We start from the raw sequence: 288,358 nt of genomic DNA on the forward strand, positions 1-288,358 counted from the left end.
ATTGAGGAGAAGAGCTGCGTTGGGAAAGAGCAGAGGAGAGCAGGGGATGAGAATGATAATTTCCCCATGGGAACTTATATTCCTGTCCCGGTGAGTTCTTTTCCTGTCCTTGCCCCATTCCTGCAACCTCTGTCCTCATCTGCACAAGCCTCATATACTTTAAAATCATGTGTTCGAGGTTTGTGTAGTTAAGGCAGAGCTTACAGGGATGGGGCGGGGATAGGGACAGCGACAAAACTCGCAGAGATGGGACGGGGAAATTGAGTTCCTGCGGGGAGGGGGAAAATTTGTCCCCGTGTCATTCTCTACATTGCACCACTCTAGAAATCAAAATGTAGTAAAAGTGAGCCAGGTCTAGTCAAATCAAGCCATTGTGACATCACTGATGAGGTTGGCTCTTAGGCACTGGTGGAAAGAGGCATTATGATGTCACAATACCAGCTCTGGTGATCAGAGGCTGAAACTTTTCACACGATTTATTTATTCAATTTTTTTTATAATGTTCTCCCAAGTAGAGAATGACACGAGGACAAATTTTTCCCTGTCCCCGAGGGAACTCATTTTCACATCCTCGTGAGTTCTTTTCCTGTCCCTGCCCCATTCCTGCGAGCTCCGCCCTCATCTGCACAAGCCTCAAACACTTGAAAATCCTAAATAGCAACATTCTAGGGCTCAGATTGTGATGTCATAATGCCTCATTCCACCAATGCCTGAGCTCCGTCCTCATCTGCACAAGCCTCAAACACTTGAAAATCCTAAATAGCAACATTCTAGGGCTCAGATTGTGATGTCATAATGCCTCATTCCACCAATGCCTAAGCTCCGTCCACATCTGCACAAGCCTCAAACACTTGAAAATCCTAAATAGCAACATTCTAGGGCTCAGATTGTGATGTCATAATGCCTCATTCCACCAATGCCTAAGCTCTGTCCTCATCTGCCTCAAACACTTGAAAATCCTAAGTGTCCGAGGCTTGTGCGGTGAAGGCAGAGCGTACAGGAATGGGGCAGGGACAGCGACAAAACTCACGGGGACAGGACGGGGAAATCAAGTTCCTGCGGGGACGGGGAAAAATTTGTCCCCGTGTCATTCTCTAAGCAGGGGGGCTCTTGCTTTGTTGTGCAACTGTTGTGCGTCTGGCTGTACTACTTTAAACATTGTGCTGTATGTGGGATAGTCACACTGGCTGCATGGTGAACGCTGCTACGCTGGAGCTAACATTCATGACACCCATTGTAATATTATCTGGAACGTTGGCGTTACAGAAAGGATTTAATGCAATAAAACAAAATGAAAGTCGTTTTAAGAAGGCGGGTAATGGTGCAATTACATGAAAAAGGTCTCTCTCATTTCTTCTTTCTTCCCGTCTCTTTTGCTTTCTTCCCCAGTGTGGTCTGACTGTTTTGCTCACATGCTGCTTCTTTCTCCTATTCTTTCCCTTGCTTTTACTCCTTTCATTTCTCTTTCTTCTCCCTATCCCAGCTTCTCTTTTTCTTTTTTGTCCTGTACCCTGTTGCCTTTCCTTTTCATCGCTTCTCTTTCTTTCTTTCTGCCCCCTTTTCTTTCTCACAATCCTCTCTTTTTAAGCTTTCCTTTTCAGACCAGTGCAAGGGTGTTGGGTGCTTTAGGTGACCTTACATTAAACATTCAGCTTCCTAGCCTGCAGCCCCCACCCCCCCTCCCAATTATTTTGATAATTAGTCTCTACAATCCAGATCATCATGCAAAAATCCTATCAAAATGCAGGTTCTTTGAGTTTGTGTGGCTGTCATGACATGGTTTTGCTCTTTGCTGCCACTCAAAAAGCTGTAGCCCTAGGCAACAGCCTAGTCTTGCCTAATAGTTGAGCTGGCCCTGTCCTTTTCTTCTCTTTCTTCCCCTCTAGTTTGCAGTCTTCTATATTATTTACCAGCACAATCAATTTCCTCCTTCCTTTCTACGCTGCTGCGGCAAAGAAGTAAATCCTCCTGGAATGAAATAAAGAACATTCGTCTCCTTTGGCTATTTTCATCAACTTTTGAATATTTTTCTGTCTCTGTTTCAGTCCAGTGATCCAATCTGAGAACTCATAGTTCTGCTTAACTGTTTTATATTCTGTACCATCTGTTGGTTAATATAACAATAATGACTGCAGTGCATATGGGTTTATTTTAATTACTAATTCTACTGCTACTACTATAGGACCTGTTACAAAGTGCTATGGAGAGATTGGTAGGTACACTTGCTGATATCATTTGACTTTTAGCAAAAGTGTGCTTGTCATATTACCAGGGTGCTAGTTTATAGTGTTCTGCAGGTCGAACACTTGGGGCCTGAGTTTGGAAACGGCGCCTGCCACAGCAAGCACCTGCAAATCGAGCACCTACCGCCAGTGGCTTAACGAGGGTGGGAAGTGCCCGGATCAGTGGTGCTCCCCTGTGCCCTCACCTATGCACCTCTGCTCCTTCCACGCCATCCCCCCTCCTGCACTCTCCTCTTTGCCCCTCGCTCCTTCCCCACCCCCGCACCTCTACATCTTCACCAGTGCAAGCAGCTTCTCTGCCTGCTGCTCGTGCTGGGTTTCCCTCCGACATCACTTCCTGGCCCCATGACCCGGAAGTGATTTCAGAGGGAGCCAGGCCTGCGCGACAGGTTAGAACAGTTGCTCCCACTGGCGAAGATTTTAAAGAGTTATGGAGGGCAGGGAAGGGAGGGCGTGAGTGTGGCATGGGGAGGCCCCACTGAGACAGTGCGCAGGGTGGTCCACCCCCTGGCCTACATCCTTTACTATGCCACCATGTTTCAACCACTGGTAGGTGCTGCATCCAGAATCACGTCTATTTTTTGTACAGATGCCTTAAATGTAGGCCAGTGTTTCAGAGGCTTATATTTAAGGGATTTGGCTCACGTCTATGGATACCTAAGGCCACTTCCAGCATATGCCACCCGGAGGAAGTAGTCGAGCAAAATGGCTGTTATGAAATAGGGACAATGCCTTGAAAAAGCTTTTGGCAAAAAATATCGACAAGAGTTCCCCTACTCATCCAAGCTCTAAGCTAAGCTAAGTGCAATATTTAAATGAAATATTTAAGCTGCTGAAAGTATTTATATGAGAGCAAATTGAGAAAATAATATATGAAAAATACCATTTGAGAGATAAGATATATTATAATTGAACCGATGATGAGTGAAATGCTTGAGCCTTAAGTGGTGTTGCTGAGGTTCTGGACAGCTGATACGCTTGAGGATAATAAACACGCTATATATAATTTAAATAGGTGTATGAGCTATAGTGATTCTAAGATTTCAAGTTTATCAGTGCTGGTATTAATAGGCACTTCCATTTTTGATGGAAGTATTAATTTTTGATGGAAGTATTCCATTTTTGATGGAAGTATTCCATTTTTGATGGAAGTATTAATAGGCACTTCCATTTTTGATTTGCCCTTTCCCTTAGACCTACCACTCCTACAATCGGGGTGCCATTTTGATAATAAGGCCCTTGAGACCATATTCTATAAACAGTGGCAAGGTTAGGTGCTAATAGGTTCCTAATCATGGACGCCTAGTGATACCTATCTAACCCTCCCCTTTTACAAAACCATAGCGCGGTTTTTAGCACCAGCCATGGCAGTAACAGCCCTGACGCTCATAGTTTCAAGTTTCAAGTTTATTTAAAATTTCTTATACTGCCCAATCAAGCCTTCTAGGCGGTGTACAAAAATGCCAAAACATTGCACCAATTAAAATATAATTTAAAACAAAAACAAACCAGGGGAAATGACAATATTTAAAGACATTGACGAATGGGAACAAAAGGGATGAAGGGTTAGAACTACAATTGATAGAAAGAAAGAAAACATTCAAGGGAAAGAATAACAAAGGGAGGGGAAACTGAAGGTAGTAACCTTTCTTGACTCTAAGTCGTCCTGAAAAGGAAGTTTAAGTTACAAAAGCATCAAGGAAGAGAAATGTCTTTAACTTCACCTTAAAATTGGCAAGAGTTGTTTTTTTCGCATAAGTCATTTGGGATACTGTTCTAAAGAGAAAGGGCGCTAACGGAGAAAATTTAGGTCCTCATTGTACTGATATGTTTCAGTGAGGGAATGGTAAGAAGGTTGTGAGCTATAGATCTTAAGGTCCTAGTTTGATTATATGGGATAAGTAAGTTATTCATAAATTCTGGCTGGTTATTTGCTCTGGTTTTAAAAGTTAGTAGAAGAATCATAGAGTTCCTATCAGCATCGGAGTTGTTACTGCCATGGCGACACTAAAAAAAAAAGGGGGGGAAGGGTAAAAAATTCCACACACAACCCAAATTGATTTAACAAGCTTAATTGGCATGGTAATTGTCAACACTATTGATCTTTAATTAAAAATGTAAAAAATACTCAATAAATTTAAAGCTGTGCATGGAATTCTGATATCTAATGATGGCTACCTGAAAAGTAGACATAGTTAGGGGTGGAGAATAGGCGTGGTAGACTCAGGCATCACTAGGCACCGGTAAATTAGGCCAGGTAAAATCTAGCCTAATATACTAGCGCCTGCCTCTAGGCTGCCTAACGATACCTAAGTCCTCTTAGGCACTGCTAGGCATGATTCTATAAAAGACACCTAGCGGTTGATTGACCACCGTGCAGACCGATGCTTAAAAGTTAGGCCTGTCAGGCGCCATTTATAGAACCAGGTCCAACATGCTTCTGTTTACCAACATATGAAATGCCGATATGCTCCTGTTATCCTTATTATTATTATTTCTTTTTGAAGTTGTCATAAAAAGAATTCAAATACCATGTACTCGGTGAAACCTAGTGTAAATTATTTAAAACAAGAGATGATAATGCAGAAGGCACCCACACACCTACGAAGGGGCACTGAGAAGTTCTCAGCCCACCCAGAAGAGAACGACGTGGATACGGCTCAATCAACGGTCTGAAACAATGTCACAACACAGAATTTTGATTCTGCAAATTGGCACTTAATGAAATAACCCCACCCCCCTTTTATAAAGCCATGTTAGGGTTTTTAAAAAAAAAATCACCGGCCAAGGCGGTATTAGTCAGACGCTCACAGAATTCCTACGAGTGTTAGAGTTAATACTGCCATGGCCGGTGATTTAAAAAAAAGCCTAATGCATCCTTTTTTTTTTTGTATAAACTGTTTATTCACAAGAACAGAAAAAGACACGCATGACATAGGAATCACAGTTTTCCAATACAAAACAAAAGTCAACCACCCAACAATAGACCCTAGAAAACAGTGAGAGTCCAGGCCAGTGTTCTGATAGCCTGGATCCCTCCAGATCCAATCCCAAAAGCAACCCACCCACCCACCCCAACCCAAGACCCCCCAACCCCCAAAACCCCTCCCTCAACCCACTGGCAATACGGGGACTACTGGCTTCCGCAATCGATTGACCACCTGGCTTTTTATCATAGGGGGCAAAGTGTCCAAATAGGAGGCCCAAATGGCTTGCTCCGAGACCTAGAGAACCGAGCGGACATGGACTCCCAGACCATTAAAAGATGAAATTTATTGCGCCAATACCAGATGGTGGGTGGGGAGTCCTGAAGCCAATGATTCAGAATACATTTCTTCCCCACAATATAACCCTTACGAATAAGAAAATTGTCGCCTGCAGAAAGTCCTCCCAAATGACCGTCCGCAAAAAAAATAATCCCTTCCACCGATGAGGGGAGCGGATAACCCACCAAGGATTCCAAATAACACCTGACCTCCAACCAAAAGGCAGAGATAGAGGCACACAACCACACCCCATGCGCCAGAGAGTTAGCAACCTGGCGACATTTCAAGCAAATAGCGGTAGGGGCACACCCAAAATAAAAGGCCTGTTGCTGGGAGACATAACCCCGATGGAGAACCCGAAATTGACATTCCTGAAGTTCAGCGCTCTGTACCACCCGAGGAATCTGTCGCACCAAAGGAGCCAAGGACGCCACCCCGCGGGCGAATGCATCCTTTTATAAGAAGCCCTAACATAGCTCTCTTTTCAGCTACAGTGGCAAAATAATGCTCTGAATTTAGGCAGTTGGTTGGGGGGGGGGGGGGGACTGAGAACTTTTCAGCACCCTCTCATAAAGTCAATAGCCCTAAGTTCTATTTCTGTTAAGATTGATATGACACCTATATGAAGTTTATACAAACTATGCACATTTTCATTTAAAAATAGCTTTAAAGTCAAAAATCTTTTAAAAAGTTTACCACCTGCATCATATCTAATTTTCAGGTTATTTTCTTGTCAGGGGTGCCTATTGTAGCCTAATAAACCAAGGGGGAAAAGTTAGGTTATTTGCCAGCCCTATCTAGGGAGCAGGCTGTTGCTAGGGCAACTGAAGAATACCTGTCTTTTCTCCAGAATGAAATGCAGTAGCCATAGCAACAGCATCCTGTCTTCCCAGGGACCATCTTGAACTGTAGAAACAGTGGTTACCATGGAAACACTTGGCACTGCAAATTGGGTTTATATAATGGTTTTTTTTAAAACCTTAAATATGTGCGTTATAATGTTATCATTTGTTAATATTATTTTAACCTTTATACGCTCCCGTGCTTCTCCGGTTGCAGTTGTCACATGAACGGCAGCATGGTGTTAGAGAGCTGGGTAGGTGTTTGGGAGAGCAGTTGCCCGGGCAACAGGAACTGGGCGTTTTAGGGGTGGTTGCTATAGGGATTTGCATGCTGACGAAGACTTGTGAGGCAGGGAAGACAAATTACCCTCATCATTATCTGCAAGCTTGTCAATCAAACATCTTTCATTCTTCATCAATGCGATAAGAAAGCACCGAGCGATAGCAGAGAGATCGAGCAAGCAGAGGGAGAGAATAGCAAGCCAGGGAACATCATTTCCAACTGCACTCCACACCAGCAAGTGAAGAGGAGCAATTGCCGGCATGGCAACCATCACCTGCACCAGATTCACCGAGGAATACCAGCTTTTCGAAGAGCTGGGCAAGTAAGTTAAAGAGAGCTTTGGCGTAATCTCCCCCTTCCCTCCCCCTTTCCTTGAAGGTGTAGTCATGTTTCTGGACTGGAAGGGGGAAAAAGAAGCAAGCGACCCCCAAATCCACCCCAGTGAGGGATTAGTTTGGGTTTCACTGATCCTTTAAAGAGAGACAGTTATATCATTAATTTGGGGGGTAAGTGCTGAAATCGTTGCTCTTGTCTGCGGAGAAGCGCAAGCGGCAAGAGAAATAGCAGGTAGTTGTTGGTTGCTCCTGGTCACTACTTGTGGTTTGCGATGTTTCCTGGATACAACAGATTCAGAGTGGCAGGGGTAGGTCACAGGTAGAGGAATCCTGGTTTCCAGCCGCTTCACAAGGAACTATTGTTAAGAGGGAGAGGAGGAAGCTCTGGTCTTTAGGAGGGGGGGGGGGGCTGATGCAATGGGACTGGTGATGCTCTCTAGTTAGCGTTTATTTAGAAGTTGTCCTTCACGGGAAGAGAAAAAGAAAAAAAACTTGCTAGTTCTATGTTTGTTTTCTGTGGTACCCCCAAGAAACCGAACTAAAAATGACATAATGCCGTTCATTAAAGAAAAACCAAACAAACCGATAGTAGCAGAGGGGTTTGTACCTGTGTGCAAAGAATTTGATCGTGAAAAAAAAAAGGTACCAATAGATATTGAAACTGTGCAGTATTTTTTTTTTTTTTTTTAATGCTAAGAAAACACAAGGGGGAGGGCGGTGCTGAAAAGTTCTCAGCCCAAGCAGCCGACTTCCTAAATTCTGAGCCTTATTTTGTCACCGTAGCTGAAAAGTGTGTTTTCTTGTTTCTTTAAGTGCTAATTTGAAAACCCCCAACCCCCACCCCCCTGAAATTCTCTGGTATTTTTGACATTGTTCCGGATCATTGATTGAACCGCCTCCGCGTCATTCTCATCTTGGTTGGGCTGAGAACTTTTCAGCACCCCCTGTAGATACTAATAAAGAGGGCAGAAAAGAGCGATTTGGGAGGAAAATGATGTGGTTTGGTGAAATTATATGTTGCAATCCCTATACAGCGAAAAAATAATGAGAGAGCTGTGGATAAAAATCCCGCTGTGGTAAGCTAATTACAGGGGTTTACCTTGCTTGCAAAAAAAAAAACCAAACAAACCCCTCTAACCAGTACATTCTGAAAGGGAAAACTCTCTCACAGAGAACCCTTCAGGGATGTTTGGCTGAACAGTAAAATATGCTTTAACAACACAATAGCACAGCTCCAACTGCCACAGAGAGATTTATGTACTGTGCAATACTTTTAGCAGTTTAAGTTGGAACTCTGATGTAGAGAGTTGCGCGGGGACAGAAATCCCACCCATCCCCGCCCGTCCCCGCCAGGATCCTCTCTGTCCCCACCCGTCCCCGCCAGGATCCTCTCCGTCCCCACCCATCCCCATCAGGATCCTCTCCGTCCCCGCCCATCCCCGCAAGGAATTACCTCCATCCCCGCCCGTCCCCCATAAAAAGCAGCAATTACTTCTGACAGGATCATCAATTCCACAGTTTCTTTTGTGTTTGCGCTGCTGTTTTCCTTGTGGAATCTCTTTGGTGGAACCCTTTTTTTGTTTTCTGTTCAGGTAATTAACTTATAAACCCCCTCTTTTACTAAGGCTGACGTGTCCATTATATTATATCAGTGGTTCTTAACCTTGTTGGAGGTACTGAACCCCACCAGTTTCATATGCGTGCTCACCGAACCCTTCTTTATTGGAAAAATAAAATATGATTTTTACAAATTCAAAACATAGGTATACAGTGAGGGAAAAAATAATATCAATTTTGAAAACAAAAAAGTTCTCCTATATTTCGAATAATAATAACATAATAATGAAATTTACTGCAAATCAGTGTGACTTCTGCTGTTGCCTCTCAGAGACCAGTTCAGAAATGCGCGGCTTTACCTTGGCAAGTGCCACTCTCGTGTCATTTTTGCAACAAAGTCTGTTCCTTTTCTTCATTTTTATGTCCAGCATCCTCGAAAAGGATTGCGCGCTATATGAGTCGGAGGTGTGTTTTGACCTCCGCCGAACCCGCGAGACTGACTCACCGAACCCCTGGGGTTCGGTCGAACCCAGGTTAAGAACCACTGTATTATATGGACGAACCCTGCTTCCAAAGCCTTCCATCCCCGTGGGAGTCCCATGGGCCAGAGGGGGGTCCCCGCGGGAGTCCCGTGGACCAGAGGGGGGTCCCCGTGGGAGTCCTGTGGGTTAAGGGGGGATTTCCGTGGGACCCCCGCGGGACCCACGGGATTCCTGCGATCCCCGTTTCCGTGCAGACCTCAACTCTGATGTTAATCTACGAGTCAGAAAATGCAGAAATGGGACATAATATCTCAATGATCTAGCAGCAGTAAAAGCGTTCCATCAGCATACTGTATACCGGGGAGTGGGGGAGCTCATATATGCCTTTTTATGTATGCAGTTTGTAAAATGGTTCACACTTGTTATACCATACATGGGGGGGGGGGTCCTTTTATTAAGGGGCACTAACCGATGTTGTGCGCAATAAAGATTAACGCTAAATGCTAAGATGCCCATTGAATATAATAGATTCCTTAGCATTTAGCATATGCTACATCGGTTAGCATCCCTTAATAAAAAGGACCCCATAATGCTTAAATTTGGAGACACATAGACATTCAACATCTAGTAGGTAGATGGAAATTATTCTCAGTCCATGTGTATCTTTAATGCCGTTATAACATTCAAATCAACAAGACCGGCTTTAACGGGATACTGCAAATTCTTTATTCGAAGGGTATCGGCTGAAACTCTCACCGCGAAATTATAGATGCTACTGCCAGGATGTGAAACGCCTGCCCTGGTGCTGGGGAAGTCTTTCGTGCCCGCTCTAAGCATTTTTGGAGCCATGAAAACGACCTCCGTCTGCTACATGGCAAGGGACTAGCACATAAACGGGGAAATTTTGCAAGAGAAATCTCTCCACTGTCCTTTAAGCTCTTGGGACCAGATATGCTGAGCTGCTCTTCCATTCTGTATCTGTGAGAAAAGATGGTTTAGGGCATAGGGCTTTTTGTTGAAGAGTGAGATATTATTGCGGTGAAAGAAATGTGTGTCTCCTTTGGTAGTTATAATTACATTTATTATTTGCCCTTTCCCAGCATAAAAAAATCATTTGCTTTCTTGTAGACATGTTGACAGTGGATTCCATAGTAATGGAAGCCTTGGGTACATTCTTACAGTGTGTATAGGAGAAGTAGAAAAGACAGAATCCTCTCAAGAAGATGGAATATATTTTGCCCCGATTTCTTACGTGAATTAATCAGCTTTGCAGGTACAGGTGATGCTTCATCCCCTTCGATGGAAGGAAGACCCAATATTTAGCGGACCTGCAACCTTGCTGGGGAGAGTTTAGCTAGAAAAGCTGCTTTTTGCTATGGAGATGTTCCAAGTGGTTTATGCAAAAACATCCTTTCTGGGTTAACATTTTGCAATCATGAAGGTTGCATAAACAGTAAAAGAGAAGGCAATTAAATGGATTGAGACGGTATCTCATTTCAAAATCACATTAAAAAAAAAAAAACGATGGATGGAAAATCAGTAACTTTCTAGGAACATGTAAGGTAATCCCTAGAAACGAATGCATCATATAATGCCGGAGTACGTTCAAATGCTTATATCATCAGATCTCTTGATCTAATAACGTCTCGGTATATGAAAAAATTGTGACTGGAGACTGAAGTGCACCAATCGGCCAAATGCAGAGTTCTGGTCCTCAGTACTCTGTCTGCGGTCTTTGTTCTGATCTTTAATAGGGCACTCACTTGTCATTAAAAACAAATGGCTCTGGCTACTGTTTTTAAAATGGAATTGCAATTCAAACTGATATTGGTGGCTCTCTCTTTTCCTCCTGCAGAGAAAAAAATACAGTATTAAATACCAGCATGCTGAGGACAGTGGCATTCAAAAGCAGGACTAGATGTTGTGGTCCTTAGTGAGGTGAATTACCTCACAGGTGGACTCTGCCTAACTAGTCCGGCAAACTGTGAAATTACGTGTGATAGATTTCTGGCTGCCAGCGTCTCGATTTTAGGTCTTGAGTGAATTTTGGCTCAAATGTGCTGATCCTTGCAGTCCTACTTCCCTTTAAGAAAAAACAACCCTGCCAAAATGGATTGTTTTGCAACCTGAGGGACTGAGCCTGCAATGTTACCGAGGTATCTGTCCTTGGACTTAGGAAGTATGTGCCCCAAACTCATTTTCATACCTCTCACTGGACATAAGCTCTGGCCTCGGGAAGTGCAAGGCAAATTCATGCTCTGCTTAGCCACCTTACCTCTTTTTGCGGCTTAACAGTTGCTTTCTGCTGGCGGTTTTGAAATTATTCTTTCCATTCTTTCATGCATCCCACACAGAGCTGTGTGACTGAAAAGCAAGGACAAAGAACCCCAATTAAGGACTCCTGCTGTTAAAAACAGTCACCGAGTTTAGAAAAGCTGGGGGGGAGGGGGAACCCACAAATGAAAATACAGGGTAACCCAGTCTTTTTGTTTTAAATTAGCTAATCTCCTTCCCAGCTGGTTAAAAAAATGTCACAAAAATCTCTCAGATGCCAACCATTAGGAATATTTGACAGAGCTATTAGTGGTTGAATCTTATAGAATATAATCCTGTTCCAATTTGGGATAATGGCCACAGACATTATAAAATCTTTAAAATCGTTCTAAAATTAGGAAATGGATCTGAGTTTTGCACAGTATATAACAGAAGACACAGTCCTTTCTTTCCCCGAAAACAAAGAGCCTGTTGGCATCATGGGAGGCCTTGCCCTGCTCACAGGGATTTATTAACTGTGAAAGGCACAGACATAACAGCCTTCTAGAGAAGACTTTATTTTTAAGGACAGGCAGACAGTTAAAGTAAACTATGGCAGAGGTGTCAAAGTCCCTCCTCGAGGGCCGCAATCCAGTCGGATTTCCAGAATTTCTCCAATGAACATGCATGAGATCTAGCATACAATGAAAGCAGTGCATGCAAATAGATCTCATAAATACCTCTTATTCCAAGTGATAAATATCCGTTGCGATATATGATTCAATCACTCTTAATAGCTATAAATTTCGTAACTTTACTGAAGCTTCGGACCTCAGAAACACCACTCATCACTCAAATGTTTATCACTGGCCCACTTTCTTTATCCTAATTGGATTTCAATATTTAAAGTGCAGTTTTTAAAGTGCAACAGTTTCAAAGTGCTTATAAAGTGCCTTTAAAGTGCTACTAGTCAAATGCTATTACATATGTTTATGACTTATCTCAGTTTTTATGATGGGGGAAACTCAGATCTGACATGTTTCGCGTATTCGACGCTTTATCAGGGGCCGGAATGAGGTGGAGTTGGGGGCAGAATGAGGTGGGGCCGGGGGGGGGGGGAGGAGGCGAACGGGATCGGCCCATGTATCCTCTTTTTCAGGACCAAAAATCTAGTAACCCTATGAAAGGGGATTGACTCAGAAGTAACCTGAGGACATACTTCATAGAAAGTGTGCTGAATTTGTGAAATGACCACTTGGTGATGGTGGTGGAGACAAAAGCTGTAACTGAATTCAAGAAAGCTTGGGACAGGTACATAGGGGACCTAATTCTATATATCATGCCTATAAGGTTGGTGCTGACTGGGGCAGCGCTAAGCACAATTCTATAAAAATTATGTGCAAATTATAGACTCACACTAACCCCCTCTTTTACTAAGGTGGTCTAACCGATTAGCGCGGGCTAAATGCTAACGTGCCCATAGACTAACATGCATGCGTTAGCATTTAAGAACATAAGAACATAAGAAGTTGCCTCCACTGGGTCAGAGCAAAGGTCCATCGTGCCCAGCGGTCCGCTCCCGCGGCGGCCCATCAGGTCCATGACCTGTGAAGTGGTTTCCGACTAATCCTACAACCTACCTCTGCTTCTATTTGTACCCCTCAATCCCCTTTTCTTTTAGGAACCTATCTAGACTCTCCTTGAACCCCTGTAGTGTGCTCTGGCCTATCACAGCCTCCGGGAGCGCGTTCCATGTGTCCACCACCCTCTGAGTGAAAAAGAACTTCCTAGCATTTGTTCTAAACATGTCCTTTTTCAATTTCTCTGAGTGCCCCCTTGTACTTGTGGCTCCCCACAGCCTGAAGAATTTGTCCCTGTCTACCTTCTCTATGCCCTTCATGATTTTGAAGGTTTCTATCATGTCTCCTCTAAGTCTCCGCTTTTCCAGGGAGAATAGCCCCAGCATTTCCAATCTGTCAGTGTATGAGAAGTTTTCCATACCTTTTATCAGCTTTGTCGCTCTTCTCTGGACTCCCTCAAGTACCGCCATGTCCTTTTTGAGGTACGGCGACCAGTACTGGACACAGTACTCCAGATGTGGGCGCACCATCGCCCGATATAGCGGCAAAATGACTTCCTTCGTCCTGGACGTGATACCCTTTTTGATGATACCCAACATTCTGTTCGCTTTCTTTGAGGCTGTTGCACACTGTGCTGATGCTTTCAATGTTGTGTCCACCATCACCCCCAGTTCTCTTTCAAGTTTGCTCACCCCCATCAACGATCCCCCCATTTTATAGTTGAACATCGGGTTCTTTTTCCCTACATGCATGACTTTGCATTTCTCAGTGTTAAAACTCATTTGCCATTTTCTTGCCCAGTCTTCCAATCTCGTTAAGTCCCTTTGCAGGTCTTCACAGTCTTCCTTGGTTCTAACCCTGCTGTAGAGTTTGGTGTCGTCCTCAAATTTAATGACCTCACAGTTCGTCCCTGTCTCCAAGTCGTTAATAAATATATTGAATAGGAGCGGTCCCAGCACCGACCCCTGTGGGACTCCACTCATGACCCATTGCCATTCTGAGTAATGGCCCTTTACTCCAACCCTTTGTTTCCTGCCTGCCAGCCAGTGTTTGATCCATCGGTGGATATCCCCTTGCACCCCGTGGTTCCACAGCTTCTTAAGAAGCTGTTCGTGGGGTACCTTGTCGAAGGCTTTTTGGAAGTCAAGGTAAATGATGTCAATGGATTCCCCTTTATCCATCTAGCGCGCACTAATTGGTTCACGCACCTTAGTAAAAGAGGGCCTTAGTGTCACTTATGCATGATAACTTTTAGTAGGGTTGCCAGATTTTACTATAATAAAATCCGGACCCCCTAGACCAGGGATCTCAATGTCCCTCCTTGAGGGCCGCAATCCAGTTGGGTTTTCAGGATTTCCCCAATGACTATGCATTGAAAGCAGTGCATGCAAATAGATCTCATGCATAGTCATTGGGGAAATCCTGAAAACCCGACTGGAATACGGCTCTCGAGGATTGGAATTCCCTACCCCTGCTCTATATACTTGTGCCTAAAACCATGCCCAAGATCCACCCCCTAACCACTCCCTCTTTCCGGCATCGCACACTTGAGCCAAGGCATAACTTTTATAGAATTGAGCCTATCAAATTCCACACATAATTAACATCAGTTATGAGGTAGTCATTGCTAATTATCAGCTCTGATTAGGCCAGGGCTGGGCAACTCCGGTCCTCGAGGGCCGGAATCCAGTCGGGTTTTCAGGATTTCCCCAATGACTATGCATGAGATCTATTTGCATGCACTGCTTTCAATGCCTAGTCATTGGGGAAATCCTGAAAACCCAACTGGATTCCGGCCCTTGAGGACTCGAGTTGCCCAACCCTATTATTCAATTAAGTTCTGCACGTACATCAGCCATGCACACCAATGTAAATGTACAACTTTAGTTGCCATTTATAGAATTTGGGGAGTATCTTTAGAGGAGAGGAAAAGATAGACCATGTGGTCTTTATTTGCCTTCATTATTCTCTAACTGCTCAAGCAGTCCCCATTTTTTGTTTGATTTTTTTAAAATGTAGCATTCGGGAAACTGATTGGGACATGTTTACAACCACACTCAAATTAGTTTACATATAGGTGCTTCAAGCATTTTCCCCATCTGGCCCGGTTTATGTACCTGGGGCAGTGGAGGATTAAGTGACTTGCCCAGGGTCACAAGGAACAGTGTGGGGTGTGAACCCACAGCCTCAGGGTGCTGAGGCTGTAGCTCTAACCACTTGGTCACACTCTCCACCAATACAATATCAGAAGTGAGCCAAGTATAGAACAATGAAGCTATTGTGACATCACTGATGAGGTTGGCTCTTATTGGTGGAATGAGGCATTATGACATCAGGGACTTGTACACAGCCTTTTTGTAGTTTTACAACCACACTCAAAGCAGTTTACATACAGGTTCTTCGAGCATTTTCCCGGTGGGCTCACAATCTATCTAATATACCTGGAGCAATGGGGGGATTAAGTGACTTGCCCAGGGTCAGAAGGAGTAGCGTGGATTTGAACCCACAACCTCAGGGTGCTGAGACTATAGCTCTAACCACTACACCACGCTCTCCTAAATAGCCAGTAATATTGTGAAGAAAATGTACTGCATCCTGTCTGACTTTTTACTGTGCAGATCCTTTATTTCTCCTTTTCCTCCCAGCTTTCTCTCCCCCCTTTACCCTTGCTGTTTCGCCCTCCTCTTATCCTCCTCCCTTCACTATTGTCTCTTTCACAATGAATAACTGAATATGTAAGAAGGCTGTACTCTTTATTCCCACTGTAAATGCAAATTCTAGCGTTCAGTGATGCATAAGGAATAAAGAGATCAAAGGACATTTGCATACTATGCACTGGAGCTGGTTCTAAATTCATACACATGTAGCTGCTGAAATTCCAGCTGTGTTATTCCATAGTGCAGTTTGCAGGCAAGCAGTGCCTTCTAGAGCACGAGCAGGGTGAACACTTATTCTCATAACTTATAGGACATTATTGTCTTTTTTATGTAAATCTTTTAACACTTGCACATTGCAATCTAATATAATAAAACGGTAAGCCGCGCATGCGCACTTCCTATGCGTGCGCCATTTTTCCGTGAGCTGTAGCGACCCATAGGAAGTGCGCATGCGCGGCTTACGGTCTGGCCTCACGCGAGGCAAGACAAGTGCGCATGCGCGCCCTTCCCTGCTCTCCACCTGCGGAGCGGTGGCTGCCGGCCGCTAGCACCCCGTGCCCTCTCCGTCGCCTCCCGGCTCCAGCGGCGTAGGCAGCACTATAAACACGCTGCTTCGCGCCCTTCTCTGCCGATTTCCTCTGCCGCGTCTCTGATGACATCATCGGAGACAGACGCGGCAGAGGAAATCGCCAGTAAAAAAGGCTGCGAAGCAGCGTGTTTATAGTGCTGCCTACGCAGCTGGAGCCCCGAGGTTTGTCGGCGGTGGGAGGGTCAGGAGCAGGCCGGATCGACAACAGCAGTAAAAGAAGGGGGAGGGGCCGAACGGAGCAGGGAAGAGAAGGTAAGAGAAGGGAAAGGGGGAGTGGGGGAAAATGCTGCTACTGCTTCTACACAGGAAAGGGGGGGGTAGGAGGGAAATGCTGTTGCTGCTGCATAGGGAAGTGGGATGGAAATGCTGCTGCACAGAGAAATGGGGAAAAATGACAGACAGACAGCGGGAGGGAGGGAGACAGAAAGAAAAAAAGAGACAGGGGTAGCGAGAGGGACAGAAAGACAGACAGAGAAAGGGGGCCAGAGAGAGAGTCAGCGGGAGAGGGAAAGGGGGCTGCTTTGGGGGAGGGGTGTGCTGGGGGAGACAGAAGGGGCCATGGAGAGATAGGGAAAGGGAGGAGATGTGCTGGGGACAGACAGCTTTGCTCTGGGGGGAAGACAGAAGAGGGCCAGGGAGAGACATTTGGGGGGAGGTGGGTGCTGGGGGCAGACAGCTTTGCTCAGGGGGAGACAGAAGGATACAGACAGCGGCCAAGGAGAGAGAGATAAAGAAACACAGACAGACACATCTATTCTAGCACCCGCTAATGTAATGGGCTTAAAGACTAGTGTAATAATATAAGAAAATAAATCTTGTCCACATTGTTGGGGAGAAAGAAAAGAGCATAAATCGAGGATTATCAGAAGCCAAGAAATTCAGGACGATTTCCTATATTAATGTACCTAGTAAGCTAGACCTTTTGCTTTCTCGGATATTAATACATTCCCACTTCTTTCTTCAATAGCAATTGCGCTAGCTGTATAGGATCAAAAAAATATATACTTCCCATCAGGATATGTAACCAGACATTTACCCCCCCCCCCCCTTCTACGAAACCGCGCTAGCGGTTTTTTAGCATAGAGAGCCGTGCTGAATGGCCCGCGCTGCTCCTGACGCTCATTGAGTTCCTATGAGCGTCGGGAGCAGTGCGGGCCATTCAGCGCGGCTCTCTGCACTAAAAACCGCTAGCGCGGTTTTGCAGAAGAGGGGGTTAATTTTCCAACTTTATTTCTTATTTGATATTCCGCACATCGACACAGCCGTCTGAGTGGTTCACAGGGGTTCATAATCTAATCAGATGCTCTAAGTATTTTCCCTAACTGTCCCGTGGGTCACAATGGAGGGTTAGGTGACTTGCCCAAGGTCACAAGAAGTGGTGGTGGGATTGCTCCTGCAACCTCAGAGGGATAAGGCAACGGTTCTAATCATAAATGCATATGGAATATTATAAGTTGTGCACATATCTCCCCAAACTAGGTGCAATCATTTATACCAACTCAGTGGTTGGTATATAGTAAAGCCCAGAGTCTCGAAATGGTGCCATTCCGAAGGTGCCGGCAGACGCCCGAACAGTGCCTAAGTTGTGTTGTAACTGGCCATTAACGGTGCAGTCACTGTCCGCGCCGTTAAAAAGCAATGAAAAACGATATAAGAAAAAAAAAAGTAGGTGCTGCGAGGCACCTACAAAAAATGGTGCCTGAATCGCGTCTACGAGACGCTTACCGGCGCCGAACATCCAAAGAGGTATGGTTACGGGTTGGGATGATGCGTGGTGCCTCTAAGTGTGATTCTACGTCACAGATAGGTGCCGGAAATGTAGGTCTGTAAAACCCTGGCCTACATTTCTGGCGCCAATCTTCAACGCACATTGCGATTCTCAAAACAGCGCCTAGTTTGAGTGATATGCGACCGGCGCTGGTTTTTTTTTTTTCAGGTGCTAGCCAATTCTGGCGCCGTTTTGACGTTCTGGGCCTAAGTGCTTGCACTTAACCTAGATGTGCCTATATACACTTGGAGACACTAGTATTCTATAAAGAAAAGTAGGCACCCACTTACCTTTATAGATTAGGCATTATTTAGGTATCTTCAAGGCACCTAAACGTAAGTACATAGTTTGTTTGATTGTAACCTGAATATTTTTCCTGCTGTATTTTTCCACTTATGTTTGACTTATTCTTGCTATACACCACCTTCAAAAAAGCGATTATTAAATCCTAATAAATAAAGTATGGTAGAGTATGTTACATTACAATGTCAACACAATTCATGGCAAAATCATTTTAATAGACAGCATAGGGTGTAAGCAAAGATGGAGCATATAGATAGATAAGAGAGATTTAAAGAAGTTGCATTTGAGGTCAGAATGGTGCTTGAGAATTCTTAGCTAGGGTGGGGGGTGGATTAACATGTCCTGCTATAGTGTTACAGAATAGAGAGTTGCACGGGGACAGAAATCCCACCCATCCCCGCCCGTCCCCGCCAGGATCCTCTCCGTCCCCACCCGTCCCCGCCAGGATCCTTTCCGTCCCCACCCATCCCCGCCAGGATCCTCTCTGTCCCCACCCATCCCCGCCAGGATCCTTTCTGTCCCCGCCAGGATCCTCTCTGTCCCCACCCGTCCCCGCCAGGATCCTTTCCGTCCCCACCCATCCCCACCAGGATCCTCTCTGTCTCCACCCGTCCCCGCCAGGATCCTTTCCGTCCCCACCCGTCCCCGCCAGGATCCTTTCCGTCCCCACCCGTCCCCGCCAGGATCCTTTCCGTCCCCACCCGTCCCCGCCAGGATCCTCTCTGTCCCCACCCGTCCCCGCCAGGATCCTTTCCGTCCCCACCCGTCCCCGCCAGGATCCTCTCCGTCCCCACCCGTCCCCGCCAGGATCCTTTCCGTCCCCACCCGTCCCCGCCAGGATCCTTTCCGTCCCCACCCGTCCCCTCCAGGATCCTCTCTGTCTCCACCCGTCCCCACCAGGATCCTTTCCGTCCCCACCCGTCCCCGCCAGGATCCTTTCCGTCCCCACCCGTCCCCGCCAGGATCCTTTCCGTCCCCACCCGTCCCCGCCAGGATCCTCTCTGTCCCCACCCGTCCCCGCCAGGATCCTCTCCGTCCCCACCCGTCCCCGCCAGGATCCTTTCCGTCCCCACCCGTCCCCGCCAGGATCCTCTCCGTCCCCACCCGTCCCCGCCAGGATCCTTTCCGTCCCCACCCGTCCCCGCCAGGATCCTCTCTGTCCCCACCCGTCCCCGCCAGGATCCTTTCCGTCCCCACCCGTCCCCACCAGGATCCTCTCTGTCCCCACCCGTCCCCGCCAGGATCCTTTCCGTCCCCACCCGTCCCCGCCAGGATCCTCTCTGTCCCCACCCGTCCCCGCCAGGATCCTTTCCGTCCCCACCCGTCCCCGCCAGGATCCTCTCTGTCCCCACCCGTCCCCGCCAGGATCCTTTCCGTCCCCACCCATCCCCGTCAGGATCCTCTCCGTTCCCACCCATCCCCGCAAGGAATTACCTCCATCCCCGCCCGTCCCCATAAAAAGCAGCAATTACTTCTGACAGGATCATCAATTCCACAGTTTCTTTTGCTGTTTTCCTTGTGGAATCTCTTTGGTGGAACCCTTTTTTTGTTTTCTGTTCAGGTAATTCACTTATAAACCCCCTCTTTTACTAAGGCTGACGTGTCCATTATATTATATGGACGAACCCTGCTTCCGAAGCCTTCCATCCCCGTGGGAGTCCCATGGGCCAGAGAGGGGTCCCCATGGGAGTCCCGTGAGTTAGGGGGGATTCCCGCGGGAACCCCGCAGGACCCGCAGGATTCCCGCGATCCCCGTTCCCGTGCAGACCTCTATTACGGAATTGATAGCCCCAGCGAATACTCTGTATGGCATAAGCTAACTGCGTGAACACCTTGCTTATCCAGTATCCCCGATCCTGAAGGAGAATGAAATGCGTCGGAGGGGGCTGGTGCAGTAATGTTCAGAAGCTAAGTTGCATTTTATACTAAACTACTGACTAAGCTATAAGCACTGTCACTTTAAAATTATTTTAAAAGTAACTTTAAAATACTACATGCCGATAAACAAAGGTTCCAGTGAGGATTGCTGCCACACTATTCAAATGAGTTAGTGCGGCATTCTGAGGACCTTCACTGTGAAAGAAACATTACATATCAAAATGCTGTAGTGTTGACCATCCTCTATCTCCCCTGCCCCGCAACAGTGATGAAACAACTACGAACAGTACAAAACACAGCCCTGAGACTAATCTATTCACTAAGAAAACACAACCACATCACCGAGGCATACCTTGACTCACACTGGCTCCCACCCAATTCAAGCAAGAATACGGTACTATTTAAATCCATAAATGATTACAGCCCAGCCTATTTGAACAACCACCTAATCCAAACTACCACAACCAGACACAGGAGAACCCAGACACCATTCACATACCCTCCAATCAGAGACATCAAACTGTACGATGGCCTTCTAGCCACACAGGCAGCAAAACTAGATCACCAACTCTCCAATCTACTAATCGCGACCCCAGACTACAAAACTTTCAGAAAAGAAATAAAAACCCTGCTATTCAAAAAAATCCATGAAGACTAACTAACACCGTATGAAACATTTCAATCCTCTGAAGCAACCCACTCTACTCTGTAACACCTCTGGACATGTCCACAAATCCTCTTCTGTAATCCGCCTTGAACCGCAAGGTAATGGCGGAATACAAATCACTAATGTAATGTAATGTTGAAGATTTATTGAGTGTTGTGATTAGTGTTTATCTGTGCCCAGCGTTGTTTGATAGCTTAGCTGCAAGCATTTAGGTCAAGAAAACCCAGGCATAAGAGGATGTGCCTTAAAGTTAGAGCGCCTAGAGATGCCTAAGGCCGCTTAGACAGCGCTGTGTGCCTAACTTTTACAGAATCGCACTTAGCATCGCACTTGTTGGCACTGAATTTTTAGGCAACGTACTGTATATAGAATTGGGGCCAGAATGCCAAAAATTATGTGCTAATTTTTTCTGTGTGTCTACACACCTGCAATTTTAAATGAGCCCTCCCATAACACTCGTCAATTGAAAGACCAGTGTCAATTGAAAGAGGAGTGTGTGGCGCAGTGGTTGGATCTACAGCCTCAGCACCCTGGGGTTGTGGGTTCAAACCCCGCGCTGCTCCTTGTGACTCTGGGCAAGTCACTCAGTCCTCTATAGCCCCAGGTACGTTAGATAGATTGTGAGCCCACCGGGACAGATAGGGAAAATGCTTGAGTACCTGATTGTAAAAACCGCTTAGATAACCTTGATAAGCGGTATATCAAATCCTAATAAACTTGAACTTAAACTTAATAAACTTTCAAAATGGCCTTCACAAATTTTTAAGTTGGTGCTACTTGGATTCAAATAAGCTCATGGAGAGATGCCAAATATCTTCCAATGTGAGGCCATGACACTGCTGACCAACATATGTCAATGACGTCCATTTTTAAAATTTTATTATTTATATACCACTTATATCCTAAGTGGTTTACATTCAGGTACTTTATCATATTTCCCTATCTGTCCCAGTAGGCTCAAACTCTATCTATTGTACCTGGGGGGAAGCAGCGAGGGATTTGAACCCACAACCTCAGGGTGCTGAGGCTGTAGCTCTAACCACTGCACCACACACTCCTACTCCATCCCTTCCAGACCACGTTTAAACTTTTTCTTGGGGGTGGGGGGGGGGGGTATCCTCAAGGAGGTGAACATTTCCAAACACATTCTCTTCTTCTATTGAGAAATGCCTAGTCTTTCCCTTTTCAGCTCTCCCTTTCTGTTTTGAGCTTAGGTAGCAAGGCAGAATGATGACGAGGGTTGCTCTAGAGGTCTCCAGGGGTCACCCTGGTTCCATGGGCCTTGCATTGAAGACTGTGCTATACACCTAGTAGAGATAGCAAGTTTGGTTAGATACTTTGGGCTCCTTTTACAAAGGTGTGCTAAGCATTTTAGCATGCGCTAACCACGTGCTAAGGCATGCATGTTAATCTATGGACGCGTTAGCGGTTAAAACATGCGTATATTTAGCACGCAATAAATGCATAGCGCACCTTAGTAAAACAAGAAGTCTATTTCCTTATCATTTACAAATGATTCTGGTGATGTAATTTCTGTGGAAAATGGCATTATTTCTTCCACCGATCTACCACTGATGGGACAGAATAGAAGTTTGTATTTCTTTGTTTATGAGGTTCAACTAGGTTGTTTTTAACCTATTAGTATTGCAGTGATAATAGAATTTGCTTACTGTTCCGCTCACTGAAAAAATGAGGAAATTATTAATAATACTAGTCTTTAAGCCTGTTACATTAACAGGTGCTAGAATAGATATGTGTCTCTGTATTTCTTTTTCTCTCCTTGGCTGCTTTCTTTCATGCTGTCTGTCTTTCTTTCTTTCTGTCTCTCTCTTTTCTCGGCTGCCAACCACCACCCCCTGTCCAGCAGTAGCCCTTCTCCCTTTCTTTTACCTCCCCCTCCCCCCTGTCCAGCAGTAGGCCTCCCTTCCTGTTACCTCCCCACCCCCCGTCTAACAGCACCTCTTCCCTGCTCCCCCTGTCCAGCAGTACGCCTCCCTTCCTGTTACCTCTCCCCCCTAACAGCACCTCTTCCCTGCTCCCCATGTCCAGCAGTAGGCCTCCCTTCCTATTACCACCCCCCTCCCCGTCTAACAGCACCTCTTCCCTGCTCCCCTTGTCCAGCAGTAGGTCTCCCTGCCTGTTACCTCCCCCCGTCTAACAGCACCTCTTCCCTGCTCCCCTTGTCCAGCAGTAGGCCTCCCTTCCTGTTACCCCCCCTGTCTAACAGCACCTCTTCCCTGCTTCCCCTGTCCAGCAGAAGGTCTCCCTGCCTGTTACCTCCCCCCCTCCCATCTAACAGCACCTCTTCCCTGCTCCTCCTGTCCAGCAGTAGGTCTCCCTGCCTGTTACCTCTCCCCCGTCTAACAGCACCTCTTCCCTGCTCCCTCTGTCCAGCATCTGGCTGTTTAGAAGAGGAGGGCAGACAGAGGAGCAATAGAGGACCTTACAGTGCTCCCTGGCTGTGGATAGGTCTGCCGATGCCTGGAGGAGCTGAAGAGCAGGGAGGCCCACGCTTAGAGGGTGCTCGGGTGCCTGGGAAACTGTTTTGCGTGCTAGTGGGTGTGAGGATTGGCCGGGATCGCAAGAAATGCCCGACGTTCTGTTGCCGACCGTTTAGTTCTGTGCCGGAGGTAGTTTAAGTTTAAAGCTGCCACGGCGGTTCCTCTCCCAATCCCCGCCTGCGTCGGAAGCCTTCTCTGACGCAGGTGCGGCTCATGAGAGGAGCCGCGGCGGAGGCTTTGAACTTAAAAATAACTTCGGCCATAACTTACCGCTGAACTTAAAAATTACTTTGGCGAGAACATCCTTGGGGTCCGCGAGTGTGGTGCCGTTTTTCCTCCCAAGCTCATAGAACCATAAGCGCGCATGCGCACTCCTGCCTGCCACGGACATACAGATCAAGGAACACGCAGGTAGGAGTGTGCATGCGTGCTTAGCGTTTTATTATAGTAGATAATAATAGTAAATCTTCCATGTCTGCTTGACAAACGCTTAAGAGATGTCCGACACTTTCTCCCTTCTTTTGCTGAAATGGATTACTTGTTTATCATTGTAGATCAGGTGTGTCAAAGTCCCTCCTCGAGGGCTGCAATCCAGTCAGGTTTTCAGGATTTCCCCAATGAATATGCATGAGCTCTATTTGCATGCATTGCTTTCATGGTATGCTAATAGATCTCATGCATATTCATTGGGGGAAATCCTGAACACCCGACTGGATTGCGGCCCTCTAGGAGGGACATTTGGCCTTTATCTGCCATCATGTTTCTATGTTTTTACCGCCATCTAACGGACTAATCGGGACACACCTTTAGAAAAAAAAAATATCAATGGGACGAAGGGCGCCTACAATGTAGGCATCGTTTGCATGCCTAAAGAAGTGTCTAATATCCAATTCTAAGCTTCCAACCTTTAAAGTATTCTTTCTATATTACACCTTTAGATCCTTTAGGTGTAATATAGAAAGAATACTTTAAAGGTTGGAAGCTTGGAATTGGATATTGGATTTATGCTACATGGTGATAATTCCAGGAATAAGACTTTAAATAGTGTCTAATAAGATTGTTTAAAGAAGTGTCTAGGCACACCTACTGATGCCTAAGGCCGGCGTAGGTGTGGTTTGTGCTTCTCGTAGGTAAGAGTTAGACGCCTGAAACGTAGGCCTGCAAAATGATGGCCTACATTTTTTTTCCAGTTCAAACAAGTAATACATCGCAGTTATAGTAACCATTATAATCTCCTCTACTGGATCATACTGTGTTTCCTTACCACTCAATGGACTGATTACTACTCTTGATTCACTACCACACTTAACGCGATACAGACACTACTTATGTGCACCGCTCTTCTACTAATACAATTTATCCTTCTCTTTTATGACATCCATGTTGATCTGCCTCTAACTGTTATTTGAAATGGTTTATTGTCTTTTCTTATTCAATTTTATTTCACGTATTCTGCATACCATTTGACCATCAGTTTTTCCTTTTTGTTTGCTGGCCTACATTTAAGGCATCTGTAGAAGAAAACAGATGCGATTCTGGATGCAGTGCCTACTGGTGGTTGACACACGGTAGATGCCCATGGCAGAGGGTTCAAACCCTATCTGTTTAGTATGGGCAGGGGGAAATTTTGTAAATGACACTTAAAGTCATGCAAGTACATCCAAGTTTCCAAGTTTATTTAATATTTCTTAAACCACTTATCACACTTCTAAGCAGGGTACATTTGATAAGTAAAAACCAAAGGGAGTATTACATTAAAAAAAATGACAAAATAGACATACCGGAATCAAAGGGAAAGGGGTAGAACTACCTTAAATTATAGGACAGTAAAGAAGTAAAGGTTAACATTGGCTCCCTATCCATCACCGAGTTACTTATAAAGCACTATTACTGACTTTTAAAACAAGAGACACTGGTCAGCCGGAATTTATCAATAGACTTTTGATTCCATATACCTCATCACGTCTTCTTCGATCCTCTGATCAAAATCTATTAATACATTGCGCTCCAATAACTTTGCTGTTACCGCCCCTACTCTATGGAATTCCCTACCTAACCACTTACGTAGCGAGTCCAATTTAAAACAACTTAAAGCGCAGTTAAAAACATTCTTGTTCCAAGGCGCCTTTGGATAAAAACTGTCCTTTTAAGGACAAAACGAAAAGAAAATTGTTATCATCCCATTCCTACTGTATTTTCCCTTTTACGTTACACCTTTTCTATAATAATTGTACTTCTTCCCCACTACCCTATTGTTTGAGTAAGTCCGTACATTTTATCAGTGTTTTTATTTAGATTTTGACTTTATTTAGTATCCCAAAGTTTTATGTGGTTTTTTTTTGTAATTTTATATTGTAAACCGCTTAGAAACCTGAATAAGCGATTTAAAAAAATCTTTTAATAAACTTGAAACTTAAAACTTGAATCTATTAGCAATCCCATCCATGAACTATATAAATCTATATATATAAAATCGGAGGTATGTATGTGTGTATGTGCCGCGATCACGCAAAAACGGCTTGACCGATTTGAACGAAACTTGGTATGCAGATCCCTCACTACCTGGGGTGATATGTTCTGGGGGTCTCGCGGCCCACCTGCACATGTGGGCGGAGCTACAAACAGAAAATCAGATTTCACCCAATCATGTCAATGGAAAAAATGTAAAAAGCTGCCATTGTCACAGTAATTCAAAACCGGCTTGACCGATTTGAACGAAACTTGGTATGCAGATCCCTCACTACCTGGGGTGATATGTTCTGGGGGTCTTGCGGCCCACAACTCTATGTTGCTTGCTCAAGGGTGGGTTCACCCAATAATTTATATGTTCTTGCTCCAGGAGGTGAAACTAAAAATGTTGTTTATAATCACGTTTTGCGTTAGTTGTATTGTATTCATTTTGTCAAATATTTCACATTATAATTTGAATATTGTACTTTTTATTAAGCTGTAAAAAAATAATTTCATTCACCACTATAAAGTATCTTTATTTGAATCTATTTACTGTGTTATTGCTATAATTAAATATCCGTGCAACGCCGGGGCATCAGCTAGTACTTTATAAATCTTTTCTATAGTCACCCCCAACCCTTTGGAGCTCAGCACCGAACATGTTACGAGAGATAACAACCCTCGAGACATTCAAGTCATCTCTTAAGACATTTCTCTATAAAGACGCTCTCCAAGATTAAGGGCTCCTTTTACTAAGCTGCGCTTAGGGCACGCTAGACGTCAACGCCACCATTGAGCTGGCATTGGTTTTTGGCGCATAGCGTGTGCTAATCTGCAGCGTGCGCTAAAAACATTAGCGCAGCTTAGTAAAAGGAGCCCTAAGTGTCCTTATAAGGATTTTTAAACTTTTCATAGTCCATTTGCATTAGACCAGTGGTTCCCAAACCTGTCCTGGGGGACCCCCAGCCAGTCAGGTTTTCAAGATATCCCTAATGAATAATAATGAGAGAGATTTGCATATAATGGAAGTGACAGGTATGCAAATCTCTCTCATGCATATTCATTAGGGATATCTTGAAAACCTGACTGACTGAGGGTCCCCCAGGACAGGTTTGGGAACCACTGCATTAGACCCCGCCCTCTTATTCTTTTCCTGGTATCTTTTCTTTAAATATTATTGTAGTCCTCCCCCTTCTTCCACCTACCGGCACTTAAGAATGCTTAGGCGCCACTGGGCACCGTGCCAAATGCCACCTAGGTAGGTGTTAGATATCGTTTACAGAATCAGGACCACAGTGTTTTTGCTTGTAGAGTCTCGATTACACAACATTTTGGATTATCTGATGTACCTAAGGAATGTCACAGCATCGTTAATGAAATGCATCATTAAAAGGCAGCTGTGCTAGGTAAGATTCTTTGGCACATTAACACCCCCTTTTACAAAGTTAGAAACATAGAAACATAGAAATAGATGGCAGATAAGGGCCACGGCCCATCCAGTCTGCCCACCCTAATGACCCTCCCCTGCCTTTACCCTGCGAATAGATCCCACGTGTCGATCCCATTTGGCCTTAAAATCAGGCACGCTGCTGGCCTCAATCACTTGAAGTGGAAGACCATTCCAGCGATCCACCACCCTTTCGGTGAAAAAGAATTTCCTGGTGTCACCGCGCAGTTTCCCGCCTAGTCAATTCCTATGGGCGTCGGAGTATTTACCGCGCTGGCCCCAGGTACGTTAGATAGATGGTGAGCCCACCGGGACAGATAGGGAAAATGCTTGAGTACCTGATTGTAAAACCGCTTAGATAACCTTGATAGGCGGTATATAAAACCGTAACAAAACTTGAAAACTGTCGGCTTTACAACCTTACGGGTCCTTTTACTAAACTCCTGTTCTTGCTTCCTGTTTTGAAACATGCATTCGATATGCCTCTTTTAGGATATAGTGTGGCACTGTGGTTAGAGCTACAGTCTCAGCACTCTGAGGTTGGGGGAAGCCACTGCTTGCCCTGGATTGCCAGCATGGAATGTTGCTACTTTTTGGGGTTCCGGAATCTTTTGTTACTCCTTGGGTTTTGGCCAGGTACTAGAGCCCTGGATTGGGCTACTGGGCTGACCCAATAAGGCTACTCTTATGTTCTTATGTAACCGTGTGCTGCTTCCCTGTGAGTCTGGGCACGCCACCTAATCCTCCACTGCCCCATGTACATTAGACAGATTGAACATAAGAATTGCCGCTGCGTACATTTTGGTTCAGGAGAACTTGTCTAACTTCATCTTGAATCCCTGGAGGGCGTTTTCCCCTACGATGAGAGCGTTCCAGTTTTCCACCACTCTCTGGGTGAAGAAGAACTTCCTTATGTTTGTACGGAATCTATCCCCTTTTAACGTTAGAGAGTGCCCTCTCGTTCTCCCTACCTTGGAGAGGGTGAACAACCTGTCTTTATCTACTAAGTCTATTCCCTTCAGTATCTTCAGTATCAGTTTCTATCGTGTCCCCTCTCAGTCTTCTCTTTTCAAGGGAGAAGAGGCCCAGTTTCTCTAATCTCTCACTGTACGGCAACTCCTCCAGCCTCTTAACCATTTTAGTCACACTTCTCTGGACCCTTTCGACCGTGTCCTTCTTCATGTACGGCGACCAGTACTGGACGCAGTATTCCAGGTGAGGGCGTATCATGGCCCGGTAAAGCGACATGATAACCTTCTCCGATCCCCTTACCCTTCTTAATCATTCCTAGCATTCTGTTCACCCTTTTTGCCACCGCCACGCATTGCGCGGATGGCTTCATCGACTTGTCAACCAGTACTCCCAAGTCTCTTTCTTGGGGTTCTCTTCAAGTACCGCCCCGGACATCCTGTATCCATGTATAAGATTTATGTTACCAACATGCATCACCTTACACTTATCCACGTTGAACCTCATTTGCCATGTCACGACCCATTTCTTGAGCGTGTTTATGTTACGTTGCAGGTCTTCGCAATCCTCCTGCGTCTTCACTACTCTGAATAGCTTCGTATCGTCTGCAAATTTAATCACCTCACTCGTTGTACCAATTTCCAGGTCGCTTATAAATATGTTGAAGAGCACGGGTCCAAGCACTGAACCCTGTGGCACTCCACTCATGACGCTTTTCCAGTCCGAGTATTGTCCATTTACCCCCACCGGGACAGACAGGGAAAATGCTTGAAGTACTTGTATGTAATTCACTTTGTGCGTGTGTGGGGGAGGAGGGGAGGAGAGAACAAAATTAGTTGAAAAAGAAAAGCAAGGTCCAGATGTTGACCTTTTGGGAAGAAGGAGAATGTGGTCTAAATAAAAAAAAAACAGAGAACTACAGCTATGAGGGTGAATTAATTTGAAAAGTAGGAGAGAGTCAGAGAAGACACAATGAATCAGAAAGTTGGGAGAGTCAAGATTATCAAAAAATGTATAGGGAATCAGATGGAAAACAGTACGGGAGAAAGGTTGCAAGAACTAGGAGAAATAGATGGCTAGAAAAGAATAGAAACAAGAGTGAAAGTAGGATAGGACCATACAGTGGAAGATAAGTGTGAGAAGGAGGAAAATAGACTAGCAAAAGATATGATGTCATTGTAAGACTATTAGCTTTCTGTAATACACATAGATTATATTACAGAAGCATACCTAAACTCATATTGGCTTCCAATCCCAGCAAGAATACTATTTAAATTCTACTGTCTATTTATAAAACTATAAATGGAGACAGCCCAACATACCTGAACAACCGCCTCATCCAAACCACCTCAACCAGGCATAGAAAAACTCACTCCCCATTCACACACCTTCCAATCAAAGAAGTTAAATGGAAAAAACTATATGATGGTCTCTTAGCCACTCAAGCAGCAAAATTAGACGACCAAATCTCCAATCTACTGATAACGACCCCAGACTACAAAACATTCAGAAAAGAAATAAAGAAAATACTTTTCAAGAAATCCCTGAAAATGACTTAACACCACAAGCTTCTGTCTTTCCTCCCACCACCTCCCCGACCCCCCCCCCCTCAAAAAAACCTGATTTACTCTTTATCTTCCCTGGAAATAACCTGATATTCTCTCTATCTCCCCTGAAAAATGACCAGATATCTTTTTGTAATCCACCTCATTTAACTCTTTTGTAATCCGCCTTGAATCGCAAGGTAATGGCGGAACAGAAATCCATAATGTAATGTAATTTTGGAGTAACAAGCATTCCATGATGACGCATTAAAAGAAAATAACTTGGCAGCAGAAGAACAGTGGAATGTTTGAATATGAATAAGGTGAATTTTATGATCATTGTGACATGAGTGCTGAAAGGCGATATAAGGAGGCAAGGAGTGAACTAGGGAGCTTAGTTTTGAGCAGGAGTGACCTGAGTGACTAGAGAAAATAGAATAGGAAACATGGATGGGGAAAGGGAGACATCCAGGAAAAGGCACAGGGCGAGAGAGCAGAAACAATTTCCATGAAACATGACCTTATACTCCTATTGTGATTTTGTACAAAGGGAATAGCAGCACCATTTGCAAGATTTTGAGTCTGATGTTGCTCAAGTTGTCAAGGTAGAAAAAAAGAGAAGTCTATGTGTCACTGTTGATATCTTGAAGAATATTTGCTTAAAGAACACGGAGCCTATTGCAAAATACCTTTAAGGCTGTGGGAAAAAGCATATAGGCTGCAGCGCATTCAGTGGGAACAGACATTTTACAAATGAACAGGTTTGAAAAGGAGCAAAAGCACTCGGTGTTATGAACATGTCAGTGTTGGTACAGCATGCAAGCAGTGATTTTGCAACCTGTACAGGAAGTAAGGCTGGCTTTCACAAAACTGTACATCCAAGAGGAATCAATTAAAGAGCTTTTTATTCACAGATGCTTTTAACCTGTACATTGCTTCTTTAGACCTTTTTCCTTTAACCTTCTCCCCGATATTATCTATTGTTCTTTTATGCATTTTTTTATTTAGTTTTTTTTGTTTTGTTTGCCTGTTTTGTTTTATGTTTTAATATTTTGTTAAATTACATATTTTTAATACTTTGTTAAAATTACATGTCATTTTATTTATTGTAATTCGCTTAGAAAAACTGTAATTAAGCGTTTAATCAAGAATAAATAAAACTTGAAACTTGAAACTTGATTCGACCAAATAGAGCAGGATAAAAAAACTATTTACAATGTCCAATGTGACAAGGACAAGAGGACATGGACTAAAGCTAAGGGGGGACAGGTTCAGGACAAATATCAGGAAGTTCTGCTTCACACAACGATTGGTGGACACCTGGAATTCTCTCCCAGAAGAGGTAATTGCGGAATCCACCGTTCTAGGATTTAAGGGTAAGTTAGATGTACACATCCTTATGAGTGGCTTAAGGTGACATAGGTAAGGGTAAGCCAGATGCGCATCTCTTATGAGAAGCTTAGAGTGATATGGGGGCTAATACTATGCCAGGGTACACCTGGCGGGGCCTCATTCTCGCCACAAATTCGCTGTACTTCTACAATTCGACCTCTCCGCAGCTTTCGACGTCGTCCATCATGATATCCTAATCTTCCAACTCTCTGAAATAGGCATAAGTTCCACAGTCCTAGACTGGTTCTCGAAATTCCTACGCTTACGCTCCTACACCGTTAACATAAACAGTACCTCATCCCCTCCCTGGAAGCCGATATGTGGAGTCCTGCAAGGCTCACCCCTCTCTCCTATCCTTTTCAATATTTACATGTCCTCTTTGAAACTCCTTCATCTATCCCCCCTGGAAACTCTCTACACCTATGCTGACGATATCCTCATCCTCCTTGAGACCTATTCGAACCTCACTAACCTCGCTGAGAACATATCCGCATGTATAATGAACCTTCAATCCTGGGCACATTCTGTACAAATGAAATTGAACAAGTCCAAAACAAAACTACTTTGGCTCGGCCCAATATTAGGTCATTTACCCACCTCTATCCCATTATCTTCCGGCTCCACTCTTCAGCTTGAGTTTTCAAGCAAAGTCCTTGGCATCATCACAGACTCTCCTTCAATGACCACCTCAACTTCTTGGTAAAAAAATGCTTCTTTAGTCTTCATATGCTGAGGAAAGTGAGAGCGTACTTTCATCATTCTCACTTCGTCGTCCTTGTTCAATCCACCATCCTCTCTAGACTGGATTATTGCAACTCCCTCTATTTAAGCCTAACTAAAAAAAAACTCCATAGACTTCAGCTAATCCAGAACGCTGCGGCCACAGTTCACTCCAGAGTCCTCTTTAAATGTGCCTGTTTAGCTTTCAAGATCCTACATGGCATCCTCCCTCCCGTTATCCCACTCTTCTGGAACTCCTCTAACCCTAATTCCACTAGATTCTCCCAAAAACTGAAACTATCATTACCCTCTGCAAAAGGTATATCCCGCGTAGGAAAACTAGGAACATGCCTCCCCTTTAGAACCACAGAACTCTGGAACAACCTCACATCCCCGCTCAGAATTTCAAGCTCCCTCCAATCCTTCCGCAAACACCTGAAAACTTGGCTCTTTTCAAAAATCTAACACCTCCCGCTCTTTGGTACCCTGTCCCTCTTTATCTTCCTAGCTCCTTTCCTATAACCCTTCATTGTAGCTCCTTTTCAACCTAACCCTGTAAACCGCGCCGAGCTCTACGCTTGTGGAGATGGTGCGGTATACAAACCTAAGGTTTAGTTTAGTTTAGTTTACATTACAATAGTAGGAAAGAAATAAAAATGTTAGAAGTCGGTAAAAGAGGATACAATGTCTAAAGGGAAAAAATGCGGGCCAGCTAAGATTCGCAGTACCTCAGTAGTGGTGCCCATATAAGCTCATATTGGGGAAGGTTATTATTTCTCTCAGCTAATACCATCATGAGCCGCTTAGGCATCAAGCGAATTATACATGTTTTAAATAAATAAATAAATAAATAATTCCTTTGTTAGATTCATTTGAATCCACACGTTTCTTTATTATAATTTCTTTTATTTTTATGTACCAGTATTTCACTTTTCTGTACAAGTATGTGGCTTGCTTGTAAAATTTGATTAAAAAAACAACATAAAAAATAAAATGGCCTCCTTTACAGAACACCTGATGTGGAAAGAATCAGCTTGTTTTACCCAACTGTCATGGATGACTTACCTATGTTATTTCTCCCCAGCATAAACCCAAAGAAAGGCTTTTGCTTACTGTAGTTAATGCCATTTCTATGATGCGTTTCAAAATTCAAAGGCAGCAAGATCTGTGGGAATGAGAAATGAATCACTGCTGATTCAATAGACTTTTAAATAAGGTATAAAGTGGAGCGTCGGTTGCCATCGTTTGAGTCAAAATGGCTCTCTGAGTTTTAGTGCAATTACAACAGGAAATCTGGAAAATTGGAGAGAGTGAATTTTATTTGCCTCTATGATTGCATTTCTACTACCTTTCACGGTGCCCATGATAAACCTGGTTATTAGGCAGCGATTTCTCCTTTCCCCACAGGTTTACTGCTGAATAGTCTCTCTCGATTATTACAGTCTGTTCAAAATTCAGTGGCTTGATTTATCTGCAGATTACACCCTTAGCATCATTTTCAGATCATGACATGGGCTCCCCAGGTCTGGTGAAAGGGTATTAAGTACCCTGGACAAACCTTCAGCCAATTAATTTTTAGTCAGCTTGCCCCTTCCCCCCCAATACTACCTCTCCCAGAATAATATGAGTAAATGAACCATTTCAGAACTGCTCATCCTTCTTGCTGCTAAAAAGGACCTCCTGTTTTGCTGCCTTAACCATAAAGTTATTCAGCTGGTTAATGGATGCTGTCACTTCAGCATCCTGAGGTTGCGAGCTCAATTCCAGCCTTCCCCCCTATGACTCTGGGCAAGTCACTTAACCCTCAAGGTACCACAGTTAGCCTGCTGGAACAGATAGGGAAAATACGTAAGAGTACCTCATTAGTATTCAGTGTATTAGAAACCGCTTTGGGTGAATCTACCTATTACCTCACTTCGAACTTTACACCCCCAAAAGGATAACCAGAAATCGCAACCTCTTTGCCTACCCAAAGGTTATAGGTTGCAAATATAGAACCTTTCTGGATAAAACTTCCAAGTTCCAAGCTGGCAGACAGCAAACCTGGTTAGGCATCTTCACTGACAAAGCCAGGCAGATCTATAGGGCCTTTCGGAAAGACACCAAGAACGCCCTATTCAATAGATTTATTTCCCAGCCAGACACTGCCCCCCCATCCTAAAACTTTTCTCTTTATGCTGATACTACGCTTTTTCACAAATGTATTCTGCTCTTCTCTTGACTATTCAGTGTCTTCCTCACCATCAGTATTCTGTAATTCGCTGACCATCCAGCCCCTTTGATGCAAAATGTTCAAGTTTATACTGTAACCTATTTGTAACTTGTAAACACTGATTGAGAACAGTATAGAAAATTGAATAAATAAATAGTGTGAAAAGTTTCAGCCTCTGATAACCAGAGCTGGTATTGTGATGTCATAATGCTTCATTCCACCAATGCCTAAGAGCCAACCTTATCAGTGATTGTCCTATACTTGGCACACTTTTACTACATTTTAATTTATAGAGTGGTTCAGTGGTTAAAACTACAGCCTCAGCACCCTGAGGTTGCGGGTTCATACCCACACTGCTCCTTGTGACCCTGGGCAAGTCACTTAATCCCCTCATTGCCCCAGGTATATTAGATAGATTGTGAGCTCGCAGGGACAGATGGAAAAATGCTTGAGTACCTGAATAAATTTATGTAAACCATTCAGAGCTCCCCCCTGGGAGAACAGTATAGAAAATTGAATAAATAAATAAAATCTAGAGTATTGAGCTCTTTGCAAGACTATAGGATGGTCATTCCATACCATACAAGAGCATCAAGTAATTGGACTAGAAAAATAGTTACACAGAGAGGCAGATCCTAAAAAGCTTAAAGTAATATTGAAAACTCATTTGTGTCTAATGTGGCTTCATAAAAGGTTTTAGAAAAATTTTTTTTAGACTAAACTGCTTTGTTCTGAAAAGTCGAGTGGGATATAATAAAATTTGAGGGAATCCAAAGACTTGAATCCAATGGAATTACAGACCAGGTCCTCAAATGGCTACAATCCCATTTCTCAAATCGTCAATCTAAAGTCATTTTTAATAATACCACATCTGATCTCTTTGCTTGTTTAAGTGGAGTACCACAAGGTTCTATTCTTTCTCCATTACTGTTTAATATTTTCCTCTCTCCTCTACTTACCTTATTGGTTTTTCAGCATTTGCTTATGCAGATGATATCCAATTATTACACCCGCTAAACCCGGAAAATACCAATGAAATTACTAAAATTAACAATAAACTCAATCAGATTAGATTATAGCTGAAAGAAAATATGCTAGCCTTGAACGCTTCAACAACCAAAGGAATGTTCTTCTCCTGGAAAGAGGGAAATAGTGCTAAACTTTCCAATTCTTCTCGATACCTTCCCCATGGACCATGTTGACTCTATTAAAATCTTAGGAGTTGTAGTTGATAAAAAAACTAATCTTCCATAACCATATAAGTTCTGTAATTAAATCATGTTTTTCAAGCTGCGACTGATTCATGATCAAATTTTTTCAAGTTGAAAATCAACCAAACAGCCGTGTTCTGAATGATCTGCAACCTTTTGATGTTCTTTTTACTGGAGGCTAGATAAATGATGTTAAAATAATCCTGGGAACTCAAAATCAATGATTGTACCAGTAGTCTAAATGAGGAAGGATCGATTGCAATTTTCATAGCATAAAATAAGTTTTCCTAACTAGTGCATTAATTTGAGCATTGAGTGATAGATTTTGGTCTAAATAACCCCTTAAAATTTTTATAACTGGTATAACAGAGTATATAATGCTGTTAAAATTTATAGTGTTCTCTGTGATCTTATTGGAAGTTGAGGCTAAAATCCCTAAAAAATGGGTCAGAAAACCCCTCCATATTTGATTTTTATTTTTAGGGGTTTTCTGACCCATGATAATACCCTTGCTCCCCAAGGTGCCCTTGAACCAAGCTATGAGCTTTGGGCACGGAGACATTTGAGGTCTTTCCCCTCCAGTTTTGATATTCATTAATTTGATTTTGTGTTCATTATTGGTTTATAATATTTATAACTATAAAACTGTATCTCTCTTCAGTCTATTATTGTTCATCACTGTTGACGTACCATTGTTATAATCCACCACCGATGACTTAGCCAAACTTTCGTTGTTTATTATCTTCTTGTATTTGTACTTTTATATACTGAAAATATTGAACTGAAAAAGTATTTATCTATCCAATGACTGGAAAACTCGCTCTACCACACACCCATTTTCTGTGGGTAAAAGTGTGATCTGATGTTTGAGTTTTTGTCACTGTCAGCACCTCTTGTTTTGCTTTGGCATAAGAACATAAGAATTGCCTTACTGGGACAGATCAAAGGCTCATCAAGACCAGTATCCCATCTCCAACAGTGGCCAACCCAGATCCCAAGTACCTGGCAGAAACCCAAATAATGGCAACATTCCAGAGCTCAGACTGTGATGTCATAAAGCCTCCTTCCACCAATGCCTAAGAGCCAACTACATCAGTGATATCACAATGCTTTGATTGTCTTATACTTGGCTCACACTGGGACAGACTGAAGGGCCATCATGCCCAGTATCCTGTTTCCAATAGTGGCCAACCCAGGTCCCAAGTACCTAGTTAGATCCCATGTAGTAAAACAGATTTAATGCTGCTTATCCAAGGAATAAGCAGTGGATTTCCCCCAAAATATCTCAATAATGGCCTAGGGACTGTTGCTGCTGTTTGCTGTCCCTCAGAAGCTGCCACCTAGGTGCCTGCATAGTCTATGTAGTGGTTAAGTCAGCCCTGGTTAGTAAGTGCTCTGAGAATAACCTTGGTTGAACTTTGTGCTCGTCTCTAAATATCATTTTCTGTGTGGCTTCTTTCTAAATTCAGGGTATACAGTACGTGCCAGTCTGAGCACATTCTGTAAATTATATGCATTTTTTTCTCCTTCCAAATGTAATTACTTCCTTCCTTTGTAAATCTAGTTTAAATTAAGTTTCACTCGTTCTTACAATCTCTTTATTATTGTTATTTCCTCAGCTTTTGCAATTTGTTCAGTAAAAGTGAAATCAGCTGGGTTTTTTGGATGGCTAATTAAATGCTGGTAAAGTGTACTAGACTGACAGCTTATGCAAATGGCAAAGGCTATCCTCCAATTATCCCTGCGGCAGATACATCAGTGCTAGCATCTTCACTCTGCCTTATGAATGCATCTATTGAGGCAGCTCTTTGGTTTTGGCCTGATTTTCAAACCCATTAAGTCCTCATCCTCACTCCTGCAAATATTCCCTTCCTAATATTTTATTGCTGGAACTGAATTACCAGTCTCAATAATTTAACAATATAGTACAGAGCTGTTTATTTTCATGGTGATGCACATTTTTATATTTTTTTATATTTTATTTATTTATCAGTTTTGAACAATACAATATCAAGAGTTAATCTTGTACAGAAAAGAAGATTTAGCTTACAACAATATAAGGATTCCATATCAAGAAGAAAATATAGAAGCTACTTCTTCTCAAGTCATAAACGGAGTTTATATAAATCATGTTTCACGTTTATTAGATCCATGATATACCGTTCATCAGGGTTTTCTAAACGGTTTACAATAAAATAACTAATGTATTAAAACAAAACTCTATAAAATATAGGGATATTACAGACAGACTTAACTAACATGATACCAAAAAGGATGAGGGAAGGGAATGCATAATTACATCGAAAAGACAAAAAAAATTCTTAAGAAAACTAAGGGCTAGATTCAAGACTAAGTTAGACAAGTTCCTACTGAACAAGGACGTACGCTGGTAGGACTAGTCTCAGTTAGAGCACTGGTCTTTGACAAAAGGGTCGCCACGTGAGCGGACTGCTGGACATGATGAACCACTGGTCTGACCCAGCAACGGCAACTCTTATGTTCGTATGTTCCGACCACTTAGCAACCCCTTTACGACCCGATTCACTAATTAATGCCACCAAATACCCTATACAGCCCGAACTTAAACTCCTAGGAGTGCTGATAGATAGATGCTGCACAATACAGGCCCAAATTGACAAGACTACCCAGAAAGCATTTTTAACCATGAGAAATCTACGAAAAATAAGAAAATTCTTTGACATAGAGCAATATAGGCTCATAGTCCAAGCCCTAGTCCTGGGTCTAGTGGACTATTGCAATATCCTCTACCTACCATGCCCTGCACTCATGATAAAACAACTACAGACTGTACAAAACACAGCTCTCAGATTAATCTACTCTCTGAGTAAATATGATCACATCACCGCTGCCTACCTGGACTCACACTGGTTACCAATACAAGCACGAATTCAATTCAAACTATACTGTCTATTATTCAAAGCTCTAAACGGCACTGCTCCCACTTACCTAAACAACCGCCTAAATCAGAATCTTACTACTAGGCAAAGAAGAACTCAGACCCCATTTACTTATCCCCCATTCAAAGGTACTCAGTACAAGAAGATGTTTGACAACCTACTAGCGACACAGGCAGCGAAACTTGACCACTCCATCTCCAACTTACTGACAACGAGCAACTTCAAATCATTTCGAAAAGGAATTAAAACTCTGCTATTCAAAAAATTTATCCAGATATCTTAACTCTTCCCCCTTGTAATAGTCTCACCTCCTCTTGTAATTTTTTCTCTCTTAAGTATCAACCATGTAGTCCACTACCTAACTTGCAAATCTTTTGGAAATATCCAGTTAGCTTCTGTTGTAATCCGCCTAGAACTGCAAGGTACGATTGGAATAGAAGTCACTAATGTAATGTAATGTAACCTCTGTCTCGATCATCCTCTGATTCACGCATGCAAATGGGGGGGGGGAACGATATTCAAATGTAGGCAGGAAGCGATTCGCTAAAAAAAAAAAAAAAAAAATGAGGAACACCGACTGGGCTGACCAATCCAAAAATAAGTGACTGCTGAGGACCAGTTGCTAGGTCCTTTCTAACTACGCCTTCTGCTGCCCTGCTCTCTGCCCTGATTCTTTGCCCTGATCTCCTGCTCTCTACCCCATCTGCTCTCTTCCCCGCAGTGCACCACGTGGGATCTTTACGAGGGTCGAGATAAGGAACTAGGACATTAGCACTCAGACTTATTGGGGTGGGTCAGTAGAGTGGGCAGACTTGATGGGCTATAGCCCTTTTCTGCCGTCATCTTTCTGTTTCTATGCAAGCCCGTGGTTTTAACCCACGGGTTTAAAGCAGGTTAAAACCATGGACTCAAGAAAAAAAAGTAAAAAAAGTAAAAAGCTCTGCCGGGCACAGAGAGCCAGCGCATGTGCAGACTATCTATAGATGGTCTGCGCTTGCGTCGGGATTGCTATATAGTGATCCCTGCAATCAGTTGGGGGTGTGATTCCGATCGCCCTCATTTGCATGAGGGCGATTCGTGAATCAGCCCCCAGGACACAGATTGGATCGGATCCCTCACGGATCGGATCCGATCCGTGCCCTTACTGAATCTAGCCCAGGGTTCCAACATCTGATACCAGAATTTAATTGCTAAGAGTTCAATCTTCACACCTCTTTGAGGCGCTTTAAGGACAGAAATGCAGTTAGATGTGAAGGTTCAAGGAAAACATATTTCAAAGCAAGGCTATCTTAAATGAAAACTACCCGCTATAAGCAAGACACCTGTTTTTAACATTAGGAACTGCCTCCTTTGTTTTTGAGTTTCACGTGAAACGTCTGGGAAAATCAGAATTTTTAAACCTAAAAACTCGTGTGTCAATTTTGATAGGATAACTTCATTATCCAAGCTTTATCAGGTAAAAGAGCTACCGAAGCTTCCGAGGTCTCCAGTTTGGTTGAAATATCTAATGGTTCTATGTTTTCATTTTGACTACTAGGTGGCTGTTCTTGTAAATTTTTTAGTGGCAGATAATAAATCAAGGAAAAAGGAGGAATTGATGTCTCTGGAACCAAAAGAAATTCTTGAAAATACCTTTTAAACATTTCCCTAGGCGTTACTGTAGGTACCCGAGGGAAATAAAAAAAAAAAAAAATGCAAGTTATGGTAATGCACATTTTTAGGGCTCCTTTTACGGAGGTGCGTTAGGGCCTTAACGGGTGGAATAGTGCGCGCTAGCCGCTACTGCCTCCTCTTGAGCAGGCGGTAGTTTTTCAGATAGCGCGCACTAAGCGCACACTAATCCGATGCGTGCGCTAAAAACACTAGCGCACCTTCGTGAAAGGAGCCCTTAGTCTAGTTTTCCCCTTGGCATTGGTCTTATAAGATCGTTATGTCCCTCTGTCTGTTTGGCCTGCCATAGTCTATTTTTTTATCCTCTCTGAAAACTAATAATCTCTGATCCATTATTCCAATTTCTTTCCAGTTTCTTCCAGAAGTAATAACCACACTTTCCCTGTGACCTTGATGTCTTCAGCGCTCAGATACCCTTTTCATTTTCCATTCCTGTAGGGAAAACACCATTCCGTTCAGTCCTGCTGAAATCTCAGGGAAGGCAGAGCACATTGTGATATCATCGAATATTTTTAAAGCTGCCCCTGCCATTGGTCAACACAAGAGCACTGGTGTAGTTTACAGCCTGTGGACAGTGACTGGATCCATTTACATTTTATTGTAATTCGCTTAGTAAATCTGAATAAGCGATTCATCAAATTAAAATAAAACTTGAAACTTGAACAGTTACAATTTATTTAGGGTCTATTTTACCAAACTGCAGCAAAAAGAGACCGTAGCATGTGGTTACATCTGCTAAAGCCATTTTTCCCACATGGGTAAAATGGCCGAGTTCTTTTCTATGAATTAATGGCTGCGTGCTAATTTTCTCATCTGCATATGATTATTAGTGCATGAGACCCTATTGCCACCTATATTGTAGGTGGTAAGGGCTCGTGAACTAACCATACGCTAATTAGTTAATGCGTGGCAGTCTAGCTGCGCTAACCGATTACCTTAGTACATGCCTACTCTCCACCCCTTACTCGCCCCAGAGCTAAAACCAAAAATCTATTTTTTAGTGTATGAGAAGCGCGTACAGATGCCAAAATTACCACGGGATGCCCACAGTAAGGCATTTTAAGCTGCAGTGAGCATGTGTTAAAGGATCCCTAAATTTGATATCCCGTCTTATCCAAAAAGATCATTTACATGTAACTTATTTGAGCTACTACCAAAAAGGCAGGATCTAATCCAAATAAAAGAAAAATAAAAATTTCTAGCTTAGTTTTATAACAGGGAAAAACATTGCTAAAATTCAATGAATATTGAAGGAAGAAAGGAGGGGGCATTTGGGGAAATTGAGGAGGAGGCAGGGAGGAGAGGAACTTCTGCCCTGGGCTCCAGTATGTCTAATGCTGAACGTGACAGTAGATGAAAAACTTTACATTTATGTGTGCGAATGTCGATCCATAAATGGCAGCTATAACTTTTAACAAGTGGGTTCATTCTGCTGCCCCTCAATATCTCTCCTTGCTTCTCTCTCCTTCTACACCTCCCAGAGAACTCCATTCCTCAGATAAGCTGCTCTTAGCGTTACCCTTCTCCTCCACTGCCAATTCCAGACTTTGTTTCTTTCATCTAGCTACCTCCTATGTCTGAAATAAATTACCCGAGTTTGTCCGCCAAGCCCCTTCCCTTGTTTAAAAGCAGACTGAAAATCCATCTTTTTGATATAGCTTTATTGATTTTCTTCCCTCCTATTTATATTTTATTGTATACCACTTAGATTTTAACCTTGGCTTTATTTTGGTGGTATATATATATATATATATATAAAAGAATTGAACTTAATCTTGCTTGTTCTTATATGTCTGTTGTCTAACTTTTCTATCTTGGATTATTGATATGAATTCTTGCTTTCTTATTGATGTTGTAATTCCTTTCTTTATTGATATGTTTTAGAATGTGCCCCTGTTGGTCCTGCTTTTGTTTGAAGGCTAAAAGCAGTGTAGTAAGTCAGCAATAAATCAATCACTCGGAGAATAGTTAAGCTCTGGAACACATTGCCAGAGGTTGTGGTAAGAGCAGATAGCACAGCTGGTTTTAGGAAAGGTTTGGGCAAGTTACTGGAGGAAAAGTCCGATAGTTTATTATTAAGACAAGGGGGAAGCCACTGGTTGCTCTGGATCTGTAGCATGGAATATTACTACTTTTGGGGGTTCCGGAATGTGTTGTGTTACTATTTGGGATTCCAGAATGCTGCTATTCTTTAGGATTCTAAATGGAATGTTGCTACTCCTTGGGTTTTGGCCAGGTACTAGTGACAGGGATAGGGCTTGATGGACCATTGGTCTGACTCAGTAAGGCTATTCTTATGTTCTTAATAACAATAAATATATGAATATGCCATTTGGATGGTGAACAAGAGGGAAAAAATACCCCCCCCCCCCTTTTACAGAACTGTAGCATGTTTTTAGTGCCGGCCAAAGCAGTAAAAGTTCTGACGCTCATGGAATTCCTATGAGAATTAGAGCTGTTACTGCCACAGCTGGTGCTAAAAACTGTGCTACCATTTTTTGGGGGTAAACGTTAGTTAAAATGGACAGTTTGGGAGTGCAAGATTCCCAGCGCCTGTGTCATTTACACTTCATGCTTCACTCACTTTCAGCTTTTTCCTCTTTCTTTTTCAGAGGAGCCTTTTCGATCGTCCGAAGATGTGTGAAAGTGTTGTCCGGGCAAGAGTACGCGGCAAAAATCATCAACACCAAGAAACTCACTGCAAGAGGTAGGGGGCACAGGATGGCTCTCCAGGCAGAAGGACTAGCCACAAAACCTTTGCAGGCACTCCTGCCGACAGTTAAAACCCAATGCTGAGCTTGCCAGGCTTTGGCTTTTCTGACTTAAAGCTGGTGTTCAAACTTTTTCAAAGCTTTTACTGAAAGGACTTCCTAAACCTGTCCTCTGGTCTCCAAGGCAGTTGAGATTTCAGGATATCCACAACTGAGGAGCAATTCTATAACTGGATGCATGTGGTTACATCCCCTCCCCCTTTGCATTTGCATATCATCCTCTCCCCCCTTTGCATTTGCATATCATCCCCTCCCCCCTTTGCATTTGCATATCATCCCCTTCCCCTTTTTCATTTGCATATGCTCAGAAAAGTAACCTGTATTAGAGTCCTAAGTGCAATTCTGTAATGGCCTGCGTAACTGCTAGAGAAGGGATGGGCACAGTGGCGTAGCAAGGGTGTGGTGGTGCCTCTCCCCCTTCCGCATGCATGTCCCTCCCCTTTTTAACTTCCGCATGAGCAGCCACCAACTTACTGCCCGCATAGGCTTCAGTACCCTCACTGATGTCACTTCCTAGGTGCAAGTTCCGGAAGTGATGTCAGCGAGGGCGCCGCAGCCGATGTGAGAGAGTCGGTGGTTGCTCACGCTGACGTTAAAAAAGGTACGGGGGAAGGGAAGGGCGGCGCATGCAGCAGGGGGAAGAGTGGGAAGGGGGGGGCGGAGAAGTGGAGGGGGTGCCTGTGCCCTGAAGCAGATGGCACCAGGGGTGGACCGCTCCCCTAGCCCCCTCTTACTACAGTACTCTCCCGAAATTCACGGGGGTTCCATTCCAGGAACCCTTGCAAATTTTGAAAAACCGCAAATGCATTTTTTTCACCTGTCAAAAGGCACGGGAGGCAGGAGAAGGCAGCTGGAGAGGCAGGAGCGGGCATCTGAAGAGCCGGCGGGTGAAGAAAATCACTCGCGGTCTGCTCTGACCGTCTCTTCCTGTAATAAAGTCGGGCTACAGCAATCAAGAGCTGCTTTGACACCCAACTACTGGTTGGTGTAGCCCACGAGTGTCAAAATCCCTCCTCGATGGCCAAAATCCAGTTGGGTTTTCAGGATTTCCCCAATGAATATGCATGAGATCTATTAGCATACAATGAAAGCAGTGCATACAAATAGATCTCATGCATATTCATTGGGGAAATTCTGAACACCCGACTGGATTGCGGCCCTTGAGGAGGGACTTTGACACCCCTGGGCTACACCAATCAGGAGTTGGGTGTCAAAGCAGCTCTTGATTGGTGTAGCCCGACTTTACTACTGCAGACCGCGAATGAGCGAGTTCATGATTCGCAAAATGTGAATTCGTGAGGGAACATTGTACACCACTGTGCACACAGCTCCATAGACCTTCCATGATAAATCCAATTAAAGTCAAACTTAAATGATCTCACAGCTGGAGTGAGCTTTGATGGCTGCTTCAGAGCTTCTGCTCAAGAAAAAACTGTGGTGTCCACCCTACCTTTTGTTTTTCCCATTTTTGTTTTTTCCTTTCAAAAATATTATAGTTCTTCCCCTTCCTTTTTGTGCCAATATATTCGTCTGTTTTAAAGTTTAGTTGTTGTTTTTTTAAAACTTTGATGTTATTTTAATATTTGATGTCACTTTGTCTTAATTGTTTTTACCCTACTCAAATGTATTAGGAGAGTGTGGCGCAGTGGTTAAAGGTACAGCCTGAGGTTGGGAATTCAAACCCACGCTGCTCCTTGTGACCCTGGGCAAGTTACTTAATCCCCCCATTGCCCCAGGTACATTAGATAGATTGTGAGCCTATCAGAACAGAGAGGGAAAACTGCTTGAGTACCTGAATAAATTAATGTAAACCGTTCTGAGCTCCCCTGAGAGAAAGTATAGAAAAATGAATAAACAGTGTGAAAAGCTTCAGCCTCTGATAACCAGAGCTGGTATTGTGACATCATAATGCCTCATTCCACCAATGCCTAAAGAGCCAACCTCCTCAGTGATGTCACAATGGCTTGATTGTCCTCTACTTAGCTCACTTATACTACATTTTGATTTCTAGAGTGGCGCAGTGGTTAAAGCTACAGCCTCAGCACCCTGGGGTTGTGGTTTCAAACCCACGCTGCTGCTTGTGACCCTGGGCAAGTCACTTAATCCCCCCATTGCCCCAGGTACATTAGATTGTGAGCCCACCGGGACAGACAGGGAAAACTGCTTGAGTACCTGAATAAATGCCTGTAAACCGTTCTGAGCTCCCCTGGGAGAACGGTATAGAAAATTGAATAAATAAAAAATAAATAAATTATGAATGTTAGCTACTTTGAAAAGGCGGGATAACAAAATTTAAATAATGTTTATGTTTATTAAAAACTTTCTATACCACATAACAGCCTAAAAAAGGATCCAAGTGATGTACAATATATAATACACATTCATTAAGAAAGGCACTCTATTTAAAAATAGGATAGAAATGAATAAAAGAAAAAGTTAAAAAATTTTTTTCATAAAATACTAAACAATTAATATCTCCATAATAATAATTCTAATAACAATTAAAATAAAAAAACAAACAATCAAATCTCAGGAAACTATAATTAATACATACAATTAAAAATTTTCCATATCAAAAATTAATCATTATATAAATACAGATTACAGTCCCAGACTTAATTATTCAATTTGAGAAAGCCAATTGAAAAAAAAATGTGCTTTTAGGGGTCTTCTAAAATTTATATATGATTCTTCTTTTCTCAAATCTATGAGCAAATTATTCCATAACCGTGGAACTAAATAAAAGAACGCACAATCTCTAGTTGACGCAAGATGTGCCTTCGAGATATGAGGAACGACTATCCTATTGTCATTCAAAGATCGTAATAAACGTCTTGGGGCATAAAATAATACCAATTAGAAAGATATGAAAGCTGTAGCGGAAATAATGCTCTATGTGCCAACATCAAAGATCTTAAATTTGATCCTAAATTTCATTGGTAACCAATGGAATTTTAAATACAGAGGTGTCACATGATCATGAATATATGCACGGCCTAATAATCTAACCGCAGCATTTCGAACTGTTTGTAGGCGTTTCAGCTGTTCTAACCTAATACCTGCATATACTAAATTGCCATGATCTAACTTCGACAATACAAAGGCATGAATTAACGTATGCAATGATTTCTCATCCAGCTCTAAGCTGTCTTAATGAAACTTGAAACTAGCTTGAGAAGTAAAACCAAAGCTGGGCAGACTTCTAAGATCTGGGTCCTGTAAATGGCAAACACAGATCAGCATCAAAGTTGGAATGGACTTTGATGGCAACTCCCATAGTTGGGCAGTAGGACTGGTGCTGGGTTGACTTCTACGGTCTTTACCCCAAAATTAGCAGGGAGAGACAGAGATTAAGTATACCAGTGTTCAATGGGGTAGTAAAGGGGGAAGGATCCGCCCTGGGTGCCTTCTTGATGATCGTGCAGGCACCTGTCCTCTCTCTGTCCCCCCACTATCCCCCCACTATCTCACATGCATGTCGCTTCCCTTTCCTGTAACGCTTTCCCTTTCCTGTAACGTTCCTGGCACGAGCAGCAATCCCCGACCTGCTGTCATGCTAGCGTCAGCTCTTCCTCTGATGTCACTTCCTGACCCCGCGCCTAGGTAGTGACGTCAGATGACAGCATGACAGCAGCTGGGGGGGGGTGTTGCTGTTCACGCCAGGAGCATTACAGAGCTACGGGGAAAGGGAAACGGGGCGCGCGTGGCAGAAGGGGGGCGGGGAAGGAACATGTGGAGGTGGGCGGGTGGAGAAGAGGACGAGGGAGGGGTGCCACCGTCCTGGGCACCTCTTACCCTCGCTGTGCCACCGGCAGTGTTGAATCAAGAAGAAGCGGAACCTGCGCAAATGCCAGATTGGAACTCTGGCCGCCTTATTGCGCAGACTGGATGGACTGCGCAGGTCTCTCGATCTGTCGACATTTACTATGTTACTATGCAAATAAGTAAAAAAATTAACCCCAAATGATGGAAACAAATTCTGAAAATATTTGTTAAATACAGTATTTAAAATTACCAAAACTTTGGATAATGATGTTCACTGTGTACACTTCCCATGGACTTGGGGCGGCCACATAAAATTAAATGGTGGGCTGCATTTTGCCCTTGGGTCACAGGATGCCTATTCCCGTGCTAACGTTCCAAATACATGGGCAGAGTGCGGGAGAGGCACGGGCAGGCCTTCCAGTTACTCTTATAAATGACAGAATACTATAAGTTACACCCACTCTTACCACATTTAAGTGCTCACTGTTAAGCCAGATCTACGTAGGGTTACCAGATTTTACGTCAGTAAAATCCGGATCTCTAGACCCGCCCAGTTCCACCCCCAGCCCTGCCCCAGCCCCGCCCTCACTGCCTGTTTGTCGGGCAGCAAGGCATCCACGCGATGACCTCGCCACATGCGCGGAGGCCCCCTCCCAATGAGATCTCTTTTCAAAACCCGGACCAAAGTGCCAGGTTTTGAAAAGCTGTCCGGGGAACTCCGGACGTCTGGGAATCCTAGATCTATGGCCTAAATGCTAAGTCGCACCACTACCAGGTTCTGGCCGGTATTCTGTAATGGAATCTGAGCATCCAGAGGCTGTTGTAAAATTGGACCTCACCATGTGGCATTGGCGCACCTACAAAGGGGCCAAACAATTATGCAGCTTCCAAACAAGGGAAGACGTTTTCAAGGTCTGGTACAAAGCAAAGCTTTTACCATTTCTTGAATTTGTACGGGAATCACCAGCTGCTAATCAAGTGGAGAAAGCTTCATCCAGGGCTAGACAAATCATGGGCTGTATCCGTAGAAGTTTCGTCAGCCGTAAGCCTGAGGTCATAATGCTGTTGTACAGATCCATGGTGAGACCCCATCTGGAATACTGTGTACAATTCTGGAGGCCGCATTATCAAAAAGATGTGCGGAGAGTTGAGTCGGTTCAGCGAATGGCCACCAGGATGGTCTCAGGACTCAAGGATCTCCCATATGAGGAACGACTGGGTAAGCTGCAGCTGTACTCACTCGAGGAACGCAGAGAGAGGGGAGGCATGATCGAGACGTTCAAGTATGTCACGGGCTGTATCGAGGTGGAAGAGGATCTGTTTTTCCTTAAAGGATCCACGGCAACAAGAGGGCATCCGTTGAAAATCAGGGGTGGGAAATTTCATGGCGACACCAGAAAATATTTCTTCACCGAAAGGGTGGTTGACCGCTGGAATAATCTTCCACAACAGGTAATTGAGGCCAGCAGCGTGCCAGATTTTAAGAAAAGATGGGATTGGCATGTGGGATCTCTTCATGGAGGTAGTTAGGGGGTGGGCCATTAGTGTGGGCAGACTAGATGGGCCGTGGCCCTTTTCTGCCGTCATTTTCTATGTTTCTATGTTTTTTTCTATGTTTCTAAGTGTACCACAGGTGGCTGACTCTATACAAAAACACATTCACATGGATCAGGAATCTCAAAGTCCCTCCTTGAGGGCCGCAATCCAGTCGGGTTTTCAGGATTTCCCCAATGAATATGCATTGAAAGCAGTGCATGCACATAGATCTCATGCATATTCATTGGGGAAATCCCGAAAACCCTACTGGATTGTGGCCCTCAAGGAGGGACTTTGAGATCCCTGACATGGATCGTGCAAGAATAATATAGCTACAGCACTAGCCAAATGTGCCACCACTAGGAGGAAAAAGCCTCAGACGAAGCCCTCCCACCGCCACAGCTGTGGCATAAGATGTTCAGGCGGAGAACTTCATTGGCAAAAAAAACCCCTCCCGTGGGACCTCGTAGGGCTTTGTGTTGTGCAATGTAAATAAATAGCGATTGGCCAAAAATAGGTACTAATGTGACTCGGACGTATCTTTTTCAATGATGCAATTTGTAAAGCTCGCGTCAGGACACCAACGGTGGCCAGCGTTTCACATAATGCTGCCTCAGGGTGTGACCTCCGATTGTGAGCTTTCAAAACGGGACACGCCACATCGTGTCTCCTTGCACAAAAAGATGGCTGACTCCCATGGCAAAGGACTAAACACCGCCTGCTAGCCATCTTATATGCACACAAAATAGGAGATGCATAAAGAACAAATGGTTATATGTCTACCCCCCAAAATTAGGATCAAGAGGAAAAGAACCAAAGGGTGATAATGAATTTCTTCTTTTCAGAAAAGTGAAAAAACACTTTGAAGCTTATCCCAAAAAAATATTTCTCAATTAATTCATGCCTATAGAACATGGCACAAGAATTCAATATTCAATAAAAATCTTCAGTGTCTTAGAGCAAATAGATTCCATTGAGGTAGGTTCCTTTTTTTAATATTATATAATAAGAATGTCCCCAAATATCCTACTGCTAACCAAAGAGAGGAACATTAGAAATTTTTACCTGGGGCAGGGATCATGGGTCCAACTATAGCGCATAGCTCAGGGGTGTCCAATGTCGGTCCTCGAGGGCCGCAGTCCAGTCGGGTTTTCAGGATTTCCCCAGTGAATATGCATGAGATCTATTAGCATACAATGAAAGCAGTGCATGCAAATAGACCTCATGTATATTCATTGGGGAAATCCTGAAAACCCGACTGGACTGCGGCCCTCGAGGACCGACATTGGACACCCCTGGCATAGCTATTCCAGCCCCAGTTCTTTAATCATTTGTCCCCCTCCCCAACCTTCCTGTTTCACTTTTCTGAAAAGAAATTCATTATCACCCTCTGGTTCTTTTCTTTAGCCATCTTATATGCAGCATTAGTCCATCAGCCTGAGAACACAGGGCCATCTTCCCTCAAAATGCTGTCCCTAGTGGTAGTCCCATGAGATTACTGTAAGGGCACCATTTTTTTAGGGAAGGCCCTAACAAGGGAAGGAGCAACTAGGGATTGCTCCTGCCCAGGGGATGCACTAGACTACCAAGTACTGCCTGGTGAGCTCCTGGAGTATGTGGTGTCAGATGGGGGGGAGGGAGAGTCTAAGATAAAGAGGAATTATGTGTAGGAAGGGGATTGCATGTAAGGGAGATGTGTGGAGGCTGGGGAGAGAGCTGGAGATGGGGGGGGCCTTAGGTGTGGGGTTGTTGGAGATTGGGAAGATTGTATACAAGGGGGCTAGGCATTTGGGGGCTGATGTGCAGCGGGGTGCTCTACAGATCATGATTGGGGATTGCGGGGAAGCACTGCAGGCCCTGATGGGTTACAGCTCGGCAGCCTGATGCTTCTTCTGTGGTACAATAACTTAATCTCTTGGCAGAGGATATTTTACTGTCATTTTAGGGTTACAGTGTGACTTGTGGTATGCACTTGGTGTTCATTAGAGTTGCCTTATAGCATTTACCTAATAAAGAGCTGCTTTACATGCACTTTGGGATAAGTTATTTAGTGCTGCGTTAAGACAAAACATCCAGTGTTACAGCCCATTGTCACTTAATGAGCTAATAATTGCTTGATATTTTCCCCCTACATGTGCATGTGACAAATTTACATATGCTGGGTTTGTGGAGATCCTGAAATCCAAAGACAGGTTAGGGAACTCTGGATCGACTACACATGCCATTTATGCATCCTGATAAGCTGGGCTGTTGCTCTCCAGATCCTTATCAGAACCCCTAGAATAGGGGTGTTCAATGTTGATCCTTGAGTAGAGTTACCAGATTTTCTGTTTGGAAAAATCCGGATCCCTTAGCCCCGCCCCAGGCCAGCCCACTTCCACCCATCCCCACCCCATCACGCCGCCAATCCCACCCTAGCCCTGTCCCATCCTCACCCCCTGCTGCCTGCTCTGGTCGGGCAGGAGGTCATGCGCTTTTGCGACAAGATGATGTCATGTGCACGCGCGTGCGCATGATGTCATCATGTTGCCCACCTGCCCGATGGCGATTTCGAGGGAGGCTTTTCAAAACCTGGACAAAGTACCTGGTTTTGAAAAGCCATCTGGGCCCCCCAGATATGTCCTCAACAGGAGGACATGTCAGGGAAATCCGGCTGTCTGGTAACCCTATCCTTGAGGGCTGCAACCCAGTTGGGTTTTCAGAATTTCCACAATGAATATGCATGAGAGCCACTTACATACAATGGAAGCAGGGCATGCAAATAGAGCTTAAGCATATTTACTGGGGAAATCCAGAAAGCTTAACTGGGGTTGCTTCCCTTGAGATTAGAGAGTTGCACGGGGACAGAAATCCCACCCATCCCCGCCCGTCCCCACTCGGATCCTCTCCGTCCCCACCCGGATCATCTCCGTCCCCACCCATCCCCTCCAGGATTCTCTCCGTCCCCACCCGTCACCGCAAGGAATTATCTCCATCCCTGCCCGTCCAAAAAAAAAAACAGCAATTACTTCTGACAGGATCATCAATTCCACAGTTTCTTTTGTGTTTGCACTGCTTTTTCCTTGTGGAATCTTTGGTGGAACTCTTTTTTTGTTTTCTGTTCAGGTAATTAACTTATAAACCCCCTCTTTTACTAAGGCTGACATGTCCATTATATTATATGGACGAACCCTGCTTCCAAAGCCTTCCATCCCCCTGGGAGTCCTGTGGGCCAGAGGGGGGTCCATGTGGGAGTCCCGTGGGCCGGAGGGTCCCCATGGGAGTCCCGTGGGTTAGGGGGGGATACCCGTGGGACCCCCGCAGGATCCACGGGATTCCCGCAATCCCCGTTCCCGTGCAGACCTCTACTTGAGATCCAACACTGAACACCCCAGGCCTAAAAGGTACCATCCGGACACTTATGAACCTTGACTGTAGCATGAAGAACCACAAAGTGACCTTAAAGAAGCAGATTATAAAAAAAGAAGTTGTGGTCAAAGAAAAGATTTATATATTTTATATTAAAAAATGTCAAAATATAAGAAATAAAACATACTCATTCAAATTAGAAAAAGGACCTAGTAATAAGGCCCAAATAAGAGAGCACAGAGCCAGGACAGAGGCAAGTCCATACGCTGAAGGAGTTAGCCAATTCTAGTGCTTTAAATTGCCGTGAAAGGTGGGAAAAGAGCTACAGAGACTGCAAGCCACTAACAACGGAATCTGGATAAGCCCGCCCCCCCAAACCAACCCTTTCATCTATGCCCCACCCACCCTTCCATATCGAAACATTAACACTCCAAATTCAACTGATGGTGAAAATTAGCCGCAGCCCTGTTTATTGCATATTACAAATTAAATATATAAACAGCATAGTAATAACATAACACAATATTCCCGAACTACCTTAAACAAGTTATGGCTCACGACCCTGCCATGCCAGCAAGAATCTGAGGGGTGGCATATCCCCCACATGCCCCATTCTCCAGGGTCACCCGACCCACCAGGCACGTCTTCCAGCCAGCCCAGCGCTCATCCCCTGATGAGCCCATCAGCCAGTAGCTCAGAATACCGCACTCTGAGCCACCACAGCACCACCCTTGGAGACGGAAGGGGCAGGCGTGAAAAGCTGCCTCAGAGGACCAGGTAAACCCCGAGTCCTCTGAAGTTCCAGCTTTTAAGCCCACCCTCCTGAAGGTGGGAAAGACTTGCCAGCCTATCTTAACCCACCAACCGTCTATCCGACCGGCCCTGCGCCTATGACGGGCGACCAAGCGAGCCTCCCAGCTCCACATTAAGTTCGCCCGGCGAGATGGACTCTCAGGCTTCCTATTGCTCACGATATTTGCTCTTGTTTTTGGGCTGTTGTCAGGAGGATTCTCCGTTACACAGGGACCAGCAAAAAGCAAGATAATGACTGGCATTCTCTGCACTGGGGATTGGAAAAAAAACTGTAATAACTGCTTTAGATCGCAGCTGGAATGGGGTCAACAAAGTTTGCCCATGCCAGGGAAACCTTCAGACTTATCCCCTGGGGTGACATCCTTTCCACCTCACCGTAATCCACACTAAATCTAGAAGCTGATAGCTTGCCAATAATCAGGTTGAATCAATGTGATCACTCTGAGGTTGATGCAGAAAACGACTGCAAGCGGAAGGGCGCAGTTATCATGAGGTGTACGCAGACATTACTAGCTGCACTGTGCAGAAAAGAGTTCACTGGGGTATATAACATCTTAAAATGAAAGTCAATGAGGTCATTTGCCATTCTGATCAATAAAATAAGATGGTGTGGGGGATCTCTATGGAACAATTCTCAAAAAACCCCACAAAAAGTCTCACCTATTGTTCAGCCAACAGCTTATGACAGAGAGCGCCGCAGATAACTGTCAAAATATTGTAGCAGCTTAAGAGAAGTTCAAGTTTTTTCAAAATTTTGATAAAACGCTTATCACAAATTCTAAGCGTTGTACATTAAAAAAAAGGATGTAATTTAAAACCAAAACTTATATATAAAAACAAATGACATGGATGGGAACAGACTTGCAAATACAGAAGGAAAAGGGTAGAACTACAAAATTATAGGAAAGTAAACATGGAGAAAGCTGGTATTTATGGCGAAACGGGTCCTGTCGGGCCGCAACCACTAAGATAAGTGTGGCCCATTTTATTGAGTTCAAGCATGAAACATTATTTTTAGATTTTGCATGAAGTTAATCTTTGAAAATTCAAGCATTAAAAATGGAAAAGCATTGAGAGGTTTTTTTTTTTTTTAGGATTGATGCTAGAAACGTGGAACCTTAGAAAGGTTTATTCCTGAAAATCAAGCAGGTTTCTGAGATCCTTTTCCTCTCATGCCACACACTTATTGTACTTTGATAGGTGGGATATTTTGTAGTTTTTTGTCATTAGGTATTCCTCTGCAAAGCACAGATGTAAATAGGAGATTTTAACATGCATACAACATGAGAATGTCACAGCAGGCCCATGGCAGCATGGAAGGGTTACTTGAGAATAGGGTTACCAGATTTTACCTTTGTAAAATCCGGACCCATGGCCACGCCCCCCCCCAGGTCCGCCCAGTTCCACCCGCCCTGTCCCCGTTCTTCCCTGGTCTGCCCAGGTCACGCCCCAACCCCATCCCCTCAACTTGGCCTCTTGCTTGGGAGCTGCGTCGGGAGGGCATCTGCGCATGCGTGATGCGATGATATCTCACACACACACGCACCCATGCGTGTGATGTCACCGCATCACACCTGCCCAGATGACCTCCTGATGTGGCTCCCGAGCTGGAAGCTTTTACGAAACCCGGACAAAACGCCGGACAAAACCCGGACAAAAAGTCCGGACATGCCCTCTATAAAGAGAGGATTTAATGCTATCTTTGGGATTTATTGTTAGTCTCCCCCCTTTTTTCTGCAACTATAGTGCCATTTTAAAAGATAGAATAAAAGTAACAGCTGTGTGCTGGGGTAACTGCAGTTTCAAGGTGCATGTCTCCAAAGAAAACGAAAAATGGCAACACACATCTACTCATGTTTTTCTGCACAAAAATATTAGCCTCAAAACTTTTTAAGTGCAAGGACTTTTTGTGAGATTAATCGTTATATGCAAAACAAAATTCCAGTTCATGTGCGGATGTGTGCAGGCACTTGGGATCCCCCCCCCCCCCCCCCCCCCCCCCTCCCCCCGGACATACACAGCGAAGCTTACAAATTATTCAAAATACCTCGATTAAACTTATTGAAAACGCTAAGAAATTCGATCACGTTACGCCTTTGCTTGAGAAAGCACATTGGTTGCCGGTTACATATCGAATAATGTACAAATTAAATTTGCTCACTTTCAAATCAATAATTTTTAAAACTCCGGCTTTTATTTATAATCTTTTAATCCCCTATAATACTTCAAGATTGTTACGGTCAACTGATCAACATTTATTTGTTGTTCCATCGTTAAAAGTTATTGGTACACGACGTCATTCTATTTTTTCAGTTACGGCTCCTCTAGCCTGGAACGCCTTGCCAATTCATTTAAGAGAAGAAAGAATTTTAGACAAATTCAAGAGCAAACTTAAGGGATTTCTTTTTAAAGATGCTTTTAGTGATTAATTGATTTTTTCTACATTTTATATTAAATTTTTCCCCCTTCCCTAATGTTTTTTAACCTTAATTGTTTCTTTTATATTGAATTTTATTTCTTCCCATAACTTTACCTTTTTGTGATCACGTATGTTCATTGTCCTGTTGTACACGTTTAGTCATGTTATGTATTTTTATGCTATTTTAATATGTTTAATATTAAGTTGTTCTAATTATGTATGTTTACCCTAACTTTGTAATTTTAGCTGTACATCGCTTAGAACCTGGAATAGGCGATTAATCAAATCTTATAATAAACTTGGAAACTTGGTTACTGGAAAACCTTTGTACACACGAGTCCGGCAGGCTGTCCCTGATTAGCGCACAAGTCTTATGCATTTTGAATTTTGCACCTTACTTGCTTAGTGCATCGCTGTGAAATATTTTCTTTGCTAATTTTGCCGTAGAAGTCGCACACTCAGCCATTGGTATACAGCTTTACCATATGGCTTTCTACATCGACCCCCTCTTTCTGCCTTTATATAAAATTCTTGTTTTGGGTCTTCCAGCTGTAAAGTCCAGTCACTGCAAGTTTCCCTCCTCCCCATACATGCTCTCACATTTAAAAATCACACGTCAGGCAAAAAGTGACATAATTGATTTTGCTGCTCTGGGACGCATTAGCTGCAGAGAAAAGAGCAGGAAGAGAACCTGTTAAGACCCAGAAATGTCACAAAGATATAGGAGCTTTTTTTCGTTCCAGCCATAACTTGCTTTAACAACCAGTGATTCACTGGCTCACTGAGTCTGACACTGGTTGGTACCAGGGTCTTAAAGGAGACAGTGCAAACATTTCCTCCATAGATCGCATGGCAATAAATAGCTTTCTAGGTTCTGGGACAGCCATAGCAACATATGAAACAAGAAAAGAATCACCAAATATCTCAAGTTTACTTAATAAATGGAAAGGCATTTCATAAAAGTAGCAAATGTCAATCAGTGAGCTAGACCACCTAGTCCAATTTAATTAAATGCAATTTATTTTAAACACAATGGAGTCTGTGGTGAAAACAGTGCCTTCTTGAACTGTATAGACCATTCAATTGCTTTATATCCTGAGCTCTTTGGGTTAGATTCACTAAACTTACCGATTGTGTACCGATGGTTTTGCAATCGTTCCCTGACCCGATTCACTAAACAGCTGTGCGATCAATCTCCAATCCACACATGCAAATGAGGGGAAATTGCCTGCTTAAGTAGGAAAGCAGGGATTAACTAAACAGAAGGAACACTGATTAGGCTTGCCAATCCAAAAAGGACCAGTCGCTCATGTCCTTGCTGATTGTCCTGCTCTCTGCCGCCCTGAAATCCCATCCCTGCCACCCTGAAATCCCAATATAAAAAATAAAACCATCAAAATAAAACATCTCCCTTGTGCAAAAAGCGTCCTACTCTCTGCCCCCCTGCCTCTCTGCAAGCCCGTGGTTTTAACCCGTGGGTTTAAAGCGGGGCTGCACTATGGCATGTTCTCTTCTGTGTTGTTCCAGTCTGGTTGCAAAGTGTGCTTTGTTCCATTGAAATGATTCTTGTGGGGCAAGCGAGCGCAGCCATCCCTCCCCCTTTAATTTTGACCACAAGCTTGTGCGGAGAGCAGGCGCATGCGTGGACCGCATCTGCAGGCAAAGAGGATGGTCTACGCATACGTCTGGATCGCTCTTCAGCGATCCGTGGGGTCGCTGTGGGGCGTGCATCTGATCACTTCATTTGCACCAGGACTCTGTAGTGAATCGGTCGCCCAGCATGACTCGCCCACGGGTCGCCCAGATCAGTGAGTTTAGTGAATCTAAGCCTTTAAGGAAGAAAATGCAAAGAGCTGATGGTCACTAGCTGATTTTGTATGTTTGGGACATTACATTCCGCTGCGTTCTAGTATCCAAAGTCCTGCTTTTTTTATTGCATGCAGGACTACAAGTGCCTGAATGCACTGTGAAAACCGGTAAGTAGGCCATGAAACTGTCTGTTCGCCTTCTGTCGCCACTGTGGTTCCTCGCTCACCAGACTCAGGGTCTCACCAAATATAACAGGCATAATTTTAGTGTTGGACATCTACCATGCTTTCATTTCGCATCAGCTTTCTCCGAAGGGGCAGCTCCTGTCTGTGACAGGTCGGGGGAGGGGGGTGTTACAGCTGTTTTATTGCGTGGCCAAAGAGGTCACCAGCGAACATTTTGTGTGTATGTGTGTGTGTTATATTTAAATTGTCTGCAAAATAAAAGATCCAATCAGCATTAAAAAGTATTAATTGGTAAAAAAAAAAAAATACGATAAAAAGCTGGAGGATGCTAACCCATGAACTGTCTCTTGTGGCTTTACATGTCTTTGGCATGAGCAGGAAGGGGCTGCTTGGGTACTGCTATTCATTGCCCACTGGTTCACAGGTGGAACTGCTAAGCGTAGCTCTGGATATCGATAAAGGGAATAAGGTTGTCACTGTGCTATTAAAAAATGACAGCAAAAAAAAAAATTGCTTTTATTTATTTATTTTTGCTTTGATGTTCTGTGTTATGAATAAGTTGCTATGTGTTTGGCACTCCAAAGCAGCAGGCATCGCTCAAAAAAATGCTAATGGTAATTCTGGAGTACTGAAGGGTCTTTTAGGACTCTAGTTCAGGTCTACCCTGCTCTGATTTTGCCCTGTAACAGCAAGAAAACCTTCAATACCGCTAGACGAAATAGCTGGAGCTTCCATTCACTTCTCTTTCGCAGAAAATGATGCCTTCAAAACAGGGAGTGGATGGAAACGGAGGGCGAACCAAAATTAGCAATATGTGCAACTGTGTGGACAACCAGAAGTCAGTTCCTAACTTGGATGCTCAGGCCTGTTCTTTCATGTTACAATTGTATACCGCTTTGATTTGACCTTTTTTTTTTTGGTTAAAAATGACGGTATCTTAAATAATAAAATGCTAGCCGCGCATGCGCACTTGCCTCGCGTGTTCCCTGATCCCTTTTCTGTCGGGATGTGGCAAGACAAGTGCGCATGCGTGCTTATTACGTCACTGATAGCAGTGAATGCAGGAAGCGGAGTAAAAAAAAAAAAACCAACCGAGCGAGCCGGGCCGCTGAGAAAGCGCGGGAGGAATGGCTCGGGCTGCGGACGGGTAAGGAGCTGGGGCAGTGAGCCTTCCCTGCGGCTGAAATGAAGCCTGGCAACCCTCCGCGACAGACCACAGGAGTCCGTGTCCTTTTCCGCTCACCCCCCTTCCCGTGGACCCGACTACCTTGGCGATTCAAGCAGCGTGTGCACCAGTCTTTACACGCTGCTTCGGGCCCTTCTACTTCCCTAATTTGCTCTGCCGCGTCTCTGATGATGTCATCAGGGACGTGCCAGAGTAAATCAGGGCAGTAGAAGGACCCGAAGCAGCGTGTAAAGACTGGTGCACAGGCTGCTTGAATCGCCGAGACAGGGGGGGAAATGAAGGGAGGCCTACTGCTGGGGGAGCAGGAAGAGGTGCTGATGGACAGGGGGGAGGTCAAATAAAGGAAGAAGGGCTGCTGCTGGATAAGGGGAGCAGTGAAGGGGTGGTGGTGGACACAGGGGAGGTAAAAATAAGGGAGAATGGACAGGAAAAAGCGGCGAAGGAGACAGAGAGAGAAAGAAATAAAGACAAACACACATATATTCTAGCACCCGTTAATGTAACGGGCTATAAAGCTAGTATCAAATAAAACAACTAACTTTATCAATCAGAGCCAATATATTCTTACTAGCTAAAGACCACAGGGATCACGGAGAGACCTGTCGGGGCAAAGTGAGATGAAAAGGCCTCCAGAATTATAGATCAAGCATGATAAGAGAATCAGCCTCCCCGCTCAGCATGTGCAAAGGAGTCAGAAATTGGGCAAGGATCTAGATAAGTCTCAGGGACGCCATCCTAACTGTGATGAAAGCCGCCAACATAAGGAGGAGCAGGGGGGGGGGAAGACGAAGAAGCAGAATTTAACTGAGGGGACTTTTCCAGGCAATGGGAAACACCAGTTCTCCAGGTGATGTTAGCAAGCCATTCCTCCCCACTTCAGATACCTGAAGTGAACGTCTAGAACCGGCCACCCGCGTTTATGCACCGCTTCGATATGTAAAGCGTACGCGTATGCTTTTGTGAGTATATCAGATTCCAGCACTATTATTGTGGCATCAGGGTATTCAATAATAGTAACTGACTATAAGGGAAAAATACTTAATAACCCCTATGAATAACACCCTTCATCAGTGTTTGTGATGCTCAGCTACACCACTCAGAGTTAAAAAAGTTTCATTACTCCAAGCTTTATGTGTTAAATCTTCATCGGATCCACAGTAGTATATATATAAATAGATTAAATAGTTTTTAAATATATTTAACTTTTTAGCTTTTTAAGTGTTTAAATAAATATCACATTTGCATTAAATTCATTTGTACTTAGCTTTATTCTTGTGGTCTAAATTGAGGTAAATACAAATTATTTTTGAGGTAAATACAAATTATTAATTCCATACTCTCCAAATAGAGCTTTAAGATCCAATGAACAGAATTTATTGACTATTCCTTCGCTCAAGGTTATTAATACAAGAGGGCAATTTATTTTCTCGGTTACCGCACCACAGACTTGGAATGCCCTTCGAATGTTTTTAAGGGAAGAACAGGAACTTGGAAAATTTAAAAGTAATTTAAAAACATTTCTTTTCAAGGATGCCTTTGATAACTAATTTTAATACCCCGTAGCCCTAATAAATTTTATCTTACAATATTTTATTGTTGTTTTGTTTACCTTCTGTATCTTTCCCTTTTTGTTTCTACTTTACCTTATTGATTTGTATTTCATTCCCCCTTTACCCAATGTTATGAGTATGTTAAGTTAAATTTCAATCCCTTGTCATTATTTAAAATCTGTTTTTTATTGTATTTTTTCCCATCAAATGTAATTTTTAAATTGTTCATCGCTTAGAAGTATGATTAAGCGATTAAATCAAAAAAACTATTAAACTTGAAACTTAAATTCTTGTCCCCAATTTAGACCACAAGAATGAAGCTAAGTACAAATGAATTTAATGCAAATGTGATATTTATTTAAACACTTAAAAAACTAAAAAGTTAAATATATTTAAAAACTATTTAATCTATTTATATATACACTACTGTGGATCCGATTTAGATTTAACACATAAAGCTTGGAGTAATGAAACTTTTTGAACTCTGAGTGGTGTAGCTGAGCATCACAAACACTGATGAAGGGTGTTATTCATTGGGGTTATTAAGTATTTTTCCCTTATAGTTAGCTGCTTTCATGAGTAAGCATACATGGACACAAGTAGTGGAAGCAAATAAGTGCTGCTCTGTAAAGGTAACATATCACATACAGCCAGATTCTCTATAGTGCAACCAAACTTGCACATGCAAATCAGTGCGCACTGCTGATTTGCACATGCAACTTAATTGTTTAAAAGGCTAACCTTATTTGTATAGGTAAATTATTCCAAATAACAATAGCAGCATATGTAAAAGAGGAGTAAAATTGACGTAAAATGTAGACCTCTAAAAGGGGGAAACTGCAATAAAAATGTTCTACTCAATCTATTAGATGAATAATGCAAACGTGAAAAGAACAAAGTAAGATGATGGGAAGCCTCTGCCTGTATAATATGATGAATCAGACAAGCAGTTTTTAAACTTTATGGGGCTCATAATCGAAAGAGAAAAACATCCAAAAACCAGCCTAAGTCGGCACTTGGACGAACATTTCCCAAATACGTCCAAGTGCCGATAATAAAAACGGGGTTTGGACGTATTTCTAAACGACCTAGGCCTACATAGTGCTGCTGAACAACCAAAGCTAAACGGAGCATTTCGGGAGGAGTGTCGAGGGTGGGAGTTGGGCGGGACGTGGGCCGGCTTAGACTTAGTCATGCAGCATGTATAACCGAAAGTTATACAGCCCAGGATCGACGGAACTTGGATGTGGCGACTTAGACCATATAAAACATGGTCTAAGTCACAAAAACCTACCTAAAGTCACCAGATAAGCACTGCAAACACATAAAACAGACCCCCACACACTACCCCGGTGATCACTGACCCCCCCCCATAAAAAAATTAATCACACCTTTAAATTCAGCCTCCAGCCCATCATCACCTGGGCGCCTGGCATAGGAAAGCCTAGTTGTCCAGCACAGAGGTGGCTTAAGTTGTCTTGGGGGTGGGTTAGGGACCAATAGACAGGAGGCCCCAAGCCCATAAGCCCCTGTAATCACTGCACTGATACTGAAACATGTGCACTCCCCTATACACCCCCAAAACCCTTTTGTACTGGCATATAAGTGGCTCCTGCAGCCATAAAGGCTATTGGGGTGGTAGATAAGTGGGTCTAGGGGATTATGGAGGTGTTTTGGGGGCCTCACCGTGACCTTTAAGGGAGCTGTAGTGAGGAGAAGACATGGCAACCTTTTTGTGAAGTTCACAGCAGTGCCCTGTAAGGTACCCCACTATTTAGGTGCCATGTCTGGGTGCTCAGTCCATCACTTTGCAGACCCCTCCCACGTCCAACAGGGCTTGTTCTAGGCGTTTTTGACTTGGACAAAAAGTTAGATGAAAATGTGGTATAAAGATGGATGCTTTAGCAATTTGGACGATCAGACCGGCAGGACGTATAGTTAGACGATTTTTGAAAGAAAAAAATTTTTGGACATATTTTTCAAAAATGTGTCCTTGGCTGTTTTTTACTTTGGACAACTTACGACTTAGACAAAAACGGACTTAGACGTTCTTTTCGATTATACCCCCTCCACATGTTTCTCTATAGGCAGACAGAAGGGGAAAGAAGAAATTTGTCTCAAAAATACAGCAAAATAAACCAAAAAGAGGCAAATGAGATGTAAAAAAAAAAAAAAAAAAATCAACCAAACAGTTACTTTATTGATGCAAATGGGTAAAAAAAAAAAAATCACATGAAAACTATAAAATGCATAACATAGTGTCCATCTTGATAAAGGGATCTCCTAGAGCAGGGGTGCCCACACTTTTTGGGCTTGCGAGCTACTTTTAAAATGACCAAGTCAAAATGATCTACCAACAATAAAATTTAAAAAAAAAACATAAAGCACACTGTATGCTGAGAAAATGTTAATTATTATTCCTATTCCAGGGTTTTTTCAAAGAGGTCAAGGCAGATGACTCTATGCACTGTCACCTCAGTAACAACCATACAAAAATAGACAAATATACCCCTCCCTTTTTACTAAACCACAATAGCAGTTTTTAGCGAAGGGAGCTGCGCTGAATGCCCAGCGCTGCTCTCAACGCTCATAGGCTCCCTGCGCTAAAAATGCTATTGTGGTTTAGTAAAAGGGTGGCCATTGTGCAAAATTTAGACAGCAAATATAAATTCAGACACATTTTGATCACTAAATTGAAAATAAAATCATTTTTCCTACCTTTGTTGTCTGTGATTTCATGAGTCTCTGGTTGCACTTTCTTCTAATAACTGTGCATCCAATCTTTCTTCCCTTCTTTCTCCTCTAGACCTCATTCCCTCCCCCAGCTTTTTCTTCCTCTCTCCCTGCCCTTTCTTTCTCCCTGCTTCCCTTTCTTTTTTCTCTCTTCATGCCCTCTTTCTTTTTTTCTGTTTCCCTTCTTTCTCCCTGACTGCCCCCTTTCTTTCTTTCTTTCTTCTTGCCCTCCACCAAGCCACTGCTGCCACCATCGGGGAACAGGCCCCCAAGCTGCCACCGCCATCAGGTAACAGGCCCCAAAGCCGCCGCTGCCCCAAGCTCTCCCTGCTTCCCTGCGTCAGGCCGACCAGCATTCCTCTCTCCGACATCAATTCTGCCATTGGAGAGGAAGTTTTGGCCCAGCCAGGCAGCGATTGGCTGGCCCGAACTTCCTCTCCGACGGCAGAATTGAAGTCGGGGAGAGGAAGGCTGATCGGCCCGGTAGATCGCCAAGGCAAAGTGAGTCTATGACGGACCCCGGGATGGGCTCTGCAATCGACTCACTTTGCCTTGGCGATCAACCTATTGGGCGCCCCTGTCCTAGAGAATCCAAAGTCTATAACAGAAGATCAGTCTCTTGAAAAAGATCTCATATATTGCCCTGACTAGGATCCCAGTTTCAGCATCCGTAGATGCCTTCTTCAAGGGATATAAGACACTGTGAAGGACAAGTGAAACTCGAGTAATCAAACGATATATGTAAAGGCTGCCCAAACACGGGACACCGTCTTCAGTGGCTGAAGAGGTTGGCTCTTAGGCATTGGTGGAATGAGGCATTATGACATCACAGTATCAGCTCTAGAATGTTGCTACTCCTTTGGACCTTGCCATGTATTTGTGACCTAGGTTGGCCACTGTTTAAACAGGATACTGGGCTTGAAGGACCTTTGGTCTGTCCCAGAATAGCAACTCTTATGTTCATATGTGAGTCAAGTACAGGCAGTCCCTGAGTTACAAATGCCTGACTTAAGTACAGTATGACTCGCACTTAAGAACACGGTCACAGCTTCATTTGATTTCACTGAGCAATATTTCCAGTGGCATAGACTCCTACACTTCCTGCAGCAGATTCAGGAATGATGCATGGCCACATTAAGAACAGTGCGTGGTTGTGCATGCTGTGCCTTAGAGGGACAGTCGGCCCTTTTGTCAGCTGGGAGCAGAGATAAGCAGCAAGAATCTGAAAATCTACAAGTTCTGAGTTGCATACAAATCCGACTTAAAAACAGCTTTAAAAACGTAACTTGTTCTTAACCCGGGGACTGCCTGTATTGGGATCAAATGAGTCAAGGTACAAGCCAGTGGCTTATGGTGTTCACTCAGTAAGGATTTGCACTGTTAGTCCTGTTAATTAATGTCAATGTTCAACTGCTTGCCTGCCTGTAAGCTGCAAAGGGTTTTTGGCTTCACATGTTTGTTAATGATATGCATGGTCTGATGTTACTTGGGCCACTGGCAACTATATCTTCTGAGGTTGGTTCTTGTCTACATTTGGTTATTAATAGTAGATGATGATGACGGCAGATAAAGACCCGAATGGTCCATCCAGTCTGCCCAACCTGATTCAATTTAAATTTTTTTTTTTTTCTTCTTAGCTATTTCTGGGCGAGAATCCAAAGCTTTACCCGGTACTGTGCTTGGGTTCCAACTGCCGAAATCTCTGTTAAGACTTACTCCAGCCCATCTACACCCTCCCAGCCATTGAAGCCCTCCCCTGCCCATCCTCCACCAAACACAGACCGTGCAAGTCTGCCCAGTAACTGGCCTAGTTCAATATTTAATATTATTTTCTGATTCTAAATCCTTTGTGTTCATCCCACGCTTCTTTGAACTCAGTCACAGTTTTACTCTCCACCACCTCTCTCGGGAGCGCATTCCAGGCATCCACCACCCTCTCAGTAAAGTAGAATTTCCTAACATTGCCCCTGAATCTACCACCCCTCAACCTCAAATTATGTCCTCTGGTTTTACCATTTTCCTTTCTCTGGAAAAGATTTTGTTCTACGTTAATACCCTTCAAGTATTTGAACGTCTGAATCATATCTCCCCTGTCTCTCCTTTCCTCTAGGGTATACATATTCAGGGCTTCCAGTCTCTCCTCATACGTCTTCTGGCGCAAGCCTCCTATCATTAATGATTGAATGGCATTATATGAGCTTGCTTTAAATATCAAGACTGAAATTTTGTGGGCTGGACAGGGGTCACCGCCTGAAAACTGATTGGTTGGTGAGATTGCTACTGCTGTGTTGTCAATAGTGCAGAGTTTGGGAGAAAAATGGATTCTATTATTCTGGAGAAGAATCAGGTGAAGTTGATAGTGTGTCTCCTTTTACAGGTTACGGTTGTTGAGTTAAAGAATTATTTATCTGTGGCTAACTTTAGATTGGTACTGTATTGTGAGCCTGATTGTAAAGGGTGTCAATTATTGCAATCCACTGTATCTTGGGTCACTGGATAATTCAGAATTCTTCTGCCTATCTTCTGATGAGAGTAAATAGCTATTCCCTTAAAAAAAATTTTTTTCGTTGGCTGTTGGTGCCCCAGAGGGCAAAGTTTAAAATATATTCCCAAGCACAGTACCGGGTAAAGCTTTGGATTCTCACCCAGAAATAGCTAAGAAGAAAAAAAAAAAAATTTAAATTGAATCAGGTTGGGCAGACTGGATGGACCATTCGGGTCTTTATCTGCCGTCATCTACTATGTTACTATGTTAGTTAAGTCATTTCATGAAGATAGATCTAGACACATCCCTGCCAGACCATTCGGGTCTTTATCTGCCGTCATCTACTATGTTACTATGTTACTATGTTAGTGATGATGTGTTGAGGGCTGGGTATTTGTGTAGTCCCAACCTCTCACAATTGAGGTTTATTTTTCTCCGTGTCATTTTTATTATTGTTATGATTTTCTATATGTTCTAAGTGACGTCAATGCTTCTGTTGGATGCAGTTTGAATGAGCCCCTGCTAATAACTATATTTAACAATACGTATAAAATTTACACATATTGATTACTAAGATTGTATTCCAGAAAAATTACTATGTTAGTTAAGTCATTTCATGAAGATAGATCTAGACACATCCCTGCCAGATCATTCGGGTCTTTATCTGCCGTCATCTACTATGTTACTATGTTACTATGTTAGTTAAGTCATTTCATGAAGATAGATCTAGACACATCCCTGCCAGACCATTCGGGTCTTTATCTGCCGTCATCTACTATGTTACTATGTTACTATGTTAGTTAAGTCATTTCATGAAGATAGATCTAGACACATCCCTGCCAGACCATTCGGGTCTTTATCTGCCGTCATCTACTATGTTACTATGTTAGTTAAGTCATTTCATGAAGATAGATCTAGACACATCCCTGCCAGACCATTCGGGTCTTTATCTGCCGTCATCTACTATGTTACTATGTTAGTTAAGTCATTTCATGAAGATAGATCTAGACACATCCCTGCCAGACCATTCGGGTCTTTATCTGCCGTCATCTACTATGTTACTATGTTAGTTAAGTCATTTCATGAAGATAGATCTAGACACATCCCTGCCAGACCATTCGGGTCTTTATCTGCCGTCATCTACTATGTTACTATGTTAGTTAAGTCATTTCATGAAGATAGATCTAGACACATCCCTGCCAGACCATTCGGGTCTTTATCTGCCGTCATCTACTATGTTACTATGTTACTATGTTAGTTAAGTCATTTCATGAAGATAGATCTAGACACATCCCTGCCAGACTCCTAGTGGGGTGAATCTATTAGTGATCCCAGGTTTAAAGGTGGCAAGATTGGTTACTGGTAAGGCAAATGTACTTTCAGCGGCTGGCCCATTCCTCTGCACCTCCTCCCTGAGGAATTATGGTTGAAATTGAGCAATGTCCAATTTTTCAAGTAACCAAAGGCACTTTTTGTGTTGTTGGTTTTTTTTATATCGAGGCATTTGGTCCTCTTGGTCCTTCAGGGGTTATGGTTGGAGTTGAACTATGTCATTTTCAGAAGTAATTGAAGGCATTTTTCACTGAGACCTATAAGGGCTTGTGCATGGTGGAGTGTGGTATGGGGGAGGCAGCTTGATTTTATTGTTTTGTATCGGGAGCGCATTCCAGACATCCATCACCCTTCTACTTTACGGAGAGGGTGGTGGATGCCTGGAATGCGTTCCCGAGAGAGGTAAAACTGTGATTGAGTTTAAAGAAGCATGGGATGAACACAGAGGATCTAGAATCAGAAAATAATATTAAATATTGAACGGTCTGTGTCTGGCCGTTTGGTGGGGAACGGGCTGGGGAGGGCTTCAATGGCTGGGAGGTTGTAGAAGGGCTGGAGTAGGTTTTAATGGAGATTTCGACAGTGGGAACCCAAGCACAGTACCGGATAGGATAGAGCTTTGGATTCTTGCCCAGAAATAGCTAAGAAGAAAAAATTTAAATTGAATCAGGTTGGGCAGATTGGATGGACCATTCGGGTCTTTATCTGCTGTCATCTACTATGCGATGTTTTCTCGACTGTGAATGTGTAATTGTAATCGGCCTGAACAATATATTGCTAGGCAGAAAATAAATAAATGCCATTCTGAACTGCAGATTCCGAGGCCAGCCCTACTCCTAATTAGAGTTGTAATCTTTTGTGTGTGTGTGTGAGTGTGTTTTGTGACTCTCACTGTGGCCTTTATCTCTTGTCTCTCCACTCCGTGCTCTGACATTAACTCATATATTGATTATACCAACATTAAACAAAAAACCCCCATACCATCAATATTTTCTTTTCATCCTGATAATGGAACTGGAATGCCAGAGGGTCCCTGAGTGATGACTATTCTACAGGGGTCTCATTGCCCGATTCCGAGGAGAGGTAGACGATGTGCTTCTTGACACGTCTCTTCCTTGATCTCTTATCCTTATGAGGAGGCATGAGCAGATTGTAGGTTAAGGAACTGTACCCACGTCTTGGTCTATGGGAGAAATTAATTGCCTAGATTCTTAGCAGGAAAAATGAGAACAGGAAAAGTCATCGGGGACGAGGCATTTCTCATATTTCTAGTGCTCCTGTGATGTCGGCACGGATTGCACAGTGCTGCTTCCAGAGCTAGATTCAGAAGGATCTGAGATGCGCCAACGCCAGCCCCTTGAAGCAATATTAAAATATTGAACTAGGCCAGTTACTGGGCAGACTTGCACGGTCTGTGTCTGTGTATGGCCGTTTGGTGGAGGATGGGCTGGAGAGGGCTTCAATGGCTGGGAGGGTGTAGATGGGCTGGAGTAAGTCTTAACAGAGATTTTGGCAGTTGGAACCCAAGCACAGTACCGGGTAAAGCTTTGGATTCTTGCCCAGAAATAGCTAAGAAGAAAAAAAATAAATAAATTTAAATTGAATCAGGTTGGGCAGACTGGATGGACCATTCGGGTCTTTATCTGCCGTCATCTACTATGTAACTATGTAATTGAAGTGCCTCTGTTAATTATTTAATAGAAACTTCCAAATAGGGCCATAACTAGGAGTCTGTAGATGGTACAGCAGCATAAAGTGCATTTTCCTGGCATGACACTGCTTCTAATCATGCTGGACATCATTAATAAAGGTAATGTTAGTGATAACTTGACAGCCTTATATCCAAACCTAAAACAAATACATTTTATATTATTTCAAAAACATATTTGCAGTCAATTGGGCTCTTGAACATTGGGAGAATGTTATGGTCTCTTCCATAGCTGGTGGTAGGGGTTTTGGGGGGGGGGGGGGGGGGAGGGAGGTTGTATCACTTAGAAACCATGATGGCACCCTTCATCTCCTAGGAAGTGATTGGGTCTTCTAGATCATCACCCTTCAGTCATGCCCCTGAAGTGGGGGCACCGCTATACATCTGCCCAGTTTACTCCCCTAAAACGCCAAACGTGGTTCAGATTTGAGGGCTGTGCCAAAGAGACCTTATGTACTATTTATTTTTTTCTTATAGAGTACGCAACATCTGTGCAATATGGAAAAGAGATGCCACGGGTAAACGTGTGTTCATCGCGCTCTTTACTGACTTGCATCGTTTCTGCCGTGTCTTGCACAAGGACTGTGGCATTGCACAGTGGCAAAATCTGTGTTCATGTCTTTGCATTACCTTTAAATTGAGCACAAATGCAAGATTCAGTGGAGGCTTGTTGATTTTTCTGCCTAACCCTTATATCTGGTCTGTGATCTCCCAGAATTATGATAAATTGATTGAAGGGGCTGCCTCTCAGCTAAAAATCTAGCTTGAGATTGTTAAGTGTTTGGCTTTAGATCGGTCTGCTCTCACTAAAGCTGTTCAGATAACAAGTCGGGATTTTGCTGCAACATTCCAGCAGAAAATTTCTAAGATCTATGATGGTATTTCTTTATCTGAAGCTATTCCACCAATTATTGTTGCTATTTTTGAGGTTGTAAGTCTGACCTCGAGTCAGATAGAGAAGGTGATTTATAGGATGAATTTTTCTTCTAGTACACTAAATATTTGTCTTATGCCAGTTCTTAAATCAACGAAAGCGGAGATGACTAAGCCTTTGGCAACTGTTGTGAAGCAGTCTTTGTCTTCTCTTTGCATGCCTGGGCTTTTAAAAAGGCTAGCATATATCCAGTTTTAAAGAAACATGATGCTGATCCGCTGGACGCAAACAATTATAGGCTGGTCTCTTCTGGATCATTTTTTAACTAATTGAGGGTGTTGCATTAGATCAATTGCAGAATTTTATTGATTTGGAAGATGTTTTACACCTGGCTCAGTTTGAGTTCTGTGCTAAACATGACATAGAAACATTGCCACTCTATAATTTCAAAACTATGTCCTTTGTTTTACAAGCCTTATTCACATTTGCTACATGAATAAACCAGAACGTAAAATGCTTATATCAGAGAATGACTCGGGGACAAATTTGTCCTGCTCCCTGCAGGAACTCAATTTCCCCATCCCATCCCAGTGAATTTTGTCCCTGTCCCATTCCTGTAAGCTCTGCCTTAACCACACAAGACTTGAACACTTATGATTTTAAAGAGGTTGAGGCTTGTGCAGATGAGGACGGAGCTTAGGCATTGGTGGAATGAGGCATTATGACATCACAATCTGAGCTCTAGGATGTTGCTACTTATGATTTTAAAGTGTTCGAGGCTTGTGCAGATGAGGACGGAGCTTAGGCATTGGTGGAATGAGGCATTATGACATCACAATTTGAGCTCTAGAATGTTGCTACTTATGATTTTCAAGTGTTCGAGGCTTGTGCAGATGAGGACGGAGCTTAGGCATTGGTGGAATGAGGCATTATGACATCACAATTTGAGCTCTAGAATGTTGCTACTTATGATTTTCAAGTGTTCGAGGCTTGTGCAGATGAGGACGGAGCTTAGGCATTGGTGGAATGAGGCATTATGACATCACAATCTGAGCTCTAGAATGTTGCTACTTATGATTTTCAAGTGTTCGAGGCTTGTGCAGATGAGGACGGAGCTTGCAGGCATGGTGCAGAAATAGGAAAAGAACTTGCGGGGACAGGACGGGAAAATCAGTTCCCACGGGGAAAAATGTGCCCCCTTGTCATTCTCTAGCTTATATTACATAAAAGTCTCAGTCAACCTTTTACAAAGCTAGGATATGCACATATCAAACCCAAAATACATGCAAATGGCAGGGGTGTGTGGTGTGAGCATGTGTTGGGCAGGACAAAGATGTGGCAAGTTCATGGATGTTTCTTTCTCATTTCAGAAGGGGACTAAAACATCTGTGTCCTAAATAGGAACATCAAGAGTTACACCTGCTACCAAGCATGTTTAGCATTTGGTGAACAGATGCTATTGAGCAAGCACTTCACTGGGTTGCCCCCTTAATCCCCAGTGGGTTCCCCCCTCCCTTTGCCATATTGGCACGGGAAATTGGTCACTATGACAGCATTGTAATAACTGGTTATGTTTATTTATTTCTTGGGATAACTGCCCTTATGAAGAGATTCCCCCAAGAAGAGCGACCGAAATGGTTAAGGGGCTGGAGGAGTTGCCGTACAGCGAGAGATCAGAGAAGCTGGGCCTCTTCTCCCTCGAAAAGAGGGGACATGATGGAAACGTTCAAGATAATGAAGGGGATACACTTGGTAGATAAGGGCAGGTCAAAGACCAGCCTGATGGTCTGAATACTGAGGTTGACTACATTGTGGACTCCTTTTAGAAAGGTGTGCTAGAGCCTTAATGTGCGCGCGGGGTTAAATTCCCGCGCTCGCTAGCCTCTACCGCCTCCTTTTAAGGAGGTGGTAGATTTTCAGCTACCGCGCGCGGTAATTTTGTATATGCGCTAAAAACCCTAGCACACCTTCATACAAGGAGCCCTGTGTTCCTCTAGTCCAGTGTCTCGCAAACTTTCTCGAGCCGTGGCACACTAAAGGTACTGGGCGGATATCACCGTGATGACATCATGTCGATGTCTGCATGTGTGTGAAGGCTCTCCAGGCGGGCCTTGTGCCACCAGTGGGGGGTGCCAGAAGGGAAGAGGGCCAGAGAGAAGGATGGGTGCTGGCACCCACTGATTGCCTACAGGACGTGCCTCTCGCTTGCTATTGAAAAATGGCATTCACAATGTTCACCCTCTCCAAGGTAGGGAGAATGAGAGAGTATTCTCTAAAATTGGAAGGGGATAGATTCCGTAACGAATGTAAGGAAGTTCTTCTTCACCCAGAGAGTGGTAGACAACTGGAACGCTCTTCCAGAGTCTGTCATAGGGGAAAACACCCTCCAGGGATTCAAGATAAAGTTAGACAAGTTCCTTCTGAACCAGAACGTACGCAGGTAAGGCTATTCTCAGTTAGGGCAACGGTCTTTGACCAGAGGTCCGCTGCGTGAACGGATTGCTGCGTACGATGGACCACGGGTCTGACCCAGCAGCGGCTGTTCTTATGTCCTTAAGGAGTTGTACAGCAAGCATAGTTTAACTTAAAAATGGACTATTTTGTTAACAGCATGACAACAGTAAAAATCCCAAACAGAAGCATATATGCAATCCATGAGGTAAACTTGAAATTAGCAAACTGAAACCTAATAATAGGACCGACATGAAACGGTATTAAAAATATCCATTAACTATCAATTTTAAGGGTGTCAGGTCAAAAGCGCGCTGGGACAAAGGCAAGCGCAGACAACTGAGCGCAATGTGGAGGCACGCGCCGAAGAAAATGACTGTTTTAAAGGGCTCCGACGGGGGGTGTGGGGGGGGGGAACCCCACTTTACTTTATACAGATCGCGCCGCGTTGTGGGGGCTAAAAAAACAGGGAAACAGTTAAGTTTCCAGTATAATGAGGGCGGTTACAACCCCCCAAACCCCCCACAACGCCGCTGTGATCTGTATTAAGTAAAGTGTGTGTGGGGGGTTCCCCAACAAAACCCCCCGTTGGAGCCCCTAAAAACACTTTTTCTTCGGCGCGCGCTTCCGTCTTGCGCTCAGTTGTCGGCGTGCGCCTTTGTCTTCGGCGGTTTTGTCTATGAACCATTTTAAGTAGAGATCATTTTAATAGGAGATTTAAGAACCTCAGAGGCACAACTCAGGACTCCTATCACTCATTGTCCTATGCTTTATGTGTTGCCTCTTTCCTGGTTCTATCCAGACTTAAAGCAGCATAAAGTTGAAAAAAATGTGGTCAGGATGTTTGTCGGCGAGTCACAGGGAGTGGGAAAAAGTGGGAAGTGAAACATGTTGGCTTTTCTCCCCAGCTTTCAAGACCACATATTAAAGCTATGTGCCATTTACTCTCAAGTACTTTTTATAAGTTACAATGTTACAAACTTGTTATAACTTTATGCTGTTTTAAGTCTGGATAGAACCAAGGAAGAGACGTCACATAAAGCATAGGACAATGAGTGATAATGAGTCCTGAGTAGTGTCTCTGAGGTTCTTAAATCTCCTATTAAAATTATCTCTACTTAACATTGATATTTGATGGGTATTTTTAATACTGTTTTATGTCAGTCCTAATCATGATATAAACCTTACCCTAACACGAAGGCCCTGATTTGCCGATACTCCTCAGGCCCCTCCCAAGGGCCGGGGCCTGAGGAGTGTAAGCAAATCAGGGCCTTTCTCTTAGGGCCGGGGCCTGAGGAGTGTCAGCAAATCAGGGCCTTCCTCTTAGGGCCGGGGCCTGAGGAGTGTCAGCAAATCAGGGCCGTCCTCTTACGGGCCGGGGCCTGAGGAGTGTCAGCAAATCAGGGGTTTCCTCTTACGGGCCGGGGCCTGAGGAATGTCAGCAAATCAGAGCCTTCCTCTTATGGGCCGGGGCCTGAGGAGTGTCAGCAAATCAGGGCCTTCCTCTTAGGGCCGGGGCCTGAGGAGTGTCAGCAAATCAGGGTCTTCCTCTTACAGGCCAGGGCCCGAGGAGTGTCAGCAAATCAGAGCCTTCCTCTTACAGGCTGGGGCCTGAGGAGTGCCAGCAAATCAGAGCCTTCCTCTTTCGGGCCGGAGCCTGAGGAGTGTCAGCAAATCAGGGCCTTCCTCTTACGGGCCGGAGCCTGAGGAGTGTCAGCAAATCAGGGCCTTCCTCTTATGGGCATTACTTGCTTATTTTGATCATAGTCCAGGAGACTTTAGACTTTTGTGACTCCAGATGACCCATGAGAGGTTTATGGGATCAGTCTTTAAGACAGTTGAAAGTAAGGTTCACTTCCCAGGAACTTCAAAGCAGCTCAAGTCCAGTTTGCATTGCTGCCTTCAGGGAGACCAGTGAGGGGAACAGAAAAAATTAGAGCAAGCACTGTGACGTGGCTTGCTTTTTGTCTTTAAATAATTAAGCAGAACACACATAATCCGATAATAGAAGTTGAACATACAGTCATTAGATAAAGAACAGAATCATTTGTAAGTTATTATTCGTCTGAAATAGACAATGTTATCATGACACATCCTAAGGAAGAAATTAAAAGATAAAAGATATCTAACTTCTGTTCGGTAATTTTTCTCTACCAGTATATACAGTTACATAGCTTTCATCACATTTGCCTTCTGGTGCTTTTCCCCTCTCTTTTAAATATGATCTTTTGGTCTGTTTCACAAAATAGGATAGAAAAACATTTAGGGCCACCCATCTGTTTAGAGAACGAGAATAATTAAAGATCGCAGGCATCCTTAACTAGGAATGCTTTTAACTTTGATTTAAAATTGATCTTATATCGTTTCTTCACGTAGTTGGGTGGTCATAGAATTCCACAGCATAGGGGCGGTTACTGAAAAAATGGTTGAACGAGTCATGCTAATGTGTCGCATCGAAGGAATAGATGACAGATTTTGGGTGTTGGAATTCGAAGTCTGTTTCCTGGAGCACTTGAGGTCTTTTCCTCCCTTTAATTTCAGTTATATACGAGACAGGCTATGAGCCTTTAGTTTGTGAGGTTGTTATAAATAAGGACATTTTTCTGTCAGCATATCGGTGCCTTATTAGAACAGCAGCCCTAATTAGGGTTGCCAGATTTTCCAATTGAAAAATCCAGACCTCTAGACCCGCCCCCAGGCCCACCCACCCCCGTCCTGTACCACCCTAATCCTGCCCTAATTCCACCCTAGCCTCACTCCCCACTGCCTGCTCTTGTCGGGCAACCAGGAGATCCGTGCGTGCTCCGATGTCCTCCATGCCCAACGCAGTTTGAGGAGGCTTTTCAAAACCCGGAGAAAGTGCCGGGTTTTGAAAAGCCGTCCGGGGGAAAATCGGGGCATGTGGTAACCCTAGCCATAATCATCATCCCATAAAGGGGGGTGGGGGAAGTTGTTGTTCAAAAAGCCATCGGCACAAACTGAAGACTACTGACTTTCAACTCAGCAGAGTTTCAATCCAAGCAGGCTCTGTCTCGGGCGCACTTAACAAAAACCAAAGATGTTCATATATTTAGCTGTGATGCCTTAGCAAATGTTCTGACATCTTGCAGTCTTAAAAGTTGCTTACACTATGTACTTGGCTCTTGGTGTTTAAACCTGTCTTACACTATGTTCCAGGAGGCTGCAAAACCCAGTATGGCAAAACGATATGTCACACAATTCACAAGGTTAACAAAATAATGAACACAGCTTTACAATGGCTACTTGAATGCAATTGTTACACTAGAGCAGGGGTCTCAAAGTCCCTCCTCGGGGGCCGCAATCCAGTCAGGTTTTCAGGATTTCCCCAATGAATATGCATGAGATCTATTAGCATACAATGAAAGCAGTGCATGCAAATAGATCTCCTGCATATTCATTGGGAAAATCCTGAAAACCCGACTGGATTGAGGCCCCCGAGGAGGGACTTTGAGACCCCTGCACTAGAGCAGTGTTTCTCAACCTTGTCCTGGAGGACCACCAGCCAGTCGGGTTTTCGGGATAGCTCTAATGAATAAGCATGAGGCAGATTTGCATGCCTGTCAACTTCATTATATGCAAATCTCTCTCATGCATATTCATTAGAGCTGTTCCGAAAACCTGACTGGCTGGTGGTCCTGCAGGGCAGGGTTGGGAGCCACTGCACTAGAGTCCAGCTGCCCGAAGATTAATTACAGTGGCCGGGCCTGGATTTGAGGTAGGTGGGAGAGTCGGGAGAGTCAGCTAAACCCAGACAGACTCCCCCGTTTTTGAAAAACTGTCCGGGCACCCAGACAGTCCTAGAAAAAGATGACCACGTCCGGGTTTTCCTGGACGTCTGGTAACCCTAATTATTCATTCATCATACAACTCATGATTTTGCTACTTGCTGGTTGGAATTCCCCATTGCAGAAGAGTTCACCTACTTTTCGCTACATTCACTTACTGTTCACCTACTCACCTACTGAGTTCACCTACTTTTAGCTGGGAGTTCCCAGAGGTACGTTTCGGACTGGCTCAAAAAAAAAAAAAAATGATGCACGAACATTGCATTTTCAACTGAGGAGTTCCACCAAGCTAACCAGCCAGCAGAATGGTAGAAGGTAAAAAGCTAAAAGATGGGAAATGCTTGTGGCTTAGCGGTCAGAACCTGAAATAAAGTTAAGGATTATCAGTCAAGCATTCGGTGATGAGTTGTGTACCATGAAAGTGTGTAGGGAAGATTTGCCCGCCCGATATTCAACGCTATTTAACCGGCCAGTAAGGCAGTTTTCAAAGCCGCTGCCATGAATAAATAGTGATTTCCTACATAAATTGATTTTATGAAAACTGCCCAACCCCCCAGTCAAATTTAGGAGCCTGAATTCATTGCAAATGTAGGTCGAGGTGGGCGAGGCCTGGGGTGGGGCTGGGGGCAGCCCTAGGGGCAAAACGGGGCATGGCCGGCTGGAAAAAGGCGGGCCTGGTGGTGGGGCCATGGGTCTGGATTTTCCATTTGGCCTAGTATTCATTCATCTAAGTTGGGTATCTAATATGGAAATCAGCCCTGAGTGCCTCAGGCTTTGCCTCCCTGACATGATTCTTTCCCTGGCCCCACCCACTTTTTAGATGCCTGATACAAATAGAGGTACATTCAAGAAAAGAGCAAAAATTTAGGTGCCAGGACTAATGCTCCCTCTAGGGAGGGTTACCAGATTTTCCAAATGGAAAATACGGACCCATGGCCCCACCACCAGGCCCGCCCTGTTCCAGCCGGCCGTGCCCCGTTTTGCCCCTAGGGGGCAATATTGGACGCAGAACTCCAAATGCGGGCGCACCATTGCCCGATATAACGGCAGGATAACCTCTTTCGTTCTGGCTGTAATACCCTTTTTGATTATACCAAGGTCACATAGGGTGCAAAGAAGGGTCTTGCAAATCTGAGGCCATTTATGGATACATTCTAGACAGAATGAAGGCAATTATAAGTGGTATAACTGTGTATTACTATCTTGCCAATATTCAGTCATCATCAGCTAAATTAACCCTTGATTTTCAGTGCTGGGCCATGTCCAGCCAGCAACACTGAATATCCAGGACTAATTGTCCCTGTGCTGGCTTTTGGCGCTTATGCAGGTCCTATCCATCCAGGGTGTGTATAAGATACGGTAGTTATGTGGGCTCCAGCTGAATATCACCTGGGACCAACATAACAAAAAATAATTCTGATAGACCATGCTTCACCTCCCCCCCTCCATTTTCCTACCCCTTCCCCCTCTCCAGCAAAACTAAGCCCCCTGCCCCTCTAAAACACCCTCACCCCCTGCCATTCTTCTTCCATGCAAGATAAGCCCTCCCTCCCAGACCTACATGCTATCCCTGGTGGTCCAGCAGGGGAAATCAGGTAAGGAGTGAAGCCTACTTGCTTCTGCCCCTTATGACTGCATCAGAAAAATGGTTGCCATTACCTCTTGCGGCAGCCTTATGGATTTGGTAAACCAAGAATTTGGTATGAATTAGTAATACGGTGAAAGATGGGAACCAGAGGCTGATTAATCAGGTTTCGCTGGTGTGAAAACTAATGAAGACTCTTCTGAAAGAAGATATAGTGAAGTAGCTTAAATATAGCAGACTTCAGAATCAAAAGGAGAGGCCGAGTAAAAATGGGTTTTGTTTTGTTTTTTTTCAGTTTCAGCCCAAACTGAAACTGTCTATTTTCTGCAGAAACCAAAACTGGGCTGAAACTTATTGTCTGGTTTTGGTCAAAATCAAAACAAAAAATTAAGTTTGGTTGTGTGAATGTGAACCAATGAGGCCACTGAGGATTGTCAGAGCGTGCAGTTAGCAGCCCCTCTACCAAATCTACAGGAGATCATTACCCTCAAGTCCAAGGAACTGCAAGCACAAGCTGACAACTGGGAGAACCATTTTAATAAGGACTCCTCAACAGGTCTGGCACGTTTAAGATTCCAAGTCAATGCGGATGTAGTAAATACGCTTCGAGACGGGACTTTTGAAAAAAAATGTCGCCCAAGAAGAAATGAGCACCCAGGGATAATACCTGAGAACGTAAAAACAGAAACCGCTTCCTCTTCTCCTGTGTATCTACACAGACATTAGGAAAACCCCATACCTTTCCACCCCAAAATAACTTATCACTGTTACGATAATACAGCCTCATCCCCCAGTCTTTTATCACACTCAAATACAAATGTCACCAAAAGTGAAGTTCTTACATACTCTTCTTCTAAAGATATTTGAAAAGATATGAAGCAGTGATCCTGTGAGTGAAAATTTAAGACAGAACCGGGTATGTCTGAAGCAGCCAACCAGCGAAACGCGTCAGAAATCCACGTTTATTATTTCAGCTAAATACACACTTTGAAATGAATCTATTGTGTGAGCACAGTTGTACTTGAATAGTTTTTCACAGAAAAATAAGGAAAAGGCTTGAGCAGTGATTGAGAATCAGAGCCGCCTCTACAGCAGATATTTTGCTCAGATAATGGATTCATACTCTAGCGTTTCTCTGAGCACAAGTGACACCAGCAGAATGTGATTCGAGGTGTTGTATCTGGTGCACGTTTATGTATATTTAACAAGATAATGCCAAGCACTAGATTTCGAATACAATTATATCCCATTTCTTTTGGGTATCCAAAGGTTGTCCGTTGACAATTCTTCCTGTCCCTCAGCCTGTCGTTTTCTCCCCAGGCAAAAAATATGTACAGGAGAGAGGAGGCATAGCTTCTTTAGGGACCTCCAGTATCTCCATCAGATATTTCTTAAACATTTCAAGGGTGGGGGGCTATATTTTTTTGATTGGGGAAATGTTGACAATCCTTAAAAACACTAGGAGTCACCTTAGACAAGCATTTCACTCTGGAGAAACACTCTGACCTAGTATTTAAGTAGAGTATCTCTGTGCTTTGGAAACTCCGCACCATTAAAAAAATACTTTGATGACGCCTCCTTTCGCCTGTTGGTACAATCTGCTATTCTGAGTGTCCTGGACTACTGTAACATCATATACTTAGGCGCCTTCAAGAAAATCACCAGGAAGTTGAGGTTGGTCCAAAACACTGCCGTCCATCTCATCTTTGGCTTGAAGAAATGGGAACACATAACCCCGTTCTACCACAAGTTGCACTGGCTGCCGTTCAAATCCAGAGTTCTATTTAAGTTCTCATGCATCTGCTACAAAGCAATATTTGGTCTGTCACAGGATTATCTTTACCCACACTTCAACCTGAATTACAACAATAAGAGCTCCCGCAGAATAAATCTGTTCGCTTTTCCCTCACTGAAATCGTGTCATCTTAAAAGATTCTTCGAAAGAACCTTCTCTTTTCAAGCGGCCAAATTAAACTCATGGCTCGCCCAAATTGTGCTTGATGCCTCTTCTTATCTCAATTTTAGAAAACAGATTAAAACTCAACTTTTCAACAGACCAAATCCTTAACGCTCTCCATCACTATCCCTCCCCATTCTTTTAAGATTGTTGCTCCCTCCTATTGGCGTGTGTGTGCCTTTTTTTTCCCTTCACTTAAATTGTAGACGTGTAACTTGTTTGACTCTATGATTGCTTTGTTATGTTCTTCAATTCCAACTACATTGTTTGTACTGCATTTAACTGTTGCGAACCGCCTAGAACTCCCTGGGTATGGCGGTATAAAAAATAAAATTATTATTTTATTATTATTATAAGAATCACGTTGACCATGATTCTATAAATGGCGCCCAAATCATAGGCATCGAGGTATGCAGTGCACAGGGTACGTCAGTCTTAAGTTAGATGCTGTTTATAGAATTGCACTTAAACTGGACTTAGGTGCTCTAGGCGCTCCTTATTTATGCCAGGGTTTTCTTGGCCTAAATACCAGTGCCTAGGTTAGGCTTCTACTGTACCTAACACACCCATAGTCTGTCTCTAACCATGCCTACTTTCTATTAGGCGCCTTGGACTAGTGCGTAACGGAAAGTGATAGGCACCTACTGAGTTAAGCGCCTACCGTCCAATTCATTTAATTTTTTGCCAGTTGTGAGCTACTAATTGCTCATTATTGGCACCGATTAAGCTTTTTAAATAATTAAGGGCTCCTTTTACAAAGCCGCAGTAGAGGGATTTACCGCGAGCTGGTGAGGTAAACGCTCTGATGCTCATCGGAATTCTATCTCTCGGTCCCATAGTAGAAACCTCTACCGCAGCTTTGTAACAGCTGGCATAAATTAGGCCGCCTGGATTGGCTAGGCCTTCCAATCTAGGTGCCTAACTTTAGGCATTTTTAAAAATATAATCTGGGCCATTGAATTTTATTTTGATTTTGTGTGTACGTTCTTAAGTGGTTGCTATTGTTGACTGCACACAGAATTAATTGGAAACTGAGTTAAAATCCAAATAAATAATTAAAGTAGAAGTCCACGAGGACGTGCAGGCGATATCAAATTGCCTATCCAGAAGGGTATAGCTCTCCTCTTGTTGATCAGATTGGTTGGTGATAAGCAACTGTCCAGAAGGGCCACGGGGACTTAGGAGGCTGGATGTTTGGATAACTGCTGTGCTGGTGTTGACGGATACTGGGATTATTTTGGGACCCTATGGTTAGAAATGTGCTGGCTATAAGCCTATAATGGGATCCGGCATATTTATCTACTCAGGAGAGAGGAGAACAGTGGAGAACACCAACTGCCTTAGGAAATGGGTCATATTCTGCAGGCAGTTCTGCTGTGTGGCTGGCAGCTGGGATATAGACTTGGCACGGTAGATGGAAATAATTGGGCAGAGCAAATGGACCAGATGGTCTTTTTCTGCCATTACCTACAGGACTATCTTTCCATCTTTCCAGCACTAAGACCGACTACTGGGGCAGATAATTCCGAGTCTCTTAGAAACATGCTTTGAGAATCTTAAACTCACATTAGACGCTGCCTTCTCAAACTTTGCTACGTGTGAGATTAGGACATGCTAGCTACTTTTAAAAAGATATTTTTGGGAGGGGCATGCCATGGGCAGAGAGCGAGTGTGGGTGCGTTAACCAGCTAACATATCTGTGTTAGCCTGTGCTGACTAATGCAGCGTTAATGTGGGAATATCGCCTCCTACATAAGAGGTAGTATGTGCTTCCACATGAATATTATGCAGGTACCATGCGCTAATTCGAATATTAGCACACAACCTGAAAAAAAAATTATTTTAAGAAAATTTAAATTGTGCCATGTTAAATCCGGGCTTAGTGCGTGAGACAGTCCTGTGTTAAGCCGGACTTCGGTGCATTTTAGTAAAATGGCCTTTTTTTCCATGGTGTTTTTATTCTTTTGATTAAATGCTTATCCAAAAGGACAAAGCGTTGTACAAAGTATTTAAAAATAGCTGGGAGACAAACATTTTTAAATTATTAGACATGCATGAACTAATTATTAGCAACTACTTGTCAACACCCTCGTATGATTTCAACTCAACCGAATCCTCAACGGCACCAATTAGAGCTCAAAATGTCTCATTGCTCTAAGCTTGACGTGTCTAATCGTCATTGGATCCAACTCCTTATATTTTTAATTTTAAACTTTACTAGTGCTTATGCAGATACCTGAGGACATAGTGGTCACAGCTACTGGTGGTAAATTAGTTAGGGGGATAAGCCTTGAAAAAGCTAACAAGCGAAACATGTCGGCATTTGTAATCCCTAGCCAGAGACCACAATATTTAAGCTAAGTATAACTGAATATGTTTTATCTAATATAATAAAACGGTAAGCCGCGCATGCGCATTTCCTAAGCGTGGGTCCGTTTTCCGTGAGCTGTAGCTAGGAAGTGCGCATGCGCGGCTCACCCCCTGCCCTCTCCGTTGTCTCCCGGCTCCAGCGGCGTCACAGTTTTCAAAGAGCTGCGCGATTGTTTCAACGCGGAACCACCAGCCGTTAAAGCTCCTGGCGCTGGCTCCCGACGGTGGAGGAGAGGCAAGGTAGAAGAAGATTTCCGCCGCCGCCCCCCCCTTCCCTTACCGCGGCCCCGACTGACGATTTCAGCAGCATGTCCAGCAGTCTTCACACGCTGCTTCGGGCCCTTCTACTACCCTGATTTGCTCCGGACGTGCCAGAGTAAATCAGACCAGTAGAAGGACCCGAAGCAGCGTGTGAAGACTGCTGGACACGCTGCTTGAATCGCCATGTGTACTCGGACCCGCGGGAAGGGAAGGGAAGGGGGGGGGGCCGCCGGCAAAGGACTCGGGCCCGCGTTTGTAGTTGCGACTGTGGGAAGGGAAAGGGGGTAGAGGAAACAATAATGCTGCTGCACAGAGAACTGGTGTGGGGGGAGGGAAATGGAGGGGGAGGGAATGCTGCTTTGGACACACAGACAAAGGGAGGAAGGGAGACAGAAAGACAAGAAGAAAGACACAGGGGCAGGTGCACAGGGGAACTGGTGTGGGGGGAGGGAAATGGAGGGGAAGGGAATGCTGCTTTGGACACACAGACAGAGGGAGGAAGGGAGACAGACAGACAAGAAGAAAGACACAGGGGCAGGTGCACAGGGAACTGGTATGGGGGGAGGGAAATGGAGGGGGAGGGAATGCTGCTTTGGACAGACAGACAATGAAGGCAGACAGACAGGAAGGGAGACAGAAAGACAAGAAGAAAGACACAGGTGCAGGGAGATATACAGAAAGACAAACAGACAAAGGGGGCCAGGGACAGAGACAGACAGAAAGAAAGACAGCGGGAGTTGCGTAAGGAGAAGTGCGGGATGCCGCAGAGGGAACTTTTCCAATGGGTGCAACTGGGCGGCTGTCGGGAACCTCTGATCAGGGGCAGAGCAAGGTAACTGTATCATAGGGATAAGAAGGAGGAGGGGGGGGAGAAAAAGGAAGGGACACCTATTGCTGGACAGGGGGAGAAGGAAAGAGGTGCTGATGGACAGGGGGTGGGTGAAGAAAAAGGAACGGAGGCCTATTGTTGGACAGGGGGAGAAGGAAGGTGCTGCTGGACAGGGGGGAGGTAAAACAAAGGGAGAAGGGCTGCTGCTGCATAAGGAGAGCTGTGAAGGGGTGGTGGTGGACACAGGGGAGGTAAAAGGAAGGGAGAATGGACAGGGGGAGCAGGCAAGGGGTGGTGATGGACAGCCAAGGAAAAAGAAAGTCAGAAAGAAAGAAAGAAAGCGACTAAGGAGAGAGAGAGAGAAAAAGAAATAAAGAGAGACACACACACATATATTCTAGCACCCGTTAATGTAACGGGCTATAAGATTAGTATATATATAAAAAGTTAAACATTCAGTAAGCATAAGCACTAGTAAAGTTTAAAATTAAAAATTAAAAATATAAGGAGTTGGATCCGATGACGATTAGACACGTCAAGCTTAGAGCAATGAAACATTTTGAGCTCTAAGTGGTGCCACTGAGGATTCGGTTGAGTTGAAATCATACGAGGGTGTTGACAAGTAGTTGCTAATATTACACCTACTTGGTTGTATATGATAAGTAATATACCCTTCTTTAATTGATGTTATAGTTCGTGCACATTACCTGATTGAACTAATTATTAGACATACACGAACTAAACAAACTTACTTATGACTTGAAAACAGCGGGAAAAGAGGGAGGAACTATAATTTTATAGAAAGAATACATAAAAGGAAAATGCAATAGGAAAAGGGAAAAAATTTAAATATTGCTGGAGTAGATAAGCGATAGTAAGAACACAAGTCAGATCCCAGTGTTACACCTCTTTTTTTGAATAGATTATTTTACCCACAGAACAGGGTTTGTGCCTATTTTTGTGTGACCTGAGTGTAGGCATGTTTAAAGGAAGAATATGGACAAAATTTTATGGAACACACAGGTTTAAATCAGTGGTCTCAAACTCGCAGCCTGCCAGGTACTATTTGGAGGCCCTTGGTATGTTTATCATAATCACAAAAGTAAAATAAAACAGTTTCTTGATCATATGTCTCTTTAGCTCTAAATTACAATATTATTATTAAGACTTAGCCAAAAGGAAAGATTTATAAACTATAATGAGTTCTACCTCATGCAAAATTGTCATTTCTTTAATAAGACATTAACGATTTTTTTCTGAGGCCCTCCAAATACCGACAAATCCAAAATGTGGCCCTGCAAAGGGTTTGAGTTGGAGACCAGTGGCATATAGGAAGAGGAGATGCAAATGTTAAGAGCCTTAGCCAAAAGGGAGAGGAGGAGATAGTGGATTCTCTGGATGAGCCATTTGGCCTTTATCTGCCATCATGCTACTATGTTTCTATAATCTTAAAGTTCTATGACATCACAATGCAGGTGTAAAGAGCCTTAGCCTAGAGAAGTGGTCTCAAACTCGCAGCCCGCACGGTACTATTTTGAGGCCCTCAGTATTTTTATCATAATCACAGAAGTAAAATAAAACAGTTTCTTGATCATACGTCTCTTTGGCTATAAATGACAATATTATTATTAAGACTTAGCCAAAAAGAAAGATTTATAAACTATAAAGAGTTTTGCTTCATGCAAAATTGTTATTTCTTTAATAAGGCATTAACTCTTTTTTCTGAGGCCCTCCGCGTACCTACAAATCCAAAATGTGGCCTTGCAAAGAGTTTAAGTTTGAGCCCACTGCTTTAAATGTCCATGAGTACACTTGACTCAAGATTATTGCAGATTTTTTAAAGATTATTTCATACACTTTAGTGCCCATGTTGTCTTATAATTCTAAATAAATCCAAATAGATGCCGACTTGGACTTCCTACCTAGGTAACCTGCTATAAAATGACTCATCAAATATCTTAAGGTTTTCTTTTGTAAGGGAACCTTTAACCAGGACTTCATTTGTAGCTAACAAGGAAGTGGAACTAGTGGCTTAGCGAGGGTGAGAGGCACATGCTCCTTCCCTGCCCCCCTTCCCACTACCACCTGCTGCTTCCTTTCCCCACATACCTCTTTAACATTCTTGGCACGAGCAGCAACACCCAATCTGCTGTTGCGTCTGGGTGGGCTCTCCCTCCGACGTCAGTTCCTAGGCACAGGTCCAGGAAGTGACATCAGAAGAAGAGCAGACGCAGGCACGACAGCAGTTTGGGGGTTGCTGCTTGCGTCAGGAACGTTACAGAGGGACGGGGGAAGGGAAGCGGCACTCATCCTCCTCTCTGGCCCTGCTCCTTCCCGCTCATCCCCTGCCGCGTGCATGCATCCCTTCCCTTCTCTCGTACCTCTTTAAATTTTCCCGGCACGAGCAGCATCACGAAACTTGCTGCCCACGTCGGTGCCGGCTCTCTCCGATGTCACTTCTGGGTCCCGTGCCTAGTAAGTGACATCAGAGCGAGAGTCGACACGACGTGAGCAGCAAGTTCATGATGCTGCTCACGCCTGGAAAATAAAAGAGGTAATGGGAGGGGGGTGTTGAGAAGGAGTGGGGGCAGCAGAGAACAGGGGAGGGGCATCACTCACCCTTGCAACGCCACTATCCAGGCCATTTCCCCACAAACTTACCAAGCTGCAGTAAGCACCATGGGGTGAGTTAAAAATAAAATTATTTTTTTTGGTGAGAGAGCATGTTTGGGGATAGAGAGCAGGTGTGTCTGCGCTAATCAGCACAGCTGCCTTGCCATTAGAGAATGACACGGTGACAAAATTCATCACCGTTCCCGTCCCCGCGGATAACCGCGGGAAATAATCCCATGTCATTTTCTAGTGTCTATTTCAACCTCAGTCCTTCTTCAAAGCAAAGCTTGCGGGTCAGTGGTTGTGGCCATTCATACTCTGATTCTTATGTGAGCCAAGGATAATGAAGCCATTGTGACATCACTGATGTGATTGGCTCTTAGGCACTGGTGGAATGAGGCATTATGACATCACAACATCTGCTCTGGATACCAGAGACTGTCATTCTGTAGTGTCTGTTTCAACCTCAGTCCTTCTACACCAGCATTCATCAAAGCAAAGCCTGTGGTCAGTGGTTGTGGCCATTCATACTCTGATTCTTCCCTCTCTCCTTAAAGAATGACATGAAGATGGTTTCCCGCGGTTATCCGCGGGGACGGGAACGGTGATGAATTTTGTTACCGTGTCATTCTCTACTTGCCATGCATTAATAAAATAGTGCAGGATTAGTGCATGAGCTTTTACAGCCTGGAACATAAGTGGCGGTTAGGGCTGACATGCTAATTTTTGTTTTATCGACAACATTAGAGCATGGAGGAAATATTAGTGTAGGAGGTCTATATGGGCCAGACTGATAGGGAAGGTCAGCAAACTGGTGAAACAGGAAGCCTAAACTAAGGTCCAAACAAATTATTATCAACACCAGTAAAAGGGGTAAAAACTGAGCCCGACAGCCAGAAAGGGAGAAATACATTTTAGAATCAACGGTTTCTATTGATGTCTTAGAGAATATGACCATAAACATTCAGAATAGTACAACTCATAACATCCAGCGTTTTATAATTATTAAATCCACCCCCTCTCCCCCCACTCCAATCCACACTTTCTACTCCCCATCGTAAATAAACGTTAATAGGCAATAGGACATTAAACAGAATATTATCTACATATATTAGCATAATAATCAAAATACATGTAACATAGCAACCGAGTAATTAAAAGATAATTAGCCAAAACATTATACTAGTCCAAGAAAGGAAGGTGTGACTTGAACCAACATGGTTATACTTTGACCCGCTTAGCCTATTAACCAACATAAGAACATAAGACCAAAGGTCCATCGAGCCCTGTATCCTGTTTTTCAACAGTGGCCAACCCAGGTCCCAAGTACCTGGCAGAAACCCAATTAGTGGCAACATTCCAGAGCTCAGATTGTGATGTCATAAAGCCTCATTCCACCAATGCCTAAGAGCCAGCATCATCTGTGATGTCACAATGGTTTGATTGTCCTATACTTGGCTCACATAAGAATTGCCCTACTGGGACAGACCGAAGGTCCACTAAGCCCAGAATTCTGTTTCTAACAGTGGCTAATCCAGGTCCCAAATACCTAGCTAGATTCCTACCCCATGTCAAATAATCAAGTGCCTCCTTCAGGGAGAGATACATTTTAACCAGACTGGGTTCAAGCTGTTCTTTAACTGATCTGATACTATAGGTCCCTGATGTAGTCTTTTTGGGTACAGTTTTTAATGCTTTATGCTGCTGTTGTTGCTAATAAATTGTTTGAACATTATAGCACATGGCTATTAAATCGGAAAATCGGCCATGGCAAAAGTGGCCTTAACACACCGAAAAGATCCACATCAGGGTACACTAAGACCACTTTTTGCCACAGTTTAGCAAAAGGACCTTTTTATCCCATACTTTATCAATGGGAAGAAGCAGAGAGAATCAGGCCTTTAGGGTACCTTGACTACTTCTCTAATTTGTAAGGAGGTAAAGAGGGGGTTTTCTACTCAAAAATATTTGAAAATATTTTAACATTAGACCCCCAAAAATGAACTTGACTCCTGGTTGGCCACTGGTACGTGCGTTTCTTAAGGTGTGTTTTCACCCAGGAATAGTTCAAGCTTGCAGCCTCTTTTACATAGCCGCACGGAAACAGCCCCGAAGCCCTTTCATTCTCTGTGGGCTTCGGGGCCGTTAGCGCAGAGCAGCCACTAGCGCGGCTTTGTCCAAGAGGCCGTTTAATGGCAATGAAAAGAGAGAGCGCTATTTTCAAAGGGTGGAATTTATATTTTAGTGGGAGAAGAAACGAAGAGATTTTTGTTTTATGCAAAATACTTTTCCGTTTGAAAGTCAAACCCTGACTGGATAGATGAATCGCACGGGTGCATTCCTTTCTCAAAGGCTTACTTGATTTGCATTCCTGTGTTTTCAGATCATCAGAAGCTGGATCGGGAAGCACGAATTTGCCGTCTTCTGAAGCATCCTAACATAGGTAAGACTGATAGTCTGTGACTAGGCCAATATTGTTTGTGTAGGCATTCTCTCGAGTGAATTATGATTCTGATTGTAAATGCTTTAGAAAATCAGGGGTGTCAAAGTCCCTCCTCGAGGGCCGTAATCCAGTCGGGTTTTCAGGATTTCCCCAATGAATATGCATTGAAAGCAGTGCATGCACATAGATCTCATGCATATTCATTGGGGAAATCCTGAAAACCCGACTGGATTCCAGCCCTTGAGGACCGACTTTGACACCTGTGCTTTAGATGAAGTTCTCTTTAGATATAGTTCTAATCTAGATGCTTTAATGTGGAATATGTTAATAGGGCCGTTGACTGTTCTCCAATATTTGAGAACTTGGGAACCTACTGAAGACAGCTTTTGCTTGTGAAGGTATTCTCTTGATTGAACTGTGATTCTGATTGTAAATGTTTTAGAAGTATTTTTCTATTTATCTCTGTATGTGCTAGTTCTATGTTGATTATGTATGTTCTATGCAAACCGCTTAGGTTTAAGGGGGTTAGAAATTTTTTAAATAAATAATACATTTACCACTGTTGGGGAAGACAGAGAAGCCTTGTTTTCCGTAGGACTATTTACCCGTTTTTCCCACCACACAATACACTGACACATAGGGCTCCTTTTATGATGCCACGTTAGTGGTTTAATGTGAGTGATAGCGCACACGCTAAACTGCCGGCCGCACTAGCCGCTACCGCCTCCTCTTGAGTGTTTTTCGGCTAGTGCGGGGGTTAGCGCGTGAAAAAAAAGTCACGTGCGATAAAGCCGTTAACGCGGCTTCGTAAAAGGAGCCCATAGTCCTATATACGAAGGCCAGTTCTCAGTCTGAATTTGTGATAGGGTTCCAGGCTATGGGGTTCGTAATGACATATCTAAAAACCCATCCAAGTCGGCACTTGGATGGCCTAAAAGACAGGTTGTCCAAGTGCTGATAAACCAACTTTCTGGATGTGCCGAGGGACTTTTTATGCCTTTGAATGATGCTGTGCGCCCAGAGTTGAAAGGGGCGAATTTGGAGGAGTGGTGTGGGCGGGATGGGGGCCGAGCTAGACTTAGTCATCCTGCAGGGATAATCAAATGCTTTACTAGACATCCTGGACGTAGCTTAAACTTTCTGAGTTAGATCAGTGTTTTTCAACCTTTTTACACCTATGGACCGGCAGAAATAAAATACAGTGGTACCTTGGATTACGAGCATAATCCGTTCCAGGAGCATGCTCGTAATCCAAAATGCTCGTTTATCAAAGCGAGTTTCCCCATAGGAAATAATGGAAACTCCCACGTCCAAATAATAAAATAATGGACATTGAAATTTAACATAACAGCTAACAAAAGAAGCAATGTGAAATCAGAGTTCAAGCATTTATTTCAGAAGGATTTAGCACAGTAGAGCCCGGTAGTGTTCGTAGTCTTCAATCTATAGCCCTATTCCTCTGCCCACCAACCCAGCCAGCTGACTAACCATTCCCCTGAACTGTATCCATGCCATCCTGTTTGTCTGTCTTGGCTGTTTAGATTGCAAGCTCTTTCAAGCAGGATCCGTCTTTGTGTGACTCTGTACAGCGCAGCGTGCGTCTGGTAGCACTATACAAATCATTCATAGTAGCAGTGGTACTCTCCACCCCGCCCCCACCATTACTCACCATTGCTCTCTCAGCCCTACAAACTGAGCACCCAGATTAGCACACCCATCTTAAAACCTCACTGGGTCCCTTTGGATGCAAAGTATGCAGATATAATAATAATAATAATAACTTTATTTTTGTATACCGCCATACCAAGTGAGTTCTAGGCGGTTCACATTAATTAAACATAGTTACATACAGTTAAGTATTAATTGAACAGAGTTGCAGGCAACGAAGTAGATGGAATTGGGGAGCAGGATAGAGTGGATCAAGGGGGGTGGGGGTGGGGGCTAATAAAGGGGGAGGGAGGAGGTTTAGGTTCTTTGAGGAGGGGGCAATTAAGTGTCCTGGCCTTGGAAGAGGTGTGTTTTGAGTAATTTTCTAAAACTGAGGTAGGAGGAAGCCTCGAGGATTAATTGGGCTATCCATGGGTTTAGTTTGGCGGCCTGGAAGGCAAAGGTTTTGTCGAGGAATTTATTAGGGTCACAGAGTTTTAGGGAGGCTCCCAGATATTCAAGAACGGCATCTTTCGCTTCTTAGCCCCTCCGGCATCTCGCGCCTCCCAGGTGGCCAATTGATTCAACTGGTTCCACCAATGCCAAAACGCCGGAGGGTCAGGGACCGTCCAGCACTGAAGAATACATTTCCTGGCCAGTAAGCTCATCCTATATCTTTAATGTAACATCTGAATTTTCACTGGTACCTGATTGCCCTAGTGATATCGAAGTTGAAGTGCGTTTACTCAATTTAGCTTGACTAGGAACTGGTAGTCTTGCGAAGCAAGGTCAATCCCCACTGAGGATAAATTTTTCTCATTGAGGTCAATATCACCTTTATCAGGTGACAAAATTTTCCCCTTCTGAACTGAATAGATGCTTGCATGACCGTCACACATCAGTAACCCCTTATAAAATTACTCCCCCATAGGATATGCGTAAAAACATAAGAATCGACATACTGGGACAGACCCAAAGGTGTATTGAGGGCGAGTTGCACCCGGGCCAGCGTCACCCTCCCCGTCCTTGTCTCCGCCAGCATTATGAACTTGCTGCCTGCATTGTGTCAGCACTCCCTCTGACGTAACTTCCTAGGTCCTTGACCCGGAAGTGACATCAGAAAGCGCCAACACTGACGTGGGCAGCAAGTTTGTGATACTGCTCGTGCTGGAAAAATGAAAGAGATACTAGGGAAGGGAAGGGGTGCACTGCTTAGCGGGGGGGGGAATCAGGAAGGAGTGGGGGCAGAGAGGAGGATGGGTGCTGGCACTCTCACCTAGAGGGTGCCTGAGGCAGACCACCCCACCCCCCTTACTATGCCACTGGACAGTGGCCAACTCAGGTCCTAAGTAAGATCCCAAGGAGTAAAACAGATTTTATGCTGGTTATCCCAGGAATAAGCAGTGGATTTCCCCAAGCCATCTCAATAATGGCCTATGGATTTCTCTTTTAGGAAATTATCTGAGCCTTTTTTAAACCCCGCTAAGCTATCTGATTTCATCACATTCTCCGGCAACGAATTCCAATGTTTAATAACATGTTGAGTGAAGAAATATTTTCTCCGGTTTGTTTTAAATCTACTACTTGGTAGCTTCATCATATGCCCCCTAGTCCTAGTATTTTTGGAAAGATAGATTGTGAGCCCACCGGGACAGATAGGGAAAATGCTTGAGTACCTGATTGTAAAACCGCTTAGAAAACCTTGATAGGCGATATATAAAATCCTAATAAACTTAAACTACCCTTTCCACTCCACTAAGTATTTTATAGACCTCTGCTATATCACCCCTGAGCCGTCCCTTCTCCAAGATGAAGAGCCCTTGCCGCTTTAGCCTTTCCTCTTAGGGAAGTCGTCCCATTCCTTTTATCATTTTTGTCACCCTTCTCTGTATCTTTTCTAATTCTGTTATATCTTTTTTTGAGATACGGCGACCAGAACTGCACCCCGTGCAGCTGTACCATAGAACGATCCAAGGGCATTATAACATTTTCATCTTTGTTTTCCAGACATAGAAAGAAATGCTTTATGTTTAAAGAATGATGCTGCCATTTATTCCTGCTAAAATCTTGGGGAAAAAATATAGTAATTTTAGTGAACTGGGCACAAACAACTAGCTAATTAGCTAATTGATAGTCTTGAATGAACAAAAAATGGCACAGAGAAGAATTAAAAAAAAAAAAAGAAGATAAAGAATTACTGCCACTGGAGTAAGCGTGTATTGGCAGCCGCTGAGTATCCAGAGGGCTTGGGGGTTAGTGGAAGGCGTTCACAGTGGTTTCCTTCAGAGCCTGAGAATATGCGGTAGACAGCCTGCAATTCTCCGGCAGCAGCAACTGGCTGGTCTCAACTGGGGGGCAATGAATTCAAAAAGGAGCAGTCGCCTAGATGGAAGACGAGGACACAAAACCTGGGGTGTTCTGTATTTCATCCAGCAGAATAAATGAGACAATGTTAGAGCCTTTTTGTACATGTGGCAAATCACAACATTTGGAGACTGACCCAGACTCCAATGTATTGCTGAGCCAAGAATGAACTAAAACAACAGTGGATAGAACGGCCATGCAATGGCACTTACTGCCCTTCTCTTTTGCTACCATTTTAAAAAATGAACCAAACACAAGCTAGGATTCTTACTGTATCGCTATGGAATTGGACTGGTCTGTCACTAGTCACAGAGTTGCACATGGAAGCCTTTTAAGAACATAAGAGCAGCCTTACTGGGTCAGACCAAAGGTCCATCAAGCCCAGGAGCTCATTCTCGTGGTGGACAATCCAGGTCCTTAGTACCTGGCCAAAACCAGCAACATTTCAGAATCTCAAGATTCCGGAACCTCAAATAGTAGCAACATTCCATGTGAAATCCCCAACGAGTTGCAACATTCCATGCTACCGATCCAGGGCAAGCAGTGGCTTCCCCCATGTCTTTCTCAATAACAGACTATGGACTTTTCCTCCAGGAACTTTTCCAAACCTTTCTTAAAACCAGCTACGCTATCCGCTCTTACCACAACCTCTGGCAATGCGCTTAACTAGTCTCTGAGTGAACAAATATTTCCTCCTATTGGCTTTAAAAGTATTTCCCTGAGTGTGATGAAACCTATCAAGGTACCGGGATGTTCCATATGCCTAATATTTCCTCCTGATTGGTTCTCAGCGCTGTTACTTGCTATTTCAAAACACAATGTATGATGGGAGGAAATGATTTAAAAAATACCTCTTAGGATTTTACATTGCAATGCTGTAAGAATAGTGCCATAATAGAGAGAGATCATTTACCTAAATTGGATAAAGGGAGAGTGTGGCACAGTGGTTAAAGCAACAGCCTCAGCACCCTTTATACAAAACCTGTAGCACGTTTTATAGTGCCGGCTGCGGCGGTAACAACTCCAGCGCTCACAGAATTCCGCTGCTATTTAATATATTTATAAATGATCTAGAAACAGGGACGAAGTGTGAGATAATAAAATTTGCGGACGACACCAAACTATTTAGTGGAGCTCGGACTAAGGAGAACTGCAAAGAATTACAAAGAGACTTGAACAAACTAGGGGAATGGGCGACGAGATGACAGATGAAGTTCAACATTGAGAAATGTAAAGTACTACATGTGGGAAGCAGAAACCCGAGGAACAACTATACGATGGGAAGGATGTTATTGAATGAGAGTACCCAAGAAAGGGACTTGGGTGTAATGGTGGACATGACAATGAAGCTGACGGCACAGTGCACAGTGGCCGCTAAGAGAGCAAACAGAATGCTAGGTATAATCAAGATGGGTATTACAACCAGAATGAAAGAAGTTATCCTGCCGTTGTATCGGGCGATGGTGCGTCTGCATCTGGAGTACTGCGTCCAATATTGGTCGCCGTACCTTAAGAAGGATATGGCGTTACTCGAGAGGGTTCAGAGGAGAGCGATACGTCTGATAAAAGGTATGGAAAACCTTTCATACGCTGAGAGACTGGAGAAACTGGGACTCTTTTCCCTGGAGGAGAGGAGACTTAGAGGGGATATGATAGAGACTTATAAGATCATGAAGGGCATAGAGAGAGTGGAGAGGGACAGAAAGAGAGAGAGAGAAAGAGAAAGATTGGAGAAACTGGGACTCTTTTCCCTTGAGAAGAGGAGACTTAGAGGGGATATGATAGAGACTTACAAGATCATGAAGGGCATAGAGAGAGTAGAGAGGGACAGGTTCTTCAAACTTTTGAAAACTACAAGAACGAGAGGGCATTCGGAAAAGTTGAAAGGGGACAGATTCAAAACCAATGCTAGGAAGTTCTTCTTTACCCAACGTGTGGTGGATACCTGGAATGTGCTTCCAGAGGGCGTAATAGGGCAAGCAACGGTACTGGGATTCAAGAAAGTATTGGAGAATTTCCTGCTGGAAAAGGGGATAGAGGGGTATAGATAGAGGATTACTGCACAGGTAAAGGTTGGGGGTTAGTGCAGGATGCCTAAGTGCATCCACGGAACAGCATTTTAAGCTATGTTAGCCATGCGTTAGATGCAGTCATGGGCAACTCTGGTCCTCGAGGGCCAGAATCTAATTGGGTTTTCAGGATTTCCCCAATGAATATGCATTGAAAGCAGTGCATGCAAATAGATCTCATGCATATTCATTGAAAACCCAACTGGATTCCGGCCCTCGAGGACCGGAGTTGTCCATGTCTGTCAGCTAGAGCCTTATTCGTCTTAGTAAAAGGGTGTCTCAGTTTGTACCTGAGGCAATGAAGATTTCAATGTCTTGCCCAAGATCACAGTGGGATCTGCAATGAGATTTGAACAGAGCTTTCCTGGGTTTTCTGCCAAGTTCTCTAACATTAGGCTACTCCTCCACTTCAACATACTGTTCCGTTTCTCCTATCCATTTCCTTTATGACTCTCCTTGGCTTTGGAGAAAACCACCACTACATACAAGAGATCTATACTACATACTTAAGATTCATATTTTCCTTTTATCTATTTCTTATGTAAAAATTTGTACCCTCACTTCTTGCATTCTGTAATTCACTGATTGCCCAGCCTTCTTCGATGTGAACCGCCTAGAACAGTGGTTCCCAACCCTGTCCTGGAGGAACACCAGGCCAATCGGGTTTTCAGGCTAGCCCTAATGAATATGCATGAGAGAGATTTGCATATGATGGAAGTGATAGGCATGCAAATTTGCTTCATGCATATTCATTAGGGCTAGCCTGAAAACCCAATTGGCCTGGTGTTCCTCCAGGACAGGGTTGGGAACCACTGCTCTAGAGCAGTGATTCCCAACCCTGTCCTGGAGGAACACCAGGCCAATCGGGTTTTCAGGCTAGCCCTAATGAATATGCATGAGAGAGATTTGCATATGATGGAAGTGATAGGCATGCAAATTTGCTTCATGCATATTCATTAGGGCTAGCCTGAAAACCCAATTGGCCTGGTGTTCCTCCAGGACAGGGTTGGGAATCACTGGCCTAGAAGTCATTAGACTGTGGCGGTATAGAAGACTAAAGTTTTTATTATTATTATTATTACATCATCATGTTATCAGCTGGCAAGTTACTTGCATATTCTAGCAACGCCATACTTAGCTCATTCTGCACTGACCTACTAAAGAGATCATCCTCTTGAAAGCGAATCACAGATGTGCTAAATATTTGCATAAAAAGCATCACCTACAGTTTATTGGTTGACAAATATTTCTACAATGGGATTAAGAAATAATCTTTTTTTTTTTGTAAATCTTTATTAATTTTAAAAATAGAAATAGTGCAATACAATGAATTTAAACAAACAAATTAAGAAACGCACTTTAAATATGCAAATAATTAAAAAAACACTCATTTTCTCCTCCCTCCCCTCCTTAACTAATAACAGTAGATATACATTTATAATTTCCATACAATAAATAAAATAAGAATAACAAACAATACATTTCCCACCACTCTCCCTCCCACTCTGGATGTGTAAGGAGGTCAGATAAAAAGAAAAGGTACATGACATCTATTGTGACTCAATAAATGATGTCAATGGGCTCCACACCATGTTAAATACTTTACTACAACCTAAAATTTCAGCGTTCATTCTTTCATATTTAGAACTAGAACACAAGTTTGCCTACCAGAAAGTATAATTAAGTCAATCATAACATTTCCAATTGCATGTTATCATTTGAATGGCTACTCCCGTCATTATTAAGAAAAATTGGCTTTTAGAATGTTCCAAAGAAGGTTTAACATGTAATAAAGTACCACAAATTATAGCTTCATAAGTTAGTGGTATCGATATTGACGCCATCATGGATTTTTCTAATAAGATGTTTGTTCCTTTAATCAATTATTGGACCTGACCTGTGCTAAATAATGTCAGAACCGGATTTTAAAAACTTCAAAAGCTGGAAACAGGTTGAATTGTTTATTTGCTGAAAGCTCTTTAGGGACCCATTTAAATCTTCCTTTATCCTTCTGGGAGTATGTGTGTAAAACCTGACTCACTAAGAACCTGTTATTTACTGATCTCATGTCTGCTCCTTGTGAAAACAATACATTGTAAAAATAGGTGAAGCATCACCTGTAGAAAGTGACTAAAAACAAAAACAAAAACAAAAAAAAACGATGGCTGAAAAGTTAGAGGTTTATCACAGCAAGATGAGAAATTTTCTGATTTTTGTGCAAAGGAGCCAGAGGGGACATGATCGAAACATTCAAAATACTGAAGGGAATCAACTACTTTTATGAATAAAGATTTTCTCATTGGTTGAATAGACATCTACCAGGGAGAGTAATTCTGATACGCACACAAAATCCTGTAACACCGTGAATTTAAAAGTCATCCTTCTATGCAAGAACTTGTAATGTTGTACTTGCTAAGCTCACTGTGCAGAGAAAAGCTCTCAGTCAGTGCCTTGGTAATACTGACCAGATCTTGATACTAAAAAACATTACACAGATCGGGATGGTGCAGACAAAGTACAAAAGGGGGGACTTTTCTTGAAGCAGCCTACGGGCGAAACATGTCGAAATGATAGGTCCCTTCCCGACGTGAACAAGAGAATAACATTAAGAAACAAAGATAAGTTTTTAATGTTAAAAGTTTAAAGTTGATTATCTTAAATAATAAAATGCTAGCCGTGCATGCGCACTTGCCTTGCGTGTTCCCTGATCCCTTTTCTGTCGGGATGTGGCAAGACAAGTGCGCATGCGCGCCCTTCCCTGCTCTCCACCTCACAATACGGCCCTACCGGCCAAAGCCGCGGCAAGGCAGTGCGGAGCGGCGGCTGCCGGGAGGAGGCCGCGGCGGCTTGAGGCGAAACGCGGTGCAGAGCGGCGGCTGCCGGCCGCTAGCACCCCCTGCCCTCTCCGTCGCGGCCCAAGAAAGACGTGGCAGTGCGAGGCCTGGACATCAACGCCGTGCGATGCGACGCCTGCGCGATGCACAAAAAAGAAAACTTTGCGTTTCGCCTGGGCAGACATGTTGGTGGTGGCGGCTGTGGAAGAGGGAATGGGAGCAGACACCAGCTCCCCGCGACCCCGCAGAGGCCCCACACACTCCCCCAACTCTGCTGACCCTTGCCCCTGCCTGTCCCACAGGGCCCCCTAGCAATCCTGGCCCACAATAGTCGGCCCAGACCCAAGGAAGAGGAGACACTGGAACACCAACAATGCAACAGGTACTCTGGATGGGTGAAAAAGGTGGAAATAGGAAAGGTAAAAGGGGAAATGGGAATATTGGTAGGTAAAAAGAAGGGAGAAGGGCTACTGATGGACAGGGGGAGCAGGGAAGGGGTACTGCTGGACAGAGGGGAGGTAAAAGGAAGGGAGAAGGGCTACTGCTGGACAGGGGGGAGAGACAGAAAGAAAAGACAGAAAGAAAGGGGGGGCAGGGAGAAAGAAAGAAAGACACACATACAGAAAGAGAGAAATAAATGCCTAAGTCTACACATCTATTCTAGTACCCGTTAATGTAACGGGCTAAAAAACTAGTCTTTTATAAATGATAAATTAGAGATAGAGCACATAGCACTTTAAAGCTTAAGAAAAACAAAGAAAAATATGAGGCTAGTGAGGAAGCCATGGTACTACTCGAAAGGGTCCAGAAAAGAGCGGCTAAGATGGTTAAGGGGCTGGAGGAGCTGCCGTACAGCGAAAGATTAGAGAAACTGGGCCTCTTCTCCCTCGAACAGAGGAGATTGAGAGGGGACATGATCGAAACATTCAAGGTACTGAAGGGGATAGACTTAGTAGATAAGGACAGGTTGTTCACCCCTCTCCAAGGTAGAGAGAACGCGAGGGCACTCTCTAAAGTTGAAAGGGGATAGATTCCATACAAACGTAAGGAAGTTCTTCTTCACCCAGAGAGTGGTAGAAAGCTGGAACGCCCTTCCAGAGGCTGTTATATGGGAAAACACCCTCCAGGGATTCAAGACAAAGTTAGACAAGTTTCTGCTGAACAAGAACGTGCGCTGGTAGGGCTAGTCTCAGTTAGGGTGCTGGTTTTAGACCAGAGGGCCGCCGCATGAGCGGACCGCTGGGCATGACGGACCACGGGTCTGACTCAGCAGTGGCAATTCTTATGTTCATGGCCACAAGTATACTGGTACTCCTACTACTGGTATACTGGTAGCCATAGAAAACATTTGGCTAACCATTGGCATATCTGAAACCCTAAAAGAAAGAATAAAGGAGTTTAACGCTTCGTTTGGATACTGAATATTGTGTATGTTGGTAATACTGACGGCGCAATCTAAAAGCTTTTGCGCATGAAGCAAGCCTTTGTCATCAAGTCCTGTAAAATACTTTCAGTGCTTCACTGTTTGTTTATCATTACATTAGGGATTTCTATTCCGCCATTACCTTGCGGTTCAAGGCGGCTTACAAAAGATTTATAAACAGGGTTACAATGGGATATCAGTAGAATTGCTAGAGTGGTAGAGAGTAGATCTTTTGACATTTCTTTGCTAGTTAAGAACAGGGAGGCTTAACAGAAGATTTATAAACTACAATCATCTGTTTCTTCTTTGGTTAGAAGGACTTTAGTTTTTCATTTTGCTGCAACATCTTTTCATAACCCCCCTGACACGCCACTGGTCATGTCGCCTTTCCAGATACGCACTAAGGCAGTTAGTATATGGTACAATTGACCGTGTGCTCTATAAAATAGCAATAAGTCACTTGTGTGTGCAAATCCAAACTTGAAGCCAATTAAGTGCAATAATTGGTTGCTAGCACTCAACTATTGCTAATTAATAATAATAACTTTATTCTTCTATACCGCCATAGTCGTGAGACTTCTAGGCGGTTCACACCGAAGAGAGCTGGACAATCAGCGAAGTTACAATGTGTTGAAATCCAGGATACAGTATATAGAAACTTACAAAAGCTTATAGAATCTTACAAAAAATTCCGGGATACAGTGTGTAGGGTTTGACAAAGAGCCTATAGAGGCAAAGAGGCAGAGAGATACAACATATGGAGTCTTTTTACAGGCAGTGAAGATACAGCAAACAGAGTCTTAGAAAGGCAGCAGAATAAAATGTTAGACATTTCAAATTTGAAAGCAGGAGTGGGCATATGTAGTGTTGGGTGTAGATACTTTTTTTTAGGTGACAATTCTGTTGAATAAGGCAGTTTTTATGGTTTTTCTAAAGGCCTTATTAAGGACTCATTTATCAATTAAGTTGCATGGGCCCAAATTTTGATGTGCAACTTTGGGTACCATATATAGAATCCAGGGGTTGGCGCCTATCTTTAGTTACCAATTTATGGAACGACACTTCAGTATTTCCACAATATATCGGGGATAATGGCTGCATTATGCCACTGGCACTAGATCCAAGACCATATCAAAATGTGGACCTGCGGTTTCCAAAGTATCACTTTCGATTTGTACTGAGGAAGAAGGGACAGCGTCCTAAATCCTGTTTAGCTGCTGGAAATGGAATTCACTCAGCCTCTAATGAGGCTGTGTGCCACGGAGGTCAGGACACTAACCAGCTATTCTACCCAAAATACAGGGCTGATTGCATTTTCCCTAGGTAGGTCAGGAAAAAGATATTTCTAAAAATCTTTAATCCAGCCCTGAAAATCATTGCAGTTTCTCAGCATAAGATAAAGTGTAGAAATGGTTTCTCTGCATATTGTGGCCACCACTGTAGCCCAGAGCAGGGCTCAGTAGAGATACTGGTGGCTACAAAACACAGTACATTAGCGTGTGACCCGGCATGGAGTCACCCTGCAGGACTGGGCTGGAGTTAACCAGAAAATCAAAACTCACAAATCAGGTTCATGAAAACATAATTCAGCTTTACTGATCTCAAACATAAAGGTAAACAGTTCATCAGAAAAGATGCAAATGTCAGTAGGCCAAAACACCAGCAAAGCAAAAATGCAAAAGGCAAAAAAACAAAATAAAGTCAAAAATGGCAGCTGAGGATTCAGCTCTCCTCAGCCAGCACAAGCCTACTCCCAAGTAGTTTGTGCAATATACAAAAACACAGTTCAGTGCACTAGTTCCAGCAATTACACAGTGCTTAAAACTAAATAAAGCCTCTGGCAGGTTTATGGAAATGACAGGAATAGGAGATAGCATTAGGTTTTGCAAATTAAAGCCAATAGATAGCTTTTCAAAATTCCCTCCCAAGGTGGAAGCAAAACCTCTCCCCAATCTCTCCAAGCTTTCTCACAACAAACCAAAAACCAACAATTTAGAGAAAAGGAAAAGAAAAAACTGCACACAAACAGTTCAACAGCAACCACACTCACTGTTTGTGGCAACAAGCCAAGTCCACCTGCATACTCTCAGGATAATTGGATTCCAAGCCAGCACAGGCTTCCTCAAAATCCATAGGTTCCTCGCTGAGACCTGACAAGTCCTTAGCTGATTCAGCCTCAGTCCAATCCATGGGAACAGGACGGTTGTCCCTGTTTGGCTTAGGTGGCTCTTTAGGGAGGCACGACCCAAACTTCCTCCCTAACCGGCTTCCTTGTTTGAATGCCACTGCTGGCTTATCTACCCTAGGGGCGTGTCCTGATCTGGCAGTGTCAGCAGTAGACCAGGGACCTCTAGAGCTCCCCTGGTGGTGGCTTATATTATCTTCCTCAAACTCATCCTGGAAGATCCTGGAATTTTCCTGCCGGGTTTCTACTTTTACCCTTGTTTTTTTTAGTTTATCTAGGATTCTGGCAGGGCTTGCATCTGACTGGTCACAATATCATAGGGGTGATTTTCAGAATCGCCATGTTTCTCGGCAGCTTGCAGTTCCATTGGAACTGTGCACCTGCAAGCTTATATTCAAAGAGAAATGCCCCCTGGAATTTTTCTTTAAAAATCAATGGTTTGCACCAGTCTATTGCAAACTGTGTGCCACAGCGATAAGATTCTGGGTGTGCCGCATGATGCCGGTGAGGAGGAGAGGCACTGGTGCTGGCCGACCGCTTACAGGACATGCCTCTCGCAGTGAGAGGCACGTCCTGTAGGCAGTCAGCCAGCAGAAGAACATAAGAATAGTCTTACTGGCCCGGAAGTACTTCAGTGCAGGGAATGTCTAGAGTCCTGCAGCCCCGAGAGGAAGAGCTCGACCCCAGTACAGGAGGGACATTTCCACTGAATCCTTTGGAAGAAGGTGGAGATGGGAATTATCAGCAGTCTCCCTGCAACGCAGAGGAGGAGGTGAGAGGTGCTTCAGGAGGGAATGTCATCAGTTTTGGGGGGATGAAGAAACCAGAGAAAATAGATATGGAGGCGCTGTGGCAGGCTATATCAGTCATGGATTCCAACCTTAAATTGAGTCTTTCTGCTATTAAAACAGACTACGGAACTGTCTTTTCCAAGGTGGAACAACAGGGGGTACTTCTAACTAATTTGAGTGAAAAGTTGGAGAACCAAGAAAATTTGAATGAAGTAAAGAAGGTGCAAATGGAACTGGTTAAAGAGAGACCTTATGTTTCTCGAAAGATGGAGAATTTTGAAAACCAACTGAGGAAACATAACTTAGGATTTTTGAATTTTCCAAAGTGTCCTATTATATCACCAGTTGAGATGGCTAGAAAATATTTCCGTGAAACTTTGGCCATTCCATCAGAAAATTTACCTCCTATTGTTAGAGCTTATTATTTGAATACAAAGACACCACAAGGGGAATCTACTCCTACAGAAATTCCAGTAGATAGAGCAGTGGACATGAATTTGTCTTCATTTCTGGAAAATTCACTTGAGGTTATACATGATAAGTTTTTAGGCTCAAATGTTCGTGTTTTCCCAGATTTTGTTTAGAAAACCCAGAAACGTAGGAAAGAATTCTTGTCCTTGAAGCCAAGAGTTTTGGCTCTGGGGGCTACATTTCTTGTTAAATTTCCTGCAAAGTGTTATATATCTTTATCAAGATAAGAATTTTCTTTTCCTTTGAGCCTAAACAACTTTTAGAATTTATCGGATCAAAAGAAAGGCTGGTAACCATGTCCATCTGGCTGTAGCAAGGGAATCTAATGCCGGGACCTTAAGTTAATATTTTGTTATTTCTGATTGGAAGTTTATTTCTTTTCCTGATTCTCATTTTTGTGGACTAAATAAGAGTTAGTTAATTGTTTCCTTTATATGTTATATTGTAAGTAATATCTAGATCTGTAGCAAGTAGCAAAAAGCAATGCTTGTATGTAAAATTGAAAATTTTATAAAGAATAATAATAATTAAAAAAAAGAATAGACTTACTGGGTCAGACCATTGGTCCATCAAGCCCAGTAGCCTGTTCTCATGGTGGCCAATCCAGGTCACTAGTACCTGGCCAAAACCCAAGGAGTAGCAATATTCCGTGCTACCGATCCAGGGCAAGCAGTGGCTTCCCCCATGTTTTTCTGGTTTTTCTGAGGAAGTTATATATATATATATTTTTTTTTCCCCACATGTTTTACTGTAGACTCCTGAGGCAGGCCTCTTGTGGGCCGAAACACGATCGTGTCGAGTCAATCACAATAAAAAGAGACTGAACACCATTGGTCACCTTTGTTGTTGTTTTTTGTTGGGCGTCTTTTTGAGTTAGGCACTTAACTTAGGCACAGGTATTTAGGCAAAGAAAACCCTGGCGCAAATAGGGGGCACTTTGAGTTAGTCTGCCTAAGCATGCTTAGGTGGCAATAAGCACAATTCTATAAAGTGAGCCTAACTTTTATTTTATCGCACAAATTTCCACACTCTCTCAAAATGTTTTCAAACTTTCCAGGACCTCAGCGACACAACTCAGGGCTCGGATACTCTCATAGCCCTAACATTAGGCGCCTAGATTTTTAGGTACCCAATTACAGAATTTTAACTAAACTAAACTAAAGCTTAACTTAGCAACCTAAGAACTGAAAGAAGTAAGAACAGAGGTTTCAAAAGAGATTAATCTGTCCCTAAGGGCCTATAAGAGGTGCCTAAAGATAGGTTCCATAAATTAACCCCCACCCTCCTTTTTTTACAAAGTTGTGCTAGCAGCTGCCACAGAACAAAAGCCCTGAGACCTTTTAAATTTCTATGGGCTGTGAGGCAGTTACTGCAGCGGCAGACACAGGTGTGGCTTTGTAAAGGGGAAGGGGTGTGTGTGTGTGGGGGGGGTGTGGGCTGGTGTGTGTGGGGGGGTGGGGTGTGTGTGGGTGGGGGTGTGTGTATGTGTGGGGGTGTGTGTGGGGGTGTGTGGGGGTGTGGGTGGGGGTGTGTGGTGGGAGTGTGTGTGTGTGTTTGGGGGGTGGGGGTGTGTGGGGCTGTGTGTGGGAGTGTGTGTGTGTGGGGGTGTGTGTGGGCGGGTGTGTGGGGGTGTGTGGGGTGTGTGTGGGTGTGGGTGTGGGGGGTGTGTGGGGGTGTGTGTGAGTGTGTGTGGGGGTGTGGGTGGGGGTGTGTGGTGGGAGTGTGTGTGTGTGTGTTTGGGAGGTGGGGGTGTGTGGGGGTGTGTGTGTGGGCGGGTGTGTGGGGGTGTGTGGGGTGTGTGTGGGTATGGGTGGGGGTGGGGGGGTGGTGGTGGGAGTGTGTGTGTGTTTGGGAGGTGGGGTGTGTGGGGGTGTGTGTGAGGTGTGTGTGTGGGGGTGTGTGTGTGGGCGGGTGTGTGGGGGTGTGTGGGGTGGGAGTGTGTGTGTGTGTTTGGGAGGTGGGGGTGTGGGGGGGTGTATGTGTGGGGGTGGGGGGTGTAAATTGCCGTCAATTATGAATTTTAACAAGCTATTTAACCAACCTGGAGATGTTCTTAGATGGTTAAATAGCGCTAAATATTGGTCAAAAGATACTTATCTTCAGGTCAAATTTCTGAAGACAGAGTATTCCATAGCCAAGAGCCAGCAACAAAAATGTCTGATCATGAGTCATGCAAAGGCAAACAATGTGAACCGAGGGAACAGCTAATAACCCGGTATTGGATGGCCATAACACCTGTGTAGAAGGCCGTTGGACAACTACTGACTTCAGATAAATAAAACAATAATATCAATATCTTAGACTTTATCCTCTAGAGCAGGGTGTCAAAGTCCCTCCTCAAGGGCCGCAATCCAGTCGGGTTTTCAGGATTTTCCCAATGAATATGCATGAGATCTATTTGCATGCACTGCTTTCATTGTCTGCTAACAGATCTCATGCCTATTCATTGGGGAAATCCTGAAAACCCGACTGGATTGCGGCCCTCGAGGTGGGACTTTGACACCCCTGCTCTAGACCAGTGGTTCCCAACTCTGTCCTAGAGGACCCCCCCAGGCCAATCGGGTTTTCAGGCTAGCCCTAATGAAAATGCATGGAGCAGATTTGCATGCCTGTCACTTCTATTATATGCAAATCTCTCTCATGCATATTCATTAGGGCTAGCCTGCAAACCCGATTGGCCTGGGGGGTCCACCAGGACAGGGTTAGGAACCACTGCTCTAGACAATCAGTAACCAACAGCTGCCCCAATGGCTTCATAGATACTGTGCTTAAAAAAAAAAAAAATCTACACAAAGTTTGTCTACATAACTCTTAAAACTTGACCAAGTTCAATAAAATTTGAGATATTTCATCCTGAATAAATTTGCAATAAGCCTACCCTCACCCCGGCCATCTCACCTTAACAACATTGCCACCTCTTAGTGATTATCATCGTGAAACTGGCAGATGCCATTTTGCTTTAAACATAAACAGTTGCCATAGTTTTCAGCCAAGAGGATCTGATCCTTATTAAAAAAATTGTACCTGGACATAGGTTTCAGTTCTCATAGACTGATGCAAGAGTTTTCAGAAAAAGAGGTGGAAGAGGACAGTGGCGTAGTAAGGGTGAGGGGTGCCCAGGGCGGGTGCCATGCACTCCCTTGCCTTCCCCATACGTTTTTGGCGCTGTCTCTGACATCACTTCATAGGCGCGGGTCCCGAAAGCGACATCAGAGAGAGCACCAAAAAGGTACAGGGAAGGCAAGGGGCATGCACAGCAAGGAGAGGGGAGCGAGTGGGCAGGCGAGTGAGTGGGGGGCAGAGACAAAGGGTGCAGACGCGCCCTCAGGAAGACTGTGCATGGGGCGGATCACACCCCCTGCACCCACTTACTACACCAATGGAAGAGGGCAAGTATAGAATATGTTTTGAAAAATATGAGAAGTCAGGGAGCGGCAGGGTCCGATCAGTTTGCACTGAAGAAATCATTGCAATGATTGAAGAACCAGACTGGGGGGGGGGGGGCAATTTGAAATCAATAATGCAAAACTGCTTTGTGTATTACAGGACAAACTTAAGAACATAAGAACATAAGCAGTGCCTCCGCCGGGTCAGACCATAGGTCCATCCTGCCCAGCAGTCCGCTCCCGCGGCGGCCCAAACAGGTCACGACCTGTCTGAATCACCAGAATGGGCTCCCTTGCCACCTTGGTTTCTCATTGAAGTCCTATCTTCCCATCGAAGTCCTAACCCTCCGGTCTTGCACATGCACGACCTGATTGGGTTTCTATACTTATTACCTGGTTAGCTTTCTATACTTGTGTTACATCCCAGCACCTCTCTCAGTATCCCACAATCCCTTTATCCCTCAGAAATCCGTCCAATCCCTGTTTGAATCCCTGTACCGTACTCTGCCTGATCACTTCCTCCGGTAGCGCATTCCAAGTGTCCACGACCCTTTGTGTGAAAAAAAACTTCCTTGCATTTGTTTTGAACCTATCTCCCTTCAGTTTCTCCGAATGCCCCCTCGTACTTGTTGTCCCCTTCAGCCTGAAGAAACTGTCCCTATCCACCTTCTCTATGCCCCTCATGATCTTGAAGGTCTCTATCATATCTCCCCTGAGCCTCCTTTTTTCCAGAGAGAAGAGCCCCAGCCTATCCAACCTCTCGGCGTATGGGCAGTGTTCCAGCCCTCTTACCAGTTTCGTTGCTCTCCTTTGGACTCTCTCAAGTACTGCCATGTCCTTCTTGAGGTACGGCGACCAATATTGAACGCAGTATTCCAGATGTGGACGCACCATCGCTCGATACAATGGCATGATGACTTCCCGCGTCCTGGTTGTTATGCCCCTCTTTATGATGCCCAGCATCCTGTTGGCTTTTTTCGAGGCTGCTGCGCACTGTGCAGATGGCTTCAGTGATGCATCCACCAGCACACCCAAGTCTCTCTCAAGACTGCTGTCTCCCAACAATGCCCCCCCCCAATTTGTAGTTGAACAACGTGTTCTTTTTCCCTATATGCATGACCTTGCATTTTTCCATGTTAAAGCGCATTTGCCATTTGTTTGCCCAGTCTTCCAGTTTGTCCAGGTCCCTTTGTAGGTCCTCACACTCCTCCCTGGACCTAACTCTGCCGCACAGTTTGGTATCGTCTGCAAATTTTATAACCTCGCACTTTGCCTCCTTTTCCAGGTCATTGATAAATATGTTGAAGAGTAACGGCCCCAGCACCGATCCCTGTGGCACACCGCTCATGACTCCCCGCCAGTCAGAATATTGTCCCTTTACTCCGACCCTCTGCAGTCTACCCGACAACCAGTGCTCGATCCATCTGTGCACATCCCCTCCCACCCCGTGGTTCCACAGCTTCCTAAGCAGCCTTTCATGTGGCACCTTGTCGAAAGCCTTTTGAAAATCGAGGTAAATGATGTCTATAGATTCCCCATTGTCCACCCGACTGCTTATTCCCTCAAAGAAGTACAGAAGGTTCGTTAAGCATGACCTTCCCTTACAGAATCCATGCTGGCTTGTTCTCAGTAGGCCATTTCCCTCGATGTGCTCGCAAATACTGTCCTTGATCATAGCTTCCACCATCTTCCCTATAATTGAAGTCAGGCTCACCGGCCTGTAGTTCCCGGGGTCACCCCTCGATCCCTTCTTGAAGATAGGTGTGACATTCGCCAATTTCCAGTCCTCTGGTACCTCTCCAGTTTTCAAGGATAGGTTGCAAACATGCTGGATTGTGCCCGCTATGTCTTGTCTTAGTTCCTTTAGAACCCTTGGGTGGATCCCGTCTGGGCCCGACGATTTGCCGCATTTTAACCTGTCTATCTGTTTGAGGACATCCTCCTTACTTACCTCTATGTGTTCCAATTTTTCAGCCTGTTCCCCACTCATGAGCTCCTCTGAGTCCGGTATATTAGATGTGTCTTCTCTCGTGAAAACCGACGAGAAGAACGTGTTCAACCTCTCAGCTACCTCTTTATCCTCCTTAATCACTCCCTTCCTATCCCCATCATCCAACGGCCCCACCTCCTCTCTCGCTGGTCGCTTCCCCTTTACGTAACTGAAGAATGCCTTGAAGTTTTTCGCCTCCCTGGCCAGCCCCTCTTCGTATTTCCCTTTTGCTTTTCTAACCTCTCGGTGGCATTCCTTTTGGCATTTCCTGTGCGCCTGGTGATTTTCCTCCGTTGGGTCCTTTTTCCATTTCCGGAAGGATACTTTTTTGTCATTTATTGCCCTCTTTACTTCTGTTGAGATCCAAACCGGGTCCTTTGACCGCTTGTTCTTGCCGCCTTTCCTGAAACTGGGGACGTACATTCTTTGTGCTTCCTGCAGGGTGTCCCTGAATAGGGTCCAGGCGCTTCCTACAGTCTCCATCCTAAGGATGTTTCTGAGCTTCCTCCCTACCATTTCCCTCATAGCAACATAGTTCCCTTTCCTGAAGTTGAACGCAGTTGTTGCGGTCCTCCTTACTGTGGGTGTCCCCCTTTCTAATGTGAATCTGATCGCGTTGTGGTCTAGTTGTTGCCTAGTGGTCCTCCCACTTCTACCCCTCTTGCAGGCCCCCCTAATCCGTTTAAACTTAAAACTTTCCGCTTTAAAGATGCCTTTATTCATCAGTATTAGTATTCTTCAGCCTCTTAATTCCTTGATTCATGTGACGCTTTGAAACATCTAATACTTCTTTTGAAATTATTCCCCTCCTAATGTTTTTGCCACTCCCCATTTACCGCCCTTTTTTAATTAATTTTACTTTAATATATTTTAAACAACATTTCACTCCCCTACTTTCCTTCCGTCTCATGTACGTTAATCCGAATTTGTCTAGTATTTTTAATATTTGACAAAATATTGCTTTTATTCACCTATTTTAATTATCTCTTATATTGTACACCGTATAGACATTTGTTTTGATAGATGGTATATCAAAAATAAAGAAACCTGAAACGCTCTTTCTAGTGTGTGTGTGTGTACGTGCACACGCTCAGTCAATCCCCGGCCCTCTATTTCCCTTTTTCCATCTTTACTCTATCCTCAATCATTTGTGTGCTTCCTTGCTTGACTCACTTTTCCCTCGGTGCAACCCTCACCCCCCCCCCCCCCCCCCCCGGTAAAGCCTCTATCGTACCAGCTGCTTGCTTGATTTCTGTCATTCTAGCCACCTCTAAACCTCAATCTCTTCCCTCAACTGATTCAAAAGATTGGTTGGCAAGAGACTTTATAATATCAGGCTCCCTGCCTGGCAAGATGACAGATGGAACCTCGGATTTGTTATTTATTTAAAAGATCTGTAACTTGCGTTCCCGATCCAACAAAAGGCCCTCGATATGATATTGAAAAAGATATATTTCTTATTATTCCTCTCTCTTGTTCAGTCTTGAGTCATGGAGTGTTGGAAACATTATAAACACATTTCTAGAATTCCTATCTTAACTCTCAATATTAAATTATTCTAGCATTATTTATCATTGGACATGAATCCATTCAACCACATTGAGGTAGTTATTTCATAGAATCCTTTTTGTGCACAAATGGCCTCTATATAATAGACTGACAGGCATAAAAATGGAGGTTGTTTTCAGGTTAAGCGGGGAGAGTGTGGCATGGTGGTTAAAGCTACAGCCTCAGCACCCTGGGGTTGTGGTTTCAAACCCACGCTGCTGCTTGTGACCCTGGGCAAGTCACTTAATCCCCCCATTGCCCCAGGTACATTAGGTAGATTGTGAGCCTGCCGGGACAGACAGGGAAAAATGCTTGAGTACCTGAATAAATTCATGTCAACCGTTCTGAGCTCCCCTGAGAGAAAGTATAGAAAAATGAATAAACAGTGTGAAAAGCTTCAGCCTCTGATAACCAGAGCTGGTATTGTGACATCATAATGCCTCATTCCACCAATGCCTATAGAGCCAACCTCCTCAGTGATGTCACAATGGCTTGATTGTCCTCTACTTAGCTCACTTTTACTACATTTTGATTTCTAGAGTGGCGCAGTGGTTAAAGCTACAGCCTCAGCACCCTGGGGTTGTGGGTTCAAACCCACGCTGCTCCATGTGACCCTGGGCAAGTCACTTAATCCCGCCGGGACAGACAGGGAAAAAAAATTCATGTAAACCGTTCTGAGCTCCCCTGGGAGAACGCTATAGAAAATTGAATAAATAAATAATAGGAAAAAAAAAATAAAAAAAGAGTACAGCTTGAGTTCAAGGAGTTGTTAATTCTCAGCGAATCCAATTTGCAATGAAGAGAATTCTCTACTTACTGTTGTGGCAGATTTTTTGACGAGACGGCAGCATTTATCGCCCCTCCCCCTCTTTTACCAAACCACGCAAGAGAGGTTTTTTTTAGCACCGGCCGCTGCGCTGCTCCAATAGTCATAGAGTTCCTATGAGCGCCGGAGCAGCGCAGAGCATTCATCATGCCGGTCGGCGCTACAAACCTCTTGAACGGTTTTGTAAAAAGGGGGGGGGGGAGGGAAGGGGGGTTCATTTGAAATCATTTGAAAGGGGGGGAGGGAAAGGGGGCTGCTTTGGGGGGAGGGGGTGTGCTGGGGGGCAGATAGCAATCATGTATCCCATGCTGGTAAGAAGTGGAGGGGGAGAGGGAAAGGGGGCAGCTTTGGGGGAAGGGGTGTGCTGAGGGCCAGAGAGCAATCATGCTTTGCTCTGAGAGGAGGGGGGGAAAACAGAAGGGGGCCACGGAGAGACAGGCAGGCATGACGCAACAGAGAAATACAGGCAGGCAGGGGACCAGGGAGACAGACAGACAGGCCATACCTTAGTGTTCTGTAGTGATGGTGAAAGATCTTGAAAGAGTTCTGGCGCCCTGGCCAAATCAATTTTGCTTAATTTTATCATAGGAAGCACAGTAAATTTTGGCAGATAAAGACCCGCATGGTCCATCTAGTCTGCTCAACAATTTGGCCACAGTTGAATCTGGTACTCTGCATAGGTTTCACTCAGTAAAACAGACCACCCTCTCTCACTATGATACTCCCCTCTGTAAACGTTATTTCGATCTCTCAGGAAGCTCCAATTTTCATGTATTCTTTACCCATGGAACCCCAATTAATATGTATCTTTTCTATTCTAGGCTTTTTGTTATTTCGCTGACTGTCCAGCCTTCTTTCAATGTGAACCGCCTAGAAGTTGCTTGACTATGGCGGTATAGAAAAATAAAGATATGATTATTATTATTATTGCCCAAGTTATTTATTTATTCATTCAATTTTCTATAACGTTCTTCCAGGGGAGAATGGTTTACATGGATTTATTCAGGTATTCAAGCATTTTTCCTTGTCTGTCCCGACGGGCTCACAACCCATCCGATATACCTGGGAGATGCAGCTTTTTATTTCTGAGAGGCAGTTGTGTAGTTTGGAGATTTGGGTGTCTCGGTTTGAGCCTAGCGGTAGGAACAGTTGTATGTCATCGGCGAATGAGTAGAACTTTATGTGGTGTTTTAAGGTGATTTCTATCATCGGTCTGATATAGAGGTTAAAAAGCAGAGGGGACAGGAAAGTGCCCTGAGGTACTCCATATTTTATCAGTTTGGGTCACAATAGGGTAGATCTTAGTAGGATACTTTGGGTCCTATGGCTCAGGAATGACGAGAACCACCGGAGTGCTTGATCACTGATTCCAATATTTGCGAGTTTGACGAGGCCTGATGATTGCCGATTTCCAGCCCTGCCGTACCACTCCTGCTCGCAGGGAGGAATTTATTACAGGTAGAATCAATTTGATGAAGGCATCTTTTATGGCCATCAGGAGATTTGGCAGGCACGGGTCAAGGATGGATCCAGAGGGTCATAGCGCGGTGGTTGTTTTTGCTAGGTTGTCATGAGATGCTGGTTCAAAGCGATCGAGGTTTTCGGTATTGGGGTCTCTTGTGGACGGGAAAGGGTCATTTTGGGTGTTCGTTGGGTTTTGAGGTGTCAGATCATGATTTGCACATATGTGATCGATTTTTTTTCTTGGAGGTTGTGGAAGGGTGGTTGGTGTCCTTGGTCTGGAGTTCTGCAGCTGAGTTCACGAGATGGAACGTGATAAGGTGGTGGTCGGACCAGACTGGTTGAGAGACATAGCATTGGATGTGAGGGTTGATGGGTTGGTCTTTTTGTGTGAAGACTAGGTCAAGGGTATGGCCCGGTGTGTGGGTGGTTGAGGTGAGTTACTTTGTAAATGTAATATATTACACTTCCTATTTACCTGTTTAATAAAAATAATAAGTTACTATGAAAAGTAATACATTTGAGGTACTAGTTACTTTTTTAAAAGTAATACTTCACAGTTGCTAGTTGCATGTTAAGTTACTTTGACTATATAAAGTAATGAGACATTATATTACTCTTTAGTGGAAAAAGTAATGAGTTATTTCATTAATTTTCACAAAAGTAATATTTACAATTATTTATTACTTTAAAAGTAATATATTATTGCCCAATACTGGTTCTTCTTCTTCACAATTAAGCATTGTTTTACTTAATCTGTCTCTCCCTGCCAATTTTAGGGCACAGACCATAGAAGTCTGTTCGGCGCTGGTCCTATTTCCCAACGATTGGAGTTACCGTCAAAGCCCACTCTAGCCTTGTTACGGACATGGGATTTGTTTTGCTATTTAGGGGACCCAGGCCATAGAAGTCTACCCAGCATTGACCTTACTTCCCAACCTCTGGAGCTTCTGGATTGAACGAGCATACATACACATACACAATGGAAAGAACGCCTTTTGGAAATGTTGGGGCTGATACTGAGAGGTTGGCTAATCCCCGCAGTTGGGGGCTGAGCCAGGATATTCAATGCTAGTCTTTTTCCAGTGACTGGCATTGAATATCTTGTCTGTTTTTAGGTCTGGCTCAAACTTAGACAGCTATGTAGATTTTAAGTGCTGGCCAACTAAGCTATAGACCAGCTAACCCCCTCTTTTACTAAGGTGCGCTCATCGATTAGCACGCGCTAAACGCTAACATGTCCATAGACTAACATGCATGCGTTAGCGTTCAGCGCATGCTAATCGGTTAGCGCACCTTAGGCCCTCTTTTACTAAAGTGCGCTAACCGATCAGCACGCACTAAACGCTAATGCGTGCATGTTAGTCTATGGACGCATTAGCGTTTAGCACGCGCTAATTCAATAAGCGTGTGCTAATTGGTTAGCACACCTTAGTAAAAGAGGGCCTAAATGTGACTGGTCAGCGCTTAAAATTAGTGGCTATCATCTATATAGCTGGCCAAATTTTAGCTGCTGCTAATATTCAATGGAGATAACAAGTTATCTCCCACTGAGTATTAGCGGGTAGCCAGGCAAACACTATTTAACTGTTTAAGAGCCATTCATTTTCTATCCCGTTCTCCCCCAAGAGCTCAGAACGGGTTACAGGTTAACATCCTCTATAATAAAACACTAAGCGCGCATGCGCACTTAGAGTTTTGTGATTGTTGCGCCGTGCTGTGTCCTTCCGTAGCCGAATTCCATTTTGGAACACAGAGGCAGGGAACACGCCGGCGACTCCCCCCTCCCGCCCTCATCCACCAACCGCTGCTGCCGCTGCTGCTCCTCTTCACAGCAGCCTTTTGAGGTTTGCCGGCCGGCTGTAGCGAACCTCGCAGGCCGCTGTCCACTTCGGTAGCAGCGATCGCGTCAGAGGGAACGTGCTACCGAGGTGGACCTGCGAGGTTCGTTACTGCCGGCTGGTGAACCTCAGCAGGCTGCTTTGTTGCAGAGGAGCAGCAGCGGCGGCAGCGGTTCGTGCCGGTGGGCCAGAAGACACTTGGAACCATGGATGGAGGGAAGGTACGAATGGTAGGGGGGAACAGAAGGGAGCCACGGAGCAGGCAAGCATGGCACAACAGGGGACCAGGGGGAGAGGGAAAGGGGGCTGCTTTGGGGGGAGGGGGTGTGCTGGGGGGCAGATAGCAATCATGTGTCCCATGCTGGTAAGAAGTGGAGGGGGAGAGGGAAAGGGGGCAGCTTTGGGGGAGGGGTGTGCTGGGGGCCAGACAGCAATCATGCTTTGCTCTAAGAGGAGGGGGGGGAAACAGAATGGGGCCAAGGAGAGACAGGCAGGCATGACGCAACAGAGAAATACAGGCAGGCAGGGGGCCAGGGAGACAGACAGACAGGGGGCCAGGGAGAGACACAGACAGAAAGAATGACAGACAGACAGCATCCAAGGAGAGAGACACAAAGAAAAAAATCCAGACAGACAGACATCTACGCTAGCGCCCGTTAATGTAACGGGCTTAAACACTAGTACGTAATATACAGTCAACAGGTTACAATTTGCCATAGCTACAGAGCAAGATTTTTCAGTACAAGTTTTTATCTTAATGCGACACATACCGAGGATCTTGTACCGACAGCCATTTCTTTGTAATGTATCAGCCGTGGGCGGGGGAGTGAGGTGAAGAGGTCTGTTTTTATTGCTTTCCTAAATGCTGTCATCTCATCAGAAATTCTGCCACTCTCCAAGCAAGTTAAAAATCACCGAGAATGTCATACGATATACTTTTCCAATGTGGAGGAAGAATGCACTGCACGCGTACTACGCTGTGGAAGTTTCAGACTTACGATAGCATCCCCCTGTTTTACTAAGGTGCGCCAAGCGTTTTAGCACGTGTTTAGCGCACGCTAATCCGACGCACGTAATAAATGTGAACGCGTCCATAGACTAACATGCACGCGTTAGCGTTTAGCGCAGGCGTGTCCAACCTTTTGACTTCCCTGGGCCGCACTGGCTGAAAAAAAATGTTTCTGGGGCCGCACAAACGCTGCAGCAAGACGGAGGAGGGAGCCGGCAAGACGGTAAACACCCGGGAGCAGCAGAGGAAAACACTGCATCGCCCTCGACCGGAGCCGCACAAAATACTTCACGGGGCCGCATGCAGCCCTCGGGCCGCAGGTTGGACACCCTTGGTTTAGCATGTGATTAGCACGCGCTAAAATGCTTAGCGCACCTTAGTAAAAAGGAGCCTTATGTGCACATTTGCATATACTGATGAGTTGCAGGAACTGACTTGTTTACATGCACTATATTTTAGTAAATAAGTAGAGTTGTGACAGGCCTCGGTAACTACACTTAACATGTCCAAAACTAATTACCATGTAGGGAACCTGCAATTTGGTAAGAGGACAGAAATAACTGTGAACTCACCCTGTTCTTAAACGATACTAGCTCTATAATTACTCTGCCACTACATAGTTTTATTTATCATGGAATTCCCCTGCCACTTCTTGGTACAGCAGGATTTGCCATGGAAGTTCCCTGCTAGAAACTGGGTACTGTATTCTCCTATCATGCTAAAGACAGGACCCCTTACTGTGACATAATATCTATTAAAATGAGATCTCCTACAGCTACTCCACATGGTATCATTGTATTCCACTTTACTATAGAATGACACATTGCACAAAAATATTATATATTGTTCTACCTCTTGCAGCAAAGGACTACCCAGTCCTTAAATACAGAACCACCCTGAAATCAGATGGTAGAAATTTATCATGGAATCCCGTAGGTCAGGGGTGTCAAAGTCCCTCCTCAAGGGCCACAATCCAGTCGGGTTTTCAGGATTTCCCGAATGAATATGCATGTACTGCTTTCATTGTATGCTAATAGATCTCATGCATATTCATTGGGGAAATCCTGAAAATCCGACTGGATTGCAGCCCTCGAGGAGGGACTTTGACTGACACCCCTGCCATAGGTGCTACCATACATGAGATTACTCAAGCCTAAAAGAATGCTATCCAATAGATAGGGCAGGCATCATTGCAGGGCCTACTGGCCTTCTAAAGAGTTTGAGTTGCTGGTAATAGGGTTGGGGCCACCTTATGGATCTCTAGTGCAGTGATTCCCAACCCTGTCCTGGAGGAACACCAGGCCAATCGGGTTTTCAGGCTAGCCCTAATGAATATGCATGAGAGAGATTTGCATATGATGGAAGTGATAGGCATGCAAATTTGCTTCATGCATATTCATTAGGGCTAGCCTGAAAACCCAATTGGCCTGGTGTTCCTCCAGGACAGGGTTGGGAACCACTGCTCTAGTGGTTCTGTAAGAGGCTTCAGAGAGTTCCAGCTAGGGCAGGGGTGTCAAAGTCCCTCCTCGAGGGCCACAATCCAGTCGGGTTTTCAGGATTTCCCCAATGAATATGCATGAGATCTATTAGCATACAAATAGATCTCATGCATATTCACTGGGGAAATCCTGAAAACCTGACTGGATTGTGGCCCTCAAGGAGGGACTTTGACACCCCTGAGCTAGGGTGACCAGGTCACCCATTGCAGAAGGGAGACTTTTTGGCCAGTCCTGATTTTAAAATTGCATCCCATAGCAGTGTAGTATTTGTAGTCCATAAGCCTATCCATTGAAATCAGGGCTACGAGTTCCATAATGCATCAGGATTAGGTTGGCAGAAATCCAGGACTGGCCATAAAGTCTCCCTTCTAGAATGGGTAACCTCATCACCCTAGTTCCAGCTGCTGTAGCAGATGCATGGATTTGCATGGTGGCTGACCCCTGATGAGGCATTTTGGTATTCCCTTGGCCTGATTTCTCCGTGATCATCTGCTTTGCCTGCTGCTTCTGATGACCCTGAGTGAGGCAGACGAAGCAGAAGTAACAACAATTCATTGTGGGGTAGGACAGCGATTCTCACTCTTTATCCCTTAGTGAGCTGAATCTCAATTTTAAATATTTTCTTTTTTCCCTTCCACTCTACTTAATTCTGTTGAATTCTCTGATGTAAAAGGGCTACACTAGAGCCCAATCCAACCCAGGGCTTTACCCTAAGGCACAGAGTTGGGAAAAATGTTTAGAGAGTCAGGACCTGAAAGTCAAACAAATATTTCGCTCTCAAAGCCAGGGGTGAATGACTTGCCTTATGCTTTCTTGGATTACTCTTTATTTCTGAATGAAGATTATAAGCGAAGGAGAGAGACTATTTTGATATCTGTAATTTTTTTGCCAAATTAAAAAAAAATAAATGAAAGAAAGAATTGAATTGAATTCTGTTAGGTAATATTATATACTCTTTCTTTTTCTTACATTGCAGTGAGACTCCATGACAGTATATCTGAAGAAGGTCATCACTACCTGATTTTTGATCTGTAAGTAGCACTTGAAAAGATGACCTCTAATCTCCAGGTGCACTCTCTCTTATCACTCAATAATCAAATCACCTTGGTCTTCAGTACTTAGCCCAATGTCAGATACTCTTTAGTGGACAATTGCTCTGTTTATTGCGATTACATAGAAACATAGAAGATGACGGCAGAAAAGGGCTACAGCCCATCAAGTCTGCCCGCTCTGCTTACCCACCCCCTGTCTATGCACTAATGACCCAATTTTCTTATCTTGACCCTCGTAGGGATCCCACATGGGTATCCCATTTATTCTTAAAGTCTGGCAAGCTGTCTGCCTCGATCACCTGCACTGGAAGCTTGTTCCAATGATCAACCACTCTCTCTGTGAAGAAATACTTTCTGGTGTCGCCATGAAATTTTCCGCCCCTGAGTTTGAGCGGGTGCCCTCTTGTGGCCGAGAGTCCCTTGAGAAACAAAATATCATCTTCCACTTCGACACGTCCCGTGAGGTACTTAAATGTTTCGATCATGTCTCCCCTCTCCCTACGTTCCTCGAGAGTGTAGAGCTGCAATTTGTTCAGTCTCTCTTCGTACGAGAGACCCTTGAGCCCCGAGATCATCCTGGTGGCCATCCGCTGAACCGATTCAATTCTACGCACATCTTTACTGTAATGTGGCCTCCAGAATTGCACACAGTACTCCAGATGAGGTCTCACCATGGCCCTGTACAACGGCATTATGACTTCACCCTCTTAAGGAAGTTACACTATTCTACTTCTGCATCTCTTTTGATGCCTTACCAAGAATTTCCAAAGGTGACTTTTTTCGGTGCTGCACGTTAGTCTGGTTTTCAGGGTTTCCGCAATGAGAATGCATGAAATAGTTTTGCACGCAACAGATGCTGTACAAATTCATACATATTAATTGTAAAGAAGTAAAACAAAAAACAAAGAAAATAAGGTGATATCTTCAAAATCTCATCATACAATGCATTGTTAGTCCAATAAAAAAGGTAACCCTTTTGCTTCAGATCAGGAAAAGACAAATGTTGACAAATATCAGTAAATATAAGGAAAACATGAAAGCATTTCAGGGATAGGGATAAGAAGAGGGAGGGGTGGGTGGGCAGGAGACAGAAATGTGGCAAAGCAATTTTAAATGTCTTTATAGTGGGAAAGAAAGCCCAGATCTCTGTTAAGTCCTGTCTGGGAGGTTTCAAAATACCTTATCATTTTGATTTCAAAGGTTTTACATTCTTGGATTGTTTTAAAGTTCCCTTTTAGTATTCTCACCATAAAATTGTTGGTGTAACATAGTAACATAGTAGATGACGGCAGATAAAGACCCGAATGGTCCATCCAGTCTGCCCAACCTGATTCAATTTAATTTTTTTCTTCTTAGCTATTTCTGGACAAGAATCCAAAGCTCTACCTGGTACTGTGCTTGGGTTCCAATTGCCGAAATCTCCGTCAAAACCTACTCCAGCCCATCTACACCCTCTCCAGCCCATCCTCCACCAAACGGCCATATACAAACACAGACCGTGCAAGTCTGCCCAGTATTGGCCTTAGTTCAATATTTACTATTATTTTCTGATTCTAGATCCTCGGTGTTCATCCCATACTTCTTTGAACTCCATCACCATTTTCCTCTCCACCACCTCTCTCGGGAGCGCATTCCAGGCATCCACCACCCTCTCCATAAAGTAGAATTTCCTAACATTGCTCTTGAATCTACTACCCCTCAACCTAAAATTATGTCCTCTGGTTTTACCATTTTCTTTTCTCTGGAAAATATTTTGTTCTACGTTAATACCCTTCAAGTATTTGAATGTCTGAATCAGATCTCCCCTGTCCTTCCTTTCCTCTAGGGTATACATATTCAGGGCTTCCAGTCTCTCATACGTCTTCTGGTGCAAGCCTCCTATCATTTTTGTCACCTTCCTCTGGACCTCTTCAAGCCTTTTTACTTCCTTCGCCAGATATAGTCTCCAAAATTGAACACAATACTCCAAGTGAAGCCTCACTAACGACCTGTACAGGAGCATCAACACCTTCCTTCTACTGACTACGCCTCTCTTTATACAGCCCAGCATCCTTCTGGCAGCAGCCACCGCCTTGTCACACTGTTTTTTCGCCTTTAGATCTTCGGACACTATCACCCCAAAGTCCCTCTCCCCGTCCGTGCATATCAGCTTCTCACCTCCCAGCATATACGGTTCCTTCCGATTATTAATCCCCAAATGCATTACTCTGCATTTCTTTGCATTGAATTTTAGTTGCCAGGCATTAGACCATTCCTCTAACTTTTGCAGATCCTTTTTCATATTTTCCACTCCCTCTTTGGTGTCTACTCTGTTACAAATTTTGGTATCATCTGCAAAAAGGCAAACTTTTTCTTCTAACCCTTCAGCAATGTCACTCTCAAACATATTGAACAGGATTGGCCCCAGCACCGAACCCTGAGGGACTCCACTAGTCACCTTTCCTTCCTTCGAGCGACTTCCATTAACCACCACCCTCTGGCGTCTGTCCGACAGCCAGTTTCTGACCCAGTTCACCACTTTGGGTCCTAACTTCAGCCCTTCAAGTTTGTTCAACAGCCTCCTATGAGGAACTGTATCAAAGGCTTTGCTGAAATCCAAGTAACTTACATCTAGCATATGTCCTCGATCCAGCTCTCTGGTCACCCAATCAAAAAATTCAATCAGGTTCGTTTGGTACGATTTACCTTTTGTAAAGCCATGTTGCCTCGAATCCTGTAACCCATTTCCTTTCTTTCAGCAACACTTCCATTATTTTCCCAATAACCAAAGTGAGGCTCCCCGGCCTGTAGTTTCCTGCTTCGGTCAGTTTTTCCAAAGTGTTGTCCGACAGAGCTGACAGTCTGGTTGGTATTGCAATTCTTAATATGATAACTATTTAGGTCGATTCTGCCTTTAGCATTTGGCATGTTCACCGATGTAACATCCCTCTTTGCACTTTTGCATCGAATGATGTCTACCACATTAGAAGATGAACATGTGAAGGATCCCTTTATGCTGAATGTTTTTTCCCATATGAGTGACTGTGGGATCCTTTGAGATGTGCTTACACAGTTTGTCATACCACAAGGATGTGTACCATTCTCCTCTTCATGGCTTTTTACCCATTTTCGTTTCATAAGAACATAAGCATAAGAACATAAGCAATACCTCCACTGGGTCAGACCTGAGGTCCATCGTGATTAGCAGTCCGCTCATGCTGCAGCCCAACAGGTCCAGGACCTGTGCAGTAATCCTCTATCTATACCCCCTATCCCCTTTTCCAGCAGGAAATTGTCCAATCCTTTCTTGAACCCCAGTACCGTACTCTGCCCTATTACTTCCTCTGGAAGCGCATTCCAGGTGTCCACCACACGTTGGGTAAAGAAGAACTTCCTAGCATTCATTTTGAATCTGTCCCCTTTCAACTTTTCCGAATGCCCTCTTGTTCTTTTATTTTTTGAAAGTTTGAAGAATCTATCCCTCTCCACTCTCTCTATACCCTTCATGATCTTGTAAGTCTCTATCATATCCCCTCTAAATCTCCTCTTCTCCAGGGAAAAGAGTCCCAGTTTCTCCAATCTTTCTCTTTCTCTCCCTCTCTACTCTCTCTATGCCCTTCATGATCTTAAAAGTCTCTATCATATCCCCTCTAAGTCTCCTCTTCTCCAGGGAAAAGAGTCCCAGTTTCTCCAATCTTTCTCTATCTATCTCTTTCTATTTCTGTCTCTCTCCCTTTCTCTCTCTCTTTCTTTCTTTCTATCTCTCTCTCTCTATTTCACTCTGTCTCCCTTTCTCTCTCTCTTTCTGTCCCTCTCCACTCTCTCTATGCCCTTCATGATCTTGTAAGTCTCTATCATATCCCCTCTAAGTCTCCTCTTCTCCAGGGAAAAGAGACCCAGTTTCTCCAATCTCTCAGCGTATGATGAGAGGTTTTCCATCCCTTTTATCAGACGTGTCGCTCTCCTCTGAACCCTCTCGAGTAACGCCATATCTTTCTTAAGGTACGGCGACCAATATTGGACGCAGTATTCCAGATGCAGGCGCACCATTGCCCGATACAACGGCAGAATAACTTCTTTCGTCCTAGTCGTAATACCCTTCTTGATTATACCTAGCATTCTATTTGCTTTCTTAGCGGCCACTGCGCACTGTGCCGTCGGCTTCATTGTCATGTCCACCATTACCCCCAAGTCCCTTTCTTGGGTACTCTCATTCAAAAACATCCTTCCCATCGTATAGTTGTACCTTGGGTTTCTACTTCCCACCTGCAATACTTTACATTTCTCAATGTTGAACTTCATCTGCCATCTCGCCACCCATTCCCCTAGTTTGTTCAAGTCCCTTTGCAATTCTTCGCATTCCTCTTTAGTCCCAGCTCCACTAAATAGTTTTGTATCGTCCGCAAATTTTATTATCTCACACTTCGTCCCTGTTTCTAGATCATTTATGAATATATTAAATAGCAGCGGCCCGAGCACCGAGCCCTGCGGAACACCACTCGTAACCCTCCTCCAGTCTGAGTAGTGACCCTTTACTCCTACCCTCTGTTTCCTGCCCGCCAACCAGTTTCTGATCCATCTATGTACGTCTCCTTCCACCCCATGGTTCTTCAGTTTCCGAAGTAGGCGTTCATGGGGTACCTTGTCAAAGGCTTTTTGGAAATCTAGATATATGATGTCTATGGGGTCTCCTCTGTCCATCCGTTTGTTAATTCCTTCAAAGAAGTGCAATAAGTTTGTTAGGCACGATCTCCCCTTGCAAAAACCATGTTGGCTTGTTATCAGAAGTCAGATTTGGTGGCTGACGGAAGGCCAGCACAGGTGGAGATGGGAATATTTATTTTAGTAATTCATCTTTATGAAGTAGTGGTTGGAGATCTCTTAGAATTTTTCTTAGTTTTTCCAGCTCTGGATTGTATGTCACTACCAACGCTGTCCTGTCTGTGGTTTTCTTATCCTTCCTCCCTCTTCCTATCCCCGAAATGCTTTCATATTTTCCTCATATATACTGATATTTGGTAACATTTGCATTTTTCTGATCTGAAGAAGAAGGGATACCTTTGTAAGCTCATCATAAATTGCATTGAGTTACCAGAGGTAGGCAATTCCTGTCCTCAAGAGCAGGGCTGGATTTAGATGAAAAGAGGCCCTAGGCTATTCCACTTATGAGGCCCTTTCACCTCCCATTTTTAAGTTTGTAAATTACATGAGAGATAATAAAATACATCATTACTGTGATATATATCAATATGTTAAATGAAACATGTTGTTATTGGTACTAACCTTTATAAAAAATGTGACACGGATAATAAATAAAAAAAAAGTCGAGAACACTTATTTGGACATTTATTCTCAGCACCATATATAGTACTTGTAACAATAACTAATCAAACATAACACACAACATTGCCCCTTCCTATGTCCATAGTGCCCCCAGTGTGTCCTTCCTCACCTCACCCCCCCTCCGATGCCCGCCTGCCTCCCATCCCCATCCCCCTTCCACTGAAACCCCCACCCCACCCCCCACCCCAGATGCCAGTCTGGGCTGCCCTGTCCTGACGGATCCACGTTTTGCTCTCTCCCTACGGGGCTGGGCTTTGCCCAGCTGTTTCCGGACTGGCGTCTTTCCCTCCCCGATCCTCCTCCCAGGGCGAGAAAAAGAAAGGGAGAAGCCGAGTCGGCGCTCCGTTGCGGCCGGAGCCGGTTCCAATCACGAAGCGTAGAATTTCTCCTTATTTTCGGTTCAGTGTTTTAATGTTCACCGTTTTTATAATAGTGTAATTTTAATTTTGCTAACAATTTGAATGTAGGCCCCTCTTGATTTGAGGCCCTAGGCTGAAGCCTAGTTAGCCTATAGGAAAATCCGGCCCTGCTCGAGAGCCAGAGCCAGGTCAGGTTTTCAGAATCTCCACCATGAATCTGTAGGAGATGGATTTGCATGCACTGCCTCCTTGAGATGCAAATCTATCTTGTGCATATTTATTGCAGATATCCTAAAAACCTGGCCTGGCTCCAGCTCTCGAGGACCGGAATTGCCTACCCCTGCTGTAAAAGTAGTAAAGACAATATTCAAAAGAGAAAAACCTGCACTAAGGCCCTGATTCTATAAATGATGCAATCATCCGCTAGGCGCTGTTTATAGAATCGCGCCTAGTGGTACCTAAGCAGTCTTACGTGCCGACAGATGTTGAAACCTTACGCGTACTCCATTTATGCCAAGGTTTCTTGGCCTAAATGATGAACGCATCTAAGTCAAAGCATGTCCCAAATCCGCCCCTAACCACGCCTACCTCAGGCAGGCAGTCGACGCCGGCGCCTGTCCTCCCCAGCATCTCACGGCACACCTGAAATCTCAGGAGGCACACAGTTTGCAATACGCTGGGCTAGATCAGTGATTCCCAACCCTGTCCTGGAGGAACACCAGGCCAATCGGGTTTTCAGGCTAGCCCTAATGAATATGCATGAGAGAGATTTGCATATGATGGAAGTGATAGGCATGCAAATTTGCTTCATGCATATTCATTAGGGCTAGCCTGAAAACCCAATTGGCCTGGTGGTCCTCCAGGACAGGGTTGGGAACCACTGGGCTAGATGATAGATTTGCCCATCAGAAGCGTTCGGAATGCATACATTTCTGTGACATGACTGAAGGCGCTTGTAGAGAGCAGATTTGAGGGTGGCGATTGCAAATTAAAATATGGGCGTAGGATAAAGCACAAAATTAACCCTTTAATTGGCAGATGGTGAAACGGCTGCTTTAACGTAACTCGACGTTGAACGAGAGCGACGGTGCCAAGTAAATAGGCGTTTGGAGATGCAGTTCACCCATATGAGCCGTAGAAGATGCATGTTGCTTCTGAGCAAGAATGCCAAATATAGGGTTAATGTAAATGGGTATGTGTGGGGCTTTAGTAGGGCAAGTATCCTTTAAAAAAAACCGGATGCATCTTAAAGTATACCCGATGCACATGTTCGGTGACCTGTTATAAGTGATGACAGTACTTGTTTAAAATAAACTTCAGGGGATAAATGCATCAGGGAAGTGTAAAAATAGAAGCATCAATAAATAATTCAGGACCCCTGGAAGGGATTAAGCTCCCCAAAGCTTGCATATGTTCTGAGTGCTTAGATATTACAAGACACTGATTTTTCACCAAGATTTTCACTGAGGACAGGATGCACAGGGCTGGCTTCTTCCTGGTGGTGTTGCGAGGATGAGAGGTGCCCCTCCCCTGCCCTCTTCTCCACCCCCCAGTACTCCTTTCCTGCGCCCTCCTGCCACAGGCATGCGCTTCCCTTCCCCCATACCTCTGTAACGTTCCTGGCGTGAGCAGCAACCCCCAAGCCGCTGTCACGCCAGTGTTTCTTCCTCTCGACGTCGCTTCCTCGGCGCGGGTCCGTGTGGTGACATCAGAGGAAGAGCTGACGCTGGTGCGACAGCAGATTGGGGATTGCTGCTCACGCCGGCAACGTTAAAGAGGTACGGGGGAAGGGTAGCAGCGGGGGTAGGGAAGGAGCGAGGGAGGTGAAGAGGAGGATGGGTGCCTGCACCCTCACCAAGATGGCAGTCGGGGTGGACTGTCGCCACCTCCACCTCCCTTACCACGCCTCTGCTTCTTCCTCCTGCTGGTAGTCGCTGCGCTCCCTCTGCCGCTGATCAGCTGAGCTAGCGTGGGAAGAGTGGAGCCGTGATCAGTGGTCCCACCGACTGCTAAAGCGCGTGAATGATCTACTCGTAAGAGTGCTTTCTTCTGATTTGCTCCTGCCTTATGAAATAGGATCCCAGGAGCAATACGTGTGGCGGGAAATCTGAAAATTTTAAAGCTATGTTAAAAACTCATTTCTTTATTCAGACCTTTGGCGATCAAGGGTATGTTCAGGTACTTTATTTAATCTTTATTTCTTTGGATTTTGCTCACTACCTTTTTAGGTGAGTTACACTCAGGTATTTATCTTGGCCTGCATTAGGTCTCTCCTATCTTTTAATCGAGTTCCTTTCTTTTAATATTGGTTTTACTAGTGTTTAAGCCCGTTACATTAACGGGTGCTAGAGTAGACGTCTGTCTGTCTTTCTTTTTTTTCTGTCTCTCTCCCTGCCCTGTCTATCTTTCTTTCTTTCTTTTTCTCTCTCTCCCGCTGTCTTTCTTTCGTTCTGTCTCTCTCCCTGCCTCATCTTTTTTTCCTTTCTTTCTTTTTCTCTCTCCCCCTGCCCTGTCTATCTTTCTTTCTTTTTCTCTCTCTCCCGCTGTCTTTCTTTCGTTCTGTCTCTCTCTCTCTCCCTGCTCAGACCCTAACTGAAGCCGTTTTCCAGCTGTGCCAGCTAAGGGATCCCTTGCCCTTTCCTCAATCCAGCTATGGCTTCCACTTTCCAGTGGCTATCCCCTGTATCATTTCTCAACAACCCAGGCCCCAACTCTCAATCAGGCATCTTCTTCCTCCTTCCCCACCCAAATATCAGTAGCAGCGGCAGCAATCCTGACTCGCCAACCCCCCCATTCCTTAGCCAAAGCAGCAATGGCAGCGCTGTAAACAGGCTGTTCGTGGCCAGCCCCGACAGGGCCTTTCTTCTACCGCATCCGAAGTGATGTGGCAGAGGAAAGGCCCTGAAGGGCTTGCCGTGAACAGCCTGTTTACAGCGCTGCCATTGCTGCTTTGGCTAAGGAATGGAGGGTTGGCGGGTGAGGACTGCTGCCACTGCGCTGACGTTTCCTCCCTGCTCAGCAGCTTCCTCTACGGAGTCGCCGCCGTGGTGTTTGCCACTTCAAACTCCGTGCCTCCACCTGCGCAGAAAACCGCCACACACAAAACGCCACAGGCTCCTTCTACTGCACATGCGGGGCCACGGAGCTACGGATCACGGAGGCAGGGATCACGGGGCCACGGAGCTACGGATCACTGAGGCAGGGATCACGGGGCCACGGAGCTACGGATCACGGAGGCAGGGATCACGGGGCCACGGAGCTACGGATCACTGAGGCAGGGATCACGGGGCCACGGAGCTACGGATCACTGAGGCAGGGATCATGGCGGTAGGAGTGCACATGCGCGCTTAGGGTTTTATTATTATTGATTAGTTGCTGAAAAACACCCTAATCTGCTAAACCAAGTGATATACAGCAAATTTTAATAAACGATAAATAATGATGGCCTGCTTTCCTGCTTTCTTCTGGCATTTATCATCGTGACTGTCTAGGTGGGTCTGACTCCAAAGCCACCTGTAGCCACGTCCCTTGTGCCACACCTTTATTTCCAGCTAAAAACACACACCGGGCCAGTTCCTAGTTCATTCTCTGTCTGTATGAGGAACATAAGAGCATAAGAATTGCCGCTGCTGGGTCAGACCACTGGTCCATCCTGCCCAGCAGTACACTCACACGGCAGCCCTCAGGTCAAAGACCAGCGCTCTACATGAGTCCAGCCTCACCTGTGTACATTTCAGTCCAACTTTGTCTTGAATCCCTGGAGGGTGTTTTCCCCTATGACAGACTCCGGAAGAGCGTTCCAGTTTTCTACCACTCTCTGGGTGAAGAAGAACTTCCTTACGTTTGTACGGAATCTATCCCCTTTCAACTTTAGAGAATGCCCTCTCGTTCTCCCTACCTTGGAGAGGGTGAACAGTCTGTCTTTATCTACTAAGTCTATTCCCTTCAGTATTTTGAATGTTTCAATCATGTCGCCTCTCAATCTCCTCTTTTCAAGAGAGAAGAGGCCCAGCTTCCCTAATCTCTCACTGTACGGCAACTCCTCCAGCCCCTTAACCATTTTAGTCGCTCTTCTCTGGACCCTTTCGAGTACTACCCTGTCCTTCTTCATGTACGGCGACCAGTGCTGAATGCAGTACTCCAAGTGAGGGCGCACCATGGCCCGGTCTGTTCGTGATCCCCTTTTCAATCATTCCTTGCATTTATGGTTCTTCAGCCTGTGTGGGAGACACCTTCTCTGAGCCTCTTTTTTTTTCTTCCTTTCGCTACCTCTTTCTTCGTTATAGACCAAGAAATGCAGAAACCGCCAGTAAGAATATGGCGTACACGAGTTCTCTTATTACTTGTTAAAATTCTAATGTTGTAAAAATATTCATTACATTTTAGTGGGAGAATTCTCACACAAAACAACTCAACAACAGTTGGCATTTACAGGTTTCACAGAATCCAGCAGAGAGATGAGAAAGCAACACTTTCCCCAGCTGTTTGCGATTCCGTTGAAAGAAGTGTTCGCTTTCCGCAGCATTCTGCTTTAAAACCCACAGAAGGAGGAGAGGGACGGTCCCTTAACTTTTTCACAGTGGTGAACGGCTTGGTTTAGCGAGTTTTGTTGCGCAGTGAAACTCCTTCCCCTGCAGCCAGCACATGATGGAGCAGAATTAATTCTTGCTTATTGATAAAAGATACGCATGGAACAAAATAGGGCTCCTTTTACAAAGCTGCGGTAATCGCTCTATGGTTGGTGTAAACAATCACACCTAAATATGACGCGCAAATCCACCCTACTATGCGCGTATCCATTCTGTTGTAGGTGCCCACTTTCCTTTATAGAGTAGGGCAAATTCATAAGAAGCGCCCAAACATTAGTCGCCAAAATAGGCACCGTTCAGCGCAATTCACGTAAAATTGGACGCTGTTTAGTGAATCAGGCTGAGCGGCACCTATTTTGGAGGCGCCCAATACATAGGCCAGCTCTAGGCACAACTAAAAGTTAGGCGGCCCTGCGAGCGCTTAAGCCCGCTTAAGAGCAGCGATTCTGCAACAAGGCGCCTAACACGAAGCCACGCCCACGCCTAACATGCATAGCGCCTATTTTTTTTGAAGGCCGCTTAAATTTTTAGAGGCGCCTTGTTACAGAATCGCTCTTTCTTGATAGGCGCCTAAGTTTCAATTACTGTTGATTAAGAAGATTAATTGAGCTTGTTATTCAAATTAGATAGGCGCTTATATAGGTGGGCACCTCCAAAATAGGTGCCTAATATTGGGCGCCGGTTACGGAATTTGGGCCAATAAGCTCCAGAGGTGCTCTGTTACAGAATTGCCCTCTTCTCGTTTTCGGAGCTGCGGCGGGAGGGCATCTGTGGATGTGCAGATGTGATGCGATGATGTCACACGCATGTGCGGATGCCCGCCTGATGCGGTTCCGAGCTAGAAGCTTTTCAAAACCCAAAGTGCTCTGGCACTCCATGGATAATTGTTGCTGAATATCCGTGGTTAGCCTGGTCACTGGACTTAATACAGTGGTCTCAAACCCGCGGCCCAGGGGCCACATGCGACCCGCCAGGTACTATTTTGAGGCCCTCGGTATGTTTATCATAATCACAAAAGTAAAATAAAACAGTTTCTTTATCATATGTCTCTTTAGCTATAAATGACGATATTATTATTAAGACTTAGCCAAAAGGAAAGATTTATAAACTATAAACAGTTTTGCCTCATGCAAAATTGTCATTTCTTTAATAAAACATTAACTTTTTCTGAGGCTGTCCAAGTACCTACAAATCCAAAATGTGGCCCTGCAAAGGGTTTGAGTTGGAGACCAGTGGCCTATAGGAAGAGGAGATGCAAATATTAAGAGTCTTAGCCAATAGGGAGAGGAGGAGATAGTGGATGCACTGGATGGGCCATTTGGCCTTTATCTGCCATCATGTTACAATGTTTCTATAATCATAAAGTTCTATGACATCACAATGCAGGTGTAAAGAGCCAAGGCCAATAGGGAGAGGAGGAGATAGTGGATTCTCTGGATGACCCATTTGGCCTTTATCTGCCATCTTGTCACTATGTTTCTATAATCGTAAAGTTTTATGACATCACAATGCAGGTGTAAAGAGCCTTAGCCAATAGCAGTGGTCTCAAACTCAAGGCCACCAGGTACTATTTTGAGGCTCTCAGTATGTTTATCATAATCACAAAAGTAAAATAAAACCGTTTCTTGATCACATGTCTCTTTAGCTTTAAATTACAATATTATTATTAACACTTAGCGCAAAGGAAAGATTTATAAACTATAAAGAGTTTTTACCTCATGCAAAACTGTCATTTCTTTAATAAGACATTAACTCTTTTTTTCTGCGGTCCTCCAAGTACCTACAAATCCCAAATGTGGCCCTGCAAAGGGTTTGAGTGTGAGACCACTGACTTAATAGGAGTGTCTTCCTCCCAGATGAGTCCCACTGAATTTTAGATGGCAGCACATCCATATTTATTTAATGAATTTGTTTCCTATCCTCTTCTCCCCAGCGAACTCAGAGCGGGCTACGGGACAACATCCATAAAATATAAGCATAGGAAAAAAAATTGTGTTGTATTTTATGCAATTTCCCCCCTCTTTTACCAAGGTGCGCCAACCGGTTAGCGCGCGCTATACGCTAATGCATGCATGTTAGTCTATGGACGCCTTAGCGTGTGCTAATCAGTTAGCGCACCTTGGTAAAAGAGGGGGTTTGTTTTGAGTTTATGACATTGTTAACGTTTTATTTTCTTGTTTCATTTGTTTGAATTGGAAACGACCCAAAGAGATAAAACAAATATCACCTTTATCATGGCACCTCTATTAGTAACCTCACGTATGTGTCTCATTCACAGCGTCACAGGTGGAGAGCTGTTCGAGGACATTGTAGCCAGGGAGTACTACAGTGAAGCTGATGCGAGGTCAGTGTTGCCGCTCAATTGAAAACCTAGGGTTTTTCTTTTTTTTTTTAAAAAAAAAAAATGCAAATGTTTTATGGACGACTAACTCCATCTCTGGGATTGGGGTGGGCTCAGAAAGATGGTGTCTTTTGAGATTAGCATATTTTCCTATGCTCAGTTTCGTCAACAAACGGAAAGCTTCCTTCCACTTGCCTCGTAGTTTTGCTTAGGCTGAAGAAAAGCATAAATCATCCACACACAGTGGATCTTCATCAGGAAGGAGCCATTACGCTTCCAAACTTGCAGCCGGTTTTGTACTTATTTGGCTTTATATCCCGTCCACCCCAGGAGATCTCAGAATGGGTTACAAGTTTACATACCGAAGCAAGCATGGTAAAATATAACACGACAAACATGGCTCAACCAGCATTGCATGACAAAGCATAAGACGGCAGCTTAGCGTGGGCAAACATACCCACGTTATAAACGCATAGCGCGTTAATATTTCGTGTGCGCTAAAAAGCTTAGTGGGTATGTTTATCCTGCTATGCTATGCTTGTATATAAGAGTATCCCCCTCTTTTAAGAATGCATAGCGTGGGTCTTAGCGCCGGCAGCGGCGGTAAGTGCGCCGACGCTCATAGGAATTCTATGAGCGTCAGAGCAGTTACCGCCGCTGCCGGCGCTAGAACCCACGCTATGCATTCTTAAAAGAGGGGGATACTCTTATATACAAGCATAGCATAGCAGGATAAACATACCCACTAAGCTTTTTAGCGCACACGAAATATTAACGCGTGCTGAACACGCACTAAATGCTAACGCGTGCACATTATCCTATGGACGCGTTAGCGGTTAGGGCATGCATTGATTTAGCATGCGCTAAATCCGCGCTAAAACGCTTAGCGCGCCTTTGTAAAAGAGGGCCATAGTATTACAAGCATGGCGAGGCAACCATAGCATTACAATCCGCTCTGTCTTTCTAGTTCTAGGTGGAGCACATGGTTACGTACATAATTATCATACAACATATAACATACAACATAAAAACATTCAAAATAAAACAAGATAAAATAGGTTAAAAATTTTTTAAAATATGTATTTATATTCTGCTCTATCTTTTCAAATCTAAGGGCTCCTTTTACTAAGCTACGCTAGCGGTTTTAGCGAGTGCGCCAGATGCTAACGCCTCCATTGAGCTGGCATTAGTTTTTGGAGCATAGCGCGGGGTTAGCGCGTGGGGCAATATAGCGTGCGCTAAAAACGCTAGCGCACCTTAGTAAAAGGAGCCCTAAGTGAAGTTGGTTCGTTCAGTAGAACTAAACAAAATCACGGTTTAAATGCAAGTATTTGTATTAAGTGTAATAGGGATCCTGGTACTTTAACTCATGCGTTTTGGTCATGCCCTTTAATTAGGTCATTCTGGTCTGCCATCCTGTTATTTTTCGGTTCATTATGGGGTAGTTCAGTTGTTGATTCATCTAGGGGAGTAATTTTTGGAAAAGCTGAGGCTTGTGGGGTTTTTGCTAAAAAGAAGTGTCTCTTATTTCAAAAGGCGTGTATAATAGGACATAAATGTATTATGCAATTTTGGTTAACAAAAGAAGCACCTAGTTTCTGGCATTGGAGGAACCAGTTTCATCGTTTATTGTTATTTGAGACTTGGGAAGTTAAGCGTTCGGCTAGGAAAATCCGTATGTTTATGGAAATTTGGGATCCGTATATTCAGAATCTTTCAACTAAGGCAAGAAGTTTAATTCTTAATGATTTACATTGAAGCTTTGATTATTTATTTAAAAATTTCCAGTTTTTAATTTTTTTATTATTCTTTATTTTTGTTAACTTTCATTGGGTTTGGGGGGGGTGTAATTTTTGGGTTATTTTATTTCTTTAATAAAAGGTTTACACATAATTTAGGGGATAGGGAAGGGAGGAATAGGGGGCAAAGGTGAATAAGGAAAAGGGAAAGGGGGTAGGGAATAGGGGAGGGTATTGGGGATTGCAATGGGTAATTTGGAAATATATTTTGAAGAAATGAAAGACATTTCATGGAAATTAATATGATGAATTCTAATGTAATGACTTTTATTGTATTTTATTATTGTATATTTACTGATTTTTTTCAATAAAATGTTATAAATTAAATGCAAGTAGTAAACCCATACTGTGTTAGCGTAAAATCATTTGTCCGAAGTTCTCTGAAGAGCACTTTAAAAAAAGAAGTTTTGGGATAATATCCCCCCAATAAATCATATATACTATCTTCCTTCTAAAAAAGAAATGGGAGTTGACCCCGAAAATCTTCAAATAAATGCGGCCGAGGCTCCATTAACACCCCTCTTTTACTAAAGTGCGCTAACCGATTTAGAGTGTAAACTGATTTAGTGTGCACTAATCGAATTAGCGCACGCTAACCGCTAACACGTCCATAGACTAACATGCACACGTTAAGTGTTTAGCGTGCTCTTATTCGATTAGCGCGCACTAAATCAGTTTGCGCACGCATTAAATCGTGTCGCGCACCTTGGTAAAAGGACCTATAAATGCGACTGACATTCTTGAATCAACGATATCTGAAAACTCTGAAAGGGCAGCTTTATTAGTGTCTCTAGCATTTGAACAGGATGTCAACGCCATTTTCAGGCTATTTTTTTTTTGTAATTCTCAGAAATTCTTCTATGGTAAAAAGGTTTGGCTATTCCCAGATGTGACCAGACAAACGCAAGAGCGAAGAAAATTGTTTCTGGCAATGAAATCAGAAGTGATATCTCTGGGTGCCTTTTTTCTTTTGTCCTACCCTTGTAAATGCATGATTAAATATTTGGGGTTAAAATATAGTCTCCCCCCCCCCTCCGAACAACTAAAAGCATTTGTAGATATGAAAAAGCTGGTAACTGGTAATGTTTAGTATGGGAACAGCTAATATATTGTTGTAGGAAAGCTGATAAGCCTTGCCTGCATAATTGATTTTTGCAATAATTTTCTTCTTTGATCGATACCTGGATCCCTCCTGAGTAATATGGGGCCTAAGGAAGATAACGGCGGGATCTGGATAGCCCCTGCTGCCGTCCCCAACCCCCACCTCCCCTTAACCTTGTCCCAATAACTGAAACCACACACCAGCTTGGAATATAGCCGCAGCTCAATTTATTAATCAAATAGCAACTAAATTCATTTGCATAAATTAACATCCTTAACACAGTAACTTCATATAACAAAATCTGCCAGCTCCTCCCGAGCTACCCGGTGTAATCATCAATAAATGGCCCCCAACCCCGCCATGAACAGCAAGAGTCTGAGGGGTGGCATGATCTCATGCCCCTTTAACCAGGTCAATAGACCCCAAGACACGGCTCCCAGCCGGCCCTCCGCTCATCGCCGGATGAGCCCCAGCACCCAGTAGCTCGGGAGATCCGCCTACCCGAGCTACTAAGGCCATTAATAGAGGGCGGGTGGGCGGGGAAAAAGCCGCCCTGGAGGACCCAGAAAAAACCCAGTCCTCCAAGGTCCCGGCTTTAAAACCTCCTCCGTTGCCGCCCCCTTTTCCCCCTTAACCAATCGCGCACCAATTTTCTGGCGCGCTTCTAGCCAACCCGCTTACTCCTTTCTCCTCTCCTCTCCCTAACCCTTCCTCAACAACTCGTGGGTGACACAGAGCTCCCAGCCCCGTGTTATCATACGCCCTTCGAGACGGGCTCTCGGGCTACTCTTTTCGATATTTTCTTTATGTTATTAATAGAGTGCTAATACAATTATTTCTTTCTGTATTTCTTAAGCAAGTTTGTCCTTGTGAATAATGATTAAGGGGCAAATTCTATAAGAAGCGCCCAAACGTTAGTCGCCGAAATAGGCACTGTTCAGTGTGATTCACGTAAAATTGGGCGCTGTTTAGTGAATCACGCCGAGTGGTACCTATTTTGGAGGCGCCCAATAAATAGGCCAGCTCTAGGCACAGCTAAAAGTTAAGCGGCCAGGCGAGAGCTTAAGCACACCTAAGAGCAGCGGTTCGGCAACAAGGCGCCTAACACGAAGCCACACCCCCAACATTCATAACGCCTATTTTTTTTGAAGGCCGCCTAAATTTTTAGAGGCGCCTTGTTACAGAATCGCTCTTTCTTGATAGGTGCCTAAGTTTCAATTATTGCTGATTACAAAGCTTAATTGAGCTTGTTATTCAATTTAATAATAATAATTTTATTTCTTATATACTGCTATACCGTGAAGTTTGAAGCGGTTTACAATAAAGATCCATTTTGTCAGTACATGAGATTCAAGGTGGAAAGAGTATAAGTTAGTTTCGGAGCTTGAATTGGGGGGCGAGGTGGGGAAGAGGGTCGTAGCGAGGAAGAGTTGGGTTTGGGAATTTAGAATTTGTTAAACAATCGAGTTTTCAGGGATTTTCTAAAGTCTGCGTATGGAGTGGCCTCAAGTATGGGTTTTCCAAGCCAAGTGTTCAGCCTAGCTGCCTGGAATGATAACATTCTATCTAGAAACTTTTTGTATTGGTAAGACTTCAAGGAGGGGTAATTAAATAGGTTTGTTCTGCGAGTGCTCTTGTTGGACTCGTTGGGGGGGGGGGAACTGGGAGATTAGGTAAGCTGGAAGAATCCCAGATAGACGCTTATCTAGGTGGGCGCCTCCAAAATAGGTGTCTAACATTAGGCGCCAGTTACAGAATTTGGGCCTAAATGCAAATAAATAAATAAAAGAATAATAATTAAAAAAAAGAAGTTTTCTGAAAAAGCTTCACTGTTATGTCCTTGGTTGAGCTGAAATACTGGACTACACTTCTCCCTCTGTATACGCGATTTCGACTATTCACGGTTTTTAGCTTGCTGGCTCCTCCCCCAAAATTACATCAGCTTGCATAGACAAATTACTGATTCCAAGTGTTTACAGAGAACATCGTTGATTCCCAGCACTTTCTTCACCGTGTTTTTTGCCTCTCCTTCAGGAACAGGCCAGGTCTCCCACCATGTTATTTGCGGTTTCACCATATTCACGATGGTTTTTATTGGAAAACAGCGAATAACATATGAAAAAGGTAATTGGCGGTTTTTCTGTATTTGCGGTTCTGTTAATCCCCTAACACAGCGAATACGGAGGGAGAAGTGTAGCTACGCACAGCAGAGGCTGAGAGTTTAAAAATAGGAGTCCCCCTTTATGGTAAAACCAGACGATATGATTTGAGGTTGAGGGGTGGTAGATTCAAAGGCAATGTTAGGAAATTCTACTTTACGAAGAGGGTGGTGGATGCCTGGAATGCGCTCCCGAGAGAAGTGGTGGAGAGGAAAACGGTGACGGAGTTCAAGGAAGCGTGGGATGAACATAGAGGATCTAGAATCAGAAAATAATATAAAAAAATTGAACTAAGGCCAGTACTGGGCAGACTTGCACGGTCTGTGTCTGTGTATGGCCATTTGGTGGGGGATGGGCTGGGGAGGGCTTCAGTGGCTGGGAGGGTGTAGATGGGCTGGAGTAGGTTTTAATGGAGATTTCGGCAGTAGGAACCCAAGCATAGTACGGGTTAGACCTTTGGATTCTTGCCCAGAAATAGCTAAGAAGAAAAAATTAAAAAAATGTAAATTGAATCAGGTTAGGCAGACTGGATGGACCATTCGGGTCTTTATCTGCCGTCATCTACTATGTTACTATGTTTATTAGAGGTGCTCGGTTTGCTTTGAATCTAGCCCTATATTTGTTAAGCAGGGCTAGATGTTTGGCATTGGTGTCTTCTCTCTGCAGCAGGTTACATATTTCCTGGCTGATGATATCATATATTGAAAGGAAAGCCTTGTAAACAAGATGCCTCTCCCCAGGTGCTCTTTCCTTCCTCCTCAAAGAATACAGAGACATATCTTTGCAGGAAATCCCTATCATGCGGTTCTAGTAACCATAATGGCCCTGAAGAAAACCGGCCTCCTAGAGTTTGATTCATTGTGGTTTTTCTGCTATTGTCTATGAGAAAAAAAAAAGACCTCAATGAAATCAGGCCCATAGTAGGCTGCAACATGTTTCAAAAGACCAGCAAAAAAAAAAAAAAAAAATACTGGGTCTTATTCAATGGAGCTGTTTACTATAGGCAGAGAATGAGAAAAGTCCAACATGAATAAGCCATAAGGCTCCGGAAAAATCCTTCCAAGGCAGACTTACCTGCTCTCCTGATTCTTTTCCATACATTTCAATGGAGGGGGAGATAACATGTTATTTTTACTTTTAGCCCCAGCTATTAGTAACTAGGGGCTCCTTTTACTAAGGTGCGCTAGCGTTTTTAGCGCATGCAGGAAATTACTGCGTGCTACGCTTCTAGAACTAATGCCAGCTCAATGCTGGCGTTAAGGTCTAGCGTGCACTATTCCGCGCGTTAAAGCCCTAACGCGGCTTAGTAAAAGGAGCCCAGGGTCTCATGATATCAAATGGGACCTGGGTTAAAATAGCAGGAGTTAGTGGTGAAATAATGGACCTCTTTTACTAAGGTGCACTAAGCGTTTTAGCCCGCATTTAGCGCACGCTATATCAACGCTTCCGCTAACCGCTAACGCATCCATAGGATAACATGCACGCTTTAGCGTTTAGTGCATGTTTAGCACGTGCTACTATTTACCATGTGCTAAAAAGCATAGCATACCTTAGTAAAAGAGGGGGAATATGTCTTAACAGAAGACCACGTTGATACTGTTCCCCCCTTAATGCGAACAGTTTCAGTCTCTGATCTTGTGATGTCATAATGCCAACATTCCATAATGCCATAAACCAACATGCCAGCTAAGTGCTGACAGTTGATATTGTGATGTCATAATGCTTCATTCCACCAATGCCTATGAACCAACCTCATCAGCCATATCACAATGGCTTGATTGTTCTTTAGTTGGCTCACTTATTATATTTCGCAGTGATTTCAATTTCTAGATACATTTCTTTTTTCTTTAATTAAGGGGGAGGGGGGAGGGTTACCAGATTTTATATCAGTAAAATCTGGAACACTAGACCCGCCTCCAGGCCCGCCGAGCTCTACCCATCCCCACCCCGTTATGTCCCAGCTCCACCCTCAGCTCCCCCACCAGCCCCACCCCCCACTGCCTATTTGTCGGGCAGGAAGGCATGCACGGATGCAACGCGGTGACGTCATGCGCATGCACGCGTGTGCATGATGTCACCGCATTGCATCCGTGCATGCGCGGATGCTCCCTCCCGACGCGACTTCTTTTCAAAACCAGGACAAAGTGCCGGGTTTCGAAAAACCGTCCAGACTCCCCGGACATGTCGTCAAGAGGAGGACATATCCGGACGTCTGGTAACCCTAGGAAGGGGGAAGCTATCAATATGGGCTACTGTTAAGATGTGTTACTTTACTGTTAACCCTGGTTATTAATAACTAGGCCTCACTGCATCATATGAAACCTGTGCTAAAGTAGCATGACTTAGGGGTAGGGTAGTCCATGTTAATAATCACTCCTCTAAAGCTTATGCTAGCTAGAGGAATTTTTCTACCATATGAATACTAATTACTATCAAGTCAGTGCTCTAAAATACTTATACCCTCTATTTGTAATTCTTCAGGCCCTCTGAAATGCCACCAAATGTTCAATAAAATTTCGTAACACTTGGCTTTATGCATCCGAATCTTCATTTACAATAAACCCTGGGGGGTCATGTCGTGAAGTTCAAGTTAAACCAAGGGATTGTAGCCCTGAGGAAACCCCCCCCAAGGGTGAAACATGTTGGCGAACTTGTCCCTTGCTGTCTACCACCTAAGCTAAGTATAATATATTCCTTTAATTTAGAAAAGTTGATAGTTTAACCTAATTCATTTTGGAGTTAATATAATGTTTCATAAAGTGACCCGATGAAGATTCGGATGCATAAAGCCAAGTGTTATGAAATTTTATTGAACATTTGGTGGCTTTTCAGAGGGCCTGAAGAATTACAAATAGAAGGTATTTCAGGGGTGGCTAAAGATACCCTCCCCTAAAAGAAAGATTCTGGTCAGACCTTCTATTAGAATTCACTGTCTAAGCCTAGTACTAAAATACTTATATGCAGGTACACTTTCTCCTCCGCATTTGCGGTGATGGGGGAACGGCAAGGCAGCAAATAGAGAAAAACGGTGAATAACTTTTCGTATATTATTCGTGGTGTTTCTGTAAAAAAAAAAAAAAAAACCCAAACTTAATAAAAAGACACAAAACCACGAATAACCTGAAGAAAGTACAACCGGTCTTCAATTCAAAACCCGCAAATAACCGAACCCGCGAATACGGAGGGGGAAGTGTACTTTCTCTGTCCCTAGTGGGTTCACAATTTGTTTTTTGTACCTGGGGCATTGGAGTATTGAGTGACTTGCCAAGGGTCACAAGGAGATATAGTGGGAACTGAGCCCAGTTCCCTTGGCCCCAAGTCTGCTGCGCTAACCATTAGGCTCCTCCTCTACTCCAAACAGCTGGTAGGGAAAAGCAGCAGCAGCAGGAGGGATGTGGGGGGAGGAGCTGTGCCTACCGCTTTGCTCTTCTGAGCAGGCACCAGGCACCGTTCCTTCCTTCTTTTACCGGGTGACTTGGCAGATTTGCATGCCTGTCACCTCCATTATATGCAAATCTCTCTCATGCATATTCATTAGGGTTATCCCAAAAACCTGACTGGCTAGTGGTCCTCCAGGACAGGGTTGGGAGCCACCGATGTACATAATTGGGGCTGATTCTATAAATGGCCGTGGCCCTTTTCTGCCGTCAGTTTCTATGTTTCTATGTAAGTCAGCCTAGAAAAATGGCACCAGTTGAATGTCATTCACACTTAGGCGCCATTTACAGAATCACAGCTAGGCAAAAACTTAGGCGCCTGAAATGTAGGTGAGGTTTTTAAAGGACAACATTTCAGACGCCTAAGTTTTTGGAGAATCACGCTTAGTGGCACCTAAGTCACGCTCTGCCCATAGAAACGCCCACTTAGGCGTTAGCTGGCACTAAGCACGTTGCGATAGGTGCTTTTGGATAGGCATCTATCGCCAGATTAATTTTTTTTAAACCAATTATTGAGGGTATTTAGCTAATTAACACCCCCCCCCTTTTACAAAACTGCGCTAGAATTTTTAGCGCTGGTCGCAGTGGGAACAGCCCTACAGTTTTGTAAAAAGGGGGGTAAGTTTTGCGCCTATATATATATATATATATATATATATATATATATATATATATAATCAGCCATACTGTTCTCCAACTGGCTTTGTCTGTGAGGATTTTTCCAGCACCAACACGAAAGGTATACACTTATGTTTTGATCAGGGTCAAAATAAGGGCGGGGGGGGAGGTCCGCCCCAGGCATGGTCTTTCTAAGGGCGCAGTACCCCTCCTCCTCCCTGATCCCCCTGCTCCTCTCCTTGCTGCGTGTGTGCCCCTTGCCTTTCCGGCGTGAGGTTGCAGCCCGCGTCGGCGTTGGGCGCTCTCTCTGATGTCACTTCCGGGACCCGCGCCTAGGAAATGATGTCAAAGGGCGAGCCGACACTGACAGGGGCGTGCTGCTCACGCCGGAGAAGTTAAAAAGGTATGGGGGAAGGGGGCACACATGCGGAGGAGGGGGGGCCACCGCTCGCCCTTGCTACGCCACTGGTTTTTGATAACTCACCTAGGTTTCCCCTTCGATTGGCAGGATACGAATAAATGCATGGAATTAGCACACATCTGATGGGCAGCGCGGTTTACTAGTGAAAACGGTGGCGATGAAAGAAATGCGGCAATACAGTTCGCAAATCCTCAGGAGAAGCACAGACGATTCCAAGGTGCGAGGAAATGAGGGGAAAAGCAAAGATCAGCTCGAGAGGGTGGGGGAGCTCTAGTCATGCTCCAAGCATGAAATGATGAAATTGCACCGATTAATTTGTCCCAATCTGCCGTCAGATTCTGGTTTCCAAGTAGGAATCAGTTGCTATGTAAGGACCGTGGATCTGTTGCCCTGCGCACATCTTCCCATTTTAACCCTGCTTCTCGTAGCTTTAACATTTTTTTATTTATTAATTAACACAGTTAACGCAGTCAATGACGGAGTCCGCCTAGTTATCCTAATCGTTCTTGCCCCCAACACCTTTCTACCACATCCAGAACGTCATAAACCCCTTTGCTTTTCATTTGCTGCCTTCCCATCCCTCTCCCTCCCACCCCTCGAATGTTATAACAGTCCATTTCCTCAGAATAAAGATTCCTCCCTGTAAAATGTTCCCAATTTAGCTGAGTGCTGCCTCTGCCTTGTCTCCTGTGTTTGAGAAGTGACCCTGGGGATTGAGTGCTTATGAGAGGTGAGAAAATGAAGCAGAAACAAACTGAGCTAGAAGAACCCTTGGCCTAATTCAGTGTGACTACTCTTATGTTCTTATTCTTAAGTGGAAGCCTTCCTGGTGATATTACTGCCCACAACTATCAAAAGTGTGCCAATTTAACCATATTTCTATGTATTAAAAATATAGAAAGGATAAATGCTTGTAGCATGAAAAACGTTGACGATCGATCCAGATCATAGCACAATAATGACTCTGGGAGCAATATTCAGCTGGCTGTTGCTTTGAATGCTGACCACTGGCAGCTGAATTAGGATATGCAGGTACTGCCACTGAATTTACCATGGTATTGTTATTATTCAGCGGTGGAACCCGAATAAGGACAGGAGTAGCTCTCTATGTAAAGACAGATATCCAAGCGACTAGGGAAAAGAAGCAAATGGATCGTTTTGAAAAGAGAACTTCTATCCACTTGGGTGTTGTCTACAGACCTTCGACTCAGTTGCAGCAAATTGACAAAGATCTGATTACCCAGCAAAGTTGCTGTTGCTGGGTGATTACAACCTGCCAGATGCGGACTGGAAAGTTCCGTCTGCGGAATCGGACAGTGGGGAGATCGTGGATGCCTTTCAAGTGGCTCTGCTCAGACACATGGTGACGAAACCCACGAGGGAAAAAAGTGATACTGGATCTGGTGCTCACAAACGGGGAAAGTGCCTGTAATGTCCGAGTGGGGGCCCACCTGGGAAGTAGCGATTTCATCATACGGTTTGGTTCGATATAGCAGCCAAAGTGGAGGATGGCCACACAAAACTCAGTCCTGGATTTCAAACGTAGCATGGGAGAGTGCCTGAAGGAAGAGCTGATTGGATGGGAAGACATTAGAGAAGTGGAGAAACAGTGGTCCAAGTTGAAAGGTGAAATAAAACATAGCATAACATAGATTCTTATATACCGCAACAACCTCACGGTTCGGTGCGGTTTACAGATCAAGAAATACTAACAATATAGTTGATTCACTGTGATCTATCATGATATTTACCAAAGAGATATGATTTCAACATTTTTCTGAAAGCTGAATAGTAGGTAAAAACAGCTACTGACCTTTATGTGAAGAAAATAAATAAAAATAAGAGAAAAAGGAAACTAATATGGTTAACATACGAACATAAGAATTGCCACTACTGGGTCAGACCAGTGTAGCCTTACCTGCGTACGTTCTGGTTCAGCAGGAACTTGTCTAACTTCGTCTTGAATCCCTGGAGGGTTCCCCCCCCCCCCCCCCTATAACAGCCTCCAGAAGAGCGTTCCAGCTTTCCACCACTCTCTGGGTGAAGAAGAACTTCCTTAGATTTTCTTTACAGGGGTCACTGGCAGTGGCAGCAATTCTAATAGGTTCATAGACAACCCCGCGAAAGACAAAGGCGCGCGCTGACAACTGAGCGCAAGACGGAGGTGCGCGCTGAAGAAAATGACAGTTTTTAGGGGATCCAACGGGGGTTTTTGTTGGGGAGCCCCCCCAGTTTACTTAATAGAGATCGCGCCGGCGTTATGGGGGGGTTTGGGGGGTTGTAACCATCCACATTTTACTGTAAACTTAACTTTTTTCCTAAAAACAGGGAAAAAGTGAAGTTTTCAGTAAAATGTGGGGGGTTACAACCCCCCAAACCCCCCACAACGCAGCGCGATCTCTATTAAGTAAGGGGGGGTTCCCCCCCACGCCCCCTCATCAGAGCCCTAAAAACAGTAATTTTGTGCGGCGCACACCCCCGCGCTGCGCTCAATTGTCTGGGCACGCCTTTGACCCGGCGCGCTTTTGACCTGACACCATTCTAATATATTGCCTGCCACCGGCTTTGGCGCTTTCCCTTTGCTGTATTCTGCCCAGACATAAACAGGAAGTCTTGTCACAGGTGGGCAGGATGCGGCAGAAGGAAAGTGTATTAGACTTGCTACCCCAGCCAGCAATCTCCGTGAACAAAAATGCTGTATATTTGAAAGCAACCAAGGTAAGGGGAAGGGGATGGAGGGACATGAACCATGGGGGCTGGGGGATTCCTTTTGCTTTGGGGCAGAGGGCAGCTGTCCTATTTGCTCTTCCCCCGCTAATGCCAACCCTGGCTAGTTGTGCATGAAGACTTCTGGTAGCCTACTCCAACAGAGACCAGTTCTGACTGAACTAGCAGATCAAAGGAACAAAAGGAAATGGGCAGATCCTAAAATAAAAATAGCTCTTATCTCCTCTTTGGGGTGTATGGAACTCCACACACTCAGGAAGAAAGGGGCATTTCAATCTGGCTGACTTTGGCGAATGCAAACTGAAGTGTTCCTTTCTTTAGACGTAAGTCTTTTTCTAGTCTTCTAGAACATTCTTCACTCATGTTGCCTGATTTCTTTATAATTCTTCATAGCCTGCAGAGTCTGAGACCCCGCTATTAGCTGCGGTTTGCTAGTCTGAAAAATGCTAACCCCAGGCAGTAATGGTAGAGCTGGAGCCTGAGATTTACAACTATTTATGCATAGGAAAAAAAAAAATAGAAATTATTTCTGTTTTTCAGAGCTAAGTTTTTTGAAACACGTTTACTTAGGGACAAGACACCCTGATGGTCATCCTGTTGTGGAAATAGGCAACTTACTAGCATTGATGGTAGCTGGGCTACAGCGGTGCAAATTGGATACTTCCAGCAACCATAGCAAATCTTCCTCTTGTGTCTGCATGCATCTTCCTCATTGCCTTAAATTTCAAGCTTGGGACCCCCTCCTCCTATTTAAACTAGAGTAAAGCCTGGAAAAGCAGAGACATGATAGAAACCTTCAAAATCCTGAAGGGCATAGAGAAGGTAGACAGGGACAGATTCTTCAGACTGTGGGGAACCACAAGTACAAGGGGGCACTCGGAGAAATTGAAAGGGGACAGGTTTAGAACAAACGCTAGGAAGTTCTTTTTTACCCAGAGGGTGGTGGACACATGGAACGCGCTTCCGGAGGTTGTGATAGGCCAGAGCACGCTAGGTTTAGATAGGTTCCTAAAGGATAAGGGGATTGAGGGGTACAGATAGAAGTAGAGGTAGGTTATAGGAATAGTCAGGGACCACTTCACAGGTCATAGGCCTGATGGGCCGCCGCGGGAGCGGACCGCTGGGCGCTATGGACCTCTGGTCTGACCCAGTGGAGGCAACTTCTTATGTTCTTAAGGCCATGCATTTGGTCAGTCCGATACATACCATACCATATAGTTTCTTATATCCCACAATTTTCAGCAAGGGATCATTGCGGCTTACAGCAAGATTGGGGTCTTATTACTGGTACATTAGCAATTAGATTCTGTAGAGCATATTGGAGAGAGATCAGTCATTATAAGAGAAAAGTCTTTAGCATTCTACTGAAGCTGTAATACGAGATGACATGAAGTAAGTATAGGGGCAGTCTATTCCAGATTCTGGGTCCCAGAGATTCAAACGTGGTCTTGAATACTTTTTTTTCTGTTGAACATGATAAGGGAAGGGGAAGGACAGCTTAAGACGTTGAATCTTGGAATGAACGGAGAATCTTGATGTCCAATTCTAATCTACCAGAGTTTTCACCGTAAATCGCTTTTTAGACCATGCAGGCGATCTTAAAGAGAATCCCTTTTTTCATTGGAAGCCAGTGAAATTCTCCCAACAGTGGGCTCACGCTCTCAAATTTGCCTCCTGTGAAAATAAATCTGGCTGTAGTATTCTGGAGTAGTTGCAACCTCTTGTGTTCCCTCTTGGTAGACCTCTAGTTTAATGAATTACAGTAGTCTAGGTATGATAGCAAGGCAACCTGTGTAGAAAATGACACGGGGAAAAATTCTGTCCCTGTCACTGTCCCGTCCCCGGACCACCATCCTCTGCACCGCCCCGTCCCCGCTGGTCCTTTCACCGCTCCGTCCCCATCTCTGCCATCCCCTTCACCGCACCGTCCCCATCCCCGCTATCTCTTTCACCACCCCGTCCCCATCCCCGTCTTCAGCGTCTTCTCCTCTCCATCCCCCCACCCCGGCACCCTTCACGCTGTGCAGCAGCTCTCTCCCGCCGGCCAGCCGTGCATTTTCCTCCTTCCCTCCTTTTTTTCTTGAAACTGGCAAGTTCTATACATAGTAACATAGTAGATGACGGCAGATAAAGACCCGAATGGTCCATCCAGTCTGCCCAACCTGATTCAATTTAAAAATTTTTTTTTTTTTTTTTTTTTTCTTCTTAGCTATTTCTGGGCGAGAATCCAAAGCTTTACCCGGTACTGTGCTTGGGTTCCAACTGCCGAAATCTCTGTTAAGACTTACTCCAGCCCATCTACACCCTCCCAGCCATTGAAGCCCTCCCCTGCCCATCCTCCTCCAAACGGCCATACACAGACACAGACCGTACAAGTCTGCCCAGTAACTGGCCTAGTTCAATCTTTAATATTATTTTCTGATTCTAAATCTTCTGTGTTCATCCCACGCTTCTTTGAACTCAGTCACAGTTTTACTCTCCACCACCTCTCCCGGGAGCGCATTCCAGGCATCCACCACCCTCTCCGTAAAGTAGAATTTCCTAACATTGCCCCTGAATCTACCACCCCTCAACCTCAAATTATGTCCTCTGGTTTTACCATTTTCCTTTCTCTGGAAAAGATTTTGTTCTACGTTAATACCCTTTAAGTATTTGAACGTCTGAATCATATCTCCCCTGTCTCTCCTTTCCTCTAGGGTATACATATTCAGGGCTTCCAGTCTCTCCTCATATGTCTTCTGGTGCAAGCCTCCTATCATTTTCGTCGCCCTCCTCTGGACCGCCTCAAGTCTTCTTACGTCTTTCGCCAGATACGGTCTCCAAAACTGAACACAATACTCCAAGTGGGGCCTCACCAATGACCTGTACAGGGGCATCAACACCTTCTTTCTTCTACTGACTACGCCTCTCTTTATACAGCCCAGAATCCTTCTGGCAGCAGCCACTGCCTTGTCACACTGTTTTTTCGCCTTTAGATCTTCGGACACTATCACCCCGAGGTCCCTCTCCCCGTCCGTGCATATCAGCTTCTCTCCTCCCAGCATATACGGTTCCTTCCTATTATTAATCCCCAAATGCATTACTCTGCATTTCTTTGCATTGAATTTTAGTTGCCAGGCATTAGACCATTCCTCTAACTTTTGCAGATCCTTTTTCATATTTTCCACTCCCTCTTCGGTGTCTACTCTGTTACAAATCTTGGTATCATCTGCAAAAAGGCACACTTTTCCTTCTAACCCTTCAGCAATGTCACTTACATACATATTGAACAGGATTGGCCCCAGCACCGAACCCTGAGGGACTCCACTATAAGGCTACAAAGCTGTATTACAGCCGGAGCCTTGAAGTCGCGTCGGGTTGCCTGCTTGAAAAGTCTCCTCCGATGCAACCGGAAACAGGAAGTTGCATCAGAGGAGACTTTTTCCAGCAGGCAACACGACACGACTTCAAGGCTCCGGCTGTAATACAGCTCATAGCCTTATAGAACTTGCCAGTTTCAAGAAGAAAAGGTAAGGGAAAAGGAGGGAGGGAGATGCATGGACGGCCGGCGGGAGAGAGTGGGTTGCCGGATCGAACGCTCGTTCACCGCGCATTCACTACTTGTTCACCGCCCCGTGCTACCATTCACCGCTCCACGGAGCGGTGAAAGGCCTTGTCCCCGAACTCGCGGTGACCTTTTTTTTTTGGTCACCGTTTTGGCGGGTTACCCGCAGCTAGCCACGGCTAGCCGCGGGTAACAGCCACCGTGTCATTCTCTAAGCCTGTGCTACAGTTTTAAAATTACCTTGGTTTAAGAGGGATCATATTGTTCTTAGCTGTCTTAGTCTGAAGAAGGATTTTTTGACCAGGGAGTTGATCTTCGAAGGTTAACTGGGAGTTGAGGGTGAAGCCTAGGATTTTCAAAGTTCTATCAATTTTGAGGATCTCATTGGTGGACAGTACCAGATCTGTACATGGAAGTGAGTTTTAGTCCCCAAACCAAAGCACTTTAGTCTTTATTAAGTTTGATGAAGTTCTTTTGTTGCCACGTGCTCAGGTCCTCAATAGTCCTCACTAGGTCTCGTAGGGTACGATTGCTGGTGACTGGTAAACCCCAAAAGAATGGATAAGGAGATATTGTAATATATTGTATTTTTTCCGATGCGTTTTCTGAGTTGTGTTTTCTAAATCCTAGTGTGTGAAGGAGAAAGAGATAATGGCTACTGCAGATGGGCAGACTAGATGGGCCTTTATCTGCCATCATGTTTCTATGAAGTACTCAGGTAGCTGATTTGTAGAATTTTATCATGCAATAATCAGATCTTTTTAGGGTTTCTTAGTTATTGGCTTTTACCTTTTTAGTTTTATTCAATTTGTTGTATTTTTAACTATTGTAATGTAATGTAATGTAATTTATTTCTTATATACCGCTAATTCCGTTAGGTTCTAAGCGGTTTACAGAAAATATATATTAGGGTGCATTAAAATTATAAGTAAGATAGGTACTTAGAAATTCCCTTACTGTCCCGAAGGCTCACAATCTAACTAAAGTACCTGGAAAAATGACAATTAGTAGAGTAATAAAGAAATAAAAAATAGAGATAGAGGAGAAAAATAAGAAAAAAAACCCCATTCTAATAAGACTACAATGATCTAAAGGACTTTGAAAGGTTGAAAAGAGGGGAGATAGGAATAGATGCAGAAGGGAGAACCGTTGAAACAATGGAATTTTGTAACCCGCATAGAACTTTACGGCCTTGCGGTATATAAACTGTTATTATTAGGTCTGTTTGGGGTTTACTTTACTGTTGTCTAATTTTAAGAGTTTAATAATAATCATGAAGAGAGTCACCCAAAGCAGCTTGGAGTCAGGTACTCTGAGTATTTTCCCTATCTGTCCTGGCAGACTCTCAATCTGTGGTACCCAAGGCAACGGAGGGTTAAAATGACTTGCCCAGAGTCTCAAGGAGCAGGCTGAGATTGAATTCACAACCTCAGGGTGCTGAGGCAGCAGCTCTAACCACTAGCCACTCCTCTTTTTTTTTATTTTTTATTTTTTTTTGCATTTTTAAGGTATATTTACGGTATGTACTTTGCTTCATTGTAAACTACTTTGGATGGCCCTTGATGGACCTGAGTAAAGCCATGCATTTGATCAGTCAGATACTAAAAGGCACTATCAATTAAGGCCCTCTTTTACAAAGGCGTGCTAAGCGTTTTAGTGTGGATTTAGCGAGCGCTAAATCAACGCATGCGCTAACCGCTAACGCGTCCATAGGATAACGTGCACGCGTTAAGCGTTTAGTGCATGTTTGGCACGCGATAAAGCTTAGCGCACCTTTGTAAAAGAGGGGGCCAGTAGATAGATAGATTTGCTACAATGCACTGTAATATTAGCACGTGATATATTGCTGTTTTCAATTTTATACAATGGGACTTACATACTGTACTAATATTGCACGTTAATGGTGTCAGTGCTTGCTAACATGGCAGTACACTTTAGTAAATCTTGCACACATGTATTGTTAGTACTGTTAGTTTTGTTCATCATATACTCATCAAATATTTTTTTGTCATATAATAACTGTCCTGAATTTGAGTGAATTTCTCCACTAGGCTACATCAGTGTGGAGGTTCTTTGCTCACTAAAATTGCTTCTTTCATCTAAGAAATATGATCTCAGTTACGAGGCAATTTATAAATGTAGCAGGTTCCTGAGGGCTAGGTGCAGGGCAGCTCTGAATTGTTTGGCGGGGATAACCTCTCCTTTTCTTCTCCCGGGGCCTGAGTAACTTATTTATTTTTCTATACCATTCTCCCAAGGAAGCTCAGAATATAGTTTACGTGAATTGCGGCCTGGTCTGCTCACAGTCTATCGAATGTTTTGCGTTCAATGGGGAGATTAACTTGCCCGGGGTCACAAGGAGCAGCGTGGGTTTGAACTAGAGGTCTGCACGGGAACGGGGATCGTGGGAATCCCGCGCTTCCCGCAAGAATCCCCCCCTAACCCACGGGACTCCCACGGGGACCCCCCTCTAGCCAACGGAACTCCCACGGGGATGGAAGGCTTTGGAAGCAGGGTTCGTCCATGTAATATAATGGACATGTCAGCCTTAGTAAAAGAGGGCGTTTATAAGTTAATTACCTGAACAGAAAATAAAAAAAGGGTTCCACCAAAGAGATTCCACAAGGAAAACAGCAGCGCAAACAAAAGAAACTGTGGAATTGATGATCCTGTCAGAAGTAATTGCTGCTTTTTATGGGGACGGGCGGGGATGGAAATAATTCCTTGCGGGGACGGGTGGGGACGGAGAGGATCCTGGCGGGGACGGGTGGGGATGGAGAGGATCCTGGCGGGGACGGGCGGGGATGGGTGGGATTTCTGTCCCTGCGCAACTCTCTAGTTTGAACCTGCAACCTCAGTGGAGCTGAGGCTGTAGCTTTAGCCACTGCGCCACACACTCTCCCTGAAATGAGGGCAAGATGACCTCTCCAAGGCTCCAGCTTGTAGAATGCTCTCTTTACTCGTCTCTCGCTTTTAACGTCGGGGTTTGCGACCTTAGCAGAAGCGTATTGGTAAAAAGATCCTTTGCTATGTAACGTAAAGAAGAAATTATAGCAAAATGGCAGATGATAGCAGATGAAGCCCTGTACGGTCCATCCAGTCTTCCCAACGAGCTAAACCACGTTGCCGATCGATGCTGGAGGGGCCCATCGCCATTTGGAAAACACAATGTTGATGCCCTTCTTCATCGGGCCCCCCTGACCATTTTGGGCCCTAGGCACGTGCCTACTTGGCCAATTGGTTAATCCTGCCCTGGGGTTGCTAAGTCACCCAGTTCCACAAAGGAGACATTTTGGCCAGTCCTGCTTTTTAAAAACATACACCAAAGCAGTGGGATTCGTAGTCCCTGATTCTACCCATTGAAATCCGTGCAGCAGATCCAGGACTGGCCAAAAATCTCCCTCCTGGAACTGAGTAATTTGGAAGCTATGAGGGAGGGAAGAGGTCCACTTCCAATGCAGAGCTTTGTTGGGAACTGTAAGTGCATCACATAGATTTTTGCCGCAGTCCTGCGATTTTCAGCTATGTAGCTTTCAAACCGCAGTACATGTCATTTCTCCTGAGTGTTAAATCGCTGCTCAGGTTTCTTACCGATTGTGCTTTGATGTGAGAAAATGCTGCAAATTTTTTAGCAAATATGTAAGATGCAGTCTCTCGGTGAGGGGTGATATGTAAGTTCACCTCTACAAACATTTCATTCTAATAGGGAACAAAAAAAAAAAAAATGGGCCTACTATTTCTTCTGTGTTTAGATGCCAAAGCTGAGAAATTATCTTTTTTTTTTTTTCCTTGTTACTGTTTTATCATTTTTTGCAAAACATGTCATGGAATGGTTGTTCCCTAGTTCCATCTTATTTTCTTTGCCTCCGTGTTCCGTTCTGTCCTTTTTTTTTTTTTTTTTATAATTCTTTATTCATTTTCAAAAATTACATTAAGTGTTAAATATTTTCATTCACAGTAACAATAAATACATCACTTATAAACAATCATTGGTATATTACATAAATTCTTATCTCTACCCCTCTCCCATCCCTCCCAACCATATACTCCATTATTGTATGATATATGTAATAATAAAATACCCCCCTCCCTACCTCTTAAACTGATAAACATAAGGGAAATAATTTTACTTAATCCTGACAATATTTTGTTAATGGTTTCCACACATCCTGAAAGTTCTTAAAATATCCCTTTTGTAAAGCAATAAATCTTTCCATTTTATAGATATGGCATAAAGAATTCCACCAAAAATTATAATTTAATCTCCTCCAGTCCTTCCAATTATATGTGATTTGTTGAATGGCAACCCCTGTCATTATTAGTAATAATTTATTGTTATTCGCAGAAATCTGACTTTTTGCTCTCATTTCCATACCAAATATCACAGTATCATAGGATAATGCCGCTGGGTTCTCTAATAAATTATTAATTTGGTCCCAAATTGATTTCCAAAAATTCATAATATATGGGCAATGAAACAATAAATGATCTAAAGTTCCTGCTTCTAAATGACAATGCCAGCATCTATTAGACAAAGAACTATCTAATTTTTGCAACCTAACACGGGTCCATAACGCTCTATGTAACGTTCTGTCCTTTTATTTTCACCAAAGCCTCTTGTATTCACCTACTGCTGTACCTTTTGCTCTCTGACATTCCTCTCACTGAAAGCTCTTTCCTGTCTCTTGCTACCTCTGTTTCTTTTTCTCTACAGCCACTGCATTCAACAAATCTTGGAGGCTGTCTTGCATTGCCACCAGATGGGTGTGGTACATCGGGACCTCAAGGTGAGCATGGAAGGATCCAGAGTCTTATCTGTGGTTTATGCCTCGTATAGTCCAGAGTGCTGTGATACAAGCTTTTTAACCTGTTCCTGCTCCTTTCTTCCTTTTCTGGTTCAGTGAAGGATAAGGGCAAGACAGGAGCAAAGATGACCAAAGGAAGGCAAAGATCGCTGATACATTTTAATTGGGGATTGGGACTTGTATAATTGCTTATCGACCCCACAGGCCAGGACTTAGGTTTCTCTATGACACAAAGTGGAGCTGTCTAAGAGCAGTATAATCTCTAAATATTTAGTGCATTTGTCACACGCAGATTTTGACAGCACAGTATTCAAGGACCTCCGACCGCAAACACATGCAGAAAACACAACCATATAAATAATTTCCAACACCATGTACAGTATTTCATATATCTATCAAACACTAAATTGTTTTCTCCAATATCTCTTTAATATAAGCTGTAAGAGACTTAGGGTTCCTTTTACTAAGGTGCGTTAGGGCCTTACCACGCGTGAAATAGCACACGTGCGCTACACCTAAATGCCAGCATTGAGCTGGCGTTATTCTAAAAGCATACCGCGTGGTAATTTTGTGCGTGCGCTAAAAACACTAGCGCACTTTAGTAAAAGGAGCCCTAAATCTCTATATTTTTATGTCAGTATTCATTGGCATTCTCATGAAGTCAGACCTCAAAACACAGCCATGCCATGTCATTAAGCTAAAAATAAAAAAAAATAAAAAAAACACTTGGCATCGTGTGACTCCTGCAATGATCTTTTTCGGGAAGGGGTAAAGCGCGGATCTCGAGGATCTCAACCACAGGTCCTTAAAAATCTTCATTTATTGACAGCTGAAGTTTCAGGTTTCATGTGCGCAGGTCCGCGTTTTAGCCCCCTCATTCCACCGCTGTATCCGTTTTACCCCATCCCATCTTTTTCTTCCTTTGGCCGCTTCGGCTCGACACGCTGTGGAGAAGCGGTTCCCCTTTTCGCTGGCAATAAGACATCAACCAGGAAGAATTTCACAGCAGCTGTAGTGGTATCAGTTATGGTGTCAGAGGGCCAAAGGCAACACAAGATCTCCAGCAATAGCCTTCGTTGTTTTTCTAAAAATTCCATTTAGTGGGTTGTAAATTCCTTAAAGACAGAGCTTCCCCCTTGAGTTCAAATTGCTGCCTTGGGCTTCCCCCGCTGGACGCCTGCCTGCCTACTATAAAAACAAAAGATACACGTTCAGGCTTGGAGCTGTCTCATCTGTGAACAGAGTGACACAAATTACTCCAGGAATACCTAGGAATCAATAGCTGCTGACATCAATTTATCTTCCAGCAATTTGTCTGACGGATTAGGGCACGGGAGCAGGGCTGACTGATTTCAGGTCATGCATGCCTGTGTGAAGTGCAGAGCTAAAGTCTAACTCCCCTGAACAAGACGCAAAACCTTAGACGCAGAAAACTTCATGATGGCAGATAAAGGCCAAATGGCTCATCTGGTCTGCTCATTCACAGTAACCCAGGAGTTGTAGGCTTTTCATTTCTGATTACTTGTTAGTGCTAATTCAGGAGAAATATGAATTTGACGCACAATTACCAGCCTCAATTAAGGGAAACTATGCTGTAGCAATTTCAGATCCCAAATTTGTTGCTCTGATTTAACTGAGCTTCTCTATTGAATGTTTAAGTTTAATTTTGAATGTTATTGCCCTAATTTTCTATCCTGGGGAAAGATACAGCATGTTTTGGGATTATTTTTTGGAATGCTTTAAACCCACCATATTGAGGGCCAAGATAGGGAATCGCTGAAGCTGTATTAAGTTCCTGCTGTTATGCTGAAACTCAAAGGATGATTTGGGAGTTTCCCCATATCATAACTCTCTTAAAGATCTGACCAACCTACATCTGGAAGTTATTTATTTCCCTAGGTGGATTCCAATTATAAAAAAAAACAAACAAACCCCAAAACAAAAACATGCATAATCATATAAACACAAAACAGCCTCAAAGTAAAATAAAATAACAGCAACAACAACAAAAAAAACCACCCAAACCACCTGCTGACCACAATAGTCAAATGTTTGCTAACAAAACAGAAAGAGGGGCATTTTCAAAACTTATGTCTAAGTCCGATTTGGATGTATGGCACTAGACGTCCAAAGTTGGCAGTAAGAAAATACCTATTTTCAAAAGGCAAACCACCATACGTCTAGAAATAATTGTGTGTGTGTGGGGGGGGAGAAGGGGGGGGAGAGAACATCGTCTATCTGGATGCCCAGACTGCCAGGATATCTATCTTTACACCACATTTTCCGCCAAAATTTTATCCAAGTCCTAAACACTCTGAACAAGACCATTTGAACATGGGAGGGGCCAGTCCTATAATGGCCTGGCCACCCAGGCATGGTAACAGAGCAGTGGGGCACCTTAGAGGGCACTGCTGTGAACTTCACATAAAGGGTACCAGATAAACATCTCACCAGAACTCTCTTATAGGTTATGGGGAGCCCCCTAAAACACCCCTAAAATCCACCACACCCACCTCTCTATAATCCCAATAGCCCTTATGGCTGCAGGTGATTTTTAGTTAATTGTATTTTACTCACTGATTGTATAATTTGTATTTTATATGACCCGCCTAGAACTATGTGGAAAGGCGGTATAGAAAAATAAAATTATTATTATTATTATTACTACTAGAGTGTTTTTAAAGTTTGGATGTTTTTGTTACAAGGCTCTTTATGGATTATTACCCTCATATCTGGTTTCTTATCTGAAATTATTTTATTCAAAAAAAATATACCAGAAATTCAGGTATGTTTATTTTCCCGACTCCAAGAGATTGTCATTATAGGACCTTTTTGGATAGGACACTGGAATATCAGGCGGGTAAGATGAATTCTTGGATGAGTCCGTTGATTGTCCAAGGTTACTCATACCCTATATTTAGGAAATTATTAAAAACACTTTTATTTGACAAACAAGAATGCCGAGTATATGTTATCATGGTGCCTTTTAACAGTTTTTATCTCCGAACTTTTATCATAGCAGTTTTTGTTACTGATGTATTAATAGTTGAGTATTTTTTAAATCCTATTTTTTTAGGTTATATCAATTGATGTATTAGAATGTAGCGTGTTTAAGATTGTATTTCTAACTGAAATGTCCTGGTCTCTTCGCTGTGGTGAACCGCCTAGAACTACTGGTGGGGCGGTATATAAGAAACTAAATTATTATTATTATTACTACATGGCAGTAAGGTAGGGTTTTGGAGGATTTTGGTGGGTTCACATTTTCCATCATAAATGTAGTGGTTAGAGTGGCTTATGGGCCTGGGTTCTCCCCACCACCCTACTTAAGACACCTGTGTGCAGCTCTACTAGGGTTCCCCATACCAGATGTTGCTGTTTTAGAAACAGGTATGTACCTTTTTGTTCTCATTTTTGTGTGGTGGAAGGGGGTCAGTGAGCTCTAGAGGAGTATGGGGGTGTCTTACCTTGACGCATGCAGTGGCCATCTGATCAGTTTGGGGACCTTTGTGGCACTTAGACCCTTCATAACAGGTCTAGTTCCAAAAGTATAAGTTCCATCCAGATTGTCTTGCAAAATATTTGATTATTGATGCAAGACGTCAAGTTTCAAGTTTCAAGTTTATTAGTTTTAATATACCGACCATCAAACAAATATCTGGCCGGTTAACAATGAGATTTAAAAGATAGGAAGCCTAAAAAATTAAAGATAAAATAAATTGGTATATTAAATATATAGTGTGAACATAAATATAAATAACAAGACAAACTTGAAAGTGGGGGTAGATGGGAGAGGAGGGGTAAAGTTACACATTTAAGAGGAAAAAGGAGATAGTGGGGTTGGGATAAAACATACAGGGTGGGGTCGCTTTATTAAAGCGGTTGGTTGCTAGAATGAGAAGGAAGGATGTCTAACCTGCCCAAAGCCCACCCATAACACGCCTCCACCATGCTCTTCTCGTGCTCTGAACGTCCAGAGGCTGGAACACCTCGCTAGACGTACAGAAAGACGGTTTTGATTATTGACACTTGGACGTCCTGGCGATTAGGCGATAAGATTTACAAAACACCGACTGAGGAACATTGTGGTGCCTTGTATTTATGACCGTCAGTGGGAGACGTGCATGAAAACGGAAGAGAAAGAGTAAATGTTACTGTTTTAAAATCCAGTTGTACTGCACTGTTTCCTTAATCCTTCTTTTGGTTTTATTTTCCTTGGCTACGTGGGGCATGCCTAAAAGCATGCGGTAGCTTATAAAGTGCGTGAATATTTATTAGACGGTCACACATTTCTGTAGAGAACATCTCCTCTAGGGGAGTTATACAGGTGTTGTCTAACACTCCAAAATAGTCCTAATTCAGTACTTAATCTTCATCACTTTTTGCTGTGAAGTCTGTCATAGTATCTTACAGAGTACAGACATTTTTCTCATGCACAATAATACCTCAACTGTGTCAACGCCAAATGAAATCATACATTTCCCTACAATTGGGGGGGGGGGGGGGGGGGAGGGGATGGAATCTGCATTCTTACAGGTTAGATAAAGTTTGTGAAGTTAAACTTAATCAGTCTTAGGAAAAAAGAAAACCCAAGCATAATCTCCCAGAGTTTTTCTTGAGAGCAAGGGATCTTGAGAGCCATAGGAACTGCAAAATTAATCAATTATGTTCTGCTTACTTTGAAACATTACTCTTAATGGGCCGAGGAGGAAATAGACCAAAGAGAAAACTTTGCAATAAGAGCTTCCATTCGATTCGCTGTTCGGCTCATTACCCTATTTCAAGACAGTGTTTACCTTTCTTCAGCTCGTTGTGTAGACATTACACTTTAATGAGTGAGCACGTTAGTGGTTTCTTCTTGGACATAATGTTTCAGGAGGGCCAGGAATAGAATAGGCGGTCCATGCAATGATCGGCTGAAACTGTGTTTCTTCGGCTGGACTTGGAATACAAGACAGACAGAATAGAAAAACATACAAAGAGCAGTAATAACCTTAGACTATGGGTGTCAAAGTCCCTCCTCGAGGGCCGCAAAATCCAGTTGGGATTTCAGGATTTCCCCAATGAATATGTATGAGATCTATTTGCTTGCACTGCTTTCATTGTATGCTAATAGATCTCATGCATATTCATTGGGGAAATCCTGAAAACCTGATTGGATTGCAGCCCTCGAGGAGGGACTTTGATACCCCTGCCTTAGACATAGAATATTCCGTGTTTTTTCAGTGGGGTGTTTTCTGTTCTTTGATTCCCAAAAAGCCTTCAAGTTGTCATATTCTTTCAGGCATTAGGGATGTGCCTTCCATGTATGTTTTTGGTTTGGAAGATTTTATGCATATAAAGAATGCACATTAAATTGACTTAAACCAAAGAATGGTTTTCAAAACTTCCAAAATGACCCCCTCCTCTCTCTTTTACAAAACCGTAGCACGGAGGTAAGAGCTCCGACACTCATATAATTCCTAAGGGCGGCGGAACTGTTACCACTGCAACCGGCGCTAAAAAACACACCGGTTTTGTAAAAGGGGGGGGGGGGGGGAGGTTAATTAGCCACTTAACTGGCTAACTAATGTTGGAAGTTTTGAAAATCTATTTGGTTGATTTGAGTTTCAGTAGAGTTTGCCACATTTTACTTTTTCTTTTAAATTGACCTTACATGCATAAAAACTTCAAATTGATATACACAACGCCAATGTATGTATGTTAAACATGTTTTATGCATTAATCAAATTTTGCATTTATTAAGATCTGAAACAAAAAAACTGTCTACAATCTGGCCAAAAAAAGTATAAAATGATTTAAAGATGAACCAAAACCCCTTACCATACACTTGGATAACAGTTTCTCTAAGGCAGTGGTTCCCAAACCTGTCCTGGGGGACCCCCAGCCAGTCAGGTTTTCAAAATATCCCTAATGAATATGCATGAGAGAGATTTGCATATTAAGGAAGCGATAGGTATGCAAATCTCTCTCATGCATATTCATTAGGGATATTTTGAAAACCTGACTGGCTGGGGGTCCCCCAGGACAGGTTTGGGAACCACTGACATATAGGGTTGAGGATGCAGAACCCAAAGTGAGAGGAGTTAGGAGTTGGAAGCACTCTCAAAGTGGGCTGACATTTATAGGTGGTCCCTGCTCTGAAGAGCTTACAATTTAACTTGGACAGACATGATATATAGGGTTGGGGATGCAGAACCCAAGGTGAGAGGAGTTAGGAGTTGAAAGCACTCTCAAAGTGGGCTGACATTTATAGGTGGTCCCTGCTCTGAAGAGCTTACAATTTAACTTGGACAGACATGATATATAGGGTTGGGGATGCAGAACCCAAGGTGAGAGGAGTTAGGAGTTGAAAGCACTCTCAAAGTGGGCTGACATTTATAGGTGGTCCCTGCTCTGAAGAGCTTACAATTTAACTTGGACAGACATGATATATAGGGTTGGGGATGCAGAACCCAAGGTGAGAGGAGTTAGGAGTTGAAAGCACTCTCAAAGTGGGCTGACATTTATAGGTGGTCCCTGCTCTGAAGAGCTTACAATTTAACTTGGACAGACATGATATATAGGGTTGGGGATGCAGAACCCAAGGTGAGAGGAGTTAGGAGTTGAAAGCACTCTCAAAGTGGGCTGACATTTATAGGTGGTCCCTGCTCTGAAGAGCTTACAATTTAACTTGGACAGACATGATATATAGGGTTGGGGATGCAGAACCCAAGGTGAGAGGAGTTAGGAGTTGAAAGCACTCTCAAAGTGGGCTGACATTTATAGGTGGTCCCTGCTCTGAAGAGCTTACAATTTAACTTGGACAGACATGATATATAGGGTTGGGGATGCAGAACCCAAGGTGAGAGGAGTTAGGAGTTGAAAGCACTCTCAAAGTGGGCTGACATTTATAGGTGGTCCCTGCTCTGAAGAGCTTACAATTTAACTTGGACAGACATGATATATAGGGTTGGGGATGCAGAACCCAAGGTGAGAGGAGTTAGGAGTTGAAAGCACTCTCGAAGAGGTGTGCTGACATTTATAGGTGGTCCCTGCTCTGAAGAGCTTACAATTTAACTTGGACAGACATGATATATAGGGTTGGGGATGCAGAACCCAAGGTGAGAGGAGTTAGGAGTTGAAAGCACTCTCGAAGAGGTGTGCTGACATTTATAGGTGGTCCCTGCTCTGAAGATCTTACAATTTAACTTGGACAGACGGACATAACATATAGCAGTGGTTCCCAAACCTGTCCTATGCATGAGAGAGATTTGCATATTAAGGAAGCGACAGGTATGCAAATCTCTCTCATGCATATTCATTAGGGATATCTTGAAAACCTGACTGGCTGGGGGTCCCTCAGGACAGGTTTGGGAACCACTGATCTAAGGCAATACATCCACTTATCACAATTTTATGGAGCCCTGTAAAAAGAAAACGTACAAAACTGTAACATGATTTTTAGTGTCGGCCATAGCAGTAACAGCTCCGAAAAACCACGCTACAGTTTTGTAAAAGGGGGGTAAATGAATAAATCTTGTGCCTAAATTTGGGTGCAACCTGGCGTAATTGCTGGCATGCAACTAGCGGCAGTTGGGTATGTCTATAACAGGGGTAGGGAACTCCGGTCCTCGAGAGCCGTATTCCAGTCGGGTTTTCAGGATTTCCCCAATGAACATGCATGAGATCTATTTGCGTGCACCGCTTTCAATGCATATTCATTGGGGAAATCCTGAAAACCCGACTGGATTACGGCTCTCGAGCACCGGAGTTCCCTACCCCTGGTCTATAATATTGCGCCTAACTTCCCTCCCATGCCATACCCTGTTTTGAGTTGCATGCTATACAATTTAGGCACACGTTATAGAATCACATGCAGGTCAGATCCATGTGTACCCCCAAAGGAGTACCAATTAACACCAATTTTTTTTTTTCCAATTTATTCTTTATTGAGTTTCAATTTTTTATGATAATACAATCATATTGCAATCGACAGTATCCATCATAAAACAAATTATATAAAGAAATAGTATAACGAATCTTTCAACTGTTGGTTAGTCGACAGTTATTGATTGTTAAGGCCCGTTAACTCAGTTTCTGGATCCATGCCCACATTTGGGCAACCTGTATAGAATTTAGGGTAAGGGTCTTCTCCCGTTCAGTCAATCAGACCCTACGTGAGTTTGTTTTCATGTCATTTCTTTTTTGCTTCTTTCCCAAAGCCTGAAAACTTGCTTTTGGCATCCAAGCTAAAAGGAGCGGCAGTCAAGTTGGCCGACTTTGGGTTGGCCATCGAGGTGGAAGGGGAGCAGCAGGCTTGGTTTGGTGAGTACACAAAGAGGGGTTTTAAAAATTTTGTTGTTTTCTTTCTCCATTCTCCCATTCATACGGGATTGATGGAGACAAATACAATGCAGAGCTTGTCATATGTCACAGGAGAGACAGAGAGTAAACATTAAGCATCAAAATCCCGGGTGCTAAATGCCAGTTAAGGACATAAGAATGGCCATACCGGGACAGACTGAAGTTCCATCAAATCCAGTATCCTGTTTCCAACAGTAGCCAATCTAGGTTCCAAGTACCTGGCAGATACCCAAAGAGTAGCAACATTCCAGAGCTCAGACTGTGATGTCATAAAGCCTCATTCCACCAGTGCCTAAGAGTCAACCTCATCAGTGATGCCACAATGCCTTAATTATCCTATACTTGGTTCAAGAAGGGTATTACTACCAGAACGAAAGAAGTTATCCTGCCGTTGCATCGGGCGATGGTGCTTCTGCAGTTTTCCCTCTCTGTCCCAGCAGGCTCACAATCTTTCTAACATACTTGGGGCAAAGGGGGGGGGGGGGGGATTAAGTGACTTGTTCAGGGTCACAAGGAGCAGCATAGGATTTGAACCCACAACCTCAGGGTGCTGGGGTTGTAGCTTTAGCCACTGCGCCACTCTAGAAATCAACATGTAGCAAAAGTAAGCCAAGTATAGGACAATCAAGCCATTGTGACATCACTGACGAGGTTGGCTCTTATTGGTGGGATGAGGCATTATGATGTCACAATACCAGCTCTGGTTATCAGAGGCTGAAACTTTTCACACTATTTATTTATTCAATTTTCTATACTGTTCTTCCAGGGGAGATCAGCATCTTTACATGAATCTATTCAGGTACTCAAGCATTTTTCCCTGTCTGTCCCAGCAGGCTCACAATCTATCTAATGTACCTGGGTCAACGGGGGGGATTCAGTGACTTGCCCAGGGTCACAAGGAGTGGCGTGGATTTGAACCTACAACCTCAGGGTGCTGAGGCTGTAGCTTTAACCACTGCGCCACACTCTCGATTTAGTATGGGCTAGACGCCAACATCTACATGTTAGTCTAGGGATGCATTAGCATTTAGCGTGGGCTAATTTGATTAGCGCACCTTAGTAAAAAAAGGGGGGTATATAAATGGTGTTTGACTTAAGATTGACATGTGCTATGCACCGCGTTCCTTAGCCACCTATATTTTAGGCCTCATTTATTGAATTGGTGCCTAAGATTACGGAATACTCTTCAGCCCTCAAGTAGCACTTATGTGCAAATCTGTAACGTTCATGTCTGTAAGTATAATTTGAGTACACAAGTGGCTCGTACATTTAGGTACTTACATTATAGAATAAAGGGGAGAGTGGTTTGCTTTTTCCTATATTTTCTAGGCAGATGCTAGTAAGCAGAAATCCTCCGAGAGCTGGCACGAGAACATTTTGGTTGAAATCTGAACAGTTTGTGCAGCACTGTGGCTACTGGGAGGCCCCTTCTTAACCTTGGTTGACATTGAAGAATTCCTTCCTTCTTTCCTTTCCTTCCTTCCCTCCTTTCCCTTCCTTCCCTCCCTAGGGTCACAAGGAGCAGCATACAACCACACTCGGAATAATAGTTGAGATGTCAATTAGGTAGACTTCGGGGGGTTTTGTTGGGGAACCCCCCCCCACTTTACTTAATACAGATCGCGGCGGCATTGTGGGGGGTTTGGGGGGTTGTAACCGCCCTCATTATACTGGAAACTTAACTGTTTCCCTGTGTTTTAGGGAAAAAGTGAAGTTTTCAGTAAAATGCGGGGGTTATAACCCCCCAACCCCCCCCCCACAACGTGGCACGATCTGTATAAAGGGGGGGTTTCCCCCACCCCCCGTCAGAGCCCTTTAAAACAGTCATTTTCTTCGGCGCGCACCTCCACATTGCGCTCAGTTGTCTGCGCGCGCTTTTGACCTGACACCTAATGCAAGAGATGATGGAGAATTGTTTGTGTTCTGGTCTGTTAGGATTTGCAGGCACACCAGGCTACCTCTCTCCAGAAGTGCTAAGGAAGGATCCATATGGGAAGCCTGTGGATCTATGGGCTTGTGGTAAGCGCCTCTTTTATTTTACGGATTGAGATACAGGATAATGCATGAGAGAGAAGGAAGCAGAAGGGGAAAGGCCATGTGTGATCCGACAACTGCTACCTGTGAACTCTCAGGCTGTGAAGCAGAGCAGAGCTAAAATCCATAAGACTTGAATCTTGGCCCAGAATTCTGAAATGTAATATCATTAAAATGAGACATGGGGGCAAGGAGTTAATTTTGTAACTTGTTTCAAAAGGGAAGAGATGCCCATTCTTTCCCTTTGAATACGATTCTGCAGAAACGACGCTCACACAATTAAACCTGCTGTTTTCATGAAAAAGTGCCTGTGTTCATTAGAAAAGCCAAAAGTATGCATTTAACTCCAAACTTGAACCCCTTTTCTGCCTCTGGAATCCTCTCTGCTTGTTGTAGGTGACAATATACCTAAAATGGCATTACATGCATAACCAGGACAATTTCAGAACAAGCCATTCCCCTGCATAAATCTCTGTTCCACAGTACATGCAAATGGCTTTTGAAACTGCATGTATTGCAAAGTTCACATTATATTTCTCAGTGCTTTTCTGTAACCAACCCTTTATTGGATCTTTCTTTCCGAGGCAATTTAAAATACTACCTGAACTCACCAGTAGGTGTCTCCTATCGGTACAGTACTCCCCCGAAATTCGCGGGGGTTCTGTTCCAGGAACCCCCTACGAATTTTGAAAAACCGCAAATGTGGTTTCGAGTCTGTAAAAAGGCAGGAGAGGGCAGCTGGGGTGCCGGCGGGTGCAGTAAATCATACCAGGTATGCTCCGGGGGGGAGGAAGAATCAGCTATGCAGAAGGCTGATTGTCTGACCAGGAGGAGAGGAGGAGGAGGAATCGGCAATGCAGAAGGCTGATTCGCGGACTCATTCCCTGTATTTTCTGACCGGAAGAGGCTTGAAATACTGCACCCTGAATTTTATCCTCCTTGTACTCATTGAGAAAGCTGTAGACTTAGGGCTCCTTTTACGAAGCCGTGTTGGCGGCTTTATCGCACGCACCTGTGTTGCGCATGCTAACCCCTGCACTAGCCGAAAAACTACCGCCTGCTCAAGAGGAGGCGGTAGCAGCTAGCGCGGCCGGCAAATTAGCATGCGCTATTACGCACTTTAAACCGCTAACGTGGCTTCGTAAAAGGAGCCCTTAGTGAGGGGTATAGGAGCACCTACAGCTTGCAGCTGTAGGACATTGAAAAATGTCATTTGGTGCAGATCTAGGTCTAAATGAACCCCTGAGAACAAGCCCTCTTTGTCACAGTAGGAGATATTGGCCATCTTAAATTGTGAGCTATACATAAGACTGGCGTGCACAGAGTAATTTCTGTAAAAAGTGCAAGCATTGCTTACACTTCTCTCTCCAGATTTGCAGGGGATAGGGGCAGAGCCGGACCGTGAATGGCGAAAAACCGCGAATATCCAGCTCTGACCCACCCCCTGCCTCCCTCCCGCCTTCCCGGCCTTACCTGGTGGTCTAGCGGGCTTTCGGGGCAGGAGCGATCTTCCTACGCTCCTGCCCCGTGCAGATCGCCATTAGGAAATGGCTGCTGTGAGTTCCCGTAGTCTCTCGAGACTACAACGGGAACTCCCTACAGCTATTTCCTAATGGCGATCTGCACGGGGCAGGAGCGTAGGAAGATCGCTCCTGCCCCGAAAGCCCGCTAAATCACCAGGTAAGGCCGGGATGCCAGGGGGAAGACTTAACGATGTTTTTTTTTTTCTTTTTTCCCCTCCCAAAAAATCTCGAATATGTGAAATCGCGATTACCGAAACCGCGAATGGGGAGGGGGAAGTGTATTTATTTGGATTTATATCCCGCCCTCCCCAGAGAGCTCAGAACAGGTTAGGGATGGACAAATATTCATCTGGTCATTGTTAAGCCTCAAATATCCAAGCATTTGCAGCAAGATAACAGTTTTGTGGTCGAGTACAATATTCAGCACTTAACCACATAAGTGCTGACTCTACCCCCTAGAGTGCCCACAAATTAGATCGTTTTGGCAGACCATGGTTAAGTGTTGCTGAACATCCATGCTTAGCCTTGTATAAGCAATTTAAACATTCAGGAGCCTCTCTTGGCCATTTAAATTGCTTTGATTGTCTTTTACAAAGGTGCACTAAGCTTTTTAGCGCGCTGAATATTAGAGCGTGCTAAACGCTAACGCGTCCCTGTTATCCTATGGATGCGTCAGCGCATGCTAGATCTGCGCTAAAACATTTAGCGCGCCTTTCTAAAAGAGGGCCTAAGTCTTTAGGCCCTATAGGCTACGAATTAATGCATGGCTGAAATAATGCAATAAGCGGTCATGGCCCACTCACAAGATGCTGAAAGATTGCCTCAGCGTATCTTTGATGCCATGGCCTCCTTTGACTATACTCACAGGGACTCGGCAGTTTCTCTTTCTGTGCATTTGGTAAGATTTTGTCTCTCTCATCCTGGCTAGGAGTCATCCTCTACATTTTACTTGTTGGATATCCCCCTTTCTGGGATGAGGACCAGCACCGGCTCTATCAACAAATCAAAGCTGGTGCTTATGATGTAAGTGGAAGTCTTTAGTTCCTGTTCATCTTATTCTCTGCCTTACCACCATATCGCACAGCTTCTTTATTTCAGAGTAGAGAATGACACGGTGACAAAATTCATCACCGTTCCCGTCCCCGCGGATAACCGCGGGAAACCATCATCATGTCATTCTTTTTCTTTTTTTTTTTAATTCTTTATTCATTTTCAAAAATATATTAAGTGTTAAATATATTCATTCATATTAACAATAAATACATCACTTACAAACAATCATTGATATATTTCATAAATTCTTATCCCTTCCCCATCCCTCCCTCCCATATATTCCATTATCATATAAAACATATAATAATAAACTTCCCCCCCTCCCTATACCTTAAGTTGATAAATATAAGGGAAACAAATTCAAATTAATCTTTACAATACTTTGTCAATGGTTTCCACACATCCTGAAACTTCTTAAAATATCCCCGTTGTAATGCAATAAACCTTTCCATTTTATAGATATGGCATAAAGAATTCCACCAGAAGTTGTAATTTAATCGCCTCCAATCCTTCCAGTTATATGTAATTTGCTGAATGGCAACACCAGTCATTATAAGTAGTAATTTATTTTTATTCGCAGAAATCTGACTCTTTGCTCTCATTTCCATACCAAATATCACAGTATCATAGGATAATGCCACTGGGTTATCTAATAAATTATTAATTTAGTCCCAAATTGATTTCCAAAAATTCATAATACATGGGCAATGAAACAATAAATGATCTAAAGTTCCTACTTCTAGATGACAATGCCAACATCTATTAGACAAAGAACTATCTAATTCTTTAAGGAGAGAGGGAAGAATCAGAACATGAATGGCCACAACCACTGACCCGCAAGCTTTGCTTTGAAGAATGCTGGTGTAGAAGGACCGAGGTTGAAACAGACACTACAGAATGACAGTCTCTGGTATCCAGAGCAGATATTGTGATGTCATAATGCCTCATTCCAAAAGTGCCTAAGAGCCAATCACATCAGTGATGTCACAATGGCTTCATTATCCTTGGCTCACATAAGAATCAGAGTATGAATGGGCCCAGCTTTGCTCTGAAGAATGCTGGTGTAGAAGGACCGAGGTTGAAATAGACACTAGAAAATGACATGAATTTTGTCACCGTGTCATTCTCTATTTCAGAGCTTTCATCCTTCAAGGCAGACTTTCTTCTTTGCAAACACCTCACAAGTTTCAGTTTTTACACCTTTTCTCCATCAAATTATCTACCCATTCACTAAGGCCTTCTTTGTTCACTGGTATGACTGCTCATAGGCAGTGGAACACTGTTGGGGGTTTTTGTTGTTTTTTTTAGGGGGGGGGAAATCTCCACCCTAGCCCTAGCAGGATCCTTTGGCACAACGACTCCCCCACCTATCTTCCCCGATCGCTGTAATTTTACATCTTCGGGAAGCCGCCACACAGCACCAACGAGAAGGCCTGCCCCGGAAGTTTTCATTCTACAATGACGCTGTGTGGCGGCTGTCCGCAAATTTTAAAATTACAGCAGTTGGGAGGAGGTGGGGGAGAAGAGCCGTAACTTACTCTTTTAACCACCAGTTTTTTAGGAGGCCTTGGTCCCTGTGATCTCCCCCGTTCCGATGCCTATCTGATTGCTGTTCAGCGTTTATGCCTATCAAAGTACCCTTTTTCTGTGTTGCATCCAACCGGTGCTCACACTCTCTGTTAGGCAGCAGCTCATGAGGCTGGAAGAAGTAGGGTTACCAGACGTCCGGATGTCCTTTTCGAGGACATGTCCGAGGGTCCGGATGGCTTTTCTAAACCTGGCACTTTGTCCGGGTTTTGAAAAGCTTCCTCTGAATCACTGGCAGGAAGAAATCTGCGCAGGCAAAGATTTCCTCCTGCCCGAGAGCAGACAGTGGCCCCCTGGGATTAGGGTGGGATTGGGGCAGGACTGAGGCAAAATGGAGCGGAGATAGATGGAACTGGGTGGGCCTGGGGGGCAGGTCTAGGGATCCAGATTTTATTAAAGTAAAAAAAAAAAAAAAAAAAATCTGGTACCCCTAGGAAGAGGCTCTAGGTACAGGGCCTTGCATATCAGCAGTCTCCTTCCTCCTGTGAGACCGGGGTCTCTCTGTAAGTTACTGTAAGCATAATTCTCCCTTCTCCAGTTCATGTTACCATTTGGCTTCTACCATTTGGCGGTCCAGAGGAGGGCGACGAAAATGATAGGAGGCTTGCGCCAGAAGACGTATGAGGAGAGACTGGAAGCCCTGAATATGTATACCCTAGAGGAAAGGAGAGACAGGGGAGATATGATTCAGACGTTCAAATACTTGAAGGGTATTAACGTAGAACAAAATCTTTTCCAGAGAAAGGAAAATGGTAAAACCAGAGGACATAATTTGAGGTTGAGGGGGTGGTAGATTCAGGGGCAATGTTAGGAAATTCTACTTTACGGAGAGGGTGGTGGATGCCTGGAATGTGCTCCCGAGAGAGGTGGTGGAGAGCTAAAACTGTGACTGAGTTCAAAGAAGCGTGGGATGAACACAGAAGATTTAGAATCAGAAAATAATATTAAAGATTGAACTAGGCCAGTACTGGGCAGACTTGCACGGTCTGTGTCTGTAAATGGTCGTTTTGTGGAGGAGGGCTTCAATGGTTGGGAGGGTGTAGATGGGCTGGAGTAAGTCTTAACAGAGATTTCGGCAGTTGGAACCCAAGCACAGTACCGGGTAAAGCTTTGGATTCTCGCCCAGAAATAGCTAAGAAGAAAAAAAAAATAAAAAATTTAAATTGAATCAGGTTGGGCAGACTGGATGGACCATTCGGGTCTTTATCTGCCGTCATCTACTATGTTACTATGTTACTATGCTGCCCAAGGATGAGAGGATATTGCATCCTGCCATGTGCCACCCCCTCAAACTCTGCCACTTTTATGCAGACCGCATCCAGAAACAGGTGGCTGCCAGGAGAAATGCTGCCATACTGTGTTCTAGTAGCCATATTGGTCCCGGAGCAAAATATGCCAGTGTTCTTTTTTTGCATTTTAGAGTTAGAGTTCTATATGCCAGAGACTACAATGTATAACCCACCACAAGAAAGATGCCAGTGCTGTTAAGAGCATAAGAATTGCCATACTGGAACAGACTGCAGGTCCATCAAGCCCAGTATCCTGTCTCCAACAGTGGCCAACGCAGGTCCTAAGTACATAGCTAGATCCCAAGTAGTAAGTAAAACATATTTTATGCTGCTTATCCTAGGAATAAGCAGTGGATTTTCCCCAAGCCATCTAAATAATGATCTATGGACTTCTCTTTTAGGAAATTATCCAAACCTTTTTTAAACCCTGCTAAGCTAACTGATTTCACCACATTCTCCAGCAACAAATTCCAGAGTTTAATTACACATTGTGTTAAATATGCATATTTTTGATATTATTTCTCAGTAATCTTATTATTAAGTTTCAATTTGCTGATTTTGAGTCTGCCTCCTTTATTTTATTCCCCCTTCCCCCCCCCCCCCCCCTCCATTATGCAGCAATACTTTGCCTGGCTCTCTGCTGATATTCAGTGGGAAATGGCTATCTCCAGCTAAATATTCAGTTTGTTGGATTGGCCGGTGAACGGCTATGTCATGCAACATAGCCATTCACTGCCAGTGTTTAACAGCTGGCTGGCTAAGGCAGGTAGCTAGATCAGTGTGTCACAATCTTTTCGAAGCCGCAGCACACTAAACCCGGGGCCGTGCCTGGAGGGCCTCCGGATGTGCACGGATGACAACGCAATGATATCACGCGCATATGTGACATCATCATGTCAATGTCTGCACATGCACGGAGACCCTCCAGATGGGGCCCTGAGTTTGCTAACCCTGGCGAGGACAAGAGGTGCCGGCACTGGATGACTGCCTACAGGACGTGCCTCTCACCAGGAGAGGCACGTCATGTAGGTAGTCAGCTGGCTCCAGTGCCCCTCTTCCTCACCGGAGTTTTGCCGCACATCCTGAATCTTGCCTTGGCACACAGTTTGCGATACGCTGGGTAAGATAGACCCCGCTAAAATGCAGGTCTATCCTTCGTAGTTCTGCCTTAGCTAGCCAGACGCTGAATATTGGCTTGGTCAGTTAAGTTTGAGGCAGTGGACTTTGACCTGGATATTCAATATTTGGTGGCTGGATATGGTCCTGTCATTGAATATGTGGGATTACCACAGACCGCACAAGGTAACTGGGCTGCCTCCTGAGGTCTGAATTACACGGGGCCAAATTTTTCCCCGTCCCCGTGAGAACTCATTCTCCCATCCCATCCCCATGAGTTTTTTTCCTGTCCCTGCCTCATTCCTGTAAGCTCCGTCTTCATCTGCACAAGCCTCAAACACTTTAAAATCCTAAATAGCAATATTCTGGAGCTCAGATTGTGATGTCATAATGCCTCATTCCACCAATGCCTAAGCTCCGTCTTCATCTGCACCACCCTCAAACACTTTAAAATCATAAGTAGCAACATTCTAGAGCTCAGATTGTGATGTCATAAAGCCTCATTCCACCAATGCCTAAGCTCTGTCCTCATCTGCACCACCCTCAAACACTTTAAAATCATAAGTAGCAACATTCTAGAGCTCATACTGTGATGTCATAATGCCTCATTCCACCAATGCCTAAGCTCTGTCCTCATCTGCACCACCCTCAAACATTTTAAAATCATAAGTATCAACATTCTAGAGCTCAGATTGTGATGTCATAATGCCTCATTTCACCAATGCCTAAGCTCCGTCCTCATCTGCACAAGCCTCAAACACTTGAAAATCATAAGTGTTCGAGGCTTGGACCAGGGACAGGGACAAAACTCATGGGAACGGGACAGGGCTCATAATCTCCCACCACCCCATCAGATCATCCAATCCCCCTCAAATCACAGCACTCCTGATCCCCATCTTTGAACACCACTCCAGATATCCCTCCAAGCTCTTCTCTGATGCTATGGCCCTATAATATATTCTAACCTAACCTCCCTCCCCCCCACAGACTTACCAGCCACTCCTGGGACTCACCCAGGGGTTCTCTATGGTAGTGTAGTAGAACAGGGCAGGAATGGTCCCCTCCGCTCCCACTATGCCTGGCTCCAGATATCAAAATGGCTGCTCTGAACCTTAGTGGCAGTCTCATGGTACAATTGCTGGGGTGGGGTGGGGGGTGTCAACCTTCCTTTTAAGGCTTGGAAAGTTGAACCCTAGTGATATTGCTACAAGATGATTGCTAGAGGTCAGTGCCACAATTTGCCATCTAGAGCCAGACAGGATACGAGTGAAGGGGACTGTTCCTGCCCCATTCCACTACATCATGAGGGAGGATTTCCAGGCGAGTTTTGGAGGTAGCTGGAAGGTCCTGGGGAGTTGGAAGATGTCAGGTTAGGGTATGGGCATAGATTCAGAGGAATGAACCTGGAAAAGGATGAAAGGGGGGGGTGCTCAAAGGGGAATTAATTGAAGGTACTCTGATTGGGGGGGGCTGGTGTAATCTGATTGGGGGTGATCAGGATTCAGTGCTGATGGTGTGTAGTGTTCAGTACTTCAATATCTCTGGTCTAAAATGCCCACATAGGTGTTGTAGTGTCAAACCTGACATGCCTATATGGTGGTGTGGTTACCATCGATGTTCAACATCAGCAGTTCGAAAATGTGTCCTACTGGATGCAACCACTGCTGGATCTTTCATGCCAACATGTATAATCAAAAGGGATCTACATTGCCAGACTATTTTACAAAATATTTGCAAAATTGTAGAAATATTGAATTGGACCTCTCAGTTCCGGTTTGTGGTACGGAGGGCTATGTACGTTAATGCCCACAGTTTGGGCAATAAGATTCTGGAATTAGAGACGGAAATGAGGAACGCCGACCTAGATGTGGTGGCGATATCCGAGACTTGGTTCACGGATTCCCATGGGTGGGATATGGCTATACTGGGATACAACTTACTTCGGCGGAACAGAGAGGGCAAAATGGGAGGAGGGGTAGCACTATACACTAAAGAGGACATCAAAGTTACCAAAATTGCAGATGTCAAGTACACGGGGAATCCTTCTGGGTGAATTTGGCTAGGGGGAAGGACAAATGCCTATATCTTGGTGTAGTATACAGACCTCCAAGACAACAGGAGGACATGGATATAGAATTAGTCAAAGACATTGAGAATATCACTTTGCCTGGAGACACAGTATTGTTAGGAGACTTCAATATGCCTGATGTGGATAGGAACAAACTTTCTCCTGCATCCAGCGGCAGCAGGAAGCTATTAACCTCTATAAAGGGAGTGAGACTCAGACAAATGGTATTAGAGCCCACTAGGGATCGGACGATACTAGACCTAATACTCACCAACGGAGAAAGTGTCACAGAGGTCTCGGTAGGCGATACGTTGGCCTCCAGTGACCACAACATGATATGGTTCAACCTCAGGAAAGGTTTCACTATGTCAAGCACATCAACCAAGGTCCTCAACTTTAAGGGCACAAACTTCGAAAGCATGGGAGATTTCGTCCGTCGGGCACTGCAAAACCATGCCAAAACAGATAATGTAGAGGTAATGTGGTCAACTCTGAAAGCAACCTTATATGAAGCAACCAACCGCTACGTCAAATCAGTAAGTAAACGGCATAGAAACAACAGACCGCAGTGGTTCTCTGAGGAGATCTCAGACCTCATAAAAAAGAAGAAAAGAGCGTTCATCCTCTACAAACTATCAGGGAAGCGAGAATCCAAGGAAGACTATCTGGCCAAGTCAAAAGCGGCAAAACGGCAGTCAGGGAGGCTAAACTCCGAATGGAGGAGAACCTTGCAAAGAACATCAAGAAGGGTGATAAATCTTTCCTCCGGTATATTAGTGACAGAAAAAAAAACACAGATGGGATAGTACGCCTTAGGAAACCCGATGGGAACTATGTAGAATCGGACTCTGACAAAGCCAAACTTTTAAATGAATACTTCTGCTCGGTCTTCACTTGCGAGGCGCCGGGATCCGGCCCTCAGCTGCCGACGAGGGAAAACTCGGAAGACCAGTTTCAAAATTTCGAGTTTACGCCCAGCAGTGTCTACGAGGAGCTATCAAGACTCAAGGTGAACAAAGCTATGGGACCGGACAAACTACACCCCAGGGTGCTCAGGGAGTTGAGTGACGTCCTGGCGGAATCGTTATCCGTACTCTTCAATCTTTCCCTAAATACAGGAAGAGTCCCGTTGGATTGGAAAATGGCTAACGTCATTCCACTCCACAAAAAGGGATGTAGGACGGAGGCTGAGAATTATAGACCGGTGAGTCTCACATCGATAGTGAGTAAACTTATGGAAACACTAATCAAACGCCAATTGGATACGATCCTGAACGAGGAGAATCTACGAGATTCCCATCAACATGGTTTTATGAAGGGAAGGTCCTGCCAATCAAATCTGATCAGCTTCTTTGACTGGGTAACAAGAAAGCTGGATATAGGGGAGTCCCTGGACGTCGTGTACTTGGACTTCAGCAAAGCGTTTGATAGCGTCCCACACCGCAGGTTATTGAGCAAGATGGGTTCGATGGGACTGGGTGTAACATTAACCGCATGAGTTAGAGACTGGCTTAGAGGTAGACTTCAGAGGGTAGTGGTAAACGGTACCCTATCCGATATGACAGAGGTGATCAGCGGAGTGCCGCAGGGCTCGGACTTGGGCCCCATCCTATTTAACATCTTCGTAAGAAACTTGGCTGAGGGACTTCGAGGTAAAATTACATTATTCGCCGATAATGCCAAACTATGCAACAAAGTAGTCAACCACACAACAGATGAAAGCACAGTGCCCGACAAAAGCTGAATGCCCGACAGTATGACGCAGGACCTACTCCTGCTGGAACATTGGTCAAAGACTTGGCAACTAAGTTTCAATGCCAAAAAATGCAAGGTCATGCACCTTGGCGGCAAAAATCCATGCAGGACTTACACCCTAAATGGTGAGATCCTAGCAAGGACTGTAGCAGAACGTGACTTGGGGGTGATTATTAGCGAAGACATGAAGACTGCCAATCAAGTGGAGAAAGCTTCATCCAGGGCCAGACAAATCATGGGCTGTATCCATAGAAGTTTCTTCAGCTGTAAGCCCGAGGTCATAATCCCGTTGTACAGATCCATGGTGAGACCCCATCTGGAATACTGTGTACAATTCTGGAGGCCGCATTATCAAAAAGATGTGCAGAGAGTTGAGTCGGTTCAGCGAATGGCCACCAGGATGGTCTCAGGACTCAAGGAACTCCCGTATGAGGAACGACTGGGTAAGTTGCAGCTGTACTCACTCGAGGAACGCAGAGAGAGGGGAGACATGATCGAGACGTTCAAATATGTCACGGGCCGTATCGAAGTGGAAGAGGATCTCTTTTTCCTTAAAGGACCCACGGCAACAAGAGGGCATCCGTTGAAAATCAGGGGTGGGAAATTTCATGGCGACACCAGAAAATATTTCTTCACCGAAAGGGTGGTTAATCGCTGGAATAATCTTCCACAACAGGTAATTGAGGCCAGCAGCGTGCCAGATTTTAAGAAAATATGGGATTGGCATGTGGGATCTCTTCATGGATGTAGTTAGGGGGTGGGTCATTAGTGTGGGCAGACTAGATGGGCCGTGGCCCTTTTCTGCCGTCATTTTCTATGTTTCTATGATCATTAGTACGTAGTGTGTTGGACTACTGCAATATTGTATATCTGGCAGGTCAACAGAAACATTTTCATACATTGCGCTTAATTCAGAATACAGTAATGCGTTCAATTTTTTAAAAATCAGATCATGTGACACCATACTTTCAATGATTGCACTGGCTCCCTCTAGAGGCCAAAGTGCTATTGAAGTTTGACTCTTTTTTTTGTTTTTTTTTTCATACAGTTTTGCATAGTTTAGTACCAAGTTATTGGATTGACCAGTTTTTATCCACTACATCAAGTCATTCTTTGTGCAACCCCTAATTTTTTGCTTATCCTTCTAAACCAAACCTTGGATTCATCACCAAAACAGGAGCTCGACTCGGTTAACAGTAATTAAGAATAAAAATGCATAAAAAAGGAATAAAAAAGAAAAAAGACAGAATAAAAAATCTTAAGAACTAATAAGAATGATTTCCAAAATAATTTGCAAATGGAGATGTTTTCAGTTTTGCTAAATAGTTGGAAAGAGCCTGGACCCCTTATAGTAAATGGCAATCCATCCCAAATTTCAGTCAATTTAAAGGAGAAAGATTGGCTCAATTTACCAACAGCTTTAATTCCCCTGAATGAGGGAAATGAGAGTTTAAATCTTTGGGTACTTTTCGCAGGACAGAATCTCTGAACATTCCAAAATAGAGGAACAAGAGGCACAAAAAACCCAAACAAGATCTTAAAGACAATGCATGCACATTTGAAGTGAATCCTAAAAGATTTGTAGGTCGACTGCTTTCCTATCTGGCTGCCAGCTGGGATTCTGAGTTTTGACCTTTAGAGCTTCTTTTATGAAGCCGCGTTAGCGGCTTTATTGCACGCACATTTTTAGCGTGTGCTAACCCCCGCGCTAGCCAAAAAACTACCGCCTGCTCAAGAGGAGGTGGTAGCGGCTAGCACGTCCGGCAAATTAGCGCACGCTATTACGTGCGTTAAACCACTAACAAGGCTTCGTAAAAGGAGCCCTTAGTCTTGGCTTCATCATCTTATATGTATTTTAGAAAGCTACTAAAAACTTAGCTGTATTCTAAATTTATCGTAGATTGATTTTGAGCTGTCAAGATATGTTAACTGATGTGTGTTATTCACTGGACTGTACAATTTTTATTTTTTTGTGAACTGCATTGAACCGAAAGGTATATAAATAAACTTTTATGTTATGTTACGAGTATGTTATAGTGTGCATCTTTTCTAAAATGTCCCTTTCTAAAATCATCTAAAAATAGGTCTTTTCTTTCCCTATTAATCTTGTTGCCCTATTATAAAATAACACCCTATTTGTCCTTCAGTTCCCTTCTCCTGAGTGGGATACTGTCACTCCAGAGGCAAAAGATCTCATTAACAAGATGCTAACCATTAACCCATCCAAGAGGATCACGGCAGCAGAAGCTCTGAAGCATCCCTGGATATCGGTAAGCTCATTTTTCCCTTCTAGGAAGGCTGAGCAGTAGAGTGCAGAACATTGGATGTGTGCATTGTTCCTCTCTAGCCATTTATGAGGACAGTCAGTGGTTTTTGCTGGAAGCTGTGACACTAATTGATCAAAAGGCTTCCTGATACCTTCTACTAGATCAGTGAAGTGAGATAAAAAATAATTTCGTAGAGTTGCTAAAAAAAAAAGATATTGAAAAGCAGTTTGGCTTGCTGTGGTTGTGGCATATCTCTTCCTTCCAATGGCATTCACTCACAAGACCGATGATATTCATTCAGATAGTGTTTGAGAAGGCACAGTAGAAGTGAACCTGGTCTGATCCAAGTGTGTCTCACTCACTGTGAAGAACTTATTTAGACCTAGTCTCTGAACTGGAGCCATCTCATTGGCCCTACTTTTACCAGAGAATGCAACAAGTAACATTTTTATTTGTAATTGGCTAAGAAGAAGCAACATACGACTATTAGATAACACTTTTTTAAATCTTTAATTAGTATAGGCTCAACTTGCTATCCTTCAAAGCATGTATAATACCATTCATTTTAATACAGCTCTGATTCAAGGTAAAAAGTGAACACTATGGTCCATATTTTACAAGCTCTGTTTTTGTTTTGAATATCTGAAAACTGTTATTTACATTACATTAGTGATTTCTATTCCGCCGTTACCTTGCGGTTCAAGGCGGATTACAAAAAGGATCTATCTGGCCATTTCCAGAGGAATTATAGAATAGTTAGAGAGTAGTCAACTTGGTTCATAGAGATGAGGTGGTTCTTGTGGAATTAGGTTGTTTTAGAGAGTGGGGAGGCGTTAGATTGGTTAGGTTGATACCCAAATCTGGATTTTATAAAACTGCAATATGGATATCTAAAACTGCAGTATATGCTTATGACTAGGGGGTATGGTTTGGACAATGTTTTGGGTGGGGCTAAAGAGGAACCAAAGTATGGCTTTCCAACTCTAAATTTCAGAAGGGGATGAGACATCTTTGTCCAAAAAAATGGATGCTGTTATTTAGACCTGGTACTTGGCACATCCAAGTTACAGCAACTTTCCACTGGATAATTAAGGCATGTCACTTCATAAGAACATAAGAACAGCCTTACTGGGTCAGACCAATGGTCCATCAAGCACAGTAGCCCGTTCTCATGGTGGCCAATCCAGGTCCCTAGTATCTGGCCGAAACCCAAGGAGTAGCAACATTCCATGCTACCACTACAGGGCAAGCAGTGGCTTCCCCCATGTCTTTCTCAATAACAGACTATGGACTTTTCCTCCAGGAACCTGTCCAAACCTTTCTTATAACCAGCTATGCTATCCGCTTTTACCACATCTTCTGGCAATGCGTTCCAGAGCTTAACTATTCTCTGAGTGAAAAAAAATTTCCTCCTATTGGTTTTAAAAGTATTTCCCTGTAACTTCATCGAGTGTCCCCTAGTCTTTGTACTTTTTGTACCCGTTCTATCCCACTCAGGATTTTGTAGACTTCAATCACATCTCCACTTAGCCATCTCTTGTGGTTGCTGTCCCTCTTCTTCCCCCAAATGTGAAACTGGTAAAGGATATTAAACTCTGTGACAGCTTCAGGAACTATGGACGTTCATAATTCTAAAATCATTATTAAATCAATTTCTTAATAGATTTCCCCATGGAGTGGAGAAACAGCGTAATGGTTAGTGCAGTGGGTCGAGAACCAAGAGACTCTGGTTCACAGCCCACTTTAGCTCTTACCGATATATTATTTGTTTTAATTGCGAGACCGTTCAGGGACAGAAAATTACCTTCTGTACCTGAATGTATAAGAAACCTGAAACGTGAAGGTTATTAGCAGTGTACTTTTAGGTACAGTAGGTATTTTTCTGTTCCTAGAAGGTTCATAATCTAAAAAAATAGAATCGCAAAGAGCTGAAATGGGATTTAAATTGGTACCCTTGATTTTTAGCTTGTTGATTTAACCATTAGGGTACTCTTCTGCACTACATGGATGTATATGTATCTAGTCTATAACATGGATGTACCTATGCTATCACAATGACGTCTATATCCCTTATTTTGCCCTGTTCATAATTTAGACATTTCAGGTTGTAGTGGCTTATCGAGAGTAGGAGATGCCCGGGGCGGTGACCTCTCTGTCTCCTCACACTTTCCCCCCCCCCCCCCCATGCCACACTCGTGCCCTCCCTTTCCTCTGTTCCTCTTTAAATCTTCGCCAGCGCAAGCAGATTCTCTGACCTGCTGCTCGCACCGGTGTTGGCTTTCCCTCTGATGTCACTTCCTGGCACGGGACCAGGAAATGATTTCAGAGGGGAGCCAGGCCAAAGAAGTTGCTTGTGCTGGCGAAGATTTAAAGAGTTACAGAAGGGAGGGAGAGAGTATGGCGTTGGGGAGTGGAAAGGTGCAGGCGCCCAAACCAAGACGGCTCCCAGGGAAGTCTACCCCCCCCCCCTTACTATGCCACCACATGCTGGGTATCACCAGCACATGAGTATCCATTTCTCATGTAGTACTTTAGAACAAGCTGTACTTCAGCAGATCCTGATCTCAAATACTAGCATAACCAGGGATGTGCCAATCTGGACATCCTTATTCTGAGCTGGATGCCCTTTCTAAAATGCAATTTCACATCAAAGAAGAAGAAAAGGTTTTTGAAGGAAAAGTTTATCACCTTCATAACAGGAACTCGGTCCTGAAACAAATCCATCTGGACGTTCAGAACTGCAGCAACTGAGAATTCGGCCATCCTCTGCCTCCATCTTGTGGTAGCTTTTCCTCAAAATGGAAGAGGAAGACTGAATTCTTCAGTTAAGCCTCTCTGAGGGGTTTCAGAATGCTTGGTTTGACAACTTATGCTGGATTTTGACGGAAACCTTCTGTATCCTTATAGCTTTCTGCTGAATTATCTGTTTACCCTGCATGAAACGATAGCCCGTCGTATTTTTAAAATGTGTAAATTCAGTTTGGAGAGTAGAACTAAGCCTGTGATTTACCGTTAAACGTTTCTTTAAAAATTCTCTCTTTCCTTCTCTTTCAGCATCGGTCCACAGTGGCCTCCTGCATGCACAGACAGGAGACCGTAGATTGCTTGAAGAAGTTCAACGCCAGGAGGAAATTAAAGGTAACTTGGGGAGGAATCTCTGTCTGCTGTTTGAGAAGAAATGGTGCTTGTTTTATTTTTAAAGGGGTCCTTTTGCTAAGGCGCACTAGTGCGTCTTAGCGCACGCTAAAAATGAGCAAGTGCTAAGTGCTAACGCATCCATAGGATATAATGGATGTGTTGGCACGCATTAGCATTTAGCGCGCGCTAAGACGCACTAGCGCACCTTAGTATAAGGATCCCAAAGTGTTACCATACTGGGATAGCCTGAAGGTCCATCAAGCCTGGTATCCTGTTTGCAAAAGTGGTCCGTAAAAATTCTTCAGACTTTCAATGATGAAAATTATTTTGGGGTTGTCAAACCTGATTACAGATGACAGGTGAGACGCCATTGTAGAATGATTGTGTAGCATCTACACATGTAAATAGCATATGCAAATTCAAATATCAGTTTCGCAATGCCGTTATCTGCATGTCTAGATGCAGCAAGAAGTATAGATTCCAAGAGGGCATGTTCTAAGTGTGGTTTGGTCAGTCTACAAACTATACATGCATCTTTGATTTTACATAGGAACACGTATATTTTTTTTAAATTTTCCCATCAGCTCGTTTCAGCCAGGATTATGATGAGGGGATTGGGGAGAAGGGGCAATTTTGCCTAACCCTCTAATTTTTAGAATGCCCTAGAAAATGGAGGTTCAGCCAGCCAGCAGTGGCCAGCGATTTTTTTAAGAAACTGACTGTTAGAGGCTGAATTTGATTTGGATATTCAATGCTGGACCTAATCCAGGCACCGACACAGAATATATGGGCCCTCTCCGGCTACCAGAAGTTATCGAGGTGCTGGCTGATAATCAGCACCAGTGCCTGGATAACTAACCAAGCAAGTTAGGCCAGCAATCTCTAGGTACTGGTATTGAATATTGGTGGGGTCCAGCTAACTGCTGGGTCTGGTCAGACTCTGCTCCCGGATCACCCTGGCTGGTTAACCAATTGATCCAGGCAGGAGCCTCCCTTGGTGGTTCAATTTTTTTCAAATTTGACCCTTTAGAAAATGATCTTTAGATATTTAGTAAGCCCAGATTCACTAACCTGCCCGATCCAGGTAGGTCCGATGAAAGAAAAATATGCAGATGGGGGCGATCGGAGGAATGCCCCCATCTGCCTGCATGGACCGCTATTGTGCGATCCGTGCATGCGTAGACCATCTGTAGATGCCCGTCGGAGCCACAATCTTTTTTTTTTTTACTTTTTACTGTACCTCTGGGCCGGCTTTTTTATTTCTCTTTTGCCCGTGGTTTTAACCCGCTAGAAGCCCGCGGGTTAAAACCACAGGCTAGCACTGCGGGGCAGGCAGATCGGGGCAGCGGGAGGCAGATGGGGACAACGGGAGGCAAATTGGGGGCAGCGGGAGGCAGATCGGGGGCAGCGGGAGATCGGGGCTGACAGGGCAGAGAGCAGGGCGGCAGAAGCCAGGGCAGCCGGAAAGGGCTTGAGCGACTGGTCCCCAGCAATCGCTTCTTTTGTGATCAGCCAGCCCAGTCAGTGTGCCTGAAAAATGTTGGTGAATCGCTGCCTTGCTAAATTTGCATGCCATTTTCCTAATTTGCATGCGTGGATCAGATCGGGTGCGGCCAGAAGGTTAGTGAATCGGGTCTGGGTCGTAAAGGGGGCACAAACCGATCGGTACACAATCGGTTTGCTTAGTGAATCTAGCCCTTAGTTCCTCAGGGGTCCTTTTGGTAAGGTGGGCTAACCAATTTAGCACACGCTAAAGGCTAAGGCACCCGTAGAATATAATGGATGCCTTGGCATTTAGCGCGCGCTAAATCAGTTAACACACCTTAATAAAAGGATCTCTTAATTAGCTACTCTTATATGTGAAATTTTGTAGAATAAAGCATTTATAGACGAGGTGCCGGTACTTACGTGCGCAGGTAGCCAAAATCACCACCTGCACATATAAGCGCCTGTGCTTACACTAAACGGTGCCACTCTTTCTACAAATGCATTACGCTAAAATGCTTGATCCTGCTTCACATTTAGAAAAATACATGCGTGTTTGCCTGCTGCCCTTTAAGTATTTTACAAAAGGGTCTGCATTCAGTGGTCCTCTTGTAAAGTAGACAGGAAATTGTGAATGTCACTTCGACACCTTATGCATCCTAATCAGGCTTGTGGACTAGTTTTGACATTGTAATCTAATATAATAAAATCCTAAGCGCGCATGCGCACTCCCACCTGCGTGTTCCGTTTTCCGTGCACTGTAGGGCCCCGCAGGTAGGAGTGCGCATGTGCGCTTAGGCGGAGGCTGTCGGCCGCAGGCTGCAGCAGCAGTCGGCGGCTGTCGGCAGAGGCCAGGGAGTACGCATGCACGCTTAGGCGGAGGCTGTTGGCCATGGAGGCTCTTGGCGGCTGCAGGCCGCGACGTCTGTCAGTGGAGGCTAGACGCAAGGTAAGGGGTGCTGCTGGACAGGGGAACAGACGGGGGGGGGGGGGGAGAAAAAGGAAGGGAGGCCTACTGCTGGACAGGGGGGACAGGAAAGAAGTGCTGCTGGACAGGGGGGAGATTAAAAAAAAAAGGGAGAAGGGCTGCTGCTGGATAAGGGGAACAGTGAAGGGGTGGTGATGGACACAGGGAAGGTAAAAGGAAGGGAGAATGGGTGGACAGCCGAGGAAAAAGAAAGACAGAAAGAAAGACAGAAATACAGAAAGCGGCTAAGGAGAGAGAGAGAGAAAGAAATAAAAACAGACACACACATTATATTCTAGTACCCGTTAATGTAACGGGCTATAAGACTAGTGTGACATAATAGGGCAAATTCTACAAGAAGCGCCCAAAAGTTAGGCACCTAATTAGCCACCGTTCAGTGCGATTCAAGTAAAATTGGGTGCTGTTTAGTGAATTGCGCTATACGGCACCTATTTTGAAGGCGCCCAAGAAATAGGCCAGCTCTAGGCACAACTAAAAAGTTAGGCGCCCAAACGAGCGCTTAAGCACGCTTAAGAGCAGCGATTCTGCAACAAGGCGTCTAACGCGTAGCCACGCCCACGCCCAACGTGCATAGCGCCTATTTTTTTTGAAGGCCGCCTACATTTTTAGAGGCGCCTTGTTACAGAATCGCGCTTTCGTGATAGGCGCCTAGGTTTCAATCCGTGCTGATTAAAAAGTTTAATTGAGCTCGTTCTTCAATTTAGATAGGCGCCTATCTAGCTGGGCGCCTCCGAAATAGGTGCCTAACATTAGGCGCTGGTTTAGAATTTGGGCCAATGTGCCACACCTTGTATTGTCATTTAAACATTTTAACTGCTGTAATTGTCTATTGCCATGATTTGACTCATTCTTGCTGTACATCACCTTGAGTGAATTTCTTCAAAAAGGCGGTAAATAAATCCTTAGAAATAAATATTCCGACACTCTAGCTTTGACATTGTCATGAACAGTTGCCTGACGATAATATAATACCTCTAGCACTGTGATATTTTTTTGTCTCACCTTAATTTAGGGGGCTATTCTTACCACGATGCTGGCTACCCGCAATTTCTCAGGTAGGTATTCCCATATACTTGGTCCTGGCAAATTTCACTCCACACCTACCCCTTTTTAAAAAAAAAAAATTTAGGATTCCAAATCCTGATAGGCACCGCCCCCTTCGACAGTGTCACACCTTGCTCTGATGTCATAAAACAGTCTTGTTCCAGAGGTTCTCAGAAGGTGTTCTGATCCTTCTTGTGTATGGCTTTAAGCAGTCAGCTTCTAGCTTTGGTAGCCCTGGGCCAGTCCACTAGTGTGCTGGTAGAACAACGTCCATCCTTCCTCAGGACGGTTAACGGTGTTGCGATCTGCTTCCTACTCCACAAGAAAGACTCCTTGCCAGTTCGATGGACATCGTGCATGCCTCAATAGGTACAAGCTCTCCATCACGGTACAATGTCACCTTCCATTATTTGGAGCAATCTGAAGAAACCAGTCATGTGATGACACTATTACGAGAGTTATGCTTGCCTAGCACATCAGGTTTAGATGCTTTTTTGCATGAGGTAGCAGGTCATGTAATTCCAGTTACCGGCAATGGATTTACCCAGATTAATAGACCTATCTGAAAATTGCTCTTCAGTGCATGGCTAGAAATATGTACTAGCTTCCACAGCACAATACTTTTAACTGAGTTAGAAAGAGGTATTCCTGGGGGTGCATGTTTAGGTTAGGGAGCTGCATGCACTCTTGTCCCCCAGTTGATTGACTTCACACATAGTAGGTGTAGAGTATACAGGTGGTGAAGGCTCAGGTGCTAATTTTCATAAAGGAAATAACATGGATCAGTTACCTTCAAAACTGGCTGCATTGTACACAAAGGGTCATTTTCTAACAGAGCTCTTAGTTAGGGGCAGTGCATAGGCGTATGTTTTGCATGAAATGTATAAAGGCAATGTACTGTATATGCCTATAAGCTTTTGTAAAATAGTATCCCAGAAAACTAACACACACCCTTTGCAAAGTGCCCATCATGAGAGGTGGTATAGCCAATCTCAATAAGCATGTTTTGGTAAGAATCAGCACTTATACATCTATTTTATAAGATACAGGCGTAAGTGGTGAACTCATCCTCACCCTGGGCATTCTCCACTCCCTGGGAATACCTATACTTAGGCCCTCTTTTACAAAGGTGCGCTAAGCATTTTAGCGCATGCTAAATCAATGCATGCGCTAACCACTAATGCGTCCACAGGATAGCATGCACGCGTTAGCGATTAGCGTGCGCTAATATTTATCACACGCTAAAACGCATAGCGCACCTTAGTAAAAGAAAGGGTTATATTGCAAAAACGTAGACACTATGAGGGAAAGTCTATAACCCATGCTCACAAATGGGTGCCAGAAAAGATCGGCGCTAAATGCGATTCCACAGAAAGCTGGGTGCACTTTATAGAATTGCGCCGTGCACTAATTCCCATGCCCTGCCGAAACCCGGTGTAAAATGCTGGGGCCCAATTAGGGTACCCTGACCCCGTATTCTATAAATACACATACAACTTTTTGGAATGCCCCCGACACACCCAAGCCCCCTTTGGCCACACCCCCTTTCCAGATACATGATTTGGAAGTTAGCTGCCCTGCCTTCTAGAATAGTGCCCAGCCAGATGCACATGCAAATTATAACGGATGCTATTTAACGTCAATAATGGGTTGCCTAGTCTCCAGTTATTGATGGTTCGGAGCAACTCATTTGCACATGCATCTCAGAAACGCTTGCAAATTTGAGTGTGCAAATCTGAGCACCATATGCTCAGGGATATGGTGCCATTCTGTAACTGGGTGCCTCCTTGTAGGAACCTCAGTGCTTTAAAGTATAGGGAGCATGTGTTCTTGCTAACATCTACATGATCACACTTAAAGGCATGTTTTCGGCCAGGTACAGATACACTGGCTACCTGTTGAAGCCAGGGGGTCATCTTTAAAATTTGGACTATTATGTTATAAGGTACTAATTTGGTCTCACGCTAAATTATCTGATTGATCATTTCTTATTTGCTATTCCAAAACGCTCCCAACGATTTCTGACATATTTTGTTTTTCCTTCCGTAAGAACTGTCAATATAAAAGATGTTTTGACAGATTATTTCCCTTTCAAGCAGCAGTTAGGGACAAAGAGCTTAGCCAGTTAATAGTTAATGCTACCTCATATCAGCACTTTAGAAAAACTCTGAAAGCATCTGTATTCAATAAATTTCTATAGGAGAAAGTCTGTACTACCATTTGATAACTTTATAATTTGTATTTCCTGAATATGTCCAACAATCAAAGCAGTACTCTATTCAACATCTGGCGCTCCCTAACCTCCAAAAGAGACCCCACCTTGCTCCCCTCCTCTCCCTCAGCCGATGTTCTAGCAAAATTCTTCAACGATAAGGTTTCTTCCTTGAGATGCTCTTTCCCTCCTTCAGTCTCTTACAACTCCCTAGTGCCCACCGATTCCACTCCCACCCTAATGGTCTCCAACCCTATCCCAGCTGACAGATCCTGGACCACCTTTGAGTGCGTATCTGAATCCCTGGTTCTCAATCTCTGCCTCAAACTGAAATCCTGTAATTGCTCCTTGGACCCATTCCCCTCCTACCTATACGAGAACATTCCCACCCAGGTTATTTCTTCTATCACCATTCTCATAAACTCTGCCCTTCAGTCGGGCCATTTCTCCCCAGAAATGGGTCATATCGCCTTGACCCCACTACTGAAAAAATCTGACCTTGACCCTTCCATACCATCCAGCTATCGCCCAATTGCAAATATCCCTCTCCTAACCAAGATGCTAGAGTCCATCATTTCTTCCCAACTCTCATCATACTTAGAGAGATTCTCTATTCTTTTACCCTATCAATATGGCTTTCATCCTAACTTCAGCACCGAATCCCTACTGTCTTCCCTGATTTCAAGGGTTCAACAACTTCACTCTCGAAACAAGTTCGCCGTCCTCCTACAATTTGACCTTTCCGCTGCTTTCGACGTTGTTCACCATGATATTCTTGTTTACCAACTCTCTGAGATAGGTATCAACTCCACAGTCCTAGGTTGGTTCTCTAAATTCCTCCGCTCTCGTTCTTACATTGTTAACATGAATGGCACCTCATCCTCCCCCTGGAAACCGAATTGTGGAGTCCCGCAAGGCTCTCCACTATCCCCTATCCTTTTCAACATCTATGTGTCCTCCCTAAAACTCCTCCACCTATCCCCCCTAGAAACAATTTACACTTATGCAGACGACATCCTCGTCCTCCTTGAGACCGATTCGAACCTCACCGACCTGTCTAAGAACATATCCTCTTGTATAATGAACCTACAATCCTGGGCCCACACTGTGCAAATTAAATTGAATGAGTCCAAAACAAGACTTCTTTGGCTCGGTCCAAAACTAGATCACCTACCCACCTCCATCCCACTACCCTCTGGCTCCTCTCTGCAGCTTGAGTTCTCGAGCAAGGTCTTGGGCATCATCATTGATTCCACATTGTCCTTCAATGACCACCTCCAATCCTTGGTAAAAAAAATGCTTTTTCAGCCTTCACATGCTGAGGAAAGTTAGATCCTGCTTCCATCAAAAACATTTTACCCTCCTTGTCCAATCCATCATCCTCTCCAGATTAGACTATTGCAACTCTATCTACTTAAGCCTAACTAAGAAAAACCTCCACAGACTCCAACGGATTCAGAATGCCGCGGCCAAGCTCATCTTTGCTAAAAGTAAATTTGACCATGTCTCCCCGCTCCTGGCCAAGCTCCACTGGCTTCCGATAATCGCAGGGTCCACTATAAATGCGCCTGTTTAACTTTCAAAATCCTATATGGTATCCTCCCTCTTTCTTGGAATTCCTCAAACCCTAATACCACCAGATCCTCCCACAAATTAAAACTATCCTTCCCCTCGCTAAAAGGCATTTCCCACACAGGAAAGCTAGGGACCTCCCTCCACTTCAAAATCACTGAGCTCTGGAACAACCTTACTTCCCCTCTTCGGAACTTGAGCTCTCTCCAAGTTTTCCGCAAACATCTGAAAACCTGGCTTTTCTCAAAAAATGTAAGTCTCCCTCCAACTTAGGAATCAAGGAAACTCTTATATCTTGGCATCCCAAGTCCTCTAAATTTTCTTCACACTTCTACCTCTAACCCTCTGTTGTAGTTCCTTCCTATTTCTCCTACTGTAAACCGCGTCGAGCTCTACGAACGTGGAGATGATGCGGTATACAAACCGAAGGATTAGATTAGATTAGATATGTCCCAGCCTCTTAGAATTGTAAACCGCAGAGAACGGAAAGGTTTTGCAGTATACAAATAAAGATGGTAAAACCAGAGGACATAATTTGAGGTTGAGGGGTGGTAGATTCAGGGGCAATGTTAGGAAATTCTACTTTACGGAGAGGGTGGTGGATGCCTGGAATGCGCTCCCGAGAGAGGTGGTGGAGAGTAAAACTGTGACTGAGTTCAAAGAAGCGTGGGATGAACACAGAAGATTTAGAATCAGAAAATAATATTAAAGATTGAACTAGGCCAGTTACTGGGCAGACTTGTACGGTCTGCGTCTATGTATGGCCGTTTGGAGGAGGATGGGCAGGGGAGGGCTTCAATGGCTGGGAGGGTGTAGATGGGCTGGAGTAAGTCTTAACAGAGATTTCGGCAGTTGGAACCCAAGCACAGTACCGGGTAAAGCTTTGGATTCTCGCCCAGAAATAGCTAAGAAGAAAAAAAAAAAAAATTTAAATTGAATCAGGTGGGGCAGACTGGATGGACCATTCGGGTCTTTATCTGCCGTCATCTACTATGTTACTATGTTACTAGACCTACTTTTAAAGAATAGGCTTAAACCAGGGACCTTAAATAAAGTTTCTAGAAGGCACCCTGTTATACAATTACCCTTCATAAGCATAATTTTCGAGCCCGATTTTAACAAGCAATTATTAACATGAATTACAACCAATTAAGGGTTCAAAATGTCCATTTCAAGCCTATTTTGTAAAGAAAAGTAGGTGCTTTCTTTTTTTTAAACAATGCTATCGTAAGTGGGCAAAAATGTGTCTTAATTTAAGGTGTGATCACTTACCGCTAGTGTAAATGGCCCTGCCTACTTTTTGCAAGAATGCATGTCAATTATATTATTCTATAATTTTCAAGTTTGTACCACAATGATTTGCCCGTGTGCACACTCACTGTGAAAGTAGATGCCATGCAAATGGGGCATGCACTTTTACACTGGTATTTTATGAGGTTATTAACAAACATATGTTGCTACTTAAGCACATGAATGACTAAAAAACCCCAACATTTATACACATTGGTTAGTTCTATAAAGTGGGGCCTAGAGGAAGGCACCACTTGCGCGCATCAAAGGCGTCAAAGAGTGGTAGATAGGCACCTCGATGCACTAGGTGCCCTTCTGTAAGGTAGAGGCCAAGTGAATTAGTGTTCAACTAAAAGGGTTATGTACACATAAGTTACATACATAGTTTATAGCACTGTATCTCAAACTGTGTGGCAAGGCGAGATTCCAGGTGTGCCACGAGATGCCGGCGAGGAAGAGAGTCGCCGGTGCTGGCATCCTGCCTACAGGATGTGCCTGTAGGCAGTCAGCTGGCGCCTCTCCTCCTCTCTCACTCCCCCCACTGGTGTAGTAATAGCAAGCTCTGGGCCCCTTAGCACATGTACAGACGTTGATGTGATGATGTCACACATGCGCGTGACATCATTGTGTCAACATTTGTGCCCTCCAGGGCCCCCGACTCTTATAGCAAAGAGGCCCAGGCCTCTATCTTTCTGCTGTTAGGGGACTGATTCTAAAAACAGTGTCCCAAATGTAGGTGACGGTAGGCATTCTACCATTGTCTAATGGACCAATCTGAATGCACGTAAAAAAAAAAAACGGGTGGGGCAAAGGATGACTACAAAGTAGGTGTCATTTGTGCATATATGGAGATGTCTAGTTTTGCCTACAGATGCCCAAGGCTGAGTAGGCATGGTTTATTCCAGAAGTGTTCTTAGGTGTACCTAGGCTTGCTTAGGCACTTCTCGTAGGTGCAAGTCAGACATCTTAAAGGTAGGCCTGTATTTAAGGCGACCGTAGAAGAAAATAGACGTGATTCTGGACACGGACACGCTGTAGGCTCCCATTTTGCAGGTGCTTACTGTGGCAGGCGCCATTTCCAGAATCGGGCCCGTAGTGCTCCCTCTTTCAGAAAGATCATGCACTATTGACAGCACACCAAAACCCCCCCAAAATGTCTTGGTTGGTTTTTTCTGCTCACTTTTGTTTTCCAGTGGCATGAAGCAACCCAGGAAACATTCACATATCCTATGTCATTTCAAAGTAATCCGTGCCCCTAAATACTAATGTTTCTATAACAGGGATAGCGTTTTCCCCCCTAATTCTAGAAAAAGCGCCAAAAATTGTGTATACAATTTAATTGAATAATTAGCTAATTAGCGACGATAACTGGCACTTTAACAAGCCTTATTGGCATTAATTAGAATCAATTAAGGGTTATGTGCATAAATTGAGGCCTGGGATCCATGCCTAAATTTAATGCATGAGTCAAAAAAGGGGAGTGGAAATGGGCGGGTTACGGGTGGATCGGGGGCATTCCTTTAAACTACGCGTGTAATTATAGAATAAGGGCTTCTGTACCTAAATTTAGGTGCGTCATTTTCGCTGGTGCAAATGGCCGCACATAAATTCAGTCACGTTTCCCTGGAGTAAGCGTAAGCGCTATCCTATAAACCGCACCTAACATTAAGCACGATTTATAGAACAACGCTTTTTTTTTTTCCCAGTGCTGCTTTTATATGTGCGATATATAGGATCAAGTCCTTTGCATTGATTTTCCAGATTTTTTTTTTTTTTAAATTTGAAAAGTCAGTGATATATAAATACTTTTACTTGGGCATTATTCCTTGATACAGCCCTAGCGAAGCGTAGATCCATGCTGGAGCCACGTTTAGCTATATGCTAAAAAAAGCTAAGTTATTAAGCTAATTTATTTGTAAATATGAAGGCATAAAATACAAGTAACATAAAATATATTGAAATGATCATCATTAGGATGGAGGTTGGTCTGGATCGATACAGACTTGCTCCAATACAGATGTAGCCGCTGAGAATCTTCCTTCCATCCTTCTACTAAATATAAGAATTGAGGATTCGTCAGGAGGATGAACAATAAATATATATGAGGAGATGTTCTAAAGATATACGATTGATACTCTTGAGAGCAATAAGTTTTTGATATACAGTCAAACCTTGTTTGACGAGTAACCCGGTTTGCGAGTGTTTTGCAAGACGAGCAAAACACTCAGCAAACTTTTGACTCGTAAACCGAGCATTGACTCGATTTGCGAGCCCCCACCCGACCCGACCGCGGGAACCAACAGTATTGCTCCCCCCGAGGCCACCGGCGCTGCTCCCTCCCTTCACGATCGTCTCCTCCGCATCTACCGACCGGCCCTGTCCTTACCCCTGCACCGCTGGTGATAGAAAGTGCCTGCCGCCGGTCTGCTGCTGAGCCTTGAGCATCTGCGCATGCTCAAGGCCTTCTGGATCTCATCCTCACCGAGATTCTCATGAGACTCGAGATCTCAAGGCTCAGCAGCAGACCGGCGGCAGGCACTTTCTATCACCAGCGGCGCAGGGGTAAGGACAGGGCCAGTCGGGGAGGGGGGGAAGAGGCGATAGCAGCACCAGTGGCCTCGGGTGGAGCATGGGAGTCGAGGTGCATCTGGCAGGAGTGAGCCAGCACCTGAGAGTCCCAGCAGAGGGGGTAGTGGCATCCGGGGTGGGTGGGTGGGCAGTGTCCAATCGGGCTCTGTGGCGGCGGCGGCGTTTGCTTAGCCAGCATCACCCGCAGTGAGAGGCAGCAAACAGCAGCAGAGGAGGGGAATTGGAGGAGCCGCGTGGATGGGTCTGAGGCAGAGGCAGCGGTGGAGGCGTCCCTAATGGTAATTAAGTTTTTGGGGATATGGAACAAATTTTTCAAGTTTACACCAACTCTTATGGGAAAAGTTGCTTTGATATACGAGTGCTTTGGTTTAAGAGCATGCTTCTGGAACGAATTATGCTCGTAAACCAAGGTACCACTGTAAATATTTTGGATTATTTATTTAATTCTATAAATGCGCTCAATATATATTTCTCGATACTCACTTTTACATGGCCATTGCAAACCCAGGTATAATGCCGCCAGAGCAGCTCTGCTAAGAAATCAGATTGTAGTACAGAACAGCCTTGAAGCGCACTTACAGGTCTTGGCATGTGTCATTGCAGCTTTCTGTAAGAAACAGAACGGGAACTCAAGCATACCAAAGAGAGTGTGTTATTACAGGAAGGGAGCCCGGGCACTGCAGCCTTATAGCAGAGTCAAATTACAGATGAAACTTGGGGTCAGCAGCCATAGAGAAAGTGAGTGTGTACGTTATACAGAGGTAGGAGTCCTTATACCAGAGCAAATGTTATAAGAAAAGGAGATGGAATATATCAGAAGCAGAGACGACAGTGTTAAAGAGAAGGACCATGAGTTACAACAGCGTTATAGGTTAGAACAATGGTTCCCAACGCTGTGCTGGAGGACCACCTGCCAGTCGGGTTTTCGGGATAACCCTAATGGATATGCATGAGAGAGATTTGCATATAATGGAGATGATAGGCATCTCCATTATATTCATGCATATTCATTAGGGCTATCCTGGAAACCCGACTGGCTGGTGATCCTCCAGGACAGGGTTGGGAACCATTGGGTTAAGAACACAGGTTTTAAACCCAGTCCTCGAGATGCACCGATTCTCACCGCAGCTCCTTGCGACACTGGGCAAGCCACTTAAAACTTCATTGCCCCAGGAACAAAAATAAGTGCCCGTCTAAAATATGTAAACCGCTTGGATTGTAACCACACAGAAAAAGCGGTATACAAGTCCCATCCCATTGACATTTACCCTTTAAATCTAGCCAGCCGTGAATATGCATGAGATAAATTTCCATGCACTACTCTCGTTCTATGCAAATCTGTCTCGTGCATATTCATTGTGGGGATTCTGAAAACCCGACTGGCTAGGTGTGTCTCAAGGAGTGGGTTGAAAACCCCTGGGTTAGGAGTAGATTGTATGCATTGCACAGTTGACGCAACAGCCGGCTGTCCAGAGGGACTCTCAGTCTGGAAGCCTTATCTGAGAGAGGCCATTTAGAGCAGTGGTTCCCAACCTTGTCCTGGAGGACTACCAGCCAAGTCAGATTTTCAGGATTTGCATGCCTGTCACCTCCATTATATGCAAATCTCTCTCTGGCATATTCATTAGGGCTGTCCCGAAAACCTGACAGACTGGTGGTCCTCCAGGACAGGGTTAAGAACCACTGATCTAGAGCTATGTTTCTCAACTCGGTCTTGGAGTACCCCCTTGCCAGTCAGGTTTTCAGGATATCCACATTGAATTTGCATAAACTGGATTAGCATCCACTGCCTCCATTATATTCAAATGTCTTTCATGCATATTCATTGTGGATAGGGAAAACACCCTCCAGGGATTCAAGACAAAGTTAGACAAGTTCCTGCTGAATAAGAACGTGCACTGGTAGGGTTAGTCTGGTTTTTGACCAGAGGGCCGCCACGTGAGCGGACTGCCTGACCCAGCAGCGGCAATTCTTATGTTCTTATGATATCTTGAAAACCTGGCTGGCAAGGGGTTACTCCAGGACCGAGTTGAGAAACACTGCTCTAAAGCACTGACTGAACTCTTGAATTAAAAATCCTAATTCCCCTCCACAAAAACAATTAGCTAGCAATACAGCCTTCTGGAAAGGAATTTAAAACCATGCCTGTCCGTCTCTATCTCGGTGTAGAAAAAGAGGCTCATCTTCACCTTCGTGTGAAGAAAAGTCTGCCTGAGGGGTGTGCATTTATGTAAGGATGCACTCTAGGTCAATTACTGGCCCAAGGATCATGGTATTGTTTTATTTTTTTTATATAATAGGAACTAGACGCCACGATATTTTTTCAGTCAAAGCGCCGCTTATTTGGAATACTCTCCCTTTATATATTAGAAACATCAAAGACCTCACTTTATTTAAAACTAATTTAAAAACATTTCTCTTCAAAGCTTCTTTTAATCTTTAAAAAGGAATTTTTTTTTTTTCCTCGATAATTTAAAATAATAAAAAGTGAAAAGTCTTTACTCTTTTTATACCCCATCCCTAGTGTTTTTTTCCTATCCCTCATAGTTTTCTTCTCTTCCCAGTGGGGAAACAACAATTTTGTAACTTTTATTCCCTTATGTTCTTTCCCAATTATTCCGGTTTTGTCTGTATTGTTAGTTTGTATTGACCCTGTTTCTTGTTTTTTATTTATTTAATTGTTCTATCCCAATTTAACTGTAATGTAATTCGCTTAGAAATTATTAAGCGAACCATTAAATCTAAATAAACTTGAAACTTGTACAGGAAGAGAACTTGTGCTTGGTCTCATGGAAACATAACAAGGGAACTTTCCGGCTGCTCACTGGCTATTCCTGAAATCTTTTCTGTGCTACCCTCACAACTGAGGTCCAGAGACATGTCGGGTTTTGTGGAGAGACAACACATAAGATTTAGAAAATAAAAAAAACAAACAAACAACCTACCACCACTGCCACAACAACAACAAAAAATCTAATCTGGAACAGCACAGAAATGAGCTGAAACGTTAGATGGTACAATAAGGGAAAAACTGCCTTGCTCAGTCAAGACTGAAAGACACTCGCATCACTCAGTTCCAGAAACACATGCATGTGCATTTTTGAGAGTGTGTGTGTGTGTGTCACACCATTCAAGAAATGATGATCATATAGAAGGTAGCTTGGCAGTCTGAACACCATGACAGTTCTGAAAATTTGCAGCTGACTGGTATTTAAGAACTACAAAAAAAAAAATGGAGCAATAATCCCACAGGTACAAAAATAGATAAACACAAGTGGGAAAAAATCTGGAACACAAAAAAAAAAACCCCAACAAAAAAACACGAATCCACAGTCAAAAAATGTATTGAAACCAGTGTATTAAAAAATTACCAATGGTTTCAACAGATTTTATGCTGCTTATCCCGTGAATAGCCATTTCAGTAATGGCTTATGGACTTTTGTTTTAGGAAATTATCAAAACCTTTTTTTTTTTTTTTTTTAAACCCTGCTAAGCTAACTGATTTAATCACATTCTCCGGTAATGAATTCCAGAGTTTAATTACACATTGAGTGAAGAAATATTTTCTCCAATTTGGTTTAAATCTACTACTTAATAAGCTTCATCGCATACCCCCTAGTCCTAGTATTTTTGGAAAGAGTATACATTCCATTCCGCTTAGTATTTTATAGAACTCTATTATATATCTCCTGAGTCGCCTCTTCTCCATGTTGAAGAGCCACATGTGTATACTTATACACATGAATGTATTATTTATAACTTTATATATAAAGTCTTCCATGAAAGGTGGTATGGTGTCAGCAGAGCTCATAGCTAGGAAATAGATGGATAAGTGACTTTTCATTTACTTGATTGTTAGATCAGGGTAGAGCTGATATGTGAGGAACTGATATGATGATTCTTGTGCAGATGGTAGCTAGGCTAATACTGTGTATGAGACAGTGATAGGGTGATATGTGAGGTAGTGGTAATTGGAGAGACTTACGAAAGGGTAGAAGTTGGGGTGATAGGCCTGTGCTGATAAGAGGAAGGAAATACATGATCACACAGGAAAGAAATGACAGCTAGACCTCCCGTGATATATGTTGTCCAAAGCAACATCATACTCCACTGACTACTGCAACGCTTTACTGATAGGAGTTCCCATTAAACACCTAAAAGTACTCCAATCTGCCCAAAACACCATGGCCAAGATGGTTCACAATATCCCAAGGTATGAACATATAATGCCAACGTTGATGTCCTTACACTGACTGCCAATAGAGTATCACATCCAATATAAAACCATGATACTGGTTTTCAAAGCACTGACAGGTATGTTATCTCCGATACTGGCATCCATATCACATGACCATCAACCTACTCGATCACTACGGTCCTCAAAGACTAACCTCCTTGACATACTCTCCACTCAAAAAATCCACCTTGAAGAACACAGGAACTGTATCTTTTACATTAAGGGACCTCAATGGTGGAACCTGCTCCCAAAACAAATACGATTGATAACCGGCCTTAAGACGTTCCAATCCTCATTAAAAATGCTTAATCTACCTGCTAAAATGTGATGGAATATCACTAAGCAGACGTGAACGGACTCTCTGATGAACTAGAACCTGAATGTTACTGTAGATGTCGCTGAGCTAAATGTATAAATACAATTACCCAACCCCCTTTACAAAACTGCACTAGCGTTTTTAGTGCTGGCTGCGGCGGTAACGGCGCCGATGCTCACAGAATTCCTATGAGCGTCGGAGCTGTTACCGCTGCGATCAGCGTTAAAAACGGGCGGTTTTGTAAAAGAGTTCGTATGTGTGTGTGTGTGGGGGGGGGGGGTTAGACTTGTTTACTAATATGATTCCATACCTATAAACTGCACCCCCTGTAATTGTTACCCTTGAAAATGATGTTGTGTCACATTTTAAATTATGCATGTAGATCTGAAATCCGCCTTGAAACCAACGGAATACAAATGCTTCAAATAAATAAATAAAATGAAGAAGTTTATTATAGGGAAAGGAGAGACGGTTAAGAGTTAAGGCCTGACCTTAGTGTTAGTGAGGAGTTAGGGAACAGTGGTGTCAAGTGGGAGGAGGCCTCAGGGCTTAGATTTCCCACACTACTGAAACAAGGGTCTGCAGCTGTTTGGCTGGAACGTCGCAGCGCCTGACTGTATGAGCTTGGGACTAAAATTAGAGAGAGGAGCAAGAGGTTTTCACTATGCCACATACATATTTAAATGTGTAGAATCAACAGCCATGAACTCCAATGAAGGACGGAGGGGGGGGGGGGGAAGAGTCAGGAAGGATCTGTGGCCCAGACTGACTTTCAAGCCTTCTATTTCAGGCTAGGTACACTCCTCGCACAATTCCCCTAGCTCAGTTTGCAGGAAGAAGGGTTTGCTGAAGCAACAATAATATCTCCAGGTTTCCACGCTGAACTTGTATATCACTCTACGCAGCAACCACATCTCTTAACAAGATCTTCACACGCTATTGTGTGTGTGTGTATGTTTGTACATGTCCAACTTACAGAGGGAGGAACCCGGGGGAAAAGACCTTGCAACAATTTGTGCCTGCAGGAGGCTCAGTCCCAACTATCACCAAATTAACTGAGCATGCTGCGTTGGGGTTGTTTGTGGGAGCAGCAGCAAAGGGTCACCTCGCCTGTGTCTGTCTGACGCCGGCCTAGCCGCAGCTCTCTTCCCCCCACCTTGCAATCAAAATGCTGATGCTCCTCCTGTGGTTTTTGGTACCCAGCACGTTTCTGCTAACCCTGTACCTTCTCTCTCCAGGAGGAAAGAGCGGCAGCAACAAGAAGAATGATGGCGTGAAGGTAAGTGCCACACACTAGTTGTTAAGATCATATAGTGGGATGTTCCGATGCTCAGGGCTTGACCGCAGCACTCATTACTCAAAGAAAGAGCAGCGTGGGTGGGCATAAATATCTCTGCGTATGTCTGCCAGGCATAGCCAACCAATTTCCAGTACTGTTAATCATGGTACCACGGCATGTATAATCTCAGCTGAGCAGGGGGTTCCGTACGCCGATATAACGACACCAAACTGGCACCCCTTGTTCATGTTGTGCCAAACTGTCAAGGGTCGTCATTGAGGACAACTGGGCAGAAGAGCGGAAGACCGCCAGGTAGTCTGCGCTTTCTCTCTCACTGTACAGCTATCTACTGCCAGGCATCTGAGAGGTTCCGTGGGAGGCCTTCGCTTCCTCTCTGCTACGCGCCCGCTGCCATGCTCACTCCACTGCTCACAACCTCACTCCATGCCAGTAACCTCTTACGTCAACTGCTCACGGTCCCATTCCGTGCTGGTCACCTTTCACATCGTTGCACGTCCTATCAGCGTGCTGCTCTCCTTCCACACAACTGTTCATAGAATGACTCCACGCAGTTCACCTCTTACACCATCTCTCATTCTGCGCTAATCAACACCCGCTCTGCTGCTTCAACTGTTACTCTACGCTAGTCACTTATCACACCACTGCCCTCTGTTCAACTTAACTTTCACACCACTACCACACTCGACGCTACTCGCCTCTTAGACCACGGTCCACTTATCATTCTGCGCTACTTATCTCTAGCGTCACTTTCCACTCCACTGCCGCACTCTCTGTCGGCGCTGCTGAGTTCCCTTCCTCCCTAGCTCGCTTCCATTCTCTTTTGCGTTTCTCACTGCGGCAGTCTGCAACCTGCTTCCCGCTCATCGCCGAGCACAGTCCACTCGCTCTCTATCTCCACTTGCCATGTCTGTGTTCCCTATCTTGTTTACTTTGTTTGGCTCCAACATTGTTACCTTGCTTATGGCACATTGATTCTGTTTCTATGTTGGTTTCTGTTAATCTTTGCCGTCTCTGACTCTTAATTCCTGATTCTCTTCCCCACACGGCTACCTGTTGCCGTCCTCTATCTTTGTCCTGTGCAGTTCTGTCTGTCGCTGATGGCTCGATTTTGTCTTTTGGCCTCTTCTGTCAATTGGTTTGGTCTCTTCAGTGCTCACTCACTTTACCTGCCCTGCCCTTTGTTATTATCTGTCTCTTGATTTGTCCCTCTTTCTATTGGTTACTGCCTATATCTTCCTTCACTGCTTCTAAACAATTCTCTGTTGCTCTTTTGGCTGCCTATGTTCTCTGTTTCTTTCTTTCTTCTACTTCCTATTTCTCTCTCTAGCTGCTTCTTGCTTTGTCTCTTTCTCACTTCCTTTGCTTCTGTAGATCACTCTTTTTTCTTCTTTGCACTATATGTCTTTGTTCTGATGTCTTTGGTATAGCATGCTGCCTCTCTTTCTCGCTTGCTGCCTCTCACTCTTCCGCTTCCTGCTGCCTCTCACTCTCCTTTCCTATCTGTTCTCCTTGTTGTTTTTTTTTCCAGAAAAGAAAGTCCAGTTCCAGTGTCCAGTTAATGGTGAGTGTTTTTTTTGTGTTCTTCAGAGCCAGTCCTGCTGAGTCCAGGTCATAATCAGAATCCAATTCAGGCTGACACAGAAGTCCAGTTCTGAGTTCCCTATTTTCCTTTAAGACATGCATTTCATGTCATTCATTTAGCTTCAGTGCATACATTTATTGCATGTAGTTATTATTTTTCCAGTGCAATAGGTGAGACAAGAGTCAGACAGTAGGGTTATTTCTCTATAGCCTCGTGCTGCTGCAGAAGGAATCTACTCCAGATTTTTCACTTTGCCTTTGTTATACTTCACTGGGCTCTAGCTCCACCTTCAGTTCTTTCTTTCTGCATGCGTGCCTGCAGGAGTGTTCGTCCTGCTCTCCCTATTTTATTATTTTTTTAAGTCAATTTAATTTTGACTTAATCTTTTTGGGTAATTTAGTGCTTGGAACAAATTTGAAGCTCTGCCTGCTTGAGAATTCACAGACCTTGGTCTGTAGCTGAAAGGCCGATCCCACTGGGTACCTGTTAGCCAGCCTGCATAGTTTTCGCTGGAGCTCAGGGCTGCCTTTGAAATGGCCTCACCTACTGTTAATCAGGGGTCAAGTGCAAGCTGTTAAGCGCTCTTAGGAGGCTCGGCGTTGTCTCGCAGGGTGCCGGCTGCATCATCACGCCTCCACCTGTACTGGTGCGCATCCGTTGGTCCACAGGGGGTAGGTGTAGTCAGACATAGGAGTCTGACTGGCAGCCTGAAGATCAACTTTTCAGAACCATTCCCAGCATTGTGGAAGTGAATTTTCTCATCCAGCTACTGTGAGAGAGCTGAAAGCAGGCTACAGCACAGATTCTCTGTCAGGTCACAGCGAGTACACAGGCTCGTCTACCTTGGACCCTTGAAGCCCAGGCATGCATGGATGGGTAGTTTCTCCCACGATCGCTCTGCAGGGGCATACTGCTACATATTGCCTCCTAGATTGTGGTGATGACAGATGCCAGCCTTCGGGGCTGGGGAGCCCATTGCAATTGTCCTGTTCAGGGGTGCTGGACGCTCTCACAGCGAAAATGGTCAATTAACCGGTTGGAGCTCAGAGCCATTCAATTAGATCTGATGAGATTGCCGAAGACTCTGGAGGGCCAAGCAGTTTGGGTTTTATCCAACAATGCGACAGCAGTAGCCTATGTCAATCACCAGGGAGGGACCAAGAACACTCCTCTTGCTCAGGAAACTCGCCTTCTTTATCTTTGGGTGGACCGTCATATCCTAGCACTGATGGCAGCTCAAGTGGTGGGAGTTGACAACATAAGAATTTCTGCTGCTGGGTCAGTCCAGTTGTCCATAGTGCCCAGCAGTCCGCTCCCGCGGCGGCCCTTAGGTCAAAGACCAGTGCCCTTTGTCTAGCCTTGCCTGCGTACATTCTGGTTCAGCAGGAACTTATCTAACTTTGTCTTGAATCCCTGCAGGGTGTTTCCCATATAACAGCCTCTGGAAGAGCGTTCCAGTTTTCCACCACTCTCTGGGTAAAGAAGAATTTCCTTACGTTTGAACGGAATCTATCCCCTTTTAACTTTAGAGAGTTCCCTCTTGTTCTCCCTACCTTGGAGAGGGTAAACAACCTGTCTTTAGCTACTAAGTCTATTCCCGTCATTCAAGCAGACTTCCTCAGCAGACAGATTCTTGATCTGGGCGAGTGGGCCCTATCCCCAGAGGCATTCCAAGCGATAGTGGGGCACTGGGGGCATCTCTACTTTGACCTAATGGCCACAGTGAGAAACAAGAATGCAGATCACTTCTTAAGTCAAAGGTCTGAGCCCAGCAATATGGAACTTGATGCTCTGGTACAGCTGTGGCCTCAGGAGATTCTCTTGCATGTTTTTCCTCCTTGGCTGATGTTCGGCCAGATCATTAGGATGAACGTGGCTCATCCGAGCTGCATCATTATGGTGGTTCCAGATTGGCCTTGCAGACCATGGTACGCAGATCTGATGCATCTGTGAAAAGGTCGTAGCCTTCGGCTGAACACCTATCTGGACCTTCTCATGCAGGGTACAGTCTCCATGGAGGATCCGGGTCATTTTGCTTTTACGGCATGGCTCTTGAGCATGCAGCCTTAGAGTATAAAGGATATTTTTCCCTGGTTGCTGATGCTCTTCTGAAGTCTAAGAAGTCATCTACGGTGTCATCTTATGCAAAGGTGTGGAAGCCCAGGACCAGGTGGATCTTTATTCAGCTCCAATCTAGCTAATTCTCGCCTTTCTTCAGGCTGGGTTTTATAAAGGTCTCACTGTCGCTTCTCTTCAGGTCCAAGTGGCCAGGCTCTCCTGTTTTAGGTCCCGGGAGCATCGGTCTTCCTTGGTGTCTCATCCTGATGTTGCTAGATTCTTGAAAGGGGCTCTTCTTTTCAGACCTACAATTAACAATCCTTTCCCTTCCTGGGACCTTAACTTGGTGTTGTCTAGCCTTACCAAGACTCCTTTTGAGCAATCAGATGCTTTCCTCTTGGACTTGACACTCAAGACTGTTTTTCTGGTCACCATTACTTCTGCGCATCGTGTGTCAGACCTGCAGGCTTTTCCTACATATTTCGGAGGCAAGGGTTTCCCTTTGGATGGTCCCTTCCTTCCTGCTAAAGTAGTTTCGGTTTTCCATGTTAATCAGGAAGTGTGTTTGAAATCAACTGTATCCAAGGACCACCTGTTGAAGAACCTGGATGTGCACAGAGTTCTTCTCTGACTATTTGTTTGTGCTGACTCATTTAGTTAAGCGGGGCGCTCCTGCTTCCAAGGCCAAAATTTCCAGATGGATCCATAGGACTATTTAGTCAGCCTACATTCTTTCTGGGAAACAGTCTCCTATTTCTGTCAAGGCGCATTCTACCAAGAGTGAGGCTTCTTCATGGGCTGAAGCTAGATCTGTCTCTCCTGAGAAGATTTGCAGAGCAGCAACATGGTCTTCTCTTCACATGTTTGCCAAGTTCTACCGAGTGGATGTGGTCGCAAGACAGGACTCCGCTTTGAGTCCTCGGTCTTAAGGGTCGGCACAACAAGCCCATCCTAGCTTTTTGGGTGATCGTTTTGTACATCCCTACTGTCTAGAATGTCTCACCTATTGCACTGGAAAGAGAGATTATGTACTTACCCTGATAAGCTCTTTTCCAGTAGATAGGCGAGTCATTCTAGACTCCTGCCCTGTCTTTCCTGTGCCTGCCTACTTTTCAGTCTGTTTATGCTTCTCCATGCTGATTCTTGGATGCCCATCTGTCCTTGAGGGCTAGGAAGAATTTGTATAATGTATATGTTTCAATTTATTGGGGAGTAGTTTCTGAGCTCCTTTGAATCCTGTGTTGGCAGTTAATAGTACTGTTTAGGTACTTTTTGAGCAGAACAATTTGTTTAAGCCTGTTGCTACATGTGCCTCTACATGTTTTGGTACTAACTGAAGGTGGAGCTAGAGAGCCTAATGACGTACAACAGAGGCAGTGTGAAAAATATAGATTCCTTCTGCAGCAGCACACGGCTGTAGGGAAATCACCCTATGGTCTAGAATGTATCACCTATCTACTGGAAAAGGGCTTACCAGGGTAATTACATAATGCACATAAAAACAATTTCACATGAAATAACAAAAAAAACTTAAGAAAGAAAAAATAAAGAAACAAAGCAAAAATAGAGATGGTTTGGGCAGTAGGTGAGAAATCAGAGAACCAGGTCCAATTCCCTCCCTCAGCTCCTTGCAGTCGTTAGCAAGTCACCCAACCCTCTATTGTCCCAGCTACAAAGCTTAGATGCGAGTACACTAGGGACAAAAAGATGCACCTGGCACTTCAAAAAGCATTATGGCAAAGTAAATAGATAAAAAAAACATCAAAATACCTTTACCATTAAAATAACCAAAAGGTCATAACGCATTAGACCTCAGCAGCTACACTCAAACTTCCAGCATCAGTTTAGAAAAATTACAAGCCAGCCTCATCACTCGTCTTATGTTTTTTTCTTTTCAAGTAGACTCATCATATAGAAAAAAAGGATTTTTCTAATCTTTGATTTTATATATCGATTCATCCCAAGAAAAGGGGTTCGACACGGTTAACAAAATATTACTAAAATATACAAGAGATTAGAGCAGAAACTGTGGGCTTCTTTTACTAAGGTGCGCTAGCGTTTTTAGCGCTTTCGGATTAGCGCGTGCTAACCCTGCGCTGTGCGGCTAGAACTAATGCCAGCTCAATGCTGGCGTTAGCGTCTAGCACGCAGGGCATTGTTAATGCCCTAACGCAGCTTAGTAAAAGGATCCCTGTCTCTTTTATGCCAAAAATTTTATCTTTTATTCTTAATTATTTGAAAAGGAGGAGCCATTAATAAATTTCTGAAATAAATAGGTCTTCAATGCTTTACGAAAAATGAGTAAGTGAGAGAGAACTCTAACTATAGAAGGAAGGTCATTCCAAATTTTTACAAATAAAAAAAGAAAACGATCGACAGAAATTGGCCAAAGTTTTTATTCTCTTAACATTCATTCATAAATAGCAGAAAAATTTCCTTAAATAGTACTCATTTTGTTGGTCTTGGGATGAGTACTATTTGAGGAAATTTTTGTGCTATTAATAAATGAATGAATATTTAAGGAACATTTAAAAGAGAAATCTTTTTTTGTACTTCAAAAAACAAACAAACCAAAAAACAACATAAGATCGGTGATTTTGAAGGTTTGAGTATAGTCGCCGAGGTCTAATGTGTTATGACCTTTTGGTTATTTTGATGGTAAAGGTATTTTGGAGTTTTATAATAAATGTAAACCACTTTGGTTGTACCGCAGAGAGGTGGTATATGAAATCCATGACCCGTTGACAGTAGAAATTAAAATACAGAACAGAGAGAAAAGACTTGGCTCCTCCGAGTTCTGTCATTCATACAAGGTTTAATTCTGTATTACTTCTGGAAATTTGTTCCACCTTCCTAGCCTTCAGGTTGTCCAGTGTTCAAATTTATTCAGCAATTAGACAGCAGACCTATTGTGTAAACCAGGGGTGTCAAAGCCCCTCCTCGAGGGCCGCAATCCAGTCAGGTTTTCAGGATTTCCCGAATGAATATGCATGAGAAATATTTGCATGTACTGCTTTCACTGTGTGCTAATGGATCTCATGCATATTCATTGGGGAAATGCTGAAAACCCGACTGGATTGCGGCCCTCGAGGAGGGACTTTGACACCCCTGGTGTAAACAAACCCTACAAACCATAGTTATAGTTTAAGAAACCGCAACACCATCTTAGAGGAATTTTCATACATAATTTGCAGAGGAACTAGAAATTTACTATTGAATAAAAGGCAAGCGTCCCCAACTTGTGTGTTGGAAAGTCAGGGGATCAGATGCACGAATGCTATTTTTTTCCAAATGGAGAAATCCACTTGGAAACTGCCACAAAGCCTGAATAGCATCCCCCTCCCTCCCAGATAATCTGAAGTGAGCCAGATTATCTGTTTCTATAGACTGGGCTACTTAGCATTACATTATCAATTGTTTGTATTATTAGAGGCTTTTTATCATCTTCCATAATTCCAAATTAAGAACTGGACTTCTGTGCCCACCAAAAATGGATTCTGGCTATGTCCCCCTGGGTCACAACTGTTCATGATGTAATCTGTACCCAAATGGGGGCTGCATTAAGTGGTAAATCTTACCTATTTTTCTGAGATTTAGAGAATAAAAGTTGCTCCCTTTTGGGTTTAGATTTAAGCACAGGGTGCAGCAGGGCTCAAAGAGGAATGTGGCGGTCTGCCTATGTTGGTGTTTGTGATGTCAAAGGAGCAGCGGTTCGAGCACATGCAGCGGGCGCAAGGGGAAACTGGCGTAGGGTTCAGTCTCAGGACTTACCACTTAAGACACAATGAAAAAAACAAACAAACCCAAGATGCGCGATAAATGGTGACGAGACCACATTACCCAACCACCAGCCCATTCTAATCTTGACTCCTAAATCTTGACAGCTCTGCTGGGATCCTGTGTAGTTAGGTGTACAGTGGCCCCTAGTGGTGCAGATGCACATTTCACAGTCTGTTCAAGAAGACCCATGTGACTGAAGCATTTTTTTTTTTTTAAAGTCAATACACATATAGAAAAACATTTGCCATTTAAACTCTTTCAAACACAATGTAAAATGCTTACTTCTCCACTTTGCTTGCGAATGCAAAATCTCTGAAAAACATGGAGAAAAGGATACCAAATTTGGGGGTGCTGTGAAGAAAGTGATTAAAAGGTAGGATAATGACAAATTCAGAGAAGATTGCCAATGCTGTAGATTAAATAACAGAAGATTGTAGTAGGATAAGAGATTCTGTGAGAGAAATGTGGAAAGAAAGAGAGGAATAGAAAGTTGGGAGGTTAAAAAAGTCCTATATAATACATGAGAAAGGAAGGCTATGAATGCTGGGATCCCGTGTGTTGAATGAGAGAGGTATTGCATCTATGTGATAAGGGGGAGAGAGAAGTAGTAAATATACATTTTGTGGATATTTAGGCTGGAATAAATATTAGGAAAGAAAATTGCAATTTTGGATTCCTGCAAGATATATGCAATAGAAAATTTGTAGATGCTTTGTTAAATGGCAGAGGAAAGATATGGATATAGAGTACGATAACGCAATTGGAAGATGAACATTGTGGATATTAGGTGCTGTTGCTTGAAGCCCGAGAAAGGAGACTTATGTATATTGAACGCTTTGAGAACGAGAGAGGAACATTGTGTATACAGTCGACTTCGCTTAAGAGCACGGCCTTCGGACCGGGTCGCCACATGTGCTTACCGTATTTTCACGCATATAACGCGCATACTTGTATAACGCGCATACGCGTATAGCGCGCGGGTCCAAAGCATGTCTGTAAAAATTTTTTTATATAGCACGCACACGCGTATACCGCGCATGCTGCTATAACCTCCTCCCACTCCCGCTTACTCTTCTGGCCTGCGAACCAGCATCCTCCCCCCCGCTCGCGTCACCCCCCTCCCCTGCGATCCTACATCCCCCCCAGCACCGCAAAACATCTCTTACCCGATTGGGCACCGGCACCAGCACCAATGCACAGGACGTGCCAGTGCCAGTGCCCGAAGATCCTCCCTCGTTGGGCTGGGATGGGCTGGGCTGGGCGGTGCGAGGGAGATCCTCCTTCTTCCTTGTGCCGGGCTGGACTGGGCTTTGAGCATTTGCGCATGCTCAAAGCCTTCTGGTCTCGCTCTCTCCGAGATTCTCAATCTGAGCGAGACCAGAAGGCTTTGAGCATGTGCAAATGCTCAAAGCCCAGTCCAGCCCGGCACAAGGAAGAAGGAGAATCTCCCTCGCACCGCCCAGCCCAGCAACAACGAGGGAGGATCTTCAGGCACTGGCACGTCCTGTGCATTGGTGCTGGTGCCGGTGCCCAATCGGGTAAGAGATGTTTTGCGGTGCTGGGGGGGGGGGGGATGTAGGATCGTGGGGGAGGGGGGGGGTGACGCGAGCGGGGGGGGAGGATGCCGGTTCGCAGGGGGGATGCCGGATCAGAATGAAAAAAAAAAATTGTACAACGCACTCACACGTATAACGCGCAAGTTTATGCACGGTTTGTAAAAATCGTGTATAACGCGCGTGTTATATGCGTGAAAATACGGTAAATGGAGTGTGCGCTTAATAGGAGTGGGGGAGGCTCAGTTTAAGTGTGGCGCCTGGGTTGCTGGAGTCTAAAGTATAGGAAAGCCCTACAGCTTGAGTGGAAGCGGAGCACTCACTTTCCCAGCTGTCCCAGCGCTGTGTGAAGCCTTGCCATTGTGGCCAATCTGTTCTACCAACTGGCTTTCCTCCCAGTCGGAACGTGATTGCATTTAACCGGGGTGAAGGTAACGTGAAAGCATAGAGGTGGGACCTAAGACATGAGTGCGCATCAGCGGATTGTGTGCTTATCTGAATTGCGTCCATTGACTTTAATGTAAAAAACCAAGCCAAACGGGACCGTGGTGGTAGGGTGCGGATAACCGAAGCATGCGCTTAACCGACGTTGCACTTAGGTGGAGTCGACTGTACTGGGTTCTGGAAGAATGTACTGCATTGAGAAGATTTAAAAGTTGAGAATGACATGGGGACAAATTTTTCCCCGTCCTACAGGAACTCAGTTCCCCCATTCCTTTCCACGCAAGTTTTGTCGCTGCCCCATTCCTGTAAACTATGCCTTAAGAGGATTTTGCCTGGATTTCTGCCTTTATTTTTTTTTTTTAATTAATTTTCTAATTTAATCACCAAGCGTAACTTGTACAGAAAGCAAATATTAGCTATTTATATATATCAAAACATAATCTTAAATAAACATCAGAAGAAATGAAAATAAACTTTAGCCAATCATGCTCAAGTCCTCAATAAGATCCAAGATATTAGCGAGAAAATAAGGAACTGAGCTGAACATACATTTTAAACTAAGCATAATAAGTGCTATAATGCCGGGTAAGCAGTTACATTCATTAATCAATAGAGCCTAAGATTTTTCTACCTCCAGACGCCAAGAAAGATGTCAACTGGGTTGGCTCAAAGAAAACATTTAACTGTACGGTAACACACTATATACTTACAAGGGCGTCACAAAAAAAAAAAAAAAAGTAGCACCCAAAGATATAACCCCAGGTTTCATTGAAAGAAATTCACGGTGACGCTTCTACCTTATGATTTTAAAGTGTTTGAGGCTTGTGCAGATGAGGATAGAGCTTGCAGGAATGGGGCGGGGCAGGAAAAGAACTCGCCAAGACAGGACGGGGAAAAATTTGTGCCTGTGTCATTCTCCGATTTAGAGAGTAATGCTGTTGGTATAGGGTACTGTGAGATGATTGAGCGAGGAGAGCTGTGGATACTGGGAGAAAATTGCGAAAGGAGGGTTGTCAGTATTGAGTGCTCTGAGAAGATCAGAAAAGGAATATTGTGGATGTTGGATTCTGTGAGAAGGCTGGAAAAGGAGATGTGTGAATATTGGATGTGGTGAACAAATTGGAAGAAGAATATTGTTGATACTGGATACGTTAAGAAGACAGAGAGAACTGTGGATACTGAGTATCACGAGAAGAGGTGTTGAGAAATGATTGAGAAAAGAGAGTTCTGGATGCTAGAAGAAGGTTGGGAGAAGAGCTGTGTGGCTATTGGGTATTGTGAGAAGATTGCGAGTGGAAGGTTCTTGATACTGGATGCTGTGGAAAGATTGGGAGAGGATGGTTCTTCATATTGAACGCTAAGAGAAGATTATTGTGGATGTTGGGTGTGATGAAATGATTGGAAGAGGAGGAATATTGGGGATATTCGGTACATTGAGAAGGTTTGGAAGAGGAGCTTTGGGAGTAATTCTACAACACGGTACCTTAATTTAGGTATCACAATGGGGTGTGCTTACTGCCAATTCTATAAAGGCTTCAAGGGTTTCACTGAAGCCATTATAGAATACTACTTTTGGTGAACTGCAACTTAGGAGGACCCACTTGAAACAGGTCATTTGGTGGTATAAGTTGGCGCATCTACATGTACCATGCAACTGAAAGTATTCTAGAAGTTGCACGTGTCATATGGTGACACAGCCATGGCCTATATATGCTCAGCAATATACAATATATGACACACCACTCAACCAGAAAAGTGCACCTAGTTCCAGAGGCCTCAGAATTGGAGCCTAAGCACAGTTGTATTATCACAAACTGAAAAAAAATCAGCGTAGTGTTCTTGCTCCTTGCTCCAATCATTGGCCAAAAGATCTGGTGTTGGAACTCATGTTCTAAATTTTATCCCTAATTCTTAAAGAAACTTTTTCTTCTGTTTTCTTTTTTATAAATTACTACCTTTTCATATATAAAATTTACACCAGTATTTCCATATTGCCTATGAAATTTTAGTCATATGCACCTATCCGGTATATTGAAAAAGTTGACAAACTACTTATCTTGAGCAGTACTTGTCTCTAGATATGCCTTTCCAGCAATGCTTATCACTAAAGGGACTGATGCGGCCAGCGTTTCACGGACTCTGTTCTTGTCCGCTGCTTCAGGGCCAGCACTACGGCATCCAACTCTACAATTTAGAGAAATTTCATTGGCTCACTATACAAAAAGAGCATATGACTAAAATTTCATAGGCAATATGGAAATACTGGTGTAAATTTTATATATGAAAAGGTAGTAATTTATAAAAACAAAAAAAAGAAGAAAAAGTTTCTTTAAGAATTAGGGATAAAATTTAGAACATGAGTTCCAACACCAGATCTTTTGGCCAATGATTGGAGCAAGGAACAAGAACACTACGCTGATTTTTTCAGTTTGTGATAATACGACTGTGCTTAGGCTCCAATTCTGAGGCCTCTGGAACTAGGTGCACTTCTCTGGTTGAGTGGTGTATGATATATTGTATATTGCTGTTTGATACCACTTGGGTTAATTTATTTAGACTATATATGCTCAGCCCATGTGTACTATTCCTCTGCAGTTCCATGCTAAGCCGTGTGGCATGTACACTAAAGAATAGCCTAGCGCCATTTACCGATGTCGATGACGGTATTCTATAACCTATGTGTGTATTTGATACCAAACATGGGCAGCAGGTTACAGAATTGCCCTTTTCATGGATAATGGATACCGTCATAAGACTGGGGCAAAAGTGTTGTGTTAATGGATGTTATGAGAAGATTAGGAAAGGAGAATGGTGGATTTTGGAGGCCATGAGAAAAATAAAAGATGTAGCTTTTGAATGCTGTGAGAAAAATGAGAGAGGAGGATTTTGAATGTTGGGCACCATGAGAAAAATTGGACAGGAGTGTTGTGGTACTTTTGGTACTATGTAGAGAGAAGAGAAAGAATCTGTTTTCAAGGGATGGGATCTTCGTGACCAGACCTCGGAAACCTCTTACTTTTCATTTCCCCTCTATTGTTTGCTCAGGAATCCTCAGAGAGTACAAACACCACTATTGAGGATGAGGACACGAAAGGTAGGAGGCAAAGACTAAAGATAGATTGTAATCTACAGTATCTTATCTTTCACAAGCCTCCGTGGTTCACATTAAATAATGGGATTGTATTGACACTTCCCACTTTTTCTCTTTTCCAGTTCTCTCCATTTCCCTTGGAACTGAGGTTATATAAAATTCTTTATAAAAAAAAAATCACCAACGTACTTGATGCATCCAGATTTGAAAGCATATTTTGTTAAGATATCAAAAGGTAATACTTCCAAAATCAGAATTTTAAAGTAAAGGTAGCAGTTGAAACTTCATCTAGTCTTCTTTTCGGCAAATCGTACATATCAGCTCGTACAAAGAAAAATAAGTCGATACCTTTTTAGTGGACTAACTAAATACATTTTTAGTAAGCTTTTGACAACACAGTCAACCTTTATAAAAGATTAAATAAATTCCTGCAGATATTACACTTACATTATTGATTCCATCCATATCTTTGGCACTAGATTTCCATTTCTAATATGAAGCTAAGGCCTCCTAGAAAATGGAAGGATGGAATCTACTGATCCCAACCACCATTTCAAAAATTGTGCTCAAGATAGAAGGAATCACCTTGCTAGAAAAAAAACAATGTCTCTGCAACATACATTCATGGTTGTAAATAAATTGGGAAGAAAGAATTTGGAGGATTTAGGTGCAACAAAGCTTCTCAGATAGAATTGACACAGACCACCTCCCAAAATATGAGCTAATGTGGTTTTTCTTATCTATCAGTATCTGCTCCTTTTATTTAATGCTGTCACTTTGTGAAGTATCATACAAGATAAATTAAATGGCTAGAAGTACTCGTCTTTCAGAAATGCAGAAGGATAAGCACATTGAGGTAAAAACCAAGATTGCAAAGCAATTGATGAATAGGGTGATCAAAACTAGGTTATATACCTTTTGTACCGTCAACATCTGGGCAAAGGCATAACATTTTCTGCCTGCACATTCTTACTAAAAGAAGCCCTAGTAAATTAAGCAATGGTTAAAATGCATTAGTGCAATTATTGTTTTTATTTTAAAATTTATATTCATTATTGTATGACAAAGCAGATGTAATGAGTCAGAACGATGGGTCTTATGAATCTATTACTTGCCAACTCAGAGGATTCCTTGAGACCTTTTATTTAAAAAAATTTCATTGCAAGTAGAGGGGCTTCCATTGTGCTTCAGCTCTGTTGTTTATCAGTTATTCCTTCACATGGCCTTCATAGATACCCAGTTTTTTACAAGACCTATGCTTCTCACGTCAACTTGAGATGCTCTAGTAGAGCTGGATTAGATGATTGTGGAATAACATTTCCTCAAAGGTGCTTAGAATATTGGCTTTGGGTACCTCCATGTCGATGGCAATTGCTCAAGCAGGATGCTCCAGTCAACCTCTGTCAATTTCTCCCTGGTATTGGTTTGGATGGGAACAGTCAACAGATTAAGATTTGGAGCAAGCTCATAGACACACATATCCAAAGGACAAGTAGTAAGTGCTGAGGTTCTGGCATGAAAAAGTTGGATAGAAAGTTGGAATGAGCAACAATGAGAAGAAGCTTAAGAATAAATAACGGTTCAGTAAAGGGACCACATGGCTCTTTAACAATTCACAAGACATTTTGCAGGTTTTTCTAGAAAAAGTAGTACTATACCCATCCAATTCCAGGCTGATGTCAGAAGAGAAGAACTGTTCTCTATTCAGTGACCTCCTTGCAGTGCAGCCCTCCACAGTGGCTCCCATAGCCCAATTTAAACCTACAGCTCTCCAGACCACTGGTTCAAAACCAGAATTCCCCCTTACACCTGAAAGTGGACCACACCCAGTGGTATAGCAAGGGTAGGAGGCGCCTGGGGCAGTGGTGACCCTGTGCCATCCTCTCCACCTCCCCTCCATCAACCCCCACCCCTTCTTCTCCGCCCCCCCCCCCCACTCCTTCCACGCCAACCTAGGGTTACCATATGGCTTCAGAAAAAAGGAGGACAGATTGAGACATCCAGGTTTTACTTCCATTGCTTTCAGTAGAAGTAAAACTTGGATATCTCAATCCATCCTCCTTTTTCTAGAGCCATTTGGTAACCCTATACCAACACCCCCCCCCTAAATACTCTTTCCGCACCACACTCACGCCCTCCCTTTCCATCCCTGTATCTCTTAAAATCTTCACCAGCATGAGTTGCTTCTCCAGCCTGCTGCTCGTGGTGGCTTTCCCTTTGATGTCACTTCCTGGCCCCGTGACCCAGAAGTGATTTCAGAGGGAGCCAGGCCAGCGCGAACAGCAGGCTAGAGTAGTTGCTTGCACTGGTGAAGATTTTAAAGAGGTACAGGGGAGGGGTGAGATGGGGAAGGGAGGGTGTGAGCTTGGCACAGGGGTGGTGAAGAAGTGCCAGTGCCCCACCAAGACGGCATCTTAGGCGGTCCACTCCCGCACCCCCCCCCCTCCCTTATTATGCCACTGGCCACACCAGACACATCCCATCCTACAGAGACATAAGTCACCTTTCTGGGCTACTTCTGGCTCCCATTCGACCCATGTATCCATATAGTTAAGTTTTTCACCCACTCTACTGTACTGTTCCCTTTGTTTTTTGCAACTCAAATACACGACCCTGCAATTTTTTTTTCAGATTTAAAAGTGCAATTTGAGGATCAGAGAAATCCATTGAAGACATTTTGGCCCACATTCTTTTTTTATATCATTTTTTATTAAAGAGGCAACCAGAGAAACAGACGGTATACAGTATACAATGTGCGTATAGATAAACAGAAGGAAATAATCGAAGAGACAACAGTTGACAGTAACGGTGCATACAGAACCATGAAGCAAAGCAAATGCGGCGGAATACAGAAAAGTTGATAGAAAGAGAGACCTCACTAAAACCCACTGACTAGGTGCCGAGAGAAGGAGCCAAAGCTACAAAGGCACCAATTGTGGACAAAGCAAGGAAGCCGATCAAAGCACAAAATCTCCATTCCGAGAACAGTCCAGCGCATGGCCAGTCTGCTACTCCTGTCAGCCCCATAATTTTCGAAAGCCTAATCCCCCCAAGACAAAGACAACATACACACCATACTACTAAAAAACAATCATTCCACAGACATACCTAAGATATACTCTCCAGTCAAACCCCCCCCCCCCCCCCGTCTTTGGCCCACATTCTATAAATGGCACCTTAAGTGCTGGTAGACATCCTACCGGAACCTATCTTAATTGGTAAAAGCCATTTTAAAAGGTTTTAAACATTGTTTAAAAAAAAAAAGTAGGCACCTAGAAAAATGGCACCTTCGTCGTGACAGTGAAGGCACCTTAGAAGACCTAAGGTCGAAGTAGGCGTGATTAATCAACTTTGGCATTCTAAATTACTTGACTCTCATCAAAGGTAAGTGCCACAAATGTAGGCCTTTAAAACCCTGACCTACGTTTCCGGTGCCTACCTTTGATGAAGGCCGCGATTCTGTAAACAGTGCCATTGCATGATTGGCATGTGATCGGCCACGGCCACCTTTTTATAGGTAGCCGTCTATAAGGGCGTTATTTACAGAGTCTGGCCCTTTGCTGCATTAACTATTTTAATGAGGGAAAAAAATGGTGACTGCTATTTCTTAGCAAGTTGCATTAAGATATTTCTGTGTCTCTAGAGGACTTGTCCCCGAAGCGTCAGAGAGCGAAGTGACCTACCTAAGGTCTTGCAGCATATTAAGAGGATTTGAATCCTGGCTTTTCCTCCCTCTTACCCCCATTGCTATATCTACTAAGCTGTTCTTCTGCTCCAGTACTGTTGTTAATCAGCTGCTCGGTGTAGAAGGTTAAAAAGGAGGAACATTCTAGAGCCCTCGGGATTTTTCATCTCTTTATGTGAGAGCAACTGTTCCTTCCCTAGAGAAAAATGTGTCCCAGTGAGTAACATGCATTTATTGGTAGATTTGCTATGCAAATATCAATTAGAGTGCTATGTGGGAAATTCGATTTCACGATATTTTATTTAAAAAAATATATATATTTATAAAGTACAATAAAGACACCACACTATGGTGGTACAGTAATGTGCCAAATAAACACACTTATAGTAGATCAAATGATATAAATTACACAAAAACCCTTCAACTGTGAATAAGTCAAGGTGCTGTAATGAGCACTATGATGTATACATTTCATAGTTAACACTTCCATCTACTAAAAAAAGATGGATGCGTGTGCATCTCTAATGTAAGATCTATATAGTATGTTATAGAAACATAGAAACATGATGGTAGATAAAAGGACAAATGGCCCATCCGCAGCATCCACTATCTCCTCCTCTCCCTATTGGCTAAGGCTCTTTACACCTGCATTGTGATGTCATAGAACTTTATCTGCCATCATGTTACAATGTTTGTATAACCATAAAGACCAAATGGCCCATCCAGTCTGCCCATCCGCAGTAACCATGATCTCTTCCTCTCTCTAAGAGATCCCAGGTTTTCTTGAAATCAGACATAGTCTCTGTCTCCACCACCTCTACTGGGAGGCACATGCTGCCAAAAATTTGTAAGGAGGAAAAAGCCTCAGATCCTTCCCTTTGCCTCCCAGAGAATGGGCAAATGGTTAAAGAATATGTCTGACCTCATCTGCACAAAAAAAAATATAACCTCCTTTACCATTCAAGATAGCTCTGTGAGGTACAGTAACATGTTGGGAATTTGGATCTGTTGAATTTCCTTGAATGTCTTGGTAAGGGGCACGGAAACAGCACTGCACATAACAAGAGGGCTACTAGTGCTAATACAAGCCCCATCTTTCAGCAGGAAGGCATCCCGATATTTATGTCTTTCAAATGTAATTATCTCTCTTCTTTACAGTGCGAAAACAAGAAATCATTAAAGTGACAGAACAGCTGATCGAAGCAATAAGCAATGGGGATTTTGAATCATACACGTGAGTTTTTTCTTCCGAAGGAATACCAAGCAAACACATGTAGGGGTGGAATTAAGTGATTCAGCCAGAGCCTGTCCTCCACCCTTCCCTTCAAAGATTGAAGAGCTATACTACTTGGTCCAGTGCTGATTCCTGCACAGCTGCTTCTGCTCCTGGCCACCTGAGGCTCATTAGTGGTTTCCGATGTCAGGATGTAGCTACTGCAAGAGTATGGGCTTCCTGAAAGGTGTGGCATGGGTCAATTGCTACAATTTGGCCCAAAAGATGAGTTTCTAGTGGTCTAGAAATTGTAGGAATATAAGTAGGAATATAATTTTTATTGTGAGCTGCTCTGAACCTATTTGTGGGGAGAAGGCGGTTTATAAATACCAATTTAGATTATATTAGACTAGATCAGTGCTCTTCAACCAGTCCTCAGGCCACATCCAGTCAGCTAGGTTTTCAGGAGGCATTCATTGCCAATATCCTGAAAATTTAACTGGCTGAGTATGCCCCGAGGACTGTGTTGAGAACCAAAGGTCTCAATGGCAGGTATCAGTGGCGTAGCCAGGGTGATAGGCGTCCGGGGCGGAGGCACCCCTCCCCTGCCCTCTTCTTCGCCCCCTCCAGCTCCTCTCGCTCCTTCCCTGCCCCCTCCTGCCACACGCACGCGCCGCTTCCCTTCCCCGTACCTCTGTAATATTCCTGGCACAAGCAGCAGCTCCCAAGCTACTGTTGTGCCAGCGTTGGCACTTCCTCCAAACGTCCCTTCCTAGGTCCAGGAAGAGAAATCAGAGGAAGAGCCGATGCCGGTGTGACAGCAGGCTGCTCGCGCCAGGAACATCACAGAGATACAGAGAAGGGAAGCGACATGCATGAGCGTCAGTAGGGGTGGGGAAGGAACGGAGGGGGGGGAGGGCGGAAAGTAGGATGGGTGCCTGTGCCCTCACCAAGAGGGCGCCTGGGGCAGATCGCTTCCCCTCCCCCCCTTACTATGCCACTGGCAAGTGTGTAGAGGTAAAACAAGATGAGTTAGCGAGATTAAGGGTAGTCTGCGGGACAGCTCCAACAACAGATGACAATACAATGAACAGTTTTAAAATGCAGGTAGCAAATATTACATTACAGTAGTGATTTCTATTCCGCCATGACCTTGAGGTTCAAGGCGGATAATATGGGGTCACTAATATAAAAAAATGTTTATGATACGATTAAAATTTGGGGCATCATTAAAAATGTTAGAAACTTGTACTAGTAACCTTCCGACTCCCTTTTAACCCTGTTCCAAAATGATCAACGACCCTAAACTGAAGAATCAGAGATCTGCAGGAGTTTCTGAAAAAGCTAGGAAAATTTTCCCTACCTTTTATGAACTGTTTTTACAGATCTTAAGAAGAAAACAGGAGTAGGAATTTGTACAATAAGCAACATGACTCTGTAAAATCTATGATAACATCTTGGCTCTTCAAAAGAAAAAAAGTCTTAGCAGAAGTTCAGTCAGAAGCTGTAAGTTGTGGCTTTAAGGCAAGTCTTTTTTTTGCATATTTCCAGAGTCCCTAGTGATGAAACGTACTGGGATACTTTACTAAAAGGGGCTCACTGTTGAATCTAGCTTAGGATTGTGAATTTGTGATCGAGGTGGAAGATGATATCTTCTTTCTCAGGGGACCCTCTGCCACTAGAGGGCATCCGCTCAAACTCAGGGGCGGGAAATTTCATGGCGACATCAGGAAGTATTTCTTCACAGAAAGAGTGGTTGACCGTTGGAATGAGCTTCCAGCGCAGGTGATCGAGGCCAGCAGCGTGCTGGACTTTAAGAATAAATGGGATACCTATGTGGGATCCCTACGAGGGTCGAACTGAAACATCGGTCACTAGGTATAGGCTTAAGAGGATGGGTCAGCAGACTTGATGGGCTGATCGAGACCTGCATCGTGTTGGACTTTAAGAATAAATGGGATAGCCATTCGGAAAGACTCTTCTATTCAGGGATTCCAACACGACTCATTCTCTGCTAAACTTTCTGCTTATGCAGATGATATTCTACTTTATGTCACCCCGGAATCTTTATCCTCGGTTCTGTCCCAGATTCGCCGCTACTCAGCTATCTCCGGCTATAAGCTAAATATTTCTAAGTCTGAAATTATGCCATTAAACTGTATAGATGTGCAGATAGAGGTCACTGGACAGGGATTTCTTTGGTCCCCCCCCAAAATAAAATATCTCGGAATCTTCTTTAGTCCCTTTCTAGATTCCACTTTACAATTTAACACCGAACATCTTATCTCTACCATTATTACATGTACGCGCATATGGTCTCCGCTCAACCTCACTTGGTTTGGCCGTCTCTCTACCATTAGGATGATAATCGTCCCTAAACTAAACTATGTTCTCAGCATGCTACCCATACTCCTTCCTCACAATGTTTACGCCCGCATGGAGAAACTCCTTGTGGATTTTCTTTGGCAGGGAAAACAACCCAGAATTGCGCTTAAAAAATTGAAATCCCCTCGTGACTGTGGGGGTGTTAATTTTCCTTGCTTCAGAAGCTACCACATGGCCTTCTTAATGTCACAGGGCTCTCTTTGGCAGGAATCTAATCCGACGTCCGTCAATCCCAACTGGCTACAACTCAAATTCATCTTGACGGATCCTTTTTCTCTTAAACATGTCCCTTGTATGCCTCTAACTTCTTATATAAAAGCTAATCCCATCCTTCTGAGTACATGGTCGGCGATTTGCTACGTTGATTCTATTTCCCCTCATAAATGGGCAGAATCTTCGTCAGCTCCGGTCTGGAACAATCCTCGGATCACAATTAATAAGGAGATGGTGGCGTGGAAGAGATGGCAACAGCAGGGAATTTGGTATATTCATCATCTTCTCCAGAATGACCAATGGCTCTCTTTTTCCGATCTCATGATCAAATACCACATCCCTCAATCTCAATACTTCCTCTGGATTCAGCTTCATCATAGCCTCAAATCTGCCTTTCCGTCTCCCACCTCTCTTGCTGATCCTCCTGACTTACCTAATCTTTTTCTTACCTACTCCACTATGAAAGGTCAGACATCTAAGTGGTATAAGTATATCCAATCTCACACCACTACACCTCCCCATGATACCATAGCCAAATGGGATGCCTCATTGCATACATCATTCACCGAACAATCGTGGCTGATCATGTGGCCTAAATTACTGAAGTCACTTCGATCAGCCTCACATGTACAAACAGCTATATTCCTGTACCATAGGGCTTTTTGGACTCCTGCGAAATCAGCCAAAATAAACCGATCATACGATGGTTGTTGCTGGACCTGTAAGTCATCTGATGGCTCCTTACTTCATATGCTCTACTCCTGTACATATGTCTCATCTTTCTGGTCGAATGTATGGTCTACAATTGCCCGTATCTTGCAAATTACCGATGCGTTTTCCTTTGACTTATTATTTAATGGCTCTTCGATACTCTCTTCCCCTTTATCCATTACTCATGAACGGTTGTTAATTATACTTTTATTTACTGCTCTCTCCACTATTCTCCACAATTGGAAAGATTCCACTAAATTACATGTCAATCAATGGTGGAACTCAATTTGTCTCCTCGTGAAATATGAATGTCATTTTGCTGAACGCAATAATTCCATGTCCTCTTATGCAAAAATTTGGTCCCCCTTGCTTGAATATTGTAAATCAGACCCTTGACTACTGCACTCATTAGTATGATATGTATCTTGCCTCACCCTTAGTCTTTTAATTTCAGGCACCTCTCCGGTTTTACCATGTTTCATTTAATATTCTTTATGTCAATTTCTTTATTTTATGCTTGGATCATTTAAACTGATTACTCTGGTATACTGTCAGAACTTAGCACCTAATATGTATTATGTTTTTTTCCTGAACTGATGTCTTTTCAACTTCTATTTTATTTCTGATGCATTCAATCATTTATGACTATTATTCCACTATGGATGCACTTCACATTTGTTAATGACATTGTTATAATGTGCTCCTTGTTGGAGCACGCATATTGTTGGCTTTGTATTTCATCTTTTATAAAATCAATAAAACTTTTTGAACTAAAAAAAAGAATAAATGGGACTTTAAGAATAAATGGGATGCCTACAAGGGATCCCTAAGAGGGTCAATCTTAATAAATAGTCACTAGGTATAGACTTAAGAGGAAGGGTCAGTAGGATGGGCAGACTTGATGGGCTATAGCCCTTTTCTGCCATCATCTTCTATGTTTCTATGTTTCTATGAGTTTATGTTCTCCGTGGTAGACAGCAACAGAACAGTGTAGTCAAGTCACTGCAGAAGGCACTCAAAAGCAGAAACAAGGAAGCAAGCTAGGAGACAAAAGAATGACAGACTCATGGTTGAGACAAACACCATAAGAAGTGACTGTGAAATGAACAGCTACGACAGAAAACTAAGCTAAGTTACCACCAAGCGGACTGTTGCAGAGGCCTGAGCTCTGTGAAGATGCTGGGATTCAGAGCTGTAGATTGGGCATCAACAGGATGACGCTTCACAAGAATGAAAGATGATGCCACCATCACTATCTATAATAATAAAACTCTAAGCGCGCATGCGCACTCTCACCGCGTGTTCCCTGAGATCTGATCTGTCGGGATGTGCCGGCAAGAGTGCGCATGTGCGCTTACTACGTATCCGAAGGTGCGCTAGAGACGCGACAGGCGCGTTCGGCGGCAGGACATTTAAAGGCAGCCACAGAGGGGGAAAATAAAAGTGTACCATAGTCATCAGAGGGCACGGGGCAGCGGTCCAGGAGTGACAGAAAAGGAGAAGAGAGAGTTGGTGTCACTCGGAGACGGCCGCCGCAGCCCCTGTCACCGCCTAGGCCTCCCGGCTACTCACAAGCGCCCTCCGAAGGGCTGGAGCACAAAGAGCGCCTCCTGCCCCCCCCCTCCCCAGGACGAAACGAGAAACGGAGCCAGCCCGGCCTCCGCGACAGACCCGAGGAGCCCAGCAACTTCCTGCCCCGGCTCTTGTGCTGATCCAGCCGCCCGGGACCCTAGTCCTTTGCCGCCCCCACCTTCCCTTCCCTTCCCATGGTCCTGACTATGAACCTGGTGATTCCAGCAGCGTGTGCAGCAGTCTTCACACGCTGCTTCGGGCCTTTCTACTGCCCTGATTTGCTCTGCCGCATCTCTGATGATGTCATCAGGGACGTGCCAGAGTAAATCAGGGCAGTAGAAGGACCCGAAGCAGCGTGTGAAGACTGCTGCACATGCTGCTGGAATCGCCAGGTTCGTAGTCGGGACCATGGGAAGGGAAGGGAAGGGGGGGCAGTAAGGGACTAAGGGAGCCGGACAGACCGTGGGAAGGGAAAGGGGGTAGAGGAAATGCTATTGCTGTGCACAGGGAAGTGGTGTGGGGGGAGAGAAATGGAGGGGGTGGGAATGCTGCTTTGGCTGCTGCACAGGGAAATGATGGGAGAGAAATGCTGCTGCATAGGAGGCAGGGAGAGAGACAGATAGATAGAAAGACAGACAGCGGGAGGAAGGGAGACAGAAAGAAAAGAAGAAAGACACAGGGGCAGGGAGATACACAGAAATAAAGACAGATAAAACAAAGGGGGCCAGGGACAGAGACAGACAGAAAGAAAGACAGCGGGAGGGAGAGAGACACAGAAATAAAGACAGACAGACATATATTCTAGCACCCGTTAATGTAACGGGCTAAAATACTAGTAGATCTATAAAATTATAAGATTTATCCAACCTGAAGATAGTGACTGAGAGGAGATCCTGAACAGTTTTTCTTTGGCCGATTTCTCTTTCCTCTTAATATTCTTTCCTGGTCATATCTGTTTTATACCAAAACGAACGAGTAAGTTGCATACTCACCCTGGTGCGTCAATTGGAAGCATAACAAAGAAAAATCCAACGGGTAAAAGGCGAACATCAAAACCAAGGAAAAGACTGTAGAATGGAATGTATAAGGTCCAGGAATCTTTATTAAAAACCATACAAAATTATACTCACTAAAAAATGGCTCTCATATACATGGAATACGGACCCAACAGGGGTCCTATTGAAGAAATGGAAGAAAGTTTTTGGAATGTGGTGGCTAGGAACTTAACACCACCATTTTTTATGCCGACACCACTGGTCAATCACTTCACTTCACATATCTTACTCATCACTGGTGGTGTTATGTTCCTAGCCACCACATACCATAAACTTTCTCCCATTTCTTCAATAGGACCCCTGTTGGGTCTGTATTCCATGTATACGAGAGCCATTTTTTAGTGAGTATAATTTTGTATGGTTTTTAATAAAGATTCCTGTACCTTGTACATTCCATTCTGCAGTCTTTTCCTTGTTTTGGTGCCAATTGGAGGCTCCATTATCTGCCTATTGGATCATCTAACTACCCCAGAATTGAAATGCCAGTGCTGTTAGGTCGCTGCGGAAGGGAGCATTGGGAGATGAGCCACCACCCTTGCCCGAGCCTGATGTTACTCTGAGCCTGGAAGTGTGCAATCCTCCAACAGCTTCAGCTGAGCGAGTGTGTAATAATAATAATAATTTTATTCTTATATACCACCAAAACCGTAGTAGTTCGAGGTGGTTTACAACAAAGAAGAGCTGGACAATCAGCGAATAGGTACAATCAGTGAAAATAGATACAATTTATATAGGTAAGCAGGATATAGGTACAATATATAGGTGTATGCCAGAGGCGGTTGTTGAGAGCCCCGGAATGGAAACATAGAAACATAGAATATGACGGCAGAAAAGGGCCTACGGCTCAACAAGTCTGCCCACTCAAATAACCATCCCCTCTAAGTTCCTCTTTGAAGTGAGCCCACGTGTTTATCCCATTTGATCTTAAAGTCAGTTACGTTACTGGCCTCAACTACCTGAAGTGGAAGATCATTCCAACGGTCGACCACCCTCTCGGTGAAGAAGTACTTCCTAGTGTCACCATGAAATCTCCCGCCCCTGATTTTCAGCGCATGCCCCCTTGTCGCCGTAGGGCCTGTAACCTCAATGCGGCCAGTAACGTATTTGAACGTCTCTATCATGTCACCCCTCTCTCTGCGTTCTTCGAGAGAGTAAAGGTGCAACTTACCTAGTCGTTCTTCGTAAGGGACATCCTTGAGCCCTGAAACCATCATGGTGGCCAATCGTTGAACCAATTCCATTCTTAGCACATCTTTCCGATAGTGTGGCCTCCAAAACTGTACACAGTACTCCAGATGTGGTCTCACCATGGACCTGTACAGCGGCATCACCACCTCGAGCTTTCGGCTGACAAAGCTTCTCCGGATGCAACCCAGCATTTGTCTAGCTTTAGATGAGGCTTTCTCCACCTGATTGGCTGCCTTCATATCTTCACTAATGATTACTCCCAGGTCTCGTTCTGCCACAGTTCTGGTTAAGGTCTCACCATTCAGAGTGTAGGTTCTGCATGGGTTTCTGCCACCAAGGTGCATAACCTTACACTTTTTGGCATTGAAATTCAGCTGCCAAAGAGTAGACCAGTGTTCCAGAAAAAGTATGTCCTGTGTCATAGCGTCGGGCATGGTATCTTCGCTCACTATGTTGCACATCATCGGCAAATAATGCAATTTTACCCCGAAGTCCCTGAGGCAGATCCTGTATGAAGATATTAAATAGGATTGGGCCCAGGACCGAGCCCTGCGGTACTCCACTGTGCACTTCCGACTTTTCAGAGGGGGTACCGTTTACCACCACCCTCTGGTGGACCTGCATGACCCAAGGAGATGTCGGACGTACTTGCTGGACTAGCGGATAGAAGATTGGAATGACCTTCGTCACTAAGTTGGAATTGCTAGTTTCCAAGTCGAATCGAGTAAGCACACTCCTATTAAAACTGCTTCCATTATGCTGGATATTCTTTGGGAAGCACTGTCAAAGCTGGATAACTCTCTTTCACAAAAGTTCCTGGCTTTTGTCATCTCAGTCACAGAAGTCAGCTGAGCAGTTTATTTTGCATCAAAATGTTATATCATTAGAAAAAGGATTGAGAAAACAAAGGGAGAGACTAAGTAGCTTTCTGACATACATGTTGTGCTTATGAAAGAAAATACGTTCATTCATCATAAAACTGAAAATCTAGATAATCAGCCAAGATGGAAGACATCACATTTTATAAACTTTCCAAAAGTGTCGTAGTAGCATCCTTAATAAGGGCTACATTATAGTTGTCAAAAGTACTATAGGTCTTATCCTCTTATTTCAAGAATATATAACGTATTTTTCAGACCATAAGACGCACTTTTTCCACCCCCCAAAAAGCGATGCAGAATGTAGGAGTGCGACCTTTGCGCTTCCTGCCTGGTCGTGCAGCCAATCACAGAGCAGCGAGGGATCAGGCAGGAGCGTAAAGGTCGCACTCTTACATTCTGCATCGCTCTTCTAAGACACAGGCAGCCGTCCAGGAGACCATGCTGGACCACCGCCACTAAAAAAAGTACGGGGGTGCTTTGGGCGGTGGGTGGCTTCTGGCAGCTTCAGGCGGCTGCGGGCTTTGGGCTGCAGGTTTTGGGCAGCTTTGGGCTTTGGGCTTTGGTTTTTCCTCCTCTACAGGTGGGTGCATCTTATGGTCCAGAAAATATGGTAATTTTCCATTGGGTATTTTTTTTTTGGGGGGGGGGGGGTTAGTTCAGATTTCTTTATTGAAGTTTGCAATAACAGACAACAGAAATCAAAACAACACACAAACACAGACATCAGAGCAGAACAAATGAAGAACCTTATCTTCCAATTTCATAAGAACCTAGGGACCCCCTTTTATCAAGCTGTGTTAAGGATTTTCTTTAAATCATGAGTCGCTACAGTAAAACCTCCGATGCTCGTAGGAATTCTATGAGCGTTGGATCTTTTACCACAGTGGCCTGCGATTTTTTTTTAAAAAACCCTTATTGCAGCTCGATAAAAGGAGGCTCTAGGAATTCTATGACCATCGGAGCAGTGCAGAGGAATAAGTGCACCGGCCGGCGCTAAAAACCTCTTGCGCAGTTTTGTAAAGGGGGGAGGAGATATTATTGGAATCATTTTCTTCTATTGTGTCTTCTCTTTTGTCTAAACTAGTGGACTGAGATACACAAAAACATTTTGGTTTCCGTATTTGTGGTTAATTTTTCCTCAGTCCTAGACGGAACCATTTCTGTTTCTGAAACAAGATGTTTCTTGGAAATTAACATTATAATTCCTGCAAATAAAAATAAAGAATTCATCCTGTCTGACCCACTGTAAACAGCTTGAGAAACTACATTTTTTTCTTCTTAGACAATTTGTTGTAAACAGGATAATTTTTCCTTCTTTTCTTCCATTTGTCTATTTTCTCTGTCTCTCCTTTGTTCCTTTATTCACATTTACATTGCTCACTCTTCATGTTCCTTATCTGTCTCCATTACTGCCCGTCTGCCTTTCTTTCGCTCCATGTCTCTCACATCCTCTCTGTTTCTCAAATCTCCCTCTGTTCACTTTCTGTTTTTCCCGTATATTTTTTCTTCAGAAAGATGTGTGACCCTGGAATGACAGCCTTTGAACCAGAGGCTCTGGGGAACCTAGTGGAAGGATTAGACTTCCATCGATTCTACTTTGAAAATTGTAAGTATCCCCCTTTCTTTCATGTCAGTCACGATGCTCACTGTTAGATCTAAACATAGAAAAGTCTCTGTGTGCACCTAAGTGTCAGATTCATATGGAAACCCAGTTGCCATGTTTTTGGTTCCTTCTAGGTTGTATTTCTCAATCTCTTATGAGAAAGTGTGTAAACATCTAGAAAGCAAGAGTGTGCCAGTCTATGTAAATACAGACACGGAGTATGACTGTGCTGGGCTCATGCCCACATTTGATGGTCTTGGGAGGGTGAGTGTTTACTCAAAGTGGGGTGGGGGGTGGGGTTTAGGTGATATTCTGGGGGACTTGTGCTGCTATCTAGTGGGTTGTGTGATGTGGAGGGCTTATGCTGATGTAAGGATGGATTGGAGAAAGCGCTATCACGACTGGGATGTGATGAAGAAGGGGTGCCAATGGGATCATGGAACGGCGATTTTAGAAAGCTGTTCCCTCATCTATGGTGGGGGGACTCCGGGAGGGAAGGTTATTCTACATATTTTCGCATTCAAGTAGACACATGAATGTGAACACCCAGTTATAGAAATGGCCTTTATGAGGTAATGAACCAAAACAAAACTGCAGAAAAATGTGCAAGGTGCAGGAATTTATTCAATAAAAGTCATAAAAACATGTAGAACAAATAAACCAATTGTATCCCAAAACTGGTCCTTGTTCTCGTGTGTACCGGACCCGACAGGGCCCTTGTTTCGAAAAACACTTCTTCCTCAGGGGTCCCTGATGAATGGCACATAGGGCTCCTTTTACTAAGGTGTGCTAGCGTTTTTAGCGCATGCACAAAATTACAGCGCGGTACGATTCTAGAATAACGCCAGCTCAATGCTGGCGTTAAGGTCTAGCGTGCGATATTCCGTGCGTTAAGGCCCTCACGCACCTTAGCAAAAGGAGCCCATAGAGTTTCAAAAGACCGGGTTGGATGAAAACAAACAAAATCTCAAACGGAACAGTCGTGAAAAACTCCTGTCGAAAGCGCTTTCGACAGGAGTTTTTCCACGACTGTTCCGTTTGAGATTTTGTTTGTTTTCATCCAACCTGGTCTTTCGAAACTCCATGTGCCATCCATCAGGGACCCCTGAGGAAGAAGTGTTTTTCGAAACACGGGCCCTGTCGGGTCTGGTACATACGAGAACAAGGCCCAGTTTTGGGATACAATGGGTTTATTTATGTTATACATGTTTTTATGACTTTTATTGAACAAATTCCTACACCTTGCACATTTTTCTGCAGTTTTGTTTTGGTTCTTTTTTGCCTTGCTTTTATGGGGCGATTTCATAAGTTGGGAAAAGGTACTGCTTTAATTGAAAAGTTTCTTATATACTGCAAATCTACAAATTTAAGCAGTTTATAACTTACATACATAGACTAGATATAACATTAAAACATACTAGTCTTCAAGACATACAGTATTCAAAAACGTGAACAATATCTTAACATTTCTGTTTTAATTCACAAAAATGCCTGGGGAAACCGATGTGCTTGAAATCGTTTTCTAAATGAACTCAACGACTCAAGTCTTTCTCAATTCCTTTGGGAGGGAGTTCTGTCATTTTTGTGCAGGTTTTTTAAAGACAGCTATGAAAGACTTGACTGCGGAAGCTATAGAATGAACCCAAATATAACCCAAAACGTACAGCCAAAGATCCATCAAATTTAGGGATCCTTATTCTAAGCTGTGGTAAGTGCTAGAGCACGCTTACCACAGCTTAAAAAGGTTTACCGCGAAACGTATTATATACAGGTACTTATTTTGTTTCTAGGGCAACAGAGGGTTAAGTGACTTGCTCAGAGTGACAAGGAGCTGCAGTGGGTATTTTGCCTGTTTGCATGAGCTAACTGGGGTGTTAGCTATTTTTATTAAAAAAAAGCATTTTTGGAGGGGGCATGCAATGGGCGGAGAATGGGCATGGAAGCATTAGCTACCATAGTCGCAATGGTGTGTGCTAAGTGGCTAGCACAGAGTTAACGTGGGAAGCGGTAAGGCTTCTACCTTTTACAGGTACCACACACTAATGCAAGTGTTAGTGCATGACCCTGTAATTCAAAAAAAAAAAATGGAAAATGCCCTTAAAAAAATGCTATGTTAATCCTGAGCTTAATGCATGGGAAAATGTCATGTTAGGACGTGATAAGCCCAACTTTCAGTGCACTTTATTAAAAACAAATAGGCCCTAGAGGCCTAAATATAGGTGACTTAGGGAGGGAAGTTATCAAGCAATGTTAGGGTTTAATGCGCCTTAATGCACGTTAAGCTAGGGTTGTCAGATTTTCCAAACAGAACATCTGGACCCCTAGGCCCGCCTCCCAAGCCCACCCATCCCCGCCCTCAGTCCCACCCTAGCACCGACCCCTGCTGCCTGCTCTTGCCGGACAGGGAGGAAGTCCACGCCTGCACGGACTTTCTCTCTGCCCGACCGTGATTTGAGGAGGCGTTTCAAAACCCGGGCAAAGTTTCGGGTTTTGAAAAGCCATTCGGACCCCCAGACATGTCCTCAAAAGGGGGACGCGTTCGGGGAGATCCGGACGTCTGGTAACCCTACGTTAAACATTAAAGCTCACGGGCATAAAATGGGCTTTAGAATTTAACGCATGCTAATTCCCTCAATGCGCGCTAATGCTGCCTGGTGAATTCCCCCTAAAATAGCAAGTTAGAAGTCTGCTTTTAGCCCAGCTTAAATTCCTAACTTATGGGTTGAAAACAGGTGCTTAACTTATGCTGGCTTTAGCAAAGCTGAGATCGAGGTTTCATCCTCGAGCTGGCGAGGTAAATGCTCCGATGCTCATAGGAAATCTATGAGCGTCGGAGTATTTACCTCGCAGGCCCGCGGTAGAAACCTCTACCATGGCCAGTGACGTAGTGAGGGTGAGAGGTGCCCGGGGTGGTGGTGTCTCTCCCCTGCCCTCTTCTCTGCCCCCCCACCCGCATCCACTCCTTCCCTGCCCCCTCTTGCCACGTGTGCCCGTCCCTTCCCCCATACCTGTTTGACATGCCCAGCGCAAGCAGCAACCCTAACCTGATTCTCATGCCAGCATAGGCTCCTCCTCCGACGTCACTTCCTAGGTACCGGGTCCAGGAAGTGATATCAGAGAAAGAGCCGACGCTGGCGTGAGCAGCAGATTGGGGTTGTTACTTGCACTGGGAATGTTAAAGAGGTGTGGGGGAAGGGAAGGGGAGTGCATGGTAGTGGGGGAAGGGCAGGTGCTGATGCCTCCACCAAGATGGCGCCCTAGGCGGTCAGCCCCCCTCAATCCCCTTACGCTACTGACCACTGCTTTGTAAAAGGAGCTCTTAGGTTTCATGAATATTAGCGTCTCGTAGTATATAGGAGATTCATTATTCCCCTTTTTACATCTGCGGTATTTTGTCTTGCACCTCCAGTGTGGTCCAGGAACAGCAAGCCAGTGCACACCACCATCTTAAACCCACACATCCACCTCATGGGGGATGAATCTGCCTGCATCGCCTACATCCGCATCACACAGTACATTGATGCCGGTGGGGTTCCCCGCACGGCCCAGTCTGAGGAGACCAGGATCTGGCACCGCCGGGATGGCAAATGGCAAATCGTTCACTTCCACAGATCAGGAGCACCTTCCGTTCTACCACAGTAAGAGGACTCCAGTTGCAGTCTCGCTTTAACCCTTTCAGGACCAAGGGACATATTTGTCCCATAACTTTAAAATCCTATAAATTTTGATTGGGATAATCTACAGTTCTAAATTTGATATGTACGGATTCCATATGATACTGCCTTTATGTAAACAAACTGGTTCCGACATTCATTCATTAGCGTCGTTGCCAGATTGACGAGAAGATTCATTTGCCACACTGTCCATAAGCCAGAAGTGTGATTTAAAAAAAAAAAAAATGATATTTCACAAAAAAAATCAATTTTTTGGCATCTGCAAGCCCTTTTTACCATAAAAATGTTGTCAAAACCACAAAAATTGGCCTACAATCCTTATGGTCCTGAAAGGGTTAAGGGGAACAATCGCATTTGTTCTCATAATGTCTCTGTTGCTTGGTTAACTAGCTCCGACAACATGCATTTCTCTCAGCGACCCGTCAAAAGCGCGCCTGACAAAGAGGCAAAACAAAGTTAATAAAACATGGTAAAACATAATGGGGTCCTTTTATGAAGGTGTGCTAACCAATTTAGGGCGCTCTAAATGCTAAGACATTGATTATATTTCTATGGGCATGTTAGCATTTAGCACATTCTAATCTATAGCGCGCCCTAAATTGGTTAGCACGCCTTCATAAAAGGACCCCAATATGACATAACATGGTATGGCGAGACATAGCAAGGCGAGAATAGCATGTCAAAACATAGCAGGCAAACATATGAGGGTCATTTCACAAATAATGCACACTATTTTAAAAAAAAATTTACATGTTTTATTTTTCTTCAAGTGTTTCTTTACAATCCTTCAATATGGTCTCCCTGCTTTGCAATGACCGAGTCCCAACTTCTGGGAAGCTTCATTATTCCAATCAAGACACCGCTTTTGTTCAGTCGCCAAAGGGCTCGGGTACCGGCGGAAAAAAGCTCTTCCAGAGATGCAAAACGATGTCCGCGCATTGGTCGTTTCAACTTTGGAAAAAGGTCGAAGTCTGGTGGACTCATGTCTGGACTGTAGGGAGCAGGAGGTGACACCTCCCAGCCGTATTTGCGTAGTTTCTCAATGACGACATTCTCTATGTGCGGGCAAGCGTTGTCCTGAAGAATGAGTGGCCCAGCCAAGATCAACTGAGGTCGGGATTTTTGCAAAAAAAAAAAATCACGATAACACACTGCTGTGACACTTCTTCTACATGGAACTTTGTCTGTGATGATGATACCTTCATGATCATAAGCAAAAATCATCATTTGTCTGACTTTTGACTGAGCTCGTACAAAATTTTTTGGTTGTGGGAAAGATGGAGCTCTCCACCCATTGGACTGCGATTTCAGCTCCAGCTCAAAGTCTCTGACCCACGTTTCATCAATAGCAACAATGCCTGACCTTTTTCCAAAGTTGAAACAACCTATGCGTGGACATCGTTTTGCATCTCTGGAAGAGCTTTCTTCCGCCGGTACCCGAGCCCTTCGGCAACTGAGCAAAAACGGTGTCTTGGATGGAATAATGAAGCTTCCCAGATGTTGGGACTTGGTCATTGCAAAGCAGGGAGACTATATAATAATAATAATAATAATAATAATTTTATTCTTGTATACCGCCATACCCAAAAAGTTCTAGGCGGTTCACATTCATTAATTACAGTCCGCGGTGATACACGGATTTACAATATATTGACAAAATTACAAATTTACTCAAATTACAAAATATTGACAAAATTACAAATTTACAGAGTTGTAACGAAGTTACCGAACTGTCAAAACTACAAAATTACAGAATTGTAACAAAAAATTACAAGCGATGAAGAGGGGGGGGGGGGCGAGAGGAAAAAACTATAGCTGAGATTTAGCATGGGGTAGTGGTAAGACAGAAGGAAGGGTTGGTACGCGCTAGCGAGTGTGAGATCAAGTGTGGAGGGGGGAGAGTGGGAAGGGGGAGAAGCCGGTGGCAAATGGGATTGAGATCCCTGTTCACGGAAGAGGTGCGTTTTGAGGAGTTTTCTAAAACTAAGGTAAGAGGGGGCCTCGAGTATTATTTGGGCAAGCCAAGGGTTCAGCTTAGCCGCCTGGTAAGCATAGGTTTTGTTGAGAAATCTATTGAAGTGGCATAATCTTATGGGTGGGAAGGCGAACAGCTGGGTTCTACGTGATTTCTTGTTGGTGAGATTCAGCGTGAAATGGTGATTGAGGTAACTCGGTAATAAGCCAAAAACTGTTTTGTAGCAGAAGCAGGCGAATTTGAATATGACTCTGGATTCGAAAGGGAGCCAGTGCAGTTGGTGGTAGAAAGGCGTGATGTGGTCCCATTTGTTCAGGCCGAATATGAGGCGGACGGCAGTGTTCTGGATCAATTTTAGTCTCCTCATGGTTTTCTTTGTGGAGCACAAGTAAATGACATTGCAATAGTCTAGTACACTGAGCACGGAGGATTGTACCAATAAGCGGAAAAAGGAGTGTACATTATTTATGAAATGACCTCATAGTATTACAAGTATGATTAATCTAGTATGACATGACATGGTAAAAATAGTAAGGGGAGCTTAGCCTGATAAAAACCTGGCATGGCAGACATGGAACGGCAGACACTGTGTGCCAGACCTAGCATGTATATACTGTATGGGCTTTTTTAAAATAAAAGTAAAATGTAGGCTTCCTTATAAATAGATCTACTTTTCTTCTTTTTCTACCTTTTTTTTTTTTTTTTTAATACTTTGAATATTGTAAACCGCTTAAATGTATTTTTATTTGTGGTGTGTCAAATAAATTTGAACTGTAACTTCTACTGCTCTCTCAGATTTCTGGCCATCCATCTGCTTTGTAGTTGGGAAGCTTATTGATTTATACTACTACTACTATTTATCAGTTCTATAATGCTGAAAGGTGTACACAGTGCTGTACATTCAACTACATGGTCTCTGCATAGAAGAGCTTACAATCTAATTGGGACAGACAGGCAGATAGAACAAATGGGGGTTGGGGAGTTTCTTGCAGAGAGAATGATAAAATGGACATAGGTATTTTGGGAGTGGGCGTTAGAAGTTGAAGGCTGCTTCAAAAAAGTGGGCTTTCAGCTTGGATTTGAATACACTTCCCCCTCCGTATTTTAAGCCCTGAAAGCCCCCCCTTAAGCCTTACCTGGTGGCCTAGCGGGTTTTTAGGCAGGAGCGATCTTCCCACGCTCCTGCCCCGTGCAGATCGCTCACAGGAAATGGCTTGAGCTTAAAAATATCCTGAAAAATGAAAATGCAATTTTTGGTTTAAAACCGCGAATAAGCAAATCTGTAGATACGGAATTCATGAATATGGTGGAGGAAGTGTACTGCTAGAGATGAAGCGTGATATACTAACTCAGGCAGTCTGTTCCTGGCCTATAGTGCAGCAAGAAAGAATGGACTGAGTCTGGAGTTGGCAGTGGAGAAGAAGGGTACAGATCAGAGGAATGAAGTTCACAAGGGAGGAGGCATGGGGGGGGGGGGGGAGATAAGTGAGGAATGATATTAAGGGGTTTCAGAGTGAATGCTACAATACCGACTTGTGGGTTTTTTTGTGTCTCGCAGCTGAGGTGGCAGCAGGTGGCCCAGGAGAGGCTTGTGTCACTGCATGAGAACACACAGGAAGAATTCCATCCTTCATCCTAGAGATCTAACCCGTGGGACTTCGCTACCGACTACTGCTTGGACCCTGCTGGCACTCCACCTCTTTCCTCCTCCTCATTCTCCCGTCAAAGTCTCCTCCTTGAAAAGGGAATTCAGTTGGTCTATTTCTCCCATTCTTTTCAGTTACTTGTATTGCCATAGGAGTGTGAGAGACCCTAGTAGGTGCTAGGGTAGGCAAGAGTGGTTCGGTTCTTTTGCAGAGAACAAGATGGCAGGAGGAAGGTGACGACCAGGCTAAGAGAATGCCTCTGTCCACTGAAGAAATTTGCACTAACACAGGCCTGGGTCAGCCACATGGAAATCCCAGACTTCCACTTTTTTCTAACACTTCTTTCCTTCCTTGTGGCATAAGCCCTCCTCCCCACATCTCCACTATTTGAAAGGTTCATCAGTTTTAAAATGCCACACCTTGGAAACTGACTGGAAGTATGGTCCTGCATGTGTGTAAGTAGTGCTATCAACTTTAAAATTACGCTATTATACCGAGTTTTTAGTAGCCGTGTTGCTCCTGGAAGAAACTGGATTCTTTGTAGTTTGTGATGGCTGCAATCGAACCAACATGAGAATAATCGTAGAAGCGGCGCGCCAACCTTTTCTCTGGACTCTGCAGCCAGTCAGGTTTTCAGGATGGCCACAGAGAAAGCGCATGAAATCAGTTTGCACGTGCTCAGTCTGTAATGCGTGTAAATTGATCTTATGAATATTCATTGTGGGTCTCCAGGAAAACCTGAATGCCCGGGGAGGGGAGGGGGGGAATCACCAGGACAGGTTAGAGAAGTCCTGGGAATTATGTGAGCTTTGGACGAGGGGGGGACTCATGCGATTTCAGACATTCAAGTTTTACAACATCTTCAGTTTATTCTTATGCTGGATTAAAAAAAAAGGTATATCCTAGTATAATGAGCTCTCTTTTACGACAAGTGAATATTTGAAATTATTATGTTCGTTTTCCTCTCTTCCTCTTGCTGACAACACCAGAGCCTTGTTGCTCTCTAACTGGACTTTTTCTGGCGTTTAAAGAGCAGGGGTGAAACGCAGAAAGGAGAAACATTTTTGACATTTTACATGTACATTTTTATACTGCAATATATCAATTCGTATATACAGAAATAGAGAATATACAGTATACATAGGTGTTGCACACATCATCTCTCATGTAAAGAGGACACTACATAAATGGTATTTGGTTTGTCTGGATCAAAATAATTGAAAACAATTTCGGAGTACAGAAATATATTAGAAACCTAGAATGGGACTCCCAATGAAATAATTCATTTGGCAATGGGCTAGTTACAAGCAGCGGTTGTAACTGGCCATAGCGGGGTCACTGCAAAGCGTTTCTGCAGCACTCAGCATTGAAACAGCTGCGTTTAACACTGACACTTGTACAAAACTTTGTTTTGCAATGTTAATACAGTAGACTCTCTGTTAACTGGAACTCAAGGAACCAGAACTCGCGCAACAAGCAAACCCCCCCCCCCAAAAAAAAACAAAAAAAAAAAACCCAAAGAAATACTGTAATACTTTAAATAAAAATAAAAATAAAATCAGTTTCTGGCGGAAATATAAGTGTAAACTTGGTACGCCACACCTGAGTTTGCCCACGCTTTGCCTACCACGTCTGGTAGTTTGTGTAGAATAGTTTATGGTATGGGGTATAGTACTAGTTAGGCCTATTTTTAATAGTAACTCTCAAGCAACCAGAAACTCCATTTATCCGGCATCTATCAATCCCCATGGGTGCCGGTTAACTGAGAGTCTACTGTACCTCAATAAGCTAATAGAGAGAAGACAAAAAGGTGGATTTAAAGCCTTCTTTCTCCAGTTTCCTCCTTCACTGAAGAGTTATTTTATGCCATCCTCCTGTTGAGTGAAACCAGGGGAGGAGAGGAAGGTGGTCAATATGGGCTAGAATCAGGGATCTCAAAGTCCCTCCTTGAGGGCCGCAATCCAGTCGGGTTTTCAGGATTTCCCAAATCAATATGCATTGAAAGTAGTGCATGCATATAGATCTCATGCATATTCATTGGGGAAATTCTGAAAACCCGACTGGATTGCAGCTCTTAAGGAGGGACTTTGAGACCCCTGGGCGAGATTGCCAAAAATCAGTGCTGTAAAAAATTTGGAGCTCAATGCCATTCTATAATGGATAGTCAGAGATAAGCGTCCATTATAGAGGAGCATCAAGTGACGATTTTGGAACCCGAATTTGGGCACCAAGACTTACGCCCGCTGAAATCAGGTTCGATTCCCAGTGCCCAATTTGGGCGCACATCCTCAGTATTCCACGACAGCGCAAATTGTAGGAATGCCTCCCATGACCACGCTTCCCTTTTGGGTGAGATTTGGGGGCACATCGTCCTAGAATGGTGCATCGGAAGATGCATGCCCAGATTCAAATTGGTGCTAATTAGCACCCCAATTATTGGAGGTAATTGGCTTGTTAGCCAATTTAGTTAAGCGCACATCTTGCTTTGGCGCCCACCCTATAAATATGCTAAACATCTATGCTGGTTGTTAGCTACGATCTTACTAGGGTTACCATATGGCTCCAGAAAAAGAGAGGACGGATTGAGATATCTGGGTTTTACTTCCATTGAAAGCATTAGAAGTGAGGAGGATGGAAATAGACATCTGGGTTTTACTTCAAGTTTCAAGTTTATTAGTTACTTGATATACCATTTATCCAGAATATCTAAACAGTTTACAATGCAGTTAATATATATATAAAAAAATAAAAATTTAAAACCAAAGTGAAACTGACATGATACAGTGGGAGAGGGGGGGGGGTAATGGGTGCATAATTATATCGAGATTAAAAAAAATACGAAAGCAAGGAAGGGAAGAGGGAAATCACGAGAGGAAGGGGAGAGCTCCATTGAAAGTAATGGAAATAAAACCTGGATGTCTCAATCCTTCCTCCTTATTCTGGAGCCCTCGGACAAAGTACTGTAGCTGCAAAGTTATTAGATCCCTTGTACCTTTGGGTAATTTTCAAAGGGAACGCACGCATTAACTTTCTCTTTGAAAATGATACGCAAAGTAACTGCAGGCTGTTTGAAAATGGCTCTAATGCTGCAAAGCCTGGAAATTCATTCAAAGACGGGATCCTTTTCTATAATCAAATAAACTTTCACCAAGTGGGTTTTTCTGTTCGATCTTTTTGGACACACAGTAAGGAGAAGTGAGAAGAACATGGAGGAAATTTTTATAACAGGGTGTCTGGTTTATTGTTTTAGATTTATTAACTGCCTTTTCATGAAGCGATTCACCCAAAGTGGTTTACAATTCATTGAATAGTAATCAGGTATTCTTATCTGTTCCGGCAGACTCACAATTTAACTATGGTATCTGGGGCACTGGAGGGATTAAGTGACTTGCCCAGAATCACAAGGAGCAAGCTGGGATTCGACTCGCAACCTCAGGGTGCCGAGGCAGCAGCTCTAGCCACTAGGCCACACCTCCACTCTTAGGAGCTATTGTATAAAGACACATAGGACTAGATTCAGTAAATGGTGCCCACCTTGGGTGCCCCCACCCCCAAAAAAAGAGCACTATTCTGTAAACGGCACTGCTAGTTAGGCACCCTAACGGCGCCATTTTTAAATTAGTTTAATTGCCTTCAATCAATGCAATAATTGATTGCATCATTTTAAAGCAATTAAAATCTCATTAAAAAAAAAAAAAAGATAGCACCTCCACAAATGGAGCCAGAATCGTGACTACGTTGGCACCTACCGCTACCTAAGGGTAAAATAGGTGTGGCTAATGCCAGAAGTACCCTTAAGCATCGATAGGCGCCACCGTAGTTGCGATTCTCTTCAGAGATAGGCCCTGGAAATGTAGGCCTCGAAAACCCTGGCCTACATTTCTGACCCCTAACTGTGACATAGCTGCGATTCTATATACGACACCATCGCGCGATCGGCGCTGCTTTTGTGGGCAGCTTACAAGCACAGCACCATTTATAGAATCCGGGCCTTAGTGCTGGGCTCCACGCCCAATTTTGGACGTGAGGATTTTCACCAACTGCAACCTTCCATAATCTATAAAGCATGCATCTTTCATGAATGGCCCTGAACCACCCAAGCTCCTCCCATGGCCACACCCCCTTTTCAGCTGTGCGCTAAAATATTTAAACATATCTCTATAGAATAGCCTTAGCAAGTTGCATATGTAAATTCCAATTATTGATGCTAATTATCTCGTTACTCAAATATGCATGCACAATTTTGAGTGCTATTTATAGAATTTGGGAGACAGATGCTTTCATGAATATTATATGATTACATAAGCAGCAGATTAGACACTTACATTGCAGGTGTGGACATTTTCACTACCCCTGGAGCAGGTATCAATTTGTAAGTACAGGCAGTCCCCGGGTTAAGAACGAGTTACATTTGTAAAGCTGTTCTTAAGTCAGATTTGTATGTAACTCAAAACTTGTAGATTTTAAGATTCTTGCTGCTTACCTCTGCTCCCAGCTGGCAAAAGGGCCAAATGTCCCTATCGGTGTTCCTTCTAAGGTACAGCATGCACAACCACACACTGTTCTTAATGTGGCCTGAACCTGCTGCAGGAGAAGTGTTAGGAGTCTATGCCGCTGGAAATACTGCTCAGTGAAATCAATTGAAGCTGCAACTGCGTTCTTAAGTAGCAACATTCCAGAGCCCATATTGTGATGTCATAATGCCTCATTCCACCAATGCCTAAGAGCCAACCTCAACAGTGATGTCACAATGGGTGGATTATTCCTATACAGGCAGTCCCTGGGTTAAGAACGAGTTATGTTTTTTAAAGCTGTCTGATTTGTATGTAACTCAGAACTTGTAGAGTTTCAGATTCTTGCTGCTTACCTCTGCTCCCAGCTGGCAAAAGGGCCAAATGTCCCTATCGGTGTTCCTTCTAAGGTACAGCACGCACAACCACACACTGTTCTTAATGTGGCCATGCGTCATTCCTGAATCTGCTACAGGAGAAGTGTAGGAGTCCATGCCATTGGAAATACTGCTCAAGCCGCAACCTCGTTCTTAAGTACGAGTCGTACTTAAGTCAGGCGTCTGTAAATCGGGGACTGCCTGTACACAGGTAGATTAGAATATGCTAAAATCTACGCAATACTTACGAACTCTGCCTGTGCTCCATCCAAACTCTATTCCCCAAGACCTGTCTACTGGCAAAGTGCGCACTGTCATGTCATGGTGCATATGTTTATGTCAGCCAGTATTTGATCAGAGACTATTTACTGCCACTTATGCATGAAAATGACTTTGTAAAATTCCCTCCTGTATGTAAAATTCCCTCCTGCTAAGGTTTAATTCTAAGAAATACAGTCATAAGTTTGGGCTGCAAAAACCAGAGGGAATGGTACGGTTTAGGGGGTGATGAACTTTTGTGCACATAAGAGGAGCAGGGTTTGGATGTGATAATCTTAAGTTGGCCAAACAGGTAGAACAGGTGATGGCAAAAGCTAGAAAGATGCTTGTGTGCATAGGAAGAGGAAGAGGAATGGCCAGTGGGAGCTATTGATGCCCATTTATAAGACTCTGAGGAGACCTAAGTTAGAATATTGTGTAAAATTCTGGAGCAACAAAACAACAAAAGAACCAGAGGTCCAACTTCGTCTGCAGTGAAAAAACAGACCAGAGCAAACAAACCAAAACTGCAGACTTGTACACGGTGCAGGCAAATTTTATTTTGACAAATAAATCTTAACTAAAATATTAAAACAACCATATAAAAATTAATTTTAATTTTTATATGGTTGTTTTAATATTGTATTTGTACCTATTAGGACCCCTGATGAAGGTTGTCCGAAACACGGACCGTGTTGGGTCCCCCGTCTGGTAAAAGGTTTTTAGTTAAGATTTATTTGTCAAAATAAAATTTGCCTGCACCGTGTACAAGTCTGCAGTTTTGGTTTGTTTGCTCTGGTAAAATTCTGGAGACCATACCTTCAGAAAGATATAGAAAGGATGGATTCGGTCTAGAGGAAGGCTACTAAAATGGTCAGTGGTCTTTGTCATAAAGCATTATGGGAACAGATTTAAAGATCTCAATATGAATACTTTGGAGGAAAGGCGGGATAGGGAGGATATGAAAGAATGTTTTAATACCTAGAAGCATAAATGCAGATGAAAAGAAACAATGGAATGAGGGGGCATAGGATGAAGATGAAAGGGACAGACTCAAAAGTACTCTCGGTAAATACTTTTTTCACGAAAAGTGTAGTGAATCCATGGAATGCCCTCCCGGTGGAGGTGGTGGAAAGATTGGGATAAGTAGACTGGATCTCTAAGCGAGAGGAAGGGATAGTAGATGGTATGGATAGGCAGACTAGTTAGGCCATATGGTCTTTATCTGCCTTCTCTATCTCTAACTTATCAAGTTTATTAAAAATCTGATTAATCGCATAGCAAGACTTCTAGCCAATGTACAATAAAAATTATGGGAATACATCTGGCACGCTAGTGCGTCTTAGCATGCGCTAATTAGCACATGCTAAATGCTAACGTGTTGCTGGCACGTCCATTATATCCTATGGACGCGTTGCCACGCGTTAACAGTTAGCGCACCTTAGTATAAGGACCCCATCGTTTTTGGTAAGCAAATGTGGAACAGACAGACGAAGAGGATAACAGACGCACTAAAAACATGGTGGGAGAAGGATGAACTACAATAAGTCAAGAAAAGTAAACAGAAAAGGTACTGACTGCACGCCTCCCTCCGTATTTGCAGTTTCCGTATCTGCGGATTTGCGATTTTTCGGCTGCTGACTCCGCCCCCCCCTAATTTTCATCACTGAACCCAGCGGTTCACATTGGAAATCGCTGCTCCCCTGTGGAAGCGAATGGCTGACTAGCGTAGGAGCTGACCCGGACTCCACTCTGGCTTGGAGAAATTTAGCGAGCTGCCCCAGTAAATGCTACCTTTTCGATTATCAGCCCTAACTGAGTAAAACGGGATTCTTTCTGTGGCATTTTCGCCACGAGTGAACCGGCTGCAGTGGAGAGTGTCCCCCCGCCGATGGAATCTGGCGAGTCCCGCCGGAGCTGAGAGGAAAACGGGAGCGGGAGGCGTGGCTTGAGCATTGGGAACGTCACTCAGCCACAAGTGCACAGAACAGTGGTTCCCAAACCTGTCCTGGGGGACCCCCAGCCAGTCAGGTTTTCAAGATATCCCTAATGAATATGCACGAGAGAGATTTGCATACCTGTCACTTCCATTATATGCAAATCTCTCTCATGCATATTCATTAGGGATATCTTGAAAACCTGACTGGCTGGGGGTCCCCCAGGACAGGTTTGGGAACCACTGGCACAGACTGTGGAGGAGGCTATTGGCTCTATCAGAGAGAGATAGGATCCCTTTTTTCGGCGCCGTTCCTGATGCATGTGTGCAGCCTGCAGGGTGATTTCCTTGCAATAAAGTTTGGTGGGCCCCAAGAGGGGTTGAGAAGAGCGTAGAAGCGGAGATGTGGTTTGAGCATTAGGAGCTCACTGTGGAAAAATAGAGCCTAGTACGGGCACTCGCCCTCCCGGTGGTTCATGGAGGAAATTGCACGGGGCAAATCGCAGGTCGGGTTATTCATGGTTTATTATCTTTTTCAGGTCTATTTTTACCTACAAACCGCAAATAACATGCAAAAAAAGTTATTCACGTTTTTTCGGTATTCACGGCTATGTTCTGCCCGCATCCCCCGTGAATACGGAGGGAGAAGTGTATTTTGGCACTGGTGAAGGAGTGACGATTTTTTAATTTTCTTTTTTTCCTTCCTGTTTTTAAATCATTCACTCTCGAGTACACAACATTTATAATTCATCAAGCTATCTACCGCCAAGCACTTTATACGATTGAAAATATGAATCAAAAGCAAACATACTCTGAGAAACAACAGCTGGGATATATTTTGTTGTGGACAATAATTTTCTGAACTAGTTATGGGACTTTTTTTTTTTAACCTTAAATTGGGAAAATTACACAGGGGTATTATTAATTTTTATAACTTACATCAAGTGCATCAAAAAGTAACCACATTTAAACTTAAATATATCACTTGAAATTCTACAATTCTTCTTATTAAATGAAATTTATCTCTTTCCCTCTCCTCCCTTCAATATTTCATAACACATATACCATATAATAAAATCCCCCCCACCCCATTCTTTCATTTGTATTAATCAGGGAAAATAATACCTATTCATTGCAATAATTTGTTAATGGCCCCCACACATCTTGAAATTTATTAAAATTCCCTTTCTAAATAGCTAATGTTCTTTCCATTTTATAACTACGACACACTGAATTCCACCAAAAACTATGGTTTAATCTACTCCAATTTTTCTAATTGCATGTTATTTGTTGTACGGCGACTCCTGTTAAAAATAAGTAAGAGTTTTATTATTTTTTGAAGATATTTGGCTCTTAGCCCTCATAGACATGCCAAATTATACTGTATCACATGATAATGCCATATGATTTTCTAACAAACAATTTATTTGGCCCCAAATTGATTTCTAAAAAGCCAAAATAAATGGACAATAGAATAATAGGTGATCTAAAGTCCCTGCTTCAAGATGACAATGCCAACATCTATTAGACTTAGAGCCATCTAATTTTTGTAAACGAACAGGGGTCCAGAAAGCTCTATGCAACAGGAAAAACCATGTTTGTCTCATAGATGCAGACATCGTACAACTCATCCTCCAAGACCAAATTCATGGCCATTGAGACGCAGTAATTGGATGCTTAATCTCAATGGTCCAAATGTCTCTAAGACCAGTCTTTGGGGTTTTTTTTTTCACAAATCCAGATATTAATTTCTACCACTGTGCGGCCTGGTGCCCCAGGAAGTCTGCCTGAAAGCATAAGAATTCTAAACTATATTGATTAATAAGATTTTTCCATTCAGGGAACCCCGCCTGAATTGCCTGCTTCAGTTGCAACCACTTATAACTTTGTGATTTATCAAGACCGAATTTATATTGCAACTGTGAAAAAATCAAGCAGTTTACCATTAGATACAACATCATCTAAAATACGTATACCTGCTATTATCCAATACTTCCAGACGACCTTAAATCCGCCATATAGTTTGATTTGTAGATTTTTGTATTGGATTAGGTGCTCCCCAAATTTTCCCAACAACAATATTTTTTCAAAATATTACAGTATGCCGTACTGTTTTCCAAAGCAGATACTAAGGGCTCCTTTTACGAAGCAGCACTAAACTGCCGGCCACGCTAGCCGTTGAGCAGGCGGTAGTTTTTCGGCTAGCGCGGGGGTTGGCGCGCAATAGAAAGTCGCGTGCGATAAAGCCGCTAACGCGGCTTCGGAAAAGGAGCCCTAAAATTAAAAACATAAAGCGACCATCATTCATTACAGCCACTTCATGAAATGATCGCAAAATAATATCTTCCAGCAGACCAATATTGCAAGCTTTAATAATAACTACTGGTATTTTGTGTGGGAACTTTGATTGTGACAATAATTTGTTATTTGTATGCATGCTTTTTAAAATATTTGCTGATCTTATTTTCTTAATGTAAAAACCTAGGAGGGGGGGTTTACATTTTTTTTCTTCTGAACTATTAAAGATGGATTTATAACCAGCTCGTATTCATGAACGGAGGTGTCTCCAAAGCCAGACTGGTTAGAAAGTAAACCCTCCGGGTCTGGTTTTTTATTTCGAACCCTCTTTCATGCAGGGCTCCTTTCCATGTGGTAATAATATTATATCATATAGATAGATAGATATTTATTTAGCTACTTGAAAAAAAAAAAAAAAGGCACGCAGGAAGTAGCACCTAGCTTGCTCTGTATTAGAGAATGACACAGTGATAAAATTCATCACTGTACCCGTCCCCGCGGATAACCGCGGGAAATAATCCCATGTCAATTTTTAGTGTCTATTTCAACCTCAGTCCTTCTACACCAGCATTCTTTAAAGCAAAGCTTGCGGGTCATTGGTTGTGGCCATTCATACTCTGATTCTTATGTGAGCCAAGGATAATGAAGCCATTGTGACATCACTGATGTGATTGGCTCTTAGGCACTGGTGGAATGAGGCATTATGACATCACAATATCTGCTCTGGATACCAGAGACTGTCATTCTGTAGTGTCTGTTTCAACCTCAGTCCTTCTACACCAGCATTCTTTAAAGCAAAGCTTGCGGGTCATTGGTTGTGGCCATTCATACTCTGATTCTTATGTGAGCCAAGGATAATGAAGCCATTGTGACATCACTGATGTGATTGGCTCTTAGGCACTGGTGGACTGAGGCATTATGACATCACAATATCTGCTCTGGATACCAGAGACTGTCATTCTGTAGTGTCTGTTTCAACCTCAGTCCTTCTACACCAGCATTCTTTAAAGCAAAGCTTGCGGGTCATTGGTTGTGGCCATTCATACTCTGATTCTTATGTGAGCCAAGGATAATGAAGCCATTGTGACATCACTGATGTGATTGGCTCTTAGGCACTGGTGGAATGAGGCATTATGACATCACAATATCTGCTCTGGATACCAGAGACTGTCATTCTGTAGTGTCTGTTTCAACCTCAGTCCTTCTACACCAGCATTCTTCAAAGCAAAGCTTGAGGGTCAGTGGTTGTGGCCATTCATTCTCCGATTCTTCCCTCTCTCCTTAAAGAATAACATGAAGATGGTTTCCCGCGGTTATCCGCGGGGACGGGAACGGTGATGAATTTTGTCACCGTGTCATGCTCTACTCTGTATTATGCAAGACTAGACCATACAGCTATCCAGGTGCAGTATCTTTAAGACTATCCAAAGAAGAGTGTAATGGGTTGTTTTTTTAAAAAAAACCCAAAACAATAGATTGAACGAAAAGTACAGTAATATGTGCCTTCGGGCACCACCTTCAGCTGAAGGAAAATATTTGCTTTGACATTACAATCTGCTCACAGTTGACTTAAGGGACTGAAGACTTGAGGTCACTCGATAACAATTATTTTTCCATTATCTTTGGCTCTGGCCATGTTTTATGACAAGATAAAGATTTGTCGTGAATGTCAAATAATGCACTATGAGCCATAAGTTGGTAACTGCACTTTTTCCTTTGCATGTTTATGTTTCTAGACGTGACAAAAGAGGTTTGTTTTGGACAAGACATGTAATGAATCTCAGTGTCAATTGTGCGATCTTTGTGTTATGCCTCTTTGTTGCTCGGAGTTGCTTAACTAATAAAGCAGTGGTACAAGTGCAAAGGATTTTAAAATGTGACCTTGGACCTTGAGTGGAAATTGTCTGGATAGCAAGGGGATATATTATTGAGAATAGCTTTCTGTAAAACAACCATGGGGGTTGACGCCGGAGGACCTTTCCGGACTAGCACAAAACCTATTTCTTTTTAGATCCGCAATTCATCAAATCGTTAGGACTCGAGCACGAGTCGATGGTACCTAATAGCTTTCTGTAAATCACACTTGCTAAACATTTTTTCCTGTTTTGTGTCAAGCCATACATTATATAAACACGTTTTTCAAAAAGCACTTTGTTATTGGAATAGAAGTCAATCAACAATTCAACTGTAACAATTGTCTAATTAGAGGGTTATGCTCAGAGACATGGATGAAAAAGGGAACTTATTTCCCCAAAAACCTCACCATCCAATCATTGCTTTACCCTCAAAATTTACTGAAATACTATTGTGCAAAGCATGCAAATATCTAAACTGAAACTTATCTGTTGAGCAATGTTTTTTTCATGTTTTTTCTTTTTTGAATTCTTTCCTCCATATTTTTGGTTTTTTGTGTCAAGGCACAGCAAAAATCTTAACTCGACAGGACCTTAAATGATTCCAATGGGACAAGTTTCTTTTTCATTTCTTTGAGCAGAATATGGAAACTCTGCTTAGGAAATTGCTGGGGAAGAAATAGAAACTTGACTGCACAATAAAACCCTGGGCTACGAGGGGGTGCTGAAAAGTCCTCAGCACAACCAACCAAACTTCCTAAATTCTGAGCAGCGGCATAGTAAGGGTGAGTGGCGCCCGGAGCGGTGGCGCCTCTCCCTCCCTCTTCACCTCCCCCTGCTGCACGCCCCCCCTTACCTTTAAAATTTCTCTGGCGTGAGCAGCACGCCCACATCAGTGTCAGCTCGCCCTTTGACATCACTTCCTAGGCGTGAGTCCCAGAGCGCAGATGCCGACGCGGGCAGCAACCTTGCGCCGAGGAAGTAAAAAAAAAGGTACGGGGAAGGCAAGGCTTGTGTGTGGCAAGGAGAGGTGCAGGGGGTACCGTGCCCTTAGGACGACTGTGGCCAGGGTGGACCGTCCACTCCCCACACCCCCTTACTACGCCACCGATTCAGAGCATTATTTTGTCACTGTAGCTGAGAAGAGAGTAATCTTATTTCGTAAGTGCCAATTGCAGAAACAAAATTCTATGTTTTTTGACATTGGCCCTCTTTTAATAAGGGGCACTAACCGCTAACGCGTGCATGATAGTCTATGGACACGTTAGCGCACCTGAGTAAAAGAGGGGGATCGTTTCAGATCACCGATTGAACCATATCACATGGTTCTCCTAGGCTGGGCTGAGAACTTTTCAGCACCTCCCCCCCCCCCCCCCCACCTCCTTCGTGCTAGGATTCCAAAACCACGAGTAAGGCGCTCTCTTTCTCACAATGAGTCATGCTGATTCAGTGCCGGGTGCTAGAGATCATTCAGTAGCTGGTTACGCATGCCGAGGAAAAGTGACTCATTTGTATATGGTCCTAACGCAATGGGCAGGATAACCTCATGTAGTGCTAACAGATGACCTTCAAGAACTCACCAAAGGATTGAAATGCCAAACTTCACCCACCCTTGGTGACTTCCTGCCACTGGGTCATTCAGCAGGACTCAATACCCAACCTAAAAATATAGAAACATGCATTTTTAAGCAGTGATAAGTCTACAGGGGCTGCTAAGACTGGCTCTTGGTTTAAGTCTTCCAGAGATCGTGAAAATAATAATAATAATAATTTATAGCACTAAACAACAGAATTGCCTCTTACTTCTAACAAGCTTCCTTCCCATTAAAAATTAATATCAAACATGAAATAATTACATTAAAACAAACAGATTATATCCCCCATCTAGGTGCAATAAATAACTGAGAGCTCTATCTTGTATACCTAAACGTGCTTAAATATTTTGATAGCCAAATTATTTAGGGCCCCTTTTACAAAGCTATGGCAACCATGCTGCAGCAGTAAATGCACCGAAGCCCATAGAAATTGAATAGGCTTCATAAGAACATGAGAACATAAGAATAACTTTATTGGGTCAGACCAATGGTCCATCTATCCCAGTATCCTGTCTTCACGGTGGCCAATCCTGGTCCCTAGTACCTGGCAAAAACCCAAAGAGCAGCAACATTCCATCCAGAATCTCAAAGAATAGCAAGATTCCAGAATCTCCGAGAGTAACAAGATTCTAGAATCCCAAATACTAACAACATTCCATGCTACCGATCCAGGGCAAGCAGTGGCTTCCCCCATGTCTTTCTCAATAACAGACTATGGATTTTTCCTCCAGGAACTTGTCCAAACCTTTCTTAAAACCAGCTACGTTAACTGCCTTTGGTGCATTTATTTACCATGGTAGCATCGCTACCACGGCTTCAAGAAAGGGGCCCTTAGTGCACTTTCGGGCTGATCAGTTACTAGTCCCAGTACTAGTATCTGTTACCTAAATGAAAATGATAATTTTTATTGTAACATCGGGGGTTTGTGGATTTCAGATTCATGATTACACTGAGCTTCCTTCATTAAACAGCGGTCAAAGAAGCAATTCAGGGAATAACATGTCAAGAGACGGAATAAAGTCCAAAATCAATACCATATTAAAAAAAAATCTCCTTTTCGTATAATTATAAATACCCGTGTTATGTGCTTAAAGAATTAATATGAGCAAAGCCTTTTACTATACCATATGCTCAGGGATATAAAGCTCCTGGGAAACTTGTCCCTAATAGGAAGCTTACCTCCCAATCATTGCATATGAGAACACGATAGTTAAAAAATAGCTACTTCGAAGTTCTTTGAGATAAGTGTCCACAATTTGGATCTTTTTGGTCTAAACAAGATTGAAATATTTTTCAAGTGACTACCGTGTTTCCCCCAAAATAAGACAGTGCCTTATATTAGTTTTGGGTCCCAAAAATGCACTAGGTCTTTTTTTTTTTTTTTCATGTACAATGATAATCTCTCCCTTCTTCTCCTCCACCCCAATTCTTCCTCTTTCACCCCCCACCCCTTGTGCAGCAGAACCCTACTGACCCTCTCACTGTGATGTAGCAGAGGGAAAGCCCCAGCGGGGAAGACCACGAAGCAGCCCGTTCAGAGCGCTGCCATGGGCTGCTGCTTTAGGAGGCCTCAAGAGCGGAGGTATGTCAGGTCTCACCTGGGTGGAAGTTCGCTGAATTGACAAGTCCGATTTTTTCGACAAATCAGGCAGCACTAGTGTCCGGGATGGAGTTGGAGAGTGTTGGGAACATTCGGGGTGCAAGGGGGGGGGGGGCTTCGAGGGTCGATCTTAACTAGGGCGTATTATCAGGATAGGCCTTATTTTCGGGGAAATAGGATATTTTGAGAAGTGTTTGAATTTTGACCTTATTGGCTTTACGATTTAGTCAGTAAGGAGGTGTAACTATCGTGTTCTCATATGCAATGATTTGGGAGGTAAGCTTCCTATTAGGGACAAGTTTCCCAGGAGCTTTATATCCCTGAGCATATGGTATAGTAAAAAGGCTTTGCTCATATTGTTGCAGCCTTTGAGAGTTCCTACTAAATCCCATATTTCTTATGAATTCATGAGTCATTCATCTCCCATCTCCCCAGACGCTCTCTCTATAGTTTCCTCTCCTTTCCTGTTCACCCTTTAGAGCAGGGGTGTCAAAGTCCCTCCTCGAGGACCGCAATCCAGTCGGGTTTTTAGGATTTCCCCAGTGAATATGCATTGAAAGCAGTGCATGCACATAGATCTCATGCATATTCATTGGGGAAATCCTGAAAACCCAATTGGATTCCGGCCGGTCCGGAATAGAAAGTTGCGTGAGGACAGAAATCCCGCCCATCCCCGCCAGGATCCTCTCCGTCCCCATCAGGATCCTCTCCGTCCCCACCCATCCCCGCAAGGAATTACCTCCATCCCTGCCCGTCCCCATAAAAAGCAGCAATTACTTCTGACAGGATCATCAATTCCACAGTTTCTTTTGTGTTTGCGCTGCTATTTTCTTTGTGGAATCTCTTTGGTGGAACCCTTTTTTTTGTTTTCTGTTCAGGTAATTAACTTATAAACCCCCTCTTTTACTAAGGCTGACGTGTCCATTATAATTTATGGACGAACCCTGCTTCCAAAGCTTTCCATCCCTGTGGGAGTCCCGTTGGCTAGAAGGGGTCTCCGTGGGAGTCCCGTGGGTTAGGGGGGATTCCCGTGGGACCCGAGGGATTCCCGTGATCCCCGTTCAGACCTCTAGTCCGGAACTGCCCATGTCTGTTCTAGACCAGGGATCTCAAAGTCCTTCCTTGAGGGCTCTAATCCAGTCGGGTTTTCAGGATTTCCCCAATGAATATGCATGAGATCTATGTGCATGCACTGCTTTCAATGCATATTCACTGGGGAAATCCTGAAAACCCAACTGGATTGCAGCCCTCAAGGAGGGACTTTGAGATCCCTGCGCTAAGTGGACCTGACTAACTGCAAAATTGTCTATAGATTTTTGCATAATAGTATCTAAATAGGTGTCTGCTTGCCCTATAAAACTAGGTGCCCCCTTATGTAATGTTATTCTCATAGATTTTAAATGGGAGAAAACCTTTAGCGTAAAGGCTTTTTGCTGAGCTCACTTTACTTGTGCCAAAGCCTTTCACATAACTCGGGAGCTGTTGGCATTTCCCAGGGCCGGATTTAGATGAAAAGAGGCCCTAAGCTATTCCACTTATGAGGCCCTTTCACCTCCCATTTTTAAGTTTGTAAATTACATGAGAGATAATAAAATACATCATTACTGTGATATATATCAATATATTAAATGAAACATGTTGTTATTGGTACTAACCTTTATTAGAAAATGCGACACGGATAATAAATAAAAAAAAGTCGAGAACACTTATTTGGACATTTATTCTCAGCACCATATATAGTACTTGTAACAATAATTAATCAAACATAACACACAACATTGCCCCTTCCTATGTCCATAGTGCTCCCAGTGCGTCCTTCCTCACCTCACCCCCCTCCTCCGATGCCCGCCTGCCTCCCATCCCCCTTCCATTGAACACCCCCCCATGCCATCCTGCCTGCCTGCCTTCCATTAAACCCCCCACCCCCCTCCGATGCCAGCCTGCCTGCCTCCCATCCCCCTTCCACTGAAACCCCCCACCCCACCCATCCACCCCCGATGCCAGCCTGCCTGCCTCCCATCCCCCTTCCACTGAAACCCCCCAACACACCCCCGATGCCAGTCTGGGCTGCCCTGTCCTGACGGATCCACGTTTTGCCTCTCTCCCCGCGGGGCTGGGCTTTCCCAGCTGTTTCCGGACGTCTTTCCCTCCCCGATCCTCCTCCCAGGGCGAGAAAAAGAAAGGGAGAAGCCGAGTCGGTGCCCCGTTGCGGCCGGAGCCGGTTCCGATCCCGAAGCGTAGAATTTATCCTTATTTTTGGTTCAGTGTTTTAGTGTTCACCGTTTTTAGAATAGTGTAATTTTAATTTTGCTAACAATTTGAATGTAGGCCCCTCTTGATCTTGAGGCCCTAGGCTGAAGCCTAGTTAGCCTATAGGAAAATCCGGCCCTGGCATTTCCCCTATCTGATTGATAGATAATATGACAGGCATGCTCTGAATTTATTTAGACACATTTCTTGTGTAATAGTACAAGCTGGCATGCAGTGTGAAAAGCTTCCTTACCATGACTAAGCGAGGAGAGGAACATAGTGATGAATAGTCAAACCTTCTGGGGTATCCTATGACCTTGCCAGACCCAGCTTCAAATATATTATTTTGAAAACTTCAGGTCAAGATGAGAGACCCAAAAAGCAACGGTAGAAGCTGGATGTGCTACTGTATAAGAACTTTCTCCCGTGTGTAGGAAGAGTTTGATGCTAGTAATTTCAATTAGGTTTTAAAGAGCACCTTCTTTCCAACCAAAATTTCAAAAAGCTTTATAAAAGAATTAAAACTGATCCTTTATTTTTACTGTATCTTTAAATGAATATCCTCCTTCCCCACCCTTCAAAAATGTCAATCCATATAAAATAAAGGGTTCAAATTGCAGTAAACCAGAGGTTCTCAACCCAGTTTCTGGGTCCCACCAAGCCAGTCTGGTTTTCAGGATACCTACAAGATATATACTTAAGATAGATTTGCCTACAATGGAAACAGTATATATAGTGGTGCCTCGCATAAAGAACGCCTCGCAGAGCGAACGCTGCACACAACGAACTTCATGTCATGATTCATACAACGAACTTCGTTTCACACAACGAAGTCGCCCGAGCTTCCACGATCGCTGCCGATGTATTGCATCCTTCCGCGCAGGCACTGCAGGCAGTCGTTAGTCACTGCGCTTAACGCGTTTCACATAACGAACTTTTCGCATAACAAACTTGCTCCTGGAACGAATTAAGTTCGTTGTGTGAGGCACCACTGTACAAGTTTATCTCATGCGTGTTCATTATGGGTTTCTTAAACACCAGGCTTGGTATGTCCTGAGGACTGGATTGAGAACCCTGCATAACATAACTCGCTCGAGGAGCGCAGAGAGAGGGGGGACATGATGGAGACGTTCAAGTATCTTACGGGCCGCATCGAGGCGGAGGAAGATATCTTCTTTTTCAAGGGTCCCACGACAACAAGAGGGCATCCGTTGAAAATCAGGGGCGGGAAACTACGAGGTGACACCAGGAAATTCTTTTTCACTGAAAGAGTGGTTGATCGCTGGAATAGTCTTCCACTACAGGTGATTGAGGCCAGCAGCGTGCCTGATTTTAAGGCCAAATGGGATCGGCACATGGGATCTATTCACAGGGCAAAGGTAGGGGAGGGACATTAGGGTGGGCAGACTGGATGGGCCTTGGGCCCTTATCTGCCGTCTATTTCTATGTTTCTAACATAACATCGTATTTATTAACCGCGTAACCGTAAGTTCAGCGCGATTTACAAAAGATTATAAACAACAAACAATTTAATAAATGCAAGAAATTATTTGACCAAGTGTTTTGAGAAAAGATAGGTTTTCAACGGAATTCTAAAATGTTTATAATAACAAGCTCCAAGCAATAACGATCGACATTCTCTAGCATGGGAAGCCGCTTGAAATGCTAAAAAGTGTGGTACATGAATTCTATGAGCGTCGGAGCTGTTACCGCCATTGCAGGCGCTCAAAACCATGCTACGGTTTTGTAAAAGGGGGTGCAAGTAGTAGATCTAAAACAAACTGGAGAAAATATTTTTTCACACAACGTGTAATTAACTCTGAAATTTATTGTCAGAGAATGTGGTGAAATAAGTTAGCTTAGCGGGGTTTAAAAAAAAGGCTTGGATAATTTCCTAAAAGAGGAGAAGTCCATAGGCCATTATTGAGATGGCTTGGTGAAATCCATTGCTTATTCCTAGCATAAAATCTGTTTTACTACTTGAGATCTAGCTAGGTACTTGGGACCTGGGTTGGCCACTGTTGGAAACAGGATATTGGGCTTGATGGACCTTCGGTCTGTCCCAGTATGCATTTCTTCTTATCGTCTAAGTCAATGGTTCCCAACCCTGTCCTGGAGGACCAGCAGGCCAATCGGGTTTTCAGGCTAGTCCTAATGAATATGCATGAGAGAAATTTGCATATAATGGAAGTGACAGGCAAGCAAATGTGCTCCATGCATATTCATTAGGGCTATCCTGAAAACCTGATTGGCCTGGTGGTCCTCCAGGACTGGGTTGGGAACCACTGGTCTAAGTAATCTTGTGCATTATACCTGCTATATCTGCAAGAAAAGTATATGGGAGGGTGGGGTGGAGGGGAACAGCACATTTGCACAATTGAAAATTAAATTAATTGTATTTATTTTTTCTCCTATCTGAAGTTCACCCATAGGAACTTCCCTTTTTACTGTGCATTGTAATAAATTCATAATCTTCTCAACAATGTCCAATTGGCCAGAAATACCCAAGGTCATTGTCAGGGGTGGACAAGGCAAATGCTAGGCTGGCAGGGAATTTACAATGTTCTCCTGCCACATCCACATAGTGGTGTTTAGATTGTAAGCACTTTTGAGCAGGGGCTGAGTTCTTTGGGACCCTGTACAGCGCTGCGTACGTCTGGTAGCGCTATAGAAATAATTAATTGCAGTGGTAAACGTTGCTTTCATACAACTGCACCATGGGAGGTAGAACATTTGGAAATTGTCCTCATTATGGTCACAAAAAAATATCACTCTTATTATTCCAAAGTCAGAAAATGGCTAATAAAAAAAAAAAATTAAAATGTTTTAAGGATCAGGGCCACCTATTCTTACGGAACCAATGTACATAAGAACATAAGAACATAAGCAATGCCTCTGCTGGGTCAGACCTGAGGTCCATCATGCCCAGCAGTCCGCTCACGCGGCGGCCCAAAAGGTCCAGGACCTGTGCAGTAATCCTCTATTTATATCCCTCTATCCCCTTTTCCAGCAGGAAATTGTCCAATCCTGTACTCTGCCCTATTACGCCCTCTGGAAGCGCATTCCAGGTGTCCACCACTCATTGGGTAAAGAAGAACTTCCTAGCATTCATTTTAAATCTGTCCCCTTTCAACTTTTCCAAGTGTCCTCTTGTTCTTTTATTTTTCGAAAGTTTGAAGAATCTGTCCCTCTCTACTCTCTCTATGCCCCTCATGATCTTATAAGTCTCTATCATATCCCCTCTAAGTCTCCTCTTCTCCAGGGAAAAGAGACCCAGTTTCTCCAATCTCTCAGCGTATGAGAGGTTTTCCATCCCTTTTATCAAGCGTGTCGCTCTCCTCTGAACCCTCTCGAGTAACGCCATATCCTTCCTAAGGTACGGAGACCAATATTGGACGCAGTATTCCAGATGCGAGCGCACCATCGCCCGATACAATGGCAGGATAACTTCTTTTGTCCTTGTTGTAATACCCTTCTTGATTATGCCTAGCATTCTATTTGCTTTCTTAGCGGCTGTTGCGCACTGTGCCGTCGGCTTCATTGTCATGTCCACCATTACCCTCAAATCCCTTTCTTGGTTGCTCTCATTCAATAATATCCCTCCCATCGTATAGTTGTACCTCGGGTTTCTGTTTCCAACATGCAATACTTTACATTTCTCAACGTTGAACTTCATCTGCCATCTCGCCGCCCATTCCCCCAATTTGTTCAAGTCCCTTTGCAATTCTTCGCATTCCTCTTTAGTCCCAGCTCCACTAAATTATTCTATATAAATGCAGCTTATACATGCAGCCTTCAGTAGGGTTAATTAATTTCAGTGATTGCAACACTGCACTAAAGTCTCTAATGTGAACAAATAGAAGGTTTACTATCAGAATTATTACCTAGTTGCAAGTGGGTTAAATAAAGCAAAGTTGCTTACATGAAACCCTTGAGACAGTAGAATAGATAAGATTACCAGATTGTTCTATGTCTTCAGAGATGGGCTGAGTTTGTCTTACTTTAGTTTTGTCTTACTTTAGTTTGTCTTACTATAGGCCCTTAGATGTTGCTTTTCTTAGAGAAATTGGAATTACAAGTTCAGTGGAGCCAAGATGGCATTAGCTAAACCCATCCTTGATGATGTGGAGTCATTGGTTAAACCTAGACAAAGTCCTAATTGACCTTTACTCAACCATTCATTGCCTTAACCATTAAAAGATAGATCCACCACCAGGGAGAACATAAAGCAAAACTGGTGTTTTCCCCTTCATGATACCCAGCTGGCATCCAAAGAATTGGCACCTATACCTTCACCGTACACTTTGGTGGTTGCGGGGATGACACAAGAGAAGGTTTATTGGGTACTTGTTACACTGGAAATCAAAATAATCAGGGTCATTTTTAAGCAATCAGCCCTACTTACTCCCTTAAATAAGACGCCAACACTCAGAGGTAATTCAAAGAAAGAGAAATGCGAGGGAAAATCAAAAAGTAAAGACAAAATATATTTTAACGACTTTAATAGAAGTAACTAACACATCACTTTTCTATATAGTCCCCATGCAAGATGGCACATTTGTTGTATTGTGCGACTAGTTATAAAATAAGGGCTCCTTTTACGAAGGTGTGCTAGCGGTTTTAGTGCATGCTAGCCGGAATCTACCGCCTGCTCAAAAGGAGGCGGTAGCAGTTAGTGCACGCTATTCCACGCATTAAGGCCCTAACGCGCCTTCGTAAAAGGAGCCCTAAATATACGAGTACATAGGTTGCATTTTGCTAGCTCCGTTCTGGGTTATCATGTACACTAGGATAATAAGGGGGGGGGGGGGTGAAGGGGTGATCCGCCCCGGGTGCGATCTTTGTAAGAGGTGCAGGCACCCGTCTTTCTCTCCACCCCCCTGCCATGAGCATGCGCCCCTTCCCTCCCTTCGTACCTCTTTAATTTTTTTCTGGGCGAGTACCATTATGAACTTGCTGCCCGTGTCGGTGTCACCTCTCTCCGACGTCACTTCTGGGCCACACGCTTAGGAAGCGACGTCAGAGGGATAGCCGATACGATACAGGCATCAAGATTGTGATTTTGCATGCGGCTGGAAAATTGAAAAGATACGGGGGAAGAGAAGGTGCTACTCACCCTCGCTACACCATTGATCACATCATTTAACGATTGCCTTTAATTTTGGATTCACCCTCGTACGTTCATTCTTGGTATATTTATATAGAATAATTTTTTGGTTAAGGATACGATACACAGTTGTTGCCTTTCACTATGGAGTTTTTAGGTCTGTAAAATATTGCTGTTATTTAGATGCTAGAATTCTTCAAGTTCACAGCCCTCCCCTTCAAAAAAACAGACATGAAATCTGTTCTTATAAATATCACCTCAAGAACATAAGCTTATATTGTGGTGCACGACAATCGTTAGCATTAGAAACCCTGAAATGGTTCTTGAAAGTAATAACACAACAAAAATTCATGGACACAAAGTTTCCCCCTCCCACGACGCTTTCAACTTCAGGAGACATAAAATTTGCCAAATCCCTCGGGTGTAGAACATATAATTTATCTCAGGTCTGTACTTCAGTCTTGGATCTTCCAGCAACACGGACCAGAAGTGCGGTCACATAAGCACAATGTTCTGGAGTGAAGGACGGGAAGAGGGAATGAATTTTTTCAGGAACATTTAGATCGGGATCTTGCATTTCACACCCTCGTTGCTGAAGGCAAATGAAATAGCTAACGTTGAATTGAATTCCTAAGTGGAAGAAGAGACCAGTTACCTTGTTGGGCTTTCAGAGGTATGAGATACCAGTACTTATCCTCTGAGTAAGACTAGAAGTAGCTGTTGAGGCCATGCACCCTATTTTCACCTACAACATGGAGTTATAAAACAGAGAGAGAATATACTAGATGCATAAAATGATGGTTCTAAGATGGACGGTATCACAATAGAATATATAAACAGTGATACAAGAAAGGACTGTGATATTTTGTGACACAGCCAAAATGTCCTTGGCCTGTCCCAAGAAACCACATGCAACTCAGTAGGACAGAGCTCAGACAGGTGTATTCTTCCGGAGAAAAGTCGTTTCTTTGTAGATTATGACATATTTAGGGGTCCTTTTATTAAGGCACAGTAAAGATTACCATTAAGGCACTCAGAATATAATAACATAATTTTATTTTTCTATACCGCCTTAATTAAAAGAATTCTAGGCGGTTTCCAAAAAAGAAAAACTGGACAATTAATCAGCGAAATACAAAATAATAAGTAAAGAAATACAGCCTGTTATATTAAAAAGACATTAAAAATTTAAAATTAATTATATTAAAGATAAAAGCACAGATTAATAAATAAATAAATAAATGCCTTAGCATTTAGCGCACGCTAAAAATCGGTTAGCATGCCTTAACAAAAGGACCCCTTAATTAGAAAAAGATAAGACATTTTCCAAAGATGTTTACATTCGAGCCCCCCCCAAAACACAAACTGAATGGGGGTCTCAAGACATAAGCACAAGAATATCTTACGGATAGCTCTTGTTAGTCCAATAAAAAAATACCAGTTTGTAAAGAATCCAGGTTAGTACAGATATGTTCAATGGGAGCTTATAGGTAAGTAAATACCGCAAGTATAGCAAATGCATGAGCCTCTTCCCTGACCCACTTCCCCGACCCACCCTTTTCCTTCGTTTTTTTTTTTTACTCTACGCTAGCTTCCACGCCTCTCTGCTTGCATGGCTGTGGATTGCCCAGACTTTTGTATTAACCAAAAGGCAAAAGGCCCTCTTTTACTAAGGCGGGCTAACCCGATTAAGCACACGCTAAACGCTAACACGTGCATGTCAGTCGATGGACGCATTAGTATTGAGCGCGTGCTAATCGTGTAGAGCACCTTAGTATAAAAGAGGGGGAAAGTGTTTTCCTTTTATTCATTTTTCACTCCCTTTGTACACTTTGAAACCTGTGAGGGAGGATATGGTTATTTTTTCTCGTCGTTTTCTGGGTTCGTTTTTGTAAAAAAAATAAAAAAAATAAAAAATTGCGCATTTTTCGAGCTTTTGTAGTACCTTGGACAACAGGGAAATGTTAACTGTGGTTTACAAAAAAAAAATAATAATAATAATGAAAATATAACACTATGGAACTAACTTTATTTTGCTTTGTAATATGCGGAATAAAATACAGTTGAAGAGAGGCAATCATGTTTGTAAACTCTGAACGTGCTACAAATTAAGCCTTCTGTATTACTGATTTTGTAAGTGAATTTTCATACTGTGAAACTGGTGTGACTTGTAATGGATTTCTCTGTTAATGTTTTATATTCTGTGCCTGTTACACTAACTGATGATCACTAATGGAGGTTTTTTTTTGGATGTATATTTACAATACTCTAGGTGTTTCAGTACAATAAAATAAATCATGGTTCTGGCGCATGAGTCTTTTACCACCGACTTGCTGTTACCATCTTTTGAATCCTTTCTTATCACAAGGAAGTGTACGCAAAGCAAGACTGCGGTCACCGGTGCTTTAAATCTGAAATCAGCTCCCGATACAGAAAATAAAGGAGAATCTCCATTACATAACATACATAGCACCACCAAATTTCTCGACCGCATAACCGTAAGTTCGATGCGTTTTACAAAAGTTTATACAAATAATACAGTAAGGGCGATTAATTCAAGAATTTTGAAATGAGGAAAGTTTTCAGTTGTTTTCTAAATTGTTCATAAGACCAGGACGCAAGCAATAGATGTCAAAAATCTTTGTCATAGTGGGCTGCTTGATATGATAAGGTGTGTTCAAGATAGTTCCTACTTTTAATGTAATGTAATTCATTTCTTATATACCGCTACATCCGTTAGGTTCTAAGCGGTTTACAGAAAATATACATTAAGATTAGAAATAAGAAAGGTACTTGAAAAATTCCCTTACTGTCCCGAAGGCTCACAATCTAACTAAAGTACCTGGAGGGTAATAGAGAAGTGAAAAGTAGAGTTAGAGGAAAAATAAAAATAAAATAAACAGTCCCAGGATGCCTATGTCTCCTCCCCTGCGATGTTCTCCCATCCATGCATTCCCTCCCAGACACACTGCCCGTGCCCCAGCCGCTCCAAGGAGGCTGCCCCAGATGAGGCCCACGGTGAATGCAGGATTCTCTCCTCTGCGGGAAAGCCGCCCGGAGCCGACAGTCGATCTTCTTAGCGGATTGCATGGGGGGAAGAGTTCACACTCTTGGTAGGATCGGGTCTGTTAATTGATGGGAAGACAAAACGAAGGTGTGACTTTCTGCAATTCTTATGGGACGCTATCAGAAATCTTTTAGCTAAGTATAATGGAGCTAAGCCGAAAACAACTTTATAACAGAAACATCCTAACTTAAAGGTGACGGGCTTCCATAGGAAGCCGGTGCAACTCACGGTATAAAGGCGACACGTGATCGTATTTCTTCAGGCCATAAATTTATCTAACGGCGGTATTCTGAATCAATTTCAGTTTAGTCATGTTTTTCTTAGTACTTGACAAATAACTGACGTTACAGTAGTCGAGAAGACTCAGCCATAGTGACCGATCCAGAATTTTAAAGACAGAAGTTTCAAAGTAGGATCTGATAGTACGTCATTTCCACAAATAGTATCCCTTTCGAATTAGTTGTGCCGATTACAAACCTGCTGCTTGTATCATACAGACATCACGACTCTGCAGCTTTCCTCTTCTTTAGCATATAGTAGATGATGGCAAATAAAGACCCGAATGGTCCATCCAATCTGCCCAACCCGATTCAATTTAAAATTTTTTTTTTCTTTTTAGCTATATCTGGGCAAGAATCCAAAGCTCTACCCGGTACTGTGCTTGGGTTCCAACTGCTGAAGTCTCCATCAAAGCTCACTCCAGCCTATCTACACCATCCCAGCCATTGACGCCCTCCCCAGCCCATCCTCAACCAAACGGCCATGTACAGACACAGACCGTACATACTTAAAGGGTATTAACGTAGAACAAAATCTTTTCCAGAGAAAGGAAAATGGTAAAACCAGAGGACATAATTTGAGGTTGAGGGGTGGTAGATTCAGGGGCAATGTTAGGAAATTCTACTTTACGGAGAGGGTGGTGGATGCCTGGAATGCGCTCCCGAGAGAGGTGGTGGAGAGGAAAACTGTGACTGAGTTCAAAGAAGCGTGGGATGAACACAGAGGATCTAGAATCAGAAAATAATATTAAATATTGAACTAGGCCAGTTACTGGGCAGACTTGCACGGTCTGTGTTTGGTGGAGGATGGGCAGGGGAGGGCTTCAATGGCTGGGAGGGTGTAGATGGGCTGGAGCAAGTCTTAACAGAGATTTCAGCAGGTGGAACCCAAGCATAGTACCGGGTAAAGCTTTGGATTTTTGCCCAGAAATAGCTAAGAAGAAAAAAAATAAATAAATAAATAAATTTTAAATTGAATCAGGTTGGGCAGACTGGATGGACCATTCGGGTCTTTTTCTGCCGTCATCTACTATGTTACTATGTTACCGTGCAAGTCTGTCCAGTACTGGCCTTAGTTCTTCAATATTCACAGAACTTCATCACCGTTTTCCTCTCCACCACCTCTCTAGGGAGCGCATTCCAGGCATCCATCACCCTCTCCGTAAAGTAGAATTTCATTACATTGCTCTTGAATCTACCACCCCTCAACCTCAAATTATGTCCTCTGGCATGTGAAATGTTACTTCTGTGCAATTCACACAGCAAAAGAAGCAATATGACTGATTCCATGAAAGACGCTTAAAGTTAGGCACCGAGATCATCTATGCACCTAATTTACCTTCCCCCCACCCCTTTTATGAAGCCATGTTATAATTTTTTATCGCCGGCCGTGGCGGTAAAAGTTCCGACACTCATAGAAATTCTATGAGCGTCAGAGCTTTTACCACCATGGCTGGCGATAAAAAACGCTAACACAGCTTCATAAAAGGGGGGAGTGGGAGGTTTAATTATTAAAAAATTTTAATCGGCGCCAATAATTGGGAATTAGCACCTCATACTAGGGTTAAATTAAAATTATTTGGGTGGTAGGTGCCTATCGCTTTCAGGTAGTGCCTAGTCCACGGTTCCGACCAGATAGTGGGCATGGTTGGGGCAGATCTTGGTTATGTTTTGCATGTAGGCACCTAAATGGACTTAGGTGCTGGTATTTAGGCCATGAAAACCTGAAAGGCAACAAACAAAAAAATCCAACACAACTGCAGTGAAATATCGAGTCGAAAGACAAAGGCAAAAACTGCAGTGGTGATGTACAAGATACCAAGTCTTTAATAAACAGTCATAAAAAAATATATAGAATCATAAATATAATCATATAACAGTTTGAATACAAAAGGATTGATGAACCCGGACCTGAAACGATCCGTGTTTCGAAGAAACACTCTTTCCTCAGGGATCCTAATTGGTATCATATGCAGAAAACCTGATGGATAACAACTGGAATTGGCAGTGAACAGCCAAACAATCTGTGAAAACTCCTACGCAGTGCCATAATAAGGAATCGCTTAAGGTCAGGGTGCCTACCAGTATCTAAGTCTAGTCTAAGCACCGCTACACATAATTCTTTAAATGGCGTCCAATTTAAGATTGACAAGCGATAAGCTCGGCATTCCCCGGCACCTATGTTTTAGACACCGTGTACAGAATCGGGGGCCAACGGGCCCCAGGAACTGGAGTGGAAGAACAAGACCCAACATGGGCCATGCTTCAGCAATGTGCCTGCATCAAGGGTCATGTAGATATCTTTTCCAACACCAATCAGTACAATCAAGTCTCAATAGAATAATCCGGCAACTATACAGATTGTTGCTCGATTGCACTCTTGTAATAAAGTTTGTTTCTCCACTCTGTTTCATGGGGGTCCATTGTGCTTCTTTTACTGCAATTTGTCCACTGCGCTTTTGATTTCCTCTGCCCCATTACTTTCATGCACTTCAGCGTTCCCTGCCTGCCCTTCTGTAGGCACGCTAGTTTCCCAAGGGATCGATATGCTCGACACAGAAAGGCCAACAAAGAAAAAAGCAAGTGGGGAGTGGGAAAGGACAAACGTTACATTATTGATTTTTATACCGCCATTACCTTGCGGTTCAAGGCGGATTGCAGAAGAGGATTTCTGGACATGTCCAGAGGTGTTAACAGAGTAGAGCAGGTTGCTTCAGAGGATTGAAATGTTTCATACGGTGTTAGTCTTCATGGATTTCTTGAATAGCAGGGTTTTTATTTCTTTTCTGAAAGTTTTGTAGCCTGGGGTCGCGATTAGTAGATTGGAGAGTTGGTGGTTTAGTTTTGCTGCCTCTGTGGCTAGAAGGCCAACGATGTTTGATATTTATATAAATTCAAAATGAATGCAGAAACACATGAATACAAGCACATGGATAAAAAGTTCTATAAACGCAATGTCCTTATGTTGAAAGGATCCAGTTGATGGCCCGACAGGGTCCGTGTTTAGGCCCAAAGGTGGAGGCCTGCCTCAGGGGTGTGTCTATTGGTCCACTAGGTGTCACTCCAGTGCTGGGAATACAAATTGTAAAACAATCTTTAAAGACAGACTTTAAGCATATGCAATACTCGTTAAAAAAAAGCCCCAAAGGAACTCAAATCAACAGGGTACTCAAAGGTCTTCCACGGGACTTTTTATCCATGTGTTTTTATTCGTGTGTTTCTGCATTCATTTTGAATTTATATAAATAAAGGAGTGTTTGTCTCAAGGTTGACGTGTTCTACCGCACTCCCCATTTGCTTTTTCTTTATTGGATTTTACGGGGGGTTTCTGTTCCTTATACTTTGTTCTATATTTGCTACACATAAAGGCTCCAAACCCATTTTCCTAAACATCATGAAGAAATGAACATCTAGTTGACTGTATAATTCCTGCACAGCTATTCACATTGAACTTTTAAAAGGTCCTGGAAGTAGAAGTTTAAAGCTTCAAACCGGGGATTTAATTACAACTGAGGTGGCTTTCCTTTCTTCCTCACGACAATTTCCTTCCATTCCTTTGGGCTTCAAAACTAGATCAGAAGTGGCTTCTGTTGAGCTAGCGTATGGTGCTTTTATTAACAACCATCTGGGATTTTGCTTCTCTCTCTCCCTCCTCCCCCCAAATCTGTCCAGCCATCACGGCAGCAATTTTTGGCTTGGGGGGGGAGGGAGGAGGTTGGAAAAAAACTCACAGGTTCTTCTGGATCATAGCTAATACTAAACTAAACCTTAGGTTTGTATACCGCATCATCTCCACATTCATAGAGCTCGGCACGGTTTACAGGAGATGGGATAGAAAGGAACTACAATGAAGGGTTAGAGGTCCAAGTATGAAGAGTTTTTAGAGGGCTTAAAATGCCAGAGATGGAATAAGTATCAGATTTTTGAGAACAGCCAGGTCTTCAGATGTTTGTGGAAAAGTTGGAGAGAGCTCAGGTTCCGAAGAGGGGAGGAAAGGTTGTTCCAGAGCTCTAAAATATATAGATTATATTTAGTTAAAATGGCCAACCTCCTTAAAAGGTGTGTGAAAAAAAAAATAGATAAAAAGTGTATAGATTATTTAGTTGTAATAGTAAACCTAGTATTGCACGTGTATATACTATACATAGACACAGACCAAAGAGCAGCAAAGTCAAGAGTTCTAAGAATGGTGAACCGATGGTTAATAGACCTGAATGAATCGACACAAAACGTGCATTATAAATACTAAATTTTGTTGATAAGAGGGGGTATCCTCAGCGTGAGAGGCCAGTGAAGGGAGAAAATCTCCAGCGCTTACACAACATGGCAAAGGTGAACAAACCTATGCCTGCACACCATCAAGGAAACCTCACGTGTGCTAAACAAAATAGTGAAAAAGCCACAGTGAAAACTAATAATCAAACAGGTGAAATCAACCATCAGAAACCACTCTAAGAATCCCCCAGCCAACTCCCCAAACCCTACACTTAGCTGAAAAAATGTGTCCATAGATGTAGCTGAACAAAGAGGCGACACGATCATCCAGACAACCCTGGAAGCGGGTTCAACCAGCCCGGTTTTGGAAATTCAAAATCCCTTCATCAGGAACCCATGATTGCTTGGTAGGTAACAGAGAAGCAGTAGTCCGAGCTGGCTGGGAGAGATGTGGACAGTAACCACTAGGAGATTAAGGAGGGGTCATGCCCAGTGGCGTAGCTAGTGAGGTTGGCGCCCGGGGAGTGGCACCTGGCATCACCGTGCCAAGTGCCCCTTGCTCTCCCCCGCTGCATTGTGTGCCCCTGTCCCTTGCCGCTTGAGCGCCTCCCCCTGTGTATTTCTTGGAATGGTCGCCGGCATGAGCGGCATCTTCCACCTCCTTCTTTTTGATGTCACTTCCTGGTCCTGCGACAAGGAAGTGACGTTAGAAGGGAACCAAGGCCAGCAGGAAGGAGCAGAGAGAAGGAGAGGTGCTGACGCCCCTGTGAAGATAGAGCCCAGGGCAGTCACCCCCCCCCCTACCGGTCAGCTGCTCAGAGAGCCTTTTTGTACACTGGATGTGATTATAGCAGATCTAGATCTGCCTACATGGGAATCAACACCGCCCTAATGCACAAAACGCAGATAATTCAAAACCCTGCAAAAAGACTCATATTTGAAAGGGGGAGCGCCGTGGGGCTTCACGTTGAAACGGGGTCTGGAGCACGGGGAGCCGCTAATCGTGTCCAAGGTAAGGAAGGGGCGGGGCGATCGTTGGTGCCGACCCGCCATGAACTCAAGTGTGTACTTTCCCCCCTGCTCAGGAGCTCTTTTAAATCCCCGTAGTACACTACTGCATTCACGGTTTCAATGGTAAAAACGCTGACTTAAAAAAATAAAATAAATCGCAAATAACTATTGAAAAGTTATTCGCGGTTTTTCCATATTTGTGGCTATGTTCTGCCCACATCCACTGCGAATATGGAGGGAGAAGTGTACTCATATCAAGGGGCTGGATCTCTGGACCATATGATATATCCTATATTGCACATTTCTGAGCCCCTTACCTTTGCCACAGTGATATATGGTGGCCATGGCCTTAACATTTCCCTGATGGATTCCTCGGCTCGCCTGCTCAAAGCCTTGATCTGAATTGCCATCAAACTGATTCTAACCCATTGGAAAAATTCATCTGCTTTATGGCTTCTTTGTATGTAGATCGCCTTGAACCTTTTTGATAAAGTGCAATTAATATGTTGTGTATTAGATTAGATTAGGCACAGTAATTTCAAAAGTCGAAAAGTGCCTGGGAAGCTATTCTGAATTTACCGTATATGAATTTGCTTTTAATGGGGTCTACTGTATATAGAAAAGAAAGAATAAGAAAACAGAATATAAAAATAAAAGGGTCCTTTTAGTAAGGCGAACTACTCGTTTTAGCTGTGCTAAATGCTAACGCGTCCATAGAATATAATGGATGTGTTAGCGTGGGCTAAAACGGCTTGCGCGCCTTAGTAAAAGGACCCCGAAATAAAGCAGTTACAAAGGGGAATGTTATATGCAGGCATTTATTCTGTATCTGGGGCAATGAGGGGATTAAGTGACTTGTCTAGGGTCACCAAGAGTAGCGTGGGTTTGAACCCACAAATCTCAGGGTGCTAAGGCTGTAGCGTTAACCACTGAACCATTCAAGAAATCAAAATGTAATAAAGTGAGCCAAGTATAGGACAATCAAGCCATTGCGACGTCACTGATGAGTTTGGCTCTTAGGCATTGGTGGAATGAGGCATTATGACATCACAATATCTGCTCTGGATACCAGAGACTGTCATTCTTCAGTGTCTTATCTCAACCTCAGTCCTTCTACACCAGCATTCTTCAAAGCAAAGCTTGTGGGTCAGTGGTTGTGGCCATTCATACTCTGATTCTTATGGGAGCCAAGGATAATGAAGCCATTGTGACATCACTGATGTGATTGGCTCTTAGGCACTGGTGGAATGAGGCTTTATGATGTCACAATACTAACTCTGGCTACCAGAGGCTGAAATTTTTCACACTATTTATTTATTCATCCAATTTTCTATACTGCTCCCCCAAGGGAGCTCAGAATGGTTTACATTCATTTATTCAGGTACTCAAGCATTTTTCCACATCTATCCTGGTGGGCTCACAATCTAATGCACCTGGGACAACAGGGGGATTAAGTGACTTGCCCAGGGTTGCAAGGAGCAGTGTGGGTTTGAACCCACAACCTCAGGGTGCTGAGGCTATAGCTTTAACCACTGTGCCACACTCTCCCCTCTCCCTCTCTCATAGCAAACATTCATAATATTTGCTCCAAAGGACTTGAAGATATTCTTCACTTTGACAGGAGATGCCTGCAATACTACAGTGTTATCTCCAGAGGGCGAAATAAAACCATTTATACCTTCTTCAGCTCTTCCCGAAACTACTGAATGCCCACATTATGTGGAAATAAAGGTCAAAAGAACAATTGAAATCATTCTCCCTTCGATAAAAAGATTGCTTCTCTTATTTAGCTAACAAGTACTTATTCTATTTTCTTCCTTTACAATCATTCCTTAAACAGATTTTGGTAGGGTTACTAGATTTTACTTCCATAATATCTGAACCCATAGCCCTGCCCACAGGCCCACCCCTGTTACGCCCAAGTCACACCCCGTTCTGCCCCAGCTTCGCTCACCAGTCCCACTGCCCTCAACCTGTTCTCGTCCTCGGGGCCGTGTCAGGAGGGCATCAGTGCATGCACAGATCCAACACGATGATGTCACACGCAGGCGCATGATATCACCACGTAGCATCCGCACATGCCCTCCCGACATGGTCCCAAAGGTGGAAGCTTTTCAAATCCCGGACAAAGTGCTGGTGAGGTGATGAGTAAAATTACTACTGCAACTTCCTGTGACCTTGGCAAGTCACTTAATACCAGGGTTACCATATGGCTCCAGAAAAAAAAGAGGATGGATTGAGACATGAAAGCAATGGAAGTAAGGAGAGCGTTATCAGACGTCCGGATGTCCCCCTTTTGAAGGTCTGGATGGCTTTTCAAAGCCCGTCACTTTGTCCGGGTTTTGAAAAGCCTCCTCAAAATCGCATCGGGCAGGGAGGAAGTCCGCACGTACGCAGATGCCATGTAATGATGTCACGCGCACATGATGTCAACGCATGGCATCCGTGCAGGTGCAGACTTCCTCCCTGCCCAACAAGAGCAGGCAGCCGGGGATGAGGCTAGGGTAGGACTAGGGCGTTACAGGGCAGGGCCATCAGTCCTGCTAGATCTTCACTGGTTCCCTATACAAGATCCTCTGCCAGCTCATAGTATTTTACCCCTTATATCTATCTAGTATACTAGGATTATCACACATCCGGGATTATCAGTTTATCTGGGTTTTGGAAAAGCTCTGGTCACCTCCGGAGGGCCTCTGAGCATGCGCAGATGACGTCACATGCCTTCGCTCGTACTCAGAGTCCCTCGGACACGGCCCAGAGGTCGGGGATTAAAAGAAGAGGCGTGGGGGCAGAACAGGGCGGGGTTAGAGCAGAATGGGGCGGGGCTGGAGGCAGAACAAGGCAGGGCTTGAGTGGAATGGGGCGTGGCCATGTGTCGGGGGATTTTGGGACGCAAAATCTGGTTACCCTATAGGACAGTTACTCCAATGACATCATCAAAAATCACTCACTCATTTCATTTTAATCTAGTGGTGCTCCCTCTATTGGTCACTCACGATTTGGAATGTACCAGGCAGACTTGTTTCTCCCTATTTAGGTCCTTGCTATTGGAACCTTCTCTGTTAGAACTGTGGGTAAATCAAACCATCATTAATTTAACATTGCTTTAAAGACCTGCTTTTGGGTGAGCTTATGCTGGGCCTCTATATCAGTTACCATTGGGTACCAGCAGATGATGGAACTACCAACTCTACTTCCCCATCGTAGAGCTGCTGCCTCAGCACCCTGAGGTTGTGGGATCAATTTCCAGTGCTGCTCCCTGTGACCCTGAGCAAGTCACATAATCCTCCATTGCTCCAGGTACAAAATAAATACCTGTATATATGTAAACTGCTTTCAATGTGTAACCACAAAAAAAGCAGTATACAAGTCCCATTCCCTATAACCTGCTCTTTGGACACTGTATTTATTATATTGTAAACTGCTTTGTTGTACTGTCCAGTCTGAAAGTCTAACAGTACTGGTTAGGGAATCACGCCTGAAAACGCCAGAAAACCCTGGCCTACATTTCAGCCGCTTATCTTTGTCGGGAGATCCTGAAACTAGACAACAGCTGTCATCGGTTGATCACCGCAGGGGAATCCCTAATCAGCTGAGTTGGCAGGACTCCCCCAACGCTGTGGTTTCGGGGAGTCCTGTAGCTCAGCTGATCATGGGAAATTCCCCCCTGTCCTGATCATCTTATGGCAAGCTGCGGTCTAGTTTCAGGTTCCCCCGGCAAAGATAGGCGACTGAAATGTAAGGCCAGGGTTTTCCGGCCTACATTTCAGTCGCCTACCTTTGCGTGAATCAGGGGCGATTCTCTAACCACTACTGTCGCATGATTGCCATGCGTTTGGCAGCCACTGACATGGGCGTCGGGTAGAGAATCCGGGGGTTAGCATATGCTAATTGTTTGCATGAGCTAACACGGTTAGTGCCCCTTGATGAATTCCCCCCCCCCTAAATGGTGTTCCCCATAGACTGTAGGCTCTCCAAGGACTGCAAATGACCTATTGTATGTGAAATGTATTTCACCTTAAATAACAACTGAAATTCCCAGGTTCACCATCTGCCCTCTCAGTGCCCTTATTGTCTCCCCCTTTTTTCAGCATTGCTTCTGTGTCTCTATTATCGGAATGTAACTTACCTTGAACAACAAATGAAATTCCGTCCCTTTGCTTAATATTTCTTTATTTATTTTAAAAATTAATATACAGTTTAAACCAGTGGTCTCAAACTCGCGGCCCGGGAGTACCAGGTACTATTTTGAGGCCCTCGGTATATTATCATAATCACAAAAATAAAATAAAACAGTTTCTTGATCATATGTCTCTTTAGCTATAAGTTATAATATTATTATTAAGACTTAGCCAAAAGGAAAGACTTATAAACTATAAACAGTTTTACCTAATGTCTTATTAAAGAAATGACAATTTTGCATGAACAGTTTTTCTGAGGCCCTCCAAATACCTACAAATCCAAAATGTGCCCCTTCAAAGGGTTTATATATCGTTACATACATAATTCAGAAGACAAATATAATCAAACAAGCATTAACATATAATCATCAGAAAATCACATAAAGTGCCCATCAAAAGAACAATCACAAAGATCAGTTCTTAGAAAAAATACATGAACAAATAACTGCGTTATTTATAGTTTTCTGAAATAACCCTTGTCATAACATTTTTGTAATTGACCGACAAGCGAGTTCCACAGTTTGGCCCCTGCACAGCAAAAAGACTATTTTACTGGTCTCAGCATATTTGGATAAAATTTGTTATTAATAATGATAAATTCTCAGAATGCAGAGACTCCCCACATACCTACTCACCATCACAAACACTCCTCAAAGCGGAGTAAAAAAGTGACAAAAACTATGATTTGACGTGTCCCCTACTACCAGGGTCTTCTACTTGGCCCTAGAGAACTGCCTAGGCCTAGGAGCAAAGGGTAAGTACTGGCTTCAACCATTCAAATACCAAATCAGGCAGAATTTTATCAAAGTCAATAATAGTCTTTATTCAGGATCAAAAGGGTTTAGGAAACAGTTTTCAAAATAAAGTCCAAAAGAAAACATATGCTTCTGGCAAACAGTTCAGAGACTACTATAAGTTCAAATCCAGCTCCAGTCTGGTTCTACAATAGTGGTTCATCAACCTTTTAACTCCTTGCATGCAGGCATAGACCTCAGTCCTGATGGCAGGGAGTTACAACCAAACCTAGTTTGGAAAGGGAAAAAACCAAACAAACACATGCATTTTGTCTTGCCTGAGACCATTCACCCTGGCTCAGTCTTCCAAAACATACTGGCTTTCTGGAAACAAAAACTTCCTTTTCTGTGACAGATTATTTCTAAGCAGGACAGTGCATATCAGAATGTTATAATTTCCAACAGTTTGAACATTTCTCTGAGGCACCAAACAGTAGGTAAGCTTTTCTTGAGGCTCTCTAGTCACTGCAGCACACATTAGTAGGCAGCACAGCTGAATGAGATTCTGCAATTGCTTTTCCACCATGGCAAACACAGTGAGTTTTCAGCATACAAAAACATTCACTCTGTCTCAATGCCTTCTTGCCCAAACTAAACATACAGTTTAGCAGATTGTAAAAACCCAGGTAAGTAACTGCTTCCTAGCCAACAATGATGTCCAGCTCAAAAACCAAGGAACTCAAAATACAAAGCATACTTTGAAAGAAAGGAAAAAAAAAAACCCAAAAACCAGCTGCCTCACAGCTACTCACTGTTTCAGTTAAGTTCCATGAGCTCTGCTTGGTCCTCTGAAGTATGACAGGCTTCCTGGATTTGGCAATTTTCTTCTACCTTCTGCAAAGGCCAATCTACCACCTCAGAGTCTGCCTGCTCTCTCCAAGGCTCCTGCCTTGCTGCATCCTGCTGGAGTGCTTCTGCCAGGTCACTCTACACTCCCTGCTTCACTCAGCCTGCCTTTAATCTGATGAAAGCCACTCCCCTTCAGGCTCTAGAGGGGGGATGAGATGTGGTTCCCCTACCTGCTTTGCCTTATTCACACAGCTGCCCTAGCTGCTGTACTAACAGGGTGCAAATGCTGGATTTCTGCCTGCTCATAACCACCCTGGTCCAGATTACCACAGTTCTTACAACATGGACAAGGGAGGTCAGACTCAAGTTGCTCACTAGAGCTGATCTGGTCAGCTCTTCTGCACAGGATCTTCTTGCCAGCTCTAGGTGCAAAACCATCAACAGGGGCTTGGTTTGTCACATCACTTAGCCTTTTCCAGCATTGCTCTTTCTCCTGTGTTCCTCATTTGCTGTGTGCATGAACATACAGGGTTACCAGATGTCTGGGAAAAACCTAGACATGTCCTCTTTTTAGAGGGCTGTCCGGGTGCCCGGATGGATTTTCAGAACCTGGTAGTTTGGGTTTGGAGAGACCCCCGAGTTCAGGGCCGCATCTGAAGGGCCTCTGAGCATGTGCGGTTGCGATGCAATGATGTCACATGCATGCGCTCATCCTGGGAGGGGCCTAAGGTTCTGATTGGCCCAGATTTCTAAGGCCCCCTCCCATAGGCAACCGTGCATGTTCAGAGGCCCTCCAGATGCGGGCCTGAACTCGAGGCCTTTCAAAACTCAAACTACCAGGTGATGTTTATTCCTAAGGTTTTATTTAGGTGCCAGGAGGCGCTTCTACCTCACCATTTCTAACAGAGTTCTTCAATAAACTTAGGTGCCCATTATAGAATTTCCCCATTAGTATACATGTATCTCCATGTATAAAGTACATGTCTTCACATACACGAGATCTGGAGCAAATATAAGTGTTTCTGCCTAAACGCCAGGCATTATCTCTGCCACAAAACACTAGTAGTTTATAAAACCAAGTAGATGCCTACAGATGTCCGAATCTCCCTGGACATGTCCTCTTTTTAGAGGGCATGTCCAAATGTCTTTTCAAAACCCGGCACTTTGGGGTTTGAAAAGCAGATCGTGTCGGGAGGGGGCAGGAAGAATTTTTTCTGGGAGCAGCTGAGTTATTTTATAGAATGCAATTTTATACTAGGGTGCCTATGTAGACACTATTTTTTAAAGACACGCAGGCATAGGGTTACCAGATTTTGCTTATGTAAAATCCGGACCCATAAACCAGACATGGGCAACTCCGGTCCTCAAGGGCCAGAATCCAAGTGGGTTTTCAAGATTTCCCCAAGGAATATGCATGAGATCTATTTGCATGCACTGCTTTCAATGCATATTCCTTGGGGAAATCCTGAAAACCTGATTGGATTCCGGCCCTCGAGGACCGGCGTTGCCGATGTCTGCCATAGACTATATTATAAAATTGCATTCTATAAAATAACTCAGCTGTTCCCAGAAAAAATTCTTCCTGCTGACACCATTGAGGAATCTGACAAATCTCCCTCAGGAGTAGAGAATGACATGGGGACAAATTTTTTCCCGTCCCGTCCCTGTGAGTTTGTTTCCTGTCTCTGCCCCATTCCTGTAAGCTCTGCCTTAACCGCACAAGCTTTGAGCAGTTGTGATTTTAAAGTGTATGAGGCTTACGCAGATGAGGACAGAACTTGCAGGGACAGGGACAGCGACAAAACTTGCGGGGGCTGGACAGAGAAATTGAAGTCCTGCAGGGACGGGGGAAAATTTGTCCCTGTGTCATTCTCTACTCAGGAGGCCAAAGTCATCTCTGTGAGCAGCCTGTACTAATGGGATAGCAAGAGCATGATGGCGGAGTCTGTAAGGGCATGAAAGTTATAAGAAAAGTCTCTGGATTCAAACAATAAGAACAAAAAAAATCATTGTTCACAAGGAAGCCATGAATGCTGAGGTGGCTTCTCAGGCTAGAATATCAGAACACCTGCTGTAACCTCTGAATAGACTAACCACACCAATAATAGCCATGACCATCACTATGTACCAACAGAGTAGGGTTTTCAGAGGCTCCTGATAATTCAACTCCGGCCCCATCTACTGAAGTAACTTCCTCTCTTTTCACTGCATCCAGTATTGCAGGAAAATCTGTCTCAGAAGGCTACAGACCAGAAGGAGAAAGGCTGAAGAGGGGCCGTCAGTGCTTTAGTGGGAAGGAGATAACGTCTGACCATTCCTCAAAGGTGTCACTCAAAGGACTTACTACTCAACAGCTGCTGTGCTGTCTCTGCTGTAACACCTGTTTCACACATCAACTGAGACCAGGCAGTAACCCCCTGGTTGATTGCAGCCCATTGGTTATCCATCGAACACAGAATCACATATAAAATTCTTGTTATCAACCTTTAAAACCCTTGAAACCAATCAACCTGAATTTATCAACAGACTACTGATTCCATATTCCCCTCAAAGATGTCTTCGGTCCACTCTCAGAACTTGCTTTCCAATCCATCTTTAAGACACATTAACACTTTACGTACATATATTTTCTCGGTTACTGCCCTGTCGCTTTGGAACTCCATTTCAAGCCATTTAAGAGAAGCGACCTCCTTAACTTATTTTAAGTCCAAATTAAAAGCATTCTTATTTAAAGATGCCTTTGGGCTCTAACCGTCCTTGTAATGACGATTTCTTCTTATTTTTTATTCAATGGTTGAATTTTGCCTCTTTCTTCTCGAAAGAAAGTCCATCCCCCTCCCTATTGTGATTCTCCTTCATTGTTTTTTTTCCTACCAATCATAGCTCTACCTTATTTCCTTTTGTTCCTGTTTGTTTTTAGAAATTTTATTTGTCTTATTAAACAAAGGAAACTGGTAAAACCAGAGGACATAGTTTGAGGTTGAGGGCTGGGAGACTCAAGAGCAATGTAAGGAAATTCTTCTTTATGAAGAGGGTGGTGGATGCCTGGAATGCGCTCCCGAGGGAGGTGGTAGAGAGGAAAACGGTGACAGAGTTTTAAAAAGCGTGGGATGAACACAGAGGATCTAGAATCAGAAAATAATAGTAAATATTGAGACCTAAGGCCAGTACTGGGCAGACTTGCATAGTCTGTGTCTGTATATGGCCGCTTGGGGGAGGATGGGCTGGGGAAGGTGTCGATGGCTGGGGAAGGTGTAGAAAGGCTGATGGAGACTTCAGTAGTTGGAACCTATGCACAGTACCAGGCAGAGCTTTGGATTCTTGCCCAGAAATATCAAAGAAAAAAAATTAAATTGAATCAGGTTGGACAGACTGGATGGACCATTCGGGTCTTTATCTGCCGTCATCTACTATAGAAACATTGCTACCTTGCTGGTATTGTTATTTGTTTTTAGTCTTGATAATTACTTTTTTTATATTACTAATTCTGTGCTATTAATAATATTTTATGCTATGCCTTTTAATGTATTGCAAACCGCCAAGAAGTTTGATTTGACCGTATAACAAATTTTTAATACAAGAAAAAAGAAAAGAATGAATAGAAATTTGTGGGATGGGCTATATGTGAAGATCTTATACACCATGCAGGGCACAATAATGCTTGAAAAGCAGCTGTGTTAGAAAATGCATTTGTGTTAACTAAATCCATGCAGAATTGTGTTTGAAATGATCAAGCGTATGTTGACTTTCTTGCCGCCTCCTCTTTCTCTCTCCCATCTCTCCCCATCCTCTACTCTACATCTCCCATCCTGCCTTCTGTTGCAGTAGTCCAGGGGTGGGCAGCCCTGTTCCTTGAGGGCTACAACCCAGTAGGGTTTTCAGGATTTCCCCAATGAATATTCATGAGATCTGTTTGCATACAATGAAGGTATTGCATGCAAAGTGATCTCATGTATCTTCACCGGAGAAACCCTAAAAACTTGACTGAGTGGCGGCCCTCGAGAGCAGAGGTTTCTCACTTCCGCTGTAATCACGTCGCCGTCATTTGTACCCCACAATGATTCTTCGACCTGCGAGCAGAGGATCTTGGTTAATTATTAGGCTTTAGTGAGCGTACAATAAATGGCATATGAAGAAGAGCATACGATATTTACCAAGTGCATGTGGAGTAGCCTAATGGTTTGTGCAGTGGCCTGAGAATAAGGGGAACTGGAGTTGATTCTCACTGCGGCTCCTTTTGTCTGTGGGCAAGTCATATAACCCTCCAGGTTTTGCCCCAGGTGCAAAATAAGTACCGGTACAGTGGTGCCTCACACAACGAACTTAATTGGTTCCAGGAGCAAGTTTGTTATGCGAAAAGTTCGTTATGTGAAACGCGTTTTCCCATAACAATACATGTTAAAAAAAAGAATTCGTTCTGTAGCATAAAATATGCTAAGATGACATAAAAAAAGATAAATTTTTTGTTATTATTTTTATTTAGATACATCTAAAAACATAATTGTTTTTTAAAACAACATACATTTTTTAAATTTAAAGACAGACTAAGTAGAGTCTAATTTTACAGTGAGAGAGGGCAGAGGCTCAGCGGCAAAAACTGGGACTTAACTGTTCATTTTTTTTTTTTTTCTAGCATCGGGGAAGCGGCGAGAGTAGTTCCGCCCCCCCCCCCCAACGCATCAGCAGTAGGCGCCGGGCCCCTGCGAGCCGACGGTCCGCCACTGCACAGGGAGCCAGGCGGAGAGAGGGCAGTTAAGCGCAGTGCCTGCGCGGAAGGATGCAGCTCGGGCGACTTCGTTGTGTGAAACGAAGTTCGTTGTAGGAAGCAAGACATGAAGTTCGTTGTGCGCAGCGTTCGCTGTGCGAGGCGTTCGTTATGCGAGGCACCACTGTACCTGTATGTTATATGTCAACCATTTTGGTTATAACCACAGAAAGGCGTTACAGTATAATCCCATTATAACGGACTTCAAGGGACCTGGAAAAACAGTCCGTTATATCCAGAGTTGCATTTTTTAAAAATTTTATTTAGGGCAACTTGAAACAATGTAAATCGATGAACAACAGTCACTGCACAAGCATATCAGCAACATCAAGAACAAAACTCAGCAAACATCGGTAGATCACGAAATGATCGCAAAGCCAGAACACTAAAAGGTGTTCTAAAGCAGGGGTGTCCAACCTGCGGCCCGAGGGCCCCATGTGGCCCCATGAAGTATTTTGTGCGGCCCTGGTCGAGGGTGATGCAGTGTTTTCCTCTGCTGCCCCCGGGTGTTTGCCGTCTCTCCGGCTCCTTCCTCTGTCTTGCTGCAGCGTTTGCACGGCCCCAGAAACATTTTTTTCAGCCAATGCGGCCCAGGGAAGCCAAAAGGCTGGACACCCCTGTTCTAAAGCATTATGTCATACTGTACTGGAAAGAAAAACAATCTGTCATTTTCTTCTGGGTTGCATTTTGATACTATATCACCGGCACGCCACGCGCCTTGTAGGCGGAGCCTGTGTGTCCGTTATAGCCGAATAAAACTACAGGTAAAAGCGGCTCTGGGGACCAAAATAGTTGTCTGGTATATCCACTATATCCGATGATTTTCTGTATGTTTATAATGGTGCTCAGCCGGGACCAGTGGACCTCGTCCGCTATATGCGAGGTTCTGTTATAAGTGAGTCCGGTATAACGGGATTATCTAATATAATAAAACGGTAAGCCGCGCATGCGCATTCCCACCTGCGTGCATTCCGTGAGATGTAGGGCACCTTAGGTAGGAGTGCGCATGCGCGCTTACGTCACAAGCCGCCGATGCCTCCACAAGCCGGGACCACAGCCAGCTGCCAATCTCCGTTCCTCCAGCGGGCGGGCAGGCGGGGGGGGGGGGTGTCTCGGAGGAGAGGGATCGCGGCTGCTCAGCGCCCCCACCGAGGAGCCCAGCAACTTTCCGCCCCGGCTCTTAAGCTGACCCGAGTCCTTTGCCGCCCCCGCTTCCCTTCCCCCAGGCCCGACTACCTACCCGGCGATTCAAGCAGCGTGTGCAGCAGTCTTCACATGCTGCTTCGGGCCCTTCTACTGCCCTGATTTGCTCTGCCGCGTCTCTGATGATGTCATCAGTTTAAGAGCCGGGTGTAGTTGAATCGCCATGTGTAGTCGGGACCGCGGGAAGGGAAAGGGGGGTAGAGGAAATGCTAAGCTGCTGCACAGGGAACTGGTGTGGGGGTGGGAAATGGAGGGGGACAGACAGAGGGAGGAAGGGAGACAGAAAGAAAAGAAGAAAGACACAGGGGCAGGGAGATACACAGAAAGACAGACAAAGGGGGCCAGGGACAGAGACAGACAGAAAGAAAGACAGTGGGATTCGCGTCAGGAGGGGTGCGGGATGCGGCAGAGGGAACTTTTTCAATGGGTACAACTGGCGGCTGTCGGGACCTCTGATCAGGGGCAGAGCAAGGTAAGTGTATCATAGGGCTAAGAAGGAGGAAGGGGGGGGAGAAAAAGGAAGGGACGCCTACTGCTGGACAGGGGGAGAAGGAAAGAGGTGCTGATGGACAGCGGGGGTGAAGAAAAAGGAACGGAGGCCTAATGTTGGACAGGGGGAGAAGGAAAGAGGTGCTGATGGACAGGGGGGGGTAAAACAAAGGGAGAAGGGCTGCTGCTGCATAAGGAGAGCAGTGAAGGGGTGGTGGTGGACACAGGGGAGATAAAAGGAAGGGAGAATGGACAGTGGGAGCAGGCAAGGGGTGGTGATGGACAGCCAAGGAAAAAGAAAGACAGAAAGAAAGAAAGCGGCTAAGGAGAGAGAGAGAAAGAAATAAAGACAGACACACACACATATATTCTAGCATCCTTTAATGTAACGGGCTATAAGACTAGTACTGTATATAAAATCTCTTTCCCATTTCCCATGTCTTGGAGGACCAACTTAGTAGCGGTGCTAGTCCATTAACACATCAGTGAACCAGCAGCACATGTATAACTTAAAAGTTTTCACTTCTTACAATAGTATAGGTGCTGCTCAGTGGACAGGACTCAGTCACCCAATTTAGGCATTTGTTTGTTTGGATTTAGCTCACGCTTTTTCAATTGTAGCTCAAGGTGAGTTCTTCTTCACCCAGAGAGTGGTAGAAAACTGGAACGCTCTTCCGGAGGCTGTTATAGGGGGGAAACACCCTCCAGGGATTCAAGACAAAGTTAGACAAGTTCCAGCTGAACCGGAACGTATGCAGGTAGGGCTGGTCTCAGTTAGGGCACTGGTGTTTGACCTAAGGGCCGCAGTGGGAGCGGACTGCTGGTCCGACCCAGCAGCGGCAATTCTTATGTTCTACACTAAGGCCCTCTTTGGCTAAGGTGCGCTAATCGATTTAGAGCACGCTAAATGCTAACGTGTTATGGATGTGTTAGCGTTTAGTGTGCGCTAATTGGTTAGCGTACCTTAGTAAAAGAGGGGGTAAGTATTTCCCTGTCTCTGGCGGGTCGTTCAAAGTACATTCCATGCAGGTACGCTGTTCTCAGAGGGTTCACAGTTTGTACCTGAGCCAAAGGATGGTTAAGCGCCATGCCCGAGATCACAAGGAGCAGCGGCGGTATTTGATTTCCCAGGGCAGCTCCTCTTAAAGCCTGTGCAATCTGTGCCCTTTTCGCTTTGTAAAGTAATATATATATTTTTTTTTTTCTTAAAGTGCCGATCAGCACGCGTTGCTTTTCTCTCACCACGAATTACGTGGGGCAAACTTTCAGAGTGGAGCCAGAAAGTCCGGGAGGAGCGTCACTGATCTCACGTGCTCTTAGCTTCTCACGGCAGTTTGCATGCACACGCCCCCTGCCTTTCTTCACATATACCGCTTTTGGGAAAATGTCATCTCTGGTGCGGACACCCCTCCGTTCCATTTCCCATCTCCCCTTAATCTACTGCAAACTTAATAGCAAGATAAATATTGATGAATCAATTATTAAATTAAAAGCCTCTACTTCCTAGTTATCCCTCGCAAGTTCACTATCTCTCTGTGCCTTTTTCAGCCAATCGTCGTCTATTTGTAATGTCCTGATCCAATAGCTGGTAGCCGGGGTGACTAAGCAATCTTTCTGCCTCCTTTGTGCAAACAGAGTCAAGGTCAAATGGAATAGTTCATTCTGGTTATAAATCTTTATTGCCCCTTCCACAGCCATAAACCAAACTTTCCATAAAGTATACGTTTATGACGGGCATAGTAATCATTAACTATGTAGTTCCCAGCTATGCGATGTGCTTCCAAAGTCAAAGAATGGTGCAGCAGTTATCACAGCACCAAAGGAGAAGGTCAGTAATGAAATTTGAAATCCAAACCCAAATCCCAAACAGCAAAGTACATTTTACAGGGCCAGTGCGAAATCCCTCCACCAAAGGAGAAGGTCAGTAATGAAATTTGAAATCCAAACCCAAATCCCAAACAGCAAAGTACATTTTACAGGGCCAGTGCGAAATCCCTCCACCAAAGGAGAAGGTCAGTAATGAAATTTGAAATCCAAACCCAAATCCCAAACAGCAAAGTACATTTTACAGGGCCAGTGCGAAATCCCTCAAAGTCCATATTCTGCGCATATAAATGGCCCTCACTGGTCTACGGTCTCAATGAAATCACGCAGGTTGACCCGTTCACTTAAAATACAATAACTTCCCGCTAGAGCAGTGGTCTCCTACCTTTTTCATGTAAAGGGCTGCGGTGTCAATGCTGGCGTAGTCAGGGTGAGCAGCACACCGCGTCGGTGTCAGTTCGTCCTTTGACTTTGACTTCCGGAAGTGACATCAGAGAGAGGGCTGATGCGGACAGCAACCTTGCGCCGGGGAAGTACAAAAAAGTACGGGGAAGGCAAGGGATGCACGCGCGGCAAGGAGAGGAGCGGGATGGCAGAGAGGAGGAAGGGGTGCTGCGTCCTTAGATAGACCGCGCCCGGGGTGGACTACCGCCCCTGCACCCCCCCTTACGACGCCACTGAGTGTAAATATGAGAAAGCTCTGAAGGACTCCAAAAGATCTCAAGTTTACATGGAACTACTAATTTTGCAAACTGCCTAGACCTGCTTGTTCAGACTGGATAGTAAACATTAAAACATAGTAACATAGTAACATAGTAGATGACGGCAGATAAAGACCCGAATGGTCCATCCAGTCTGCCCAACCTGATTCAATTTAAATTTATTTATTTATTTATTTTCTTCTTAGCTATTTCTGGGCATGAATCCAAAGCTTTACCCGGTACTGTGCTTGGGTTCCAACTGCCGAAATCTCTGTTAAGACTTACTCCAGCCCATCTACACCCTCCCAGCCATTGAAGCCCTCCCCTGCCCATCCTCCTCCAAACGGCCATACACAGACACAGACCGTACAAGTCTGCCCAGTAACTGGCCTAGTTCAATATTTAATATTATTTTCTGATTCTAAATCTTCTGTGTTCATCCCACGCTTCTTTGAACTCAGTCACCGTTTTACTCTCCACCACCTCTCTCGGGAGCGCATTCCAGGCATCCACCACCCTCTCCGTAAAGTAGAATTTCCTAACATTGCCCCTGAATCTACCACCCCTCAACCTCAAATTATGTCCTCTGGTTTTACCATTTTCCTTTCTCTGGAAAAGATTTTGTTCTACGTTAATACCCTTTAAGTATTTGAACGTCTGAATCATATCTCCCCTGTCTCTCCTTTCCTCTAGGGTATACATATTCAGGGCTTCCAGTCTCTCCTCATACGTCTTCTGGCGCAAGCCTCCTATCATTTTCGTCGCCCTCCTCTGGACCGCCTCAAGTCTTCTTACGTCTTTCGCCAGATACGGTCTCCAAAACTGAACACAATACTCCAAGTGGGGCCTCACCAATGACCTGTACAGGGGCATCAACACCTTCTTCCTTCTACTGACTACGCCTCTCTTTATACAGCCCAGAATCCTTCTGGCAGCAGCCACTGCCTTGTCACACTGTTTTTTCGCCTTTAGATCTTCGGACACTATTCATCCTACAACACTTCAAGGATATATTTTAAAAACTCATTTTATTTAGGATTGTCAACAGTAGCAAATTCCATAAATGAGACACCTGAGTAAACACACTAAAGAGATGGTTTGCAGTTACTATATCAAGTGGGCAAGATTGAAATGAACACATTTGCAGGATTTGAAGAACTTTTCAGCCAACGGTTTGAGGGCCACAGTTAGGGTTACCAGACTTCTGGATTTCCCTGAACATGTCCTCCTTTTGAGGAAACATGTTATTATAATACTAGTATTTTAGCCCTTTACATTAATGGGTGCTAGAATATATGTCTGTGTGTCTTTATTTCTGTCTCTCTCTCCCTCCCGCTGTCTGTCTCTCTCCCTGACCCCCTTTGTCTGTCTGTCTTTCTGTGTCTCTCTTCTTTTCTTTCTATCTATTTGTCTCTCTCCCTGCCTCCTATGCAGCAGCATTTCTCTCCCACCACTTCCCTGTGCAGCAGCCACAGCAGCATTTCCCTCCCCCCCACACCACTTCCCTGTGCAGCAGCAACGTTTCCCCTACCCCCCCTTTCCCTCTGTCCTCCCATCTGTCTCTGTCTCTCTCTCCTCACCTCCTGCCTCTGCGGAGCTCTCGCAGCTCCTCCACGTCCTCCTCCAGCCAGGCTTCAGCCATCTGCCGCCGCGGCCTGCCACGGCTAACAACTGCGGCGGCCTGCAGCCACCGACAGCCGCGGCGGCCGACATCCGCCTCAGACAGCCGCCGAGGCCAACATCCGCCTCGAGGGATTCTCTCCGATGCTGCCTGCACCGCCGCCAGCCGCCTCAAGGCACCGCAGCCTGCACGTGGCGACATCTGCCGCGCACGCCTCAAGCCGCCTCAAGTCGCCCTGGTACTGGTCCGCTCCCGGCATCGCTGGCACCGCTGCCATCCATGTTGGGCGGGAAGGTGGGCTCCATGAGAGGCCCGCGGGACCCAAGCCGGTCAGCGTGGATGGGGCTCGGTTTCTAGCGCACATGCGCACTCCTGCCTGCCAAGGACATATGGAACACGCAGGCAGGAGTGCGCATGCGCTGCTTAGGGTTTTATTATAAGAGATGTTTCACAGTAATGATGTTCCAAAGCAGTGTTTTTCAAACTTTTTTTTTTTTTTAATCTCTGGCACACTAAACAGAGCAAATGTTTTTCATGGCACACTATAATTGAAATTATACAATTACAAAACCAACAAAAAAAATTTAAATTTGAGAGTCATTTATTTAAAGTTCTTTAAGCTACATTTGGGTAATTGTAACCAAGATGAAACTACAGTAGATGTAATTGAACATTTTTAGCTGTATGTATTAGGTATGGTTCATTGAGATTTGATTGTTTTATTGTTTTACCATTAGAATTGTTATTATTGAGATGTTGTTGGTTATAATATTTTATGAAAATTTTTTTTAAAAAAATCTTTTGTTCTTATTCTTTCCTTTCCTATTTTTAAATGGAGTTCTCTTAATGAATGTGAACTCTACATTGTAAACCGTTTGGATCCTTTTAGGCTGTTATGCAGTATATAAAGTTTTTAATAAAGATAAACATGTGCTTGTTTTTGAATGCACTTGTCTGGGCAGTTATATCCTCACACCCCGATGCTCATACCACTGACAGACTCTTGTGTACGTGATGTTTATGTCATCTATTCTAGTGTATATTTAGGAAGGGAATTTTTAATAATATAGTAAAATTCTGGAATCTCGTTGGGGCGCACGTGTGAGAGACACCATGCTAAAGGAAAACTTTATTGAAAACAAACAATGCCCATGGTACAAATTCAGTCCGTGTGCCCTCCAGGGACAGAAAGATACCTGCTGTACCTGAATGCGCATGGCTTCAATATCTTTTGGGCTTCCAGGAAATAAAAAAAGAAATACATAAAGATCTCACATTCAGTGCATCTAGTGGAAAAAGAATCCATTTATTATTTACTAAACCTCCCTGGAGACTTTCTTAGCCTTCATCCTCCTTCAGAAGGAAGATAATAGCGAAAGAATTTCCAAGATTTCTCAGATGGAGGAGCCTCGGGGTTGATATCCAAAGCAATTTAATTGGCCAGAATCAGCTCCTGACTGGTTAAAATTCCTGTCCCGGGCTAACCGTTAATTTGCAGTGGCATTTAACTGGTTATGCCCTGTTAGTGCCCTGAGGCTGAGCTTGCTGGTATTCTGTAACAGAATCCAGGGGTCTTGATGCCATTATAGAAAAGTCTCATCACAAGGCTCCGGAGTGCCCAAAAAGCAGATGCCCCCATGTAGAATTATTATCTCTCTCCCTGATCTCGACCCTTTCATATTAATCATCCCCTCATTTTACTAAGCATGACAGCGTGAACTGGCACGATAAATGTTCCGAAGCCCATAGGAATCAAATGGGCGCCGGAGCGTTTGCCCTTAGCTGCGCAGCGTAGTGAAAAGACCTGCGTGTTTTATGGACATAAGAACATAAGAACATAAGCATTGCCTCTGCCGGGTCAGACCAGGGGTCCATCGCGCCCGGCAGTCCGCTCCCGCGGCAGCCCTCCAGGTCCATGACCTGAAAATGTTCCCTACCTAACCTAAAAAGTCCATACCCTATTTGCTCAGTGTCCTGTGAGGTAAACCTCTATCTGTACCCCGTTATTCCCTTCGCTTCCAGGAAGTCATCCAGTCCCTTTTTGAACCCCAGAATTGTACTCTGGCTTATCACCTCTCCGGGAAGCGCGTTCCAGGTGTCTACCACCCGTTGAGTGAAGAACTTTCTTGCATTCGTTTTGAATCTGTCTCCTCTCAGTTTTTCTGAGTGACCTCTTGTTTTAGTTGCCCCTGCTAGTCTAAAGAATCTGTCCCTCTCCACCTTCTCTATGCCTTTCATGATTTTATAAGTCTGTATCATGTCCCCTCTCAGTCTCCGCTTTTCCAGGGTAAAGAGCCCCAGCCTGTCTAACCGTTCGGCATGAGAGGTTCTCCATACCCTTTATCATCCTCGTTGCTCTCCTCTGGACCCTCTCGAGTATTGCCATGTCCTTCTTGAGGTATGGCGACCAGTATTGGACGCAGTATTCCAGATGTGGGCGCACCATTGCTTGATACAGTGGCAGGATAACTTCCTTCGTTCTGGTAGTGATACCCTTTTTGATAATGCCCAGCATTCTGCTCGCTTTTTTTGAGGCCGCTGCACATTGCGCCTCCGGCTTCATTGTGTTATCCACCAATACCCCCAGATCTTTTTCTTGGCTGCCTTCCCCGAGTACCCTCCCTCCCATCGTATAGCTGTACCTGGAGTTCCCCTTCCCTATGTACAAGACCTTACATTTCTCCACATTGAAGCTCATCTGCCATTTTTTTGCCCACTCACTCAGTTTGTTCAGGTCTCTCTGCAGGTCTTTGTATTCCTCAACAGTTCTGACCGTTCTGGAGAGTTTTGTGTCATCCGCGAGCTTGATAACTTCGCACTTTGCCCCCGTTTCTAGATCATTAATAAATATATTGAACAACAGTGGTCCCAGCACTGACCCCTGCGGAACACCACTTGTGACCCTTATCCAGTCAGAGTAGTGCCCCTTTACTCCTACCCTCTGCTTCCTATCCGCCAGCCAATTTTTGATCCATCTGTGCACGTCCCCTTCCACCCCATGACTCCACAGTTTCTTCAGTAGGCGTTCATGGGGCACCTTGTCGAAGGCTTTTTGGAAATCTAGATATACGATGTCTACGGGGTCACCTTGGTCCAATTGTTTACTTATCCCCTCAAAGAAATGCAGTAGATTCGTCTGGCATGAGCGGCCTTTACAGAAACCATGCTGGCTTGATCTCATCAGATTATTTTTTTCTATATGCTCATTGATACCTTCCCTGATCAGTGATTCGGCCATCTTCCCCGGAACAGAGGTTAAGCTTCAGGGAATTATTTATTTTGTCTATATGTTTCAACCAGATGATAAGCTCTATTGATCAGGGGCTATCTGTATTCTAGTACATACAAATGTTAACTAGTAGCAGTTAGGTCCTGATTCTATAAATGGTGCTTAGATTGGTGGTGGCTACTAGCGCCTAGCCGAATTCCGTATGGGATTCAACATTATTTAATTGGTGATTTAATTGAAAATGCCAATTAAAAATTGCTTAAAAATGATTAAAGTTTCACATGGAATTCGGCACAGCACCTACCCATGCCTACCTGGGTGCTGTCGTGGTGAGTGGCACAGGCCCCTGTCCTCTCCACCCACTGCTCCTTCCCTGCCCTGCCACTGCCGCATGTGTGTGCCGCTTCCCTTCTCCCGTACATCTGCAATGTTCCTAGCCCCAGCAGAAACCCTCAACCTGCTGTCGCGCCAGCGTCGGCTCTTCCTCTGATGTCACTTCCTGGGCCCATGCCTAGAAAGTGACATCAGAGGAAGAGCCAACACTGGTGCGACAACAGCTTGGGGGTTGCTGTTCGCACCAGGAACGCTACGGGGGAAGGGAAGCAGAGGGTGGGGAAGGAACTTGTGGAGGTGAAGATGGAGCTGAAAAGAGGATGGGGAGGGGCGCCACTACCCGGACGCCTGTCACCCTTACTATGCCAGTGGTTAGGGGCAGAGTATAGCTGTGGTATGAGCTAGTTTTACTGCATACAAATTTAATGTAAAAAAGCAGCATAAAATTTCCATTCTAATGACATCATAGCGCTAACACACTAATGTTATAGACGTTACTAGCTTAGTCATTGGTGGAATGAGGCATTATGACATCACAATCTGAGCTCTAGAATGTTGCTACTTAGGATTTTAAAGTGTTTGAGGCTTGTGCAGATGAGGACGGAGCTTAGTCATTGGTGGAATGAGGCATTATGACATCACAAGCTGAGCTCTAGAATGCTGCTACTAATGATTTTAAAGTGTTTGAAGCTTGTGCAGATGAGGACAGAGCTTAGGCACTGGTGGAATAAGGCATTATGACATCACAAGATGAGCTCTACAATGTTGCTACTTATGATTTTAAAGTGTTTGAGGCTTGTGCGAATGAGGATGGAGCTTGCAGGAATGGGGCAGGGACTGGAAAGAACTCATGAGTTTTTTTCCTGCCCCTTGCTTCATCCTCATCTGCACAAGCCTCAAATACTATAAAATCATAAGTAGCAGCATTCTAGAGCTCAGCTTGTGATGTCATAATGCCTCATTCCACCAATGCCTAAGCTCTGTCCTCATCTGCACAAGCCTCAAACACTTTAAAATCATTAGTAGCAGCATTCTAGAGCTCAGCTTGTGATGTCATAATGCCTCATTCCACCAATGACTAAGCTCCGTCCTCATCTGCACAAGCCTCAAACACTTTAAAATCATTAGTAGCAGCATTCTAGAGCTCAGCTTGTGATGTCATAATGCCTCATTCCACCAATGACTAAGCTCCGTCCTCATCTGCACAAGCCTCAAACACTTTAAAATTGTATGTGTTTGAGGCTTGTGTGGTTATAAGGCAGAGCTTACAGGAATGGGGTGGGAACGAGATAATAATAATAATAACAGTTTATATACCGCAATACCGTTAAGTTCTATGCGGTTTACAGAAGATTAGTGGAGTACAAGTTGAGTTGACGTACAAGTTGAGTTAACTTAAGGGATGTGGGAACAATGGGGAGAAAGGGCAAGAGAGGGGAAGGAGGGAAGTGGGTCAGCTGTCTAGGTATTTCAGGAATAGGTGAGTTTTGAGGCATTTCCTGAATACCTCATAAGTGGTGGGCAATAGGAGTTGTTCTAGGTCTTTACCCCATAGAGCAGCCTGATGTGAGAGAAGATGCTCATGGTGTTTTTTTAGTTTGCATCCTCTAACCGGGGGAGAAACGAAGTGCGAGTGGGAGCTTCTCTTGTGTTTGTTGGCTGAGAAGGAGAATAGGTCAGTGATGTATTTAGGGGATAGACCGTAGAAAACTTTAAAACAGAGGCAGGCAAACTTAAACTTTACACGAGCTTCCATCAGCAGCCAGTGTAGCTGTTTGAAGTATGGCGTCACGTGATTGAACTTCTTTAGACCGAAGATTAGTCTGACCGCAGTGTTTTGCATTAGTTGTAATCGTCACATATTCTTTTGGGGGATTGCTAAGTAGGTGATGTTACAGTAGTCGAGTTGACTTAATACGAGGGATTGTACCAAGATTCTGAAGGCAGAGTTATCAAAGTATGCTTTAATGGATTTAAGTTTCCAGAGGGTGAAAAAACTCTTTTTGATTAGGGAGTCCACCTGATCTTTCATGGTGAGGCATTGGTCCAGAGTTACACCCAGTATTTTAATGGTGGGCCGTATGGGGTAGTTATGTTTGTTGATGTCTAGTGGGGTTTTGGTGTCAAGCGGTGAAGCGACAAAGAATTTTGTCTTCTCAGTATTGAGCTTGAGTTTGAAGTCTGTCATCCAATGTTCCATCAAGTTTATGGCTTCTGATGCTGTTTTGAATTGTTTCCGAGATGGAGTTGGCAAATGGGATAATAATTGTGAAATCATCAGCGTAACTGAATAATTTTATCCCCAACTGGGTTAATTGAACGCTCAGTGAGGTCATGTAGATATTGAAAAGCAGAGGGGATAGTGGGGACCCTTGCGGAACGCCGGATGGGTTGCTCCAGGTGTTGGAGAGATCATTGTTGAAGCGAACCTGATAGGTTCGGGACGAAAGGAAACCATGAAACCAGTTTAGCACTTCGCCTCTGATGCCAATAGCGTCTAGACCAGTGATTTTCAACCGCTGTTCCGCGGCACACTAGTGTGCCGCGAGATGTTGCCTGGTGTGCCGTACAGTCAGGGCCGCCATCAGGGCAGTACCACCAGTCTAGGGAGAGGGGCGGTCCGCCCCACGTGGACAGAAGAGAGCTGGACGGGGGACCCGCGAAGTTCAATACATCTCGAGCCGCGAGGCTCGTCTTCTGTTCCTGCCTGCCCTGCAGCTAACATATAGCCGATCGCAAGCATTCCCCGATGTCAGCGCTGACGTCGGAGGGAGGGCTTAAGCAAAGCCTGCCCTCCGACGTCAGCGCTGACGTCGGAGAATACTTCCGTTTGGCTATTTGTGCGCGGCAGGGCAGGCAGGAAGCAGAAGACAAGCCTCGCGGCTTGAGCTTCGTTTTGCTGAGAAAGTTGCAAAGATGGGCTGGGAGGCAAACACGGAACACAAAAGGGGGGAGGGAGTGCATTTTGGACACAAGGCATGAACTTGGGAGAGAGGAAGGGAGGGAAAGAGATGCTGAGGTGGGGGAGGGAATGGGTTTTTGGACACAGAAGGCATGGACTTGGGAGAGAGGAAGGGAGGGAAAGAGATGCTGAGGTGGGGGAGGGAATGCGTTTTTGGACACAGAAGAAATGGACTTGGGAGATAGGAAGGGAGGGAAAGAGATGCTGAGGTGGGGGAGGGAATGCGTTTTTGGACACAGAAGAAATGGACTTGGGAGAGAGGAAGGGAGGGAAAGAGATGCTGAGGTGGGGGAGGGAATGAGTGTTTGGACACAGAAGGTATGGACTTTGGAGAGAGGAAGGGAGGGAAAGAGATGGTTGTGTACACGGGGAATAGAAGAAAGGAGAATTTTTGGTCATAGGGAGGGAGTGAGGTACAGATAGTGGCATATCAGGGTGGGGGGGGCGGTCTGCCCCACCCCGGGTTTACGTCCCAAGGGGGTGCACAGCTGGCAACCCTCCAGTGTTGTCCCTAGGCCGGCAAACTGCGGCTCTTTAGCCACTTGAGTGCCACCGCCACCAACGGTGTTGTTGGCGGTGGCAGCATTATAAAATACTTTCTTTGTGTTTATTTGATTCCTATTCAAGAGAATTACTTTATATATAGTCAATATAGGCACAGAGTTGTAAATTTTTTAACATTTTTTAATGGTGGTGTGCCTCGTGATTTTTTTCATGAAACAAGTGTGCCTTTGCCCAAAAAAGGTTGAAAAACACTGGTCTAGACACTGTAGCAAATTCGCATGGTCTACAAGGTCAAAGGCAGAGCTCATGTTGAATTGCATGATCAGGGAAATTGAGTTCCTGCGGGGATGGGGACAAATTTGTCCCCATGTCATTCTCTATTTAGTATCTTCACCTCTTTTAGGGTTTATGTATCAAAAATGAGAAATATATAAATGGAAATCTTCTAGAAAGCCTGTTGGAATAACTAACCAAAAAGCGCAGAGAACGTCAAATTGATAGAATATTAATCTGTAAAAAAAAAAAGAATTATCGCACACATGAATTAGTCAACAATCCTGAGCAGACAGATAATGCAGATTGGAAATTTTAACATCTCATACCAGAATAAACAGGATTTTTTTAAAAAAAAATAATTGGGTATTCATCTAAAGCTGGGTGTGATTTATGAACCAGTATGTTGGTTAAATGCTCAAGACTCATGAAATCTGAAACAACAACCTGGCAAAGCCATGTATACGCTAAAAAGAAAGGTTGGCTTGGATATTCAAACGACTCAGTCAACATTTATTTTAAACACCAGCAGTGGGATTTAAATTATTCATGCATATCTGCAAAAGTGACAGTGTTGAATTACACGTGTTCAGGAGTGACCAGAGCTAGCTAAATGGAGAGTGGCAGTATTCAGTCTTTTTACTCTCTTAATTTTATCTGCATAGATCTCTGGATAGTGACTGAATACGAATTATTGTCAACTGTCTATAGAATTAGGCGGAATCCCCAGGCTGTCTCCATGCTTTGCCCTGGCACTATTTGGTTAAAGACTATTATATGTAAGGACTATTTTAAAGATCAAAATTGATGAGCACACATCTAGGCATGGATTAAGTCAAGGGAAATCTTGCCTCATGAATCTGCTACCTTTCCTGAAGAGGTAGATAAACATGTGGATAAAGGTGAGCTGGTCAATACTGTGTATGTGGATTTTCAGAAAGCATTAGACAAAATACCTCATATTTGACTCCTGAGGAAATTAAAAAGTTTTGGGATTGGAGTCAATGTCCTATTATAGATTACTAGTGTTTAAGCCTGTTACATTAATGGGTGCTAGAATAGATGTGTAGAATTTCTTTCTTTCTGTCACTTTCCCTCCCGCTGTCTATCTTTCTTTCTGTCTCTCTCCCTGCCCCCTCTCTCTTTGTTTCTCTCTCTCCCTGCCCCCTTTCTTTCTGTCTCCCTGCCCCTTGTCTGTCTGTAAGTCTTTCTTTCTTTCTTCAGTGGCAGCCCGAAGTGATGCGGCAGAGGAAAGGCCCTGCCAGGGCTTGCCGCAAACAGCCTGTTTACAGCGCTGCTACTGCTGCTTTGGGTAAGGAATGGGGGATTGGCAGGTCAGGACTGCAGCCACTGCCCTGAGACGCTTCAATGCTCGGCGGTGATATTAAAGAGAAACCTTTGCTGGAAGTTTAATTTCTATTACTGATTTTTATTTTTGGAGGATGATGTATAAAATATAAATGCCATTTGCCTGTCCTTAGATGGTAGATTGATGGATTCGATTTTTTTCTTTCTTTCTTTTTAAAAAGATACTGGCGACCATGATAATGTGGACTAGGACACGGTTGACTAATTGCCTAAGTTTTAATGTTCTCTATATTGAGTTTGCTGTGGTCATTCATGAATATTTGTTATTAATGTACTGTTACGAATAATCAAATAAAGAATTATGGCAAGGACATGGCAAGAAGGACATGGCAGTACTCGAGGGGGTCCAGAGGAGAGCAACTAAATTGATAAAAGGTATGGAAAACTATTCGTATGCTGACAGGTTGAAGATGCTGGGGCTCTTCTCCCTGGAAAAGCGGAGACTTAGAGGAGACATGATAGAAACCTTCAAAATCCTGAGGGGCATAGAGAAAGTGGACAGGGACAGATTTTTCAGACTGTGGGGAACCACTAACACAAGGGGGTCACTCGGAGGTTCTTTTTTACCCAGAGGGTGGTGGACACATGGAACGCGCTTCCGGAGGTTGTGATGGCCCAGAGCACATTGCAGGGTTTCAAGGAAGGTTTAGACAAGTTCCTAAAAGAAAAGGGGATTGAGGGTTACAGATAAAAAAGAAGAGGTAGGTTACAGAAACGGACAGGAACCACATTACAGGTCATGGACCTGACGGGCCGCCGCGAGAGCGGACCGCTGGGCGCAATGGACCAATGGTCTGACCCAGTGGTGGCAACTTCTTATGTTCTTATGTTCTTAATTAAATAAAAAAAAATAAATGCAAAGTATTTAACAAAAAGCTGAAAGCTATAGCACTGAAATGAGGTCTTCTATTAGTCAAATTATAGGGCTCAAGGATTTCTTCCATCCAGACGAGACAATGCCACAAAAGTTGTCAATTGAGATGGTTCAAAGAACACATACTTAACAGTACAGTAACACACAATACATTTGCACGGATGTCTCAAATAAAAAGTCGCCCCCAAAGATATAACCCCAGGTTTCAATAGAAGACATTCACCCCTTGTTATTTTAACTTAGCTTGCAAACCGTAGTGGGACTAACATCATTGGTTATGACCTCCCCCTACCAATTGCTCTTTGATTTATATTTTTCTCCTTATTTAACTTTTAAATTCTTCTTCAAATGTATAGAACAATTCACTACTTGGCTTTTAGCTTCTATACTGCACTTTAGCCAATAATAAAACACTTAGGGCTTCTTCTACTAAGGTACGCTAGCGTTTTTAGCGCACGCAGCAGATTAGCGCGCGATAACCCCGCGCTACGCGGCTAGAACCAACGCCAGTTCAATGCTGGCATTAGCGCTTGCGGCATTGTAGCGTGCGCTATTCCGCGCGTTAATGCCCTAACGCAGCTTACTAAAAGGAGCCCTTAGCGCTAGATTCACTAAGCAAACCAATCGGCTTGCGACCCCTTTGCGACCCAATATAATGGAGAAGATTTAAAGATAAATCATTAATAAAATGATTAAATATGACTATAAATAAAAAGTAAATGAAATAGGAAGGAGGAGGTTTTTCAGGATCAATGAATGAAATGTGGAACCTTGTCAGACTTGGCTGAGGTTTATTCCCTGTCACCAAGCAGGTTTCTGAGATTCCTTTCCTCCTCCTCCTCCCCCCCCCCCCCCCCCCCCCCCGTTTATACCCTATGCTTTGAAGAGTAAGATTTTTTTTGTCAGTTTGGGGTCATCTAATATAATAAAATGCTAGGCCGTGCATGCGCACTTCCTATGCGTGCGTCTGTTTTCCGTGAGCTGTAGCGACCCATAGGAAGTGCGCATGCGCGGCTTACGGTTCGTTGAAAGACGCAGCGGTGGCTACTCTCACGATCCCCGCCTGCTTCGGACTTCCGACGCAGGTGGGGATCATGAGAGGAGCCACCGCCGAGTCTTTCAACAACAACAAAAAAAATACAGCAAGGCGGATGTCGGCCGCCGCGGCTGTCGGCGGCTGCAGGCCGCGGCCGCTGTAGCCCGCCGCGGCCGAGCACGGAGACGGACCAAAGTTTTTTTCAACTTCAGAGACGCTGACGTCAGAGGAAGGAGAGGTTCACAGTCACTACAATCGAGTGAGAAAGGTCAGCCACTGTAAATCGAGAGACAATAGTACTGATTGAATAATTTATGGATATGGAGGTTGAAGAAAAATGCAAACATTGTCAGTTTTGGGAAAAAAGACAATAGCGGGGCACTTTTGAACTTTGCTATGCAGCCATGCACGGTGCCACATTGTATTGCCGTCCCCTTGGAGTGCCTGCGTGCTGTCTTTCACCTTTGGAGTTGCCCGTGTGTCTGTCTACCTGCACCCCCCTCCCCTTGCCTGCTGAGCCATTGTCATCTAAATTCCGGCAGTCTCTGGCGTCTTTTGGTAATGGGGGAGGTATTTATCATTTTTCATTTTCATCCGTATGTCTTTTACAGACTTGAGCCGCCTGATTCCTTTATAAGACTTTGGGGGGGGGGGGTCTGAATCCATGTTGACTGTGCGCGACAATTCCTGAGGACAAAATATTAAGATGAGTGAGAGTATGGAGAGAAACAGAAAGAAACACAGACATATATTCTACCACCAGCGGGAGGAAGGGAGACAGAAAGAAAAGAAGAAAGACACAGGGACAGGGAGAGATACAGAAAGACAGACAGACAAAGGGGGCCAGAAAGAAAGACAGCAGGACAGAGAGACAGAGATGGGAATAAAGGCAGACAGATAGACAGACATATATTCTAGCACCCGTTAATGTAACGGGATAAAATACTAGTTATTTAATATTTTCTATGGTCATCTGGTCAGTTTTGGTACTTTTTGGGTACTTAGATGACATCGGAAGGGAGCCGAGGCTAGCGCGAACAACAAGTGGAAAATGCGGCTCGTGCCAGCGAGCATTTAAAGAGGTCCGCGGGGAGACGAAGAGAAGGAGAGACTCTGGCTTCCCCTCTTCCCCATGAAGAAGGCGCCTGGGGTGGTCTACCCCCACCCCCCTCACTATGCCACTAGCTTTCACCCTGTTAGGTGTGAAATACAGTACGTGCTCAGCTAGTACAGTGGTGCCTCGCATAACGGCCGCCTCGCACAGCGAACGCTGCGCACAACGAACTTCTTGTCTTGATCCGTACAACGGACTTCGTTTCACACAACGAAGTCGCCCGAGCTGCATCGCTTAACTGGCGCTACATATTTTAAACCTCCCCCCGCCGCCACCGCATATTTTTAAACCTCCCCCCGCCGCCACCGCATATGTTTAAACCTCCCCCCGCCGCCACCGCATATGTTTAAACCTCCCCCCGCCGCCACCACATATTTTTAAACCTCCCCCCCGCCGCCTGGGCCTGCGCTGATCTCTGAATGGCTGCAGTCAGCTCTCGCGGGACTCACAAGAACTAACTGCAGCCAGCTCTCGCGGGACTCACAAGAACTAACTGCAGCCATTCGGAGATCGGCATGGGCCCACACAGGCGTGCAGAGGAATTGCTCCTGATCTCTGCGCTTCTGGCCTGTACGCCACTGGCTGGGAAAGATGGGAGGAATTAAAAAAGGTACTGGGGAGTATGTGGGGGGTGATTATAATACACAGCAAGGATCAACAAAACCCCTGTCTCCCCTCCCCTTCACATATATCCCCTCTATATCATGCTAACAGCTCTAACAAGGTAAATTTATCTTTTTTTATGTCATCTTAGCATATTTTATGCTACAGAACGAATTATTTTTTTTTACATGTATTGTTATGGGAAAATGCGTTTCATATAACGAACTTTTCGCATAACAAACTTGCTCCTGGAACGAATTAAGTTCGTTGTGTGAGGCACCACTGTATTCTGTAAATGTTGCTCCACACAAAGTGCCCTTTAACAGAACACTAGGTTAGCATGGATCATCCTGGTGCCTAATTTGGGGTGACATTTCTTGAATCTCGCCCTCGATGTTTCTGCATGCTAAGAGCATCATTTCTGCTTGCTTGTGAATGCCGTGGTCTCAATAAGAGCTCCTGTCTCAGTGAGAGCATTGTATCAGGTTACAGTCTGAATGACTTTAATTTTTTTTTAATGCTTGTATTGCTGCTTACAGATAAATCTATAAGATTGACTTCAGGAAACAGGATGGATTCAGAACCTTTTACAATCTTGAGTTTCCATTTCACAAATCAATACACATACTTCTGGTAAGGACATGAAGATAAGGAAGAAACTGTAATGTTTATATGTGGCTTATTAAACACAAGAGGAAACGGGAAAATATAACTCTTTCAAGGCGTATCAAAGCAAAAGTAGACTCAGTGCTTAAAATGTAGTTGGAAACCCCTTCTTCCAGCAAACAGAGAAAAGGGAGGGGAAGAAAGACAGAAAGAGAAGAAATGTCAAAAACATTAAAAGGCTTAAGCCCAGGTCAAGATTTCTCATTAGCACAGGGATCTCAAAGTCCCTCCTCGAGGGCCGCAATCCAGTCGGGTTTTCAGGATTTCCCTAATGAATATGCATTGAAAGCAGTGCATGCATATTCATTGGGGAAATCCTGAAAACCCGAATAGATTGCGGCCCTTGAGGAGGAACTTTGAGACCCCTGAATTAGCAGAACAGGCAACTGCCTAGAGCAGCGGTCCCCAACCCTGTCCTGGAGGACCACTAGGCCAATCGGGTTTTCAGGCCAGCCCTAATGAATATGCATGGAGTAGATTTGCATGTCTGTCACTTCCATTATATGCAAATCTTTTTCATGCATATTCATTAGGGCTAGCCTGAAAACCTGATTGGCCTAGTGGTCCTCCAGGACAGGGTTGGGGACCGCTGCATGAAAAAGATTTGCATATAATGGAAGTGACAGACATGCAAATCTACTCCATGCATATTCATTAGGGCTGGCCTGAAAACCCGATTGGCCTGGTGGTCTTCCAGGACAGGGCTGGGGACCACTGGCCTAGAGGTACTTTCTGTTCAGAGTGTCATGTGTATATAAGGGGGTAGTTCTGAAAGAAGAGAAGGTTGGTCTACAGAAGATGAAGGAACTTCACATTAAGAGGCAGAGTAGCTCCTCCTGGAATAGGGTTGCCAGATTTTACATTCGTAAAATCCAGACCCTGAGACCGCCCCCAGGCCCGCCCATCCCCGCCCCATTACGCCCCAGTCCTGTCCCTAATCCCGCCCTAGCCATGCCCCCGCTTCTTGCTCGACATAATTTCAGGGGAAACTTTTCAAAGCCCGTACAAAGTGCCGGGTTTTGAAAATCCATCCGGACCCCCGGACATGTCCTCAAAAGGAGAACATGTCCAGAGAAATTCAGACGGCCGGGAACCCTATCCTGGAAGGAAATTGTCCTTCAACCTACGGGACACGGGTTTAAGACTAGAATGTACCTAATAGTCATAGGATCCAGTACTGTGGGTACTTGAGCACCTCCAATATTGAGCAAACTAAGAACGTAGAAACATAAGAATGGCCTTACTGGGTCAGACCAATGGTTCATCTAGCCCATTATCCCATCTTCGCGAAGGCCAATCCAAGTACCTGGCAAAAACCCAAATAGTAGCAGTATTCCATGTGGAATCCCCAAAGAGTAACAAGATTTTGAATCCCAGACAGTAATGAGATTCCTGCCACTGATCCAGAGCAAGCAGTGGCTTCCTATATGAAATAACTCTCTATAATTCACTTTTACTCCATATAATATGGACAAGTGATCAGCGTTCAATACACTAACCCAATCTGTTCCAATCCACTACTAATTATACTTTAGAGGAGGGGCCTCAGATCCCCGTGCGCTGCCAGCCAACAGCTTATCAGCCGCACTAGAAAGGGAGAAAACTTCATCGGCCTCCCTCCTCCTCCTGCCTAGAGACTCCTGCCCAAAACTCCTGCCCAAAAAATAAGTATTCCAAATCACTAAAATTCAGCCTTACTTCACCAAAATTCAAAAGAAAAACAATAAATAAAGACTCAATTCACTCCAAAGTCCATACAATCTCCTCCACTGTGCCCTCCACAACTGACAAGATCATCAGTTCAGTTCATTGGTGTCTCTTGTTGAGACAGAAACTTCTTCAACTTCTCAGGGTCTTCAAACTGATAGAATTTATCTTTACAAGTAACTCTCATGAATGCAGGTTAATAAAGCCCATATTTTGATCTCCTTTAATTGTTACTTCAATTGTAAAAATTCACAAAATCCGGAACAAATATAATCTTTGAATCTTTGTAAGTCAGATTTTTGGTCTCCTTTGCCACTCTTAAAATTTCTATAGCCTGCTGGAAACGAAACAGGCGAAATATTAATGGTCTAGATCCTAACTGACCATTAGGTCTCCTTCTTGGGCCTTCCTGGGCCTCCTGCCCAAAACTTCAAACGTTGAAAATCAACAAAATTTTTTTTAAAAACTTAGCTCTGGCAGGGTAAAGCTGAAAAGAACTTCAAAAGACACTCTTGCTGTCCTCACTGGTCTGCTCTCGCCGACGTTTCGCTGCAAAGGCTGCGTCAGGGTGGTGGACTCCTAGATAGACACAGCATTGTCAGAATAGAAATAGTGAAAGACACCGCTCTCCTTGTCCAAAAACTTATTTGGCTAAATGCTTTAAGCTCAGATGGAGAAGACGGTGACAGCCTCGAGCTGCTCAAAATATATATTGCACAGTGATGTGCTGACATACATACATTCATGACGTAACTGAATCAGCTGATAACGATTTCACTAAGAGCTCACGAATCAGATTCAGGACAAGTCCATGTGTATATAAATAGTCTGTAGATGTGTTCAACAGCGGACTATGGACTTTTCTTCCAGGAACTTGTCCAAACCTTTTTTAAAACCAGCGACATTAACTGCTCTTACCACAACCTCTGGCAATGCGTTCCTCCTATTGGTTTTAAAAGTATTACTCTGTGACTTTGACTGTCCCCTAGTCTTTGGCGATCCTGATGCAATAAAAAAAAGCGATCCACTTGTACCCGTTCTTCACTATGTCTACGGATGGGTCATTTCCATTGGATTTAGCATCCCTAATCATTTTCAAAAGTTGGTTCCTATGCCGATAGCTATTAATTTTGAACAAAACCTTGAGTTTAATGACACTGGAAAGAAATTTGATATTTGGAGTAGAGGAGCAGAGCCAGTGGTGTAGCGAGGGTGAGAAGCGCCCGGGCAGTGGCGCACTTTCCCTGCCCTTGTCTCTGCC

At 43.9% G+C, this 288,358-nt stretch overlaps 1 protein-coding gene across 2 annotated transcripts; it reads left to right on the forward strand.

Moving 5' to 3' along the window:
* Window positions 1-6,894: 6,894 nt before the first annotated feature.
* Window positions 6,895-227,684, forward strand: CAMK2A (calcium/calmodulin dependent protein kinase II alpha). Of its 2 annotated transcripts, XM_033927288.1 has the most exons (19): window positions 6,895-6,956; window positions 42,352-42,446; window positions 86,509-86,568; window positions 114,889-114,943; window positions 127,513-127,578; window positions 148,097-148,169; window positions 156,392-156,494; window positions 158,469-158,552; window positions 161,019-161,113; window positions 171,106-171,228; window positions 174,280-174,363; window positions 177,849-177,891; window positions 191,335-191,375; window positions 192,925-192,957; window positions 203,859-203,907; window positions 208,748-208,823; window positions 218,319-218,413; window positions 221,820-222,048; window positions 225,618-227,684. In XM_033927288.1, the coding sequence occupies exons 1-19, from the start codon at window positions 6,895-6,897 to the stop codon at window positions 225,619-225,621; spliced, it is 1,470 nt and encodes a 489-aa protein (XP_033783179.1). In that variant the 3' UTR covers window positions 225,622-227,684. The 2 variants fall into 2 exon arrangements, with proteins under 2 accessions (XP_033783179.1, XP_033783180.1); XM_033927289.1 differs by lacking the exons at window positions 192,925-192,957; window positions 225,618-227,684 and having other exon boundaries at window positions 221,820-222,052.
* The last annotated feature ends 60,674 nt before the right edge of the window (window positions 227,685-288,358 follow it).

Source organism: Geotrypetes seraphini, chromosome 18 (genome assembly GCF_902459505.1).
Source record: "Geotrypetes seraphini chromosome 18, aGeoSer1.1, whole genome shotgun sequence".
Lineage (NCBI taxonomy): Eukaryota > Metazoa > Chordata > Amphibia > Gymnophiona > Dermophiidae > Geotrypetes > Geotrypetes seraphini.

Bases quoted from the DNA above. Each gene is read 5' to 3' on its own strand.
- CAMK2A (XM_033927288.1), top strand. From the start codon at position 6,895: ATGGCAACCATCACCTGCACCAGATTCACCGAGGAATACCAGCTTTTC. The intron at 114,944-127,512 runs GTAAGTAGCACT...TCTCATTCACAG, and splicing joins CACTACCTGATTTTTGATCT to CGTCACAGGTGGAGAGCTGT. The intron at 156,495-158,468 runs GTGAGTACACAA...CTGGTCTGTTAG, and splicing joins GGAGCAGCAGGCTTGGTTTG to GATTTGCAGGCACACCAGGC.